The sequence below is a fragment of the Mustela nivalis genome, assembly GCF_964662115.1.
Source record: "Mustela nivalis genome assembly, chromosome: 4".
Classification (NCBI taxonomy): Eukaryota; Metazoa; Chordata; class Mammalia; order Carnivora; family Mustelidae; genus Mustela; species Mustela nivalis.
In genome coordinates, this window is record NC_139023.1 from 106,431,582 (window position 1) to 106,678,801 (window position 247,220).

The 247,220-nt window shown below is 39.8% G+C and overlaps 2 protein-coding genes and 1 pseudogene across 5 annotated transcripts; 1 reads left to right on the forward strand and 2 right to left on the reverse strand.

Annotated features, from left to right (window-relative positions):
- The first annotated feature begins 75,256 nt into the window (after positions 1–75,256).
- On the forward strand, positions 75,257–80,208 carry DDIT4L (DNA damage inducible transcript 4 like). The gene is made up of 3 exons (XM_082729076.1): positions 75,257–75,456; positions 75,764–75,904; positions 77,956–80,208. The coding sequence occupies exons 2-3, from the start codon at positions 75,814–75,816 to the stop codon at positions 78,444–78,446; spliced, it is 582 nt and encodes a 193-aa protein (XP_082585202.1). The 5' UTR covers positions 75,257–75,456; positions 75,764–75,813; the 3' UTR covers positions 78,447–80,208.
- Positions 80,209–91,482: 11,274 nt separating this feature from the next.
- On the reverse strand, positions 91,483–218,330 carry LOC309863839 (uncharacterized protein). 3 transcript variants are annotated; one of them, XM_082729078.1, is made up of 6 exons: positions 218,046–218,330; positions 203,067–203,208; positions 202,845–202,890; positions 199,133–199,219; positions 92,523–92,701; positions 91,483–91,773 (listed from the first exon to the last, which is right to left on the reverse strand). In XM_082729078.1, exons 1-5 carry the CDS (start codon positions 218,163–218,165, stop codon positions 92,557–92,559), a joined length of 540 nt encoding a protein of 179 aa, XP_082585204.1. In that variant the 5' UTR covers positions 218,166–218,330; the 3' UTR covers positions 91,483–91,773; positions 92,523–92,556. The 3 variants fall into 3 exon arrangements, with proteins under 3 accessions (XP_082585204.1, XP_082585203.1, XP_082585205.1); XM_082729077.1 differs by having other exon boundaries at positions 91,483–91,849; XM_082729079.1 differs by lacking the exons at positions 91,483–91,773; positions 92,523–92,701 and adding an exon at positions 197,326–197,899.
- On the reverse strand, positions 169,821–171,617 carry LOC309863779 (ADP/ATP translocase 2-like; annotated as a pseudogene). Its single transcript has 3 exons — positions 171,329–171,617; positions 170,796–171,115; positions 169,821–170,115 (listed from the first exon to the last, which is right to left on the reverse strand). The product of its transcript is annotated as an ADP/ATP translocase 2-like (transcript).
- Positions 218,331–247,220: the final 28,890 nt, after the last annotated feature.

Genomic DNA, 247,220 nt, shown 5'->3' on the forward strand with positions numbered 1-247,220 from the left:
TTTCAGATGAAAAAGTGAGTCAGGATTAGACATTACCTTTTCTTCTTCTCTTTCGTCTTCTTGCCTAATTGACTTCAGAGGATCAACAGATCCTACTAACATTCTCAAGCAAAATTTTGGCAAGCCAATGCTAACCAAAAGTATCACAGAACAATGTTACACTGTTCTGCACAATGGCAAACACCAGGTGGGAAAGTGAAACGTTGAAACATCTGGAAATTTCCCAGAACATCATTTTACCTGAAGAAATTCCATGAATTTTACTAGAAATCAAGTTTTTTACTTTTCACCTGGATGTGTGTTTTTTAAATAGCTGTAGGGCTAGACACAAAATCTTAGTGATCCAACAACTCCTTCTTTGGTTTAGCTTTCCCCAAAAGGAAGGCATTTTTAAAAATTATTTTTATTAATATATAATGTATTATTAGCCCCAGGGGTACAGGTCTGTGAATCATCAGGCTTACACATTTCACAGCACTCACTATCACATATACCCTCTCTAATGTCCATAATCCAGCCACCCTCTCCCCAGCAACCCTCAGTTGTTTTGTGAGATTAAGGGTCTCTTACGGTTTGTCTCCCTCCCAATCCCATCTTGTTTCATTTTTTCCTTTTCTACCCCCCAAAACTCCGCCTCTCAAATTCCTCATATCACTGAGATCATATGATTATTGTCTTTCTCTGATTGACTTATTTCACTCAGCATAATACCTTCTAATTCCATCCACGTAGCTGCAAATTTCATTTCTTTGGATGGCATATATAGATAGATAGATAGATAGATAGATAGATATCTCACATTTTCTTTACCCATTCTTTTGTTGATGAACATCTAGGTTCTTTCCATAGTTTGGCTATTGTGGACAATGTTGCTATAAACATTCAGGTGCGCGTGCCCCTTTGAATCCCTACATATGTATCTTTAGGGTAAATACCAGTAGTGTGATTGCTGGGTCATAGGGAAACTCTATTTTCAACTTTTCAAGGAACCTCCATGCTGTTTTCCAGAGTGGCTGCACCAGCTTGCATTCCCGCCAACAGTGTAGGAGGGTTCCCCTTTTTCCACATCCTCGCCAACATCTGTCATTTCCTGACATGTTAATTTTAGCCATTCTGACTGGTGTGAGGTGGTATCTCATTGTGGTTTTGATTTGTATTTCCCTGACACTGAGTATTGTTGAGCACTTTTTCATGTGTGTGTTGGCCATCTGGATAACTTCTTTGCAGAAATGTCTGTTCATTTCTTCTACCCATTTCTTGGTTGGATTACTTGTTCTTTGGGTATTGAGTTTGATAAGTTTTTTACGGATTTTGAATACTAGCCCTTTATCTGATATGTCATTTGTGAATATCTTCTCCCATCTGTCAGTTGTCTTTTAGTTTTGTTGACTGTTTCCTCTGCTGTACAAAAACTTTTGATCTTGATGAAGTCCCAATAGTTCATTTTTGCCCTTGCTTCCCTTGCCTTTGGCTATGTTTCTAGGAAGAAGTTGCGGCTGAGGTCAAAGAGGTTGCTGCTTGTGTTCTCCTCAAGGATTTTGATGGATTCCTGTCTCACATTGAGGTCTTTCATCACACTGAGGTCTTTGAGTCTTTTGTGTGTGTGTGTGTGTGGTGTAAGGAAATGGTCCAGTTTCATTCTTCTGCATATGCATTTTTAATCAAGGTCAACTGGGACCATAAGATTATAACATCGACAATCTTGATGTTTTTCCTTACAGCAGGCTGGAATGAGAATGGAGATTGAAGGATGAACATGATAAATGCCCTTTCTTGGGTCATTCTGTCTTGTATCCTTTTCCCTAAATATCTATCATTAGCAATTTTTGAGGAACACACACACACGCACACACACACACACACACACACACACACACACTTCTCAGAGATAAGTTTGAGTCAAATGTCAAATGTCAAGAATAGAACATTATCGGGATGCCTGGGTGGCTCAGTTGGTTAAGCGGCTGCCTTCGGCTCAGGTCATGATCCCAGTGTCCTGGGATCGAGTCCCACATCGGGCTCCTTGCTGTGGGGAGCCTGCTTCTCCCTCTGCCTCTGCGGCCACTCTGCCTGCCTATGCGTGCTCGCTCGCGCTCTCTCTCTGGCAAATAAATAAATAAAATATTTAAAAAAAAAGAATAGAACATTATCTTATTATATTTAGTGGCAGTGTCTGCTGTGGAATTTACCAAAGTTATCTTTTGAACTGTATGTCAGCCTCAATGGGGCAAATTTTGTTTTAGAACAAAAGCGTTTGCTATGCCTATGGTTTAATTTTATAGACAGCAGAACTTCCTCTATGATGATGAGAATCCAAACTTGAAAGCGCTCCAGGAAAGACCCCGTATCCAACTTCTGGAGTCTGAGGGGCAGAAAGAACACAGCACAGGCCTGGGACAAGCAAGTGTTGAAATTGGAGCCCTGAGTCCTAGATCAGCTGGGGACTGGAGTCAGTGTAAGTGATACAGGAAACCAGGTGCAGTCCCAGGGAAAGGGGCTGATAGAAACAAAAGGAAAGCAGATTGCTTAATTGGGGTTAGAATTGATGGCCAGGAGGGAAAATGCAGTGAGAATGAGAAACCCAGGGGAAGGCAAATGAGGCAGCTGGCTGTGAATGTAGACTAAAAAGAGTTGCAACACCACATTGCAAATGTCACAGGGGCAGCAGAAGCAGCATTCAAACCAGACACCAGAAAAGTACATTTCCAGCTGTTTCCAGACACCACCACTGATGAGAACATGCCACCAACGTCCTGCCAGCCCAGTTCCTCAATGGTTCCAAGAGCAGGCAGGGCTCTGTCTGTGGCAGCAGACCTTCAGGGCAGCTCGGCAACTCCTTATCCAAAACCTCTGGGCTAGAAGCATTTTGGAGTTCAGAATTTTCAGATGTTAAAAAACATGCAGCAACTTACACGAATTTCCCAAAACATCATCCTGAGTAAATAATGCCAATTGCAGACGATCCCGTAATGATTCCATTTATCTAGCATTGTTGAAATAATAAAATTACAGAGGACAGATTAGTGTTTACCAATGGTTAGGCAGAGGGGGAGTGCTGTGACTCTAACAGGGTAGTCCTGAAAGATACGTGGGATGCACTCTTCCACATCCAACTGTGGTGGTGGTCATGCAAACCTACATGGGACAAGATTACAAGGAACTAAATACACAGACACATAGGCAGAAAATGAGGGTATATAAAACTGGCCAAACCCAAATGAGGTCAATGACTTGTATCAATGTCAATGTCTTGGTTGTACTACTGTTCTAAGGTTTTGCCAGATGTTACCAAAGGGTGAAATTAGGTGAAAGGTATACTGCATCAATTATTTCTTACAACTGCACATGAATCTATAAGTCTCAAAATAAATTTTTTAAGGCCAGTGATTTAAAAGGCAATAAAATGCATATTTGGTGTCTTATGTGACCCTACAAGACGCATTAAACATATTAATACTTCAGCAAAGCATGAGAGTCTTCACTCCAAGTGAAATGCAGATTATAAAATAATCTTTCATCACCTCGGGTCATATTTTGTGGCGAGGTGCATTCAGAGTTAGTCAGGAATTGCTGACAAATCAGCCACTGAAAATACTTAAGTTTTTCAGAGCTTTTTGGATTGGAAACTACAAATAAAAAATGATAAATTCACATAGAGGAAGGCATGGATGGATATCACTGACTGATACGTTCAATAGCTCCTGTTTCTCTTCATTTCAAATTCTGCAGAGTAAAATGGAGGATTGCACTTTTCTAATAGAATTCTTCTGAGGGGAGGAGTCAAGATGGTGGAGAAGTAGCAGGCTGAGACTACTTCTGCTAGCCGGAGATCAGCTAGATAGCTTATCTAAAGATTGCAAACACCTGAAAATCCATCGGCAGATCGAAGAGAAGAAGAACAGCAATTCTGGAAACAGAAAAACAACCACTTTCTGAAAGGTAGGACCGGCGGAGAAGTGAATCCAAAGCAACGGGAAGATAGACCCCGGGGGGAGGGGACAGCTCCCGGCAAGCAGCGGAGCAACCGCGCACAAAATCAGGACTTTTAAAAGTAGTTCCGCTGAGGGACATCGCTCCAGAGGCTAAACCGGGGAAAAGCCCACGCGGGGTCAGCGTGGCCTCAGGTCCCGCAGGGTCACAGAAATCTCGGGGGTGTCTGAGTGTCGCAGAGCTTGCGGGTATTGGAACAGGAAAGCCGGCTACAGAGACAGAGCCGACAGTAAGCTCACAGCTCGGTGTTACCTTGAACTGGTCGCAGGCTCGGTGAGCCCGGAGCATGGCCGGAGGTCAGGCAGACGGGAGTAACTGAGCTCTGTTCTCTGGGGGCGCACTAAGGGGTGGGGCCCTGGGCTCTCGGCTCCTCCGGGCCGGAGACCAGGAGGCCACCATTTGTATTCCCTTCCTCCGGAACTCTACGGAAAGCGCTCAGGGAACAAAAGCTCCTGAAAGCAAACACGAGCGGATTACTCACCCCGGCCCCTGTTAAGGGCGGTGCAATTCCGCCTGGGGCAGACACTTGAGAATCACTACAACAGGCCCCTCCCCCAGAAGATCAACAAGAAATCCAGCCAAGACCAAGTTCACCTACCAAAGAGTGCGGTTTCAATACCAAGGAGAGCAGCAGATTCCAGAGGAGGAGAAAGCCAAGCACGGAACTCATGGCTTTTTCCCTTTGATTTTTTTTAGTCTTGCAGTTAATTTAATTTTTTTCTTTCATTTTTTGTTTTTTTTTCTCGCCTTCTGGTAAATTTTTTTTAACTTTTACCTTTTTCTTTTTTAACTTTTTTTAACTAGTTTATCCAATATATATATTTTTTCTTTTTTATATTTTTCTTATTTGCTTTCTTTTTTTTAATTATTTTCTTTTCTTTTTTCTTTTTTTTCTTTCTTAATTTTTGAACCTCTTTTTATACCCTTTCTCCCCCCTCACAATTTGGGATCTCTTCTAATTTGGTTAAAGCATATTTTCCTGGGGTTGTTGCCACACTTTTAGTATTTTACTTGCTCCTTCATATACTCTTATCTGGACAAAATGACAAGATGGGAAAATTCAACACAAAAAAAAAGAACAAGAGGCAGTACCGAAGGCTAGGGACCTAATCAATACAGACATTGGTAATATGACAGACCTAGAGTTCAGAATGACAATTCTCAAGGTTCTAGCCGGGATCGAAAAAGGCATGGAAGATATTAGAGAAACCCTCTCGAGAGATATAAAAGCCCTTTCTGGAGAAATAAAAGAACTAAAATCTAACCAAGTTGAAATTAAAAAAGCTATTAATGAGGTTCAATCAAAAATGGAGGCTCTCACTGCTAGGATAAATGAGGCAGAAGAAAGAATTAGTGATATAGAAGACCAAATGACAGAGAATAAAGAAGCTGAGCAAAAGAGGGACAAACAGCTACTGGACCACGTGGGGAGAATTAGAGAGATAAGTGACACCATAAGACGAAACAACATTAGAATACTTGGGATTCCAGAAGAAAAGAAAGAGAGAGGGGAGCAGAAAGTATACTAGAGAGAATTATTGGGGAGAATTCCGCAATATGGCAAAGGGAACGAGCATCAAAATTCAGGAGGTTGAGAGAATGCCCCTCAAAATCAATAAGAATAGGTCCACACCCCGTCACCTAATAGTAAAATTTACAAGTCTCAGTGACAAAGAGAAAATCCTGAAGCAGCCCGGGAAAAGAAGTCTGTAACATACAATGGTAAAAATATTAGATTGGCAGCTGACTTATCCACAAAGACCTGGCAGGCCAGAAAGAGCTGGCATGATATTTTCAGAACACTAAACGAGAAAAACATGCAGCCAAGAATACTATATCCAGCTAGGCTATCATTGAAAATAGAAGGAGAGATTAAAAGCTTCCAGGACTAAAAAAAAAACTGAAAGAATTTGCAAACACCAAACCAGCTCTACAGGAAATATTGAAAGGGGTCCTCTAAGCAAAGAGAGAGCCTAAAAGTGGTAGATCAGAAAGGAACAGAGACCATATACAGTAACAGTCACCTTACAGGCAATACATGGCCCTAAATTCATATCTCTCAATAGTTACCCTGAATGTAAATGGGCTAAATTCCCCTGTCAAAAGACACAGGGTATCAGAATGGATAAAAAAACAAAACACATATGTTGCCTCCAAGAAACTAATTTTAAGCCCGAAGACACCTCCAGATTTAAAGTGAGGGGGTGGAAAAGAATTTACCATGCTAATGGACATCAGAAGAAAGCAGGATTGGCAATCCTTATATCAGAACAATTAGATTTTAAGCCAAAGACTATAATAAGAGATGAGGAAGGACACTATATCATACTCAAAGGGTCTGTCCAACAAGAAGATTTAACAATTTTAAATATCTATGCCCCCAACATGGGAGCAGCCAACTATATAAACCAATTAATAACAAAATCAAAGAAACACATCAACAACAATACAATAATAGTAGAGGACTTTAACACTCCCCTCACTGAAATGGACAGATCATCCAAGCAAAAGATCAGCAAGGAAATAAAGGCCTTAAACGACACACTGGACCAGATGGACATCACAGATATATTCAGAACATTTCATCCCAAAGCAACAGAATACACATTCTTCTCTAGTGCACATGGAACATTCTCCAGAATAGATCACATCCTCGGTCCTAAATCAGGACTCAACCAGTATCAAAAGATTGGGATCATTCCCTGCATATTTTCAGACCACAATGCTCTAAAGCTAGACCTCAACCACAAAAGGAAGTTTGAAAAGAACCCAAATACATGAGGACTAAACAGCATCCTTCTAAACAATGAATGGGTCAACCGGGAAATTAAAGAAGAATTGAAAAAAATCATGGAAACAACTGACAGTGAAAATACAACGGTTCAAAATCTGTGGGACACAACAAAGGCAGTCCTGAGAGGAAAATATTTAGCGGTACAAGCCTTTCTCAAGAAACAAGAAAGGTCTCAGGTACACAACCTAACCCTACACCTAAAGGAGCTGGAGAAAGAACAAGAAAGAAACCCTAAGCCAAGCAGGAGAAGAGAAATCATAAAGATCAGAGCAGAAATCAATGAAATAGAAACCAAAAAGACAATAGAGCAAATCAACGAAACTAGGAGCTGGTTCTTTGAAAGAATTAATAAAATTAATAAACCCCTGGCCCGACTTATCAAAAAGAAAAGAGAAAGGACCCAAATAAATAAAATCATGAATGAAAGAGGAGAGATCACAACTAACACCAAAGAAATGCAAACTATTATAAGAACATACTATGAGCAACTCTACGCCAACAAATTTGACAATCTGGAAGAAATGGATGCATTCCTAGAAACATATAAACTATCACAACTGAACCAGGAAGAAGTAGAAAGCCTGAACAGACCCATAACCAGTAAGGAGATTGAAACAGTCATTAAAAATCTCCAAACAAACAAAAGCCCAGGGCCAGACGGTTTCCTGGGGGAATTCTACCAAACATTTAAAGAAGAACTAATTCCTATTCTCCTGAAACTGTTCCAAAAAATAGAAATGGAAGGACAACTTCAAAACTCATTTTATGAGGCCAGCATCACCTTGATCCCAAAACCAGGCAAGGATCCCACCAAAAAAGAGAGCTATAGACCAATATCCTTGATGAACACAGATGCGAAAATACTCAACAAAATACTAGCCAATAGGATTCAACAGTACATTAAAAGGATTATTCACCACGACCAAGTGGGATTTATTCCAGGGCTGCAAGGTTGGTTCAACATCCGCAAATCAGTCAATGTGATACGACACATCAATAAAAGAAAGAACAAGAACCATATGATACTCTCAATAGATGCTGAAAAAGCATTTGACAAAGTACAGCATCCCTTCCTGATCAAAACTCTTCAAAGTGTAGGGATAGAGGGCACATACCTCAATATCATCAAAGCCATCTATGAAAAACCCACCGCAAATATCATTCTCAAGGGAGAAAAACTGAAAGCTTTTCCGCTAAGGTCAGGAACACGGCAGGGATGTCCATTATCACCACTGCTATTCAACATAGTACTAGAGGTCCTAGCCTCAGCAATCAGACAACAAAAGGAAATTAAAGGCATCCAAATCGGCAAAGAAGAAGTCAAATTATCACTCTTCACAGATGATATGATACTATATGTGGAAAACCCAAAAGACTCCACTCCAAAACTGCTAGAACTTATACAGGAATTCAGTAAAGTGTCAGGATATAAAATCAATGCACAGAAATCAGTTGCATTTCTCTACACCAACAGCAAGACAGAAGAAAGAGAAATTAAGGAGTCAATCCCATTTACAATTGCACCCAAAACCATAAGATACCTAGGAATAAACCTAACCAAAGAGGCACAGAATCTATACTCAGAAAACTATAAAGTACTCATGAAAGAAATTGAGGAAGACACAAAGAAATGGAAAATGTTCCATGCTCCTGGATTGGAAGAATAAATATTGTGAAAATGTCTATGCTACCTAAAGCAATCTACACATTTAATGCGATTCCTATCAAAGTACCATCCATCTTTTTCAAAGAAATGGAACAAATAATTCTAAAATTTATATGGAACCAGAAAAGACCTCAAATAGCCAAAGGGATATTGAAAAAGAAAGCCAACGTTGGTGGCATCACAATTCCGGACTTCAAGCTCTATTACAAAGCTGTCATCATCAAGACAGCATGGTACTGGCACAAAAACAGACACATAGATCAATGGAACAGAATAGAGAGCCCAGAAATAGACCCTCAACTCTACAGTCAACTAATCTTCGACAAAGCAGGAAAGAATGTCCAATGGAAAAAAGACAGCCTCTTCAATAAATGGTGCTGGGAAAACTGGACAGCCACATGCAGAAAAATGAAATTGGACCATTTCCTTACACCACACACAAAAATAGACTCAAAATGGATGAAGGACCTCAATGTGCGAAAGGAATCCATCAAAATCCTTGAGGAGAACACAGGCAGCAACCTCTTCGACCTCAGCCGCAGCAACATCTTCCTAGGAACAACGCCAAAGGCAAGGGAAGCAAGGGCAAAAATGAACTATTGGGATTTCATCAAGATCAAAAGCTTTTGCACAGCAAAGGAAACAGTTAACAAAATCAAAAGACAACTGACAGAATGGGAGAAGATATTTGCAAACGACATATCAGATAAAGGACTAGTGTCCAGAATCTATAAAGAACTTAGCAAACTCAACACCCAAAGAACAAATAATCCAATCAAGAAATGGGCAGAGGACATGAACAGACATTTCTGCAAAGAAGACATCCAGATGGCCAACAGACACATGAAAAAGTGCTCCATATCACTCGGCATCAGGGAAATACAAATCAAAACGACAATAAAATATCACCTCACACCAGTCAGAATGGCTAAAATCAACAAGTCAGGAAATGACAGATGCTGGCGAGGATGCGGAGAAAGGGGAACCCTCCTACACTGTTGGTGGGAATACAAGCTGGTGCAGCCACTCTGGAAAACAGCATGGAGGTTCCTCAAAATGTTGAAAATAGAACTGCCCTATGACCCAGCAATTGCACTATTGGGTATTTACCCTAAAGGTACAAACGTAGTGATCCAAAGGGGCACATGCACCCGAATGTTTATAGCAGCAATGTCCACAATATCCAAACTATGGAAAGAACCTAGATGTCCATCAACAGATGAATGGATCAAGAAGAGGTGGTATATATACACAATGGAATACTATGCAGCCATCAAAAGAAATGAAATCTTGCCATTTGCGACAACATGGATGGAACTAGAGCGTATCATGCTTAGTGAAATAAGTCAAGCAGAGAAAGACAACTATCATATGATCTCCCTGATATGAGGAAGTGGTGATGTAACATGGGGGCTTAAGTGGGTAGGAGAAGAATAAATGAAACAAGATGGGATTGGGAGGGAGACAAACCATAAGTGACTCTTAATCTCACAAAACAAACTGAGGGTTGCTGGGGAGAGGGGGTTTGGGAGAAGGGGGTGGGATTATGGACATTGGGGAGGGTATGTGCTTTGGTGAGTGCTGTGAAGTGTGTAAACCTGGTGATTCACAGACCTGTACCCCTGGGGATAAAAATATGTGTTTATAAAAAATAAAAAATTTAAAAAAGAAATAAAAAAAGAATTCTTCCATCCGGGGGCACCTGGGTGGCTCAGTGGGTTAAAGCCTCTGCCTTCGGCTCCGGTCATGGTCTCAGGGCCGTGGGATCGAGCCCCGCATTGGGCTCTCTACTCAGTGCAGAGCCTGCTTCCCTCTCTCTCTCTGCCTGCCTCTCTGCCTACTTGTGACCTCCCTCTCTCTCTCTCTGTCAAATTAAAAAAAAAAAAGAATACTTCCATCCGGAAGGTTTGAGGAAAAGCTGTTTTTGTGCATCTTTTTGAGAAGGTAGCAGGCAATGCCCTGAATGGAATATAGTGGAGGGAGACTACGGACAGAAAGGCAAGATCAGCATGGAGCAATAGAACACTTCCTGAGTCTCTTCCAGTGTTTCTGCACAGCACTGTTTGTTTTCTGGGAATATATTTTCATGATATTAGAAATTCCTAAAATAGAGTTATCAAGATAGAATTATCAAAAATAGAATTAACCAGTTGAAGTTATCTTCCTCTTTGTATTATACACTTCTCTGTTTCTCCTCACTAGGGAGGAAAATAAAAATTTGACCCTATTTGAAATACTCAACCATAATGCAGATACATCACGGGCTTATAAACTTTCTGGATTAAATGGGGATTGACTTACAAAACTTACAGGCGATCTCGTTTCAATTAAATTAATTCACATTAATTTAATTAATTCAAATTAAACAAGATGGCGGGATCTTAATTCATTCACCCTTACCTGAGTCTTCAGGAGTTATTCTGTGCTATTCTCCACACTGCAGGCAGTTATGCTACTGAACTATAAAGGTAACTACAGCACTCTTTTTTGGTTTCCTTGGTACAAATAAAATAATATCTGAGCTCTCTTGGGTGAAGGAAGCCCTCAATGACCTGGCCACAGCTGATTGCCTTTGAGAGTCATATGTCTCTCCTTTTTGTCCACTCCAGGCTATACCTCCACCACATTTATTACATTTTGTTTTTTGGATTAAGCCATGCTTTGTTACCCTCATGTTTTTACACACCTCCCTCCTTAGAATGGAACACTCCATTCTCCCTGTTCTTTATCTGGCCAAATCTGAAAGTCTTGCAATTTTCTAGCATTGCCACTGTTTCCTGGAAGCCTCTGGGATCTCTCCTTTCCTCTACCCATACTCATCTAGATGGATAGTCCAGGTATGCTCTTTATCAAAACAGGTATCATGCTACGTTGTACTATATATATCTTAGTGGAGGAAACAAAATATTTCTACTTCCCCAGAGCCTAGCACAGTGTCCAGCAGGTAGTGCTCTACCTTCATGACTTCTAGCCTCCAAGTCAAAAAATTCAATAAGCAAACAGACAATAATTTGTGTTTGATGAATGGATGAACATATGATTGAATAAACACATTCCTAAAAACTATCAAATACAATATTAAGACCAGCAAGTTACCTAAGCTTTCTTGTAATTTCGTTTTCTCAACTATAGAGTGGAAAAAACATAGTTCTTGCTTCATTGGTAAGATTACAACTGCCAGTGCATGTAAAGCAATTGTAACTGAGTTCAATATGTAGGAAGCATTCAGCAAAGATTAAAGCTAAAAAGTACAGGTGTACATTGTGGGAAGGTTTTAACATGCTTTCTTTTATCTAAGCCACGAAGAGTGTGGAATGCTCTTAAGTGAGCACATTAAAGAAATGTTACTATTATTATAGTTAAGTTCACAAATATCAAATTCAAATTTCTTACAAATTATCAAATTTCAAACTATATTGTGTTTTTTTAAAAAGATTTGTTTATTTTAAAAAAAGAGTGCACGCATGCGTGAGTTGGGGGAGGGGCAGAAGGAAAGAATCTTCACAATCCCTGATAAGCGCAGAGCTAGACACAGGGCTCAGTTCCAAGACCCATAAAATGATGATGTGAGCTGAAACCAAGAGTTAGATGCTTAACTGATTGAACCACCCAGGGATCCCAAAACTATACTGTGCTCTAATGTTGAACATTATTTTTTCCTTATTACAAAAAACCTACAACTACATATAGTATTTATTGGCCTTTAGGTAAGCAAAATATTCAATTAAACACTGAGATTGGCTCTCTGATCATTTTACAATTGTTAATTCTTTTTAATATAACTTGTATTTGAAGAAAGTATGTGTTATTATTAATTCATTTAGACATCAGTTATTTATTCAGCCAACCACTCCATGTCAGGCAATGCATTAGACAAAGGAAAAACTGTGGAATAGTCACATTTTGTGCCTTCATGGAGTATACACAGTCTTAGAGGAATGTGGATGTGAGATCCCTTCCTGAAAGTAAAAGAAAAAGAAAAAGGTATCACATGAATTAGCATATAATAAAAGAATCTGGGAGAAACCAGAGCTGAATAACCCATGTACTACTAAGAATTACATTTAGCTTCAAATAATAGAAACCAGACTATAGTAGCTTAAACATATTGTTTTCCTTGCTTGAAGGGTAGCTCTATTAGGTTCAGCAGAGACCAGGGATCTATCTTTCTGCTCTACCTTCATGATTTCTAGCCTCCAAACCACAAAATGATACCTGAAATTCCAGCTATCACATCCTGCATCCTGCATCCCGCACTCTGTATCCTACAAGGAGGGGGAAAGTATCCAATGTGCATCCCTATCCAGTGACCAGTAAGTGGCCATTAAGAAAGAAAAAAAAAATGAATGCTGGACAAACAGCTAGCAGTCTGTACCATAGCTCAAGAATTAAGGGCCAGACTATTTACAGGTGCCCCAGAGAGTTCATGGACCTGTCAGTAAAAATTAGATGGGAGCAAAGTATATCTCTCAAAAAAAGAAAGAGAGAAAGAACGGAAGAAAGAGAAAGAGAGGGGAAAAAAGAACGAGGGAAAGAAGGAAGGATGGAGGGAGGGAGGAAGGGCGTATGGGGGAGGGGAGGAAGGACAGGAGTCAGGGGTAAGGAAAAGGAAAGAGGGGTACTAGGGTTCAGCATCTGCCTTTGGCTCCAGTATTGATCCCAGGACCCCAGCTGGGATCAACTCCTGCTTCTGGGCTCCCTGCTCAGTGGGGAACCTGCTTCTCCCTCTCCCTTTGCCACCTCCACATGCACACTCTCTCTTGAATACATAAAATCTTTTTTTAAAAAACGGTGGAAGAGAGAAAGAGAGACGGGAGTAAGGAGGGAGGTAGAAAAAAAAGGAGGAAAGTGAATGTATGTATGGCTTAAGCCATGAAAATTTGGGGGGTTTTGTGAGGAAAGAGTTTTTGATTCCTGTCCAGTGACAGAACAAAATTCTCTATTAGCCCTGTTTCTGAAATCAGCAAGTCACAATGGTGCCCAAAAGTCATGCAAGTGATGGATAAGCTTTGAGTAAGGGGAGAAAGGAAATAAGCAAGATGCTTATAAAACTGTATCAGCCCTTCGTGTATAGAGAAGGACTTGCGGGTTGCTGACTCTCTCTCCTCCCACACCCCTGGCCAGCCTGGTAATTATATAACACGTGCTCAATAAGTATGTGTTGAATGAATTAGTCACAGGGCACTTTCCCACCGAGACTGGCCATGCCCTCAGATTCCCTCTCACACATGTCTCCAGACAGCCACTACCAGTGAGATGTGGTGAGAGGGGAAACAAATCTGCCATCCTCACACAGAGTGACACTGCACTCAGCAACCCGTCTGTTCCTTGGGAGCTGCAATATTTACCCCCGTTCTTCCATATTACAGAGAAAATGCTTTTTAGGGGGGAAATGTCAACAGGGCTACGAGTAAATAAAAGAAGGGAATGTTTTCCTCTTGGCACAGAATATAAAGAGGGATGGTGGTAGTTAATGCCTCAGAACCAAGTATGGTAGGGGAAACACATTCCTCCTGTGAGAAAATCCCAAATGAAATTAAAACTTAGTGAAAACATCTGCCTTCCCCACATGTACTTTCCTCCTTGCAGAGTGTGTGTGTTGCTTGTTTTAAGAGAGATCAAGATTTCTTTACAATCAAAAAACCCCATTTGCCATTTCTTCTAGATAAATGAGTGTCTATTGAAGATGATTCTCTGGGGGGAAAAGGTCACCTAAAACATCAGAAATGATAAAAAGAACATTCATTTAATTAACATGTATTAAGTGCCTACTATATGCACAGAACTGATGCACAGTTGCTATGATAAGGAAAACTGTCATTGTTTTTGCCTAACAGGGAGCTGAGGAAGATAGCCATTAGTCAAATTACTGTATTTATGATTATCTAGTTACAGACTGAAGCAAGTCCTCTGAAGGAAAGGGACATAGTTCTCTGAGATCCTAGAATAACCTCAAAAGTAAATCTCCATTTTATTGTCATTTAAATGTATATGTGTTCCAGAGTAAGAAGGAGGGGAGGGAGTAGCAATGGGGGAGTAGCACATACAAGGGCCCTGTGGCTGGAAGCAGCATAGCAGGTCCTACAAACTTATGATCTATGTGGAAAACAAGATGGCAAGTGGTTCAAAATTAGGTTGAGAAACAAGCAGGGGTGCAGCAGGTGCTTGAGGGCCAAAATGATTATAAATTTTCATCTCAGCTGTCATCAGAACGCATTAGAGGGTCTTAGGAAGTGACATAATCATGCTTGTGCCACAGGGTACCTATAGGGCTTGGTTCTAAGAGAGCACTCCAGCATCAGTGTGTTACACTGGGGTTACTAAAAACATGATACAAATAAATGAAGCAAATGAAAGAGTGAAGAGTGTTGTCCGATGAATTACTCCAGCAACAACGGGAATGATAGGATTGATGGGGGCAAAACTGGATGCTGGAGAAACATATTTGAAAAATACATACAGAAACGCAGAGAATGGGCTGAACATAAGATGCACGTAGGGGGGCGCCTGGGTGGCTCAGTGGGTTGAGCCGCTGCCTTCGGCTCGGGTCATGATCTCAGGGTCCTGGGATCGAGTCCCGCATCGGGCTCTCTGCTCAGCAGGGAGCCTGCTTCCCTCTCTCTCTCTCTCTCTGGCTGCCTCTCTGTCTACTTGTGATTTCTCTCTGTCAAATTAATAAATAAAAAAATCTTTAAAAAAAAAAAAAAGATGCATTTAGGTAGTGAAATAGAGAGGATGGTGAAGCAAAGGATCTAGAGGGACTCCAGGATTCCGGTTTGGATAAGTGAGTAGATGGTGTTACTGTTTCCTGTGATCAGAAACACAGGAGGAAGTCCCAGTTATAAGAAGCATGTGAGTGATCCTGCCAGAATGGTTGATTTTAAAGTGTTCAAGAAACATCCAAATGTGTATATCCAGAAAGGAATTGGCATAAATCTGCACTTTAGAGGAAATTTCACAAATACATATATAGGGATTTGGGAAGGATTAATATAAATAATAGTTAAAATGGAAAACATGAGGAGATCACACAGGAAGAGTCTTCACCATGAACTACACATGAACCCTTGGCATTACCACCTACAGGAGAAGTTTGAGGTAAGGGAAGGTCAAAGAAAAATTCTATTAATATATTAGAGTATTTTCCAAAACTACCTTATTAACAGGAGCCTAAGAGGAAAGGGTAGAAAAATCCATGAGGTTTGGCCAAAGCTGTGTAAGTCAGGGGGGTGAGCACCAGAGTACAGTGGGAAGGTAGTCACAGGAAGAGTGACTACAGGCTGTTCTCCGAAGAATCTTGGCTAGAAAGAATGTCAGGAGAAAGAATGAAAGCAAGGGAATGATATAATGTCAAGAATTCAGGAGTTTGGGTGCCTGAGTGGCTCAGTGGGTTAAGCCTCTGCTTTTGGCTCAGGTCATGAGCTCAGGGTCCTGGGATCAAGCCCCACATCAGGCTTTCTGCTCAGTGGGGAGCCTGCTTCCTCCTCTCTCTCTGCCTGCCTCTCTGCCGACTTACAATCTCTCTGTTAAATAAATAAATGAAAATCTTAAAAAAAAAAAAAAAGAATGCAGGAGTTTTAGAGTGTGTGGGTGACTCATTTGGTTGAGTGTCCAACCCTTGGTTTGAGCTCAGGTCATGATCTCATGTGATGAACTCCCACTGTGATCTCAGGGTCCTGAGATCTAGTTCTGGGTCAGGCTCTGTACTCAGCAGAGAGTCTGTTTGAGAATTCTCTCCCTCTGCCCCTCCCCCCACTCATGCACACATGAGCTCTCTTTCCCTCTCTCTAAAATAAATACATAAATCTTAAAAAAAAAATGCAGGAGTCTTCACGGTAAGATATCACTTTACACCTGCTAGAATGGCTTTTAACAGAAAGATAAGAAATAACTGTTAGCAAGGATGTGGAAAAAAGAAAAACTGCACACCACTGCTAGGAATGTAAATTGGTGCAACCACTATGGAAAACAGTGTGGAAATTCGTCAAAAAGTTAAAAATAAAATTACTACATAATACAGCCATTCCACTTCTGGGTATTTATATAAAGAAAACAAGAACATTTATTTGAAAAGATATATGTTCATGTTATATTATTTACAACAGCCAACACATGGAAAGAATCTAAATGTCCATTGATGGATGAATGGGTATAAAGTAGATGTGGTACACACTTAGTCATCATTCAACCATTAAAAAAAAAAAAAAAAAAAAATCTTAAAAAAAAAAGAGAAAGAAAGAGAAGAAAAAAAGAGAAGCTATCCAAAAAATCACCAAAGTTCAAACTATGGAGTGACACTCCCGGATTTCCTGATGGTTCAAAGGTAAGCAGAGATACTATTCAGCAACTTACATTCTGAGTTTCTTGTGAAAAATTCTGAACAAAGGAAACCTAGGTGGCTTAGTGGGTTAAGCGTCTGCCTTCAACTCAGGTCATGATCCCAGGGTCCTTGGATGGAGACCCGCATCGGGCTCTCTGCTCAGCGGGGAGTCTGCTTCTCCCTCTGCTCTCACCCTGTTCTCATGTTCTCTCTCTCTGTTAAAGAAATAAATAAAATATTTTTAAAAAATAACTCTAAACAGATTGGCATCCAATAAATGTTTCTTGAATACATCAATGAACGCAGTATGGTGGCTCAGTTCTTCCACGAAATCCACTTTGTCTACTTCTTTTTATTCATGATGTAGATGGCATTTACATCCTGGCCTTCTGAGTGCACTTGTGAATTCTGCAAAATAAATTACATCTATTAGGAAAATAAGCTTAAAATAAGACATTCATTTTACCTTTCCTCCTCTCCCTCTAACATCGATGGAAACTGAAGTTTGAGTCTATCACGACATTTTATAGCTTACATTGTTTGATTACATAATTAGAGGTATTCCACACTTTCCCTGAGTTGGAAAGAAACATAATCTAAAGAGTAAGGCAATAACCTTCTTAAAAATAAATTCTAAAAACAAAATAAAACTGCAGCTAAAAAATAAAATAAGATTGCTTTTCATACATATACTTTACTTGTTGGATTTAGAAAGAATTTGACCATTACCAATTCAAGGAACTGAACTACCATACTATGTGCGGTGCAGGGTCGCATAATGTAATGATGATATAAGAGTAAAGGTTTGGGAATCAGACCATTGACCATTACTTCCAAATCTCAGCTCTACCTTTCTCTCCCGCTCTGTGACTTGACAATTGATAACTTTCTTTGCTTTGGCTTTATCATCTTTAAAATGGGAACAAAATCTTTGCCTTGGAGGATTATTTAAATATTAAATACACATAAAAGGGTTTGCATATATCAAGTTCTCATTAAATAGAAGTTATGAGGACAGGGTTCCTCTTCTCACAAAGCTCGCAATCTACTGGACAGAAAAGTGGGCAACACGCAGTCCTGAGCAACACTGCAAGTGAACGTAGCTATCCTCTGGGGGCAAACAAGATAGGATGAGTAATCCTACAGAGAACTCAAAACCAATATCAGAGAAGAGATGACATTTTACTCTTCTACTCAGGCTGTGTCCATTGTTTCTACAGAATTACTCAGACACACAATTCCACATGAGTAATGCTTATTTAATGTTCATATACTGTATTATAATAGTTACTGTTTGATTATAAACATATGATCAATTCCACCAAAATGGCTAAAAATGGGATGCCTCAGTGTCACTTAACCTCAGGGTCGGTTAAATGTCTGACTCACCATTTCAGCTCAGGTCATGACCTCAAAGTATGAGATTGAGCCTCCGTCAGGCTCCACGTTCAACGGGGAGTCTGCCTGAGATTCTCTCTCTCCCTCTGCCTCTGCCTCTGCCCCTCCCACTGCTTGTGCTCTTGCACTCTCTCTCTTTCTCTCTTTCTAAAATAAATAAATAAAATGTTTAAAATTGGCTAAAATTTCTGGTTTAAGGGTGGAAACCTGATGTGCCTTGTACATTTTCTCTTCTCTCTCATGGGTCTTCCTCCTCCTTGTCCTCTCTTTCCCTCTTCTCTCTGTCTTTCTCTCCCTTTTCTCCTTCCTACCCTTTCCCTCCTCCACAGGAAACTTAATGGCCTAGATCCTTCAACATGGGTCTAGGATTGCATTCAAGATGTTTCCCGCAAGACAGACAATGATAAAGAATTGCAGCAGACAGCTGTGGTTGCTTGTCTGGCTTCCATGTTTCTTCCTGAGAAGACAGAGGAGAGAGAATGCCAGTAAAGGGAAATATCTTCAATGGGCCAACTTTGATGAAACTCTTTTCTACCACTGAGCCAATCGCGTCTAGCTTTTCTCATCACTTGAGAGCTATTGGGTGTGCTAGGCTAAAATTACCACCCCCCCCACTAAAGATATCCATGGCTAATCCTAAAATATCTGGCAGCTGATCATATAACCTTACATAGTTTTTAGTGGGTGATGTCCATGTAGATGGGACAAAATTAGGGATTTTGAGATGGGGAGATTCTCCTGGATTATTTGGGTGGACCCTAAGTATAACTACCTGTATCTTGTAATGGGGTGGTGAAGGGAGACTCTGCACACACCAAGGAGGCAGCAGTGTGACCACAGAACAGAGATTAACAATAGAGCCGCAAGCAAAGACAGCAAGCACCAGAAGCCACCCTGAGCCTCCAAAGGGAGCACGGCCCAACTGACACCTTGCTTTCACCCTAGTGAAACTGATTTCAACTTCTAACATTCTGAGTTTTGAGAGACCAAGTGTCTGTTGGTTGAAGCCATAATCTGTGGTGATTATGGTTACAGCAGCCACAAGAAACTAACACACTGGGTTGCAAGGGACCCAGAACATGCCCAAGACATGATTTTAAATCTCCAGGCTACCACTTTTAGAAGTGGATTTAGAAGGTGTTAATAGAAAAATGGATATTAAGCAAAATATTTTTGCTTAAAAAATTGAGCAAAATTAAAAATCCTGAATCACTTTCCCTTACTCCTAACTTCTAATGTTACTATTCCTTTTCCCATTTGTAACCCCCTCTCCGTACAGCTGTATAACCCCTGTTAAGTGTGATCTGGGTTTCCCCTTGCCTACTTTGTCTTGTTGTTGTTGTTGCTTAAAGAGTTTGTTTATTTATTTATTTATTTGAGAGAGACAGAAAACAAGAGACAGAGCAAGAGTGGGGGTAGGGCAGAGGGAGAGGGAGAAGCAGGTTCCCCACTGAGCAGGGAGCCAAATGCAGGGCTCTATCCCAGGACTCTGGGATCATGACCTGAGCTGAAAGCAGACCGCTTAACCGACTGAGTCACCCAGGCACCGCTCGTCTTGCTTATTTTGGCAAGAATCTCTGAATAGAATTCTGGCTCATTGGGATGCCTGGGTGGCTCAGTCAGTTAAGCGACTGCCTTCAGCTCAGATCATGATCCTAGAGTCCCACATCGGACTCCTTGCTCAGTGGGAAGTCTGCTTCTCCCTCTGATCCTCCCCCTCTCATGCTCTCTCTCTCCCACTCTCATTCTGTGTCTCAAATAAATAAATAAAATCTTAAAGAAAAAAAAAAAAGAATCCTGGTTCTTGCACTTCCAAATTATATAAGGCCGATGGTCACTTGAAGGTTAATGTGGCATCATATTTTTCCAACCTTCCAACTTGAAGCAAAATGAATGAAGAACAGAAGTCTTTGTGCAATCTGCTAAAGCACCTGTGGTAAGTCATCCAAAATAATGAACCCAGCTATAAGAATTATGCAGGAATTCCTGTTGCTTTAAGGGCTAGGTGGGCTCAGAGTAGACACTTCATAATTTGTTGATGAACAAATGGACCACTGAGTACCTAAATTTTAACAAGTTATTTACTTCACTGAATTAAGTATTTAAAATCCAGATCACATTTTTTGTTAATTTTTTTAATTTATTTTTTATTTTCAGCATAACAGTATTCATTATTTTTGCACCACACCCAGTGCTCCATGCTCCAGATCACGTTTTTATAAAAATTTACCTCAAAAAATGTCCCCTGTAACTTCTGCAAAGGACCACTCGTGTTCTTTGACATTTAATATCAAGAATTAAAGTAGACCCTTTAGTTCTCCCTAAAATTCTAAAGGCAGATCTTAAAAGTAGAGGGGAAAAATACTTTGTGAAAGAGAAGGTGAGACTGCCCTGAAAGGTTCAAATCATCTGAGTCTATTCCTATCTCCCCTTTACCCTACCATGAATATGTACACTGTAGCCTATAGGTACCTTTTGCCTTTTAATAGTCTGAGCCTTAATGACCATGGACACAGGGGCGCCTGGGTGGCTCAGTGGGTTAATGACGATGGACACACTGAAGAAATAATCACATGGTTCTGTCTATATTCAGTTAATTGAAGGTAACTATTCTGCTGGTTTGGAATTTGCAGAACAAACAACCAGTTCTCTGATTGCACTTTTCATTAGCAGGCAATGAATCTAGGGTTGTAGAAAACATCTTGAGGCTACATCCAATGAGGGAATTACCTAAGGCAAGATGGCTATCCAGAGGTGGAAACAGGGGATAAATCAGGCTTGGGATTTGGATTTAACTTCTTAATTAATTTTTAATTGAAATGAATAATGTCATAGAGATGAGAAAAGTCCTGAAAAAAAACATTCTAAATCTTAAAATTATTTTGGAAAACAAAAGTGAAACATTACTTGAATAGGCAAGAGGAAGATTCCTTGCTTAGTAGAAAATTACTCCACATTCCTCTGTAAATCAAGATGGAAAAGCACAGTATATTGCCTTCAGCAATAAATATGGGCTAATCGCTCCTAAGGCTGTATATCCCCCAGTAAGTTCTTCTTACTGAGACCCTGTAAGGTCTTCTCAATAAATACCAATGGTCCAAAGTTAAGTTCTTTTAAACTACCATTTGTTTTTCTGAAAACAGCAAACACATTACAAAGAATCCAAAGATCAGCGGCCCAGTGCAACCTTGTCTGTAGAGGTCATTATATATATCCAGCGTCAGAATTATGAAGCTCTAGGGCCAAGATAATAGGCCTACAGTTTCTAAAAGTAATTTCTGTTGTCTCCGTGCTCCCAGCTTCTAAGAAGAAATGGTCACCTACTTCTCATCTCCCTTGCGTTATAAGTGCAAATTCTGGCCTTCCTTAAAGTGAATTTTCCAAAGCAAATAGTGGAGTGGGGAAGATGGAAAGCCAGGCGACAGACATGCTGTCCAACGGTTTCTAACACAGCAGCACTTCCGAGCAAAGAGGAAGTCTTCTGGTGTTTTCCTTCACATTCTAAAATCTGAATATCTGAGGATCATATGTGCAAATTTTGCCTTTGACTATTTTCTACCGAAGTCCCTGGTTTTTCTCCCAAGTCACAGCAGTTCTGTGTCATTCATTGAACAGAATTAATATTAACAACAACCAAAATGCCTGAAAAGGTCTTCAGTGATCATTTTAATTGGACTCCCTCCTTTTAGAGATGAATTACTAGCCTCAGGTCATATAGTGAGTTTGTTGATAGCATATTCATAACTAGAGCTGGGATACATTAAGTGATTCTGACCATCCCTCCCAAATCTTTCAAAAAGCATAATTTGTCCTTGCCAATATGCCAGAAGCACAAGGGCCACAGAGGGAATTATCACTCAGTCTCTGGATCCTTCCAGCTCAGGTCAGCTGGCAGTCCCCCTCAGTCTTTTTAACAAGGCGTTTCTCCTTCCCACATCTCCCCTGTTTCTGAAGCCACTCCCCCACCAATACCTCAACAGGGCTCTGGTTAGGAAGAGGGAGGTTTTCCAACACAGGAAACTTCCATTGTGACCTCCATCTTGTCTGGCTTTCTTTTGGCTTTTTGTTAAAATATTTGTAACTGAATATAGCCAAGTATGAAGTCATAGTTGTACCACACAGTTTCAACAAAAATATTGGGCATATTTGATACTTCCATACCAGAAAATTCAAAATACTAGGCATTGCATTCAATACTGAGCACCCTATATTTTGCAGATACTTTGCCTATAAAAGAGGAATTTTCTTCGTGTTTGTACTAAATGCCAATGAGGTCATGATATAAGTCAAAGGGGGCTCTTAGAAACCAGCGCCAACTGCATCAATAACACCATTGCTGAAGTGAGTGGAGAAATTACACAAAAACCAATAAAAAAATAATTCAGATGGACTGTTGTGTCTTTAAAGAAGAATCCCTCAGGGGAAAAATAACACACATACACTCACACAAACAACCCATGCTTAATTAAAGTTTGTTCTCTGTCAGCGTTGTGTCTAAAGTTTTCACTTTAAATGTAGCAAAATGACCCAAAATGTCTTCTCTCATTTTCATATAATTTTCTCCCAGCTATTCCGACGATAAGCAAACTGGGTCTTCAATCTGTTTACCCTCCCACAGTCTGACCAACTGAGGGCTAAAAAAACTCCACACAACATGTTTTCACCACTTCCACCCCTACCATTTTACTGCTTTGTGCAATGAACCTCCCATTGGTTCTTGTCTTGATAAGTGTCCCTCTACTTCCTACACATCAACCTTTAAAATGATTTAGTCATTCTGTTCTTTAGGCATTCTAAATTATCCACACTCTGCTCCTTCCTTCCTTTCTTTCTTTTTTTAAAATTTATTTATTTATTTTAGAGAGAAAGAGAGAGTATGGGAAGGGGAGGCACAGAAGGAGAGAGAGGATTCTCAAGCAATTTCCCAAGGGAAAAATAACACACACACACACACACACACACACACACACACACACACACGTTTGCACAACCAACCGAGTCTTAAGAGCACGGAGCCCAACATGGGGCTCCATCTCAAGACCCTGAGGACATGACCTGAGCTGAAATCAAGAGTCAGACACTCAACTGACTGAGACACTTAGGCACCCCTCATTCTGTTCATTTCTAAGTAATTCCCAAGCACATCTTTGGTGTCTCATCTCCCCTTTCCCAAACTAACAACTTAAGGAATTTCTTTTACAAAACATACACAAACAATTTTACCATATGTAATGGGCTACTCTGACTGGCCCTGGAAGGCACAGCCATGTTGGATGATCTAGAATGGAAAACCAAAATGTGAGAATTAAATAGCCTTTCTTTGGTGACTAGGGTAAAAATATCTAGTAACACTGCTTTCAGAATAATTTGAATAGCTCTAGTAACTTTTTTGTTTTAAAGATTTTATTTGTTTATTTAACCGAGAGAAAGAGATCACAAGTAGGCCGAGAGGCAGGCAGAGAGAGACAGGGAAGCAGGCTCTGCACTGAGTAGAGAGCCCAATGCAGGGCTCGATCCCAGGACCCTGAGATCATGACCTGAGCCCAAGGCAGAAGTTTAACCCACGGAGCCACCCAGGGGCCCCAGGTCTAGGAACTTTTTATCTATAAATGCTGTTATAAATTACAATATGCTTTTCATTTTAGTCAATTAAAACAACATCTATTATACAGAATTCCCCAAAACAAATATTAAAATTTTACAGAACAATGTGGTAAATAGTTACCATTTATTTAGCCCCTGCTATATACAAAAACCAAGCAATGTAAATGTCAGTTTTTTTCCCCTGACATTCATCTGGGACAAAGGTATTATTGGCCTCATTTTACAAGATTTAGGTAGATTTAGAGGTAGCCAAAAGCCTCAAATCTAGTAAATGACAGAATGAAGATGTGACTCTCATTGTCTCAGATGCTAAATCTCAGATTCTTTTAACTAAGCTCAGTACTTCCCAAAAGTGTCCTACATCTTTGAATGAAGAAGGAAGTTTTGACAGAGGAATATTAGGATATCTACCTCTTCTTTATAAACAACATGAGATCCTACCTATGTCAAAACCCTGCAAACCTAAAATCTCACACATTTTACAAATTCAAACATGATCTATCCTGTGTGTGTGATCCTGCTTTAGTAACTCAGAGATGCCTAAGATTTAGTGTAGATCTCTGCCAGATCCCAATATAAGTTGTTTCATGGCTTAAAAAAAAAAAAAAAGTCATCATACTTCAACTACAGTACAACTCTGAATGATTGATACAGATCTCAAGTCATTCAGTCTGGTGTAGGAAATCAATGTGTCTCAGATAAAGCCCAAGATGTTTCAATTCTATGAAGCCCAATTTCTTGACTATCTATAGACATCTTTGGCTAAGAAAGATGTATCAAGTCCTGGAGGGAAAAAAAAAAATTCTTGTTCTAGAAAACAAGCATTTTGGGGGATGGATGGAAGGAAAAGTCAGGCGATGAAAATGGGAACCAAACCAGTGTCATGGAGTTGACACTTTATGTATAATACTAATTTCCACGAGGTAGACTGAAGAAAGTCTTGTCTAATAGAAAAGTTTCTAGCCTAATAAACCATGAAGAAGAGCTGAATTGCTTCTCTTGGGAGCTCTATGATTTTCGTTGACTTATCTGGCCCTCTGAGGCATCAGAACACTGAATTTAAAAGACTAATTTTGTCTTGGTCTCAAGGAGATCACTATAATTACACTTTTTTTTCTCCTTGAATTCTGATTTTGCATTTAGAAACGTAAATGTGACCATGGCCCTATAATAATGTATCACCCAGAGAAAACAAAAACATGTTTACGCAGCAACTTCCTCCAGATCTTAAAAAATAAGAGGTGGTTTGATCCAAAAGGGACGTTTGAACATCTTTAGTGAGAACTGCAATTTCTCTCATGAAATTACTTACCATTTTCTTAATTGGCTGTATTTACCCTCATATGTCTAGCCCCGTGTTTGAATGGTTTCCTGTGACTCTTCAGAGGGACACTCGAGCAACAAGATCCTGTGTGTGTCACTTTATATTTGGGGAGAGAATTGTTCTTGCTCTAATTATATTGTAAAGGAGACAGCTTCATTAACCAAAGTGGCAGAAATAACAAAAGCATCTAATACTTATTCCACCTCAACATTTTACAAAACCAAATGACTCTTGCCTATTCAAAAACACCTCTCTGGTACATTTATTAAAATGAGCTTTCAACAAAACCATTGACTGAAAAGAGAAGGTAGCTTCAGCTGGGCTAAAGCCTGATTTCCTGAGCGCTGAACATCTTCATAACCTTTAGAAATTAGGAAGTATGGCAGTGTCTGCAGATTTAGGAATAGCAACAAATGACTCACGGCAATTCAGACTTATAGAGCACTTTCTGTATACTAGGCTATTGTCGGTGCTGGTGACGCAAAAATGAGCAAATAGTTTAAATCTTCGAAGAGCCCATGAGGCTCCTGGGTATGATAAGCATGGGAGTAACATTTTATTTATTTTTTTTAAAGATTTCATTTATTTATTTGACAGAGATCACAAGTAGGCAGAGAGGCAGGCAGGCAGGGGGCGCGGGGGTGGCAGGGGAAGCAGGCTCCCCACCAAGGAGAGAGCCTCATGCAGGCATCGATCCCAGGAACCTGAGATCATGACCCCAGCCAAAGGCAAAGCCCAAAACCACTGAACCACCCAGGCACCCCGGGAGTAACATTTTAAAGATAGGGCGGTAATAAATAAATAAACTAGAGATGGTAATAACTTAAAGATCATCTGACTTTAACTCCTCATTGGATTGACCAAGAAACTACAATCCAAGTTCATACCCTTCACAAAAAGGGTAAAATCCTCTGTTCATTGTAAGGCAAAGTTAAGCAAGCAGAGAAGGATCAGAGCTGGTGGCTTTCCTCTGCTAGCCTATTCCTGAGGGAGCCCCAACTAGTGCCCCCATAGGCATAAAGAAGAGGGGAGAACTAGATAACTAGCCATGAGTTTGAGTGCTAACAGCAGAATCCATTTTGAGACTTTTCTCAGCTCCATCGCTGGAAAAACTAGCTATAAGGCATGGTTTCCTTCCTTTCCTTTTTTTCTTTTCTTCCTTCCTTCCTTCTTTCTGATAGTAATAAATAGAAATCTAAATATTCATTTACTGATTTCTTTGATAGTAATATTTGCATGCATATAGTTCTAAGCACTTTGTGAATATTTTATATTTAATCCTCCCAGAAATTCTATGAATATTTTTACTTTTTTTTAAGCTCTATTGACATATAATTGACAGAAATGTAATATATTTAAAGTAGTGTATAACATGATGATCTGATATATGTGTGCATTGTAGAAGGATTCCCTCCACTGAGTTAATCACTATCTCCATCACACTGAGTTAATCACTATCTCCATCACCTCCCATATTTTTTCTCCTTCTTTTTTTTCTTTATGAGAAGACTTCGTTTCTACTCTTAGCAAATTTCAATTATCCAATACAGTTATAATCCACTGTTATCATCAAGTTATACACTACTAGATCTTCAGATATTCACTATACAACTGAAAGTTTATACCTCTTCACCAACCTCTCTCATTTTCCCCAACCACCCCAATCTCTGGCAATCACCCTTCGATTCTTTCAATAAGTTCAACTTTTTAAATTTCTTTTGCATTCCACATATAAATGATACCATGCAGTATTTGTCTTTCTCCATCTGGCATTTTTCCCTAAACATAACATCCTCCAGTTTCACCTATGTTGTTGCAAATGACAGGATTTCCTTCTTTGTTAAGGCTGAATAATACTCCTTGTATACATATCCCCCATTTTCTTCATCCATTCATCCATCAACTGACACTTAGGTTGTTTCCATAACTTGATTATTATAAACTATGTTGCAATGAACATGAAAGTATATATATCTGTCAAAATACTGATTTTATTTCTTTTGGATTCAATATCGGAAGTAAAATTGCTGGATCTTACATAGTTCTATTTTTAACTTCTTGAGGAAACTGCGTATTGTTTTCCACAATAGCGTACCAGTTTATGTTCCCATGGACAATGTACAAGGGTTCCCTCTTCTCCACATTCTCACCAACACTTGTTATGCCTTGGCTTTTTGGTAATAGACATCCTAACAGGTGTAAGATGTCATCTCATGTGGTTTTGATTTGCATTTGATGACTTATAATATTAAGCATCTTTCTATCTACCTCTTCGCTATTTGTATGTCTTCTATGGAAAAGTGTTTATAGGTACTTTGCCCATTTTTAATTGGTTTATTTGTGGAAGATTTTGCTATTGGATAGTATAAAATTTTGTATATTTTAGATATTAACCCCTTATCACATACATAGTTTGCAAATATTTTCTCCCACTCCATAGGTTGACTTTTCATATTGTTGATGTTTTCCTTTGCTGTGCAGAAGTATTTCTTTTCTTTTTTTTTTTTTTTTAAAGTGGACTCCGTGCCGAGTGTAGAATCCAAAGTGGGGAGGAACATGGACAGATCGAGCAGGGATGTAGCATTAGGGACTGGAATTTTCTTCGGCAGATGGTTCTTAATAGATGACTTCCCCATAATGATGACAGATTGCAAACAATCATGCAAGCATGCCAAAGAGATGAATGGCCCAGAAAAAAGGAAATGCATAGCCTGTGGACTATGCTTTTCCTTGGTATGTGCAAACATTACAGAATGGATCTACATAAAAACACAAACATCCCATTAAGATAATTCATCAAGCAGCTAACTTGCTGAAAATTGTTGAAAAAAATTAAAAGAAAATAGACTGATTTTTTTAATCTTTTTAATTGCTAATTTTGGTGTCATGTAAACTTAGTTTCAAAACCAATCTAATTCTTGCTGTCCCTTCTGGACATACAAAATGTATTGACTTGTCCTCCAACCACTAAGGAACCTATGCGATTGGTCATTGATGGTACACAGAGCTCTTGTCTGACTAAAGAATTGGAAGTGTAGATCCAAGCACTCTCAGTTCCCGATTCCAAATTCTGTTATGCACCTTAAATAATTCCCTAGGACCTATTGTCCCTTTATTTATAATAGGGATTTATTTAATTTTGACTTTGTATTTCTATATTATTATCTTATTATTCATACCATTGTTTTAATCTGCTTCAGATCCTTGTGGAATTATTGATGAATAAATATCTGAAGAGAGAGGCATAGAGATAGAAGTGATAAATTGGACATAGAGGGCCACAAAGAATACAGATGTTTAAATTGAACTTTCTGAGTTTCTTTGAAAACCCTGACCAAAGGAATTTAAAATTACATGATAAATATAATTTTGTTACTAATGCTCACCAACTCCCCCAAAAAGTGTGATCATCTGAAGCAGGAACACACTCACACTTTAAGGCTCTCACATAACCGATTTCTGGAGACAAAAGACAGAAAAATCATCTATGGGGACGCCTGGGTGGCTCAGTTGGTTAAGCAGCTGCCTTCGGCTCAGGTCATGATCCCAGCGTCCTGGGATCGAGTCCCACATCAGGCTCCTTGCTCCGCAGGGAGCCTGCTTCTCCCTCTCCCTCTGACTCTGCCTTCCACTCTGTCTGCCTGTGCTCGCTCTCGCTCTCTCTCTGACAAATAAATAAATAAAATCTTTAAAAAAAAAAAAAGAAATAATCATCTATGGTTTCTATACACACAATGTTAAATTAACACTCCTGATTTTAAGCACCTTCTATAAAAATATATTTAGCAAAATAAATATATACACTTTATTTTTCTTATGCTTACAGGACCCTGTCTACTATAGGCATCAAACACAAGAAAATGTATCAACACACACAAACACCTTGATAGTCAATCATACTGCAGAATGGACGCATCAACAGCTCAACATCACAGAACCTGTTCCTTACCCACTCTGAAAACATGTGTCCCAACATTGGTTGTGATTGAAACCATTTGTTCCACGATTGTGTGTCATCCAGCTCGTACCTGAGTTTATCTTACAATCTTCAAACTTGGTCTATCTAACATGTTTGGCTAAGAAAAATATCTGCTATACTTTTCCTCATGCAAGTGATAGGTATCTGCTTCTGTCATGTGCTACTTGAAGCATTGCCTCAGGAAGAAACCCCTTTCAGCTCCTCTTTTATCTAACTCATCCCGGGGATAATCCCCCAGGAAGTGCCTGGATGGCTTGATTGAGCTATGGAAAACTAAAACCCTATGCTGTGTTAACTGACCTCCAACCTTGTTATTGGAAACAAGCCTCGCCTGGCATTTGATATGCATCATGGACACCAGAAAAATAGCTCAGTGAGCAGAATTGTCTTCTGTGGCCAGTCAAGTCTCACTGGACACAACCCATTTTAGGTGTTCCTTTAACTCGTTGTCCTGAGATGTCACACCTGTCAGCCAACAAACCCATCTTTCCAAGGACTTGCCAGGTTTAGTTTTCTCCCTGTCTATAAAGGTAACATATGTTAGCAACACTCACTGACAGATTTCAGCAGTATTTTTCCCCTAGTCTTGCTGTTAGTTCAGTTGTCAAATGCAGGCTTTTCCCTTTAGTCTTCAAAGAATTCAAAACCACAATCAGAGTTAAAGGAAAATAGCAGAGGCAATGGACAGCATATCCATCAAGATTTTCCAGCAGTTGCTTGGTTGTTTACATACACTGCCTGCCCACCTGCCATCTCTCCAGCAAGTAGAATACTGAAGACTTTATAGACAGAAACACCTAGAAGGTACCAATACAGATGTAGAGGTGGCCAAATGGAAGTTAATTGTAAATTGTCTGTTTAATTGGGTTAGTAATTTCCTAGGGTTCATACACAGCCTCTTCAATGACCCCCACATTATGTCTGAGCTCTGCCCAAGAGGCCAGAAAGGTGGGGTAGTGAGCAGAGGCAGCATAAAGCTAATGACCAGAGGGAGGCAGAGATGCCCCCCAAGAGGCCTCCTTCAAATTCCTAAAAACACGTAGGAAAACACAAGCAATGGTGAAAACTGTGCTGAAGGGGAGACATTAAAGAGGAAAGTCTGAGCGGTCAGTATTTTAGAGAGAATGGAGTGAGAACAAATGGAGGCAGGGCAAAACGAGGTGATCAAGGAGTTAGAGCCAAGATTGCTGGACTTGGAGCTGAGTGTTCTTCTTATGTGGCTCCTGATGCATCTCTGAAACAGTGTCTTCAACAACGTAAGTATATACAGTGTTGGAAACATTGGCAGTCATGCAAGAGGAAAGGAGATATACTTTTCAGGACTCCAGCAGGAATATGATCTAAGAAGGGTCACTTTTATTTTACATAGAAGATTATAAGCTCCTTGCTAAAGAGGAATTTCTCTATTTATGAGAAAGCGAGGTCCTGTTTAGGGTCTGGTGAGGCCAATGTCTGTGGCGCATCCAGAGCAGTCTGGAGTTCCGTAGTCCTTGATCATCAGGTTCAGGATTTGTTTTGGGCTTCCTACTGCAGCTGCAACAATTCATACTCTTCTTGATTTTTTTAAGATTTTATTTATTCATTCGTTCGTTCATTCATTCATTTATTCATTTTTAAGATTTTTATTTATTTATTTGAGAGAGAAAGAGGGAGAGAGAGGGCACAATTGGGGGAAGGGACAGAGGGAGAAGCAGACTCCCCATTGAGCTGGGAGTCCAACACGGGGCTTGATCCCAGGACCCTGGGATCATGACCTAAGCTAAAAGCAGAGGTCCAACAAACTGAGCCACCCAGGTGCCCCTAGATTTTATTTATCTGTTTTAGAAAGAGAGAGAAAGAGAGAGAGAGAGAGAGCGCGCGCACACAAGAGAGCAAAGGGTGGGGGAGGAAGGGGGTGCGGAACAGGAGGGAGGGAGAGAGAATCTAGAGCTGACTCAGGGCTCTGCAGAAGCCAGTTGCAGGGCTCAATCCCAGGGCTTGATCCCAGAACTGTGAGATCTTGACACCAGTCAAAACCAAGAGTCCAGCACTTAACCAATTGAGCCACCCAGGCCCCCCTAATTCATACTCTTTTTTAAACACCACTAATCGTGAACATGGCCATATGATATCCCACCTTTGTTAAATCAAGAACAGAAGAAAGATTTAAAAGTTTTCTCTCCACCTCAAGAGAGTCAGAAGTGTTCACTTCATCAGTAACATCAACTCATGACCTGACATATGGCAGATTTATTCACAAAGTAAAAAATTTAGGGTTTTAAAATTTTCTTTTCATTAAAATCTAAATTTAAAAAAGATAAGGTTAATGAAAAGCTACTATTTATGTATGGTACATTTTTATGTGCTTTTAATTATCAGGTTAAACCAAGGGATGAAAATCCTAACTCACCATCATTTTAAAGAAAACCATTATTGATCCACATAGTTGGTAGAAAACTAGACATGAATTACATTATATTAGGTCCTTCGAGGAGCATAATAACTTAATGAGTCTTTGTGGGAGGCATTGCCTCATGTTCTTTGTATAGAATTTTGTACCCTTATCTACTATTAACACCTACCTGAAATAGAAAGAGTAAAGTTGATCTCTTGGTGAATGACTGTGCTCATCCAAGTTCCCTAGGATCCTGTATCTGGCAAGTCCCTGAGTCCACATGTCCTCAGCCTGTTCACGTCTGGCAGGCTAGCAGAGCATGTTTCCTTCACGCAGGGAGTGGCTGCAAACCCTCAAGGACAGCATGCCTTGCGATGTCCCTCTTACTTTTGAAACATATCCATCACTGGAGTACGAAAGGTAGCATGACTAATGGTTATTAGGAGGCTACATGGTAGGATGGAAAAAGAACCAGATTTTGAACCAGAAGGCAAGTAGTCTTATTCCAAATCTAACCCTATTAGCTAACATGACCTCAGGCACTTCTCATCAAGTCCCCTGTCCTCAGTTTCTCAATTGTAAATGTGGGGAATGATACTATAGCATGCCAGATTGTTCTTAAATAAAATAATAAGTAAAAGCACTTTGTAAACAATGAAACAGTATATACATGTAAGAGATAATGTGTAATTAGTAATCAACATTTAATATTTTGTGGTCACAGGTTATCAACTAAGTAGCTGAGTCCCATAGAATTATATGAACTTATTCTCCAAAAGAAGCCAATTTAACAAAGACCCTAGTCTCCTTTGTCAAAAGTGCCTTAGCAGAATGTTTATTCTTTCAATATGGTAGTAATTATCTTGAGACTCCAGCATACACTTGAGCCAAGTAATACCATCAAGATTTTGTATCTACATTGATTTATCCATATTCCTATGTCTCTCATGGCCGAGCCAGAAGAATGAGTAATGACAAAAATAAATGTTGCTCCCTTGACAGTTTTCTGGTTTCAGAGGCCTCTTTCAGCCACATTTGACTGTGAATCTCATAAAAAAGACCTTTACCTCGACCTTCCCTTGGAAAGTAGGTGAGGAAGGTAGATAGATAAGGCTCGCATATAATCTTACCTGAAGCTGATGTGGGAAGACTCCCAGTTAAGGAGCCAGAAAACCAAGGGTGTGTCCCAGCTGTGGGGGATTACTTGTTACACTAGCATAATACCTAACCTTTATGGAATCTGTTTCTCCATCTATTAAATGGATGAAAGACAGGATTAGAGTTCAACTGTTCTCAACATTTTGGTGGGTCGTGGGTCTCTTTAAATATTAAAAATCACAACCACTGTATGAGGAGGTATTAATATTATCTCCACCTTATTAATAGGCCCCTGAAGCTTAGACTATGTAAGTAGCACAAAATAAAATTTGCACCCAAGTTCGGGGAATTCAAGAACCACATAGATGATCTATAGAAGACTTCAGGTTAAGAGTGTCAGATTTAGAGCTCATAATCTTTCTATCTGTGCATTTCTTTTCTCAAAGTGCAAGTACATATTCTACTTGGGTCACACACAATCCCATGGCCTGGTGTGACCCATTCCCTTCTAATAATAGATGGAAAATTACCTGCCAGTAGATATGTAACATTACTACCCAGTAAGATAACAACAAACCATCATCTTTTCATGTAATGCCAATTATCTCGAAGTAATAAAAATAAATTCACTTTGTTCTGTTGATATCCAGAGAAGCTGCTGCCAGTAGGCCCTGAATTTGCCCTCAGGCCACTCTCTTCCTAAATGCAAATGAGATCAGACAGTTTTGTCGGGGACCATGGATTGTTACCATTTGAGTTCTCCCCTATAGAGAGCACAACTTTTTCAAACCCAAATCAGTATCAATCAAACATTAGGCTTGAATAAACACATTTTCAGACACCCAAACTCTCCAAAGATGTGCTCCATCAAAACAAAGAATTAAATCCAAAAGATCAAGACATAAAATCCAAGAAGCGGGCGCTGTAATGCTAGAGAAGATCTCTTTGAATAACAGCGGAGTCCCAGGACCATAGCTAAGCAGAAAGGAAGACATGGATTGAAGGTTAGTTTAGAGAACCATTGGAGGATATAGGAAGTCTTAACCAGAAACTTGAAGAAAGATGAGCCAAAGAAAAAAAGAAAGAAAGGGGTAATATATTCATAACAAAAATAAAAGTTTGCACCAAAAGTATAGTTAATATTTACAAAGACAAAATAATGAAGACCCTGTTGATGGACTTAACCATGAAGCTATTTTATAAGTTTTCAGGAAGAACAAAGGTGTCTGTGGGTGAAGAGGGTATAAGAAAGCAAAATCTTCATCGTCTACAGCCAATAGGTAACATCTAAAATATAACATGGGTTAGAGCAGTAGTGTAAATAAACAAGCTGTTAGAAATATTTAGGTAATTACCAGAATCAGTAGCTGAAACAGTTGAAAATGATTATCCCTGGGGACTGGAAAAGGAGATGATAAGAAGATAAAGTAAACCTCGTGCTATCATTTGACTTTTAAAATTGTATACAATAAATCCTTTGATAAAAATAAAAAGTTAACACGAACAAGATAATAAAAGAGACTATAAAATAGACAACAGTCCTATCTGCCCAGATCTGGAAGGATTTCTGTGCTGCCCCTGCTCCTCCCCACAGATCATTACACTGCCTAGTAAGCAATTCACACAACTTCTGAATTTATATGTTGTGAATTAAAAACAAAATGGCACCAAAATTAGGAACTCCTTACTAGAGATATGTTGAAACGGAGCATCCCCAAGGCAGTTGATTGCTAAAAGGGAATATCCAAAGTTGCTACTGCCGAATCAAGGCTTGAATACACTCTTTTCACCTTCACCAGTGTGATGGATTATTTCCACCTTAGAAAGGATAACGAAGAGCCTGACTTCCAAGTGGGTTTCTTGGTGTAAACATGGTTTTTGTCCACCCTGTCCATTTAGCAGCTAAAAAAATACTGGAATTGAGCATGTTATAAATGAAGCCAAAGTAACAGACTTATTTGAGGAGGAATCGTTTTGGTTATCTCCAACCGCAGACCCCAACCCCTGTGACAAACATCCCATTAGTTCATGGTATAAACACTGAGGAAACCAAAGAAGACAGGGCTTATGGATTACTCTCATTGTTACTACAAAAACAACTCTAAGTACAAAGCCTATAAAAATGCATGAGCTTCCAGATCAATGTTCTCTAGTCTACAAAGTGTGTTTATACACATATTTCACTGTTGAAAAAAATTTTTAAAGCGAGCCCACCACACATCTAATGCACATTTCTACTCTACCTCTGCCAATTATGCAACACAGCTACAGACAGAGATCTCATTTCTTCCAAAAGCAACCCTATTCTGTATACCCCTTAGAGTTAGTAAGATCCTTCTTTGATCTATGGCTCAGTAACTCCCACCAAAAATCCTTTTGTCTCCTTTGGAGTCATTAAGAAAAAAAAGAGAGAGAGAGAGAGAGAGAGAATCTAACCTCCCTTCCACATTATAGCCCTTAAAATATTTAATAACAGCCTCCATTCCTTCCACAACCTTCCTTTCCCTCCACTCTTCCCCAATAGGCCTCAACAGTTTTTTCAGCTTTTCTTGTACACTGTGCCCTGATTCCTTTCACTGGCCAGGGTGCTGTGAATAATAATGCCCCATGGGCCTCTGAGCAGGACTACCAAAGTCACAAAAACCAGGGTTTTCATCTTGCTTCTACCCTGTAGGTATATGACTTTGATCAAGCAGAGTCTTGGAGCTTTGGTCTCCTAATCTATAAAAAACGGTAACAACAATACTTATCTCTTAATGATACATAACATGGATCAAGACTGATCAAGGTGCCTGCACCAAAGTAGATATTAAGAAACTGTTACATTGTTGCTGGGGTAGTCCAGCACAAATCTGTGCTGCATTGTTGATTCTCTGTAATGGGATGTGCTCAATTCCTAAGATACTCTTCTGAGCCTAATCTAACCACAATCGAGCAGTATCATAATCTTGGACTCCTGGGCAGAGCCTTCATGATTGGCAGGTCTCTGTCACTTATTTACTAACCCCTCCACCTGCCAGAATATACTACTTTCTACTAAGACCATGGAGCCCCATCATCTTCTTCAAATATCCAGCTCTGACACTGAGCAAGACTACACATAAAGGAAACCCTGGAACATGCTTTTAATTCCAAAAGGTCTCTCCTGCTAGTCCCAGAGGGAAGATGACAGTCTCTCAGTCATAAAGGTAGAAGGAAAACAGAATAATAAAAACTGTCAGACTCTCCTTTCTGGTCCATTTCTAGCAATTTAGAAGGTATCAGATGCCTACACAACCCTGAGAATATGAGTTAGGATATCCAATTCGGAGCAGTTACAAATTGCACAGCAGTGCTACCCAAAACTGGACTCTACATGATTTGATGGCATATTTGGATATCAGAGGAAATCTGTTTAAGGAAGAACTCTTGCCAGTCTTTGGGAAAATAACCAATTTGAATTGGATTCTGTTTAATTTCTTCAAAAGGGTCAAAAGCCAACAACCAAATGGATAAACATGTCCATAGACTCTTTTTTTCATTCTTTGGGTATAACCTCTCAAAGAAGAGAAATTCATGAGGTATCTGAATTGATGGAATAAGAAACCACAATAAAAGATAGAAAGACTAGGAGGAGTCAAGATGGCGGAGAAGTAGCAGGCTGAGACTACTTCAGCTAGCCGGAGATCAGCTAGATAGCTTATCTAAAGATTGCAAACACCTGAAAATCCATCGGCAGATCGAAGAGAAGAAGAACAGCAATTCTGGAAACAGAAAAACAACCACTTTCTGAAAGGTAGGACCGGCGGAGAAGTGAATCCAAAGCAACGGGAAGATAGACCCCGCGGGGAGGGGCCGGCTCCCGGCAAGCAAGCGGCGGAGCAACGGCGCACAAAATCAGGACTTTTAAAAGTCTGTTCCGCTGAGGGACATCGCTCCAGAGGCTAAACCGGGGCGAAGCCCACGCAGGGTCAGCGTGGCCTCAGGTCCCACAGGGTCACAGCAGGATCGGGGGTGTCTGAGTGTCGCAGAGCTTGCGGGTATTGGAACAGGAAAGCCGGCTACAGAGACAGAGCCAACACTAAGCTCACAGCTCGGTGTTACCTTGAACTGGTCGGAGGCTCGGTGAGCTCGGAGCGCGGCTGGAGGTCAGGCAGACGGGAGTAACTGGGCGCTGTTCTCTGAGGGCGCACTGAGGAGTGGGGCCCTGGGCTCTTGGCTCCTCCGGGCTGGAGACCAGGAGGCGGCCATTAGTATTCCCTTCCTCCAGAACTCTACGGAAAGCACTCAGGGAACAAAAGCTCCTGAAAGCAAACCCGAGCAGATTACTCACCCTGGCCCATGGTAAGGGCGGTGTAATTCCACCTGGAGCAAAGACACTTGAGAATCACTACAACAGGCCCCTCCCCCAGAAGATCAACAAGAAATCAAGCCGAGGCCAAGTTCACCGACCAAGGAGTGCGGTCTCAAAACCAAGGAGAGCAGCAGAATTCCAGAGGAGGAGAAAGCCAAGCACGGAACTCATGGCTTTTTCCCGGTGATTTTTTTTAGTCTTACAGTTAATTTAATTTTTTTCTTTTTCATTTATTGTTTTTTTTTCTCGCCTTCAGGTAAAATTTTTGTTTAACTTTTACCTTTTTTTTAAGGTTTTTTAACTAGTTTATCTAATATATATATTTTTTCTTTTTTATATTTTTCTTATGTGTTTTCTTTTTTAATTATTTTCTTTTCTTCTTCTTTTTCTCTTTTCTTTTTTTTTTCTTTCTTCCTTTTTGAACCTCTTTTTATACCATTTCTCCCCCCTCACAATTTGGGATCTCCTCTAATTTGGTTAAAGCATATTTTACTGGGATTTTTGCCACCCTTTTAGTGTTTTACTTGCTCCTTCATATACTCTTATCTGGACAAAATGACAAGATGGAAAAATTCAACATGAAAAAAAGAACAAGAGGCAGTACCGAAGGCTAGGGACCTAATCAATACAGACATCGGTAATATGTCAGATCTAGAGTTCAGAATGACAATTCTCAAGGTTCTAGCCGGGCTTGAAAAAGGCATGGAAGATATTAGAGAAACCCTCTCGAGAGATATAAAAGCCCTTTCTGGAGAAATAAAAGAACTAAAATCTAACCAAGTTGAAATCAAAAAAGCTATTAATGAGGTACAATCAAAAATGGAGGCTCTCACTGCTAGGATAAATGAAGCAGAAGAAAGAATTAGTGATATAGAAGACCAAATGACAGAGAATAAAGAAGCTGAGCAAAAGAGGGACAAACAGCTACTGGACCACGTGGGGAGAATTCGAGAGATAAGTGACACCATAAGACGAAACAACATTAGAATAATTGGGATTCCAGAAGAAGAAGAAAGAGAGAGGGGAGCAGAAGGTATACTGGAGAGAATTAGTGGGGAGAATTTCCCCAATATGGCAAAGGGAACGAGCATCAAAATTCAGGAGGTTCAGAGAACGCCCCTCAAAATCAATAAGAATAGGCCCACACCCCGTCACCTAATAGTAAAATTTACAAGTCTCAGTGACAAAGAGAAAATCCTGAAAGCAGCCTGGGAAAAGAAGTCTGTAACATACAATGGTAAAAATATTAGATTGGCAGCTGACTTATCCACAGAGACCTGGCAGGCCAGAAAGAGCTGGCATGATATTTTCAGAACACTAAATGAGAAAAACATGCAGCCAAGAATACTATATCCAGCTAGGCTATCATTGAAAATAGAAGGAGAGATTAAAAGCTTCCAGGACAAACAAAAACTGAAAGAATTTGCAAACACCAAACCAGCTCTACAGGAAATCTTGAAAGGGGTCCTCTAAGCAAAGAGAGAGCCTACAAGTGGTAGATCAGAAAGGAACAGAGACCATATACAGTAACAGTCACCTTACAGGCAATACAATGGCACTAAATTCATATCTCTCAATAGTTACCCTGAATGTTAATGGGCTAAATGCTCCTGTCAAAAGACACAGGGTATCAGAATGGATAAAAAACAAAACCCATCTATATGTTGCCTCCAAGAAACTCATTTTAAGCCCGAAGACACCTCCAGATTTAAAGTGAGGGGATGGAAAAGAATTTACCATGCTAATGGACATCAGAAGAAAGCAGGAGTGGCAATCCTTATATCAGATCAATTAGATTTTAAGCCAAAGACTATAATAAGAGATGAGGAAGGACACTATATCATACTCAATGGGTCTGTCCAACAAGAAGATTTAACAATTTTAAATATCTATGCCCCCAACATGGGAGCAGCCAACTATATAAACCAATTAATAACAAAATCAAAGAAACACATCAACAATAATACAATAATAGTAGGGGACGTTAACACTCCCCTCACTGAAATGGACAGATCATCCAAGAAAAGATCAGCAAGGAAATAAAGACCTTAAACAACACACTGGACCAGATGGACATCACAGATATATTCAGAACATTTCATCCCAAAGCAACACAATACACATTCTTCTCTAGTGCACATGGAACATTCTCCAGAATAGATCATACCCTCGGTCCTAAATCAGGACTCAACCGGTATCAAAAGATTGGGATCATTCCCTGCATATTTTCAGACCACAATGCTCTAAAGCTAGACCTCAACCACAAAAGGAAGTTTGAAAAGAACCCAAATACATGGAGACTAAATAGCATCCTTCTAAAGAATGAATGGCTCTTCTGAAAATTAAAGAAGAATTGAAAAAAATCATGGAAACAAATGATAATGAAAATACAATGGTTCAATATCTGTGGGACACAACAAAGGCAGTCCTGAGAGGAAAATATTTAGCAGTACAAGCCTTTCTCAAGAAACAAGAAAGGTCTCAGGTACACAACCTAACCCTACACCTAAAGGAGCTGGAGAAAGAACAAGAAAGAAACCCTAAGCCCAGCAGGAGAAGAGAAATCATAAAGATCAGAGCAGAAATCAATGAAATAGAAACCAAAAAAACAATAGAGCAAATCAACAAAACTAGGAGCTGGTTCTTTGAAAGAATTAATAAAATTGATAAACCCCTGGCCTGACTTATCAAAAGGAAAAGAGAAAGGACCCAAATAAATAAAATCATGAATGAAAGAGGAGAGATCACAACTAATACTAAAGAAATACAAACTATTATAAGAACATACTATGAGCAACTCTACGCCAACAAATTTGACAATCTGGAAGAAATGGATGCATTCCTAGAAACATATAAACTACCACAACTGAACCAGGAAGAAATAGAAAGCCTGAACAGACCCATAATCAGTAAGGAGATTGAAACAGTCATTAAAAATCTCCAAACAAACAAAAGCCCAGGGCCAGACGGCTTCCCGGGGGAATTCTACCAAACATTTAAAGAAGAACTAATTCCTATTCTCCTGAAACTGTTCCAAAAAATAGAAATGGAAGGAAAACTTCCAAACTCATTTTATGAGGCCAGCATTACCTTGATCCCAAATCCAGACAAGGATCCCACCAAAAAAGAGAGCTATAGACCAATATCCTTGATGAACACAGATGCGAAAATACTCAACAAAATACTAGCCAATAGGATTCAACAGTACATTAAAAGGATTATTCACCACGACCAAGTGGGATTTATTCCAGGGTTGCAAGGTTGGTTCAACATCCGCAAATCAGTCAATGTGATACGACACATCAATAAAAGAAAGAACAAGAACCATATGATACTCTCAATAGATGCTGAAAAAGCATTTGACAAAGTACAGCATCCCTTCCTGATCAAAACTCTTCAAAGTGTAGGGATAGAGGGCACATACCTCAATATCATCAAAGCCATCTATGAAAAACCCACCGCAAATATCATTCTCAAGGGAGAAAAACTGAAAGCTTTTCCGCTAAGGTCAGGAACACGGCAGGGATGTCCATTATCACCACTGCTATTCAACATACTACTAGAGGTCCTAGCCTCAGCAATCAGACAACAAAAGGAAATTAAAGGCATCCAAATCGGCAAAGAAGAAGTCAAATTATCACTCTTCGCAGATGATATGATACTCTATGTGGAAAACCCAAAAGACTCCACTCCAAAACTGCTAGAACTTATACAGGAATTCAGTAAAGTGTCAGGATATAAAATCAATGCACAGAAATCAGTTGCATTTCTCTACACCAACAGCAAGACAGAAGAAAGAGAAATTAAGGAGTCAATCCCATTTACAATTGCACCCAAAACCATAAGATACCTAGGAATAAACCTAACCAAAGAGGCACAGAATCTATACTCAGAAAACTATAAAGTACTCATGAAAGAAATTGTGGAAGACACAAAGAAATGGAAAATGTTCCATGCTCCTGGATTGGAAGAATAAATATTGTGAAAATGTCTATGCTACCTAAAGCAATCTACACATTTAATGCGATTCCTATCAAAGTACCATCCATCTTTTTCAAAGAAATGGAACAAATAATTGTAAAATTTATATGGAACCAGAAAAGACCTCAAATAGCCAAAGGGATATTGAAAAAGAAAGCCAACGTTGGTGGCATCACAATTCCGGACTTCAAGCTCTATTACAAAGCTGTCATCATCAAGACAGCATGGTACTGGCACAAAAACAGACACATAGATCAATGGAACAGAATAGAGAGCCCAGAAATAGACCCTCAAATCTATGGTCAACTCATCTTCGACAAAGCAGGAAAGAATGTCCAATGGAAAAAAGACAGCCTCTTCAATAAATGGTGCTGGGAAAACTGGACAGCCACATGCAGAAAAATGAAATTGGACCATTTCCTTACACCACACACAAAAATAGACTCAAAATGGATGAAGGACCTCAATGTGCGAAAGGAATCCATCAAAATCCTTGAGGAGAACACAGGCAGCAACCTCTTCGACCTCAGCCGCAGCAACATCTTCCTAGGAACAACGCCAAAGGCAAGGGAAGCAAGGGCAAAAATGAACTATTGGGATTTCATCAAGATCAAAAGCTTTTGCACAGCAAAGGAAACAGTTAACAAAATCAAAAGACAACTGACAGAATGGGAGAAGATATTTGCAAATGACATATCAGATAAAGGACTAGTGTCCAGAATCTATAAAGCACTTAGCAAACTCAACACCCAAAGAACACGTAATCCAATCAAGAAATGGGCAGAGGACATGAAGAGACATTTTTGTAAAGAAGACATCCAGATGGCCAACAGACACATGAAAAAGTGCTCCATATCACTCGGCATCAGGGAAATACAAATCAAAACCACAATGAGATATCACCTCACACCAGTCAGAATGGCTAAAATCAACAAGTCAGGAAATGACAGATGCTGGCGAGGATGCGGAGAAAGGGGAACCCTCCTACACTGTTGGTGGGAATGCAAGCTGGTGTAGCCACTCTGGAAAACAGCATGGAGGTTCCTCAAAATGTTGATAATAGAACTGCCCTATGACCCAGCAATTGCACTACTGGGTATTTACCCTAAAGATACAAGCGTAGTGATCCAAAGGGGCACATGCACCTGAATGTTTATAGCAGCAATGTCCACAGTAGCCAAACTATGAAAAGAACCTAGATGTCCATCAACAGATGAATGGATCAAGAAGATGTGGTATATATATATACAATGGAATACTATGCAGCCATCAAAAGAAATGAAATCTTGCCATTTGCGACAACATGGATGGAACTAGAGCGTATCATGCTTAGCGAAATAAGTCAAGCAGAGAAAGACAACTATCATATGATCTCCCTGATATGAGGAAGTGGTGATGCAACATGGGGGCTTAAGTGGGTAGGAGAAGAATCAATGAAATAAGATGGGATTGGGAGGGAGACAAACCATAAGTGACTCTTAATCTCACAAAACAAACTGAGGGTTGCTGGGGGGAGGGGGTTTGGGAGAAGGGGGTGGGATTATGGACATTGGGGAGGGTATGTGCTTTGGTGAGTGCTGTGAAGTGTGTAAACCTGGTGATTCACAGACCTGTACCCCTGGGGATAAAAATATATGTTTATAAAAAATAAAAAATTAAAAAAAATATATAGCAAGACTAAAAGCATGACTGTTAGATTAGGATAAACACCAGCGTTACATCAATTATGTGAAATGAAGGCATTGGTTTTTTGTAGACTTGAGACTACTTGATTTTTTAAAATATAATCTTTTTTCATTTGTTTGTTTTGGTGGGGGGGAAATTAGAAAACACAGAGAGGCAGAAAGAATGTGAAAATCTCCCATATTGCTACCACCAGAGATTAATCACAATTTTAAAACTCTGAGTATATAAGATATTTTTTAATTTTTTTCATCAATTTCAAAAGGAGTATTGAAAAGTTGGTTTTCATAAGACTAGCTTATTTCTTTTTTTTTTTTTAACTTTTTATTTTTTATAAACATATATTTTTATCCCCAGGGGTACAGGTCTGTGAATCACCAGGTTTACACACTTCACAGCACTCACCAAAGCACATACCCTCCCCAATGTCCATAATCCCACCCCCTTCTCCCAAACCCCCTCCCCCCAGCAACCCTCAGTTTGTTTTGTGAGATTAAGAGTCACTTATGGTTTGTCTCCCTCCCAATCCCATCTTGTTTCATTGATTCTTCTCCTACCCACTTAAGCCTCCATGTTGCATCACCACTTCCTCATATCAGGGAGATCATATGATAGTTGTCTTTCTCTGCTTGACTTATTTCGCTAAGCATGATACGCTCTAGTTTATTTCTAACCATTACTGGGAAAATACTTATAAAATTATCTCTGAAATCTAGGAGCCAGAACACTAACCATGGATTCTTGTATATTTCTACTTAATTTCTCCTAATAATTGCATCATGACAATAATGATGATGAAGAAGAAGGAGGGGGTGGGATGAGGAGAGGAGGAGGAAGAGGAAGAAAAAGAGGAAGAAGAAGAAATTTTTTTTAGATCTTCTCAGACACATAATAAGCAAGCTTTGTGGAAATCAGGCAAACCATTTTAGCCTGCTCTTTGTGTTTACACAGAAGAATCATAATGTCAACCCAAGAGTAAAATTCTAATTGTTGAATAGTGAGTAGGTTCTCGAGAAAGAAAAAAGGAATGTATCCAGTGAAACTAGTTTGTTGCCAAGGAAGCTGTCTGATAAACTCAATTTTTTTACATGATAAAAGATGTACACTCAATGATATATTTAAAAAATAATGGAATGCAAGCAATGTCAAAAAAGCTAAGATTTTAGTCAAAAGAGATAAATATAATAAAAGGGACTTTTTTTTTTAAGATTTTATTTATTTATTTGAGAGAGAGACAGTGCGAGAGAGCATGAGCGAGGAGAAAGTCAGAGGGAGAAGCAGACTCCCCATGGAGCTGGGAGCCCGATGTGGGACTCAGATCCCGGGACTCCGGGATCATGACCTGAGCCGAAGGCAGTCGTCCAACCAACTGAGCCACCCAGGCGTCCCTAAAAGGGACCTTTTAAGTTAGATTTAAAGCAAGTAGAATCAGAAAGGTAAAATATCCCTGATTGCAGAAGATGGTGTTAACAGATGTCTGAAGATAGAAGTCTTTCATTTGCATTCATCTTCCCCAGGGAGACGGAGTGTGGTCTTTATATGAGAAAGCATAAATGATCATTCGCATCCTCTCCAACTCAAGCAGAAGGGATTCTAAGGATGTTCCATTTTTCAGCAGATTGCTGGCCTTCAGGGCCAATACCACCAGACGTGGGTTCTCAAATCAAAAAACTTCTTGGAAGTTTCATAACGAAGAGGCAACTTTTCACAGAATGGTGTATTTGACATCAAAGGATGGAAAACATTATATTAGTGTTAACGTGAAACAGAGCAAAGAGCAATCTTATTTAAGTTAAAAAACGAGTTTACTCGGGAACAGCAGAACGATGGCAATGTGAGCCAAGCGAGCTATGGCAGACCGTGGGCAAGTCTGAAGAAACAAAAGGAGGGGCGGCTTTCACTAGGTTTTAGGAAGACATTGGGATGGGTTGTTATGAAGAAAAGTTTAGTGGAACACATGTTTGAGGTCGTGGCAGTTTCTCACTGGCTGCCAGCAGTGGCTAGTGCTTTGTTGCTAGGGCAGGGAGGGACCTTCCTTCCTTTTCTTAATAGCAGCAGTCAAAATTCCTATGTGATCAATGTTTTCTCTTACCGAAATAATCCTTACCTTCCTTCCTTCTGCTGGTCATACAGACTGCAATGAGCGGTATGTGCATGAGAGCGCCCCCTTCAGGGCTTCCGACTCCATTTTAAATAAAGTTTTGTTTATTTTCAGATTAGAAATATAGGTATGTGTAACCCATAATATGAAAAATGTAGGCAAAGAATTGCATTGTTACCTACAACTGGAAATTTAAAAAAAAAAAACTTTAAATCAGAAGGCCAATGTTAGGGATGCCTGGTTGGCTTTAAGCATCTGCCTTTGGCTCAGGTCATGATCCCAGTACCCTGGGATCAGGTCCCCCTTCTGGCTCCTTGTTCAGCAGGGAGTCTACTTCTCCCTCTCCCTCTGCCTGCCACTCTCCCTGCTTGTGCTCTCTTTTTCTCTCTGACAAATACATAAATACAATCTTAAGAGAGAGAAAAAAAAGGAAGGCCAATGTTAAGGAGTATAACTTTCAGCATTTCAGCAGCAGTCATGTTTACTTCTCAAATATCTAAAATCATAGACTGCTCACACAAATATGATTGATTTCATTTCGGAAAGTTTGCTTTAAAGTCAGGAAATTCAGATCAGGTTCTGAGTTACATTCAGAAGGATGAACCAAACTTCTTTTTCGCTCAAAAAAAAAAAAAATTATTCTCCATATTACTCAGTGTGCTATGATTCTTAAGAATTCAATGATGAGCAAGCATTAAATTCCTGAAAGATACCAGGACAAGTGTAAAGGTCATTTAACCAACATTAAGGGGAAAAAATTTACAATGTTTTAACAGAATTAATATATTACACTCATGCATCATAAAATTGCTTTTAAATTGATTATTCCTTACTTACAATTCTCAAAGCTGTAAATGTAATGTATCCATGTTCTTTTTTCATCAATCAAATAAATAACAACCAAAAAAAAAAACTTTTTAAAGTAAGTGACTAAAAATTTAAATCTATGGTATATATATATGTCTATGTATATACACTGCTGTTTTGTTTTATTTATTTATTTATTTATTTTTAGTAGAGGATGTTGAGTCACAGGATTTTTCCCAAGAAACATGCGCTTTTTTTTTTAATTTTAGTTATTTATTTGACAGAGAGAGACAGAGAGAGACATCACAAGTAGGCATAGAGGCAGGCAGAGAGAGAGGGGGGAAGCAGGCTCCCTGCCAAGCAGAGAGCCTGATGCAGGGCTCAATCTCAGGACCCTGAGATCATGACCTGAGCTGAAGGCAGAGGTTTAACCCACTGAGCCACCCAGGCGCCCCCCAAGGAACATACTTTTGACCTGAAATGATTATCTGTCTCTAAGAATGGCCAGCTCAACCTTGGTAGTACCCCAGTGCTGTTGTTTTATGACCTGAGGGACACTCAGACCGAAATAAATTTACGGAAATAACTGTATATGGGACTTGAGACAAGGAGTGCAGGACTGTGTAATGAATGCAATATTTTAAAAATTAGTATATATTCTACTCATTTTAAGTACATTTCCTAAAGCATTTGGTTTTCTGTTGTTGGGTGGGGGACACGGTGTGGCTAGTGATTAAAAAGGCAAAGAAACAGCATAAATCCTGATGCTTAGACTAGGATAAGGCAGAAAGACCCAGCTCCTGTCTTGAGATGATTTTCTAAATAATTGAATCCTGACCTTCTTAGACAAATCAGTCACCAAGCCAAGAGTAGTCAGTCCTATTATCTTTCTAAAGTATGAAGAGAATAACCTTGTCCTCCAATAAAATAAGGCTTGCTTAGACTTGAGAGGGAAAACAAGATCGAAGGAAAGTAAAGGGAAACTATTTCCCTTTGAGACCCAGTGATGGTGGAAAGAAGAAACCGAGGGAAAAGTGAGAAAGTAATGTGACCTGATATGGGCCCTCAGATCCCTTCTGTAGGTGTGTCTCAGAGAGGAAGAATAGTGTCATATCATCAAGGGCAAACTTAGGTCAGAAACAATCTATTGTCCCCACTCCCTATTAGGAATCAGGTAAGTAAGAGATGGCTTGTTCTCAGATCTCATGGAGAAGTAACTAGTTCTGGGGTGAGGGTCTAGGGTGTGGGAATGGGAAGTGCTTCCAGCAGACTCATCACAAAGGACTCTAGAGAGAACTCTAGAACAGACCGCCAAATTCAAGGCCAAACGCCATTTCCCACCAGACCTGAGAGATCACACTACCTCTAGTAAGGGCCTAGGTGATGCTAAGCCAGCTTCATCTCCAAGGCTTCAGGAGCCCAACCCAAGTGACAGTTACACTGTCACAAACTTCAGCTGTGTATGAGAGCAGACAAGCAACATCAGTTCAACAAGGAACATCTGTTATGGAGACCCTGAATCATCTCCATCTCCACAAGACCGCATTAAGCAAGCCCTTGCCTGTGCACTTTAGGGCACAAAGCAGGGAGAGCGGGAGACTACCCAACTGAGCTGCTTAAATTACTATATCTGATTAAGCTTTAAACCACAGAGGACATTTACATTTTTACTTGCTAATTAGTAAATAGAGATTTTGGAGGAAGGCCAATTAATTATGGATACAATAAAGAAATTGCATTTTTCTTGTACCTTCTAATTGTGAGAATTACATTTGTGAATCTGCTACCCCTGGTTCTGCCCACTGCCAAAATGTTTCGGTTCAAATTCTCAGTAAGTTCTACCCCAACAATGGATCTTCCTATACCAAGATGTCGTGGCTACTTCCTAGGGACTGCTGAAAAAGAGTGAATCCATATACTACAAAAGGAACCATAGAGGGTGCCTGGGTGGCTCAGTGGGTTAAGGCCTCTGTCTTCAGCTCAGGTCATGATCCCAGGGTCCTGGGATCGAGTCCCACATCGGAGTCCCTGCTCAGCAGGGAGCTCACTTCCTCTCTCTCTGCCTACCTCTCTGCCTACTTGTGAACTCTCTCTCTCTGATAAATAAATAAATAAAAGCTTAAAAAAAAAAAAAAAAGGAACCATAGATTTCCCCTAGGTAAAATCTATATAAACATCTCCAAAGATGCAACTTTAGGCTCTCAAACTTCATTTTCCCCCTCCAAAGAAGCAGGGAAAACATTTAGTTCCAGCTCTTGGCCTTGTCTCCATTCTGGTGAAGTCTTGCTTCTTCCTTCTGTTTCTAGGTGTCTCTTCTGCATGTCTTAAGCTTGCTTGCCTCAAGTCTTAGATGTTGTTTCCTTTTGGCGGGGCCCTTTCTTACTGTCCCTGCTAACATACAGGCCACTAAGATGAATCTCAGGGACACCTGGGTATCCAGTGTGTTAAGTATCTGACTCTTGGTTTCAGTTCAAGTCATGATCTCAGGGTCATGAGATTGAGCTCCGCATTGGACTCCATGGTCGGCTTGAGATTGTCTCCCTCTGCTCCTCCCCTCTCTTGCTATAAATAAATAAATAAATAAATAAATCACATCTTTAAAGAATGTATCTTAAACAGTCACTGCACATTTTCCCTGGGATTTATGCTTATCATTACATTTTTGTCAGTAATAGTTTCTGCATTTATTATTTGTTGCATTGGATGAATTACTTGGTCTTTTAGTATTTTTCATTACTCTTCTTCTGAATATCTTAAACTTTTGTACTTACATGAGTACATTGCCTTTGGCTAGTTAAATTAGAGTTTAGAACTTTAAAAAGTTGCATTTAATGAGATCATAGGAAAATTTGGCTTGGGGACATTTCACAGTCTGATAATGAAGATTTTTATTCCTCTGTGAAATCCAGTGATAATCTCTCTCAAATGCAGTCAAATTTGCATAAAAAAATAAAAGGAACAGTGTCTTTTCCATTCTCACATAAACAAAATTTTCAAACACCAAAAATTAAATGGAGAATGGGAAAATAAATATTCCATTTCCATGAGATAGACACTGAAACCAATAAGCAATACATCAGAGAAATCAAAACTGTCTGTGTTTTCTTGTCTCGTGACCTGGATGTGGCTTCCTTTATCAAGGCCCGTATTGACAAGCTTCTGGCTGGCAGGCCCTGGATGCAAGAGAGAGCCCAGAACTTCCCACCTCCCTGCTGTTTGGGCTCCTTTGGAATCCGAGGTAGAAGGAAGAGATGCAGACTGAGGGAATGCAATTTGCTCATGTAAGAGCACGTTCCCCAAGTAACATTCATGCACTCAAAAAAAATCGATCTCCTATTTTGTGTAAGATATTGGCCTATGTACTCTAGCATTTCCACCTTCCAGGGCCTCCCAGACTAGGAGAAAAAGATAAGAGGTGCAGAAATTATCCAAGAGACCAGGAAGAAAAAATGGCTACCAAAGGCACACTCCCAACAACAATGCCAGGGAAGACCAGAGGAACAAAGAGGCTTCCAGGGAGGTGTCTGAGAAAGGGCTCACACGGAAGATGGCTTTCACGCTGAGCCTTGAAAGATGGGTGTGATTTCCCAAAGTAGATGTGAGGATGGTGGCTTTTACAGGTGGAGAGTGAAATAAAAATTAAGACTGGGAAGACACTAAATCTGTTCATGACACAGAAGTTACCAAAATATCCAAAGATAGGAGGAGAACAATGGGAAGAGCAGCAGCAGAGGGAAGGCAGAGAAAGTTCTAGAGAAGAGAAGGAAAGGTAGATTGTTGGTCTTCTCTCTCAGCCCTGCTCTGGACCCCCAAGGTGCTGTCAGGACAACAGGACCATCTTGAAGAACCACACAATTCTGGAAGATAGGTTTGTTCAACAAACAATAAAGTAGGCTGTTTAAGAACATAATCCCCTGGCCCAGGAGAAGCTGACTGTGTTAGGGTGCATTGCCTTTTGGCTGTATTAGTTTGAGTCGGTTGATTTAAGAATCTGTGCCTCATTAGAAGTAGATCTTGTAAACAAGATCAGACAAAATTTACATGAAATGTTTTATTCAGCTGAGTTTTCCCTGAGATTCAAAGGGGCTGGATTAAAAACAAAAACAATGAAAGGCTATTAACAAAGTCAAATTTTTGTAAGATCCCTGTATATTTCAGCCATGATTTTGCAGTCAGACTGTAAGCTAGGAGAAGTCATCTGCTTATAGTTCATCAAAATTATGCCATTGTCTAGAACAAAGTCATTGTGTGGCCAATTAGACTTCTAAAAGGATTATTCCAAGGAATTTGAAGAACTGCTTGTAATACCATTTAGAAATAAGTTTGTGATTAATGTGAAAGCAAAAGACAATTTTCTGGGGGAAAAAAAAAGTGGTATAGATAGTCGTTGTTTATCAAGACTGCACACAACACCACTACCCTATGTTATACCTGCGAGAAAACAACTCCCATGGAGACGATTGTTCAGCAGATACGGTCCTGCTCCAACAAGACTTAGGTATCCACAGAGAAAGTGCAGAATCAGAGACCAGCGGGGAGAAAAGAGCAGCATATTACGGCTAGACTTTGCAAATCCTCCTGATTGTCCTGTGCTACATGGCTTAGTGCAAGACTGAACCACACACTTTCTTCAGCAAATGTAGTTTAAACAGCTGTTAAGAAAGAAAAAAATTGCAAAGCCAGTACATATTAAAAGATGACCCAAATTTTCCTCTTAATGATTTAATCAGTGCTTGGCTAGAAGCAGGGGGGGGGGGAGACTTCAAGGGAAAAGATGAAGTAGAAGCTTATCATACTTCAGGAAATTGGCACTGAGAGAAAATGTTCATTTTATCTTCTATACACGTGCTTGGTCAAATGCAAAATTACTACACAGTCAATGTAAGTACAGATTAGGAAAATGAATATTTGAGGGGTGCCTGGGTGGCTCAGATGGTTAAGCATCTGCCTTCGGCTCAGGTCATGATCCCAGGGTCCTTGGATAGAGTCCAAGTCAGGCTCCCTGTTCAGGGAGCAGGGAGTCTGCTTCTCCTCTCCCTCTGCCATTCCCTCTGCTTGTTCCCACTGGCTCTATCTCTCTGTTAGATAAAGAAATAAAATCTTGGGTGCCTAAGTGGCTCAGTTGGTTAAGGGACTGCCTTCTTCGGCTCAGGTCATGATCCTGGAGTCCCGTGATCAAGTCCCACGTGGGGCTCCCATCTCCATGGGGAGTCAGCTTCATCCCTCTGAACTTCTCCTCTCTCATGCTCTCTCTCACTCTCTCAAATAAATAAATAAATTATTTTTAAAATATATTTTTTCTTAGAAAAGAAAGAAAGTGAGTATTTTTTAAATGATGCCAAACTACAGCAACAACAAAAAACTTTCCAATTCTATCTGCCTTTAGGAAAACAAACATTTTACAGGTGCTCTCATCATTAGGAACACAGACTGGCCTAACCCAGCATGGAATGACAGATCCAGAAGAGGAATAATTTTTATCTGTGACTTTAGGCAAGATAGTCCTATAGGATGCAGGGTTCTTTAATAATTCTGCTGCCAAAAAAAATCACAAATTTGGACCTGGCAGATCTGCTCTTTTTTAAAGCCAATACACACAACCAATCAAGTCAGCCACCAATTTTCGAGGTGTTTATTGAACGCTTATTACTTCCCAGATATTGTTTGGACCATGTGGAGTTTGGTGACACAAAACTGAGTTAAGACACATTCCGTCACCTCAAAACTCACCCTCCTGGAAGTAAGAGGAAGGAATAGGGGCAAGCAAACTGAAAAGCTAAAATTCATTATGGCAAGTGCAATTTTAAAAAGAAGAAGAAAAAGAATATGGGTAAGTGCTGGTAAGGCATAGATGCAGGGAAAACTAATTCTGCTTCCTTTTTTTTTTTTTTTTTATCCCTCCACCTTAAATCAAAATCTTTCAAATTCTTCTCTCATTCAACATCCCCCAAGATTGACCTAAATGTTATCCCGGATACTCTGAAGAGCATCAACCAACAGGAGAAGTCTATCTTTTCATTCAAGGAAGGAGGGTGAGAGCATCTTGCTTCTTAAACAGAAAATCAACAATATGACTTCTTGGCTATGATTATTTCAGCTTCTAATAGGGCGAGCAAGCAGGTCTCATTTTCCCCAAGTGTCTTTTCCAAGATACAGGTCTCCCAAGAGCCTTCATCTTGTCCCCCAGTAGACCATTGGCAGGTTACCTAACCTCTCTGAACTTCAGTTTCTGTCTGTAAAATGGCCACAATAATAATCCCTGCTCCCCATAGCTGCTGCCAGAATTAAATAAGGTGGCAATGCCAAAAGACCAAGTCAAGTGCCTGGAACCTTTAATAAATGCTTAATAATACTCACTCAGATGAAATAACTCAATTCCTGAAGATTGTACCTATTATAATGTCCATGACCTCCTAAAAGGCTTATTTACAGTTATAAGACAGGCAAAGTCATAGATTCCTATTCCTATTCCCCAGAAATTTCTGCCTGCTGTTAGGAAGGCTAAAGTCCTTTGTGAATTATAGTTCCCTTTGGTAAGGGACTATGACAGCCAGCAATATTCACTGATTGATTTTAAGCATATTATTTTGCTTGATATCTAGTGTTTTGAAAGCTACATTGCCAAAATTCGTTTTTAAAGCTACTGAATTTCCAGCAATCATCTTACTGCACCATAGTAAACTGGTCTTTTAAGTTAACACATAACTTCTCTTAAACAGTCATTCTAAAGCTGAACAAAGAAAAGATAGACTACAGCGGCAGCTCAGAACAGCAATGATTTTGATAAAGCATGATATCCAGGAGGAGTGGAAGGAGACGAATTTGAGGGGCATGTTTCCCAAAGAGGAGGGTTCAGTGAAGGGCAGCTTTACTGACCGCGATTTTGGTAAGAGTCAGTAAGCATGAGCACGCGAGAATGGGGGTTTAAGGCTCATGAGTCTTTCTACTGGATAAGGATGTTCAAATGAGAAACTGAAAGACAATTTAGAAAAATAATATAAAGAAAACCTAGTCCTTCCAACACAGTGCCATGGCCTTGTTGATACAAAAGCTCACATTTTGGAAGTGAGAAGAGCGTGAGAGAATCCTTTGGTTCCAGGGTCTATGGCCTGAAAACATCTGGCTCGTAACAGCTTTAAGCCATTCCTTTCCAAAAATGTGCTTGTGATCACAGAATGTACACTTAATCTACAGTTTGGGCAGCCTCCCCTCCCTACTGCCATGCTCTTACTCTTTCTAATCCTGGGAATGCTTCCTCCCATCTCCTCTTTCGGACTCTCTCATCCGTGAAGACTCACACAGATGTCATGCTCTCCCTGGAACCCCCTGGGGGCCTTTAGTTGTGACTTCTTCCTGGTCCTCTGTGTTTTCATGACATTGAGTTTCTATCCCAAATCCACCTAACTGCACACTAGGAAGAAATGTCATTTACGTCTGCCTCTTCTAGATGGGAGCTTTTCAGGTCTCCAGATTCTTCCTTCCATAGCGTTCTATGTAGTATCCTGCCCTTTAGATGCATCTGACCATCGCTCTGAAGCAGTGGTACAGTGAAGGCTGCACGGCTTCAAGTTAAACTGCACACTGTTCAGCCTCACACAACGGGAGAGACAGCGGATCCTGTGCTGGTCAGACAGGCATCTCTTTCTGGATAGCCTCCTTTGTTCACTTGCACTAACACCACAGAAGCCTTGAGAAATTATTGAACCATACCCAGCTCCTGAGCTTAAGATGACCTACTTTCAAACTTAAGACCAGTAAGCCAGTTCACAAATGGGAAGGGCAAAACTGTTCTCAGATCCTGCTCCTGGATGCAGCCTCCCTTGGAGGGATATATGCAGGGTGCCCTCGGGACTGCTGGGTTCATGCCACATTTAGAGGTTCTTTGACCAAAGGTTAGCATTTAGGAGGAAAACAGGAATACACTTGACTTGTGTCTGCTTCCTAAATATAGTATACTTACATGTACACATGTGTGCATATACATTCAAGATGTGCATTGCATAAATAGTTTATTTCAACTCATAAGATTATTACTCTTATGAGAATGCATTCTCCCTCACTCCGTAAATGTTTTAGTAACCTGTCTAATTGAACTAATGTTGTATCTTAAATTTTTTACATGGAAATACTGTTGAGAAGACCATTATTTTGTCCACCTGGCAGATTCTTCACACTTGAGTTGGGGCCGTCCATCCTAGGGACTTTGTCCTAGACTGTGATTGTGATTGAGGTGGATTGGCAAAATTGGGCAACTTTTGCATAGTGCTGCTTACTATATCTCAATTCAGCACCTCATTTCTGTGGGAATTGTAATACCCACAGTTGTTAAAAAAAAAAAAAGTATAAATGAGAAAAATATTTGAAAGTGTCTTTTTTCTAATAAGAGGAATGCATGTTACGTTTGGTTTGTTTATTGTAGTATGATGCCTTTTCCCTTACACCTACTAACTAGTCAATTAATGTACGTACTTGTTAGTTTGAGAACGTTAATTTATTTTAAGTAGTCCTAATTTTTCATAACTTCAAAGATACTTGTTTGCTGTGTCTATGTTATTTTGAATATAATTCCATTTCCTATATACAGAGAATCATGTGTATAGTCACAATGAAGAAATTGTGCACACCCAAAATAAACCACTTTAAAACTAAAAAACAAAGGAAAAAAGAATACACATGACCTTTCCCTCCCTGTTACACCTCTGCGCTTAGTGTCCCTTTGTCAGTGAGCTCTGCCTAATTCTGCACCCATCTGCTCTGCCTTCGCTGCCTTACCTTCTTTTTCTCTTTTTATTTAAAATATTAAAAATATGTTGCTGAAAATTTCCCACTGTAATTATATGTTAATAAAAATAAATGTTTTTAAAAAGCATTAAAAAAATTTCCCAGCATATTATTATATCCCTTATAGATCTATTATGTTTATTGTTTATTGTCTTTACTATCTGTTTTCCTCACTAGTAGTAAGCTAGAAGTCTTTGCTTTGTTCATTGATGTATGGATGTGTCTGAGGAGTCTACCAAATGCCTTGTATACAGTTGGCCCTCAATAAACTTGTTGAAGAAACAACTAAATTAGCGATTTAAGGAGGCTCTCTCTCTCTCTCTCTCTCTCTCTTTTTTAAAGATTTTATTTATTTATTTGAGACAGAGATACAGAGGAAGAGAGAGAGAGAGAGAGCATGAGCCAGGGCAGGAGCAGAAGGAGAGGAAGAAGCAGACTCCCCACTGAGCGGGGACCATGATGCAGGGCTCCAGCTTAGGACCCGGAGATCATGACCTGAGCCAAAGGCAGACACTTAACCATCTGAGCCACCCTGGTACCCCTAAGGAGGGCTCTATTAACAAGTATTTCTCTGCCGGTGAGTTGGGTAAGGGTCAAAAGTAGAAATGCCGAAGATACAACATAGAAAGATTAAAGAGATTTAACATGCCAAGAAAAAACTCTCTATACATATGTTTATATAGAGTCTCAGTTTGGTAAGGAATGATGGGTGGGAACCCAATGGAAAACATCAGGCTTGCCTACAACGTCTGAGGGCTGGTAGGTGCCTGACATTACCAGAAAGAAACCAGCCTACAACTGGCTGATCATGAACACCAGTGCAAAGAGGTGCACAGCATTAGTTTTCCCAGCTAGTCCTTTCTGGGTTGGCTTAGAGTGTGTTCTCAGCCACAGCCCTACTGACATAATGAGTTGGAAAAATCTCTGTCGTGGGGGCTGTCCTATACAGCATGGGATGGTTAGCAGCATTTCTGGCTTTATTCCCGAAATATCAGCACTAATCCCACATTGTGGCAACCAGCTAGGACTCCAGGAATGGCCCAATGTCACCCACTGCCAAATGAAGGTGGGCCAAAATCAGCCCCTTTTTCAACAGTGTTTTAGAACCAGTTCTGGGATGAGTCTCTTTCAGTTCTTCCCTCTCTGGACTCCCTGTCTCTTTTTTTCCTCCCTCTTTATTTCATGTCTGTTATTTGCAATCTCTCTGAGCTCCCCACAACGTCCCAGCTCCATCCTGGGGCTTCTCAAGCTCACAATGGTCACCCTTCCTGGCATTGCCTGAAAATCTGCCCGTTGCAAAAGTAAGTTTAGGTCAGTCAGATTCTTCATAGGAAAACAAGTTCATCTTGCTAATACTGATTACCTTTCACAGAGTAATTTCTGAACACTCTAAGACAAATTTTCTGTCTTTATACTTCCCAGGTGCAGGGATTAGAAAGAGAGAAGAAGAAAAAGGAACAGGGAAACTCCTTTGCTACAGAATGTCTCTTACATCCCATTTATCTCAGAAGTGGGAAAACAGGTTTCCTCAATGATAAGCACCCCAGAACTGCACAATCCTTTCAATAGTGGATTTAAATCAGACTGACTTTCCCTCTGATATTTTTGAGAAAGATACTAAAATTACCCTCAGCCATTGATAAGGAAGAAAGATGCTGTATCTTATTTGTCCTGATGTTTTTCTATTAATTCTTAAGCATCAAAATCCTTGTCAGTGTCTAGCAGAGGCAAGAAGGGGTAGGAAAAAAGGTTAAGAAATAGTGCAGCCTTCAATCTTGATTCTTGCCTAAAAGAATTAAAAATAAAAAAAAGTCTGCTTTAAATAGTTTTGCAAGTCACATTACATGACAACACAAACTAGAAAAATACACTGTGAGCCCAAGGCACCAGCACAGAATCAAAACATCCACTATAAATATCATGGTGAATCAGATTGCACTAGGGAGAAATAAACTCCCAAGAAACAAGTTTGAGATTTTCCAGGAAGCCTTAATTCTTTCAGGGCATAATAAGGATCATTTACCGTACAAACGCTCAGAAGATCTCCCAGCATTCAGCCACATGGACGCACACCCGCGGCACAATGAAACTGGGAACTCATTTTCCTGAATTCTCAGCAAGGATATAAAAAGCAGAGACAGGAGGTTGATTTAAATTGGATGCTGTTTCCCTTTTGCTTTTAAAAATCTTGTACTTTTGTTCCCCCTTACAACCAGCTCTCCATACCTCCAGACTACTTCCTTACAGATCTTTTTTGGCTTGAATATCCTCTAAGTAAAAGATAGCAGTCTCCCTCAGCCACGTCCTCTGGAAGATAAGATGAAGTTGCTGTTCATTGCAATCAGCCTTGAAAATACTTGGCTTAATCCCCACTACAACTGTGGAAAGAAGGTAGAGAAAACAGGATGGGAAAGAAAAATCAGAAGAACTTGGGCATCAGCAATTCAGGACATCCATTGGGATGCCAGTGGACAAGAGGAAGGATGCTTACTTATGGGGAAAATAAGACCAATGAACTAGACACAGTAACGTTCTTTTTAAGTAAATGAATGCATGCTACACATAAACACACTGAAAATCTTTTCCTAAAGGCAGATGAGAAGTCAAGTCAAGGAAGTTTGGAGCAAGGTAATCGGCACATTTTCTTTCAGGAAGGTGAATTTGAGTTCGATTTAAAAGGAAATGAGAGATACAGCTTAGGAGGAGGAATGGAACAGAAGGGTTTTAGAAGAATCATCTTCATAACATGACATATAAAGCCCCAGGGTTTAAAATAACATTTAAAACTATTTATCTCTATTGAAATAAAATATATCGTATCAGTTATATGAAAACTATGCTGTGACTCTCATTTTGCAAGTTAACTAATCTCTCTGACCTTATAAACTAGACACAGTAACTCTGTGTCTCTGTTTCCTGGCTCTTTAAGTAAGAGAATGAGTCTAGGTTCTATCTTCAAGTCTACTAAAATGAACAGACAAAAACAATGTAGCCTCTGGGACACTTTCCACCCTAAAGACTTACGTGGAACACATGTAAAGGCAATATTTCTTCCTTTCTTCTTTATTTTGAAACCTCTCAAACTGCTTAAATTATAGTTTCTTTAAAATGTCTTGCAGAGGGGGGTGCCTGGGTGGCTCAGTGTGTTAAGCCATTGCCTTTGGCTTGGGTCATGATCTCAGGGTCCTGGGTTCGAGTCCCACATAGGGCTCTCTGCTCAGCGGGGAGCCTGCTTCTCTCTCTCTCTCTCTCTCTCTTTCTCTCTCTCTCTGCCTGCCTCTCTGCCTACTTGTGATCTCTCTGTGTCAAATAAATAAATAAATAAATAAATAAATAAATAAATAAATAAAATCTTTAAAAAAAATGTCTTGCAGAGGGACGCCTGGGTGGCTCAGTGGGTTGAGCCTCTGCCTTCAGCTTGGGTCATGATCCCAGGGTCCTGGGATAGAGCCCCGCATCGGGCTCTCTGCTCAGCAGGGAGCTTGCCTCCCATCCCCCACCCCCACCTGCTTCTCTGCCTATTTGTGATCTCTGTCTGTCAAATAAATAAATAAAATCTTTAAAAAAAAACTCTTGAAGAAAAAAAGAAACATAAACATATTCACAAAATGAGTTCGAGGTGTTTGAGGAATAGGCAATTATTAAAAGAATGTGAAATGAACAGCTTGTGAAGGCCCTCCCTGGCCATTTTTTTGTTAAAATGTTTTAGTTCTCTACATTTTTAACTAGATGAAGACATCATATTATCCAAGAGAGATAAAAATATAGGCAATCTCATGTATTAACAAGAATTACAAATTATCTGATACGTAGTACCCACTCATTAATGCCTACAAACAAGAATACTTAGAAACTGGAAGTAAGCCAGGTAGTTGTTAAAGGGGTATTGGAAGAAAGGGGAAAGGCCTAGAGCAGGAGGCACTGCTAGGAGGGAAAAACTTGCCCCAGTGAGGAAGCCAGGGCTGTCAGGCTAAGTATCTCCAAAAGCCAAAAGATGCTACCATGCCCACAGTGGGAACCAGGAAAAGGTGCTCAGGTGGCGAAGAGAGAAAGGGTAGCAGTCCCTGAAGATAAAATTCACCTCTTTTGGTTTTACCAAGGGCTCTCCTTGTTGAGATGCAGAATATTTGTTTAAGAACATAGCCATCTGTAAAGGGACTGACTGGCCAGTTCTTTTTGTCCCTAAAAGAACAGGCACCAACCCACAGTACGAGCAAACTCTTCCGTATCTCATGGACTTGAAGGTGCACATGAGGAGGCCTGTTGTGCTATGTCAGACCAGAGCTCACCTGTTCAAAAAGGAGGCAAAGCCCGGGGCTGACCTACTTTTACCACTTCAAATTCTAGAAAAAATCTAATTATCAAATGGGTGACTTAGTCGCTGAGTCAACTAGTCCTGTTAGACTGTCAATCATTGATTTATTTTTCTTTTCACTTTTAATGTTTTTAAATGACAACTCTTGTGCATAAGAGAATGACTATGTCAGCTTAATTAGTATCAGGATGCCTTGACTTCTGGAGCAAAATGAACACCTAACACATAAAAGGAGAGACTCTTCTTTTTTTCCTTGTCTACTCCCCCACTCACTTTATAGAATTCCATAAAACACAGTTTCTCCTTTTTCCTAAATTTAAGGAGTTGACAATAAGATAGAACTGAAGGAGATTTTCCTTAAGCCTAAATCAGCAAACCAAAATTGAGAATTTGTTGCATTCTTAGTACAAAGGTCAAGTCTCCTGAGCAGGGACTCTAGCCAACACAAAGCCAATAATTCCACTTCCTTCCAGAGGGGCCTGCTGTGACAAATTTTTTTAAAGTAATCTAAAGAAGTCTTTATCCCATGAAAAATCTCCATCTGAACATGTTTACTTTTTAAAAAGTGGATATACAAAGGCTGATTCATTTTCTAAGACACATTTTATAAGCAATACATATCTCAAATGTTATTAACCAGAGAAAGTAGATTCATACAACTCTAATAATCATGCAGGTGATGGAGATCTGTAAAGTCTCTGATCCTCTGCTGCCAAAAAATAATAATAATAATAATAATTAGATTTTATATCATTCTGCTGGCTACTAGATATCCCCAGTTCTACTCATAAAATGTTGAGCTATGAGCCCAATGTTCTGAAAATATGTGAATTTAGAAATCAATTCACAATGAGATCTTCCTAATAATGAGTTGAAACTCTTCGTCTACATATCCTTTCAACGTTTCCAAAGAGGACACAACTGACCCACCATTGAAGAGACATGTGTTTGCTCTGTTTTCTATAGGAGAAAAGAGCTTGGTCATTTGAGCAACACTATTTCCAGGCTTCTTTTGGTGTAAAATGATTAGCTAGGGTTAAGAACTCCCTGTAGCAACCAGCTCATGTCTGAGTTAAATGAGGGCCTCCTAGGACCAGCACAATTCATTCAATTGATCATCCGCCTTGATATACCCAACAGTGTGATTTGCATGCACAGAACACCTCCAAACACAATGGCATGCATGATAAAAACAACTCCCCTTCCTCCCTCACTCATCAAGAAGAACCTAATGCAATAGTTATGCATTTAAAAAATTTGAATCTGAGTTAATTTATTTTTTTAAAAAATTAACACAATTCGCAAACTGCAATGACTCCTATTTTTGACAGATTATTCGTGATATATGCTTACAATAGAAAAGGACACCCCACTGTGTCTGGCAGCATACAAATTAATAATCTGTAATGAATGATTCTGACCCAAAGACAAAAATAAAAGAAATACATTTCAGAAAAGAAAACCATAGGCAATGAACACAGTTTGTCAGGAAGCTGTAAATTCATGTAAGAAAGCTTTCTCTGATTATTTTACTCTGAAGTGGAAAAAACTCTCTTCAAGCAAAACATTCTTCCACTAGTATATAGTGCTTACCATATTTATGTCATGTCACCTGAATCAGGACCATATTCTTCATTCCACCAAGTAAGATGAAAGAGCTTAAGAACTACTTGGAGGTAAGAATTTAAATTGTGAGAGAAAATGGCTAACATTTAAGTGACATTCAGTTTACTCCTTTATGGGGCTTGCAAAACCCCATCAGAATCTGATCCTTACCTCCATCCTTTCCCCTGTCATTCCCTAACAAGGCTCATTCACTCACTTCCCCCACCAATAACCTCCCCCTGTGGGCATTATACACTCTTATTCTGAACTTCCTTTCTGCCAACAGTCACACATAGAGCAACACGATTCTGATCTTGGCTCTATCACATCCTACCTGTGTCAGCTGAGCCAAGTTTCCAAACTGTCTCTATCGTGGAATCCCCATCCTTCTTCCTCAGTTGGAAACAATAACACCCAATCCATAGAGTCCTTGTATAAACCAATTAAAATTGTCCCTGTGGAATACTTAGTAAGTGCCCACTAAGTATGTTATGAATGGTCTTAATTCTGCTGCTTATAGTGCTCATTCCACTCCTCTCCCTGCTCCATGTACTTAGTTCCCACATATCTTTCAACTCTCAGCTCAAATAGAAAATCTTCCCAGCATAGCCCCACCCCTGACTAGGTTAACACTCCTCCCATGTACTAGCTTCGGCCATTAAAGGACTTAACATTACCTACTGTTATTTCTTGTTATACTGTCTGAGTCCTCCACTAAACCAGAAGCTCTACGAAGACAAATTCTACATTACACTGCTCTCCAATTTATCCCCACCCCTACCAAGTCTTGGTACATATTAGTTCCTGAAAATACATTTGTTGAAAGAAGGAAAGAACTAACGAATGGAAGTTGACTGGCCAGGAAAATCACTTCTGCTTGAATTCAGATTTTATGTTGGAACATATTTATGGATTCTTGTATAACATGTTTAAATAGCTAACCATAGGCTTCACTTCTCTTCCATTCTCTCAAATTGCTGTCACTGCTGGCAAAAAAAAAAATATTTAACTGAGAACAAGGTAAAAGATTATTTTAAATGGAAGCCACTGAAATTGTAAATGCCTCCCTGAACATTTCTCTTTCTAAGTCTCAGCAGATAAGGTAGCTTCTGTGCCTCTAAATCTGGACCACACGCTCTGGGGCTTCCTGCTCTGATCAACTTGCTATTTGCTTTAACCAAAATATATTCAGCTGGTTTTACTTAAAAAAAAAAAAAAAAGAAAGAAAGAAAGAAAAGAAAATTAGCTAATATTCAAAGTATTATAAAACATATATAACATTAAATTCTTTACTTAAATTTATTATATTTACTCTTTGAAAGCTAAGTAACTAAAATGTAATTTCCACTAAATTCTATTTTTCTCAGGCTAAAACCAAACATGAGTTCTAACAGTTCACAAAATTTTAGTTTGTCAGTTCACGTTAGAAAATACAAAAGCATTTTTATCATGATCAAGTAGATTTATGGAAATTCTAATTCCACGTTATAAATCATTATGTTGGCAATTATCTACTTCTGTTACTATATTATGTTTTTTAATACCCACTAAAATTGTGTTGTGTCTAAAGTACTTTCCTGCTCATTGTAGGAAGTTTACATGAATACAAAGCAAGCAATTATAGGTTTAATGCTTATAATTAGAATGATGAATGATGAATAAGGACATTCATTAAATCCTCAGGATTCATGTATCTATTCAGCCAATTATTTATTAAACACCTATTAGATGTCAAACACTATGCTAAGCATGGACATAATGGTAAACAGTACAGTTGTGGAATAGCCTCTTGGAACAGAATGCAAACATTAAAGGAATTTACCTCAAATAAATACATAATTATAAATTTGATAAAATCTATAAAGACAGTAAGAGTGTTAATAACAGAAGAAACCTAATTTAGATTGGGGTGTTAGGAAAGTCTCCTCCAAGAATGTGATATTTAAAATGAAATTTAAGGGGCGCCTGGGTGGCTCAGTGGGTTAAAGCCTCTGCCTTTGGCTCATGTCATGATCTCAGAGTCCTGAGATGGAGCCCTGCATCAGGTTCTCTGCTTGGCTGGGAGCCTGCTTCCTCCTCTCTCTCTGCCTGCCTCTCTGCCTACTTGTGATCTCTATCTGTCAAATGAATAAATAAAATCTTTAAAAAAATAATAAAAATTTAAAAAATTTTGACATCAATTCTACACAAACCCTTCCAGAAAATACAAAACGAGAAGCATTACATTAATCATGTAATAAGACCAAAGCTACCCTGACACCCAAACCAGACAAAGATATTACAAGAAAGAAAGAAAATGCCAGAAAGTGCCCTTCATAAAATAAAAGCAAAAGCCCTCAGCAAAATATTAGTGAATTGAATCCAAGAATATAAAAACAGTGATGCATCATAAGAAAACCTAAGGCTCCGGATGCCTGGGTGGCTCAGTCAGTTAAGTGTCTGACTCTTGATTTTGACTCATGACATGATCTCAGGGTCATGAGATCAAGCCCCTCTCTCTCTTTCCATCTGCCCCTTCCCCATACATTCTCTCTCCCTCCCTTTCTCTCTCTGTCTCTCTTGCTCTCTCAAATAAATAAATAAATAGCCAAATAAATCTTAAAAAAAAAAAAGAAAGAAAATATAAGGTTCATTCAACATTCCAAAATCATCACATCAACAGACTCAAGCAGGAAAGTGTGTAACCATCTCAAAAGATGTTGAAAAAAATATTTGACAAAATTTAACATCCATTCATAATAAAACCTTTTAGCAAACAGGCAACAGTAGGAAGTTTGCTCAGTCTGATAGAAAGCATCTTTAAAACACCTACAGTTAACCTCACAATTAATGATGAAAGATTGAATCCTTCCCCCCCACCAGTATGAATGAGGCAAGAAGGTCCTGCCTCACCTCATCCATCAGCCTCACACTTACGGATCTCATCAATGCAATAAAGGAAGAAAATCATGATAAAGACATACAGATTGGAACGAATGAAATAAAACTATCTATTAGCAGATTGTGGAGAAAATCTCCAAGAGTTTATCTAAAAATAATCAAATTAATAAGTGAGTTTAGCTACAGTAAAGGGAACAGGTGAATATATTTTTCTTTGGTAAGTTGTATTGCTACATTTCTATTTAGTATTTCTGTTCTTCTGTTATATTTCTATATGTTAGCAATGAACAATCGGAAATTGAAATTTTGAGGTAACATTAAAAGAATGAAATACTTAGCTATAAATCTAACAAAATTTATGCAGTTTCTGGATATTGGAGTCCATAAATCTGTAATGAAAGAAATCAAAGAAGACCTGAATAAAATAGAATTTATATCACTTTTATTGTTGGAAAACTCAAGAAAGTTGAGATATAAATTTCCAGTCAAATTCATTTCCAGTCAAATCTCAAGAGACATTTTCTTTCAAAATAAATAAGTAGATTCTAAAACCATATGAAAATACAAAGGAACTAGAATGCCCAAATAATTGTTTTAAGATTTTATTTATTTAAGAGAGGGCACACAGGTAGGGGGAGGGGCAGAGGAAGAAGTAGACTCCCCGCTGAGTAGGGAGCCTTCAGGCTGTTGTGAGTTGGGGCATCATCCCAGGACCCTTGGGATCATGATCCAAGACGAAGGCAGAGGCTTAACTGACTGAACCATCAAGGCACCGCTTGAAAGCCAAATAATTTCGAAAGAGAACAAATTTAGAATTAATGATTCTAAGGCTTGTGATACTGATGAGAGGATAGACATATAAATTAACACAATAAATACCAGAAATAAAGTGATGTGTGTAGGGGAAATTTATTTTTCATAAAAATGCAAAGGCATTTCAATGGAGAAAGTATGGCTTTTCAACAAATGGTACTAAAATAATTGGATATCTATACGAAAAAACGTTTCAACCCATACCTTATACCGTATATAAAAAGGAGCTCAAAATAAATCATATATGAACACAATAAACTATAAAACTCCTAGAAGAAAACATGAGAAAAAGCTTTTTGATCTTGATTAAGCAGAGATTTCTTAGATATGACACCAAAAATGTGACCTATAAACATATTGATAAATTGGACAACATCATAATTTAAAACTTCTCTTCAAAAGATTCTATTAGAAGAACAAAAACACAAACCACACACAGGGAAAAATTATTTGCAAGACACACATATGATAAATGGCTTGTATCCAGAATTTGCAAAGGACACCCAAGCCTCAAATAACCCAATAAAAATACAGAGGCAAAAGATTTCACTATACATTTCACCAAAGATGAGGTATGGTTAGTAAAGAAATTCACAGAAGGATGTTGAACATCATGGGTCACTGGGGAAATAAAAATTAAAACCACAATGAGTTATCTTTACATTCCTATTAGAAGTGCTAAATTTAAAAAAAAAAAAAAAGGTGAAGAAGAATGATAGTATCAAGTTCTGGCAAGGACATGGCATGTCTGAAACACTCATACACTGCTGGTGGGAATGCAAAATGAAACTGTTTTAGGTGGGGAACATTTTGGCAGTGTCCTACAAAATTAAGCATACACTTACCATGGGATTCACCAAGCCTACCGCTAGGTGTTTATCTAAGAAAAATGATAATGTATGTTCATGGACAAACCTGTGAGCAAAGATACATACTGGGTTGATTAATCATCATTAAAAACTGGAAACAACCCAAATGCCCTTCAACTAGTAAATGAATAAACTAACTTTGGTACATCTGTATAGTGGAGTAGTACTCAGAAATAAAAAGGAAAAAACTACTGACGCCCACAACAACTCGGATGGATCTCAAGTGCATTTTGCTCAATAAAAGAAGCGAGACTCAAAGGTCTATATAGTGTGATCCCGTTTGTCTAACACTCTGGAAGAGATTATTGATTGCCAAGAGCTGCCGCTGAGGCAAGAGGTTGATTGCGATACACACAAGGTTGTATTTTGTGGTGATGGAACTGTTGTACACATTGAGCGTGGCATTGGTACTTGCATGACTGTAGGGACCATTCAAAATTCATAGGCCTCCATGCCAAAAAAAGAGGAAGATTAATACATTTAGAACATACCTCCATAAACTGACCCCCCAGAATTGGTGGTTCCTACTTACTGAGTACACTTTCAAGAACTTTCAAATCCTCATACGTATAGAAAAGAGCTACTATTTTTTCTTTTGAAAGATGAAGTGAGAAAGTTTAAGAGTGGTGTTGTCCTGTATTTCTTAAGGTGAGTCATACCGCAAGCCACATAGAACATTAAGCTTTCTAGTAGCTTCTTCATAAAAAGAAGCAGGTGAAATTAATTTTACTAATATATTTTATTTAACCCAATATATCAAAATCCTACCATTCCAACATGTAACTAACACAATAATCATTAATGAGATTTTTATGTTCTTTATATTCTGTTAAATCTTTGAAATCTGCGGTGTATTTTATATGATCTCACTTTGGACTAGTCACACTTTAACACTTGTCACAAGTCGTAGTGGCTACGGAATTGGACAGAGCGGACCAAGAACATTCCCCAGACTGCACTGGAGTCCATGCTCTCACCTGTACTCAGCAGAGACATCCACAAACATTTGATGTACTGCCTTGAATTTAATTCTAGATTCTGCTGTGAGCTGTAACAAAGGCACGGTTTGCAATGAAAAGAGAGAAATGTCATTTAACTATTTGAACATCAAAATCAAGTTACAGGCATCCTGTAAGTTTTTTATTGAAGGATATTGTTTTCTGCTCTAATGGATATTTTCTCCTTAACAGAAATCAAAGGGCTTTTGGCTTCAATAAATACAGCAATGACCCCCACATAACAGAAAAATACCTGATTGACAATATAATACAAGTAGTGAAATATATATATATGTGTGTGTATATATATGTGTGTGTGTGTGTGTGTGTGTGTGTGTGTGTGTGTATATATATATATATATATATATATATATATATTCTAGTTGCCTGAGATGGCCGATCAGTAAAATCATATGGTCATTGCAGGTATGTGCAGGTATGGCCCCACTGCTTTCTCTCAAAAGTCAGGAATCAGGAAGTATATAAATAGCTCCAGTTTTTCCTGAGAATTATTAATACTTCCAATTTGTAGTTTCTCTTTTTTTAAAATTAGGATAATAATATCATTCCTACCTAGAATAAGAGAAATTACTACTCCTTAACAATGAGTTTCTAGGGGCGCTTGGGTGGCTCAGTGGGTTAAGCCTCTGCCTTTGGCTCAGGTCACGATCCCAGGGTCCTGGGATCAAGCCACGCATTGGGCTCTCTGCTCAGCAGGGAGCCTGCTTCCCCCACTCTCTCTGCCTGCTTGTGATCTCTGTCTGTCAAATAAATAAATAAAATCTTTAAAAAAAAAAACAGTGAGTTTCTAGAGCATGTTAAAACAATAAAAAAAGGTATTATATATGCTTAAAATATGTCTGAAATAAATGAAGACTCGTTTGAGAGACTATGAGGAAGCAGGAATTCTTATGCTCTCCTGGTGGGTGCCCAAAACTGGACAACTGCTATACGGATAATTTATCAAGATGTTTCAAACTATATTTTGCCCATTAATCCTTTTCTTCACAAGTTCCTCCCCCTGAGTATTTATCTTATAGGTATACTTGCCCAAACCTTAAGTGACTTATGAATAAGATTATTCATTACAGCACTGCATGTAATTGCAAAAATCTGTAAATAATCAAAATGTCCCTCTGTGAGGTACTGGTTAAACAAAAGCAGAACATTGCATAGCTGCAAACAGAGAGAGAGAAATGTAGTCATATGGAAAAATCTCAAGCTATGTTGTCAGTGCAAAAAGGCAACATACAGAACCTAAGTATGATATTTCCCTTTCGGGTAAAAAAGAGTGAAAATGAAAATATATGTTAGTACGTGCTTTTACTCTCGTGAGGAAATTCTAGAAGAATACATAAAAACTAACAAGTGTGGCTACTTTCTTTGAGTAGGGGGCAAAGAATGACATGACTGGGAGTCCGTAGGAATTTAACTTTTTACTTTGTAATTTTTCAATCGGCTATTTGCAAATTCAAAGTCAATTCTGTTTTATTCTTTATCACTTTGTTTCAAGTTTTCTAGACCTTGTTCAGCAACACTTCCCTGGACTACTTATTTATTTATTTATTTATTTATTTATTTATTTATTTATTTATTTTAGAAGGAATAGGAGCAGAGGGACAGGGAGAGAGAGAATCACAAATGGGCTCCACACCTGGTGCAGAGCTGGACATGGGGTTCAACTTCACCACTCTGAGATCATCTCCTGAGCCAAAATCAAGAGTTGGATGCCACCAGGCACCCTTCCCCCAGACTACTTTAGAGTAAGACAAATATTTAAGGTCATTCTTCTAAAACTAATTTTTGTAGTTAAATTTGTGGGATTCTACCTACATTATTGCCTAAAAGGTTTGTAGCTTTATGATGTCAATCTATAAACAGCTCCCTGATATAGAAAATACAAAAATATTCTTGATCTATGGAGCTTTCATAGTAACTGTTTAAAAACAGAACACATTAAAAATACTTTTTAAGAAGAACTTTATATAGAGATTTCTTGGTAGGCAGCAATATTTCAATAACGGTTAAGCTAAAAAAAAAAATGCACTAGATGGGGAACTCTTACGTTACACATAAATGCTAAAAGTAGGGCTTCCAAGAAAGCTGCTTCAAGATACGTACACTGAACAAAAAAAAAAAAAAAAAAATGTATATTTTAGAATTAAAACTATGGCTGTGCTGGTAGATAGATATAAATAAGATCAATCTTAGTTCACATGGTAATTACACAATATAAATACTACTGCTTTGCTATTTGCTAGCATAATATCTGGTATTTCTCCTTTATTCAACCAAGGAAGAAGTTAAGTTGAATGCCCGTCCTTCTCACCCCCCTTACCATCCTCATCCTCCTACTCCATAGACCCAATGCTCATGTTGAGGATTTGAATCCAATGCAATGGTGAGACTTCGGGCATGGGCGTGGCGGGGAGATGAGACAGACACCCTCTAGTCATTCATGTCCCACAGGTTAAAACCAAGATGGCCATCACTGGTGCCCTTAGCATAACATCAGATCTGGTTGTTTCCTGCTATTTTATGTGATCCTCGGGGCACAGCAGGAATTGTTCTCAACTATGGGAACCCTGTCCACTTCCTCTCTTTCTACCTCCTAGACACACTAAGCAGGGCTTAGGCTCCACTGCTCTTAAATCTATAGACAACTCCTGTCCAAAGAGTTCAATCTAGCATAAAAACTCAGGGCACTCTTCTTTTTTTTTTTTTTTTTTTTTTTTTTTTAAGATTTTATCTATTTATTTGATAGAGAGAATGAGAGGGGAGAGGTCAGAGGGAGAAGCAGACTCCCCACTGAACAGGGAGCCCAATATGGGACTCAATCATGGGACTCCAGGATCATGTCCTGAGCCGAAGGCAGTTGCTTAACCAACTGAGCCACCTGGGCACCCCATAGCTAGTACACTCTTGACTGTTTATCATGAGCAAAAGAAAACCCCCTATCATCCTGAAAAACCCAACATGGAACTTGATGAATTATTATAATATGCATTAGAATTTGCATTCACATGAGCAAATTACAAACTATGTGTTTTGGGAATAGCCACTTCGGACTTAGCTCTTAACATGTAAGACTCTTGTTGCCAGAAACTTAACATACACTGTTCCACTGAGCCTTCCATAGTCTGGATGAGAAAGCTGAAATTCAAAGGATTTAATTTAATTGCTCCATGCCTACTTGTATCCAAGTAGGAAGCCTCATATGTATTGAGTTAGAGCCTAAGGTCAGATCACGAAGGTGGGCTGTTCTGCTGTACACACAGAAGTGAGTATTTCTTTTTGTATTTAGCATATGGACATCAAAACCTACTGCAAAAAGAGTTATGTATTGCTATACACTAATCTGTTAAGTACCATTCATTGTTCAGCTTACATATCATGCATCAATAATATCACACAGCTGAATGCACTTCAATGTGCTTACAGCTACACTGACATCTCCCAAAAGGCTGTTTCAGCAATATATGATTTACCTCTACCATAACCTACACACCACCCATAAAAATAGTTCTCAATTACCCGCACCATATTTGAGAACACCAAGGCAATGTTTTAAAGTATATTTTATGTTATAATAGTGGAAGAGACGAATACTTGCATAACTGTATTTACCCTCTCCAGTAAATTTGGAAGTAATCAGATCTATATCTTTCTGTATTACACCCATCCTTCCAAATTTGTTGTCTGCAAACACAACTTTCCGCAGAGTGATTATTTTAAATACACTTAACAAAGTAAGCCCATTCCATATGTTACATAATTGGCTTCCACTTCGACTAGGTTGAAACAATTTACAGTTTGACAGTGTCTCAAGTTTATTAAACAGGATTTTATTTTTATACAATACAGTCTACTCGGATAATCAGACTGTTTTCATGTAGCTGGGCATGATTTTATGAGCTGGGCCCAAGGGTTGAAAGCCACACAGTACTGACTAGATTCATTCGGGCCACGATGTCTGACCAGAGCTATGGAGAATCAGCAAACACTTATCTGGCTGGGAATCCACCTTTTGGTCAAGGTCATGCTTTGCATATAGTAGGAACTCAATAATTTTTTTTTTTATTAATTGGCCTAGATTCAGTTTTACAAATGCTGAGATGGTCTCACTGGTTTTTACTCTTTAATCTGTGTTTCTCAAATTTTAACTGCATACAAGATGAATCACCTAGGGATCTTTTCAAAAAGCTGATTCTGTGTCAGCTGGGTTCAGAACTGATGTTCTGGATTTCTTACAAGCTCCTGGAAGGTGTGTGTGCTACAAGTCCAGGAAACATACCGAGTAGAAAGGCCATAAACCTTCCTTCAAAGTATGGTAGTGCTTATACTATTAGCTGCCATCGCTCCCTATAGTACCCTAACTTATCACGCAAATTGTAACTTCATATTTATTTGTCTGCATTCCTTTCTAAACTACAGTCTCCCAGGAGACAAGGACCTACTGTATTCCCAGTGCCTAACAGACAGCTAATACTCAACTAAAACTTACTGTCGATTGACCAACAGATGAATACGTTAAAATTTTATACATACCCTCGAACACATGGAACACTTCCCTTAGCTACCTTTTCATAAAAATGTTACCAAGGCATTGGGGATTTGTCAAAGTCAGAGCAAAATTCATAATCATAATCAGAACTGTTATTCTCTGGGTGTCTTGCACATTAACTATTTTAATCCCCACAACAGTCCCGCATGTGGAACAGTTATTACAATTCACATTTTTAAAGGTAGAAATGGAGACACAGAAATGTTAAGTACCTTATCAGAGTTTATACAGCTAATTAATGTCATTGCTAGGATATGAAGCTAGGCAGTTAGGCCCCACAGTCCATCCACCTAACCACTAAAACATGAAGATTTAAAAAAAACAAAACAAAACAAAACAAAAAACACAATCTCTCTTTGACCTCGTCAAGCTTTTTAACATTAATGTTCTTTACAGAATGGGGGCCAGACCCATTCCTAAGACAAGCAGATTTTTCTATCTGGTCTACATGTGGGCATTCTTGGATTTAATTATTTTCTTGTGCAACCCCACAGGGTTATGTCACAAAGCAATGTGGAACTTTTCCAGGACACCAATGTGAATGACAAAAATCGTGCAAAGCTTGTCCATCAGAATAAGACACGTGGCTAGTACAGGGAGGGAGACCAATGAAAGACCACCATCTACCTGAACACATAGCTATATTTTCCTCGTCTTATCTGTACGCATACAAGAATTCCAAAGAATGATATACCCGCAGTGGTATTCCCCAACTTGGAACTTGCAAAGGTTTTAAGGTGTATCCCTAGAAAAGTGTCAAGGACCTCTCCATGCTCATAGCTGACACTCTCTTATGCGGGCTCCTGAATTATAAATCTTTGTATAATAGAGGAAATCAGAAACGGTGTCACATTTAAACATATCAGCTTTATTGATTTCAAGGGAGATAATACATAACATTGTTTATGAAAAAAAAATCATACAACTATTTTAAGAGATAAGTCACTATGGTAACCATTTCTCTGCTTGAATTTAAAGAGGCAATGCCTTCTGCTACTGGAAGTTTCAGCTTTTAGCTGCAGATATTATGTACTATTTTCTACTTTTTTTTTTTTTTTTAGTCTTATATCAAATAAGTCTTCCTGTTACCTTACTTAATGGAAAATCTTGTTATTCTATAAACTAACTCATTGCATATTTCATCATTAAATGGAAATTATTGGTTGGAGCACCCTCAAAGACAAAAGCAATGATGACATATCTCATCCAGAGTGTTCATGGGGGTCAGACATGTCTTGAAATGTTTGAGTGCTTCTTTAGACAATGATTTCAGATATCTGTGATTTTTTTTAACAGAAAACCATTTCCTAGATTAATATAGGAATGTTAATACATATAATTCTGTATTTTGCACCAAGACAACTTTGTACCCACATTACTTTCTTATTTATCATTGAGAGTCTCCTTCCTGCACTCCCATTACGTTACGCATGTCCTATCGTAGAAAAAAAGTCATCTTTCCCAATCAGTGGCAAATATTTCCCATACTTCCTGCAAACAGGAAAGATGATAAATTTTGTTCTGTTTTAACAATCCTTCCCCAATCCCACTTAGCCCCATTAGCGCTTGCTGCAATAAACAGAGAACCACAATCTCAGAATAATAATTGCAGTAATAACAGCTCTCACTCATTAAGCACTAGCTCTGTACAAGACCCTGTTCCAAAAGTGCATATAAGTACTATATTTACAAATTTGGCATAACCAAGGAAAGCCAGAGATAATGTGCATTTATTTTAAAGATTTTATTTATTTATTCAAGAGAGAAAGAGAATGCGAGTTACCAGGAATTGGGGGAGGGGGGAGCAAAGGGGGTGGGAAAGAGAATCTGAATCAGACTCTACGCTCAGCTCACCACAGAGCCCGATTCCATGACCCCAAGATTAGGACCTGAGCCAAAATCAAGAACCAGATACTTAACTGACTGAGCCACCCAGATGCCCCAATAGTGTGCATTGAAAGATCCTGGATTTCTTTATAAAAAAGAAATAATATTTAGCATTGATTATAAGGTTTCTCTTTTCATCTCATGACAACCACATGAGCTTGCTAAGGGCATTCCATGTCCTGTGAATCCTCCCTGAACCCCTTGTACAGATTAAGAAACCCAGTCATTTTTCATGTCATAATAGAAACCCATGTCATAATTCATGAAATGAAATTAGCAGTGCACTGGATATAACCATATTTAATAAGACCTCAAGAACCATGTCTTGTACTGGATAAAGAGAGAAAATTGGCCAATAAAACATAAAATAAATATTCAAAACTCCAAGTCATGAAGGCACAAAACACCATTATCTCCCAGAATATTATATTAAAGCATCATATTTGTTTTTCATTTTTTGAAATATCCCTGGTGTTCTGAATTTATGCTTTATGTAAGCAATGATATTATGAATACTATATTTAGACAGGAGGGAGGCATGGAACTTACATATTTGTATATACATCAGATGAACATACGGTTGTCACGTGTTACCACTATTTTTCTTTTTTAGGTGGACGAGTAAATCATAGTAACAAAAAAAAATCATGCTTATATCAAAGACCTTACTTATGACTTTGGTAGTTTGCTATATTACACTGGTTTATGAAAGACTGATATACCCCTGTGAACCTTCCATGATATTTAACTATATCCAGAGCATGTAAAAATTAATGGACTAATGGTAAGCAGGACTCAGAATCCAGGCCTCCTCTTTGTTCCCTGCGCGATGTGCCTCAACCACGAAATGTTCATGGCTGGCTGTGGCTATGGTCCCTGACTATCTCCTGTTGTAATGTACATCAGCCTTTCTCCTAAACTGGCCAAGTGTAGGCATGTTCTAGGGCGGTCGTCTCTTGACAAGACTACAATGGCACTTGATTTTTTTTAAATCAGCTCTACGATTTATTTTTAAAAATTGGGTCCCGCAGAGATGAAAACTGGTGATAGAATGGATTTTTTACCCCTTAAAAAGGAGATGAGAAAGACAATCTCCACTAATTATCCCAAGTATGTGTTTCACATCATCATTCCTTATGCCCTGTAATTCCCCAAAGCTAGGCCATTCAGCCAAAGAGAATATTATTCAGTCTTTCATACATAGGTAAATTATTTTCTGCAGTAAAATCCCAAAGGGCTTTGCAAAATTTCAGTTAGTCGGGTGAGCGAAGAGTAACTGCTACGTTCTAGAAAGCCCAATAATCTTCCTGGCCCTTTGGGAGTACTTAGTTTACACATTTTGCCTAAGTACCTGAGGGAAATGAAATGGGTAATTTCTTTATTTCACTGGTGTAGGTTCAGAGCACTCATTATATTAATCCTAATAACTCTCCTTGGAGGCAGGTAGGTGGCCACTTCATTAATAGTGCCACCCAGATAAGGAAAGGACTCTTGATGGCTTGCCCTTCCCCTCCTCGCCCTCCCCCCAAGACAGCTATGCAGCTGCCCTGGGAGAGGGAAACAGGGGCCCATCTATTGGTCCGGAGCATACTAGCCACTGAAACTGCTTTTTAATCAGCTTAAATGGGCTTGTTTATTTCCCACTTTTCTGTTATTGAAATAGAAGTGGAAATCTGCTTTCAAACCAGCCTATCAACATCTCCCTCCTTGGCTGGCCTGACCTTCAGGCAGTGCAGCTGCCTGAGTCGAGTTAAAAATGGACTGTCAGGCTGGCTTTAATTTCTGCTGCCCTGCCTCCCAGGGTCCTCCCACTGATCTGTTTATCACACCCTCCTTACCCCTTCTGTTGTTGTTTTTCTTACTATGAGTGTTTAGCCTGGACTGCTGAAACTGTTTTTCAAGGCCTTAACCTACAGATCCTTGTACATATAATCCAAAAAAGACCAGGAGCCAACATGAGATCCTTCTACTTGTACACAGTCTTCCCCTCCAGATATCGCCTCCCTTTCCCTCCTGACCCACCACCTTCTTCGGGAGTGACCACTCTGAGGAGACCATCTCCTATTGCACATCAAAGCAGGAGAAGGGGGGGGGGGGCGTAGTAACTTCGGAAGAAAACCTAGTATTTGGCCTCCCGCTTATGGGTTGTGCAAGCATGTTGCGTCTGTGCACGGTCCGCCCGTACGTGCGCTCAGGTTCAGAACTGCCCATCAAGTCTCACAGGGAATATTCCCGGCAGTTTCTGAAACTCCTCTGTATCTTCACCGCCCCTTCAAGACTGCTCAGGAGCACAGGACTGGCCAGAAAGGTCTGCCTCTTGGTATGACAACTGCTCCAGGCCATCAGGAGATCAGCCGAAAGAAGCAGCTAAGGTCCCACTAATGGTTTTGCTTAGTTTTTGGCAAACTCCCCTTCATTCAAGCTCCCTGCGCTCTGGAGCCAGGTCTAATTGGAAGAGTACCAGGTTCACCCTTCTAGCGGAGAAAACGCATTAGTCATAGATGAAACCACCTTCGGGTGCCAGGAGAGGAGTGGAAGATGAAGACCCTTCCTAAAATGCTGGAAAGACTCCAATGCGGAAAAGAGCTAAATCTGATCGCGGGCAGGAAGGAAAGATGTAGAAACCCACAGAGTGGAGTTGACTTGTTTAGAGGCCAGAACTAAATGCATAAATGATGTTCATTGAACATCGAAACAGATATTAACAAAGTTTCAGTACGACACAGGGAAGCCTCGGGTCAGGGTACTAGACAAAGGACGGAAAGCTCTCGCTGCCCGGCACAGAATCTTAACAAGAGCACCGGCGTGAGAGTGAGCGCGCGCTGGGGGTGGGGTCGCGCTGAAGAATCCAAGTCAGAAGTGGAAGCAAGTGGTCAGTTTTCAGCGGGTCGTACACCCGGAATCGCAGCCTCGGTGACCTGCGGCCCACCCAGGAAACAGCAGGTGTCTACCCTGCCGCAAGCTTATCCTCAGTTCCCAGCGGCTCCCCTTGGGCCGCTGCAAGTGTCTGGGTTGAAATGCAACCCGACCCTGGGAAGGGCGGGGCGCAGGGCTGAGGAGGGGTGGTGCAGGTGGGCGGGCCGCTGCAGGGTGAGGAGGCTGGGCCTATAAAGCCCTCCCGGCCCCAGGGGCGATGCTGCTTAGTGGAGCGGGTGCTGCGTAGGCTGGGGGTCGACCAGTGCTTGTGTCTGCAGGTCCTTGAGCCTTCGAGGGGGGAGGTTATTAAGAGTCCGTGCCTCGTTTACCCCGCCTCTTTGCCCGCGAGCGCCGGGTCCCAGCGAATTCACGGCAGGTGAGCGAGGCAGCGGCCTCTGGGGACGGAGTTGGGGGGCGGAGGGCTTTGCTGCTCCCCGCCCAGCGGTGCGTTCCGCGGGGCACGTCGGCTCTGAGTTTCGCTAACTTTGACTTAGTTTTAGGTCGTGACTGTAGCTGGCGTCTCTGCTCGCGGGGCTTTGGAAACTTGAGTTGCGGAGGCCGGTACCTCCCCTTTGGAAATTGACTTCCTCCGCTAGTGCGCTCCTGGGACGCTGGGCGTTTTAGAAGCCTCTGCACGTCTTGCCTGCTTTTGCAAATCCGTCCTTCTTCCTTTCTTTTTCCAGCGCCCCGGAAAGGCCGTTCCGCTCCCGCGAGGGAAACAGAGCCGTTGACCATGGTTGCAACTGGCAGTTTGAGCAGTAAGAACCCGGCCTGCATTTCGGAGTTGCTGGACCATGGCTTCCACCGGGAGAGCCTGCTAAATGGTGAGCGTCTCAGCTGCCCACCTCTCTCTCCTCCAAAGGTCGCGGCCCCTGGATAGATGAGATGGGAGAGCGGGCGATGTCGCCCCCTTCCTCGATATAGGGTGTGCCGCAAAATCCCTCTGAAAAGACTTCTTTCCAAACGTTCTAGCATCTTCTGTTCATGGTAGTGAGAAACAAAAGCAAAAAACAAAACAAACAAAAACCGAAGACTGCACGGTTTAGTTTTCGGCTAAGAGGGTAGTTTGGGGGTTAAAAGTTAGATAGGTTCCTTAAGGGGTTGTGAAGTTACGGTGAATTCGAAGTGTATAATTTTGAATTTTAACAACGTATTCTCCTTATAACCACTGCCACTGCTCTCTACCCCCAAATTCCCATGCGCCCATTTGCCATCAATTTTCCACTCTCCCTCTCCCCTGTCCCCAGGGAAACACTGATCTGCTTTTTGTCACCATAAATTAGTTTTGCCTCCACAGTTTCATACGAAGAGAATCATGTAATACGTGCTCTTTTGCATCTGATTTCTTTCTGCCTGCTTCATAATTCTGAGGTCCTTTAAAGTGGTTGCCTCCACCAGTGTGTGTTCCTTTTTATTGCTGAATAGTATTCTATTTGTGGATATACCCAGTATTCTGTTTTTAATGCAGGAAGGAAATTTTTAAACAACAGTGGTGCTCTGATTTGCAATTTTAAACAGCAGTTTCTAGGCTAGCACACTGCTCTGCCACTAAGGAGCCGTGCGGCATCCGCAAATTGCCTAATTTCTTTAGGCCTTCCTCCCTTAGAAGGTCAAGTGCTTGATGATCTAATTTTATAGGCCAAAGCTCTAAAATGTTCTGTCTTCAGTATAGGTAAAATACGGAGCCTTCTCACTTGGAGTACATTTGTTTCATTGAGCTGTAAAAACGAAAACAAAAACAATGACCTAACTGAATAGGTGATGTGGGGAGAGGGAGACAGTAGCCAATGAAGGTGAAGTATGCTTAGGGAGGGGTTGCCCAGTTGACTGCGTGTGTGGTGTGTGGTATGGCATCCTGCCAAGAGGTAGGATTAATTTGGAAGGTAGGTGACCAAATGCAGAGCTATCTCTTTTCCTTTGAGCGAATCTAATTTTATTCTCCTAGGACAGTTTTGTTTTGCTTGGGAAGGAAAACTACCCAGCCAGTTATAAATATCCTGGTGGACCTCAAAGGTCTTCCCTTTGAGCAATTTTTAATGAAAGAGATTGAAGCTAAAATTGGGATCCGTAGACCATTTCCATAAAGACTTTTAAAGAAAGACACAGATTCGATATTTAATATAGCTCATCAAGTTCATTTTAAGTTCATTAGTAAGGAGCAGTAGCAAAAATCCTGCATTTTACAATTACAAACACATGTAATTCTTAGAAACGAACAGTCCCTTCATCAAAAAATAAAAATAAAAATTATGACCATTTTTATTCCCCAAGTGAAGCCTGTTCTCTGTGAAACAAAATTAGAAAACTCTCAGAGCAAGTAAGGGAGCAGGAAAGAAAAGACAGTCACTGGTGTTCTAGGAAAACCATATATAGATTTTTTTTTTAAGATTTTTTTTTTTTTTTTTTGACAGAGAGAGATCACAAGTAGGCAGAGAGGCAGACAGAGAGAGAGGGAGGAAGCAGGCCCCCTACTGAGCAGAGAGCCCGATGCGGGACTCGATCTCAGGACCCTGAGATCATGACCTGAGCCAAAGGCAGCGGCTTAACCCACTGAGCCACCCAGGTGCCCCATATATAGATTTTTGATCCAGTCTATAAGACACATGTACATTTAAAGGAAAAGGGTCCAACCTATTTATCAAAACTTGCATAGATGCATTTCAATCTCGGAGAGGTTCAGTGACTTGCCCTGTTACCCAGCTAGGCAGCCCCAAAGTGAAGTCTGCTGACTCCCCTACAAATATGAGCAACAGGCATATTGTTCATATGACATGGTAGATCGAAGTAGCCCGCGTTGCTGTCTTGGTGTGCTTTACCTGCTCTGGGATTTCTTTCTTTCTTCCCTTCCTTCATCTTGAACTTCTGCTTCCTGCAGATTTTGACTACTGGGATTACGTTGTTCCAGAACCGAACCTCAATGAGGTGATGTTTGAGGAGACAACTTGCCAGAGTTTGGCGAAAATGCTGGAGAACTGTCTGTCCAAATCAAAGCAGACCAAACTCGGTTGTTCTAAAGTTCTCGTCCCGGAGAAACTGACCCAGAGGATTGCTCAGGATGTCCTGCGGCTGTCCTCCACGGAGCCATGCGGCCTGCGAGGTTGCGTCATGCACGTGAACTTGGAAATCGAAAACGTATGTAAAAAGCTGGATAAGATTGTGTGTGATTCGAGCGTGGTGCCCACGTTTGAGCTGACCCTTGTGTTTAAGCAGGAGAACGGCTCGTGGACTAGCTTCAGGGACTTTTTCTTCAGCCGAGGTCGCTTCTCCTCTGGCCTCAAGCGAACTCTGATCCTGAGCTCAGGATTCCGACTCGTGAAGAAAAAGCTTTACTCCTTGATTGGAACCACAGTCATTGAAGAGTGCTGAAGAGCAGAGATTTCAAAGGTCCTTTTTATGATTGGGTCCTTAACACTACGCAGTGCTCCAAGAGAGTCATTTTAGTCACCCTGCCTGCTCTCTACGAGAAACCCCAAACTGAGTCATCTCCCTTACAGGCTTCATATTTACGGCAACCCAACTAAAAGGCTGAGTTCATGGTTTTTGAGAAAGGACCAGAGAACGTGTGCATTTTTTTGCTGATATCACATGTTTTTACAAAATGGCATGGAATAAAAGAAGCAGTCCACTTTAGTTTTATATTTGACCTTGCTTTTTCCAGGTAGTCTTGCTAAATAGACGATAAACCAAATGTGCGTAATTCAATTTTCATATGGCTTTTTTTTTCTGTAGGTTTTAAGCATAATCCTTTCAATCACAGAGACCTCATGATGCTTAGTCTGTCAAAACTTCCAGAAGCCCACACCGCTTTCCTGCCCCTACTCAAATACAAAGGGTTCCTAGACTGGAGGTTAGAACTTTGTGGGTGAATGTAATTAAAACTTCACCCCATGCAAGAGTGATATATAAGAAATGCCGGAGCAAGAACAGAACTACTTCTGTGTTTCTTTGCATTTTCTCTATGCTTCTGTTTTAGAGGTGGCAAAAGGCTGGATTGTCATCCATGTAACCACAGTATTGTTTAAAATAACTGTATGGTACATTACAAGCTCCCTATTTCCAGTTCTCAAATACTCCATGTTATCTTTAAGCTAGAGAAGTGGAAAGGGTTGAACAGATTTTTTTTGCATACAGTTAATCACTCTTCCTTCCCCTGAGGGCATGGTGACTGTGTCTGGGGCTGGGAAGTGAGTTCTCAGATCCACTTCCTTTCTCATTCATTTGATAATCTAGCTGCTTTTCATTATCACAGATGCTTACCTTCAGAGGAAGCATCTCACCAGTTCAGTGTTACCTGGCTCTGATCTCTCCTGGGAACTGAGGGGTTTCTCCTTAACCTGAATCTTCAAAGGAGATCATAGGTACGTGTTACCATTTTCTTGATCAACATGGGCCTATTTATAAAGTCTTCTCCGGCTAAGGATAGCTGGTGTACAGTACAGACCAGGGAATGAAAATCATGGCCTAGATAACCAGTTTTCTTCAGCCTTGGAGGCATGTCCCTTGGGAACAAGAAAGGCCTGATTTTTTTTTTCTTGTTCCTCCTGGGTAGGTCCTTAGCCATTCTTGTTTTATGTTATTGAGAGAACGTAGCCTCCAGACTGCAGTATTCAATACAGCAAGGCCCTCATATTTTTGCTGTAAATCACAGAGAAGGAGCTTGGTCAGGTCTCCTGCCCAAATTATTAGTACCATTTTAGGTGCCTGAAGCCAGGGTTATAAAGGGACAAATGTCTTCATCCTGGTGTTGCTCAAAAGCGGGTGTGATCCTGTTACGGATCCTATATATGACCTACAATTTCAGAACTCAAATCAAGCAGTCTAAGCAATCTAACTCTTCACCTGTTTGAAAAGATAAGGTAAGGCAGATTCTTACAGGACTGGGCCTGGAGCAGGGGACCTCATTTGCATGTCTGTTACTGTTTCAGGCTTAAAAGTCACGGCGATTCTGTGGGCCTGGCTTCTCTGGCTTGGATGTAGAACCATTGTCCTTCCACTAACAGTCGTCATTGACTCTTGTCTTTTGTGCTCACAAAATACTGATGGCTTATGGAGATTCTTAAATTAATATTCCTGTTAAAGGAAATTAAAGTTTGTCTATTTTTGACAATAAAGCATCATATATTTTTAATTTTGTTGTCTTCTTTGTCTTGAATGAGTTTATGAAATAATCACCTGAAAATGTATCTGACAATATTTAAGAGAAGATGACAAAACAATTACCCCTTTTTGACAGGGCTCTTTTTACCCTTACTTATAATATTCCTATTGTATTTATCACATGTGCATATGTATCAATAGTGATTTGCCTCATAATTTTTCGATTACAATAATACTTTTTTTAGAAAAACATTAGTAATTTGAGTTCCTTTGGCAACCACCTTTTCGCAAACCAAACATGATTGTGTAAACTTTTTCTGTAGTTTTTTGAATGACCAAATGCAGACATATCAGACTGTAAAATCAGTGTACATTTTTATTTTCCTTAGTTTATTCCACTTGAACAACATGTCTTTCTAATTCCACTCTTATTCATCAAGTTGAATTTTTAATCTTTTTCACCCATCTTTTCTGTCTCCTTATGGTCATTAGCTCAGATCTCTCACACTGCTGAGCCCACCTTTAATAAGACTTACTGAGTATTGGGCCCTGTTCTGGCTGCTTTACATAAATGATCTCCTTTACTTCTCCCAGAGCCCTATAAAATAAGACCACTGTCCTCTTCATTTTATAGGTAACTGACCAGACACAGGTTTAGTAACTTGCCCAAAGTCACCAGGTTATGCTGGATAGCCAGAGAACTCTGTAAAACCAAGTCAACTCCAGAGACTTAGCTCACCATGCCCACACTAAGTGCCCAAGACAGGACAGAGACCTTATCCACATCACCGAAAGACTAGAAAAAGGATGTCAGACACCTCTGTCTCTCAATTCAAAGAAAGAATTACGAATGTTTCTTTTCAGGTAGCAAACATGAGGAAGCTACTGTTAATATTCACCATTCACTGGAGCAGAACTATGCTTCGAACAAAAAACCATCCAAATGTTTGAAATACATGCCTTTCAGTCTTGGCACCTGCATGCCTATCTTGTACAATTGGCCTAGCTGCTTTCTCACGTACCTTCACAAAAAGATATAATCTTGGGGCACCCGGGTGGCTCAGACAGTTAAGTGTCTGCCTTTGGATCAGGTCATGATCCCAGAGTCCTGGGATTGAGCCCCACATCGGGCTCCCAGCTCAGCTGAGAGCCTGCTTCTCCCTCTCCCTCTGCCTGCCACTGTGCCTACCTGTGCCCTCTATCTCTCTGTCAAATTAATAAGTAAAACCATTAAAAAAGAAAAAAAAAGATATAATCTGTCCCCTATCTCCTCCAGCAGAGAATAATAAACCCTTAGCTAGAGAGTTGTGGCCACCTAAAAGAATGGGATGTTTTATTTTCCTCCTATAAACAAAAAAAAATAGTATGACAGTAACGGATTCAGTCTCCCGAATCTATTTCACCAATAATAATCTAGATCCTCATGGAGTCAGCTTCAAGTCGCACTGCTGACAGTTTCCCATTTGCATAGCAGAAGAACGTGCAAGCATAAAAAACTTAGGTCTATGACACTTAGTTCCCAATGACCCATGTTAGTTTAAACAAGTGATGATAATAACAGAAGTCCAAGGCAGGTGGATGGCAGGATGAGAAGGGAAAGGTACATGGGGGTGCACGGAGAGGAGCATCACGCAGATATTCAGAACCCCAGACTCTTCACTAGATTCCGCCATTGATTATAGACTCACACGACTCCATTGGATACCCCTGCATCTACCACAGGCAAGGGAAGAGAGAAACTGGAAAGGATTTCATGGGAAATTCAGGGGCCCCGTGTGGAAGTGTTCTACATGATTTCTGCCCACATCCCCTGTAGAACTTAAGTCACCTGGCCCCATCAGTTCCAGAAGGGGCCGGGGAATGTGGTGGGATGGAGCCAGAAGGAAGTGGGCTTCAGGAGCTGGTTCTGTCACAGAGAGCAAAATAAGTTAGTCTGTGAACCAACGGAGAGCCCAGACCCAGCCCTAGCCCTATAAGGAAAGTTGATTTACAGCAGAATTGGCACTTCAGATCAACCGGTAAATGATGGTGTTTTTAAATAATTGGCTATAATAAGCATTTGTCTGCATGAAAAAAATGGAACTGGGTCCCTACACATCAAGCATAAAAATCCATTCCAGAATGATTAAAAAACTCAATGTGAAAGGGAAGCTTTCAGAAGACAATGTAATTGTCACAATTTTTGTGTAGGGAAAGATTTCTTAAATAAGAAGCAAAGAAATCATTGAAACTCCTGTTTCTCACGTAACACTATAAAGAGGATGAAAACACAAGTCACGAACTTGGGAGAAAGTAGCTTCTCTACATATAACTGAGAAAGAGGAACGAGAATATATTAAGAATCCTTTCCAAGCAATTAGAATAGCACAAACAACCCAAAAGAAAAAATATGGGCAAAATCTTGAACACACTACAGAAAAAGAAGCCCATATGGCTGATAAGCATATGAAAAGATGCTCAGTGTAACCAGTAATAAGGGCAATGCAAATTAAAAGCACAAGACACCAATGTGTAGACACCCATTGTAGTTTAAAAAAAAAAAAAGATGGAAAAAGTATAAAATCTGAAAATTCCAAACATTGGAGAAGATATGGAAAAAAAAAAACACTTACTTCGACATGCCAGTTGATATGTGTGTCCCTGCACCCTGCACTCCGGCATTAGTTGGTGGAGTTAAAGTTTAACAGATTTTATGAGTCATCAATTCCATTTTTAGTTATCAAACCTAGACCAGTGTTCTTCAAACTTTTTTGCTAGTTGTGCTTCTTTAAAATTTTTATAAAAATACGTCTCTGCTATATTGTTAAATTGCCGTCCCAAAGTTTCATCCTCAGTCTAAAAAGTTGCAAATGATGTACCTTCCAATCTGTAGTAAATACCAATCTTTTTTAAATAGAATGATCGCATCACCCTGTTAAATGATTCCAGTGGGATATAAACACAGAGTGATTTATTTTTATTTTTATTTTTTTAAGATTTTATTTATTGATTGACAGAGAGACAGTGAGAAAAGGAGCACAGGCAGGGAGAGCAGGAGAAGGAGAAGCAGGCTTCTCAAAGAGCAGGAGCTTGATGCGGGGCGTAATCTCAGGACCCCGGGATCATGACCTAAGCAGAAGGCAGACTTTAATGACGGAGCCACCCAGGCGCCCCAGCAGAGTGATTTAAACCAGCAACATTTATTTAGAAAACACAAAAATAAGATCTTCAACAGGATACAGTTCTTCAGTGTTACTTTTTCTTTTTTTCTGTGCCTTCTTAAAGTCTACTTTTTAAACTGAATCTTATCTTCACATATTTTAAGCTTGAATGTCTTTTATTTATATTTCTTTTCTACAATAAAACCAAGATTATAAATTAAAATTATATTTATAAAAATTTCCAGCAATCCTAAGACTTTAAATGTTAATGTTGTGGTTGAGTTAATTTTACAAATAATAATCATACACAATTACCAAAACAACATTAAATATGTTTTTGAATTTTGTAAATACTATTAAATTCAAAAATACTATCTCTTAGTGAGATGAGTCTTTTAAATTAGAGAATTAATTTATGAATCAGTGCTGGTTTTTGCTGGAACTAGAGGATTTAGTATCATTTCCTATGTTTTGCTTCTACAAATGTAAGTTCAGAGAAAACATTTCTATCAATAAGTAGATGGGGATTAAGGAGATTTGGTTACTACAATATGAAATTGTAATCAATCTTTGAGCTACTTTCAAGATATATGCCAAAATCACATAAATATTAATCACCAAATATTATTTTCATTGATCAATATGCAATAATTCAATCTGGCTTTCTTTCGATGTTGTTGAAATCAAAGGATTAAAAACCACACCTCATTTGCAAAACGACTTGTTATAACCTGGATGTATTAGTTTGCTTAGGCTGCCAAAACAAAAAACCACAGATGGGGTGGCTTAAGGAGAAATGAGCTTCTTTGTTGTCCTGGAAGGTAGAAGCATGAGTTCAAGGTGCTGGCGGGATCAGGGTGTTTCTTCTGGAAGCATTGTCCTTTGCCTGGGCATGGCTGTCCTCTTTCTGTCTTCACATTCTCTCCCCTCTGTACTGTTTGTGACCAAATCTCTTCTTACAAGGACGTGGATTAGGGATCAACTTAAGGACCTCATTGAACCGAATCATCTTTTTAAAGACCCTGCCTTCAGATACAATAACATGCTGAGGTACTGGGGGGTTAAGATTTCAACATATGAATATCAGGGGTACACAATTCAGCTCATAAAACCAGACCTTCAAATAGTTTCCTTTCCCCATATTATCCTACAGCAATATTTCAAACTGTCCTTTTGTTTGGTACCTCGCAAGCTAGGTTTTTAGATGCCAAAATATATAGCCTTGTGGTAAAAGAGGCCTGTCTTTTGTGAAAGGGGGGGAAGAGGGTCATTACACAGGAAGCAAACAATCAAGACTTACAGCTCAGGTAGCTTCTCAGGGAGATCAGATTTTAGGGAAGGGTGTTTATAGAGGCAAAGGGCTTGGAAATCGGTTCCCTTAAAATTATGCCTGCCTCACAGCCCCCAGAGGACATGAATATACATTTGTATATTCTTGCACTACTTTCCCAATTTTAAGACTACTGCCTTGGACTCTCACACCTGCGTGCCAGAAGACTGACAATTCAGCATGATAGTGTTCGAAGAGCAGTGTGGAAACAACACAAGTGTGTGCAAATGTACTGAAGTGTGATACGTGAGTTGTGGTATAGTCAGGAATGGAATGCTAAACAATGAAAATGAGTGGAATTTAAATCTGCAATGATCTGTATGAAACTTTAAGACATAATACTGAATATAAAAGAAATCACGAAAGAATAAATGGTGGAGCAAGGGGGTGGAGTGGGGGTGGGGCCCTAGGTGGCTCAGTGAGTTGTGCATCTGACTCTTGATTTCAGCTCAGTTAATGATCTTAGAGTCCTGAGATCAAGCCCCACATGAGGCTCTGTGCTCAGCAGGGAGGTACCTGGGATTCTGTCTCTCTTTTACCCTCTACTTCTCTCCCCACCCCCAACTCTCTATGTCAAATAAATCTTTAAAAATAAATAAATAAATGGGCTATTTTTCTGTTTAGGTAATGACCAAAAACATAAAAAACTAAAATGTTTAGAGATACCAATATAAGTGGTTTATCTATTTTTTAAAAATCCATGGGGACCCCTGGGTTACTCAGTTGGTTAGGCATCTGACTCCTGGTTTTTGGCTCAGGTCATGATCTCAGGGTGTTGAGATCAAGCCCCAGGTCAGGCTCCACACTCAGTGAGGTGTCTCCTTGAGTTTCTCTCTCCATCTTCCTCTGACCCTCTCCACCACAAATAAACAAATAAATTAAAAAAAAAAATCCAAGGAATTATAAGCATAGATTTTTAAGATAGTGGAGGCTATCTGAACAGATAGGAAAGTATGTGGGTGGTAGCCATGAGTATATTGTTGAATCTTCACTCCTTATGCTTCACATGCATTTTATAAACCTCTTTTTGTACCTATTTAATAGTTAATAAAATATTTAAAAATTATAAAAGGCTATGAGCAATTTAAAAAACTAAATGATGTTCAAACTATAACTCTACTTAAGAATTTTGTGTACTTACAAGTATATATTCCCTATAGTGGCTCTAAGAAAGAAGATCTGATCATTTATTTGGGTCACTAATTTTTCCTAGTATAAATATTTTGAACAAATGTTGACAATAATTATAGCCAGCTTTCAGTTATTCTCACCATGGAAGGAAGCCACAGAATAAGTAATGAGAAATAACATAAAATGCAAAAATCATTACCATTTGGCCATGGGGTACATATTATTACTCTTAGGACACAGAAGACAATATAAAATGATTTTTATTGCCTGAGCACACAACATATGAGGAATTTTGACAGAGCATGCCAAAAAGTGCAGACTATTTGAAAGATACTGCCTAGGAACTTGACCATCTGGATAACTAAGGTTTGGTCTTGTTTTCAGAACTGCTAATTAGGTCAGGTTATTTACATAAATATGTTAGTTAATAAAAACTAAAACTTCTTTAATCTACTCAGAACACGCTGAGGAAAATGCAAAAGCAAAAATATCAGATCACAAATCAATATCAAATCATAGTTCAAGTGTGACTTAGCTGGGAAAGATGAGGGTAATAAATGTGCTTCAAGGGAAAACTCCAGTCTAAAGCCTTTTGGAGCGAGTATAAAAGAGCTTTTTTGCAGTGTCCTATCAGCAACAGCATAAAGATATTGAGTCAATTATTACTGTGTTTCAGAGAATTCTCCGGGTAGCTACCACACAAATCAACTAGAACTTGCTATAATAGGCACTGTGGAGTATTCGGGTAGTCTTAGCAGCAGCACGAATGACTTGTGACCAGAAGGGAAGTGAGTCTGATGTCAAGGATTCTAGATAGCCTCAGATTTCTCCTCCTTGAGAGGTGACATGTTCGCCTGCCACAGTTTTGTGGATACATGTATAAGAGTCAAGCTTCCCGGGTCAGAGACAAAGGACTGTAAAACATGAGTAAAGCACCATGAGCATCAGCGTGCCTACATCAGTCCCCTCATCCCCATGTCCCACAGGAGCAATGGCGTTGGTGTTGAGCCCAGATGGATATCTAAAAGAGAGGAACTCTGAACTGAGGGAACCCCAGCCTGTTATAAGGGGCACACTAGCCCTTTGCTCCAGCGGGAGACACTACTTATCTTCCACTGTTCACCCTATGAACGTATTTGAAAAGATACTCCAGCGGCACCTGGGTGGCTCCATCAGTTAAGCATCTGCCTTTAGCTCAGGTCACGATCCTAGGGTCTTGGGGTCCAGTCCCAAGTAAGGCTTCTTGCTCAGTGGGCAGTCTACTTCTCCCTCTGCCTCTGCCTCTCCCCTCAGTCTTGCTCACTTGCTCTCTCTCAAGCTTGCTCTTTTCCTCAAATAAATAAATGAAATCTTTGGGGAAAAGGAAGGAAGGAGAGAGGGAGAAAGAAAGAAGGGAAGGAAGGAAGGAAGAAAGAAAGGAAGGAAGGAAGGAAAACAAAGAAAGAAAGAGAGGGAGGGAGGAAGGAAGAAAGTATAATCCCAAACTGCCTCACTTGCAAGACACACAGAAACATGACCACCCACAGAGGACTGTTTCCCAAAAGCCAGTATGGAGACCAGGGCCTGCCATTGGTTGTTACCAAGGAAGCACAATGAACAAATGACTTTTCTTTCTTTTCTTTTTTTTTAAGATTTTATTTATTTATTTGACAGAGATCACAAGTAGGCAGAGAGAGAGGAGGAAGCAGGCTCCCTGCTGAGCAGAGAGCCGGATGTGGGGCTCGATCCTAGGACCCTGGGATCATGACCTGAGCCGAAGGCAGAGGCTTTAACCCACTGAACCACCTAGGCACCCCACAAATGACTTTCCTATCCTGAGTAATACATGTGTACCCAACAACTTAGTCTCAAAATATTAAGTACACTGTTAAGAGCAAATTCATAAAATTAGAGAGTAAATTGAATATTAGCCTAGTCAATGTTATTAATACATTTCTCTCAATAATTGAGAGATCAATTTACGAGGGAATTAGAGAAGTGCAAGATGTGATGACAACAATGTGTTATGTTTAGTAACCATGGCTAGAACTATAAACCTCCGCTTAGTAAATACACATCGCTTCTGTGTATACAGGGAACAATCCCCAACATTTACCACATTTTATATAACACAAAGCAAACCTTAAATTAACACAGACTGTTCTTTAAAATAAATAACTACAAAACTGCCATAAGTTTGGGAATTTAAACACAATACACACACTTCTACATAATTCATAGGTGAAATTATTAGAAAAGCCTTTAAGTTTAATGATAATGATAATGAAACTTGAAAACTTGAAAGTCAATCAGTTAAATCTCCATGATATTAGAAGAGGAAATTTTGAAATCCCAAAAATTAGAATGAGGGAAATGATATAGAAACAGCAATTAAAGAATTAAAAAACACAAAAAAATAGGATCACAAAATAAATACCAAAACCCAATTTTTCAGGAAAGACTACTAATAATATTGACAAACTGAGGAAAATGAATAAGGGAAAAATAGAAAGTACCCAATAGAAAGCAGTCGTAGGCATGAAAATAAGAATACAAATACAGATGTAATAGGTAATACAAGAAAAATTGAGGTATATAGTTTAACCTAACTAAATGGCAATCTTGTTTTGACTAAAAAAAGGAGGAACAATAATTAATACAGTATAATATATACTGTTTGCGGATCCACACATATGTAGTAACAGGATAAAACATACATGTAAAAAATACAAACAATTCCATGTAATGCTTAACCCCTAGAGAGCATGGAATGAGATCTGAGGACAGTGCACAAGAGCATCTCTAATGAATTACTGATCAAAGACTAAAGATAGGGGCACCCAGGTGGCTTAGTGGGCTAAGCGTCTGCCTTCTGCTCTCGTTATGATCTTGGGATCCTGGAATCGAGTCCTCTTCAGCGGGAATTCTGCTTCTCTCTCTTCCTCTCCTACTCCCCCCACCTGTTCATGCTCTCTCTCAAATAAATAAAGTTTTGTTTTGTTTTTTTTTAAGGTAAAATAAGTTTACAAACTGTTAAAATCCAGTACACCAATGATTATGTTCTAATGTGCTCTTTTTTTCTGTGTGCTTGAATATTTTATATATTTTTAAAAGGATTGATACTCAGTGAGAGGATTTATTCAAGAGAGGGAGAGGGTTGCACATTAGAAAGAATATGGCAATGGAAAAAATTTGAAATCATTGTGTGCGACTTGAAGGCAGAGACTTAGATTTTTGTCTTTGTCATTATTCAGTAACTACACATTAGAATAATAAGAGGTCAACATGGTCTAGAATGTGAGGTCTTCGGAAAACAACACTTGAGAAAAGCAGTTTCTACGTAGTTGAGTTAGTCCATGTTTGTAACTGTTGAGGTGCTATTACAATACAGATTTGGGGAAAATCAATTGGACAATGTTGTATATGATGGTTAAGGAGTGAGTCATAGACAGGAGGCAAGAGGTCAGTAAAGAACAAATTGAAGTAGCCTAAGTGGGAAGGGAGAACAGTCAAAACCAGAGAAAAAACCATTTATATTAATATAATAATAATGATGACAATAATTAGTTCAAGAACCATTACAAGGACAAATGAACGGGTGTTGGTGGCTGGGTACCAGGAAGAGAGAAAGGAGGACATCAGTGAACTTCTGGTGTTCAGGTGTTTAGTGTAGAAGGTAATATACATTACCTTCTTACCATACATTAACGAGAGAACTGACTGAAGCTTCTATAAAATGAGATTACCACAGATCTTATATTTGGCACCATTTCTGTTTTAACAACTGCCTTAGGTGGAATTCCCTGAAATAGACTCCGAGGTGGAGATGTGCCAGCAGGAAGTTAATGCTTCTCCATCAACGCCCCTGGAAGAGAGAAGGAAGTAGAACAGAGAAAGGAGGCCTCCCCTGGTCCCTCAGGAAACTCGAAGTTCCAATGCCCTTCAGAATTGTTCTCGCTCTGAAGTAACAGGATTTGACCTTTATCCCCTCCCCTCCTGACCAGGCCTTAAAAAAACGGGACCGGAAGCCTAGGACTCCAGGGGAGGGAGGAGTGGGGGAAGGCTGGGGTTGGGGCGGTGGTGACTTTGGACAAGACAGCACTGTTCAGCTGAAGGCAGTTATTGAAGTGCTGACTCAGCTCTGAGCAGTCAACAGCCAACATTTCCAGCCTCGGTGATGAAGAGGGTCACAGCATGCACCCCAGTCCTTTGCATGTGCCACTCAGGTCCCCTCGTGCCCTATAATAAATTCCAGGTCCAGCTCTTGCAGGATTCTGTTTGATCTCTTTCCTGGGGAAACTGACAGAGGACAATGAGTGGGACAAATTGCAACCCTGCTAATGCAAGTGGTCTAAAAGCCACAAATGAGCATCATCCCTTCCTTAATGACAGTTCCAGATTCGCTGATTTCTCTACCATCCCCTGAGTCAGGGAACTTGCGAGCAGAGTGACCCAGACCTCACTGCCGAGAGGTCTAAGTCCCGGTCACCGTGGCCTCAGGCCACATGTGCTGCCCTTGTCCGCGTATTCTTGGCTGTCCCCACTGTAGTGGTTCCTACTTACCAAAAGCACTAATACGTTGTGCAGATTACCAAATATGTCCACTGGAATTACACGTCTAGGGACGGAGGAAGTAATTTCTAGGAGGTTGTAACGATGTTTAGGTGCTAGATCAGCTGTGTCAACTCGGACCTCACACGGGACACATCTTGAAATCCCATATTGCTCCTTTTCTGACATACAGCTGTCCAAATAAATCCAAATAAACAGGTCACTTTGGGGAAGAATTGGGTGTCCTTATTGTATGTGCTTGTCAGGGAATTGCTGGGGTTTCAATTCAAGGAGTTTCAACTTCTTCTTCAGGAGATGGGGGTGAGGTAGGAAATTGGCTTGGTTCTGAAAACTGAGTGGAGGACTGTGACTTTTTATTGGGGAACTGCTCCAGTGGGGCATGGCTTGGGGTGAGGGCAATGCCTACAGAAGAAATCAACCAATAGCTGTCAACCCCAGCATGTGGGGAATGAGCACCCTGGACTCAGAATGTGCTCCCAGGTATTATATCCTTTTTTTTTTTTTTTTAAACATTTTATTTATTTGAAAGGGAGGGGGAGAAAGAGACTGTGTGCACAAGAACAGGGGGATGGAGAAGCAGACTCCCCGCTGACGAGGGAAGCCAATGCAGGGACTCGATCCCAGGACCCCGGGATCATGATCTGAGCCAAAGGCAGATGCCTGACCGACAGAGCCACCCAGTCACCCCTGGCATCCTTTTAATAACCAGTTCTTTTAAGATGAGTGTGGAAAGACCGAACTGAGAAATATGTTTTGTTGAAAAGGAGAAAAATCTAAGAATGTTTGAAATTCTAAATAATCAGAGTTCTTGTGGGTCATAACTCTGCCTCAGTCTCAAAGGATAAACTTACAATATAGTGTTCTCAGGCTTGTGTGGAATAATTCTGATACACCAAACACAAATCTAACTAATATATTGTGTACCTATAATTAAACAAAGGAAGTGTTACAAGTGAAAACAGTTTTTTCTAGGGTCTCATGTATTTGTTGTAGGTGGAGAGAATAGCTGGAAAATCCTGACCCGACTCATTGAAAATGGCATAAGAATAACTCCCCGCAGGGCAGGATCAGCTCTGTAAACTTTTGTGGGTCCTAGACTGCTTCCCTTATGATCCCAGGTATGATGAAAAACAACCAGGTCATGAGAAAACTGTTTTGTTTTGTTTTTTAATCCATTCTCCAAATGTGAAAGGGCTCAACTGAAGAAAAGGTCCAAAATAACGTATTATTGTGTATAGCACCATAACAGATGGTCTCTTACAGTTCCCGTGAGGGCAAAGAATACTTTACTGCTTAAGTTACAGAAATACTGGTGCATGCTTTGAGAGCCCAAGTTCAAGGCCACTCTTGGTTCAAAGCCCTGAAAGGTGTTGCTTTAGTTCTTCACGACAATCAGCTCAAATTTCTGTGCATTCCAATCCTTCCATCCATCAACATTTGAATCCTTGGAGAGAGTAGACTGTTGTCAATTCAAAACAACTATTTCTCATGGCTCACAGACTGGTATATGCTGTGTTTCCCTTTAAGAAGCAAGAAAGTCACAATAAATCTGGGGAAATGTTGATATAAACTAGGGATTTCCAGCCTCAGAGGTGGAACTAGAAGAGCCGCGAACAAGGTTGTTTTGGAAGGAAAGTATTTCTGGAATTCAAGGACTGCCATTATGAGTTGGTTTATCTTTATTACTCTGAGTTTACTGAGCATTACAACAAATTACATAGTTTATAATAAATCTTTTATGACAGCCTTACAATGTGTCTTTTCTATACTTTAGCTCAGGCAGGAAAAATAAACAAAATAAATTCCCTCTTTTAAAAATTCAGGACTAGACCAAGCAGACAAACAAAAAGTGCTTAAAACAAGCAAACAGAAATGACCTCTAAACACAAGGTGTCTTTCTATTTAAAACTTTCTATTTAAAACTTCTTTAACTTTGACAAGCACCTTTCCCCCAACACCTTTGTTTATCTCACCCATCACTGGAACCCCATCTTCACAAGATTTGCACTTAGTATTTATAAAGCAGCTTAAAAATTCAATTATCCTATCTGTATCATTTAAAGAGAAAGATTTTATTACATCATAGTTGATAATTACTATATTATACAATAAAGATATGAGCAGGTCCTTTATATAGGCTGCTTAGGTTCATCATTGGTGTGACGAGATGAAATGAAGTCTGGGAAGACTTACCTTAAAAGAACTACTGCAGGGGTGCTTGGGTAGCTCAGTCGGTTAAGCATCTGCATTCAGTTCTGGTCATGATCTCAGGGTCCAGGGATTGAGCCTGCATTCGCTCCCTGCTCAGCGGGGAGCCTGCATTTCTCTCTCCTCCCTGCTTGTGCTGTCTTTCACCATCTCTGTCTCTCTTTCTGTCAAATAAATAAATTAAATCTTTAAAAAAAAAAAAGAAAAAAGAAAAACCTACTGCCAATAAAACAGACTGCCTGGAGAACCCTACAGACTTAGATGGATTTATATCATAAAGGTGGTAGAATTATAGTTAATTATTTTTAACAGAGGGCCTTCAATTAAGGGCAATACCATGTTAATGTGGGGAAAAAACAACAACACACAAAACACTCTGACTATTGCTGGCCACAGAACAAGCAGTCTCCTTACCTTGTATAAGGTAAGAGTCATCGAGGTCACATGTTAACAGATTGCCAGAGCCATGCCCTGGAGATTTGTGATCAGATCTGAGCAGGTTCTGAAATCTGTGTTTAACAAGTCTCTCTGGGATTTGATGTGACTGGGCAAGCAAGGGCATTTCCCGTGCTTCTACTGGAGCCCAATGTAGCATTTTTAAGAAACCTCCTTTCCTGCTGAACTGTACTCCAAAAATAACAGAGTTCACAGGGAAAAAAGTAGGATTAGAGAAGGGCATACAAATCCTCTGTAATGTAACCACAATGCTAACAAAAACATTAACAATTCTAATTAAGCAAATAAATAAAAAGCTACACGAGTCAAAACACACACACACACACTACAGTAAATACAGGATTCTACCGTTAAAAAAAGTGAAAGCTAGCTTAAAGTGTGAGGGAACAGTAGACTGTCCAATCACGGAGATGAGGACCAAATCCATAAAATGATGTCAGAGAACCAAGTCATACACACTTCGAAGACAGGGTATGTGGCTAGGATGATGCCGGAGGAAGCCCAGGAGGAGAATGATTGCACCCCATGCCCAGCACTGCATTCTGTGGTGTGCTGCCTCTCACCATGGTCCTGTCCTCTGTGCTCAATTTTTGTTATTTGTTGAACACTGTGGTGACACTGTTCATGACTGGACTACATTCTACATCATACTGACCTCTTTCCCCAATTTAGCAATGGCTTTGAGATACTGTGTCTTCTGGAAACACGTTTTAGAAGTAAAGGACTTAGATGGGGTATGCTCATGGTTGCAGGAATGCAAGTTAAATTAGTCTTTCAGAGGGCATGTTTAAATAAGGATAAAGAGACTTGAAATAGTCATATTTTCTAATTCAGTGACACCCCCAAGACTGCTGCTGGCACCACTGCCACTGTCCACAAGGGGAACTAGCTGCCTCCCTTCTCAGCACATAAATTTTGCATAGCCCGTCTTCTTCAGCGTGCCATCCTTCTATTCAAGGTCTAAGAGAGCCCATGCGCTAGCAAAGGAGGCTGGGAAATCAGATATAGCCCATATCTTTCAGCTTCTATGGTGTATGTGTGTAGCGGGGAGTCCCTCAACATAAGGAGGGGATTCACATGCTGAAAGGAAAAAGAAATGCTGTATCCTTTAAAGATACCAATTCTATAGAAGTAAAATTTGGAATTTTATCAGGTAACTTGTTAATTAAATATGATATGCTCATATACTCATAAGATGGGATTCATATACCATCATTTAAAATCTGTTTTTCAGGGGCACCTGGGTGGCATAGTCAGTTAAAGTGACTGACTCTTGGTTTTGGCTCAGGTCTGTTCCCAGGGTCCTGAGATGGAGCCCTGTCAGGCTGTGTGCTCGGCCCTGGAGTCCACTTGAGTTTCTCTCCCTCTCGCTCTGCCTCTTTTCCCTCCCTGCTTATGCATGCTCACTCACTCTCTCTATAATAAATAAATCTTTAAAATAAAATCTTTCATAGCCAATTTAACAACTTGGGAAATTCTGTATTTCCCCTTATTTTATCTTTATTTACTTTACAATTAATAAAGAAAAAAGACTAGAAGAGTACAAACCAAAGTATTACTCTGATTTATGCAATTATAGGTCATTTTTATTTTCTTTTTTATACTTTTCCAGGTTTTCCAAATATTCCAATAAGTGGGTTTTTTTTTAAGTCAAGTTCATGTGAACCCCCTAGATTGTATTACACAACTAAAAATAAAATGTACTTAGATAAATATAAGCATAACCATTCAGAATTTCTTTATAAAATGGTAGTTACAAAATGTACAATAAAATTATGTTTCTTTCATTGCATATGTACTGTAAGTGATCATTCCGATTAATCATTCCTAACAAACTCATGTCTCATCAATTGTTCTCATGGGTTAGGACATGTTTCAAGCCCAGTTCTTTAAGCGTGGAGTTGCCAGCTATCAAAGATCACAAGTGTTTTCATCTTTTCCTGGGCAACCACCTGAGGCTTAGGGTAAAAGCTGAGCTGACATTTTAAAGGTCTGATTAGGAGTTACTCAGTTATTACTGCCTAATAAAAATTATTGCAATAGGAAGTATCTTTGAAGGCTTCTGTGTTAGACACTGTACTAGATAATTTTATATGTGTTACTTCTTAATCCTTTTAATCCAATCCAAATATAATTTCTCCATTTTGCTAAGAGGTACACCTTGAAGAGATATCTCACTTGTTCAAAGTCTCATAGCCATTAAGTGGTAGAAGCCAAACGCAAACCTGTCAGTTTGGGGTTCAAGGCTCCAAGCCAACATGAGCCATTAAACACTCAAGTCAAGTTAGATTAAACACTCAAGTCAAGTTAGATTAAGGTTCAAACACAGAGGGGACCAAGTTCTGCGGTCAGGGTCTCCAGTGACGGTGGAGCCTCAAGTTCAATATTGGTTGAAGACAGGAGGCATCAAAGCAGGTTAGCATCAGCAACAAGACCTCCATGGCAATGCATGGACACATGGGCATGTTCACCGCTGTCTGTGGGCTGGTGGAGAGGTGGGGTGAAGCCCCGGGGAAGTCAGGCTGGCTGAGGGCCAGACACATGGCAGTGAGTAGATCACAGTCTCTACCAAAGTTGGTATTTTTCACCACCCCCATTCCAGTCTGTGAGAGAATTTAAGTCGATATTGAAGATCCAGGGACCTGGGATGAACTATAGGAAAGAAGATGTACACATCCTGTTACAAAACAAGGCGGTGCGAATCCATGCTTTATCACCAATTAACTGTGTGGTCTTGGCTAAGTTTCTTGTGCTTAGTTTCCTTGTCACTAAAATGCAAGACTGCACTTCATAGAATTATTATGAGGATTTAACAACTTAATGTATAGGGAGAGCCATACACAGCACAAACTTAGTAATCTTTATTACTTGTTTTTCAGCATGTCCTTGCAACCTAATGGACACCAGCCACACACACAGAGGGAATTAGTGAGAAAGGATATAGTCTAAAGCTCATGAAGTCACCAAGGGGCTAAATTCCCTCCAAGTTCCCTCAATACCAGGTGCGAACACAACAGACTATTTTAGGATCCCACTCACCAAATATCCTGCCAGCCATGCTCTCATGGGTTCAAGGACTTGGCAGGAAGGAGCCCACAGGTGGCAGACCTTTAGAACTTTGTGCTGAGTAGACCAGAGATTGACAGTCTCCAAGCAATAGACCAGTGTCTTGACTTTGATTTAAGGCAATATTCTAGAATGCATTATCAAAGTAACTGTTACCATTTGGATGGGGAAGAAGTGAGCACTAATACTGAGCTGACATTCATTACTATTCATTCATAACAGACTAATAATGTATTTCTTTGACTGGCTCTTCAGTCCCTAAGTTTAAGAAGGGAAATAGGATAAATAACTTCAAATATTTGAAACACTGGTGTGGGAGGGTGTAAAAATTACATTTGTCCAACACGACCTTAAGATCCAAGATATCAAAGCTACTAAAAAACAGATCTCATTTCAAACATAACAAAAAACTTTCTAATGGTGTGAGCCAGAAGGGGCAGACTGCCTACCAGTGGGTCAGATTCAGTTCTTGTGCAATCTTTTGTTTGGGTCACAAATAGGCATAGCATGTGCTGCTGCGTATGTCCGCTGTACTTGCACAATTGGTGCAGCTATGCAAAGTGACCCAGAAACTTTCACATGAAAATCCAGATTCCTGTCTTTTTGGGAGAAGTCCCACGATATGCAGCAAGGACAGCATTCCCGTAGAGGAGCAGCATACCGTCCCTGAATGGACTGCTCTCCCCATACGTGGGTGTGTGTTAGAGCAGACACCCATCCCCACATGATGCGTGCCTAGTTTATATCGCCCACCTGGAAGGCATTTGAGTTATGATCCCAAACGATCTTAATAAATGCAGAGAGAGGTCCTTTTCAGTCACTATGATTCTCTGATTCTTTAATTTCCTGAGTCTAAACATCATTCAACAATCTCCATGGTTTGTTGCCATTAGCAATTTATGAAGTTACCAGGCCCTGTGTGTCCCTCTCAGGAAGCATCTAACACCATTCTTTGGTTTAAGCATATGTCTTACTCTTAACACTTTGGCCAGCAGCTGCAAGGCTGCTCCTCCTCAAATTTCAAAGCAACTTTAAGAATAAGGACAGGAAATTCAAGTACTTCAACAGTACCTCTGGATGCTCTCCTGTGACTGATAAATGGTGTGCTAAAGAGCGAATTGCTACGACTTGTCTATTTTTACAAGACTTGTGCCACATTACTTCAATACATGCTCTGAGAAGACATACTGAATGTTCTGATGTTTAACTACATCAAGACTTTTTCCTTGGACTTCGCAGATTTCATCGGTTTGTTTTCTTGAGAAAATAAAAATCGTGAGAAGCATAGAGTTTAATTAACATGTTAAGGCAAGTCATGTTATTATCATAAATGAGAAAAAAAAAAAAAACAGAAATCACGGTAGCACTGTTCAAATAAAATGGTGGCTGAAAAATAATCATGATAACCAAACCAGAAAACCGAATACCTAGGTAGTGTTTCTGCATGTTAGGTAAAGAAAATAAAGCTGTTTTTGCAAAAGCTAAAACTGTTGGCTACCATTTGAATGCAGGAACATGTAGGAGGTTATGTTTCTAAATATAATGTAAATTAATCCTCTTGGTCATTAGGTATCATGCAGTCTTACTGTCCTCAAAAGTCAGAAACAAGAACGTCCTCAGGGAAGTTCCCAGGAGAAATGTTAGTTAGCCTTGGTAAATGTGTCTGCTAAATATTATTAAGTAAAATACTCATTTCTGAGAAAGTGAGAAAATATATAATAAAATATGTCTTGATAGAATGCAAGCTACCTAATCTTTTAAAAAGTGAAAAAACTTCTAAAATGTTTCCTTGCTTAAAAATGTCCAGAAGCGCCAAACACCAAAGGTGACCTATGTTGTTTCTATTATTTAAAAAAATAAACTTTAATTCTACTGAAAATTTTTAGAAAAACAGATATATTTGGGGAGACTTGTAGGATTTCTGAAATTAAAAAAAAAAAAAAGAAATACTTAAAGACCTCTATCTGCTCCTGAAATATTTCCAGTTCCATTTTCCTTTACTTTTCAAATGTTTTATTTATTTATTTGACAGAGAGAGTGCGAGCACACAAACAGGGGGAGCGGAAGGGAGAGGGAGAAACAGGCTCTCTGCAGAGCAGGGAACATGATGCGGGGCTCGATCCCAGGGTCCTGGGATCATCACCTGAGCAAAAGGCAGACATTTAACCAACTGAGCCACCCAGGTGCTCCTCCAGCTCCATTTAAAATGAATAAATCCTGCAAGAATATTTGGCTCAAATATCTTTGTTTCAAAAGCATAACTGACATGGTCAGTCCTCTGCAGGTTTAAGTTATTTTAAGTAAAATCAAGCAGACTTAAAAATGACCATAACCTGGACCCTTGTGGCCACCTTTTCTCTCTAGATGTGTGCGAGGTCTACGGGCTCAGAAAGTACGAACACCTGTCTGGTGTCAGGGAACCTGGAGAGCAAAAGGTAGAGTCCTGCATAGAGACGATTGAGTTAATATTTACCAGGACAAAAATGTGTGAAACTTTGTAGGCAGAAATGACCACGTATGGAGAATTATGGTGAGGAACATTGGGTATTTGGAAAAAATCAATTTCTTGCGCCCAGAATTTAGGTTATAGTGGAATAATATAGTGCTGGGAATAGCCTATCTTTGAAATCGTTTGGGTCTCAATTCGAATTCTGATTCAGGTATTCATAAAATCTTCTTTTAGATTAAAAAAAAATCCTCATGCCAGGAGATCTAGTGTGACAACAATCTGCATGAAAAAATACTTGTTAATCAGGTCCGTTCTGGGCTCTGCATTCTGAGGGAAACATTAGCAAGCCATAGAGATCAATTAAGAGAAACGTTGTTTAATTTGAAGGAAGGGCTGTCTCTGAATATTTGAAGGATTTTCATATAAGAAGTAAGAACAATTATGTGATCATTCTGAGAATGGTAGATTTTGTGAAAGGGCATCTCCTTCAGACCAATAGAATACCTTGTAGCCCTGGGGAACTGCCTTAGAACATTTCACAAACTCAGGAAACAAACAGGGTTGCTGGAGCAGAGGGGGATATGAGGCATGGGGAGGCTGAGCGATGGACATTGGGGACGGTATGTGCTGTGGTGAGTGCTGTGAGTTGTGTAAGACTGACAATTCACAGACCTCTTCCCCTTAAACAAGTAATACATTTTATGTTAATTTAAGAAGAAGAAGAAAAAAAAGAATGTTTCAGGAAGATAGGAGCCCTTTCTCTCCAACAAGACAGGCTGGGGGCCCACAGCAGAGAGGCTGTGGATGGGATTCTTGCAGTGGGTGCCAGACTCCCTTGGGTTTATCAGATCCTCTCAAACTCTAAGATTCAATCGTTCTATCATTTCAAATGTTGGCTTGCAAAAGTCAAGGCAGTTCTCATTGTTCTGATTCTGGTTGCTCTTATATTCACAACAGTTTTGAAATCTGTTTCGTTATTCTTGCCCTCACCCTTTTCATTGCGTTAAATTTCCTCTTAGGTCTCCTTTTCCCCTCGTCACCCTGTCAAATCTATTGCCCTGGTACCCACAGTGATAAAGAGCAATTCTCCCTTAACAGCCTAACACTGCACCAGAAACAGGTGTTTCTGCCACTACCAACACTTGAAAAACGGGAAGAAGAAAGAACAAGATTCACTATACAGAAGAAAACGGATTTGGAAAAGTAATGACCTCCTGTTTATGACTTCAAGTTAAAAGAGATGAAATTACAATTTCTTAGAATTATAAAGATAAAAATAGTGTGATAGAAATACATAGCGCAAGCCAGGTGCATTAGAGAGCAAGCGCTGGTTGGAGGCTCTGCCATTCGCTGCCCACTTCCATCAGCAAGGTCTTTCAGGGCAGAAATTGCTGTCTCCATTCAAATACAGGAACGGAGGTTTAACACAGTTAAACCATTTACTAGTGGTCAAAGAGCCAAGAGAACTGGCTTAGAACTTGTGCTCTGATTCTAAAACCTGTGCTTTTTAGGTTCCACAAACTCTCTCTTAACCCCTCAGCAGAAGCAAAATGGCATTTAGAACAGAAGCCGTGTTTTAAAAATATTTAAGGAAATGATAGGTGGCTCCTTCCTGTGCTGTTTCTCTCTTTTGCTCTGGCCAGTGGCGCCAGGGAGGGACCGAGCAAGTGTCACAGTCTTCCTACTGCCAGGAAACTCCGTAGCCACAGATGAGATCAGAAGTGGCATGATAAATTGTCCAAGAAAGCCCATTTGGGTCCAGCCCCAAAGGCCAAGCCTTTTCGAAGGAACTTCCCATACAAAGGAAATCATGCTGGAAAAAGTAAGGGTTGAAGCCAAACAGCCAAATTCTGCTATAGGAAATATGTCGGGGTCCAGCTGATCAAGAATGGCAAAACAATAAGAAAAATTGAAAAATCACAGCATTCATATCCGACGATGGTTGTTTGAATTTTATCAAAGACAATAATGAGGTTCTGGCCCTTGGATTTGGTCACAAAGGTCATGCTGTCAGTGACCTTCCTGGAGTTCATGTTAAGGTTGTCAAAATAGCCAGTGTCTCTCTTTTGGCCTTATACGAAGGCAAGAAGGAAGGACCAAAAGCATAAGTTTGGATGGTGAACACATGACAAAAATAAATTTTCACATGCCAGGAAAATCGGAAATCAAAAATAAAATCAAACATCTAAGGAAATAACAGTGAGCTGGACATTAAGGTTTGGGAACAAACAGTTTTCAGAGTAAGAGATAAAACATCTCAGGAGTGGGGAGATGTTGCAAGATCGGTGCAAAAACAGCCTGAAGGAAGCAAATGATATCTCTCCTCGACGTCACCAAATCCCAGAACAAGTCCCTTCCCTACAACTGAAATTAGCTAGTGAGAGAATTTCAACTACTAATACAGAATTTGTTTTTAAAGCTGTTTAGTGCTTCTTGAATTTCAGTACAGTGAATCTATGAGTCTTTTTCCAAAGAAGTATCTAGACATCATACACCATCACTTGGCACAGCGTTAGCATACTAAAAGTAAAAGTAACGTGTGAGACAAGACTGACTGACTGAACAAATTCATGAATGAATGAAGGAAATTACACAAAACCAAATCATGAGAAAAGTCACCAGAAAAGCACATATAACAAAAGATCTCCCTGCACAGAACACTCCATGTTTCAATGACCTCAATCACATTTGCCAATTTATAGGATTTCCTGGTTGATAATAATTACTTCATTTCATGGAACATTTCCTCTGTGCCAGGTGCAGGGCTAAGTGTTGGATGGATCTTCTTAGTGATTGCCCATGAAAACCCTTTGAGACAGTAGAGCACAGAGATTGAGAGCACAGACTGAAGCCAGACCAGGTGGACCTCGCTCTATATTTACTGAGCATGTCCGCTTGATCAAGATACTTAATCTCTCTGTGCTCAGTTTTCTAATCTGTAAAATGGGATAAAAGTAGTTCCTATTTTAGGGGATACGGAATTTTTAGATCAGTGCCTGGCATAGAGTATGTCCAAGTGTGTTAGCCATTATCATTCAGATCTCGAGTCACACTGCGCCCAGAGTCTAACTCCACCTTCACCGCTAACTAACTATATATGACCGGGCACAAGTAATTTAATCTCTGAGAGACCCAGTTTTGTCATCTGCAAACAAATATTGTAACAATATGTCCTGAGCTTATTCACAGATTACACAAATTAATGTGTCTGTGCTTAGAAGAGTGTCTGGCATACGAAAACACTTAATAAATGTTGACTGTTACAGTCTCCATTTTATAGATCAGAAAACTGAAGTTCTCATGTGCCCTTTGAGTGTGGTCTAGGGCTCAACTCCAGACAGACTGACTCCCGCAGCCTAGTTCTTTTAAGGTGGTCTCAAAGCAAATGTTGAAATTTTAAAGAAATTCTACCTGGCAATATTTTAAATCATATCCTAATTATTTTGGGAGAAATCTGTATGGGTTGGATTGCCAGTAGTCCTTTTACTAATAATCATTTAAAATGGAGATATTTAAATCTCGAGACAACATCAGAAAATGTTCGGGAATACCAGTTTTATAGTAGTAACTCTTGGCACAACTGCTCTCAGAGAATCTCAGTCTCACTCTTTGTGTCTAAATTCCAGCTGCTTCCAATCTCTTTAATCATCTGATTTCTGATATTCTTCTCTCTTGCCCTGAAAGACCACAAGCTCACCCACTGCCAAATAGGTTCAGGGGGGAAAGTATGGGTTTTGTAGTTAAACAAACATTGGCAAATTAACCTAACGGTGGACATTATTTTGTAAATATTAAAACAACGTTCTTAATTTCCCCTTGAAGTCCTTTCACCTTTTTTTCAGCAATTTGAGCCCTGAGTTATTGCTGTAGGGAGAGGAAATAGCCTCAAAGACACCATTTACCAGCGCCAAATCTCAGAGCTACTTTCTTGACCTCTTAAAGGGAGAGAGTGGGCTTGAAAGGCAGACTGTCAGGAGAAAGAGAGAAGGCTAAATCACAAAACACCACTTTAAGAATATGGAGAGTCAGGGCTGGTATCCCTGAAGACAAAACTCAGGGTATGAGATAAAGAAGGTTGGAAATCCAGTAGATGAGACACGTGGGTCCTGCTCTCCTGAAGCAAAGCTCTGGACAGGAGAAGCATATTTGATTTCGGAGAATGCCTGAATCATGAAGACTTCATCTTTCTTTGCATGAAGGAAGGAGTGGTAGTAAAAGTAAGAGTTGTGGCACAGTGAGATTAGGCAGTAGAAGGTTCTCAGTTGAGTGGTCCTAAAATGGATATTCCCACCTGACCCCAAAGTGGTGCACAAATTCAGCTCCTTTGGGACCCTAAGGAATCAGGGTGGTGATGGCAGTGCTCAGGGACTGAATGGATGTCACCGATAGCCAATAACCAAAAAGCTACTTAGCTACTTAGCCCTCACCCTGATTTGTAGAGTAGACAACAACCTCAGCCCTCTAAGGATTACAGGGAAGAAAAGCCATAGGTAAATAAGAAGTGTTTCCACGGGGACTGGAAGACAGTCCACAGCCTTGAAAATAAATCTTTGAGGCTATCTCCTTCCCTTCACCACAGCATACCCCTCTCCAATCCCCCCAGACACCATGTGGGAGAAAAGCAGGTTGAAAAGAAGGAAGCCAAAATACCAAAATTTAGACAAAACAAACAAACAAACAAACAAACAAAACCAGGTTGTCTAAAGACTTAAATATATTGGATTAAACGGAAATTATTGGATTAGAATAAATTGTCCTATTTTCCTACTCAGCATACATTAGGTACTTACAAAAAAGATTATATAAGAGAGAACATAAACTGCATTTTCTTTTGACATCTATGTATACAGTACACGTACATTTATGATCTCCTCACACTAATAGATTTTTTTTAAGCAGCCAATTTTTTACAGAAATTTTGTTAGCACAAAAGTCAACCATACAGAAAAGAGTTAATTTATACATAATCTAATATGCTGAATGCTGAGAACACTGAGACTCAGAAGGAATAATAATATATATTAAATGTTAACCACGTGCCATTCCTGAACTAAGCACCGGATGTGTATTATCTTAATTAAACCTCAGGTAGTAGGTACTAATATTAGTCCTTCTTTATAGATGAAGAAATCAAGGCCTTTGAGGTTAAATAATTTGGCCAAAGTCATTAGATAACAAGATTCATTTGAACTTGAGGCTCCTTGGCTCCAGGGCTCTTAAAACTACACAATCCTTAGACTCCAAGAGCAGAGCATCTGCCCGGTAAGTTGGTGTTAGTGCTGCGATATGGAAGAGCTCTAAGAATAGCCTTATACATGTGAAAGGAATTCACAGAGGTGCTTGTAGGTGGAAAATAAAAATAAAACAGAAGGTAGGAGTGATGTGTAATAATTATCTCAGATTCATTCCAAGAGATACAGTTTAGCAAGAATAGACAGTCTCTTTAAAAATAAAAATAAAAATATGGGCTCCTGAGTGGCTCAGTGGGTTAAAGTCTCTGCCTTCAGCTCAGGTCATAATCCCAGGGTTCTGGCATCAAGCCCTACATTGGGCTCTCTGCTCAGCAGGGAGTCTGTTTCCTCCTCTCTCTCTCTCTCTCTCTCTCTGCCTGCCTCTCTGCCTACTTGTGATCTCTATCTGTCAAATAAATAAATAAAATCTTTTAAAAAATAAATAAAAAATTTAAAAAATAAAAATAAAAACATGGGGGGGAGCTTTTATCAAACTGAAGGTAGTTCACTGTGGGTAATTTCTTTAAAATAAACTTTTTTCCACAAATGAGAGGCAAGAAAAAAAGGGGGGTGGGTAGGAGGGAGAGAGAAGGGAAGAAAAGGAGGAAAGAGGGGAGGGAGGGAGGGAGAGAGGAAAGAGAACTTTGCGTAGCAAGGATTCTAAATTCTATGTAACATTTTTCCTTACTTTTCAGCAGCAGTTACTTTGTAGCCATTGGCCATAGTTTCAGAATTGATTTGATACCAGGATTCCTCTACCGGAAACTCAAAGTAAATATTCACTTAAACAGATGAAATTACTCTATGGAACATACACATAAATAGATTTTAAATTAATTATAAAAAACGTTTTAATAGAAGTGTATGAATATATATTTATCACTTCTAAATTTTCTATTTCTCATTTCCATGTAACTTTATAAGAGTAAACATTTAAAAATATGTGTTGAATGAGTAACTACTGCAAGGTTTGAATTCTGTTTTTCATCCTCATAGTCTAAGATAAATTGGAGAACTGTATGCTTTTGACTTCTGGAATTTCTTTTTGTACAGTGGAAAACACATTGTTGTTTCTTTTAGATTAAAACTTGTAACCTATAAAACAATTAAAATTTCATGCTCAGTATTTTTTCTCTTAGTCTGCTTCTATAGAATATCAAAAATGTAGACCAAAAAAAAAGGCAAGTTGAGAATCTAGATCAGTGATTCCAGAAGTGTGGTACACAGACCTCTGGGGACCCCTGAGTCACTTTCAGAAAGGCCATGAAGTCAGAACCATTTTCATACCAATGCTATTCATATTAGTGATGTTCCCACAGTATTGGCATTTGCAACTGATAGTACAAAGTAATAGAGGGAGAAACAGTGCTTAAGCTCAACTCAAGGCAATGGTGCCCAACATACACAAAGCATATGTGCAATAAAAATACTACCAATGAGAAACACTAATTCAAAAACATCCAGGCACCCTTACATTCACTACAGCATTATTTACAACAGGGAAGATATAGAAGCAACCCAAGCATCCATCAATAGATGAATGAATAAAAATATTATGTGTGTATCTACAATGGAATATAAGTTGGCCATAAAAGAGTGAGATGTTGCCATTTACAACATGGATGGACCTAGAGGTAAAATGGTAAGTGAAATAAGTTAGAGAAAGACAAATATCATATATTTTCACTCATATATGCACTCAAATCAAAACAAAACAAACAAAAAGCACAATCAGACTAACAAATACATAGAACACACTGATGGTTGCTAGAGGAAACGGGGTTGGGAGCATGGGCAAAAAGCCTGAAGGAGAGATGGGTATATAAGCCTCCAGTTAGGGAATGAGTAAGTCCAAAGAATAAAAGTCACAGCACAGGGCATACAGTCAATGAAACTGTGATAGCATTGTAGGGTGACAGGTGGTAGCTACACTTGCGGTGAGCATAGCCTAAGGTACAGAGAAATTGAATCACTATGCTGTGGGCCTGAAACTAATGTAACTGTATGTCAACTATACTTCAAAAGACAAAATAAAGTAATACTAATGATGAATATCTGAATAGCTGTTTCATTTAATGATGTCTTTCAAAAACAATAGAACTGTTAATTTTATTAAAAGTTAAGTCTTAAGTACACATATTTTTAATTGTCTGTGTGAAAAAAATGGGACATAAACATATACCACTTCTTTATTATTTAAAGGTTTTTTTAAATTTATTAAGATACAATTGACATATAACATACTACTTTCAGGTGTACAACATACTGATTCAACATTTATATAAATAGCGAGATGATCGCAATAAGTCTTAACATCCTTTACTACATATGGCAACAATTTTTTTCTTTGTGATGAGAACTCTTAAGGTCTCTGCTTTTAGTGTAGAACAGTGTTGGTCTTGAGGAACACTCACACATCCAGGTTGTGATCCAAACCAGCTGCTCTTTTCACAGAACATCATTTTGCCTGAAAGTTCCCAGAGAGTTCTTATTTTCTTATTACGGTTACTCAGGTTGGGTATCTGACAGATATTTTCTCAATAATGAATAATGGAAGCCTGTTGCTTTAAGAAAAACAACAGATACTATCTGTTGCCAGTGACTGAATTTGAGCTTTCAACAAAAATTAGCAATTTGAACACCTCATACCCAACATTGAGGTTGACAACTTTGTAATACAGAACGGTTTTTCTGACAGGATCTGTGGTGATATAAATGAATGTGATTTCATCATATTATATAATAAAATGTGTAACATTTGGAAAATATGCATAACTCAGTGAACCAATATTTTCCAAATAACTAGCACATGATGTTATAAAACCAAGCATCGTTAAAACATTACAAGATAGACAAAAAGATTCGAATGTAACAGGTGCGTTGACACGGCTTCTGAGTCCACATTGGAACTAACCTTTGAAAAACTAACACTTGTCTAGTGTAGGGGTAATATCAAAAAAGATTACTCATAATGACCTTTTTAGGGCTACTAACATACCCTTTTCAAACTATATATCTGTATGTACTTCAACCAAAATAACATATTGCAACAGATTGAATTCAGAAGCAGATATGAAAATTCATCTGTCTTGTACCAAGCACAAAAATTTCAAAAATGTGAAATGAAAAAATGTGAAACAATGTCATTCTCTTTTTTTATTAAAGATTTTATTTATTTATTTATTTGAGAGAGAGAGACAATGAGAGAGAGAGAGAGAGCATGAGAGGAGAGAGGTCAGCAGGAGAAGCAGACTCCCTGCTGAGCAGGGAGCCTGACGTGGGCCTCGATCCCAGGACTCCAGAATCATGACCTGAAGGCAGTTGCCTACCTAACCAACTGAGCCACCCAGGTGCCCAAAACAATGTCATTCTTATCATTTATTTTAGAAAAGCTTAATATTTGCACAGAAATGTTATTTACAGGACATGTATTTGGTTAATTATTCTAGAATTTTAAATGAATTGATATTTTTCTAGTTTCTCAGTTTTTATTTCTAAGGTGATATTGATAAATATAAACCCGATAAGCGAAAACTCTTTAAGAAGTCTCAATAATATTTATTTTTTAATTAATATATAATGTATTATTTGTTTCAGGGGTACAGGTCTGTGATTCATCAGTCTTACACAATTCACAGGGCTCACCATAGCATATACCCTCCCCAATGTCCACCACCCAGCCACCCCATCCCTTCCACTGCCCTCCCCTCCCGCAATCCTCAATTTATTTCCTGAGATTAAGAGTCTATTAGGGTTTGTCTCCCTTTCTGGTTTCATCATGTTTCATTTTTTTCCTCCCTTCCCCTATGATCCTCTGTCTTGTTTTTCAAATTCCTCATATAAGTGAAATCGTATGATAATTGTCTTTCTCTGATTGACTTATTTTGCTTAGCATAATACCCTCTAGTTCCATCCACATCATTGCAAATCCAAGATTTCATTTTTGATGACTGCATAATATTCCATTGTATATACATACACGCCACATCTTCTTTATCCATTCATCTGTTGATGGACATCTAGGCTCTTTCCATAGTTTGATTATTGTGGACATTGCTGTTATAAACATTGGGATGCATGTGCCCCTTCAGATCACTACATTTGTTTCTTTGGGGTAAATAACCCATAGTGCAATTGCTGGGTCATAGAGTAGCTCTATTTTCAACTTTTTTAGGAACCTCCATACTGTTTTTGGAAAGCCTCAATAATATTTAAAAATGTAAAGTAGGCCTGAGACCAAAAAGTTTGAAATTATGACCTAGATTAGTATTACATATTCAGATATTCAAATACGACAAGATGAAATATTCACTCCTGATACATCAAGGGGCCACACCTTGAAATCTGAACTTCCATTTACCATTTTGACAGCATGCCTCTCCTGCCAAGCCATTTTCAGTCCTAAAGGCAGAGTTAGAACCATTAGGACTAAAAAGATCCTTCAAAACACAAATGTCAACTCAACATTCTCTACCAGGAAAATTCGAATTGGAAATAAATTTGGGGATGTAGAATGAAGACGAAGAGGAAAGAATTCAAAGCCACAAACCAAAATAGCTGTCTCTCAAATTACTTGCTTCATATAAATTTTCCTTAAAATTGTTTATGGATACAAATAAAATTTAATAATCTTGTAATCAAATACACTGGGGGTTTCACCCACGTTTGAAAACAGAAGGAGGCAAATAGTGCCTCCCCTCCACAGCCAGTCCCTTGGTCTCTGAAGACACAGGCTGCCCAAAGTTGGTTGATCCCATGGGACTCAGCAAATCCCCACGGTTCACTCCCATTCAGAGGACAGACATTTGCGTTGCAGAGCTAATGAATGCTACACAGCAAGCAGAGCTCCAGAATTAAGCCAGTAATGATTCAAGGATGTTTTCTGGCTTTCTTTCAAAACAGACAACTTGAAAAACCAGCTTTCACTGTGGGACAGAATTCTGAAGCAATCGTTGAGACTTTTGCTGTGATACATAAACTTTCCTCTCTTAGGTAAATAGAAGTACATACCAAAGGTGTGATTTCAAGACAATCGAGACCAAAATAATCCATATTGACCTGAAATAGTCTCAGATAATTAATTGAAACAGTAGGGAATTGATCTGAGGGTTTGCTCGTTTGGGAACGAGGACTAGAAAATAACTTGAAAGTGGCTTAATTCTCAAAGTTTCTTTCTGCATTCTGAAAGAGTAAGATGCTGTTATTTGTACCCAGACCATCAACGAAAATGAAATTACCTAAAGTTTTTTTATATTTTTGGAGGTGACGTTGAAAAAAAAAATCGAGGGAGAGATGAGAAGAAACGGCAAAATTTCCTCTGGACTGGCATGAGAAGCAGCAAATTACTTTTTTGCTCTATTATACGTCCTTATGGCCCTATATCGTACATGAAATACATGTTTCCTCTCCCTTTCCCTTATATTGGGTTACATAACTATCCAACTGAACTTTATAATGGATGGGTGTGTAGGGCTATCTCAAACAGCAGAACTGTTCAGTCTTGTGGCCCAGTTCGGTTATCAAGGGAGTTCTAAGCTCCAAACCAATGGCAGCATTTCATCTATTATTAAAGAGCATTTTTCTAAAAACAGATTCAATAGTTAGAAACTTTATGACCAGAAGTTAAAATCAAATAAGGAACAATTCTATATCATCGGGGGAAGGTATATAATCGAATACTAACTTAATTTGTGTTTAAGACATACCTACTGGTTAGGAAGACCACTCAAAAATGTATAAAAAAAATAAGTAAGAATAAGTAAGGATAGAAAAATGGACTTCCAATTGATCCAAATATTTCATATTTTTGTATATGGTTTTAAAATTATGCTGAGAAAAAAATATAAAGGAATTATTATATACAAAAATTAAACTTTTTATATTAGAATGGAGAACACTCATAGTTTTTCATTTTTTCTCTGTTTTCCACATTTTTGTCATTGTGTTGCTACTATTTTCAAATTTGAAAGAAGTAAACACAGAGACACCTGGGAGGCTCAGTCCGTTAAGCCTCTGCCTCTTGATTTCAGCTCAGGTCATGATCTCAGGGTGGCGAGATCGAGCCCTGCATCTGGCTCTGTGCTGGGCATGGAGCCTGTTTAGGAGTCTCTCTCTCTCCCTCTCCCTCTGCCCTCCCTCAATCCCACTCGCTCTCTCCCTCTCTAAAATAAAGATAAAGATAAAGGAAGTAAACACAGTAAGTCTGAAGGCATGCTCTGGAAAAAGAGTGATTGAGACTGAGATAGCACTGACTTACATCCGGGCCAAGGAAGAAGGGAAAAAGAGAGAGGAGAGCACACTAGCTGGTGGTGGAGGTGACCGCCCCTCTGGGGGTGAGCTCCCGGTCACCCCCAGAGTGACAATGACCATTGAAAGTGACAATGACCACTGCAAGTGACAATGACCACTTACTCCTCCATCCTTGAAGCTCCTCTAGTGTTCTCCGGGTGGCTTATTCCTGACTCATTCTCTCCAAGGGCACAAGGAATGTTTGGATAAGAAAGGGGACAGAGGCTGGGGCTGACTCCTACCTGCATCTACCACCGCAACCACCACCCAAAGAGCATCTCCCTTTCACCTGGTTAGAGCCCATTAAGTGAAACTTTTGTGACCCACAATTACATCAGCCAACAATTTCGATGGCAGTATGGCAGCAAAAGTTGAAAAGGTTAAAAATGCAAATACCTACATGGATCAATGTCTTGAGGCAAAGGGCAATCACCACCCAGAAGGGAAATAAATGGATACAAGAAGGGAAAGGTAGAGCTCGGAAAGACACACTTTTCATCTAAAGTTGGTCCTGTCCACTCTCCTGCATAGGGTGTTTGAAAAGGATAAATGGCCGTCACATGCAGGCGTGTTTTGACTAACCCTGTTCTGCTCTCCGGTCCCAGTTCCAGCCTAACTCGTGTGCACGTAAAGGTTTGAACACATCCAGAAACGTCAAGAGAACAGAGCAGACTCATCACAGCGCGAGTTGGTTGAAACACATGGGGACATGTGGGAAATAGCCTAACCTAAAGGAAGAGTCACTCAGGAACACAACCTGATGCAGTCTGAACTCCATCGTCTCAGAAGGAAAGGGGATTATTAGCAGCAGCAGATGAGATTGAGGTCTAAGACCTACAGTTGATGCTGAAGGAATCCATCAAACCTCCAACATCACTGTAGGGCCTTTGGCCTGGGAGCAAGAGAGAAGGCTGTCCCCACTTCAACAGCCTGTCCTGTGTGGTCTACTTGGACAAGAGCAGAGGCATCCACCATTTACCATTACTCCCCACGTGCCAGTGATGAATGCGGAAGAACAGCTCCAGCCCAGCCCGGCCAAGACGTATGTGAACAGACCATGGCAGCAGCAGCCGTGGGGAGGGAATTCCCCTTGCCTCACTGAAGCCCAGAACCTAGAGGAGATTGCCATGAGATTCGACACTGTTAAAAATCGGCAGGATGTTGGAGCTGCGGAATACCTTCAGTTTGGTTGTGTTGTCACTCTGGGCATCAGTGAGACATGGCATGGTTAGAAGTGTATAAAAGCCCTTTTTCTCTACTACCCATCACGCTACATTACTCACCCACACACCCACCCCCACACACACACACACATACACACAAGCATGCACACACATAATTCATTCTTTCCACAATTTTTAGAATGCCTACTTACAAGGTCTATTCAGTAGTGATGAAGACAGATGTGACTCCTAACCACATATCATTTAGTAGCCACATAACCCCCTCATCTTGCTGGCTGACCACCACTGATTGGTCCAAGAGTGGGACATGCCATCTCTCGCTGAGCCAACCAGAGTATTAGTACCCCACAGCCACAGCGGATCAGCCCAGGGGAGAGCACCTGACCCACAATGAGCCCACAAGTTCCTTGTCTGAAAATTCTAGCCCTGAGAGAGTTGACCCTCTCTCTGGGGAGCCTGGATTATGAAATGCAAGGATTAGATACTACTAGTATGTGGTTTGGAGAAGAGGAAGCTGGTCTGAAGATGAGAATAAAATAGAGGCAAAGAGGTGAGATGAGAAAGAAAGGCTCCTGATAAGGCGGGATTAGTCTGATTCCTCATGCCCTTGCGAGGGCTGCAATCCCCTCGTTGGCTTCCATCAGCCAGTCTGGGTAAAATTTCATCAGCTAGTCTGGGCTTCTGTCACTTGCGACCAAAAGGGTCCCAACATATTAACTCACACACACTGTAAGTGTACTGCAGCCATTGAAAAGGGCTCTCATAAGACTTGCTGAGAATTGAGGTTCTCAGCAATAGGCCCCTTAAAAAGTTAAGAGTTGAAGAAAAAGAGCCGACTGGGAGCTAAAAGGGGTTTATCAGGTAACTTAGAAAAAACACACCTTGGATGTTTCCAGAAACACTGGGATGAGGGAAGATTCCACAAAGACTAGAGCTAGTGAAACAATTTGTTATTGTTAACAATGTTCAGTGTTTACATCCTGACTCATATAGCCGAAAGAATCAGAGGCTACAAGAGTAGAAAACATAGCAACATTGCTCTACACAAGTTCTAAAATAGCTATTTGCACAGGCAAATTTTTTTTATAGAGAGTCTTTAGTCACCAAAGATTTATTCAGAAAATACCATATTTATCTCACCAAAATTTTGAGTCAACTAGATACAACTTCATCCTCTCTCTTCCTGACCCTCTAAAGGACATCTGTCGTCAATTCCATTCTCTTGACAATTTCACTTCGAACTCAGTGTCACAGTTTGATGAAGGCTGGTGGCTCGCAGCTCTTGGAAATGGTCACAACCTGTAACTACAATGGTGTCTGTATCAGAGAGTCAAAGGTTTGCTCTCTCCTTCTGCAGTTTAATGTTTCCCATCTGTTATACGTCTAAACCAGATCCAGCTGCTTTTCTTGATCCTGTCATGTTTATTTAGAACCTGTTTTACCAGAATCATTTCAACACAATAAAGACACCAGATTTGCCTTCTATGGGCTTTTCAGAGAAGGCAACACATAATACAGGAGAAATACAAGAGAGAAAGAGGAAGGCTGCCAGGCTTACAAAGCAATACGAGTCAGGTATCTGACTGTATATATGATGTTTTCTTGGCAGTAGGAAGGTACAAAAAATTATTTTATTATTTTTAACTTAAACTCCCACCTTCCTTCTTCCTAGGACAGTTCTATTCAATTAAAAGTAACTTTTATTTTTGTGTGAAGGCCAATGTTTGCAATTAAGTAGCACAGTATGGACCTCATCAGATAATAAGAAGTAGACGCATGTTGCCTGTGGGTAAAGCATACTCATTCATACACACACACATACACATCTTTTCCTTGCACAGAGACACACACACTAGTACAAGCTTGCTGTGCACAGACAGTTTGCTGCTGTCTTACATACTGGCTTCCGTTTAACCCTCTCGTTCAACCAAAAAGGTGTTATTCATAATTTGAGATTCGAGTTTAGCAGTCTCTTGACTTCTGGTCAGAAATGAAACTGTGGAAACAGGAATGAAGTTGAAAGAAATGATGTTATACACTTATTTTCTTTGTTGGAAGCAAAAAAATGAACACTTTTATGACCAAACGGAATTTAGGTTCTACTGGGCAGAGTGCAATTTCAATACCTTGTCCATCCTGACAGAAATGCATCTGTTTGGAAAGTGATTAAAATCCCCCAAAGCCCAAGGGCCTCTGAGGCATAAACACAGCTTGGGGCTGCAGAGTTCTTGGCTCTGGGACTCAGCCAAACCTTCCAGAGTGCTGGCAGAAGCCCCACTCAGTATCTCCCTCCAGACCAAAGGGAGAAGTAGTAAACAAACCCATCAATCACCAGCAACTGGGAAGTGCTGAGAACCATAAGTTTTAGCCACCAATATAGAAAGAAACTGATAAATTGCCATCCATCACCGATCCTGCTAAGCATACATGGAGGTTCTCATTTGCTCTAAGTATGGACTACAGGATACTCAGCAGAAAGAAGACAAAAGCATGAGTCTACCTAGGAAACGATGTCTAGCGAGATTCATTTTGTTTTTTCATACAACTTAGGGTACTTGCTTTTATTGTGATACTTAAAATTCTTAATAAACTTTGCAAGATATTTACGATTCTAAGGAGATATAATTAATATTCTGTCACCTCAGATACAAGGGTCAATTCTTTATTCATTAATTTATTCATTCTTTTTTAACACATTTATCAAACAACTACTAGATTTTTGGCACCATGTGTATTGCAAGGAAACATGAGTGAGATAAAAGATTAGAACATAATAGACAAAGTCTCTTCTTTAAAAAAAAAATCGATTTATTGATTGATTTTAGAGAGAGAAAGAGAGAACCTGTGTTGAAGGGGGCAGAGTGAGAGGGAGAAAGAGAATCTTAAGCAGATTCCCACTTAGCAAAGAGTCTGTCACAGGGCTCCATCTCACAACCCTGGGATGATAATCTGAATTGAAATCAAGAGTTGGACACTCAACCAACTGAGCCACTCAGGTGTCCGCAAAGTTCTTTCAAAAGTTTGTCATCCAAGTGCAAGGACAGGAGATCTTTCTATTTCAAAATTTTAAGGGGCACCTGGGTAGCTCAGTCGTTTAAGTATCTGCCTTCAGCTCAGGTAATGATGCCAGCATCTTGGGATTGAGTCCCACATCAGGTTCCCTGGTTGGCAGAGAGTCTGCTTCTATCTCTTCCTCTCCCTGTTGTTCTACCTGCATGTTCTCGCTCTCTGTTAAATAAATAAATACATCTTTAAAAAAAATTTTTTTTAAATAAAAATTTTAAAATAGTGTAAAATAATATGTAGAATTGAATTTAAAAAGTTAAAAGAGTTTACAAAAATGAGGAACTAATGGTTATTCATTTTATAGTAATACTTGTGATATTTTTTCCCTTATCTAAAGGAAACCCAATAAGGTTTTAAGAGAAGCTGTTTAGTAATGTTTTTCTAAGTTAACTTCTGATGGGTACGGAGTAGAAATGAGTTCAAGAGTATATTCCCTGACTTTCTTAACACACAGAAGTTACTCAGTAAATAATAAAAGAATGAAAATGAAAATTTAGGAAATGCTCAAAAAAGTTCACAAATTGACAAAGAAGAGAATGTATTTCTCAAAGCAGGACCAGGAAATTATCCCCAGGTCTTTAATTTAACTTCAGGTTTTTATTTCTTGTGTTTTTATCAGCCTCACAATACAGAGAATTACTAATCAATCAGCAAGTTCTCTAAAATATGAAAGTTCAAGAAAATTGAATTGATTGTGTGAATCGCAGTGAAGCAAGCTTCAAGGTCTAATGGACAAGTATACATGACCTTTCTTGCTCAATCAATACTACCTATAACTATATCTTAGAATCCACTCTCATTATTGGGTCTGATAGTCAAACTTAGACCTCTACATATTGGTGTACTACCTTTGAATTTTCTCAAGGTAAAAAGTTTATAATAAAATTTAAATGGGACAAAAATCCCCAGTTGGCCTCTCCCAATTTTTATTTCTTTTACTACTTTATTAACCTGACCAGGGAATACTGGCTACCTAGTTGCTTTTGTCAAAAAGGATATTAAGCTGAATGACATACTTGTCTAGAAAAGTGAGGAATTAGTTTTACATTATCAGCAACTTGTTCAGAGTTGGTGACAGGAGAAAATATTCTGTGATTTTTTGCACCGTGAGGCAGAGTTTTAGAAGATCATCATATTGGACATATCACTGATAGAGTATAGAGTATAAACACACTAGTCTTTTTATTGTTCACAGCTGCCTGACCTTTCCCCTTCAGCCATGAGTGTGGATGGGCCTTGGACAGCAATATTAAGGATTAAAATGAGGGAGAAATGACAGCCTTGTTCCCAGGTTAGAATAGCTGTTGTGAAAACTGTGTTAAGAGAGAAGTTTAACCTAATGTGATTTCTGGTGAATGGGTAAATCTCCCTCAGATTTCTTTCATGGACTCTTGGGCAATACCAGGGTCTATTCATAAATGAGCCTGGTGAAAAACATGCCACTCACAACAATACTTTGGGGCTTTCATATACTCATCGACTAACAACTTGACATTAGGCCCCATTTCTTCCTATCCCGGCTCCTTATACAAATGATATTCAAACCCAACAAAAGCAAATGAGGAGGGCCCACGGGTTCCAGTCTTTCCCCTCATTATCCAGCTAGCAGTGCCCCAGGAGAAGGCTCTTATTCAAGGGGTTAACTTCAAGAAACCTACCTGATCCAGAGAATCCCAACTGCTGATGTTTCTATGTGCTAAAGCCACTGCTTCCAGGGAACAATTCAATCTGGATTTGACAAATTACAATGAAATGGGAGCTATCATTATGAAAAACGTTAATAAACAAAAAGAGATATACAAGGATGTAGTCTCATGTAAACAAAAGAACATGACAACAATATTAATACCAAATACGCTAGAATCTAAGACCAGAACATTAATTAAAACAAGAAATATTTTTAAATTATAAAACTGAGCGCCTGGGTGGCTCAGTGGGTTAAAGCCCCTGCCTTCAGCTCAGGTCATGATCCCAGGGTCCTGGGATGGAGTGCTGCATCAGGTTCTCTGCTCAGCGGGGATCCTGCTTCCTCTTCTCTCTCTGCCTGCCTCTCTGCCTACTTGTGATCTCTGTCTGTCAAATAAATAAATAAAAATCTTTCCAAAAAAACTATAAAACTTAACAGTGCACAAAAAGGATACAACAGTGTTGATACATCAAATATCAAAAATAACTCAAGTATATAGTCATTCAACAAATATATATTAAGCACCTGCAGTCTGCTAAGTGTTGTTCACTAGAAGTATATTAGTGAATAGGTTGATTCTCACATGATAGACACTTTTCTCACTCATAGAACCTACATTGTAGCATGAAGGATAATAGTCAATAAATAAAGAAGTATAAAGGCGCCTGGGTGGCTCAGTGGGTTAAGCCGCTGCCTTCGGCTCAGGTCATGATCTCAGGGTCCTGGGATCGAGTCCCACATCGGGCTCTCTGCTCAGCAGGGGGCCTGCTTCCCTTCCTCCCTCTCTGTGATCTCTTCCCTTCCTCTCTCCTACTGTGATCTCTCTCTGTCAAATAAATAAATAAAATCTTTAAAAAATAAAAATAAATAAAAAAAAGAAGTATATAATATAAGAAAGCAGTATAAGACACTGAAGGAAGATACTGAAGACTAATTAGGATCTGATTTTCAAAGAGGGTCTCTCTTAAAATGTGCTATTTGAGCAAAGATCTTAATGCAGCTAGAAAGCAATCTGGAGCTCTGAAGTCAACCCATCCAAGGAGACATGAGGGACAAACATGCAGACCCTGAGGTAGGAACAAGTTCGACGTGTTCAAAGACTTGCTTGCTAAGCAAGTTGGTGTGGCTGGAGCTGATGGAGCCAGGCCACCTGGGAGATGGAGTCAGAGGGTAGTTGGGGCCAGATCAAGTAGAACTTGTGAGCCATTGTAGGGAATTTTTATTTTATTAAGAGAATTGGGAATCATTGAAAGATTGTAAATTTTGTTTTGAACAAGATTACTCGTAGGACTCTTAGGACTCTTAGGACTGCTGACCTAAGAACTGACTGAAAGGGGATACAAAGAAAGCCAGGAGGAGGGCTGCGGAGGCTTAGAACACCCGAAGAGAGTTGATGGAAGCTTGGATGAGGGTGATAGCAGTGCAGGTGCTGAGAAATGACAGAATCTGAGCTATATTGTAAAGCTGGTATATGGATGTGGGTGTGAGGAAAATGGTGGAACCAAAGATAACTCCTAGATCTGAGGCATAGATAATTCAGTGAATCATGGTGTCATTGAGAACTGAAAGACTAAGAAAAATCAAGAGTTCTGTTCAAAATACCCATTAGACATCTAGGAGGTGATACCAAGTAGCAAGTTGGGTCTACCAGCCTAGAGCCCAAAGGGGAAGCCAACACTGAAGGAATTCCTAATTTAGGAATTGTCAACATATAAAGCATTAAAACGCCTTGGTTGAGAAAATTAAGAAAAATCTTGTATATGGAGAAGAGAACTAGGTTGTCGTCCCAAGCCCTGGGGGACCTTCCAGCATTTAGAGATAAGAAAGAGGAGAGGAGCTATGAAGGAGACTAAATAGATGTAGGCAGAGAGGTAAAGGGGACACCAGGACAGGGATGTGTCCCAGAAACTAAAGGATGTAGTTCAAGGAAGAAGCAATTGACTGTATGAAAATGCTGGTAAGTAATTGAAGATGAGGACTAAGAACTAATGCCCGGATTTGGCAGCATGGAGGTCATTCATAATTTTGGAAAGATAGCTTTGGTGTGCTGGAAGGACAAAGTCTGAGTGGAGTGGGTTCAAGAGAGAACATAGGTGAGAATGGAACACAATGAGTTTTTCAAGAAAATAGAAGTGGTGCAATATATGGGGGGAGAGTGTGAGACCTGAGAAAGGTTTGTTTGTAATGGGCCTTTTACACTATGTTCTATACCAATGGGAACAATCCCTTAGATCATCAGAGAAGGAAAGATTAGTGAAACAGAATGGAAGGAAAGAGAAAGAACACTTAGCAAAACAGACAAATCCATGAGTAGAGAAGGCGTCAGAAGACTGAATACAAAAGGGACAAGTCGGTCCTGGGAGGCCACAGAGACCCATCATGGCAAGAGAGGGGAGGGAAGAATCTAGGGAGGCAGATGTGTGTGAGGGGCTAAGCCTGGTGGTGAGAACTGGGACTTGTCTTGTGGGGGCTTCCGTTTTCTCATTGAAATAGAAGTGATGTTATTAGCTGAGAGTGAGGAGGTGAGAAGAGAGATTAAGTTTCTATAAAGATGGAACTGCAAAGGGAAACTGCAAAACGGTTTCCTAAATGAGTGGGGGGTGTAGTAGAAGTAACCGATAGTGTCCCTTTTGCAGTCTTAAATGAAAGTGAAAGCAGCCAAGCTGATGTGTAACTTTGCCCAGGACCATCTCAGTGTTCTCTCTTGAGCAGGGAGTACATAGAGAATCACATGTAACCAGAGTTGGAGTTTTAAAGCAGCACGGAATGGAGGGAAAACAGAAGAAGGGAACTGAGAGTTTACACAAAGGAGTGATTACAGTCATGGACCATGGAGCTTAGACTGATGTAGGAAAAAGCAAATATGAGGGAATGACGCACGATGGAAGCAGTGGGATCCACGGATCGGATGTGGCAGATGAAGAAATGTTACCATGGAAAATGAGCTGGATAGTTAGGAAAAGATGGTGGACAGAATGTCAAATGCTTGAAGTTAAACCCATTCTTATTATTGGTAATGGAAAGTTTTTAAATTATTGTTAATAATAAGATCTAGATGTGGGAGTAAGTGGCTGAGGAAAGGTAGAAGAAAAATAAGTAATAATAAGAGAAAAGGGTTTTGAGCAGTTCATCCATGTAAATGCTGAAATCATCAAAAGAAAGGACAAGAGTAGTGCTGAATAATGTTGTAATCTTTAAAGAATGAAAAGGAATGAACAGAATATTGGTAAGTAATTTTGATCATAGCAGTCATGATCACAGTGAAGGATTTTAATATGTTTCAGAACTTGGTAAATCAAGCACAGAAAACATTCCCAAGGCTCTCAAGAAATGTAATTCACAATGAATAAACCTACTTTAATAGAAATACCTAGAACTAGGTACCACGTTAGCCAAGAATACACGTTGTTCTCTTGTATTTATTAAATTTTTATAACTGAACTATGTATTTCACCACAAAGAAATCTTCCAAAAAATTCCGATGAGTGAAAGGACAAAAAAATTAAAACTATAATGCTTTTATAGAGATGTAAGAAAATTATTAAAAAGGTAAGGAAATTTGTCAGAATTTTCATAGTAGGAATGAAAACAGATGCTTCATCTTCAAAGATGATGTCATTTACTTAATTTGTTCCCTGCTCTTTTCCACTAAAAAGCTGAACTTTTTAGAGTCCCTAAGTAGTATACTATATTTAACAACTTGTAATAGAAATTATTTTAAACTGAGTTGGTCATCGATATTGTTCCTACATAACCTCAAACACCCGGATATTTTATTGCTCAGAATCGTCATTTCCCTTGCTGCCCTGCCAACCTTGTGGAATAAATACAGCCACTTCCCTGCTCGTGCCAGAATTGTAAGACTCAGTGAGATACCGCTTCAAGAGTTCTTTAAATGCTTTAGACAAAAGAAGCTGTAGAAATGTAAAGACAGAATATTATTGCTATCCACCTACTCCAAATAAATAACTGTAATTCACGTAAGTAAATAACTGCAGCCCAAGTAAAGTACTATTCAAGTCCTACCAATATGTGGTACTCTGCAACAGCAGTAGAGAAAGACAACAGACGCTCATCCCTCAGACCAATTACTAATCCTTCAAAGATATAAACAAAAAGGGCCCCAAATAGTTAGAATATCTCTTTACCAGCTCCTAGGTTTACTGTCTTGACAACATATGGATATTGTGAGTATGATGATAAGGACAAATAAGTTTGACATTCCAAAGTGTGTTGGGGGCACCACAGTTTTCCCAAGACCACTAGACCATGTCCTCCAAAAGGTAGGATGAGGAGACTGTAAGTAGAGAAGAGTCCCAGGAGCTCAGCAGCTCACAGCTTACAACAAGCGCCTACTGACTTCTGTTACTTGAAGGCTGACTCAGCGGGGCCCAGCTGGGCTCGGCAGGCCTCACATGTCCTCTCACTCTCCAATGCAGACACCACTCTCTGACACCATTTCTCATGGTGGATGGCAGGAGGAAGTCAGCCCAGGATGAAGCATCCCCTTGCATTTAAGCTTCTACTAGATGAGACAACAGTTTCATCCACTCCCATCTCGTTGGCCAGGGCGTGTGACAGAGAGCAAACAACCGAGAATAATCCCACCTGTCACAATGCTATGTCTCAATGAAATCTCCCATCCCCTCCCCACGTGATTGTTCACACTGTGGGAGCTAAAGCTAGGGATTACGCTTCCCCAGAGCTTCCTCTTGTGGAATTCTGTGCAGCTGTTTTCAAGCCTTTGTGAGTGCTTTGCTCCTACTGTGGGCAACCCAGTTTTCTTCCTCCAAATAGCCTTTTTTTGTGTTTTTTTATTTGCTTATTTATTTATTTATTTATTTATTATTTGCGAGAGAGTGGGAGGGAGAGAGAGAGAAAATCTGAAGAAGACTGGTGAGCACAGGGCCCAGTGCAGGGCTCGATCCCACAGCCTGAGATCATATAACCTGAGCTGAAGCCAAGAGTCGGGCATTCAACCGACTGAGCCATCCAGCCGCCCCTCCAAATACCCTTCTTACTGGCCTTCTTTGGGATGCGAGGGAAGCTTGTGTTATTCAGATTCAGATGGGTTACAGTGACAACCTAGATCTCCTCTGATTGGTACACAAATTCAAGAGTCTCAAGACCCAGTGAGAGACTATTTTCAATCCCCTATAATCTAATCCATTTCACTTTTTTAAAATCCTACATGCAAATGAGAAACATAGATTTTTATTCATTTTCATTTCCTCTTCAAACTACATGATATTCAAGATGGAGTAATGAACCCTCACATAACAAGCACTCACGTATACAGGGTACGCCCTTAACACAAAACTGTCTCCAAGACCATTTCTTTAAGAATTGATTTTTCTCTCATCAAATTTTTTAAATAAGTATTTAATGCTAGATTAATAAATAATTAATAATTAATAAGTATTGTATGCTAGATGCTAAGCATTTTACACACGTAATTTATTTCCTCTTTGTACTGATGCTGTAAGGTAAACGCCATCATCACCGTCCCTGGCTGACAGGTGAGGTCACTGAGGAGCAGAAGGGAAACAACCTGTCAAAGGTAACACACCAGGGTAGCGGCTGAGTTGAGATTCAAATCTAGGCAATCTGGCTCCAGAGTTCATGCTCTTACCCATTATGTATGCTGCCTTGTCCCCTTCACACAGGATTTTCTCTATTCCAGAAGACTCCATCTTGAATTTCTCCAAACAAAGGAGAAATTTATAGTGCCCGTTGACTGCTCTGTTCTGAACTTTCAACGCTTGCATTTTCTCAAAGCCTCCACATTAGAAGAATATATACAAACACAATGGAGTTTATATTTAGTCTACACTTCAGAATTAGCCATGTTGAGACCCAAAGGTATTAAGAGGGACTTGCCAACTTACATACCTAGCAGGATGCAGCTGGGATTTCATGAAGACATGAATCTGTATCAGCCCATGTATTACTTGCCCAGTTCCCCATGGATCATTGGCAGTGAATGCCCTTGCTGATGTCAGCTTTCCTCTGAACCAACAGTTCCTTCTTAATAACTGGTCATTTCTATTTTACAACCGAGCATTTGCTAAACTTTTCCCTTTTTCTTTTTCAATATGCCACACAAAGCTGGATATGTTTTAAAATAAAAAATATACTGTGCTGGGGCACCTGGGTGGCTCAGCTGGTTAGGCATTTGACCCTTGGATTCAGCTCAGGTTCTGATCAAATGGCTCTGGGGATACAGTCTCGCATTAGGCTCCCTGCTCAGGGAAGTCTGTTTGTATATTCTCTCCCTCTGCCCCTTCCCCCTCTCACCCACTATTTCTCTCTTTAAATATATATATATATATATATATATAGAGAGAGAGAGAGAGAGAGCGAGAGAGCACACTATTTTTAAGGATAACAATCTTAAACAAATAAAATTCACATTTTCAATACCCTGTTAAAGATTATAGGTTCAAATTTCTTCTTCAAATCTTGCAATCAGATGTAAAATAGTGAAAGTTTCATCAAAGAAGGTGGATAATTTCATGGGAGAGGAAGTTAACAAGCAGTATAATTTGCAGGGGAGATGGGCCTCAGAGGGAGAAGAAAAAGAGGATAAGCAAAAGTATAGCTGAATAAGCTCTAGACTATGGAATTCATCGCTGTGTAATCAAGAACTGGCTCCCAGTGAATATGGTTAGTAGCCTTCTTGGCACATGAGATGGTTTGGTGATATTGCTAAGAGTATATGTAGATCCTCTCTTCAGAGTTAGCCAGCTTTGATGCAAATCATATTCTTTGATCAATTACTAGTCAAGATTGCTGTTTCTTAAAAGAGACCATTATCATGCCTATAGGCAAAGCAAGTTCACAATCCTATTTTGGAAATAAACTCTGCATGAAAAGATATATATATACAGATATAGGTATCTGTGTGTGTGTGTATATATATATATATGCATATATATATATAGTGCTATTTTTAAGGATAAAAATACAGTATGTATAAAAATACAGTGTGTGTGTGTGTGTGTGTGTGTATGTGTGTGTGCTCTGTGTGAAATAGTTGGCACCTTCCAAAGTGAATATCTAAATAATCACTTTCTACATAAATCACTCAAGTTATGTTTGCAAGTTAACATATATGGGTAAAGTGTGTAGGACAGGAAAAGTTATTTTTCTGTATTGTTAAAATAATTATATGTTAGCTAGATAATGGCCTAGCTCTTTATCATAAATATTATTTTCTAAAAATATTGAATAAGACCTAATCTTGTTTATAAGGCTTACAAATTTCAAATACACTTTGGAAATTCAAAGATAATGTCTCCTGAATCATACTTGTAATAATCAATTATGACTACCATCTATTGAGTATTTATAACATGCAAATCCAATGGTTAAATCCTTTACTCATAACAACACTAAAAGATAGGTACTGTTATCTCCATTTTGCATGAAAAAATGAGGTCCACAATGGTTGAGTGTAGCCCAAAGTCACAGATAGTGGGTTTGCCTAGATTTAGACACAGGTATATGTCGCTGCAAAATCCATGTGATTATTCAGTATACTACAGAGGTTCTGTGTCCCAGAATAGAAGCTATAGAAAGAGAAATGAAATCTCTGTTTCATTGTCTTTTGCAATAAAAATATAAACACGCTTCTGTTAAGTATACCAGTAGAGTTTTGTCTTCATAAACACTAATACAGCTCCTCCTCAGAACAAATGGGATTTAGAGGGGAACATGAAGAAGACAGGTTAGATGTGTTTGGTCTGCTGCCTTTGCCTAAAACATTCATGAAGATAGAAGAAAGAGACAGTAAGTGACAATAGTAAAAGAAAAAAAATGACATAACAAAATTTCCAAGCAATATCCCCTAAATGCATCGGAAATGGGGATAGACTGAAAAGCAAATATATTAGACTGTACCATAACCATATGACCCAGAATCAAAAGATATTCACTAAAAATAAAAAATAAAGTCTCTGACTCATTTCCCCTTTGCACACCTAACCCCAGAATGTAGAGGTTGGGCTCTAGAAAAACAAGCAAGTGATCATTTTCAGAAGTAACCAGAGTTCTGTCCTCCTTATATATCTCCTTTTATACCTATCTCTATTGGCTCTTTTCTTATTTTATTTTTCCATTCTATTAATAGGAAGTAGAGAGGAGTATTAAGATAGTATCCAAGGACATTTTGTGTTGGGGGAAGGGTTGGGAGGGAGAACACAAAAATAAAACAGACACAGGAGAGCCGAGAGTGTTGAGTAGGGTGGGCTCCTTTGCAAGCGTTGGAGGTATGCTTGAGTTAGAAGCTTGTCAGCTGCTTCCCCAGCCCAAGGATCACTACAGCACCAGCGCTGTCAGATGTGATGAATGCAGTAGGCGTTACAAACAGAATAAAAGGAAAATGCTACATCCTGACTTTCAGGTTTATATTTGAAAGAAGAAAGTTTTCTGAGCCCCAGTGAACAACAAAGAGGACTAAGGAAACTGAACTTTGTTGAAAAATGTCATGCTGGATAACTCTTCCCAAGTCAGTGAGTCCAGGAAATAAACAGTGGAACCTACTAAAACGTAAGAGACAGAAAACAATTTGGCAGAGAGGGACAGAATTCCCTAAAGACTAGGGGAGGTCACGGCTCTGAAAATTCTTTTCTTCAAAATTATACAAGAATTTTTCAAGACTCAGTGTGCTCACAGAGATCTCAGAACGCCTATAAAATAGGAGCAGGCATCTCCACAAACCTAACAGCTGAAATAAAGGCAGAGATACAGAGGAGATTGGCTGAAATAAGAAAAGAATCACAAGACCAAAATGAAAGTCTGCTTTCATTAGTCATAAGCAGAATATACACTACAGAGAATTTTTAAAAATTATGTGGAATAACTACTGTGAAAACCCATGTTGAACATAATACAGAGATAAAACAAGAAAAATAAATATATATATATGGAAGTGTATCCACTCTAAGATTTAAAGGTGTCTGTGAAGTAAAAGTAATAATACTCTGAATGAAAGAAACTTAAATGAGGTTCCTGAAAATAGAACTACTAAAGACATTATCTAAAATCATGCAGAAATGAAAAAAAATAGAACTCTTATACAACTTGAATTTATCATGTTCTAAATTTGATTACTGTTTATGTGTGAAAAGTAATGGAAAGACATTTTTGGCTGTATCCTTTCTGTTAACAGACCCCCACTCAAACATGCTTCTATAAATAGGGAGAGTCCATGAAAAGACACTTAAGTAGCAGACAGAACAAGCCAAGTGGGGGCCATGGAAACATCTGAGCCTCGGGAGTAACCCTAACCTCAGGGCAGCCAGAACTCTCCACACTCTTCTCTCAGTCTCTTAGTACCTCAGGCTCCATTTTTCTCACAGGGTGCAGGATCACTTTCTTCATGTGGTAGACAAGTTGGCTGCCAACAGTCATGAGAAAACATTGAACACAGGGCCAAGATCAAAAGCCATGGGGCTGGACACGCTTTGAAAGAGGTGCCCAACCTGAGACCAATTACTGTCATCAGAAAGGCAGACCCCAAGAGCTCACGGTATCAGGCTGTAAAGGCAAACCCTGAAGAGGAGGAATTATAATCCCACAAAAGATGGTGAAAGACATCCAGGAAGGAGGAAGGCACTCAGACCAAATAATGGTTATTCTCTCAAGAATTGAATGTCCTGCTACCGGCTTCTAACAACGATCCTAGATGTGAAAGGCCAACACAAATCAGAATTAGAGAAACCCAGATAGAACTCAGGGAGGGAAGCTGAAAAGAAAAGAAAAATTATTTCAGAAATAAAGACTAAATAAGGAGGATTACAAAAATGAATGGACACAGTAATGAAGGATATTCAAAGTAATAGAAAGCGAGAGTAGAAAAATTTTTAAATCAAAAGATGTGAAGGGGAAAAAGGATATAAAAGAAAGTGACACATACTGAAGAAAGACAAAAAAAATTGCATATGCATAATAAAAATCCCTAAAAAGCAAATAAAACCCAAAACAACAATAACAACAACAACAAAAGATAGAGACACAAAACAAATACAAAAAGCTAATTCAAGAATAGTTCCTAGCGATAAAATAAATAACATTTTAAACTACATTTTCAGAATATATACCATGTACCTAAGAATGTCAACACTTGATCATGTTTTGGGATGGGATTCACATTTAAATCGATAGACTTAATAAAGTAGATTGTTCTTAGTGTGGCGGGTCTCGGTCTCATCCAATCAGATAAGGCTTGATTAGAACAAAAGGCAGAACCTAGCCCCCAGTAAGAGTCTCCTGCCTGCTGGCCTCTGAACTGAGGACCTTAGCTCTCCCTGTCTCTTCAGTAGCCTGCAGCCTTCAGACTCAAACTGGGATAACAGCTCTGTGGATTTTGAATTTGCCAGCTCCCATAATCACTTAAGCTACTTCCTTTAAATAGATAGATGGTGGATACCAGACAGAGAAATTGATCCTATTGGTTCTGTTCTCTGGAGAACCCTAACTAATGCACAGGAACTTGAACAAACCAGCTCTTAAGAAAGTTTAAAGGGACCTTTTTCAAGTTAATACTATTTTTCATCCACACCAGAGAAAACGCTGGTCTTCCTTTTAATGTTAACTTATTCAAAAGCCCTTTGGAAATAATATAATAAGTGTAAAAAGAAGACACTGAATTAAAATCTATTTTTATTCTAAGTGATTTGGAACTCATTAACATAACACACAGAAGAGCGTGTATTTTCAGTTGGAAATTCTCCAAGTATCACCTTTACCAAGAGTGATTCACTACTTTGGTGAAGTTGATAATGATGATGATGGTGGTAAAGATTCTGATGATGGTGTGAGTGGTTCAAGATTTAAGTCTCCATGATATTTCTTTTTTTTTTTTTTAAGATTTTATTTATTTATTTGAAAGAGACCACAAGTAGGTAGAGAGGCAGGCAGAGAGAAGGGGGGAGGCGGGCTCCCTGCTGAGCAAAAAGCCTGATGCGGGGCTCCACCCCAGAACCCTGAGATCCTGACCTGAGCTGAAGGCAGAGGCTTTAACTCACTGAGCCACTCAGGCGCCCCTCCATGAAATTTCTTATTGAGACATTTCTTTTATTGACTGAAAAAATGCTGATAAGCTAAAGAATGAGCTGAGCCAACCAACCCATGTAACAATGACCCCATTATTAGTTTTATATCAGGTGTTCTTGCATGGAAAATTACTTCTATAAAATGTTGGTCAGTTAATTTAACTTGAAGTCTCACTAAAATGTGAGGATTAGTTAGGAGATTTAGCTTGATAAATTTGTGTGAATGGCTGGGCATTTTTTATTGTGATTATTTTCATATTTCATGGCAACATTCCCAACCCTATGTGTTTATCAGTGTGGAAATACAATTTGGCACTGAAAAGAAGAAACAGCAACTGTGTGAAGATCTGTGGCTGTGGTTTTTTGTCTTGTGGACAGCCTTTAATAGGAATCATGAGGGCGTCCAAATAAAATCTGCATAATTAACTTTTGCTTTGTTTTTAAAGAGAAAATTGCAGCAAATGAATGAACATCTTGCTAAGTATCTCAGTCATGTTCACAATATTCACAGAAGCTAAATGAGATTCTAACCCTGAATGTAGGGATAGTGGCCAACGTCATTATATCTATAGTTAACACCAATTATCCTTTCCTACCTTAACAAGAAAGGATAAGCATTACAGTGATCATTTGTTAAAAGTTGAATTCAGTCATCAAACTTTTACTTAACAAAAACCAGAAAGAAATTTTTACAAGCTTTAAAAATGTAATACCGTTTATGTGGATAACCTCTGAATAAGTTTTGAGGAAAAAAAAAATCTAGAAAAAAAACGTATCATTCCTATTCTATCGGCTTGTTTTCATTTCTCCCCAGTAGGTTTGTTTACTACTAGAAATGTTATTTCTTTATCCCACCTCAAATAATGTGGACTTCCTTATCAAAATATGAGAATTGCATCACTGAGATAAATTATCTTCATCTTCTTCCACTTTTCAAGATTGATCTTAGCACAAAGTCACTGGTTCAATTTCACTTTAAAACTGAGAACTTAAAGCAAATGATATTTATCTAGGAGAGGTGCCAAGCAGGAAGGAGTAAAGAAAGCTTTTTTTGAGTCCTGTGCTCGTTCAGGAAAAACATCACTTGATGTTATCTGAGACAGAATATTTTAGGTTGTATCGAAATGTCCACAGACTCTGCTGAAGAATGGAGTAGTCCTCAGTCAGTTGGCTATTTTGCTTGCATAACGCCAAGCAATTGCTTTTAGTTTGTTTGTTTATTATTTACTTATTTATTTTTACTCAAAGTTGAATCCATAGCTAGGATTCAAACTCTTCTGGGCTCATTGGAAAGACTGGGGCATGAGGAAAACAGCCAGAAATCTATTTTGACATGGGACTAAGGCTCTTCTGCAAAGGAGCAGACTCACCTTAAAAGTACAGTGTCAGTCAGCTTGACCCAATGACAAAGCCTCAGTGACGATGGAAGACATGAAAACTTGAGTGTGTCTGGAGTATGCCACTTAGCATATAAGATCAAAAAGAAAGGGATTTTATCCCTTATAGTGTTTTCAGTACCTGAAACAATGCCTACCACAACAGTAAATGCTCAATAAATATAAATATTGAATGAATGAATGAGTGAATGAATGAATGAACTAGTCCTCGGGCCAATTCTTCATAGAATTGTATTTGAATCAAGGTGTTTCAATTATGGGAATCTGTAAATGGAGAAACAGACAAGGGAAAATTGTGAGCAGAAAGAACTCTTATTTCTGTTTCTATGTTTTGTCCCAATCATTGCGAAAAAAGGCAGAAGTACAATCTGCCCTTCTGCAGGAAATCCTGTGGTCATTTCCCAGAGATCCTCCTTCAGGATAGGAGTTACTGACTCCCCCAACTGCTAGGAGTATTTGTGGATGACTCAGAGATGAATCCCTCCTTGGCAGTTGCCCTCGGTCAAAGGGACCTGCTTTCCCAAGGTTATGCTCCCTGCTGGGGTAGCCCACACCCAGTAAAGGAGTCAAGAGGAGGGTACACAGCCTGGTCCCTTGCCTCAACACAGGTCATTTCTGAATGGCCATCCTAGGTTCCAAGATCCCCACAGGATTGGCTGAGGCCTCCGTGACAACTGGATTGCTGTTCAATTTCTGCCGCTGCTCAGTTCTGCTTCGCTTACTCCATTGCAAGTGTTGCTGCTGAGGACAACCCTCCGTTAACCCTCACAAGAAGATCTCCATACCAGAGTCTGCCGGCAGGGCACCCAACTGAGACACCCTCAATAGGGAAAAAAATAAGGAGGTAGAAGCATTGATCCCTCTTTACTTCCAGAACCACGTCATGCTTTAGCCAATAGAGTAGAGTTATTGCAAATGGTGACTCTGATGCTGATCCGGTGACCATTTCTTACTTACATCAACCTGAAGGGGAACTTCAGGGAGATGCCGTAAGAAACAGTGTTTGTCATGATTCATTCAAAATTCCCCCCCAAAATCCAAAATAGAATGTCTTCTAATTATAAAATGAACGCTTGTTCACTTTAGAAAATTTACACAATAAAGAAAAATAGAAACAAGATTGTAAAATTCACTTGCAATTCTGCCACCAAGATAGAATTGTAATTAAACTAGTAAACAAACTTTCAGATATTTCTCTGCATATACACAGACTCATCACACACATACATACTCATCTTTTCACAAACAAACAAAATTCTACTTCTCAGACTGTCATTGCCTGTTTTTTACCCATTTAACCATATAAAAATACATCATTTTTACTGACTGCTTAATATTCCATTATAAGAACTAAATAGATTTAATCCAACCCTCTATTGATACATTTAGGTCTCCCTAATTTTTCAGTATTCAGAATTATGCAAAAATAAATATCTGATTCTCACTGATCAGATTAAATCCTTTGGATTATTTACTGGAAGAAAAATGACTTCCAAAAGAATGTACATTCTTTGAAATTTTGCTGCCTAATTATCTATGAAAATAGACTGATAATCTATGAAAATGACTCTTTCCACCCACACCTTTTCATTCTTTTACTTCTTTTCTAATTTCATATGTAAAATGCAACCTCATTAGCATTTCAATTGACATTTCTATTAAGTACCAAGACATGCTTATCACATGAGCAATTGCCACAATTGTAAGAAATAAGACATTCTCTTGACAGCAAAAATCAAGATTCAAAAAGATGAGATCATGCTGGAAAAATAGGCTGAACAAATAAGTGAATTTTAATAGGGGTCAGAATAAGTTTTCAAGATAATACTTTTCAAATAACCATGGGAAGAACAAGATAGAGGAACGTTTTTGTTGGTGATGGTGGTGGTGGTGGTGGTGGTATTGTTAACAAAGTCAGCACAGAAAAGGTCTAGGTATTTTATGGAGTGAAAGTTCCAACTGAGCCACGGTGAGATGTAGCTACCAGAAACCTCAAGGGAAACTTAGTTTTCGGAGTCCAGGGCAAAGATGCTCCCTCAGTATACTGAAAGGACTACCCTAGATCTGAAGTATCTTGTTCAGTCCAACATTTCAAAAGCCCATTAACAAACTCTAACACTTCCAGAAACCAGGAGAATAAAGTGTCCATAAAACAGAGCATATAAGGAATAGTTGAAGGGATCAGTAATACTTAACCAAATAAATAAAACTTGAGACAGTTTGGAACATAAGGATGGACTGGAGAGCACAGGGACGTAACTCAGTTATCTTTAAATGTTCGAAGGACTGTCATTCGGAATGGAAAGAACCTAGATGTCCATCAAGAGATGAATGGATCAAGAAGATGTGGTATATATACACAATGGAATACTATGCAGCCATCAAAAGAAATGAAATCTTGCCATTTGCGACAACATGGATGGAACTAGAGCGTATCATGCTTAGCGAAATAAGTCAAGCGGAGAAAGACAACTATCATATGATCTCCCTGATATGAGGAAGTGGTGATGCAACATGGGGGCTTAAGTGGGTACGAGAAGAATAAATGAAAGAAGATGGGATTGGGAGGGAGACAAACCATAAGTGACTCTTAATCTCACAAAACAAACTGAGGGTTGCTGGGGGGAAGGGGTTTGGGAGAAGGGGGTGGTATTATGGACATTGGGGAGAGTATGTGTTTTGGTGAGTGCTGTGAAGTGTGTAAACCTGGTGATTCACAGACCTGTACCCCTGGGGATAAAAATATATGTTTGTAAAAGATAAAAAATTATATTAAAATCTAATAAAAAAAAAAAAAAAAGATACGTTCTTTGTCTTCCCACAGAGCACAACTAGAAGCCGTGCATAGAGTTACACATAGGCAGATTTCATTTCCACATCGAGTAAGAAATGTCTAATGACTGGAGCTGCTCCAATGTGGAATAAAATTAACAGGTCAGTTTTCTTTCCATTAAAGCATCACTGAGCCCTCTTTCTGTGCATGTTCATTCTAAGCCCTCCTCCTTCTCAGCACTGCACCCGACCCTCTCATATGGAGGGGACATGAAGTCCCGGAAAAGCAGAGTGGGCTCCTTTCTTTGTATCCTCTGCCCCTGGCACTTTTCCTAGAGCTAGCCATTTCGTTCAGGCTTGGGGAAGTGCAATCCAATGTCCGTTTGGTACTCTGCCTTCCTACTTTCCAAAAAAAAATCTTGTTTGAATTACAGACTATTTCCCACATTAAGCTAATGTCAAACCACCTAAACCAAAACGTTTAGAAAACACAGGGAAAAAATGGAAATAATTTTGTATGGTTCTACTTTATTGTCTTTTCCAAAACCAAACCTTTTATGAAATTTGCACTAATCAGACATACCTGATTTCTCCCCAACACACTAAGCAAAGCCATTCTCTGCAACTTAGGCTTACATTCACATTTCTCCCAGGAACCTGCTTTCTATCCCCAGGCTAGTTGTCATGCATTGAGATGTAGATTCTAACAATTTTCTTTTTTTTTTTTTTCTTTTTAAAAAGATTTATTTATTTGTTTGTTTGTTTGTTTTTATTAACATATAATGTATTATTTGCCCTAGGGGTACAGGTCTGGGAATCGTCAGGCTTACACACTTCACAGCACTCACCATAGCACATAACCTCCCCCAATGTCCATAACCCAACCACCCTCTCCCTCCCTCCTCCCCCTGGCAACCCTCAGTTTGTTTTGTGAGATTAAGAGCCTCTTATAGTTTGTCTCCCTCCTGATCCCATCTTGTTTCATTTTTTCCTTCCCTACCCCCCAAAGCCCCCACTTTGCCTCTCAGCTTCCTCATATCAGGGAGATCATATGATAATTGTCTTTCTCTGATTGCCTTATTTCAATCAGCATAATACCCTCTAGTTCCATCCACATCATTGCAAATGGCAAGATTTCATTTCTTTTTAATGGCTGCATAGTATTCCATTGCGTATATATACCACATTTTCTTTATCTATTCACCTGTTGATGGATATCTAGGTTCTTTCCATAGTTCGGCTATTGTGGACATTGCTGCTATAAACATTCAGATGCACGTGCCCCTTCAGATCACTACATTTGTATCTTTAGGGTAAGCACTCAGTAGTGCAGTTGGTGGATCATAGGGTAGCTCTATTTTCAACTTTTATTTAAGATTTTCTTCATTTATTTGACAGAGATAACCAGTAGGCAGAGAGGCAGGCGGGGAGGGGGGGAGCAGGAAGCAGGCTTCCTGCTGAACAGAGAGTCCAATGCAGAGCTAGATCCCAGAACCCTGAGATCATGACAGGAGCTAAAGGCAAAGGCTTAACACACTGAGCCACCCAGATGCCCCTATTTTCAACTTTTTGAAAAAAACTCCATGCTGTTTTCCAGAGTGGTTTGACCAGCTTGCATTCCCACCAATAGTGTAGGAGGGTTCCCCTTTCTCCGCATCCTTGCCAGCATCTGTTGTTTCCTGACTTGTTAATTTTAGCCATTCTGACTGGTGTGAGGTGGTATCTCATTGTGGTTTTGATTTGTATTTCCCTGATGCCGAGTGATGTGGAGTACTTTTTCAGGTGTGTGTTGGCCATCTGGATGTTTTCTTTGCTGAAGTGTCTGTTCTTGTCCTCTGTTCATTTCTTCATTGGATTATTTGTTCCTTGGATGTTGAGTTTGATAAGTTCTTTATAGATTTTGCATATTAGCCCTTTATCTGATATGTCGTTTGCAAATATCTTCTCCTATTCTGTCAGTTGTCTTTTGGTTTTGTTGACTGTTTCCTTTTGAAACTTTTGATCTTGAAGTCCCAATAGTTCATTTTGCCCTTGCTTCCCTTGCCTTGGGCAATATTTCTAGAAGGAAGTTGCTGCAGCTGAGGTCAAAGAGGTTGCTGCCTGTGTTCTCCTCAAGGGTTTTGATGGATTCCTGTCTCACATTGAGGCCTTTCATCCATTTTGAGTCTATTTTTGTGTGTGGTGTAAGGGAATGGTCCAGCTTCATCCTTCTACATGTGGCTGTCCATTGGAAGAACAAATATTGTGAAAATGTCTATGCTACCTAAAGCAATCTACATGTTTAATGCAATCCCTATCAAAAATACCATTAATTTTTTTTCAAAGAAATGGAACAAATAGTCCTAAAATTTATATGGAACTGAAAAGACCTTGAATGGCCAGAGGAATGTTGAAAAAGAAAGCTAAAGTTGGTAGCATCACAATTCCAGACTTCAAGCTCCATTACAAAGCTGTCATCATCAAGACAGTATTGTACTGGCACAAAAAACAGATTCTAACACTTTTTGCTATGTAAGGAAGAGAAGTATCTTGGTTGGTCCTAAGGATTGTTGTTCCTTCTAAAGTACATAGAAAGCCAATCATGTTTGCTGGGCAAAATTCTATCTTAGAAAGATCGGACATTGAGTGAAAGAAAATGACAAAAATCTTCATCACTGGGTCTCTATAGGGTGCCTGGGTGGCTCAGTCAGTTAAGCGTCTGCCTTCAGCTCAGGTCACAACCTTGGAGTCCCAGAATCGAGTCCCACATTGGGCTCCCTGCTCAGTGGGGAGCCTGCTTCTCCCTCTGCCCCTCCCCTCTCTCTTAATCTCTCTCTCTCTCTCAAATAAATAAATAAAATCTTGGGGGCAAAAGATGTTATAAATAAAACTTTCTACCATTTTTGAGAAACTACCAAGTAGTTTCTCAAAAACAACCTCCAAAATAACTCAGGAGTCTTCAAAGAGTGTTGTGGGTCCTCCACACACAAATCAGGGCTCCTTAGTTCCTTCAGAGCCTCAGCCCACACCTGTCAAGGCCAAGCCAGCAGATGCCATGGACAGGTGCACGGAGAGGGTGCGCTGGGGCAAGTGAATTAGAGCACCGTCCTGCCATCCGTTTGCTCCACATAAGGAGCCAAATCAGCAAATGTGTTTAGTTGTGTATACATACGGAAGTACAGAGTACAAGAGATTCCCATGTGAAGTGAAATCTACAGAATAATTCAGAACCTCCCTCGTTATATCCAAATGAAGAAATATAAAGGAGGAAAAAGACACAAACAGAGAGAAGGGCAGCCTGAATTTACAAACGGGTGAGATTCCAAAATTCTTTCAGAAATCAGAACATTTAGCCATGAAAACCACCTTACCTAATACTCATCAATTTCTAGGCAAATCCACAGAAGGATTTTTCACCCCATTTGCACCTGGATGTGGTACTAGTATATCAGAAAACTGAAAATAGAAGCTACACGTTTTAAACAACATATGCCAGTGAACACCTCATTTAACCTTTACAACAGCACTATGAGGTAGGCACCTTTTGTCAGCATCATCTCATCTTGCACAGGTGGGAAACTGAAGCTCAAGCTCCTGATGTTGGCTGAAGGTCTGAAGACAGACTTCTGACTGCGGACAGACCACATGTGAGCCACAATACAGGACTACCTTCAGCCAACACACTAGGGACCTCCAAGCGGTCCAGAGTTCCAGCTGGAGGTTCCAAGAACCTACCACCTCTGCAGCCCGAAAGCAGAATATCGGTTCCCCCGTACCCAGCTAGCTCCCTCCTGAGCCATGACAAGGGCATTCCCTCATCCTGAGCCAAGGAATCATGAGGAAACGGCTAATAGATTGCGTGGAGGGTCAGAGGGGAAAGTACAAAGAGTAGAGAAGTCATCCTGGGCTGCTGGGAGGGACTCCACAGAGGAAGAGGCTTTTAAGAAATTGGGTGTTACAGCAGCTAAGGAGACATCCCGGTGTGGTGCTGCCAATTTGAATAGATTTTTGTTCAGATAAACTTTTGAATGTTTAATATGCCTCACTTTCTCTTTTAATACCTGGTTCCATTAAACATGGGCATGAAAACTTGGAGAAATTAATGTTTTTGAGTCTCACTTTTTTCCTCCATAAAGAGGAGCTATTGTGCCTCACTTGCAATGTCGTCATGATAATTACATCACCGAACGTGTGTAGTATCTGTTCATTTAACAGGAGTTTCGTACACCCAATGCCTAGGGTCATAGGGGCCACTCAGCAGATGTTTGTCGAATACCCGAGTGCATAAGAACCATCCATATTCAAGCATTGAGGATTATTGTTCAGAAAACATATCCTTTGTTTTGGAAAATACAGATCTTGATCTGAGGGAAAAAAATATTTTTTTTTAAAGCAGCACATTGTTTCAACTGAATTTGGAAAAAAAGAGACATCTCAACCTTTTGTTGTCTATAAATTCCTATCCATGTTTTATTCAGGCAGTGTGTCTGTACGAAGGCTATCCCTGTGGTAAAGCATTAACAAATTAAGCCAAATGTCATTAAGTTTGTCTCATTCCTCATTCATGTGGAACTTCAGTAGATCACATAAACAGGCACGCTAATTCTCTCTGCTCTATATTTTTTCGTTTTTCAATTGCTCTCTACTTTGCCCTGCTTATTTAATTAAGGATTGGCTACCTACCAGGCTTCTACAGAGTCTTTTTTTGCTGTTTTCTGGAGCTTAAGGAGGGAGGGGTCTCACTTGGATCAGGCAGACGCCTCTGACTTTGCTCATTCATATTCATGAACCCCCTAGTTGTGTTTTCTCTGTGTGAATTGCTCTTTAGCAGATCATTCTCTCTCTGGAACCCTTTGCCTCCACACAAAGCTTCTTCTACAACCAACAGAAACATTAGCAGCAGGTGAAATTTCCATTACTGGGGGTTAGACAGGAATGCTAATTGGTTTCAAATATTAACCATTATTTCCTCTAAACTTTTCCTCTAAGTATTTCACCTGGAGCTGTTTGGACTCAGTAATTTCCTAAAGACCTGAATGCCCCCATCTGCACAGGAGCCTTACAGCAAGAACTGAAGAAAAGACAACTGTGACATTTTTATAAGCATAAACATTACCTCCAGATTAGGGGGTCGATGCCAGCATGCCTGGAACAAGGACTTCCCCGCCCCCCACTCTTAATGTTCCTAATTCATCCTGCGCTTGTAATTTATGTTTTCTAAGCCTTTCGCAGTACTTTGCAAGAAGCTGATTAGAATAATGGGCTTTTAGACTAGATCTTGGAAATCCTATTCTTGTCTAAACTCCCTCCATTTAGACATAAAACACACACAGATGCAAGAAGGAGATTCAGGGAATACACATCTAGCTATAGTGACAGAGTTGGAACCTAGCATCCGAGTCCTCCAACTCCATCCTGGCTACAGCAGGGAGGAGAATCTTGGTGAAGTCTGAGGAGAACCCAACAGATAGCACTCAGTAGGCTCCGAAGCCCCTGACTTACAAGTTTCTTTCTGAAACTACCGCAGTGGTATTAGGACACCTCGGTCCAGCACCCTCCCTCCTTGTTTAGTGGATTTAAACTGCAAATTCAAGTCTGATTCCAGAGTCCTCCATCTTTCCATAATGACAAGAGCTTCCCGGATGACTGTAAGGACAGAGAGTTCTTGAATAGTTCTGTTGGGATTCGGACTCTGCTCAGGTGGTTATTATCCTGGAGGAGTGGGGAATGTGTTATTTTAACACAGCTCTGTGTGATGGCTTGGAAACCACTGGCCTCAGTTCCCTCCTCTATAAAATGGGACAATAATAAGGCTACTGCCACCTGGTGGATGTATGTGGAACTGCAGGTAAGTAGAGTAGAATTCTTACCTTAAGAGTTCAGTTGTAGCGAGCATTCAGTACAAGTTAGCTTTTATTCTTCGATAGGTAAAGAAGTTCTGACATTTCAATTTCTTTGTATAATTGCCCTTCTGATATTGCTGTGTTCTTATGGCTTAATATTCCAGGTACCATTTCCACTAGCCATAAACTCAGATAGAAAAATGTAACTCTTTTAAATCGACCTTCAATTTAAATTTTTCTATAAACGTACCTATTTCCATCTCAACCCTTAATGTTCCCCTGGTGGTGGCAGAAAACTTAATTCATTCACTTCTGGGTAAAACCCTGACAAATCCATTGATGTATTACTCAAATCAGAATGTTGGCAACTCTTAGTCCTTCTGAGTTTTCTTACTCTTTCTTTTCCTCTCTGTGGTCTCAGCCCTTGATCCCTAAAAAGTCTTTTCACTCAAAATGATTGTCTCTGCCACGCATTTGTAAAGATCTATTTGAGAAGCTCAAATACTCAGGCTTGAATGCTTTTCCTCCTTTAGATTTCTGAGGCTGAAAACCCTATTGTATGGACAGGAACCTGTAGGTTTCTGAGCAGGCTCCCCCGCTGCCAGAGTAGAGGCAGGAGAACATCAAGACCTGAGCAAGAATAGCATCTCATTGACTATGTCCAAACATTATCCCACTGTGCAAGAACAGAAACCTATTCAAAGTAAGTAAAAAAGAGGTGGGGGGAAGGAGGCTTGGTTTTGGAATATACAGGGATTTCATGAATTTCAAGATCAAGAAGCAAAAAATTCTGGACTACTAGGGGCACCTGGGTGACTCAGTAGGTGAAGTGTCTGCATTCGTTTCAAGATGTGATCTCAGGGTCCTGGGATCAAGCCCCGCATGGGGCTGTTTGCTCAGTGGAGAGCCTGCTTCTCCCTCTCCCTCTTCCTGCCACTCCCCCTGCTTGTGTGCTCTCTCACTCTCTCTCTCTTTCTCCCTCTGTTAAATAAATAAATAAATAAAATCTTAAAAGAAAAAAGAAAAGAAATCTGGACCTCTTGAAAAATGAACATGAAAAGGCAAGCTCTCCCTCCCTTGCTCCACCCAGGACTTGAGGTTTCTCCCTTCTGCTTCTTCCTAGGTGTCAGCTTACAGGCCTCCCTTTCTTGACCAGCTTTCTTTGTTTATCTTGCACAGGGCCTCAAAACAACCATCCTCGCTGCAGCTCTATAAAAGGACTTCCCAGCTTGAACCTTACAACTGATTGCAAGTGTCACCGAGGTTCTTAGTACAAGTCTCCCCGGACAGTCTGACTGCTTGGGCTTATCTGGTACAGCCAGACCTCCCAGGTTGCAGACAGGTTTGTGGCTCAATGGCCTTTGGCCCAGTTATCCATTCCAGTCCAATAGACTGTTGTTCTAGCAGGTACTCTGAAACACACCTCTAATACTGTCTGACTACGGAAGACAAGGTATTAGAGATATCATGTGCGGAAAGCAAAAATGAGAGGGAGCCGTCTTGTGCTCTCATGCAAGACCCTGGAGGAAAGGACCGTTGACTACCCCAGCAGCAGTTCCTAACGCTTCCCTGGGGCCTGGATGGCAGTCTGGAACAATCTATCTGCATTATTTCTAATTGCCAGTGTTTTCTACTTTGGAATATCTGCTAAGAGGAGGATACTATGATTATCCAAATGTTTACCCTTTTATTATAGATCTCTTCTTAGAGATTAGAAATGAGAATTTTAAGTTATTTTTCTTTTGAGTAATACTTTTTTGTACGAAGGTATGACTGGGTGAGCTGGAAGAACAGTGAAACCTGTAACGGGTATGATCTGTCACTGAAGGATCAGGAGGAGACATCAAAAGGGGCTAGGGGATGGAAATAATAAGATAAAACAAAACAAGATAATATAAAATAAATTTTTAAAGGTGGGGGGTGCTGGAGAGGGGCCAAGAGGCTGCAGGCTACTGTAAAATTTTATTTCATATTTTTTCCTCTCTTCCCCTATGGTCCTCTGCCTTGTTTCTCAAATTCCACATCTCATATGGATTATTAATAAAGAGATCATATGATAATTGACTTTCTCTGACTGACTTATTTTGCTTAGCATAATACCCTCTAGTTCCATCCATGTCATTGCAAATGGCAAGATCACAGACCCGTACCCCTGAAACAAATAATACATTATGTTAATAAAATTTTAAAAAAGAAAAAATTTATTTCGTATTCACTCAGCCAGAGAGAAAGGACTCTCAAAAGCTTTCCATGGTCATATTTTGGACCTTTGGAAAAGTATATTTGACAGAAGTTTCTGTTATTCAGTAAGTAAATTGAATTCGAATTTTTGTGACTTCTTACTGGACAGCATTTGTGATAAAATCCTTTCTGCTAGTCTAAACATGAAATGGAAGGCATTTGTACTTAATGAAGAACATGCCAAAAATTTCTCTACGAATTCAACCTATAGCAAACAAAATAGCAATCAGAAGGATTTAGGGAAGGCAGAAGAGAGACACGATGGAAATAATTTCTATTGAATCTTACCTTTATGCTTTTCTTAAGTTAACTGAATTAACAGAGTAAACCACAAGAGGCAAATGCATTAAATCTCAAGACAAGATTCATAAAATGATGAGTAAGCATTTTCTTATATGGGGGGGCTCCTAAGAATCTTCCAGGGGGAGCTACACTTTGCACCTCAGGGGCCAATTGTATCAGGAGAGAAGGGGGAAGGAAGAAGCAGTGGGAACAGGCAGGCATTGGCTACAGTCAAGCTCATTCTCATAAGTTCATTAAAGTTAGTTCCTAGTTGCGTGATTTCTTGACTAGTAATTGAAATACCTAAGAGAAATTGCCAAAATCAGAAAAGAAATTTAGCAGGCATGGAAAGACCCATGGAAAACTCAGAAACAAATCCTGCCTTGAAAAGAGAAGAAAGGCATGCTTGCCAAGATCTGACGCTAAAGTTGCTCAAGTTTATGTTTTGGGCAAGATAGCTGTTTGAATATACTTCTGATGCTTTAGAAACCAGTTTTTTCCTTGTTCATCTCTGCATTTTCCATCTATAAAAGTAATTATAGAAATATATTTGCAAGACAGCCACCGGCTTCCATCTTAGGTAATCCCTCCCTGTCTGTTACACACACTCACACTCTGCAAGCTTTCAAACCTGGCGAGGACTCTTTTCTCTGTAGAAAGTGTACTACAACACAAGCATTCACCATTTGGAGTTGGACTGATGGCTCAGGTGAGCAGAGCGATAGGGCAAAATAACAGACCTGATCTTGTGATACAAAATACGTTGACTTAGGGCTTGTACCATCTGGAACACGTAAGACCTAAGTGAGGATTTGAGCTTGTGGAGTCCTTGTAGGAACGCTAAATCTTTAATATGTGTGCCTGTGCTTGTGTGGAAGAAATATTTATTTAAAAGTATCCTTTTCCCCCAAAAGAAAGCCCTCCATAACTGGCAGAAAAAATTAAGAGTGAAAAATATCTATATTACATGTAGCCAAGCCGTGGGAAACAGGGGTCTGGATGGGTCATGTGATTCTTTTGCTACAGGGTGACTTATGGAAGGTCATCTACTTGGTAAATAAAGGAAGGGTTTGGTTTTGTTTTGCTTTGCTTTCCTTTGTTTTGTTTTATTAATGGGAATGTTTTCAGTAGTTATCAGTTGCCAACACCATTAGGCCTTTCTTAGCTTAAAAGGGAAATTCAACTAAAAGTTAGTCTTTCTTCCTGAATAGGAGAAACACATCAAACACCCAGGACTCAATGAGGACAGAAGACTGATATCCGAGGAAATAGTGACACTGGCCATGAGTAGTATGGAGGAAATCTTTAAAAACTAATGATTCCCGAAAGGAAATCCCAGCACTCAGGTTGAAGACAAGCAGAGTTTCCAGGTTTCAGAAGACCCATGTCAGACTGTGGTGTAGGTAAGTGATTGTCAAAGTGTGGTCCCTGAACCGGAAGCATTAGCATCACATGGAAACTCGTTACAAGTACAAATGCCCCAGGACCCACCCTGACCTACTGACCCAGAAACCATGAGGGAAGGACCCAGAAAGCTTTTTTAACACACCCAGATAGTTCTGATGCATGCTAATGTTCGGAACACCAAATTCTCTGTGTGTCTTACCCACTTTCAAGTGGATGTTTGTTAGGATGTTTGGGGCCAATTTAAATGACCTAAAACAGTTACGTTGAAGTTCAAATCTGCCTGTTTGGAAAGAAAAACTTTTCTTTGTTTTTTAAGTAGGCTCCATACACAGCATGGAGCCCAGAATGAGGCTTGAACTCACGACCCTGAGATCAAGACCTGAGCTGAGATCTAGAGTCAGACACTCAATGGACTCTGAGCCACTCAGGTGCCCCAGAAAGAATTTTTGTGTTATATTCGTCAAACAAATTTTTAAAACCCTTAAACTTCAAAATGAAAAATAATATCTTAGATGTAAAAAAAAAAGTATTATAAAATTATAGACATGTAATTGCTTGTATTGTATATGTAACCATTAGGCTTTGTTCACTTGCATATGTAACTAGTGGGCTAAGCAAGTACAACTCCAAAGGGTAAAAACTCCAGGTTTACTCATTATCACAAATGGTCCCTGCAAAATCCCTCACCTTTTTCCTTGTCCCCAGATAAAAGCCTGCATGGGTCATGTCATTTTCCCGTGGCTTCTAGACATAATAGCATTTGAGTCGAAAGTAGCATTCTAATCTGTCCCCTTTAGCTTCGGCCTACTTCAGGAGCAGCCTGCAGTCTGGAAAGGAGTGGGGGTTGGCCAGGACTTCTCTGTTTCCATGATGCTAGAGCTTCAAGTTCCAGTTCTCTCATCACAGCTCTTAACTTCTTCACCCCTATGCAATCTTTATCCCAGTAGCCCCACCCTATCGGAGCAGGCAAGATGGTGAGGGAAAATAGAAACAGAAGACTTGCTTGAATAGTCCTACTCTGACCTAACCCTGGTGCTTTCTGGTCCTAGTCAATCAGGCTGAATTCCATGTAACTACACAACTTCCTCCTGGGTGATAAACTCTCCAGCTGTCCTTTTCCAGTCCTCCACTCTCCACTTCCTGCCTGGTCTGCTTTGGCCTTCTTGGTCCCACAGACCCTCCTCTAGGAAAGTGTCCATCACATAGCTCCCACCCAGGGGCCTTCTGTGGCATCTGCTCTGCTAAAAGGAGCCCGCACATCCTCACCAAGTCACTTAGTGCTCGCTGCTATCCCCTGTCCTCCCCTTGCCATTGTGAGCTCTTCAACTATAGCCTCTGCCTTTGGTTCTTGGAGCAAGTCAACCACCAGTCTCTTGTGTACCACCAGGAGACACACAGCAAGCCAGGATTCTGTCCCCTCAAAGTCCTTCTCACTAGACTTGAGGTCATAAGGACGCACTCCTTCCATCCACATCCCTGAAAGAAGGGGACAGAAAATGTCCTCCAACAACTTTCTACAAAGATCCTTTCTCACTCCCTTTCTGCATTTTCCAACTCTTACATCTTTTAGGATGCAACTGGGCTAAGAGTATAGAACCCAGTTTTTCCACTTTCTTTGAAAATTCTTCATGCATAATTTTACTTTTATGCATACATTCTGCATGCATGCTGATATAACATTGTATTAGTTTCCAATGTGCAATGTAATGAATTGATATATATTGACTGCTACATATGTTCGTATAAACTGGGAAAGGATCATCAGAGCAAATCCAGTTAATATCCATCACCATACATGGTTACAATGTTTTTCTCTCATGCTGAAAATTGTTGAGATTCACTCTTCTAGCTTTTACAACTATGCAATATTGTATTATCAACTATAGTCACCGTGCTATATACTATATCCCCATGACTTATATATTTTAAAATTGCAAATTTGTGTTTGTTGGCCTCCTTCAACCCATTCTGCTCACCCCTATTCTCTGCCTCAGGCAACCACCCATCTATTCTCTATATACATGAGCTCAGGGTTTTTAGGGTTTTGTTTTTGTTTTGCTTTCTTTTCTTTTATTCCACATATAAGTGAGCTCATATGCTATTCATCTTTTTCTATATAACTTATTTCACTTATCATAATGCTCCCAAGTTCCATTCATGTTGTTGCAAAGGGCAAGATTGTATTCTTTTTTATGGCTGAATAATATTCTACTGTGTGTATGTGTACCACATTTTCTTTATCCGTTCATTCATTGATGAACATTTAGGTTGTTTTCATGTCTTGACTATCATAAATAATGTGATAATGAGCATAGGGGAGCATATATAAATTCAAAGTTGTGGCATTTTTCCTTTGGACAAATACCCAGAAATAGAGTTGCTGGGTCATAATATTATATATAGATATATAGATATATAGATATATAGATATATAGATATATAGATATAGATATATTTGTGTGTGTACACACCCATATATATACACACACATATATATATAAATATTCTCTTTTTAATTTTTTGAGGAATCTCCATACTTTTTTTCATAGTGGCTGCACCAGTTTATATTCTCACTATAGTGCATAAGGGTTCTCTTTCCTCCACATCCTCACCAACTCTTGTTATTTCTTGTCTTTGAGAATAACACTTCTAACAAGTGTGAGGTGATATCTCTCTGTGGTTTTGATTTGCATTTCCCTGATGATTCATGAATTTTTTAAAACATTTCACTTGGAGTGCCTGAGTGGCTCTGTGGGTTAAGCCTCTGTCTTCCACTCATTCATGATCTCAAGGTCCTGAGATGGAGCCCCACGTTGGGTTCTCTGCTGAGCAAGGAGCCTGCTTCCTCCTCTCTCTCTGCCTGCCTCTCTGCCTACTCTTAATGTCAAATAAATAAATAAATAAATAATTTTACTTATTTGTTAGAGAAAGAGAGCATGAGTGTGGGGAGGGGCAGAAGGAGAAGGAGAAGCAGACTCCCCACTGATCAGGGGACCCCCCTCATTTGGGGCTCAATTCCAGGACCCCAGGATAATGACCTGAGCCAAAGGCAGACGCTTAACCAACTGAGCCACTCAGGTGCCCCGATGAATGAATTTTTTATTTTTCTTTGGATAGAATGGTTTGGAACCTCCCAGACCAGTGTATGCCCTTCATTCATTTTGTAAACTCAGGAAGAACATTAACTTCCTGAGATCCATTTGTAAAAAGGCGAAAATAATATCTACACAAGATCAAAATATTAAAAAAAAAAGAACAGATTGTTAAGGAATGAAGTATAAAATTAGTTCATATCCCTCATATACGTAAGAAAAGGTGAATCCATAAGCATAAGTAAAAAGGCAGCAACACTAAATCCAGACATCTCGGTGAGTAGTTTTTTGGCACATATATAATGTGAGATGTTTTCTAGACAAATTATTGCTGTTTAGAGGAAAGCTAAAGGTAAAGTTGGAACAAATAAAGTAGCTCTGTGTCAGATTAACTTGATACACAAAGGCTTAGGGATGTGTGACTTATCAAACCCTTAAACAAAGTGAACTTTGAAACAACACTCAAATCACATTTCATATGCCAAGTTCAGACTTGCACATCAGCCAAGGACAGTTTCAAGCTTTCACTCAGAAAAGCTGCCTGATTCTAGTGGTTCCATTCTGCAGTGCCATATTTTTGTATGTGCAACAATCTTATTCAGGCCAATATTTCCATATTTTTCACATGTTTCACTCAAGATTCTATATAAATTAGTAGAAAAAAATATATTTGACAAAATATGTTTATTGGTTTGTTTTTTTGTTTTTGTTTTTTGTTTGTTTGTTTTTTACAAAAACTCATTCAGACTTGCTTAGAAAATGGTACAAAATGATATTTGCACCATTTCCAAGGGTACACATATCCCACAGCACCCAAGATCAGAAAGTTAGCTCTGGTCTCAGTGAGGACTGAAACCAAGGAACTTGTCAAGACCTCATTCATCTATCCATTCATTCATTCACTGAACACTGTGACAAGCACTGAGAAATTGCAGCGAGCAAGTCAGACAAGGTCCCTGTCCTCATGAAGCTTTTGTTCTACTGAGTAAGCAAATAATGTGAAGAACAAAAATTTAAGTTGTTGTGATTCAGGATATGAAAGAAATACAGAGTGAGGAGATAAAAAGTAATGGGAATGACCTTGCAGCATGAATGATCAGAGAAGTCATTTCTGAGTGGAAGAGATTAGAGCTGAGTTGGGAAGGATGGGAAGAGAGTGAGTGAGACTGTGCAAAGTGACTGGGAAAAGGATATTCCAGTAGAAAGAATGAAAATGCAAATGACTGGAAGAAGGTGTGAGCTTGGCTTGTTCCAAGCACAGAAAGACCAGAGGGTAAGGGGAAGGTGTGAGACAAGGGTAGGGTTAGGTCGGCAAGACCCATGTCTTGGAGGGATGTATGAACCAGAGTGAGAATTGTGGGTTTTGGTATAGCGCAGTGGGAAGCCACAGAGATGTTTTAAGTAGGAGAGTGGCACGGCTTTTCAACAGATAAAGATAACTTTTGCTGTAGTGTGGGAATGTACTTTAGCAGAACATGGGTGGAGGTAGAGCAGCCAATGAAGAGGCTTTAGTAACAGTCTAGTGAGAGATGATGGTAGCAGGTCAGTGGGGATTGCAAAAAGTGATCAATTTGTGCTAAAAAGAAAAAAAATTGGAGGAAAAATCAATAGGACTTGGCACTGGATTGAATAGAAGTGGTTAGGGGAAAAGGGAGACTTGAGGACAACTCCAAGGTTTGGGCTGAGCCAGCTGTGTGATGAGTCATGACTGATGTCATTTTGTGCAAAAGGAGGGAGGGGGAGGGGCAGCTGGGAGGCAGAAGAACTAAGAGCACCAATGTGGGTCAATGACAACCAGGTGAACATACAGGTAAGAAGTCTGGGTAATGGGAGAGGACCAGTCTGGAAAAAAATTTGGGAATCTTTAGAATACAGATGCTGGTTTTTTTTTTTTTTTTTTTTTTTTTTTTTTAATGGATAAGATCACCCAGAGGAAGGATTTAGGGAAGAAAGAAAAGATGTCTCAGAGGTGAGCGCTGAGGAAGTCCAGTATCCGTCAGAGAGAGGGGATGAGGTCAGCAAAGAAGAATGAAAAGAGAGTAGTCAACGAGCCAGGAGGAAAGTTGGCAGTGGGTTTGGTAGCAGAGACAACTGTGAAAGGTTAAGGGAGAGGAGGATGGAGATGTTGTCTTGGCTATAGTTAAATGAAGGTCATCGCAATCTTCCCCTAAGCGTTTTTTCTCTCTCTCTCCCTCCCCACGGTCTCCATTTCTAATTTGTGTGTGTGTGTCTGCTTAATTCTTATAAACACTTCGTGTTTGCTATGTGATCTGACATTATTTTAAGCGTTCCTGTGTGTCATAAACTCATTCAGTCCTCAAGATAGCCCTACAAGGTGGTTTTGTTTTACAGATGAGAACATGAGCCTTAGAAATGTTTAACAACTCACGCGAGCTCACTCAGCCAACTGGTGACCAGGCCGGGATTAGGAACCCAGGAAACCTATCCCAGAGCCTGTGTTCTAACCACTATACTACAAAGCCACTGAGACTGATCCTTTCGATTGTCCTGATGAGACTTCATCAGAAAAGAAAAGACTTACCCAAGCCCCAGTTCAGAAGAAAAGATTTCATGCAGAGTGGAATCTTGGAGCAAAGAAGCAAGAACAATCATGCCTCCTAGAATCAAGAACTGGGAAACCAAAAGGAATAAAGGTAAATGTTGGCTTCTGGGGACCACTGCTGATCTCCCCATATTCTTGCTTCAAGTTCTTCTCCCAGCAGTCAGGTTTTGCATGCACAGTTTACACGTGGCTCTGGGGACCATGTCATGCTCAGATTTACATGCTATGCTGAACGCCACCTTCCTTCTACTCACTCAGGTTCTCAAGATGAAGAGTCAATTGGCCAGCTCATCTCCCTGAGCCAAGACACAGCTGTAGTAGGCCAGCCTATGCAGAGATGTTTCTGGGGCAAAATGCCTATTCCTCCTCCAATTAGACTTGACCTTTGGGACAGTGTCATACATCATGAAACATGGCTATAACACAGAGATTATATTTGCCCACGGGTAAATTTGCCCAGAAGACTGTTCAAGAAAACAAGTGCTCTGAATAATATATAGTACTTCAATTAATTAATTTTTATTTCTTTGATAGTTATGGTGCATGATTATACAAATTTGATTAACTTTTTTGATTGACTTTTTTTCCATTGGTCTTTTTTTCTCACTAATTTTGATCAAGAAGTATCTGCTTAGATATAGGATTCCCCTTGTAACTGAAATATGTTGATTGCTATCTACTGTGGACAATTTCGTCATCTCCAAAACCTCTAAATAGTAGCCTCAAAACAAGAGTGTGGCAGACACAAGGGCTCCCTGAAGCCCTGGGTTTTGTTCCTTTAATGGAAAAGCACTTTGAAGTGAATCAAAATGTGATTTGTCCGTGGAAGAATGATACAACCCCTAAACTGAAAAGATATGAAAAACCAAGGCTTGCAACTGACTTCTTTACTTGCAAAATCTGTGTTTTGTTTTCACTTTAGGGCAAGAAGCTAATGGGGAGACTTCGTCAGGTCCTAATGCACTACTGTAGTCACCTCCCGCTTCCGGACATGGGGGACAGCATCTCCCACCAGCAAACGATGCCAGTGCTCCTGGGAGTCAGTCAGTTGGTCCAGATATGGTCTTGGTGCAGAGCTTTCTCTACTGGACCACAGCAAGTCATTCCAGGCTGCGTCTCACCTCCTGTCTTCCTCTGGACCCTTTTGCACGTCAAACCCCTCCTGATGCCATTTCTAGAAACTGCCTATTTAATGGGTAGAGCAAAGTTCAATTGTCTATGCAGCTTGCCTGATTAAACACATAATGAAAATAATCCTAGTACTAAAGGACCTGCATGGCACTTTCCCAAGCCGTTGAGGGTATTACTCTCAGCAGTTACAGTGGACGCCATTTTGTTCAGCAGTTGCTCTTTGCCAGACCTTATGTTAAATGGGTTATACAAATAATTTCACTGGAGGATTTGATATCTACGATGAGCTTTGGGACGTGTGAATGAATATTATCATCACATCTATTTAATGTGGAAATTCAGGTTCACAGAGATTTTGTAAATTGTCCAAAGTCAGAGAACTAGATTAAAATGAATTATAACTAGAACCTATCTCTTTTAATCGCTTGCTATCTATGCATGCATTTAAAACTTCATTTATGACACTAACTGAGCTTGTTCAATGCTCTAAATACTAGGTGCCAAGGATACAGAGATGAACACCTTCGAGCTGGTTTGGTTTAGGAGCTATAGCCTGGTTCATTCATTTTCTTAAGAAATACTTAATGAATACTTAATAAATATCAGGCTCCCTAGAAACAGGGGTGGATAAGAGTCTTTCCCTGCAGAAAACCACGTAAAGAGGTTCTTAAATCTTACCGTGCTTAAAAATATCTACAGAGTGGTTTAAAGTGCAGATTACTGGGTGCAACCCCCAAAGCCAAGAAAGCACATTTCTTTCTTTCACCAGGTGATTTCTCTACAGGTTCTTTGCAGACCACACCACAAGAAGCCGGGTTCTGGTAGGTGAGACAAAGGGATAGGCAATCTGCATAAAGCAAAAGATTCCTCAAACGGAGGAAGTACCAGAGTGTGGGGTGCAAGGCTCCTGGCCCAGCTTGGAGAAGGTAAGATGAACTGAAGGCTGAGAATAAATGAGAACAGCCCATTTCCCAGGGTTAGAGTGGGATGGTGCTGCAGCTAAAACCCGGGCTGTGGAGTCAAGCTCTCCTCTCATGTAAAGGCAGAAAGAGTGTCTGAATGGTTGTCCACAGCCTAATTATGTTACACATACAAGAAATGAATTTCTCTAATTTGTAGCTATCAAATATTTGGGGTCTTTGAGTTACAGCTATTGGCCTACCTTAACTAACACCTGCGTAGATATGACCATAGGCTAAATGTAGACTATCGTGGAGTGAATGTTTGTGTCCCACCCTGCCCCCAAGAATTCGTGTGCTGAAATCTTTTTTTTTTTTAAGATTTTACTTATTTATTTGACAGGCAGAGATTACATACAAGTAGGCAGAGAGGCAGGCTGAGAGAGAGGAGGAAGCTGGCTCCCTGCTGAGCAGAGAGCCCGATGTGGGGCTCAATCCCAGGACCCTGCGATCATGACCTGAGCCGAAGGCAGAAGCTTTAACCCATTAAGCCACCCAGGCACCCCCTGTGCTGAAGTCTTAATTCCCAAGGTGATGGTACCAGAAGGTGAGACCTTTGGGAGATGATCAGGTTATGAGTATTTATGAGATTAGAGTCCTTATAAGAAGAGACACGAGAGCTTGTTCCCTCTCTCCGTTCTCCACTATGTGGGGATTCAATGAGAAGATGGCCATCTGCACACCAGGAAGGGACCCTCACCAGACAGTGATCTTTTGGCACCTTGGTCTGGGACTAGGATGCCTCTGGAACTGTAAGAAATAAAATTTTGTTCTCTAAGGTACCCAGCCTATGGTAATTTGTTATAGCAGCCTGAACAGACTAAGACATAAACTAAATGGGTTTTGGTTGTTTTTTTGTTTTGTTTTGGTTGGGTTTTTTTTGTTTTTTGTTTTGTTTTGTTCTGTTTTGTTTTGTAGTCTGTTTTGTTCACAGCCATAATTCCATTCCCCTGAAATAGTTTCTGGTAAGCAGTAGGCATTCAATAAATATTCGTTGAATATATATACATGACTTTTTGAGAATGGCTAACCTGGGGATTAGGGTGGGAGATGATTTTACAAACCAGCATATAATAATTTTATTATAAAAAATTTTTAAAGAACAGATTAAAGATGGTAGGCATATACCCCAGTTCTTAAGGAATAACATCACAGAAAGCAATGGCTCTGTTTTGAGAGCCTTCACTGGCTGGATGATTGGACTGACCTTCTCAGCAGCCTTGGGCAGTGGAGGAAACACTATAATGACGATCACTTTTTGTGAAATTCCATCTAGGTGGCATATCTGGCAGAAGTGCCTGTCACTTCAGCTCTGCCTGGTGCAGACAGATTGGAGATAATCCCTTCCAATGACAGTTTCAGGTGCCTATTATGTGAAGCTTAGCAACAAAGGAAAGGTCGCCAAAACAACTGGCATTTTGTTTGTTCATATTTCTATGATCACATCTACTGGGATGAAAAATCCAGTATGGTTTTCTGTATGGTGCCAGGTATCCTATTGGATTTGTGTATTTTCTGGACTGATAAATATTTTGGCAATGCATAGACACAAATGATAATAAATGTTTGCTCCAAGAAACTGAGAAGTTGGGTTTATTTTCACACCTTTTGCATTTAAATACGTGCTAGAAGATGAACCAGAAGATACATTTCTGCCACTTAACAAACTTTATGACCTTAGGAAAGGTGTTGTCTAAAATCCCTGCTTAGCCTGAAGGAAAGTCTTAAATCCTAGCTTAGTCCTCTTTACGACTGTAAGGCTGTTGTGACAGTGGCTAAGTAACAAGAAAAGTCTTTGAAACATTAAAAAAAGCTATAAAATATATTACCAAGAACTTTCAGCTTGATTAAAAATGAAAAACAACATGTGTTACTCTTTTTGTGTTATAATAATAATATCCTAACCTAGATGATAAGCTCTACAAAGAAGAAGGTCAGTACTTCCCTGGCTTGCCATTGGCATTCCCAAACCCAAGCAGTGTCTGGCATATACCGGTTAGATCAGTCATGGGTCAACAAGAAAAGCAGAACCACAAGAGTGATATAAAATAAAGGAACTCATTGTCTTCATCTGATGTGGAGCCTGAAGCTGTGATTGGTAAGCTAGAATGGTAGCTAAAAAAAACATCTAGATGTAAAAGAAGGGAAAACCTAATAAACCACAGGCCACATCTGTCTCTCACCATCTCCAGTCTCAATGACACAGGTGACCCACAGAAGCTAATGCCATTGACCAAATGCTGCCCATACCCAGGGAATAGAGAAGCTCAAGCCAACAGGCCAGCAAGAGCTTGGAGAATCTATAGGCCCAGGTGCTGCCCACCTGGCCACCAAAGTCAGGCAGCAGGTTGGTGACAATGTTCATGGTCTGCTGCCATGACTGCCACCCTACCCCCAAATTTCAGAACCTCAAACAATGGCTGTATTTCTTTCCTGTCTTCCAAATGTCATGCAAATCTCTTCTGTGGACGACTCTAAGACAGAAACATACATGGAAGAGAATTCCGGAAAGCACAGATCTAGTTTTAGTGATGCTGACATGGTACAAAACTACCACATAGGCACTTAGAAAGTTCTGCTTAAATATATGAATATATCTATTTTTTTAAAAAGATTTATTTATTCATTTGAGAAAGAGAGAGAGCAGGAGGGGCAGAGGGAGAGAGAGAGAATCTCAAGCAGACTCCATGCTGAGTGTGGAGCCAAATGCAGGGCTTGATCTCACAACCCTGAGATCATGACCTGAGCCAAAATCCAGGGCAGAATATTTGACCAATGGGCCATCCAGGCGTCCCTATATGAGTATATTTCAACATACAAACATAGACATCTTAAAGTAGAAAATAAATATATACGAGATAATCCTATGGATATTTGGAGTAGAAGTTTGACACTACATTACAGTTGTTACCAACCCTAGAGGGTCTTCACCTGAGACTTGTTTCTTCTTGTTCTGCCTTGTTGGCATCTTCTGGACTGGAGAGAAGAGCCACTGAAGAGGAACTCTTGTGTGCAGCAGCTGGCAGAGGTGGTCAGATGAAAGAATGGAGACATTGGAAGATTTGGTAAGTTTCAAAATATTCTAACACTTGAAGCATAAAGAACCCATGGAGTCATGTTTCCACTGACCATTTCAGCAGGAAGTCAGGAGATATAGACCTACATGTAAAGACTCTGGTATACTACCATGTCTCAAGCCTTACAGTCTCCCTCATGCTATTCTTTCCTTTTTTTTTTTTTTTTTTTTTTCTTATTTTTCTGCAGTGATTAGCAGTCAATTCCTCAAAATGAAAAACAACTCAGTTGGCTTTATTTGCGGTACAAGAAGAAAAAAAGTTGGGAGCGATGGATGAACCAGTTAATCAACCTTTCATTCAATCCAATACTTCTTATTATTCCCTATCATCCCATCTTTATTTTTAGATTTACACACAATTTTGGGAAATCACCACTGAGCAGGGAGCATGATGCAGAGCTCGATCCCAGGACCCTGGGATCATGACCTGAGCCAAAGGCAGATACTTAATAACTAAGCCACCCAGGTGCCCTGATTTTAGGAAATATCTTATTCCTTTATGGCTTGCCATGACTTTTTATTCCATGATGTATACTCAATCCAGAAATGCAGTTAGTAGGAAATATAAAATAAAAATACATCCTTAGCCCATCAAAGCAAGGCACTATTATTAAGTCAAATTCTGTTCTTACTCTAAATGTTGACATTTTGACCACAATGAATCGATTTTCATTTAAAAAATACCTTGCTTTTAACTTACTGTGTATATGAAAATGGTATCAGACTGAAAGCTAAGTATCCAATATATTACACAAATATTATCCAGCCCCCACTGTGTGTGCACAGCATGTGCTAGATGTCATCATGTTATTTCACCCTCATCATGGCCCTATGAGGTAGCTACTTTTATTTCCATTTTTTAGATGAGAAAGCCTGATAAACTGCCAATGATTTGCCCAAGAATACATAATTTAGCAAGTAGGCAAGTCATGATTTATACCTATCTCTGTCTGATCCTAAAACACGTATTTCTTCCACGAAAACACATATAAAAATATATATATATTTTTATATATATATATGTATACATAAACCTTATATATGTATAAATAAACCTTCATTGGTGAAAAACTTTTATATATTTTATATATGTATACATATATGTATACATATATATATGTATATATGTATAAATAAACATATATATGTATAAATAAACCTTATATATGTATAAATAAACCTTCATTGGTGAAAAGCTATTTCTCTAATGTCTTCAGAGAAAATAGACTTCTCTCCCTGTGTGTGTGAGCTGCTTGTGGAAAAAGATGAAAGAAAGACACCAAGGAGCCTTCGGAAGACCTGGTGTAAATCTGTAAAAATGACATTTTCCTCCTTTGTAATCTCCATTTTGTGTCTGCAGCATGACAGCCTGGGCAACGGGGCTTTGACATTATTCCGCGTTTCACTTTGTCCCTGACAGCAACCAGGCTTGCAGTAATCCCTTGGAAACACGCAGCCCGCGGAGTCTAACTCACCAGCTAAACTGTTCCCAGGAGGAGCCCAGGCCCCACCCTCCCGGGGCTCTCCAGATGCTCTTTACCTTCCTCCACGCAGCCTTCTACTCTCTAGCTTCTCCACAGCTTCAGAAGTGTTACAAGGCTTATCTTAAACAAAAACAAATTACTAAGAAAGAAGGCATTTGATTTTGAAATCCTATTTAGAAATCGGAATTGCACTTTTTGATGGCAAGCCGGTCTTCATCGTGAGCCGAATGCTGTATAATATTCAGGGAAGCCGTATGCCTGGGAATGAGGAATCAGCAGGTGTTCCTAAGAAATAGTGAGCTGCTGCTCAGGAAGACAGTTCTCACAGCCCAAGGAGTCGGCGAGTAAAAGAGTTCACCTTGTCACGCTGCGGCCCGCAGCAGCATAAGCTGTCCCCGGCTTGTAAACGGGTTGGACTCCGACAAACCAAGTCAGACTCTGATGGATTTTCCATTAAAAACCGTTATCAGGGTTGGTCTTTGACTGAAACCAGGCCACAGACTTGATCTGAAGTCTACCGTAGCTAAGAACATTCAACAGTTTCTTTAACAAAAGTCGTTCAGGGGACACCTGGATGGCTCAGTCCGTTAAGCAGCTGCCTTCGGCCCAGGCCACGATCCTGGGGTCCTGGGATAGAGTCCCGCATCAGGCTCCCTGCTCACCCTCTCCCTCTGCCTCTCTTCCCACTGGTGTTCTTGCTCACTCTGCTCTCTCTCAGATAGAGAAATAAATAAATAAATAATCTTTAAAAAGAAAAAAAAAAGTTGTTCAGAGTTTCAGCCAAGACTCAAAACCGTATCTCCATCTCACGGCCACAGCCCGGGCAGGACCAGCCGCCCTCCAATGTGCTCTCACCACCCAGCAAAACTGAGGCAGGGATCCCTGCATTAAAACACCAGAGGGCTCAGAGATGAAGAACTCTCAAGGGCTGGGTAAGAAAACTGGGCTAACGTGTCCACAAAGCAACAGAATGGAAGACGAGGCAAGACAGAGGGTGAGGGTCTTACTCTACACCTGCAGGGGCCAGGTCCCTTCTCTCCTGGTTTCTGATGTAACCAGCTTTAGGATAGCAGCAAAGAAACAGTGGGGTGAGACAGGAGTAACCACAAGGCAAAGTTCGGGGGCCCAGGGAGCACGAAGGCAGCCATCTTTCATGTCAGCGTCCAGAAAGGGTCACCTCAGGTGTTTATTAAGAATGCACCAGCAGGTCCAATTCATCAGCTCCGGAGACAAGCAGCCCAGGTGGTTTTGAAGCAGCCCACGCTCTGAAACACAGCTATTCTAAAAGTAGAAAAGGAAAGAAAGAAACCAGCCTTTACAAAATGCCTGCCTCCAGGATTTTGAAAAAACACAACATGAGAGACGTAAAAAAAGAAAGAAAGAAAGAAAGAAAGAAAGAAAGAAAGAAAGAAAACAAAAATGATAGCTTTACTTGTGTCTCCTACTTCCTCTTCAAGACGGGTTCAGTGAGGAAGACTTTTTTCTTATCCAGATGGGGAGGGGGGTTGATTTTTCTCAATCCCAGATAGTTTCCCCACCATACTGCGGCCAACTGGTGAACCCCAGTGCGGGGTTACCCTGTTCCTCAAACTCTAACGTGTCTGCAGGTCACCTGGAGACCCTGTAGAAATGCAGATGATTCCACGGACCTGGGGAGGGGGTGCTGAGATCTACCATTTCGAATATGCTCCCAAGGAGCTGGTGTTCCTCCCAGTGCCACACTTTGGGCCACAGGGAGTCAGAGGACATGAAGGAGGATCAGAAATGTGCTCTGTGGATTCGTATGAGCATGAGATGGCTTTGGGCCTTTTCTGGGCCTCATAGATTTTTTAAGCAATCCATCTTGGGGGTACTCTCATGGTTGTTCAGGAGATGTGTATCACTGGGGTTCTCTGACTTCAGTTACTCTGACCCAGCTTACACATCTGTCTTCTGACTGTCATCTGCTTTTCCTTCACCAACCCTGGGAATCTCAGATATACTTCTGTCTTCTTGCCACTAGGGTCCGTTTTGGCCTTTGGGATGCCTCCACTGGCCAAGACTAAAAGCTGTGTTTGTGTGTATGTGTGTGTGTGTGTCTGTCTTTCTGTGTGACTGTTTGCCTGTCACACTCTTGCTCCCAGCCTCAGCTCTTCTCTCAGGATCTACGATCCATGGGAAGAAAACCTTTGCAGAACCTGTGCGTTGAAAACCTTGGGAGTGCAGGCTATGTCCCAAAGCAATAGAAACTCCTGTCATTGTGTCACCAAAGCAGTTAGTCAGCTCATCTCTCATCCTCTAGGTCTGCCTGGTGAGAGACAGACATTGGCCAACTGAACTCCCAGCTGCAGGGGTCACACACTGAGCTTTCTGCACCTTCCACCTCAAGTCTCTCTCTGGTCTTGAAATTGAGGAGCTATTATTAATCCCAACACCCAGGTGTCCCTTTAGGAGGGTCACAAACAGAGCCCAGAAACGTTGCTTTCTCCAAAGATATCTGCCTCACTCAGTCATTATGTTATTTGGTAACATAAATGATAATACTATATATTTGTTAAAAGCAAGAGGATAATCAATGCAGCGTTAAAGATAGTGATTATCTCTGAAGGGTCACAGATTGAGCTCCCGTGGTTTTGCAAGTGTTCTAGTTCTCACAAGGCAGGTTCATATTATCATGCAAAATGCTGCTTTGGCATATTGATTGTTTTGAAAAGACACTTGCAAAATAGCAGAGGTAAAAAGGTCATTCTGACTTTCCTTCTTCTTCCTGAAGCTGGGAGATGAAATGCCCATGTGAAATGCGCCCTCAATAAGCCAAGAGCAAAGAAACATTCTTATCACCAGGAACAATGAGTAGAAGCCAAGAGAACTTGCTCCAAACCAACTAGAGTAACTCTGACCTTCCTTTAATGTCCTCATAAATCTCAGTTAATTTTCCACAGTTGTCACTCTCTGTTCAACCTAGTAGGTAAGTCCATAGGTCACTTCTTCGGAGCTTCGCTTTCCTGGGTCTCCATGTACGTGTGAAATGTTATTAAATAAAATGTGTATGCTTCTCTCCTGTTAACCTATGTCATTCCCAACCAGAAACCCTAAGAGTGGAGAGGAGAAGTTTTATTTCCCATACACACTGTGACTTGTATTTCTTTTTATCTGTGAATTATCACACGATAAAAAGGAATTTTAAATATGTAAGTTATTAATTGCTATATAACAAATGGAACACCTACAGCTTAAACAATAATTTATTCTTGCTCCCAATTTTATGAGCTCATGAGAGAGTTCCTCTGTTCCATGTGGTGGAGGCCGGAGTCACTCATGAATCTACACTTAGTGGGGGTGCGGGTGCGGGGGCTGGGATGGATGGTCCAAGAAGGCCTCACTCTTCGATCTAGGCTTGTGGAAGCAGTGCTGGCCGGGGTGGTTTGCCTTTCTTTCACAGGCTTTCTCTTTCTATATGGTTTTGGATCATCAATGGCCTTCTCCCATCGCCTTATTCTAAAGCAGGAGAGCCCAGAGTCCCTTACAACATGGCAGCCGGGTTCCAAAATAGCAAAGGCAAAAGATGCCCGGCTGTGAAGGGCTCGCAGAGTATCACTTCTGCCATTAAGCCCATTAGGGGAAGCCTGCCACCTAGCCAGTCAAATTCAGGGGAAGGGAATTGGAATCCACCTCCTAAAGGAAAGAGTAACATATGCCTACGTAAAGGGAAGGATGTGTTGTCTGCTCTCTTTGAAGAGTATCAACTACATGAAGCTGTGGAATATTTTTCCCATAAAAGAAAGGACTGTGGTCTGGGTTATAAAAACCCATCTACTGTGGCACCTGGGTGGCTCAGTCAGTCAGTATCATGACCCAGAATCCTGGGATCAAGTCCCGCAACAGTCTCTCCACACAGTGGGGAGACTGCTTCTCCCTCTGCCCCTCCCCCTTGCTCATGTTCTCTCTCTCTCTCTCTCTCTCTCTCTCTGTCTGTCACTCTCTCTCCACACAGTGGAGAGACTGCTTCTCCCTCTGCCCCTCCCCCTTGCTCATGTTCTCTCTCTCTCTCTCTCTCTCTCTGTCTGTCACTCTCTCTCTCTCAAAATAAAATCTTTTTTAATAAAAAGTGATTATAGACTTGACTCTGAACTTAAGAGAATTTGACTAGGGGTGCCTGGGTAGTACAGTCAGTGAAGTGTCCTACTCTTGGTTTCAGCCCAGGTAGGATCCCAGGGTCATGAGATCGAGCCCCACACTGGACTCCACGTTCAGCATGGAGTCTGCCTAAGATTCTTTCTCCCTCTCCCTCTGACCCTCCCACCCCCAAAATAAATAAATAAATAAATCTTTTTTAGAAAAGAGAATTTGACTAATTCCACCTGTTCAAACTGTCATCACTCATACATAAATCTCTAAGGTAAACGCTTTCCCATGTCAACATCAACAAAGGAAGATTACCTGGAAAATGAAAGAAAGGGTCTTTATTCAGTGAGAAAGGAGCATGCATAAGACCAGGTTGTGGAGACATCAAATTATGGGTATATAGCAACCTAAACACCCTCCAAACCTAAATTTTGAAAGGAGGAACGCCTGACTTCAAAACTATTTGCAAAAAGGAAAATCAAACAATAGTTACTTCTAACTGATGTCAGCTTAGGCAGTGAGTAAAAATTCGTCATTCATTTGCCCCAAATGAGCTTCTTCATTTCTTTTCCCTGTCTCTGTCAACAGAATCACTTTTCCTCCATTAGTGAAGATCAAACTCTCTAAATGTGGTGTTAGCTTTTCCTTTGTTCCTCCGATCAGTTCATCCTTCAATGTACTGCTTACATGCACCCTACTCTTCAGCTACACCCAGATTTTTATAGCATTAAAACAAATGGACTACCATTTTCTTCCATCTCTCATTTCATGCCCACTCTCAACTCAGTACACTTGAACAATGTCATTCTGAAAATGCTTCTTCATCTGTCCATGCTCCCATTCGAAAATTTTTTTGACTCTTCCCTCTCTTTGCTACCCCTGATTGGCCTGGGAAGATGGTTCTGTGCTCAGGGCTCCAGAGCAGAGAGGGGACCTCTTGCAACAGAATCCTGGCTCCTGAGAGTTCTTCAGAAAGAGAGAGAGAGAGAATGAGTTTCTCCATTTAGGTGTCATATAATAACTTACTCTCTATGGAAATGTTATACAAGCAACTGTTTATTCTCTTATTCCTAGGCTTACCTCATGCCAAGGAAGGGTGTGGGCTAAAAAGAAGGCTCAAGATCCAAAACAGCATAGCAATTTTTCTGACAGGCCCGAAAAACAAGTAAGATATATTCTGGTAGATTTCGCTAACCACCCCAAGTGTCTAAAACAGGAAAGAAAACAAAACAGAACAAAAAAAGGAGAGACTGTGGGTATGTGTTGTTCATTCATGTTTTGTGGGTTGTCTTACTGTTTGTTTTGTTGGCTATTTTTATTAATAATAAGCAAAACAGAAAAACAGAGTGAGTCACAAATAGAGGATGTGTATTTGGGTCTCTGGCTAAGGATCTAGAGATGACAAAGAAAGTAAGGACCAAAGATAGGTGGCTGTCTTGAGCTCACTCCCTGACTCACACGAGGGCATCGACTGTATGTGCATCTCCCGCACTTCCGCCAGGGGGCGTGTGGCCTGTACAAGCAGGTCAGGTAGGTGGGATTATCCTCACAAGCAGCCAGGGGTGGAAGAGGTGGAAAGAACACCGGCTTTGGGACCAGACACAGTGCTAGGTTTGACTCTTGGTTCCAACACCTCCTAGCCATATGAGCTTCAGTCTCCTATTCTGTGAAAAGGAAAAAATAAAACCTCTCTTAAGATACGATGTAGGTGAAAAGACTGGTTCACAGTAGACTTTGAATCAACTGTAGCTATTATTTTTGTTAATACTGGGCCAAGGTCACCACTGTTGAACACATGACCATGTATCCCAGAGACAGCAGCACAGTGACACAGACTTGTGCCACCAAATCCTCCCTACAGCTCAAGGAACCGTCAGAACTCACTAGCTGTGGGATGGTAGGCAGAAATATTCCACCTGTCTGGCTGTGTTCCTCCTACACATGGGGATTGTGCCATCGGACTCCTAAGAATTCAGAGAAATTGTTATTTTACAGTTTGGGTCAGGTTACTTCCTTCCATATGGTAAGCGCTCAATAAATGGAAAATGCTGTTATTACTATTCTCTTTTTACAAGTCCAAAAGTGAGGAGAAAAGATTGACATTGTTATTTTCAAGGTGCTGAATTTCCAAGCATCTTACTTCCCAAATGGTATCACCTCTTACCACCACCTATGAGCACAGATGAATTTAGACCCTGCCTTTGAATTATCTTTTCAGATCTTTTTTTTTTTTTTTCCTTTCTCTGCTTTGTTTTCCTTGCAAAGGAGGCATTAATGTTTTTACAAAGAGTCCTACTGGATTATCTATTTTACAGGCGCAAGTGAGAGCTAATTGTGAAGACTTTTGATCAGGATATCACACACAAGATAAGCTCAAATAAGGTTCCTCATTACCATCTTCTCCTAAGATGACCATGGTTAAGTTTCCAATCATGTGACTAAAAATAACCTAGTACATATTTTGGTCATTAGCCCCTTTTTCTCTAGTGTAGCTCCCTCAAATTCCAGGAGATGTAGACTTTTTAAGATGCCTCTTCTAAAAGACTTCAGAGTCATTTCACCTTCAGGACCACTGGGATCTCCATAGGATCAAGCCAGATCATGTAGCAGAAATAGTTCTTGGAGATGAGGCACATTTCCTGTAAATATGTAATTACTGGGTGACTGATAAGGAATACTTATCTCTGTCCACACCACGGGAGGAAAATGAGAACAAGAAATGATGGTGGCTAAAGTGTTTAGGTTTGGTTTCTCATTTTAAGCTTTCATTTGGAGGGCAGATTAAATTAAGGCCACACAAATGTGACTTCAGCTGAGGCTAGTGAGGAGGCACACTGCAGGCCCATCAACCTTTTGAAAAAATATCACTGAACTATGGGTCAACACTGAAGGAGACCCACCTCTGCATCAGGCCTTATAACAGAGTTGATTAAAATGGACCCTTGTATTTTTTTCCCCTGGTGCTGAACTTCTAGAGTAGTGACTGGTGCTTTTCTCCACTCTTAAGCCTCGTACATTCTTCTTGGTCAAGCTCCCCTTCTCTTGGTTCTCTGTGGTAGAGAATCACGAGTTTCTGTTTTGCAGCAATTCATCAGATAACTATTCTCTTCCCTGGGTTGACTTCCCTGGGTTGACAGCCAATCTAGGCCAAGATAACCCATTTTTCCTAAAATAGTCCTTTTTTTTTTTTTTTTTTTTGTAAACTCTAGGCTCAGTGTGGGCCTTGAACTCACAACCCCTGGATCCACAGTCCCATTCTCTAGAACGAGTCAGCCAGGCACCCCAGTAGTTCAATTTTCTTATCCTAAATGAAGGACCTATGATCCTTGCCTGAACCTCTAGCAGACACAAGGCCTGGTGAATAAATGTGCTTCGTATGCATTTGGTTGATTACATGTAGACTTCTCATTTTATGATTTGCAGAAGAACTGCTTCACCTTTGTAGAAACAGATTGGGGGACATACTTGAAATACACTCCTTTGAAAGAGCCCTCAGGGTCAGACCACAAGGCTGAGCTCTGTAGGCCCAAGAGAAGAGTGCCCCTGGGTATCCAGCCTGACAACGGGGAGGGAGGGTGGGCTCCCAGAGGCGGCTCCTTAGCAGGCTAGCAGCAGGCACATTGCTTCATCTCCCTGAATGCCTCCTTCCTAATCCGCACATTAGGAACAATAACCCCCAAGGGGCCTGGGTGGCCTAAGCATCTGCCTTAGGCTCAGGTCAGGATCCCAGGATCCTGGCATCAGCCCCGCACCAGGCACCCTGCTCAGAGGGAAGCTTGCTTCTCCTTCTCCCATTCCCCCTACTTGTGTTCCCTCTCTCCCTGTGTCTTTATCAAATAATAAGTAAAAACTAAAAAAAAAAAAAAAGGTACATACAATAACCCCCACCTCGTGAGCTTCCTTTGAGATTAAGTAATATCCTGAAGGTAAAAAGCATGGTCCCTCCGCCGTATAATAAATGCTCACTTCTTTTTTTCTTCTCCCCTAGCAAAAATTTAACTTCGCCATGAGGCTCACCCAAAAATGAAAAGGTCTCCCAAAGTTGCTGGCTACTTCAAGGATTATAGATTTTCTTAGTTGACTACTAGAGAAGCATCGGGTACATTCCAAACTCCAAAGGAAATTAGATGCTGTTCCCCTGCCACCCACTCGCCCCACCAGGGCCCCCAAGCACATTAAAATCACATTAGGGCGATGATTTAAGCTGAAAATTGGGCTTGCAGAGAAAGCACCAGGCCCCGCTGTTCCGAGGCTTAGCTCTACCTATAGGCACTGTCGCAGCACCGCTCGGGCTCGCTGACGTCACAGCTTCCCGAGGCTTCTGTTCCCCCTCCCCCTCCCCCGCAGGCAGCCGCGGGAAGGAACGCTAGGGGCGGGGAGCGGGGCGCCCCTGGAGCATTGGAAAAGCCCGCTGGGGCCCCCCAGTGGTCATCGGGCGTCATAGTTTTCTCCGGGAAGAGTCCACCAAGACAAAAAGAGCTCTGGGCCTCAGAGCAAATACCTGGGGTCCAATTCTGTTTCTTCCCCAGTAACCAGGGTTTTTTCTCAGAAGTTAGTGGGATAAGAAAGCAAGCACTTAAAAACCGAAACAAGCCTCAGGTTTAGTTTAGACAGTGGAGTCCTATGTGACATGGACATCAAAAAGAAGACTTCTGGTTGGGAGCGAGATCTGAAACGTGCCTCGCAATCCTCAACAAGAAAGTAGTAGGCAGAGCAAGCAGATTAAGGACCGGAGAAAGGACTATAGCATCCTCGTTGAGCCCTGCTTTTCAGGAGGAGAGCCATCACCGGGACTGCAAGCAGGGGCCCTCTCCTTAGATCCATGCCCGCAGACACAGAAGAAGGGAGAGAACACGAAGTCAAGGGTGTCCTGCTTGTAAACAGACTTCTACAGCTCCTATATTCCTGCTTCCTGGGTCTTTATCCCTCTAACCCTGGTGAAAATAAACAATAAAGTTGCATAAGACTAAGAATAAATAATAAAAGGGTTCAGCCTCCGTGCCAGGGGTGTCTGGAGAACAGAGATGGACCCAACAGGAATTTATTTACACAAAGTACCAAGACACACCCGGGTAGGAACTTTTCCTTTGAAGGAAAGACTGGGGGATACAAGTTCGTTTGAAGGAGGGCTGGTGGGGGTGATTTGGAACACAGTATAGTTTTTGTCACTCAGATTAATCTCCTGCTCAGCCCTCCAAGCCTTCCCTTGCTCTTTGCAATGATGAGCCCAAGGCTCACGCCTCCTTCACCAGTTCCAAGATATCAAGTCCCCAGGCATGGCATCTTCTCCGAGAAGAAGCGCTGTTTCAGTAGTGCCCAGAGACAGCATCCGGGGCTTAGCCATGAAGGACCCCATCTTCAGAAAGTTGTCACCTTAGTGTCTCTGGCTATCCCTGCTGACTGCCCTTCCCTAGTGGCCACTAGAGGTAGAGCTATCCCTTTAGGGCATCAGAGGTGATGGGAAGCATGAGCCCAGACATGGGCAGAAGAGGAAATGGCAGTCAACATAGGGAGCTAAAGAACCATTTACTTTGTTCATTTGTTCCTTCAAGCATGCTTGCTGTGGCAAATGGAATGGTGGCTTCCCAAAACAGATGTCCATATTCTACCCCCCTCAACCTGGGGACATGACCTTACTTGAAAAAAGGACTTTTCCATTGTAATGAAGTTAAGGAACTTGACATGAGACCATCCTGGATTATCTAGGAGGACCCTAAATCCAGTGACAAATGTCCACAGAGGAAAGATGTCCACAGTAAAAAAAAAAAAAAAAAAAAAAACAAAGACTCTCCTGGACCTTTTCTTACAAGGAGGAAAGAGATAACCAAACTGGTGAACAAACAAACAAGAAGCTGCCTGAGAATGAAAAGTCCCACAAATAAATACTTTAAATCTGGGGATTGGGTAAAGAGTGATTGAGGAATGCTACCCCAGACACGGTAATCCCGAAAGGCCTCTTCTAGAAGGTAACATTTTAGCCAATACCATTCAGAAATGCTCAGAAAAAAATTGGGAGGAATGGAAGCAGAGCTAGGGTTTTTCCAAAGACAGTCAAAATAGAGCCAGAAAAAAGAAAAAAAAAAAATTGGTAACTATTACCGTGCTCCCTTTAAGAGCCCCCAGATGGTTTTTTAAACTGTGTTCCTTGGAGCCCTAAGGTGTCCTGCTCCAGCCCCTCTGAGAGCCACAACTGGGGGGAGACCTGGAGGGGATTCAGACCAGCCTCTGTATCCTCGATGTCTCTGCCAATCAGAAAAGCAGCAGGCCCTCCAACTTTATGTACATACAGCTTCCAAGTAAGCTTTTCCTGAAGAAAGTATTCCTCGGCTTAGAGAAAATGTGAAAACCACTGCCTCGGGTTGGCACAGCCTAAGAAACATGAAATTATGCTATGTAGTATGTGTTTTATCCAGGGCTCTCTGCCATTCCAAGTACAGCTAATAGTTCACCAGGATCTGCATAGACTGAGGGAAGGGCATGGAACTTTCCTCTTTCCTCCTGGGTCCTGTCTTCTCTTTGATTGACATCCACTCCTCCAGAATCTCTGCTTTCTCCTCAGGAGAGGAGGCTTCGCTTAACTAAAACATACTTTACTTAACTAAAGGGCCTCCTTGGATTATGTGGGATATTTTTTAACCTCATGATATGATAGTTCGGTTTTCACATTTTGCCTAAATATTTTCTCAGGATCCCACCTGCAGGGAAAGCTTCACAGCAGGGCTAAATGAAGCCAAGGACCAAACAGAACTTGAGGGTGGCAGCAGTCTCCTCCCCTCTGTAGGCATACACAAAGAACTAAGCCCCAGTAGGGTAAGCTAAAGTCGAAAAAGTCTATGGATTTGACCAGGCCAATTCCAAACTTCTCAGACCCCAGGTTTACCTATTAGAATTAGTTCCTCTGTGAATCACAGAAAAACACTGTGTTTCAGTGGCTTAAACAAGAGAGGACAGTTTTATTTCTCTCTGCAAGTGTAGGTGGTCAGGTCAAGTCCAGTGTGACTCTTGACACTGTGAGGGACTTGGGTCCCTTCCTTCTTGTTGCTCTGCCACCCAGGGGACTTCTATCCCAAGGTTACTTCATGTTTCAAAATGACTGCCCTCTCCAAACTTTTACCAACAGGAAGGACAGGCACAAGTTGGGAAAGGACATGTCTTTCCATTTTAAAGACACTTCCTGGAAGTTGCCATCAGTATATCTGCTTAAATTTCACTGGACAAAAGTTAGCCGCAAAAGAGTTGAGAAATGTAGTCTTTTGTTCCAAGTAGTCATGGGCAAGCCTAAAAGTAGGGTTTTATTACTGCCTTCTACCTATCTGTGTAGTGCCCCCCTTGCTCTGTGCTCAGTGCTTACTCCCACACCCTGAACTCTGTTGTACCGTCCCGCTCCCAGAGCCTCCCAACAGAAAGTCTTTGCATGTGCTCTTCTTCTCTGGGTCACTGTCCTCAGCCCCACAGTCCACCCTCCATATCTAATTAATTCCTGTTTATCCTCCAGAACTCAGTCAACACTCCCTATCCCAAACAGGGTCAAAGGTACCACTACCTGATCTCGGTAGAGCATATGTTTCTCATCTGTAGCATTTACCACACTTACATTCTGACATTTCCTTGTGTGGTTATTTGATTCCTGATTATCTCCTCCTTTAAACAGTAAGCCAGCTGGTCTGTGGTTCCCAGCTGTGTCCCTAGTATCCCCTGTACTTCTTGCTTAGTATCTGTATTTACAGGATGCCCAATAAATATAAGTTATACTATTTAAATTCTGTGCTTCATAAACATAGTACAAATTTCCCTGAAAAAATCTATTTATGATAAATACAACATATATGACTCACTATAAACTTCTCTTTCCATTTCATCTGCCAAATAATAAAATATAATTTTTTTCCTTCTACATAATGTGGAAAGTGTGAAGGTTTTTTTGGCGGGGAGCAGTTCTTGTATTGATGAAGTTAGGGATGGAAGAGTAGGAAAAGAGGGTTTGTTTTCTTTCTGTTTTTAGGTTTTCCCAATAGCTCTAGAATCTGGGTATTTTTTCTTCCCAAATTTATGTGTAGCTATACTTACATTTTTGTATCGATCTATCCTAGAATATATTTCTTAAATACACTCTAACCAGAGTAGCAGCCTTGCTTTAATGTTTGAGCCAATCTGACTAATTTTAGTAATGTAGACAACAGTTTCGGTCCTATAACTCAAGCAGTCCCCTATCAGCAGCTTTATTGGAAAATACCCTGATGTGTAATTCACCAGCACTCCCTGTTTTGGAGAGGTGATGGAACTGGAGCTTGTTCAGGGGATCAGAATTATACAACTCCCCAACACTAATCTTTCACTGGAGCTGAATCACATCTTCTGTATCCTCTTTGTGTAGAAACAGCCATGAATAATAAAATAACTATGGGAGAGAGAAAAAAGAATCAAGAGCCAACTACAGGGGCACCTGGGTGGCTCAGTGGGTTAAAGCCTCTGCCTTCGGCTCAGGTCATGATCCCAGGATCCTGGGATTGAGCCCCGCATCGGGCTCTCTGCTCAGCAGGGAGCCCGCTTCCTCCTCTCTCTCTCTGCCTGCCTCTCTGCCTACTTGTGATCTGCCTGTCAAATAAATAAATAAAATCTTTAAAAAAAAAAAAAAAAAGAGCCAACTACACCTACAGTGTTTTCCAACTGTGGCCTTCTGCATGATTCTATTGTTATATTACTTTGAATCATACGTTGTTCTTTTTTTTTATTACTTATTTTTTTTTTTTATTTTTGAGAGAGTATGTGAGCATGAGAGAAAGTAGGGTGGGCAGGGTGAAGGGGCAGAGGGAAAGAGAATCTTAAGCAGGCTCCATAACCAGCATGGAGCCTGATATGGGGCTTTATCTCAAGACCCTGAGATCATGACCTGAGCCAAAATCAAGAGTCCATCATTTAACCGACTGAGCCACCCAGGCGCCCTGAATCACACGTTGTTCTTAACAATGATAAAATGATAATAGCAGCTAATATTTATTAAGGACTTACTGCATGCCAAGTAGAGCCACTAGCATAAAGCATTAGAGAACAGTTGGTTAATCTAATATTATAAAACCAAATACCCTAGAGCACCTTATATTTGAAATTCATTGTGTCTGGCAGTACACGTACATATAAATAGTACACAAAACCCCCTACCTACCCCCGTGAATTGGTTGACACAACTCCTAAGACTCTAGCTTGACCCCTTTTCCTTCTGCATCCAAATCCTGGATATGTTTCCATGGATATTCTTGTTTCTCACTTAGGTTTCAAAGTCATAAAGAGTTTAATTACATTCACACAGAAGCCAAGTAATAAAGTTGAGACCTAAAGAAATGACCAAGGCAGACATTTTTATACTTTTTAGACAAGGAAACATAAATCTCTGAGAAACTGACAGAACAAAGAAAATTCGTGTTTGAGAGCTTTAATGAGCTTCAATGAGTAAGGGGTTCCAAACAGAATCTGGGCAGGAAGCTGGAGTAGCAAATTAGTAAAAGTAACAGGATTTGTTCAGATAGGCTTCTTTAGCCCTGAATTCTCTCTCTCTGACTAAATGGATGTCCCTCCACCTCGCAGGGCAGGGAGGGGATGTTTTCCGTGGGAGATTTATTTCCTGATTTCCGGAGACAAAACCAGGAGTCGTCCAAGCGTTCTTGCATTGGCTGTTTCTTAAGTAAGAATTCAAAATAATTAATTAATTCAAAATTAATTCAAAATAATTCAAAATAATTTTTAAAAATTAATTCAAAATAGTAACTATGCCAAAGTGGCACCTTTGGGGACTGCCCTCCCTGTGCCCCCACACTACCTCTTTAGGCTCTTAGAGATCTATTTCTTTGGTGTGTTTCCCCTACCAAAGGTAGTTTAGGTAAGACTAATACATGGATAAACAACCCACAGCCTGCGGGTTTCTGCAGCCCACCTGGTTTGGTGACACTGTCCCTAATGTAACTTCAGGAGCCACACATATATTATATGTTAACATATTTATATAATATAAGGATACTAATATCGACAAATGATATCCCCACCCATATATACAGATTTATAAAATCTCCGTGTTTTTCCTTGCTTTCAGGCCTCGATGCATTCTGTTGCCTCTGTCTGAAACCCACCACCTCCTTCTCCTGGCAAATTCTGAATCATCCACCAAATCTCAACTTTCACGTCTTTCTAATTCCAAACATCCAATGGATGCTCTTATTGTGCAGCATTCATCATGCTATTAACACACAGGAGCTATGTGTCTTTATTGCTCAATGGACTATACGCTTCAAAACAGTGAGGATCATGTCTTCCCTTTGCTTATTTCATTTCTTGCATAAAATGCAGGTAAAATCAATATCTGTTGAAGATGTATGTAAACATACTATTTGTCACAGCTCTGGTAGTGACCAAGGACATATGTCTCCAACACTGCTTCATGGCCCGCTGTAAGTTGCCCAGTTCTTGAACATAAACTGCACCAAACTCTTTCGCTTTCATTGCAAAAGCAATAGCTATTCAATCACGTGAATATCTGCAGACCCATCCAACTACCTCCATCCCAAAATAAATGAACACTTCAGGATTTCTTGCCATCAAACGTATCTCCAGGAAGTCTCCAGTTAGAAAGACTGATAAAATTATGGGAGACTATATAATGTGAGAACTTATCTGAATATTTGCATACTCTGACGATATTTTTTAAATGCCCAACACTTGCAATGGTTCCCTAATATTTGTAGAATAAAAATCCTTGTATCTGAGGCAGGCATTTAAAAAGACCACAGCTTTGCTCCTTCCTACCTTCCCAGAGCTTTCTTCCCATCTCATCATGCAGTCTATATTCTAGGCAAATGGATTTGTTTTTCTCCATATAAGCCCAAGATGTACAATGTTTTCCATTATAATAGTAATAACAGACCCTCAGAGAGACTCTGAGGTGCCAGGCCCTCCTTTAGGTGCTTTGCATATGTTAACTTACTTAATCCTTACAACAACACTATTTCCTAGGTATTATTATGATCTTCATTTAAAGATGAAGAGATTGGGGCACATTGCTTAAGGTCAGATCTTTAGTACACAGCAAAGCCTGGATATGAGGTGACTAACTCGGTGTCTCTCGCCATCCAACAGGCTAGCCCAGGCTTGTTCACAGACAGTGGCAAATGTCCATGAGCAAGTGATGGCACAGAAGGTCTTACTGAGACTTAGGCTCAGAACGGACCCAGTATAGGGGCACATGGATGGCTTAGTGGGTTAAGCCTCTGCCTTTGGCTCAAGTCATAATCTCAGAGTCCTGGGATGAAGCCTCGCATTGGGCTTTCTGCTCAGAGTCCTGGGATTGAGCCCCACATCAGGCTCCCTGCTAAGCAGGGAGCCTGCTTCCCACTCTCTCTCTCTGCCTGTTTCTCTGCCTACTTGTGATCTCTCTGTCATATAAATAAGTAAAATCTTTAAAAAAAAAAAAAAAAGAAGAAGAAGAAGAAGAACTGATCCAGTATCATACCCACTGCATCCTGTTAGGCAAAGCAAGCCATAATGTCAGCTCATATTCCGAGGGAGGAGAAATATTCTATTAACTGAAAGGAGAACAGCAAAGTCGCATGTGGAGACAGGGAAGGAAATAATGGCAATCAATTTGCAAGTACTCAACCACACATGGCCAGAGCTAGCTGCCAAGAAGGGTGAGAGAGTCTTCAAATGGCAGCCATAAGCTCAGGAGCAGGAAGAACAGATTCAGTGGGAACAAATTAGCAAGCAGTCTGTAAAGTTTGGGGGGGGGGGGGTTGAGATGTTTTAAATTCCTTCAAATTTATTTATCAGAAGTGACTGAAATAAAAAATATAATTGAGTCCCATCACCATGGAAATGATTTTAGAAGAAAGCTGGTCAGATGACTATTACTGCTTCCCATTTTCAACCAATAACAGTTGTCACTGATAAACAGCCAACAGTCTATCAAGAATGCTCAAGAAAGGGGCACCTGGGTGGTTCAGTGGGTTAAGCCTCTGCCTTCAGCTCAGGTCATGGTCTTGGGGTCTTGGGATCGAGCCCCACAATGGGCTCTCTGCTCAGCCAGGGAAACTGCTTCCTCCTCTCTCTCTCTGTCTCTCTCTGCTTGCCTCTCTGCCTACTTATGGTCTCTTTCTGTTAAATAAATAAATAAAATCTTTGGGGGGGAGGGGAGAATGCTCCAGAGAGAGGCACCTGGGTGGCTCAGTCAATTAAGCGTCTGACCCATGATTTCAGCTCAGGTCATGATCTCAGGGTTGTGAGATTGAGCGCCAAGCTGGGCTCCCTGTTCAATGCGGAGTCTGCTTAAAATTCTTTCTCTCCCTCCGTTCCTCCCCCAACTTGCATGCATGCTCTCTCTCTCTATCAAATAAGTAAATAAATCTTAAAAAAAAAAAAAAGAATGCTCAAGATATAATATATGATACCACAGGTCTATTCATAAGGGGAGAATCTAGGCAATAAGTTATGTGAACTTCTTGATTTCATCCTACAAAACAAGTGCAAAACCACCACCCATGCCTCTGAGAACATTGGACCATGCACCCTTGAAAAAAGCTTTGGTTCCTCTTCATCATGAGCAACCTTCCTCCAGCAGTCAAGCGTGCGTTATGTCAGTTCCTTTGCACCCTGACTGCACCATCACCCGGTAACCAACAGTGTCCAATGGCCAGGAAGTCAGCCCAGCAACTGCTGTGATGGATTACACAATCAACCAGCTGAGAACGATGTGAGTATTCTTGGGATCAGAAGCATTCCCTCTGAACCGTCCTACATTGTTGGTGGGAATGCAAGCTGGTGCAACCACTCTGGAAAATAGCATGGAGGTTTCTCAAAATGTTGAAAATAGAACTACCCTATGACCCAGCAATTACACTACTGGTTATTTACCCTAAAGATACAAGCGTAGTGATCCAAAGGGGCACGTGCACCCGAATGTTTATAGCAGCAATGTCTACAATAGCCAAACTATGGAAAGAACCTAGATGTCCATCAACAGATGAATGAATAAAGAAGAGGTGGTATATATACACAATGGAATACTATGCAGCCATCAAAAGAAATGAAATCTTGCCATTTGTGACAATGTGGATGGAACTAGAGGGGATCATGCTTAGCGAAATAAGTCAAGCAGAGAAAGACAACTATCATATGATCTCCCTGATATGAGGAAGTGTTGATGCAACATGGGGGGTTAAGGGGATAGGAGAAGAATAAATGAAACAAGATGGGATTGGGAGGGAGAAAAACCATAAGTGACTCAATCTCACAAAACAAACTGAGGGTTGCTGGGGGGAGGGGTGTTGGGAGAACAGGGGTGGGGTTATGGACATAGGGGAGGGTATGTGCTATGGTGAGTGCTGTGAAGTGTGTAGACCTGGCGATTCACAGACCTGTACCCCTAAGGATAAAAATATATTATATGTTAATTTAAAAAAAAAGAAGCATTCCCTTTGCTGTGTCATAGATACAGGAGTAGGCAGCTCTGTAGATAAGACTACCCTGCACAGACACGTTAAAACCTTGGTACAGACCCTTCATCTCATCAGGCTTATAGATCTTAACCAGGCAGTCACTGAGGCCTCTGAATTCCCTTTTAGCTCCAGCTTTGCTAGCATCAGCTTCTAGACAGGTACAGGCAAAATCAGGAGGATACACAAAACCCAAGGATGTGGTCCCCACGGCACCACCTGAAGCCAGATTCCCTGTAAAGTAGTGCAAAAACTGGGTTCTCTTGTCCATACCACCCAGGAGAATCTTCTTGTATTTATCTTGTATCTTTTTTTTAAAGATTTTGTTTATTTATTTGGCAGAGAGAGATGCAGTGAGAGAGGGAACACAAGCAGTGGGAGTAGGTGAGGGAAAGCAGGCTTCCCGCCAAGCAGGGAGCCCGTTGCGGGGCTCGATCCCAGGACCTTGGGATCATGACCTGAGCCAAAGGCAGACACTTAATGACTGAGCCACCCAGGCATCCCTATATTTATCTTTGAAGCCAAAGTTGAGAACCTAGGTGGGAAAGCATCTGATGCCATTGGCTAGGTTACGATGCCGGAAGGACAGGACTCCCTCCTTCCTGAGGATGGGAAGCATGAAGTCTATACATCCCTTGTATTTTTTATCAGCAGTGACTTGCTTGCTGGCATTCTGCACCTGCAGCAGCATCTTGACCCACTGGATGGGTACAACCACAGTCTTGGAGATACCCATGGCCTCTCCTCCCACCAGCAAGTCCTTGGCAAGGGAACAAAGTGGCATCTGTCATGTTGAAAAGAGAGAGAAGACAGGCAACTGTGGAGCAGTCTATAAAGATTTCAATTACCCCCTAAATTTAATCAGAATCACTACAGAATATTTTTGGAGAACTTCACAAATTGATCCTAAAATCTATGCAGGAAAGCAAATGACTTTTCTCAATAAGGAAAGCCAAGACAATGCTGAAGGAGAGTGAGATGGGGACACTTGTCCTTGCAGACATTAATACCAAAGGAGCAGACTGGAGACCAGAAACAAACTCGTGCAAACATGAAAGCTCAGATATAAAGGAGCATATATTACATATCTGTGGAAAACTAAAGACTTTGTGGAAAACAAAACATGAAAAACTTTAGAAAGCGATACCAAATACCTTTACAACATGGGAGAAAAGAAGGATCTCTTAGGCAAGACTCAAAATCACCAAAGCAGGAGGACAGGAAAGCCACATTTTACCATAATAAAACATGAACCTTCTGTTCATCAGGAGACACTATAAGGAGCATATGACAAGACAAGCCAGTGAGGAAATGGAACAGGGTTCGGTTAATAAAGAAATAGAATAGCACAGCAAGCTAGAAATGATTTAAACTAGTCACAAGCTACAAACTGAGAGATAATATTTGCAATATAAGCAATCAGTAAAAGACTGTTATCTAGAATTTATGAAGAAGTCTTCTAAGGGGGGTGGAGGACAAAAGACAGACCAGTCATTTTAGAAAAGGGGAAATGCTATGGCAATGAATAAATAAATAAATATAAATAAATGTAGGGGCACGCAGGTGACTCAACTGTTAGCTATCTGCCTTCTGTTCAGAGCATGATCCTGGGATCCTGGGATCCTGGGATTTAGTCCCACATTGGGCTCCTTGCTCACTGGAGAGCCTGCTTCTTTCTCCCTCTCCCTCTGCTGTGACCCCTGCTTGTGCTCTCGCTCTATCACTCTCTTTCTGTCAAATTAATTAATTAATTAATTAAAATAAGAAGATGTAAAAGATGTCCAATTTCCTGTATAACTAAGACAGAAGAAATTGAAATCAAAATCAGATGGCATGTTGCACCTCTCTGCTTTTGCAAATTTTAAAGTATCCGATAATGTTAAATGTCTTTATAATGAAGATATTTAGCAACAGAAATACTCATGCATTGCCAGTGGGAGCAGAATCCTTATGGAAAACGGTTTGACAATACATAATAAAATTGCACGCAATCAGACAACAAAAAGAAATTAAAGGCATCCAAATCAACAAAGAAGAAGTCAAACTATCACTCTTTGCAGATGATATGATTCTTTATGTGGAAAACCCAAAAGACTCCATTTCAAATCCTAGAACTTGTACAGTAATTCAATAAAGTGTCAGGTTATAAAATCAATGCACAGAAATCAGTTGCATTTCTATATACCAACAACAAGACAGAAGAAAGAGAAATTAAGAAGTCAATCCCATTTACAATTGTGCCCCAAACCATAAGATACCTAAGAATAAACCTAACCAAAGAGGCAAAGAATCTGTACTCAGAAAACTATTAAGTACTCATGAAAGAAATTGAGGAAGACACAAAGAAATGGAAACATGTTCCATGCTTATGGGTTGGAAGAACAAATAATATGAAAATACCTATGCTACCTAAAGCAATCTACAAATTTAATGCAATCCCTATCAAAATCCCATCAATTTTTTCAAAGAAATGGAACAAACAATTCTAAAATTTATATGGAATCAGAAAAGACCTCGAATAGCAAGAGGAATGTTGAAAAAGAAAGCCAAAGTTGGTAGCATCACAATTCCAGACTTCAAACTCTATTACAAAGCTGTCATCATCAAGACAGTATGGTACTGGCACAAAAACAGACACATAGATCAATGGAACAGAATCCAAAGCCCAGAAATAGACCCTCAACTCCATGGTCAACTCATCTTCAACAAAACAGGAAAGAATGTCCAATGGAAAAAAGACAATCTCTTCAACAAATGGTATTGGGAAAATTGGACAGCCACATGCAGAATGAAACTGGCCATTTCCTTACACCACACGAAAATAGACTCAAAATGGATGAAGGACCTCAATGTGAAACAGGAATCCATCAAAATCCTTGAAGAGACCACAGGCAGCAACATCTTCGACCTCAGCTGCAGCAACTTTTTCCTAGAAACATCGCCAAAGGCAAGGGAAGCAAAGGCAAAAATGAACTATTGGACTTCATCAAGATCAAAAGCTTTTGCACAGCAAAGGAAACAGTTATTAAAACCAAAATACAACTGATAGAATGGGAGAAGATATTTGCAAATGACATATCAGATAAAGGGCTAGTATCCAAAATCTGTAAAGAACTTATCAAACTCAACATCCAAGGAACAAATAATCCAATCAAGAAATGGGCAGAGGACATGAACAGACATTTCTGCAAAGAAGACATCCAGAAGGCCAACAGACACATGAAAAAGTGCTCCATATCACTCGGCATCAGGGAAATACAAATCAAAACCACAATGAGATACCATCTCACACCGGTTAGAATGGCTAAAATTAACAAGTCAGGAAATGACAGATGCTGGCAAGGATGCGGAGAAAGGGGAACCCTCCTACACTGTTGGTGGGAATGCAAGCTGGTGCAACCACTCTGGAAAACAGCATGGAGCTTCTTCAAAAAGTTGAAAATAGAGCTACCCTATTACCAGCAATCGCACTACTGGATATCTATCCTAAAGATACAAATGTAGTGATTCAAAGGGGCACGTGCACCCAAATGTTTATAGCAGCAATGTCCACAATTGCCAGACTATGGAAAGAACCTAGATGAATGGATAAAGAAGATGTGGTGTGTGTGTGTGTGTGTGTGTGTGCGCACACACACACAATGGAATACTGTGCAGCCATCAAAAGAAATGAAATATTGCCATTTGCAATGATGTGGATGGAACTAGAGGGTATTATGCTAAACGAAATAAGTCAATCAGAGAAAGACAATTATCATATGATCTCCCTGATATGAGGAAGTTGAGAGGCAAAGTGGGGTGTTCGGGGGGTAGGAAAGGAATAAATGAAACAAGATGGGATCAGGAGGGAGACAAACCATAATAGACTCTTAATCTCACAAAACAAACTGAGCATTGCCGGGGGGAGGAGGGCGGGGAGAGGGTAGTGGGGTTATGGACATTGGGGAAGGTATGTGTGGTGAGTGCTGTGAAGTGTGTAAACCTGGCAATTCACAGACCTGTACCCCTGGGGCTAATAATACATCATATGTTAATAAAAAAGTTAAAAATTATTTTAAAAATTGCACACAACATATTCTATACCCCACAATTTCTCTGCTGGGTATATGTACTAGAAAAACTTTTACACATATAAGGAGATACATATAATATTCATGGAAACTTTGTTTACAAAAGCAAATCTGAAAAAAAAAACCACCAAATATCTAATTATACTGAAATGAATAAATAATCTACATCTTCACACTTTGGAATTCTGTATATAGTAGTTACAAGTGAATGGATCAGCAGGATGGAATTTCAAAAACCGAGGTTAACAACACCAACAAAACGATAAAAGTAAGTCATAGAAAAAAATAAGTTGCATGATTCCTATTATAATAAAGTGCAGCCAAGAGCGCCTGGGTGGCTCAGTCAGTTGAATGTCTGCCTTCAGTTCAAGTCATGATCCCAGGGTCCTGGGATCCAGCCCTGCATCAAACTCCCTGCTCGGTGGGAAGTCTGCTTCTCCCTCTCCCCTAATCCTGCTCACTGTCTCTCCCTCTCTCTCTCTCTCTCTCTCTCTTTGGAAATAAATAAATAAATAAATAAATCTTTAAGGTCCAGCCAAAATTCAACAGTACATTGTTTTAGGATTGTTTTAGGATTCACTCATAGACAGCAGTGCTGGTGTACTCTATGGCCATCTTGGCTAAGCTAGGAACTACAAATCCCAGAGTTTTCTGCAGGGTTTGAGGTTAAATGGACCAAAATAGGAACTTAAACAAGATACTTGGAGGCAGAAGTGAAGTAGCACCCCGTTTTCTTGCAGGGTACATGCACTCAATTGGGCTGATGGACAGACACTGAGGGTCTGGATTCCTGCTTCCTCTCCACGACTGCCATCCCTTCTGTCCACTGTGGGGCACTTTGACTGACCACAGGCAGCTGTCAGTGGACTCACGGGCCCCCATGGAGAGGCAGTCACTTTGACTATCTCCTGCAGCTGCCTCTTTGCAGCCCTGCTCAGTTGATTGGATTCTGAGCTTCTCCTGGAGACCCCTGGCCGGGCCATCCACACAGTGCTTCAGGAGGCTGGCTAGTGGCTTTTCCTCCATTTCTCTCACAGCCCCTTCCAGATCTTCAGGGAAAAGTAGAAGATGTTGTTTCTATAAAACACCCCTCAGCTTGCAACACTATAAAGATGAGCAAGAGAATATCTTGCACAATATTCCTCCAGTGGGGAAAAGGAAGGACAGCATGAAGGAGAAGCACAGGGGACTTCGGAGGCACTAGAATGTTCTTTTTCTTAAGTTGGGTGGATACAAAGTATCCATTTTATTAATAGCATTTAATTTGTACAAAATGTGATAGATGTTGCAATTCAAAGTTAAAAATGAAAATGAAAGTGGGTAGGAGAATAGGTGAAATGAGTAAAAGAGATTAAGAGCACACTCACCACAATGAGCACTGAGCAATGTATAGAATTGTTGAATCATTGTGTCACGCACCTGAAGCTAATATAATGTTGTACGTTAATTATACTTTGATTTTAAAAAGTTCCTTTTAAAAATTTAAAAATAAAAGCATATAACAAGTGATTTCAAAGCAGAGAATCCAAATCCTTAGGGAAAATTAATATGAAGTTCAATGTGAGGGAGAAAAAGAATCTCATTGGTCAAAGAGAAGAGGAGGGCTAGCTCCCTGGGACTTGTCCCCTGTGCAGAGAGAGGGCAAAACTGTCAGATAGAGAATGGAACCCCTGATGGTGAGATGGTGGACTGCTCACTTCCCAGAACAGGGAGGGAGGCAAGGGACAATCATCTCAAGATAGCCAGGGGAATGGCGGGGACTCTCCCCAGTAGACAGGCAGGCACTAAAAATCAGATCCTAGCTAAAATCAAGGTACATTGATTTTAGCTAAGATGGAAGGCATTGTCAGGCAAAGGACTGTGTCCCAGGTGGATGGCCAGAGCCGGAAGCAGTGTTTTCAACTGCAGTGTCATGTCAGAGAGAAACTGAAAGACACGGCACACAGTGGGACTTTTCCAAATGGCCCCGTAGTGGAGATTCGGACAGGTGGAGTGCAAGTGCACCTCAGGTAAGGACAAATGGGAGGCCATGATGATCATAACGCCAGCAGCCACCATTTTCAGAATGCTTACTTATCTCCCTGGCATCTAAACCTTCGCCTCGTCTCTTTTCTAACTAAACTCACTTCTCTGACCATCTCATTCAGTCTCATGACTTTCAATACCAGTGACAGGCTATTGATTTCCATCTCAGCTTAGACCTTTCTCCTAAACTCCAAAGTTCTCCCCAATATCTATCTCACTGTGGGTGGTTTAATTGACATCTCAAAGGCAACTGTCCAAAACTGAGGCCCTGACCTTACCCACATCAACCACCCCCCTCCATCGACCTACCTTCTCCCCACACCTGCTCCTCCCTCCATTATTCCCATCTCAGTAAGTGAAGCTTACATCCTGACTGTTGCTTAGGCAAAGAACACAGCATCTTTCTTGACACATCTCTCATGCTATATGCGATCCTTTGGCAAATTCTGTTACTCTAGCTACATTGGTCTCCTTACTTTTTCATTAACCCAGCAGATCTCCTGCCTCAGGGTCTTTGCATAGGTTGTTCCTTCAGCCTGGTACACTTGGTCTTGAGAAAACTGCCTGGCTGGTTTCTCTGCCTCATTCAGTCTTTACTCAAATATCTTCTTACTGAGGCCTCCTTAAATGCCCTAATTAAAATCACAAACCAACCCCCCAACACCTTCCCTTCTTTCGTGCTTTATTTTTCTTTTTATCATTTATCATTATTTAATGAAATATAGATATATCCTTATTTAACTTGTTTTCTGCTATTACGGAGACTCATAATAGGACTTAAGGCCCAAGAAGGTAAAGATTTATGTCCGCTTCATTCACCACTGTAGTCCCAGAAGTAAAGCAGCACCTGGCGGCGCATAAGAGGCTCTCAATGAAATGAACAAATAAGTAAAGACTTTGAATCTGTAAGGCCCTCTAAGTACTCCGCATGGATTACCAAACGATACTCTCACAATTTCCATTAATCATTCTCATTTTACAGATAAGAAAACTGGGGTTTTAGAGAGTTCATTGGACTTGCCCAGGGTCACACGGTGCTGAGTGGCAAAGCTGGGAAATAAATCCCAGCAGCTTGATTCCTGATCCTTCACACGTAAGCACAGTACTACCCTTTCCCAGACCTGTGGGAAGAGAAGGTTCAAAGTCAGGTGCCAAAGACCTGACATAAAGTTAGAAATCAGGAGCAGAATGATAAACAAAAGACAGATCCAGATCCTTAGAATCAGATGCCACAGGGTGATGAGGGTGAGTCTGGCCTAAGAGAGGTCATAATGGAACTGTGACCAGGGACAGACACACTCAGGTGGCCCCGGCTCATCCTCAGAAGCTTAAGGAAATGTATTCTTTGGATGCATCAGGAAAATTCAAGGTCTGGATAAAAAAAAATTCCAGGTCTTGGACTCTAAGGAAATGATTTTGAAGGAGGCACACACACTGGGCATCAGATACTCACTCACTGGTTCATTCCACAAACCCACCAATTCCCAGCTGCCTTACCTTGGAGAAGAACATCACCGCTCTAAGATCTATGGTTTCTAACTGGTCAAATAAGATGCTAATGGTCTCTGCTCATGAGATTGTTTAAAGCCTGAGATAATGCATAGAAGGTGTTTAGAATAACCCGTGGCATGTAAATGAAAACTTCAATGTGTACTAGCCATTATCACTGTGATTTCTCAGAATTATCATCCCCTATTGGGCAAGATTCCAGGTCTTTATGGTCTTGGGTAGACAGCATGAACAAAACTTGCTCTCATAGAATGTGCTTGCTATCAGCCTCCTGGTTATAGAGGCCAAATCAACCTCCTGAGAAAGAACCCCTGGGACAGCAGATGCCCTTTGCCCCCTTCAGCCTGCATACACCCCACTTCTACGCGGAGAAGTAGAACCCGATGTCACAAGCCAGAAGAACAAGAGCACATTCTGTCGTGGGCACATTGCCTGATCCTACCTATGCCTGTCATCTCACCAATAAGGGCTCTGGGACTTAGAAATCTGGAAGATCAGAAGAGGGGAGAGTCAAGAAAGGAAATCCAAACCCAGATTCCAAAAAAAAGTATCTGTGAGTATTTCAAATAGAAACAAACAACCCCAGAGCATCTGCCTTCAAGACTACAATAAATTGTTAATGGCCTAAGCATCCACTGAAAATCCAGATTAGGAGGGAGGGATGGAGGAAAGATATCTGAAGGAAGGCTCTTTGGAAATATTGTATGGAAGCTCACTCAGAATTAAAATTCCTTGAGAAGTATATGCTACTGATGGAGCATCTTAAGATAGCAAAATACTACCAAATACGTACATCCAAGTATATCTACGTTCATTGAGAACTGATAAAATCCGAAAACATATTCTGTGATAAGGATAGAAAATAAGGTTTTGCAAATGGATTTTTAAGCTAGAAAATGAAATGGCCACAGGATGGCAGTAAAAGGTAAGTGATAAGGCTAAGCCACGTATTTTATTAACCCTTAAAAGTGTTCTAAGATACACAAGCACTTCAAGTGCCTGAATATAACCTGTATAACATTCTTGAATTAGATATATAGAAGCAAACAAAAAGTCTCAAATACCAGAACTCTTGGACTGTGATTCGTTTCAAGTAAAAGGGTGCCCAATTTCAGTTATGACATATTTAAGATTCTGTGCCTCCCATACATCTACCTTCAAGTTAGAACCAGTATTATTACAAGTAAATTATAGAGCAACCAAGTTTTTAAAAGGAATTCAAAAGCACAAGGCAAGCTTTCCACTGGGTTTCCCTTGAGCTCTCAACTCTTGTTGCTCTTCCTCTGCCTTCATCCCATTTCTAATCAAAATGATTATCTAAATCCCCTTTGGCCGTTAAGGGACACTGTCTTTGGCTCAAAATTATCTCCACGCCACCTGGGTGACTCAGTTGGTAAATCCATGGACTCTCAACCTCAGTTGAGATCATGATCTCAGGGTCCTGAGATTGAAACAGCCCCCATCCCTTAGCGTTCTCCCCTGGGCCCTGAGCCTGTTTAAGATTCTTTACCTTTGTCTCGCCCACCCCACCACCACCACTGACCCCGGCCAATGCTCACATAGGCTCTAGGGAAGGAAAATAGCTATCTATCTATCTCTATATAAATATAAATGTAAATGCAAATATATATATGTGTGTGTGTGTGTATCCTCATGCCAAAGAGACACATTGTGGGGTAGTATATTCTGTTGCCCCTCGTGGGCAGAGAATCAAAGATGTGCCTGGAAAAGTAGCAGGGAGCCTGTCATTTTGATGGCATTACGAAGTCACTACTAAAAGTTTTAAAACAGGAGTAACGCAATCAGATTGCACTCAGAAAAGACTAGCTACCGTGTGTGATTAATTGTTCACTCTGCCTCCAAACTTACCACTTCTTGGTTAAAAACTTCAAGTGTCTTCCAACAGCCCTTAGAATGAAAAACCAAATGTTCACTTTAGTATTATTATTATTATTTTTTTAATGTTCAATTAGTCAGCAAATGTTCACTTTTTTTACAGGGCCCTTACAGATCTGAGCTTGAAAGCTGACCTACCTAATTCACCTGACCCCCAAATTCTAGTCTTTTCTTTTTTTCCTGGGCACCACTCAGCAACTCCCAGTGTTGGGGTGTTCTTGCCCCGCAGCCCCTCCACTGGCCCTCCGCTTGGTGAATTCCTCCTCAATCTTCTTGAAGCTTTTGAACAGCTTCTTTAAGCTTTTCTCTGCACCCGCAGACTTTCCCTTGCCCTGTCATGAGATCCCAGAAGCCCCATCACACTCAGCATTTGAATGATGACTCATTTAACGAATCTGTCCCCACTAGGGTGTCACCTGGGCAGGGGCAGAAACTGAGGGTCTCGTCGTAGGGTCTAACAAGTGAGCCACCAATGGCTGAACAGAATAGACAGACTCAATGAGTGGGGAAAAGCAAATGTCTGAAAACAGGCCTCCTCGAAGCAGGAATCCACTTAAAAACTATTCTAACAGTGGAGATGAGATGACAGGGATAGAGACGGAGAGGACGGGGGGGGGGGGGCAGCTGCAAGAGCTATTGGGATTATGATCCAAAGGACGCTAATTATATTTTATATGCTCTGCTAATTGCACTTTACCTAGCAGCTAGGTGCCTTCTCTGCCCAGGTTTCTTCTCACAGACCAGACCTACCATGAAATTCCATTTAGCTAATGCAGTGGGAGAATCGTGACCCTAAAGGATTTATGAAGCTTGAGCTACTCAAAAGACTGATATATCTCCTTTATCCTTCCGGTAAGCATCATCCCTCCCCGCCCCCCCCCCCCCAGGCAAGGCATAAGAGAAATCACATGTTAACTCCCCTACTTCAGAAAATAATAGCAGTTGAGACTTTGGATGAGGCCTGGGTGCCTTTTAACTTGAGAGAATATTTCCTTTCTCAGTACCTCCCTTGAAATGTAATGTCTGCCTTTGAGAGGTTTCCATGGGTTTAAACTAATTGGTCCATAATTGGAGAGCTCAGCATATCAGCAGCTCACAAGACTCAAATATCAAAAGATCCATCCCTGAGGAGTCCCCGTCTGTCCTTCAGCATAAACAATGCCGAAAATCTAGTCTTTACCTGTGAATCTGGGAAAGAGATTGAGAAAATCTTATTTATAATCCCCAGATGGGCATTGCTTCCAAATTTTCCAGCCTCCTCAAATGACTCTATGTGTTTTTCTGAACACAATCTCCACAATTCCCTCTCCACTCCCTCAAACTTATAAACTTTTTCCTCTATTTCTGCTCTTTACCATGTGTGCTTTGCTTCTCCTACTAAGAAATTTTCGCCTTCCCTTTCCACCTCACAGGTCCTGATGAAGATCCCTCGCACGGCTGAGGAGTTTGTCTGCTCCACGAAAACATTCAGCTCGGGTGTTAGGTAGGCGTTAATTCCAAACATGGTCTCCTCTCCCTGCCTTGGTGCTCTTTCCCAATTATCTGCTCAGAAGTAGACCCTCCACCAGAGTACGGGAGAGGGTAGGCAGCAGGAGCAAATAGTTTTCCTTTATGGGAGTGGACAGGAGAAAGTCTGGGCATACTCAGATGTGAACCATATTGTTCATAAAACCAAGTATAGATGCCTTATATCACAAAGCCAAGTCAAACTACAAATTCTACTTTAAACACTAAAAAGCAATGTATTCAAATTTACCACATTAATTTAATATAAAAATTAAAATTGTTTTCCTGAGTCTAAGTGCCACGTCACACCTCTTAGCACACAATGTCTTTGATTTTTCATGTCTTTGATATATATAAATGTCTTTGATATATATAAAATTCTGTGCTAGGTGATGATGACTCAAATTTTGTCACCACTACTCTCTATTCAAACTACTTCTTCTGCAAAATAATTATTTCTTCAGCACACAAATGATACTACTTGTTCTTCACTTGACAAGAATGCTTCATTTATATATTAAGTCTACTTCTGTCAACTCTCAGCTTATGATGATTAAAGTGGTACTATTGGAGGCCTAGATAATTATGAACACAAATTATGAAGCAAAAAAATTGAGAGGTAGCCCTTAGTTAGAAGGTGATTCAGGGGATCCCAAGTTTGCAAATACTAATTTTTAGCTTAGCATCAAAACGAAAACATAATTATTTTTCCATTTCTTATAGATTCTTAAGATTCCTCAGAGGTCTTGAGACCCCCACTGGAGAAGCACAGGTCCAAGTATTGCTTGGTGACTACTGGCCCCAATATTCATATAACCCCTCTCTTTCAGTCTTCCCCATAGGGAAAGTAACCAGCTCTTATCCAGTTGTGATATCTAGTTTTAGGAAGAAATGTTCCCCCAAAGTTCTAAAATTTCAGATGGTCTCTTCCTCCTGTCTCTGAACACAGAAACATCTATTGAACATAACAATTGGCAATTCATCATTGAAAATTTTTCTATGTATTGTACTATCTGCTGTTATTATTGAATGAGTTGATGCCTGGCCTCTACTAGATTTGATCTTCACTGCCACCCCCAAAGAACAGTAACCAGAATCTTGTTTTATTTTATGTATTACTTTGAGAGAGAGAGAGAGAGAGAGTGTGTGTGTGTGTGTGTGTGTGTGTGTGTGTGTAGGGAGGGGCAGAAGGAGAGGGAGAGAGAGAATCTCAAGCAGACTCCTCGCTAAGCATGGAGGCTAAAACAGGGCTCGACCCCGTGACCCTAAGATCATGACCTAAGCCAGAATCAAGAGTTGGATGCTTAACCTTCTGAGCCATCCAGGAACCTCCAGAATCTTGTTTTAAAATTTACTTGGATCCTCACACTACTTAGAGACATAATATCCATGCTGACTGGTAAGAACGTTATCATTTTCAAGCTCTTTTCAAGGTACCCACCCAGTCCTCCTCAGGTCTTCATGTGATATTGCTCTATAACTCCTCACAACTCTGCCAATAATCATGAGTCATTTACAGTGTGTCAGTTTGAATCTTCTGAGAAGCAGATGCCAAAACAAGATGAGAGGTGCAAGAGATTTATTGGAGGAAGGGCCTGCAGGAAACCAAACCAGAGAAGGCAGGGAGAGCCTTCAGTCCGGGCTAGAGGTCTGCCAGCTGTGAAAGCAAGAGAACAAGGGACCAGGGGATGGGGCAGGAAGAGCCTCAGAAGGAAACACAGCTCTTAGCAGGTCTCAGCCAGCCAGTGGGGTGTACCCACACCAAATGTGAGTGGGCTGTGGTGTCTGCACTGTGACTGGTAATCGGCTGGGAGCAGCTGAGGGAAGTGTGGCCTCACATCCTGGCAGGGGTGCCTCCTCTAGACAGTGAGGTTTGGGAATAGATCATTCAGCTTTTTCTCACACCACCTGAATTAAGAGAATAAATTCCATGTCTCAACTGTTTTGCTGCCTTGTTCAGGTCCAACTATAATGTGTTCCCCACTGAGGTAACTTTCAACAGCTTGAGAAAACTCAAGGCTCAGTTCAAGTCAGCCACAGGTAAAAGTGGGATGTCTCTGGCACATTCATTTATATTGTGATAAATAGGTAGTCAGGCTACAATATAAATAGTAAGCATTTTTTAGTAAGTGTGTGAGAAAAAAACATTAAAAATGCACATTTTTATGTTCTTATAGGTATCTTAACCATGAAAGCAAACCTAAGCGGATGCTTTATCATCAGCCTTCGAATTGTCACAATTACTGAAGCTAACTCTGTCTGTGGTTTGTTTCAGTTTTTTACCTACAGGAGCCAAGGGGATAAGTAAATGAGCAAGGAAGACCAAAAGAAGTGTTACTGAGTACACGTGGGAGGGATGGGAATTGTGACAACTTCAAGAGAACTCTGTCCACTTAAATAGGACAGCAGCTGGGTAGCTTCTGCCTTTGTGAGAATTTAGTTTTGCCATATCCCATATTGTTTAAAGGTAATGGAGTAATGTAGGTTTTTTATGATTAAATATTGGTTGAAGGAATATACAAAGCACTCTTCGGTCCAAAAAGGGCTGCCAACAGGTTTTCTTTGACTTACCACTAAATTTTTCCCTTTCCCTTGCTGTGATACCTTTCCCAAAGATATTTATATTACAATGGCTTGGAAACCTTTAGAGGGAAAAACTCTGGAAATAAGATTTTCAGACTAAAGAAAAGGGAAGATATTGGACACCGAACCTTCTCCATGGCCCCCCAAATCTCAAATGTATACTGTGCGCCATTTCAACTCTGTCTGAGACTCATCCTGGTTAGAAAACACTTCGATTTTCTACAAGAATCAAATCCATCTTCCACAATAGTTTTATTTTGTAACACATATGAAAACACACAGTTGTGATTTTGGTAAGCACTCCAGTTTTATTTAAGAAGTAAAGCCTTTGGCTTGGAGGATATTTTCCCCAGTTGGTGTATTATAAGAATGACAAGCCTCCAAGGTTGGCCCTAGATCTCACATTTGACTGGTCATGGACTGTCTGGGCTGTCAGTCACCACCCCTAATTTAAAAGGTACTGGTATAAAGGAAAAAGTAATTATCTTCAGGGGCCCGATTCTATTGCTTAACTGCTTGAATGGCTCCCCAAAACTCTGCTGGGAACCACAGGCACAGAAGTGCTAGAGCATCTCATCTTTTATGTTGAAAAGTTAATATAGGGCATCTTATCACCATGGTTACAGAGTTCCGAGGGTAGCCTTGGTCCCATACTAACCAAAAAGATCAGTTAAGTAACCAACAGGGAATCCGCACTGCAGCTGCCCCTGACATGCTGATAACAGTAGAGGAGCTCACAGCAACCTGAGGCATCCCGGAACGGACATGTGCCTTCCAGTAACAGGTTTACACAAGGAAAATCATCTCTTGTGTTTTCCAAAAGGTCTAATAGAGATATCAATGTGGATTTATGTGTACTTTAGCAACTACTTGGAAGACACAAGTATTCATTATAAATAGGTATAGAAGGACAGTTTGCTTTAACACTCATTACATGAATTTAAGATCAACAAAATTAAATTGAATCTGAGAGAAGCAAAATGTATGGTCTTCTTTACAAATATAAATGTAGACACATGGGTCTATTTGGCCAGTTTGTATTGGGTATCTTCTGCGTGGTGGACCTTGCATTGGATGGGGTGGGTCGCACAGACCCCACTGCAAATAGCTCATAAGCTAATCAGAGATCTGTAAAGGGAAAAATTACTAGCCTATGTAAATGTTATCTGCACATTGTCAGGGGACCCAAAAGGCAAGAAGAATTGTTTGGGGAAGTGCAGGGAGGCTTTCAAGTGGAAAGGGCATTTGGGCAGGTTCTAGATGGATGAGCAGGCGGAAGAGAGAGCCCGTGCCAAGGCTCAGCTGTGAAAGGGCGCCACCTTCAGGCAGTGACGGTAAGAACCCCATTGCAGCTGGAACTTCCCGCCCTTGGCTTTGGCAGAAGTTGAGACCAGCAGGCTATTGGAAGCTAGACTAGGCAAAACCTTTCATACTTGATTTAATACTGTAGGCCACAGGGAGACAGTTGGACTTTAGTCAGAAAGCAAAACGATCATATTTGATCTCAAAAGTCTCCATATGGAAAAGACTAGAATAGTTAGAAACCGGTAAGAACTATAAAATGAGCATACTGCATTGATGTGGTAGGCCCGCCTTTTTGCTGTTCAAAGGACTCTTCTTTTATTAAATATATATTCATAAGAAAAATTTCTGATACCATACAGATCAACTTTATAGTAGACTATATCCATATCTCCAAGGATTTTGTGCATAGAAAAACCATCTCGGGGCGCCTGAGTGGCTGAGTGGGTTAAGCCTCTGTCTTCAGCTCAGGTCATGATCTCAGGGTCCTGGGGTGGGCCCCACATCGGGCTCTCTGCTCGGCGGGGAGCCTCGGCGGGGAGCCTGCCTCCCTCTCTGTCTCTCTGCCTACTTGTGATCTCTCTCTGTCAAATAAATAAATAAAATCTTTGGGGGGAAAAAAGCATCTCATGCGATAATTTTGTATCGTGTCTAATAAGAGAATGGGCTTAATAAGTCACTTTTCCCTAACTCACACACTCAAAGATTTATTTGGCTTTCATGCATTTTGCATTTCAGAACCTTGCATAGAGCCCAGAGAGGTTGGGAATTATTTTAAAGACTTCCAAAAGGAAAAAAAATGTATATACACACTATACACACACACACACACACACACACACACACACATATATATATCTCCACGGCACAACACTCCTTTGGAAATAAATTAATGTTGGTATCCGTATCATATTCTTAGGAAAAGAAATGCAAAAAAAGAAAAGTTATTCTACAGAATAAAAAAGGGGGATTTTTTTTTTTGAAAAAAGAAAAACAACGAAAGGGACTCAAGGGAAGTTTGAAACTGTATTGTACCTCATTCCCTGGGTAACAGGAATTATTTACTTTCCTCCCCCACCACCCCTGACAAGTCATGAATTCTAGACACGAAACCTAGACAATATTTAATCAGAGCTACATTCACCACTAATCATCAATAGATACAGCCCCAGTATCTTGCATCAAGCATGGGAGCCTGAGGCAAAAAGAATCCTCAAGAGTTACAGAACTAGTACTTCACTGACAGCCCAGTAATAATTTCCTGCTGGTTCCATGAAAGCAGGTTGTTGAATTTAATTTGTGCAAAAAGACACAATTATGATCATATCTCCAGGAAATGTGCTAATCATCCACATACATTACCTATTGTAGCAATACGACACCTTGTTTTTCCCATTTTATGGATGAGAGAATAGCCTGAGAGAAACTGCTGTTCCTAAAGTCACACAGCTGGCAAGTGGCCCAAATCAGATTGGACCCACGACTTCTTGATTCTAAAGCTTGTGTTCTCGTTCAAGGAAAGCTACCAATATGAGGGGGAATGTCAAGTGCCAGCTGAGTGAGATGAGCAGTGAATTCCATAGTTTTTTGTTTTGTATTTAAAGATTTTATTTGTTTATTTGACAAACAGATCACAGGTAGGCAGAGAGAGAGGAAGGGAAGCAGGCTCCCTGCTGAGCAGAGACACACACACACCCCCTCCCGCCGAGGCAGAGCTCGATCCCAGGAACCTGGGATCACGACCTGAGCCGAAGGCAGAGGCTTTAACCCACTGAGCCACCCAGGCGCCCTAGAATTCCATAGTTTTTAGAGGACAAAGCCCCCTTGTCTGGGCTGACGGGTCAAGGAAGTGTTCCTGGTGAGGGTGGCACTTGACCTGAGTCCTATGTGCTGGACAAGTCAAAAGGTGAGGAACGCCCATTCCAGTTTGAATTAAAGAGCAATCATGAAGAGATATAAACTTATAAATGACATATAATGTAAGTTTCTATATAATTATCCACTCAATAAACATACTATGCATTCATTATGTGTAAGATACTATACTAGAGATTGGGCCATAAACAAGATTGCATGAGGGCAACACCATTTCTTTAACAATTGTAAGCATTCCCGCTTTACAAGCTTACTAGCTGAACCAATAGAACTATAGTGAGTTGTAGAGAAATAAAAATAAGACAAGGCTGTCAATGTAACTTGGAGTGAAAGTTGTGGGCTAATAAACTTGTCATTGTGATGGCTACTTTTATGTCACACCTCAATGTAAAATGATTTTGAAGTGGCTTATGAAGATACCATGGCAAATAGAATGAAACGTAAATATCTAAGGAAATTGGAATGAAGAAAAAAATATATGAAAAATAAGAGGAAGCGGAGTAAGGTCAGTCAAAAAGTCAAATACCTGCTAGAAAGGGCTATAAATTTGGTTTTATATTTCCTCTACTTCTAAATCCCCCTCCTGAAAGGATCAGTTGTGATTCTATAAGACAAAACAAACTATTCAATTAAAAACCAAAATTAAACTTCTGATAGTACAAAGAGGAATAGCTAACATTTATTGGTTATCGTTTGCAACTGTAATTTTGGGCATTCACCATCGTGCAGTAGGTGCTACTGTAGTCTCCCTTTTACAGAGAAGAAACTGTGCCTGGAAAAAGTTGGGTAGATTTCCCAAAAGCACGTGACTGGTAGCTGGTAGTCTCCAATCAAACAAACCCTTTACTTCGCTCAAACCCAGGAATTCAGCCGCTAGGTTATATCTGAAATAAACTTTCCCTGCAAGTCACCAACAAGAGACCAAGCAATGAAGAGCAGCACATCTCATTTCAATAAGCGTGTAAACCACCTGGGAGTCTTAAAATACAGATTCTGATTCCATAGATCTGGGGTGTCTATTGAGATTCTGTGTTTCTGACCAGCTCCCAAGAGATACTCAAGTTGCTGGCCCAGTCCACACTGTGATTCACTCACAAAGCTGTAGTGAACTCTCTTTGTAGTTTCTAGGGGTTCTATCTTACAGCATCCCTCAAAGGAAGTGGATGGCCTAAAACCAAAGTATTTCAATAACAGCACCTCCCCTTTTCTTTTTTAAGAGAGGGAGGCGGGTGGGGGCATATGGGGGAGTGGGGGAGGTGGGGAATGAGGGGAGGGGCAGAGGGAGAAGGAGAGAGAGACCCTGAAGCCGACTGCCTGCTGAGCTTAGAGCCCAGTGCCTGGCACAGCTGGATCTCATGACCCTGAAATCATGACCTGAGCTGACCTCAAGAGTCAGACTGAGCAACTCAGGTGCCCCCCTCTTTTTAAAAGCAAAATTATACAAGGAATGTAGCACTGGAATGGTTTGGCTTAACCAAGGAATGTAGGGAAAAAATGGGTATTCTATTAATAATATACCTTATGTTCACACTCGTCTGTATTTAATTGCAACAAAATTGTAACAAATCCCTTCAACTCGAGACAGGTACTGATGATGATCTCAAGGAGGTGGGTGTTAGGTGCTAATTACACACATGGCTCTGATTTACTTTGAAAAAGTAAAAAAGGCAGAGCAGAGGGAGATTCATAAGGGAAGGGAAGTGGCCTCAGATTTTCAAGGGAAATGGTCTCACATCTTCAAAATCTGTTTAGAAAACAGATTTTTCTAAAATAACTGCCACATGGCAGCATCTAACATGAAGAACTTCTCTTTTCAATTAACAAAGGGAAGGAGCCTCTAAGATGACCGCCTCAGAGCCCATGGTTTTATAACAAAATTGCGTATGTTCAATCACTGTTTTGTTTTCAAGTTCAAACCTGTTGCCAAGGAAACATCAATATCTAAGCACATTCAAGGTAAATCTTTCTTCTTCATGTTTTTGAAGAGAATCAGTTGGCAAGGTAGCAACGAGTTGCAGAGTTTCATTAATCCAGAGCTTAGTTGGATTTAATCCCAATCACCATGTCCTTGATAAAGCCCCTGGAACTTCTTACGCCTCAGTTTCTTTACCCACAAAGTGATTACGATTATGCTGTTGTACTCTCTCACAATTTACTTCTGGGCATGGTCTCTTTGTCTGATGGACACTTTGCCATCTCACTATGCATGACCAAGGATCTACGAAGTCTTCTCTGTATTTACACTGTGAAGGAAAGAGACTAAGAACTCCATTTTCTCCTTCAGTAATGCATAGCCAATATTCAACTTGCCAAAAGGAAATAAAGCAATGTGAGGGCAGAATGAAATTTTACATGCAACACCCAGTGCTCATCACAACTACTGTCCTCCTTAATGCCCATCGCCCATTTAGCCCATCCCCCCCTTGTGCAACCCTCCGTTTATTCTCTGAACTCAAGAGTCTGTTCTATGGTTTGCCTCTCCCCCAGCCGTGTTCATCTGTTATGTAGAATAAAATTTTTAAAAATCCCATCGGTACAACTATGACATAGTTTAGGTTTCTCAGTTTCGTGGTACTTCAGAACTCAGAGCCAAGGAAACCCACAAACTGTGGTGCGTTTAACAAAGTCCTTCTGGCTCGTTGGCTACTGGGTAGAAATGATCACAAATGGGTGGATTCAGTAGCATGCCCCAGAAGTTTATAAAATTTGAAGATTCCTTATAGAAAAAAAAAGTGCAAACTTATGAATCCAAAAATGACTACAAGCGTATAAGGAACTAAGAAAAGAAATCACAACAAATAACAAATTAAAGACTGACAGACACTGTTAACATCAAGAAAAAAATATAATTTTATTAACTTCCTGACATACTTCCATTGGTCTTTTATACTGTTCTTTGAATTTCATGCCCTTTGAGCCACTTTTTGTACGATAATTCTTTTGTAATTTCCGTAGAAAGAATAGACTTCAATATTTCTGTAAGCAGGTTTGTTCAAAATTTACCGGTGGCGTAGAAAACGTTCTTTCAGCTTCACAAATCTTACTGCTAACTTCGTATACATTTGTATGATTGTGGTCAATATCAGGAAGGCTTTTGTCAAGTTTCTTTAACATGTGAATTCTAGGGTTAAGGAGAATTTTCTACCAGTTGCATCTAGATTAGTACATATCAAATCATTTCCTCCACTGCCTCCGACAGGCTCCTGATCTCGAGTACCATACACACATTCAGCCCCTTGACCACACCTCTGGCTTTGCACCTAAGCAAATCACAATGGAAGCTGGAGTTTTTCGGGAAGCTTTTTTTTTTTTTTTTTTTTTTGACAGACAGAGATCACAAGTAAACAGAGAGGTGGGCAGAGAGAGAGGAGGAAGCAGGCTCCCTGCTGAGCAGAGAGCTCAATGCGAGGCTCCATCCCAGGACACTGAGATCATGACCTGAGCCCAAGGCAGAGGCTCCAACCCACTGAGCCACCTAGGCGCCCCTCTGGAAGCTATTCTAACACCAAGACAGCTAGCAGTAACTCAACTACATGTAGAAGTGTGAGTCAAATAGATCCCAGAAGCCCAAACTAAACACATTCCCAGACTCAACTTTCCCACAATCGAAGCCCAGAAATGCTTATGTCTCCCCAGTGCCAGTTGATGGAAGCGCAAATGTGATAGAAAGCAAGTCAAAATGAAAGGAGTAAGTGATCCTTGCCAACCGCGGTTAAAATATCTTATTTTGACTACATTTGTGACTGAATATCTTATTTTGACTCCCTGCTAGGGGGCCCTGAAGCTTAAACACAATTTCCTTCATTATCAGTCCTCTTTGGACAGAAAATGGCTCATCTCTCATTTTCACATGCCAGACAACTTTAATGTGCTCACCTTCAATGTGATCACTTCAGGCAAAGGACTGTGCTGTGTGCTGTTTTAATCATGAGCTTGTGTCATCCTCACAACAACACTGGGGGGGGGGTGGGTAGTGGTTATTGCACAGCTGAGGGAATGCAGGCTCTGAAAGGTTATGCCGTTTGTTCAAGATTGCAAAATGAGTGCCATCATTTCCGAAATGGGCACACATCCAAGTATGCTCTCCTGCTTTCTTGAAAGAAGAGAATGAGCTTTAGGTAGAAGAACAAGAGAAGGATTTACTATGCTTTCTTTATCAAAAACACATGAAAATGGATAGATATCAAAGTCTCACTAAGAATTGAAAGTGCTGCAGCTCCTGGGTGGCTCAGTAGGTTAAGCCTCTGCTTTCAGCTCAGGTCATGATCCAGGGGTCCTGGGATCAAGCCCTGCATTGGACTCTGCTCAGCGGGGAGGCTGCTTCCCTCCCTTCTGCCTGCCTCTCTGCCTACTTGTGATCTCTATCAAGTAAATAAATAAAATCTTAAAAAAAAAAAAAAAGAATTGAAAGTGCTACATCAATACCTTCTATTATTAAGTTGGACCCTAAGCCAAGAGTCCAGAAAGTTCTTTCAGATATTGGCACTGCCTTAGGGTAACTTGGGTAAGCCAACAGTTCAACTCGGTTTTTGTGATACGCCAAATAACACTGTCCAATAAAATTTAAAATACAGCATTTTCACTTTTGAATCAAGAGTCAATGAACCTTACTAAATAACATATATATGGACTGATTTGATATTTCTTACCAGAGCAGTATGTATAGATTGTACCCAACAAGAGTCTGCTTAATAAGGCACAATTATAATAAAGTTATTCTGCTTAAACTACCAGTTATAATTCTCTTTGCTTTCTTAACAAAGCTTATATCCATTATCCCAGGAAATCCTATGGTGACAACTTATCACCAAAACCCTACCTCTGTGAAGACCACTGAAAGCCACCTACTCACTACTTAGTTTTGCACTGTTAGTCTATCCCAAATCCCTCTGAGAAGGTGGCATGCAATACATACCACATTTAAGAACCCCCTTCACACTTTCAAACAGATGTGATCCCCATTATTACTCATCAGAGAAATGCAAATTGAAGCTACAGTAAGATAAATAAGTAAGATAACTCTCTGCAATGACCAGAAGAGCTTATATTTAGAGACATTTGCCAACCTATCCAAATGTTGGCAAAGATATAGAGAAATTGGAACTCTCAAAAAATTGGTGGTGGGAATGTAAAATGGCAAAACCACTTTGCAAAAATATTTGGCAGAACAAACTAAAGCTAAACCTATGTGTACCCTCTAACCCAGCAGTTCCATTCTGGGGTACATATCTGAAAGCAATGAGTGTATATATCTATCGAAAGACATTTACAAAAATGCTCATAGGCATTCTCTTAATAATTGCCAGAAACTGGAAACAACTTAAATGCCTATAAGAAGTAGAAAGCTTATATTGTGGTAGAATCATACACTGGAATATTGGGCAGGAAAGAGAATGAACTAACTTCAACTGCAGGCAACAAAGATAACTCTTAAAACAAGCATGAGTGCATGAATAGAGATAGAACAGACTACATAGTATAATTTTTATAACCAAATTTACACACAAATGTGACAACATTCAAAAGCAGGAAAAACTAATCCAAAGTGATAGATAACAGGACAGTGGCTATTTAGAGGAACTAAGAAGGAATACTGGATATCAAAATACTCTGAGTGTTGCCTATGCAGATGATACATGTGCAAAATTCATTGAGTTGTAGGCCGAAGGTCTGTGTACCATAGGGGCACCTGGGTGGCTCAGATGGTTAAGCATCTGTCTTCGGCTCAGGTCATGATCTCCAGGTCCTGGGATGGAGCTCACGTCCAACCCCACGTGGGGGCCGGGGGTGGGGTGGTGTCGTGACTCTGTGGGGGGTGTGCTTCTCCTTTCCCCCTGTTCACACTCGTGCTCTCTCTCTCTCTCTCTCTCTCTCTCTCTCTATATATATATATATATATATATATCCCTGTCTCAAATGAATAAATAAAATATTTTTTTAAAAATCTCTGTACCAGGGGTGCCTGGGTGGCTCTTGGGTTAAGCCTCTGCCTTTGGCTCAGGTCATGATCCCAGGGTGCTAGGATCGAGTCCTGCATCGTGCTCTCTGCTTGGCAGGGAGCCTGCTTCCTCCTCTCTCTCTCTCTCCCTCTCCTCCTACTTGTGATCTCTCTCTGTCAAATAAATAAATAAAATCTTTAAAAAAAAAATCTCTGTACCATTAATCTATACTTGAATGTAAAATATTTTTTTTTATATATTGACATCAAGGCAGACTTGCCTTGCAAAGGAAAAAGATCAAGGTATCAAAGAGTTCAACAGGAAAGTGGAGGAATATAGAAGAGCGCAGAGCCTCAATCAGTGTTGTTTACAAGGAGCAAAGGGGAAGGACGGAGGGCAGCAAAATCTGGGTTCTCTCAAAGCCAACAAATATTTACAAATTTGTCTTCTCTGTCTCTCTCTCCCCCACCTCCCTTCAATTTCTTTCTTATTTCTTGCTTTTCCCCATCAAATCTTTCCCCAAGTACAGAAAGGAAAGAGAGAAGAGCTTTGGAGTCAGGAGGTCTGATCTTTCACACTCTGGTTTTGCATGAAGGATTTGGCTTCTGCAGGTTCAGTGGATTGGCAGGTCATGCTCTAGTTAACACTCAAGTAGTAAAAAAGTTGAAATTGAAGGGGTTTTATAGTGAGTCCTTACCGCGCCTTTCTAATTGCAGTCATACTTTTTAAATAACTTGAATTATTCTACCACTTTATTTCAGCAGCGAAGAGCTGTCAGAATACATATTAAACCAAAAAATACCTAAAACCAATGCTGGTTGGAGATATTTGTAGATGTTAACTAAAGGAATTTTTTTTTAAATAAAGACATTGAACACCCTGTAGTGAATATTTCTATGGTAGCTTCAAAATGGTGGGCTTTTTTTGTCACTATAAACAAGACTTTGAAATACTACTTTAAAATGCAATACAGCGGGGCGCCTGGGTGGCTCAGTTGTTAACCATCTGCCTCTGGCTCCTGTCATGATCCCAGGGTCCTGGGGTCAAGCCCTCCATCAGGCTCCCTATTCAACGGGAAGCCTGCTTCTCCCTCTCCCACTACCCCTGCTTGCGTTCCCTCTCTCACTGTGTCTTTCTCTGTCAGACAGATCAATAAAATCTTAAAAAAAAAAAAAAATGCAGTAACGTGGTATCATTGTGAAAGTTAAAAAAAAAAGTGCATATTTACATGGTGATTGAAATGATTGCCCTAGTATTATGCAAATGGATATTCATGGTTCAGGATAAAATTTCCCCAGCTTTATCTCAAGCAGTGCAGATTGTGTCCTCTGGGAAAATGTAAGAAAACTGAGAAGTGGTTCTGGGGAGGCCAAAAATACTTAACAATGGTTCAAGTGAAGAATTTAGTGTATGGATTTTGGATTTTCTATATTGAAAGGGCTTTAATTGCTTCGTGAACTACGAAAGAGGAAGTAAAAAACAGCCTTGGACCATTTCATCTACATCCTTCTGAGTTTGAGCAAGTTTGGACAAAAAGTGTTAATAAAACCACCGCCCCCTCCCCCCATGCTTCAGAGTCTAAATACAACGTGAAGACAGAGTTTGGGACAAAGAAGAAAATAGCTTTACTGCTTTGCTTGGCAAAGGAGGTTATGGCAGGTTATGGCCTTCAAAAACTTCAGGCCCTCCCATAGGAAGAGGCTGGGGGAGGGGAGAATTATAAGGAATCCTATCTAGCCCGTTTTGACAGAATTGTGTAAGTGCTACCAGCCCTTCATCTTGTGGACAGGGGTCCCGAAACAAAAGGCTAAGAAAAGAGGAGGGGAGGGTTGGGAAATTGGGAAAGAGAGGAAAGAGATTACTTTAAAATAGAGCTTCATGGGGTGCCTGGGTGGCTCAGTGGGTTAAAGCCTCTGCCTTCAGCTCAGGTCATGATCCCCGGGTTCTGGGATGGAGCCCCGCACCGGGCTCTCTGCTCAACAGGGACCCTGCTTCCTCCTCTCTCTCTGCCTGCTTCTCTGCCTACTTGTGATCTCTGTCTGTCAAATAAATAAAATCTTAAAAATAAATAAATAAATAAATAAATAATAAAATAGAGTTTCACCAAAGCATTAGTGCAGCCATTTTGATTTTTGTTCAGCTTTATGGATTTAAGCGGCTTTCAAAGAAGATTGACCAAGATTCAGTCATCTTGAATGTGTCTATAGCATAAACTTGATACTCAAACTTAAAAGTGAAACAAGTATTTTAAACATACAGCTTAATCATTTTATTGAATTCTCGTTTAACACTTCTGTCATTCTCACATGTTTCTGAATTTATATTCCCAGGAGAGAACTGTGCTATAATCTAAATGCAATAAATAAATGTAACTATATTTAAGGTTAAAATGCCACTTTAGAAGTTTAGGAATATGTAATTCATGTAAAGGAAAGAGAGAGAGAGAAAGAGGGAAAGGGGGGGGAGGAGGGAGAGAGAGGGAGAGAGGAAGGAAGGAAGGAAGGAAAAGAGGAAGAAGGGAGAAAGAAAAGAAAAGAAAAAGAAAAAATACCTTTAGAAAATGTGGCTGCATTATTGGCTAAGGTAAGTTCTCACTATGTACTATAAACCAAGTAGCTACTCTTGGGGAATCTTTGTAATTGTTAGGAAAGAGATTTGGGAGAGTAATGTTAATAGAACTAGTTAAGAATTTCAAAATCCTGGGGCGCCTGGGTGGCTCAGTGGGTTGGAGCCTCTGCCTTCAGCTCGGGTCACGATCTCAGGGTCCTGGGATCAAGCCCCACATCAGGCTCTCTGCGCAGCATGGAGCCTGCTTCCTCTTCTCTCTCTGCCTGCCTCTCTGCCTACTTGTGATCTCTGTCTGTCAAATAAATAAAATCTTAAAAAAAATTTTCAAAATCCTATCCTAGCATTCACTCTATGACTCTGCACATATTACTCGCCCTCTACACCTTTATTCCCACACCTGTAAAATGGGAATGATAATGATGTAGGAAAGATATTAGGGTTCAAAGTCAATGGCCACAAAAGAATTCTTGAGATGTCTTTGGTGCAAAAAGGTGATTTTATTAAAGCACAGGGAAAGGACTCATGGGCAGAAAGAGCTACACTGGGGTCATGAGAAGTGGCCCCTTTTGTACTTTCCAGTCAGGAGGGGGTTAGTGATAGCAGAAGTTTCTAAGGAATTTTGGAAGCAAGGCTTCCAGGAACTTGAGGGGGCTACATATTGTTGGGAAAGGGTCATTTGTTATTGTCTAATAATACCTGAACCATAAGACCCTTCAGCTATATATCGGTGGGTCACATACTTGGGGGATGAGACGTGCCAACACGTATCTTGTGGAATAGAGATAAAGGGAGTTTCCTAAGGAATTTTTATATGTTAAGGTGCCTGGAGGTTGGGCTAAGGTTAGCTTTTGCCGTTAGCAAAGTCTTAACATTGAGGCAGTTGAGTCTCACCCGGAATGTCACTCTGCCTGTTTCAAGAACTTGTCAATGGGCTGTAGATAGTAAGGAAATTAAAATTTTTTTCTGCCTTTGTTTCCCACATCAATAATACCACCCACCTCATAAGGCTTTAGTGAATGCTAAAATACTTAAAAGCAGTTAGGACAAAACCTTACAACATGGTGGGTGCTCAGTAAATGTGAGCTCTTATACTTTATCCTTTTTATCTTTTGTTGGCAATATTCACAGCCTTTTTATTTTTTCGTTATACAGGACATTTTATACAAAGTAATACAAAACTAATATAATAAGATACCATAGAAACCTAATAGAGCAGATCATTGAAATGTAGAGACATGAAAACAGGTTTATTTTAAGCAGAACACCACATGCCATAGATCAGCCTAATGACGAGTTTAGCTCCTTCAGTGATCTGTGGGTGCCAACAAACACATCTAAGAAGCCAAAGCTCTGGTGACAGGTTTCTTCCTTTTTTCCCTCCTACCATTTCATAGAATGCTCGCTGACTTGAAACTAAGCTGAGGTGAGCGGTAATGAAATCCAAATAAAATACTCCTCCATCCGCAAGAGGTCAAACTTGAATCCCAGGAAAGCACAAGCAACACCATGCTTAAAGGATTTCGAACAGCAAGTTGGTGATGCAGCAGCATATAAAAGTATAACTAAAAACCACTTCCACTGAAAGTTCCAGTAAACTTTGGAAGGCCACAGGGAGTGAGGGAGAGGGAAGCGTCCCCATCCAGGAAGAGCACAGAGCACACATATTAGGGTTTGTAAAAAACCCTCATTCTTTGACGAGTTGGCGAGAGCTTGCTTCCAGTCCAAATAACATTCTCCAGAAGTTCCTGGGCTTCTTGGACCCCCTGTCTTGCAGCAACTTTAAGGAGTATCTCTACATCCCTAGAAGAGGCAGTTGTTTAGTCATATGGAGAGAAGAGTAAACCAAAACCACCTGTGCATCCAAAGTTTAGGCTAAGGGCCACATTAACACCTGTTTGGATTCATTCTAAGGTATTGAGGCAAACACGTGCCATTTCATCGGGATTTCCTCGTAAGTGTCTTCATAATAAAACCAAAGCCACCCGAAGAAATAGTCCTAAAGTGTCAGAGTCTGGCTGGATCTTTTTCCCTATTTAGAAGAGTTTTTCTAGCCAAGACTCTTAGGTAATGTCTGAGACCCCCTTCTTGCAAGCAAATTCCATATTTTTGTTTGGAAGTGGTAATTAGAGAGGGGCCCCGTTCAACATGCCTGTCCATCAGTTGTAAAACTACCAACTGTCAGTAATAAGGGAACATACTGACTACACCATTTTGACTTGGCTGCCTCAAAGAGATCATTTCAAAATTTCATTACCAAGTAATGCATGCAACCAATATCCCTGAGTGGTATTTCAATTCCCAAGACTCACTCTATCCATCAGTGCCTCACTGAGACTCCCTCTTTCTGAACCTTGTCTACCCATCAGTCTGAGGTAGATTAAGGGATGGGGCTTGAAAGAAGGGGTTGTACACATTACTTGGTAATGGAATATATGTCAGTTACATTACTGGAAAAAAAAAACACAAGCTGAAAGTTTAATGGTTTATTTTGGGGACTCTATCAAAATGTCTCTGCCTCAAAATAGCTGTATAAAAAATGTCACAGATTATGAACTATTCAAAAACATTAAGAACTTCTCCAGAGAAAATAGCTGTACTTCTCTTGATGACTATAAGTAACCAGAAGAGAATTAGTGCAATAGACACAAAAAGAATTTGTGCCCAAAGAGAACTATTCACTTATATTTTTTATGCTTCATTCTGTTTATACGAAAAAGTCATAAGGCCATAAAGATGATACATACAGGGTACAGGAGACTGTAAGGACCATGAAATAACTGGGTCTTCCATCTCGGGCTAATGGAATGCCTTAAGAATATCATCAGTGGAATCTATGCACATGTATGAATCTTGGATTCCCTTACTTTGTGACTTTTATCATAACTCATAACAATGTAAGTACCTAAAAAGGTGAGAGTAGGAAGTGAACTATATATAAGACACTTTTGTCTGTCAAATGCAGGTAATACATGGGGGCAGGTTTAGAGAGAATGACATCCCAGCTCAAAGGGGAAAGACAGCTAATTTCATTACCCTACTTCCATGGACCCAGTCATGTTTTTCAGTTTTCCTACTGCCAGGTTAAAGGAAGCATGGGGATGGTCCTGCTTGGAGGCTTGTCTAAAAAAGAAAGGGAAAAAAAAGGGACAGGTTATATGGGCCAGAAGGGTGGTGGGGAGTGAGTATGCAATAAAAAACAAGGAAACAGTCCCTCGAAAAAGCATCTCCTCAGTAAAACAAGGGCATTGTCAATACAAATATGTAACCATTACTGGGAACCATATTATCATAGATCTAGACAAATGTTAATAAGTCTCTTTCGTTAAAAAATATCTCTCATTTGAAACAGGTGCAATACTTTTTTTAAAAAAACTAGTGTAAGAATATTTAAGTCACTTATTTGCTCTAAACCCATTCAACAACTTTTCCAAATACCAAAATAATTATACTCTTCCCTCCAAAATACACAGGAAGTCAAAAATATAGGAAAGAACCATCTGGGAATGTTAGGAATTTAGTAAAATGTAAGCTGATCCTTAAGTCCTATTTCCAACTGCTGTAATATAAATGTAATATGCCAGTACTTTCCAATAGAACCTTCTCCAAAGATAGAAATATTCTGTCCAATACACTAGCTGCTAGCTATCTGTGGCTATTCAGTTCTTGAAATGTACATAGTGCAACTGAAGAGGTAAATATTTGTTTGTTTGTTTGTTTGTTTGTTTGTTTATGGGAGGAGGTGCAGAGGAAGAGGGAGAGAGAGAGTCTTAAGTGGGCTCCATGCCCAACAGAGAGCCCAATGCAGGGCTTGATCTCACACCTCTGAGATCATGACCTAAACCAGAATCAAGAGTCTGACACTTGATTGACTGAGCTACATAAGCACCCTAATAACTGATTTTTTAATTTTAATTCATTTAAATTTAAATGGCCATGTGTGGCTAATGGTCATCATACTGGGAAGTATGAATTATATAATCATTACCTTCTTTGCAGTTTTTTTAAGTTAATTATGATTAGGCGGAAAAAGTTGTCAGAAATACAGGGAAGTGTACAAAAGTTTGCTATTTTTAATGCATGAATATTTTGAAAAATTAGTAATAAAATAATATCCAAAGGAAAAATGGGCAGACAATGTAAACAGGCAATTTGTAGGAAAAGAAATTAAAATTACAGCAGATGTTTTTAAAAAAAAGTTCAACTTCACATTTGATAAAAATAGAAAATTTTAAATGAGATATCTTATTTTGTTATTCAAGTTGGCAAAGATTAACAAGTGATTAAAAATAATATTGATAAATCTATGAGCATACACTAGAGTGGACTTAGACAACCTTTCAGAATAGTTTTGCATGGAGCCTGGGGGGCTCATTCAGTTAAGCATCTGCCTTTTGGCTCAGGTCATGATTCTGGAGTCCCAGAAGTAAGCCCTGCTTAGGGATCCCTGCTCAGGGGGAGCCTGCTTCTTTCCTACTCATGTTCACTTGCTCTCTATTGCTTGCTCACTCTCTCTTTCAAATAAATAAATTAAATATTTTTTTAAAAAGAATAGTTTTGCAATATGTACCAAAAAGCTTTAGAAATTATCCTTGTCTGACCTAATAATTCTATTTTTGGTGATTTTGGGGGGGGGTGGGTAATGAAATTAGAGGTTCAAAAAGATATATATGAAAGAAAGGCTCTTTCCAAAAGCAATTTGTGATAGTAAGGAACTAGGAAAAAGGACTAAACATAAAATAGGGAAATCTTCAAGTAAATTAAGGAATATCATTCATATATCAGTTGAAAAAAGTGTAGAAGAATACGGATCAAAACATTTACAGTAGTCTTTACTGTGAAATAGGACATAGGTGAGTTTTGTGTTTTTTTCAGTCTTTTTCTTGTTAGACATAAATTATTTCACAAGTCCTAAACTATAAATTATATTTTACAGAGCAAGAGGAAATCTAATTTTTGTAATGCTTTCCCACCCCATTCGTGACAAGGGAAGCCATCACTGAAAGATGGAAAGGTTTTTCAAATTGGCTTTTAATTGTAGGGTCCCATGAAAGAAAAAACCTGGACTCCCAAATACTCTTCAGGCTAAGTTTAATGCACATACTAGTCACCCAAAACCTTGTTGAAATGAAGTTTCTGCTCTAGTAGGGTTGGGTTAGGGTCTCAGATGTTGCATTTATAACAAGTAGTCAGTCACCAACCACATTTAGCTCCTCTAAGAGAGCCACGTCATTCCCTTCCTGATTCTCAAAGTTCGTTCCTCTGTTGGCAGATGAAATGTATCAGAATATCCATTTTAAACTTTGTTTTGAAATGGGTTTCTTAAATGGCTTCCTCTGCTGGTTTGTGTTTACTCTAACCACTGTAAACTTCTACAGCGGTCGTTTGACCTGGCTACACATTTACAGTCACTCAGGGAAATTTTTCTGCTCACTGAAGTCAATCTGGAGCCAAGCATCAACATGTTTCAGGACTCACCAGGGGACTCTGATATGTCACCAAGTTTGTCAACAACTACTGTAGAGAGAAGAAAGGCAACATCTGAGAAGAATGAGCCCATCAATTCATGGGTAATAGCAAAGCCATGAATGAGTTCACTTCTCTCTCAGATAATCGAACATTTCTCAGGATCATAAAAGGCTGTACATCAGCATCTTCTGATAGTAATATAATGTGACCCATGCATAATTTTGAATTTCCTCGTAGCCACATTAAAGGTTTTAAAAGAAATACATAAAATTAATTTAAATAATATATTTTATTTAACTCTGTCACATTATCATTCAACATATAATCAATATAAAGAATTATTAATGATAAAACTTATATTCCTTTCTTCAAATTAAATCTTGGAAATCCAGTGTGTATTTTCCATCTCTGTTCAGGCTAACCACATTTCACATGCTTTTTGTGGCTAGAGGACGCCATATTGGACATTACATCTCAAAGAGTACTATAACAAATTTCCACTTTAAAATAAATTGAGACTGCGTGAACTCAAGGCCAGTTCTCTGTATTAAGTGACTCTGGCTTTGCCCCTAAGTTGTCCTTATTTTCTATCACAGTGTCCATATAAAATGGAATTTCTAACACCTCAGAGCCTATTTATTTCCATTTCTTAACCTCTAGATTGTACAGTGAAGGGTTCCAGTGTTTGTTTCCAAAGTCATTCTTATTTTCTCAACTGAGCATATAATATGGGTTGTTTTTCTGTGAGGACTTATCAAGCCAGTACTACACACTCAGAATTGAGAAAGCTGTGAAAAATTTAGAACACTGAATACAAACCAGTTGAATAAAATTGAAGCCAAAAAATGGGCTGAACAATAAGTAATATGCACTTCTACTTTGAAATTTCAAATTAATGTGTCTCATGGTTAAGAGTTCAAGATTTTAATAAGCAAGGTAATGCTAACACAGAGCAGTATTAATAAAACTACTGATGTGCTGACACTTGACCTAGAATGTTACACATACTCTGATTTAGCTCTTTTAAAGCTAATCTATTCTTTGCTTGTGTGGTGTAGACTGCTTTTCAGTGCATCAGCCACATCCCCTCCACCACTACTCCTGCCTCTCCACAGGTGAAAAAAGTAGAGAAGATACCAAGACTTTAATATTAAGGGAGTTAATATCTCTATCTTATTTTCATCCTAGGAAAAAAGCACCAAAATCCTAAGATTTTATATTTCAGCACTTCCTGAAATAATTCTGCAGTTCTGCTTTTGGTAGCTAGTATCTTTCTTACCTAAACCAATGCATTGCCATCTCTTCATCCTTCACCACACCAGCTCCTGGGTAAAACAAAAAGATATCATAGAAAAAAGAGGACTCTTTCAACTGCTTGACGTTAAAACAGTCTATAATCCTACAGATACAGAAATCCAACCAGCAAGTTTCACCCTGCACCGCACCCCCTACACCCTGCCACTCCCCGGTAAAATACACACCAGAAAAACAAAGAAGTTACCTTTCAGGTATCTCTGTCCAACAATAAGCTGGGCACTGGGATACCCAAAGCGAGCATAAAGATGTGCCACGTGGAAATGGAAGCTCTGGGAATACAGCCAGATGTACAACAGAAAGATCACGGTTCCCATTGTGACCAGGATCTACAAAAAGAAAAGGAAAGAAGAGTGTGAGGATCTACATCAGATACGGTTCAGATGTGTAAGTAATGAGTCTATCTTGACAAAGGCATGTCAAGATGAGACGCATACGATTTAAAGATGAGGTGTTTCCTTAATAGGTCTCTGTTGGGAAAAATCATTTACTATCACTAGTGTTTTAACTTATTTGTAGTCACTCTGTTAGCCACTTTTCTTGGGTGATGCAAGACAACTAGATTGGGTAGTTAACTAGGATTGAATGCTGACCAGTATGATCTTGGCAGTTTATAGAAGGGGGTAAAATGGAGGTGGAAGAAAAAGAAAAAGAAAATGAATTAATGTGTTTGTTCTTTGGGCAGAAACATGATGGGGGGCTAAGATGAAGAGGGAGGTGTTGCCATGCCCTACCACGGTCTGGAGAAGGCACAGCCCTGGTTTATCTGTCTGATACTGCCAGCTGCTTCTACGGAAACCGAAGACCTTCAGACCACACTTCCAGCTTCCTCCCTAAAATGATGCGGGTGAGTCAGTGGCATTCAGAAGACAAAGGAAGATGAGAATTCACAGTTTATTAGGGCTGCCATTAATAAAGTATGAGAGACTGGGTGGATTATACAATAGAAATTTATTTCATCACAATCTGGAGCGAGATGTTCCAGATCAAGGTGTCAGCAGGGTTGGTTTCTATAGATGACTGTCTTTTTCCTGTATCTTCACATCATCTTCCCTCTGTACAGCTCTGTGTTCAAATTTCCTACTCTTATAAGGACATTAGTCATATTGGATTAGGGCCCATACTGATGACCTTATTTTAACTAAATTACCTCTGTAAAGAACCTGTATCAAGTATGGTCACATTCTGAGGTACTGGGGGTTAGGACTTTAACACATGAGTTTGGAGTGAGGGGGGACAAAATTCAGCTTATACCAGTAGTCTAACACAACAGTATGAGGATACTTCCTAAAAGAACCAGTGGAATGGAGAAACTTTAACATCATCCTTCTCTGGCTTGAACATGCCACTCACTTCTCTTCAAGAAGTCCTCCTAAGTGAGGTTCTTTCCCATCATGAAAAAGCTGGTACCTCAGCAATGGATTGATGCCCAAAACAAGTCTATATTGTCCAATAACCAACCCAGCACGACCATTACTATTTACAGAGCCATAGCAAACACTCTCTCAGATGTCAATTCATGCAGATGTCAGGGACTGACAGGAAACTGGGGAAGCCTTGACGTGCAGCAAGACCACCAACTGTTCCACAAGAAGTTTAGGGCCCCAGATCCATCCCCTGGTTATACTCAGCTGGCTTCTAAGGAGGAGCTTGAACTCTGAAAGTCAAAATGCAGTGGGACTGACCTTTTCCCTTTTGGATGCGATTCTACTTCAGGGAGAAGATAAAAATGCAGCTTCTAACCTAAAAACCCAATTCTGAATTGCTGGTATAAAAGGTAAAAGTCTATTACTGATTTCTATACCAAGAACTGAACTTGAAAATAGACTATTTTAACTCAAGTGTATTAGCCAAATAAGTCAATCAGGAATTGAAAACATGAAGAGTGACAGAGGGGGTTTGCAGAATTTAATTCGGAATTATTATAAGTACAAAACAAAGATCATTAAATATTTTTAACGGTCATATTGAAGATATAAGACAGAAGAAAATGATAACCTTATCATAATTCAGTATGGACAAAATAATAAGTTATAACTATTTATATTTATATTATAAATATATATATATATATTGTTTATGTTATATATTACTCTAAATAATTTCAATAATATAATTTCAAATTTGATGACATCTCTCCTCCCTCATTAGGGAACTATTGGTTATTCACAACAATGACTGGCAAAGTCTATGTGTCAATCCGTGTGTGTGTGCATGTGATTGTACTAGTGTTCTTTGTTGTCAGAGGTGTATTTTGTTTGTCTTTTTTGGTGTATGTTGGGGTAAGTATTTTATTTTAATTTTTTAATCCTCTCTTATCAGGACATCCAAAGTCATCTGTATTGATTTTGCTTCATGAGCAGGTGGTCTTTTACATATTTCTGTATGCTACAAGGTTTCACAGCAGATGAATGTCTGTTTTGAAACTTTTCAAATCCTTTTTGAAATTAGTTTATTTATTCAGTATTTGTTTGGAATGTGCCTGATATTGTTCTGATCATTGTGGATAAAATAGTTAACAAAACAGGCAAAATTCACTGCCTTGTTGTAGCTTATATTATAATTGGAGTAGAAAAATGAAGGAACAGACAATAATTAAAACAAATAAGTAAAACATATGACATATTGAATGGTAATAAATGTCATAAAGAAAGGAAGGAGAATAGAGAATAATGTGAGGTAAGGTTTACAATTTTTTTTAAAAGATTTATTTATTTATTTGACAGACAGAGGTCACAAGTAGGCAGAGAGGCAGGCAGAGAGAGAGGAGGAAGCAGGTTCCCTGCTGAGCAGAGAGCCCAATGCGAGGTTCGATCCCAGGACCCTGGGATCGTGACCTGAGCTGAAGGCAGAGGCTTTAACCCACTGAGCCACCCAGGTGCCCCAAGGTTTACAATTTTTAAAAGGATGGAGCCAACTGACTGGTTCAGTCAGTAGAGCATCCAACTCTAGATCTGAGTCATGAGTTCAAGCCCCACGTTGGGGCTTGAATTTAATTTTAATTAAATTTAAAAATTTTAAATTTGATTTTAAAAATTAAACTAAATTTAAAAAATAAAAATAAATAAAAAGATGGATGGATGCAAAGGATGGGCAAAGAAAGGTAGAGAAGAGTTTATCTCAAAGAGACTTGTGGTTGTAGTTTTATCTAACGGAATAAAATCCAATGAGTTTTACAGGAATTCAAGAAAGACTTGAGAGAATTACATCAGCAAAACACTTGCAGCTTTAATCTAAAAAGACAGATCATATGAAATGAAAAGAGGTCATTAGTGGACCCCCAAATTTCTACTTGCAGAAAGCAGGCTAAGAAAAGTACTCACCTCCAAACACGTGCTACATTTTATGAAGAAAGGAAGGATAAACCAGAGAATGGAACCAACAGTTCAGAGGTTGGAACTAAAAATTGGAACAGAGATTGGAACTAAAGGTTGGAACAGAGGTTGGAACTAAAAGCCCTGGAGAATTATTCCCAGAACTTGAGACCCAAGGAACTTCCAGTCTTTGCCTGGCTGAACTTCAATATTGCTATGAATTGAGAACTCCTCTGTGACTCCCACTTTAACCCTATTTGAACTAACTTGTCTATGACAGTTTTTCTATGCCTGTCTCACCATTGTGTGGTGAATGCATGGAGTCAGATAACTTGTCTCTAGTCTCACAGCTCACAGATGGAAATGATATTCAAAGGGTTGTACTTAAGGAAAAGTGCATGGAGAGCCTCATTCACCTCTGGACCTGATTTAGATGTTGAGATTCTAAAGGTTGAGGTGATGCTATAGTTGGATGAGAATTTGGGGGACCTTGGGAGGTGGTGAGTATATTTGGCACATAGGAAGGAGGCGAATCATTGGAGCTGGTGGGCAGAATGTGGTAGACAGCCTCTAAATTGACTCCCAATGTTGACTGCCTACTGGTATTTACACCTTTTATAAGTCCCTCTCCTTGAGTGTACGCTGAATCTAATGACTCAGTTCTAGCCAATAGACTACAAGAGTGATAGGATAGCTAATGATGTCCCATCATTAGCTATGTCACTTGTAGGGCCCAGTACAAAATGAACCTGTAGAGCCCCTGGTTCAAGAATTACCAGGAATATTAAGAAACTAGAGCATTAAGCCAACTGTGGGCTTTTTAAAGCACAGGGCTCTATGCAAATGTATACATCACACAACCACAAAGATAACCCCAGATGTCACCTCTCTGATTAGATTATAAAAGACTGTGACACATGTCCTTTCCTCTCTCTCTCTTTCTCTCCCAGGACCTCCAAAATGTGACCCCGTTTCTTATTTGGAAATAGGGTCTTTGCAGATACAATGAACTAAGATGACATTATACTGGGTTAAGGTAGGCCCTAAATCTAATGACTGGTGTCCTTACAACAAGGCCATGTGAACACTCAGAGACATATAAGGAAGAATACCACGTGGAAATATGGATTATATGGAATATATGGAATACCACATGAAGAATACCACCATGGAGACAGAGATTGGAGTGATGTCCCTGCAAACAAAGGAACCTCAAGAATGACCAGAGCCACCAGAAGCAAGGAGAGGGGTATGGAACAGATTCTCCCTCAGAGCTTCCAGAAAGAACCAAACCTGCCAACTACTTGATTTTGGACTTTTAGCCTCCTAAACTATGAGAGAATAAATTTCTGCTGTTTTTGCCCCCTGCCTCCAAGTTTGTGGTACTTTATTATGGTAGCCCTAGGAAACAAGTATACCCTTCAAAGCAAAGGCTAGACAGGATTACTGTCTATTTTAGAGATCTGAATTCCCAAATGTCAGGGTTCCTGTTTTGTACTTTAACCCACTGCATGGCCAGCTATCACTGGGCATCCCCCCCGTGAGACTCGGAGCTCAGAGAACTGGCACAAATGCTGATGCTCTAGCCACTGTTATTGCTGTAGTAAACTGTCCTTTGTCTCTGACTCATAGTCTCACATCTCCTGCCAGTGTGAAACCCTCTCACATGATACATCAGCTCCATGTATGCAGTCTCAGACCCTTCACTGTTCTTGACTAGCCTGACAGAACTTGCTGATGAATTGGATATGAAGAGTAAGATAAAGAGAAGAATCAAAGATAACCCCAAGGCTCTTGACCCAGCAGTAGGGGGAATAGTAGCTCTATTTCCTGAGACGGGGCAGACTGTGGCAGAAAAAGTTATTTCATGTTTTGCATTCTGTGCCTTGATTACACCCTGAACTTACTGAAAATTCCATATAGTTAAATCAGCATCAGCAATTCACTTAAATGTTCTAACACTTGGCTGACTTTTTTCTATTTTTGTTTTCCAAACATGATGAGACATGCTTGTTAAATTTCAAAAGCAATATATGTACATCATAGCTGTTAATATCTATATCACAGCTATTATCGCCATTTAAAAAGACAATGAGGTTTGTTTATAACTGCTGGCTCATAAGGATCACTATTTCCTTTTTCTGAGCATTTACAACACATGTTTTTTACCGCTCTTTGTGATTCTTGGATCGTGAAATATCATGATCAAGGGGCACCTGGGTGGCTCAGGAGGGTAAGCAGCTGGCTCTTGATTTCAGTTCAGGTCATGGTTTCAGGGCCCTGAGATGGAGCCCCTGGGCAGGCTTTGCACTCAGTGGTAAGTCTGTTTGAGCGTTCTCTCCCTCTCCCTCTGCTCCCTCTCCGTTTGTGTGTGCACTCTCTCTCTCACTCTCTGAAATAAATAAATCTTAAAAAAAGAAAGAAAGAAAGAAAGAAATATCATGAACAATGAAGCAAAAATTCACGGCACCTTGGTGGCTCAGTGGGTTAAGTGTCCCACTCTTGATTTTGGCTCAGGTCATGCATGATCTCAGGGTCTTGAGATCAAGCACCTTGTCAGCTCCACATTCAGTGGAGAGTCTACTTGAGATTCCCTCTCTCTCCCTCTGCCCCTATCTCCCTAAAATAAATAAATCTAATAAATAAATAAATAAATAAATCTTAAAAAAAAAAAAAGGAAAGAAATTCCCTGAAAGTTGCTGTGGGCAGGTGGCTTTGGCTTCCTTACCTTTGGCAGTAGTGCTTATTGCCAATGAGTTGTGCTAATTTGAGATCCAGTAAAGATGGATCATACAGTTTCGAAAGTTGGTAAGATCTCTGTGAATTATCAGACTGGTGTGGTAAAGAGTTGGCATGCAGAGGAGGCAGGCTACTGAGTGGTTGGAAAAATTATTGCAATGAGAAAACAAGTTAACTGTTAAGCATACAAGGAAATGTATTGAAGATGAGAAAAACCAATTTTCTTACTATCTGAGAAAGAACTGACAGCACATAAAAAATCTGCAAGGAAGAACTTCCTTACCACACTAATCTTGCTCAGACCTAGATTCAATAACATCTCCACAATGGGAAGGAGTGGGAGGGCAGAGAAAAAAAGATGGAAAAAGATGGGAAAGGAAGGAAAGATGAAAAGTCAAGGAAAGATCCCAACAGGATATTTATATATTATATTTATTTATATTTATATAAATATTTATATATTTTATATATAGTTATATGTAATATATATTTATACATAATTAAAATTTATATATATTTATATTCTCAAATATATGCACACACACAAATATATATCAGCCAGAGCCTGATGATGCTCTGGCTACTGTATATAGTTAGGTAGGTATACAGATAGATGACTGTTCCATGGTGTCTGTTCATGACTTGCACACAGCAACTGAGCTTCAGTTGGTGTAAGTCAGGTTAAGTATATTTATGGACAAAATATTAGCTTAACTAAAAGAATTGTCATAAAGTGGATATGATCTGAAAAAAATTCCTATAGGGGCGCCTGGGTGGCTCAGTGGGTTAAAGCCTCAGCCTTCATCTCAGGTCATGAGCCCAGGGTCCTGGGATCAAGCCCCGCATCAGGCTCTCTGCTCGGCAGGGAGCCTGCTTCCTCCTCTCTCTCTCTGCCTGCCGCTCTGCCTATTTGTGATCTCTCTCTGTCAAATAAATTTAAAAAAAAATTCCTATAAAGAAACCATGGAGTGAAGTGGATACTAATGTTATAAGGCTTAATGATCAAGGAATTTCATGGGTGTCTGATTTGTAGGACTCCAATCACTGGAATCAGAGTACTGGGTTTGGAAGTGCTTAGGAGGAAGGGTGTAGGGGTTTATGACTTCTGTTTGGGCCATATTTGGCTCAGAGAAATGCTATAAAGCAGACTGTTGGATATGGGTGATGGGGAATTCACAGACAGATGTCTAGACTAAACATTTGAGCCACCTGAATAAAGGTAGTCATTTCCACTACATACACTTAACAACATTTTAATTTTACATATCAAAATTTCAGGTTTTGAAAGCTTCTCATCTCTTGTGATCTTTCTCCATTGTCAATAAATAGAATTCTATATATATTCTAATGTTTTTAAAGTAATACTTTTTAAAGTAAGGACAATCTGGGATCCAATCTGGGATCTTAGAAGACGAGTTCACAGTGTTTCTTTTTTTTCACGAGTAAATATAACAACAACTTTTTATATGGGTTGCTTAAAAGGGCCACTTGAAATCAGCTGTTTCATTTCTTAAAGCAAGCAATTTTCAAACCTACGAAAAAGAAATTAGATCACCCACGCATCCACCAGCCATATTTGGTTGGTTTATATTTTGCCATATTTGCCCCAGGTATTTTTAAAGAAATACAACATTGTAGAAATAATAACACAGCCACTCTCAGCTCTTGCCTGCTCTCTTCCCAGAGGTAACCACCAAGCCTGCATGAAGGGTGTAACATTCTAATGAATGTTTTTCAGTGAGGATGGGCTTCAGTTGGCTATATGAACAGGGGTAAAACTTAAAAATAGATGCTAAGGAGAGAAAAGAGAAGTCTCAAGCTATTTCAGTATTTCATATTTGAGTGAAGATAACATTTAACTTCAATAGCTTCGCTAAGGCTAAAACATCAAATTGCTTTTCTCTTGGTTGGAATTTTCTCCACCAGCATGGTGTTTCTACCAATAGTGATCAGAAGCCAGAGATCATCTTACAATTGCAGTTCTTTTGGTAGAAAGCTTTTAAAACACAAAATTCATTAAGGGGAAACTAGTTCTAAATGGATCTTTATGTCATGACATGACTGGAATCAATATTTCAGTCCCTGACTAGGAGCAATTCTGTATGTTTGAGGACATAATTTGTGCTAAACTCTGCGGTCACAAAGATAAACGTACGACCTGAAACTTGCTCTCAAGCATTTTCAAGTTGCAGAGCAGAGATATAAGCAAATTGCAAAACAGCATGATAAGCACCTTAATATAAAGATGCAAAATGTATAAAGTTCCAAGGCGAGAGGATGGTATCTCATTCTGCCCTATTGGATTTCTTCCAAAAGTTCTGCCACTGATGTGACCAAAGTTTTTTGGCCTAGAGAATAGTTAACATGGTTCGACTTGTCCAAAATTAAATTCCCTACCCTCTCCCTCACAAGTAACCCATTCCTCACTTCCCCTATCTAGTCCCTCCTCATCAGACTCCTGACGTCTCTTGTGCCGTCACCTCTCCTGTCCCTGCTGTCACAGACCTATCTTGGCCACCACCATCTCACCCAGAATTATTCAGTAGTCTTCACCTCGTCAGGCTTGAGCCCCCCAATCCATCTGTAGATTAACCACCTTTTTTTTTTCTTCCAAATCCATGTACCCACCCTATCACAGGAGGAAAGCGGCCACATCCAGCTGTGAAATAATTTCCTACATCTCTCTCTTTTGAAGACAGCTTTGCCCTATTGATGGGCAACACTCACCTTCCTATTGTGAAGAGCATTTTTCCATTATGTGTCCATAATCATGTTAATTTCAATATATGAATGCTGTTCACACAGCAGTTAAAGAAAACACACCCACTCTTACAAGCTCCACAGAGGAAACGATGTTTTGTGTATGTTCCTTTATCATTGTGTTATGTTTGATGTATGTTCCTTGCCTGACGGTCTCATACACTGTGGCTCATTAAATATTTGAATGAATGAGTCTGAATGGAGTACAACCTGAATTTAATTTACAGGATTTAAGGGTTCTCTTTCTTCGTTCTTAGCTACAATTCTTAAGAAGAACCAGTTTAGGGGTGCCTGGGTGGCTCAGTCATTTGAGTGTCTGCCTTTGGTTCAGGTCATGACCCCGGGGTCCTGGGATCAAGTTCTGCATTGGGCTCCCTGCTCAGAAGGGTATCTGCCTTCTCCTTTCCCTCTGCCTCTCCCCTCTGCTTGTGCTTGCTCTCTCAAATAATTAAATAAAATCTTTAAAGAAGAAGAAGAAGCTGTTTAGGTCCTTTATGTATTTACTGAGGCTCCTAGCAGTGCCTGTCAACCATGCGTGCACCCCTGTGATAGAAAATACTGGTCCTGGTTAACACGAAGGCTCAGGGAGGGAAGGTGCAGGGCAAAAGCTTGAGAGAACATACCAGGAATGTTGTAAACTACGGTTAGCTAAGAGACAGCTACAATCATTAGTTACAGGAACGTTAATTCTTGAATGCCCCTCGAATCATAGTTATATGGACAGAAGGCTAAAAAATTTAAGTCCAAACTTGAATGAGAACTGACTTTTCTTCTCTTATTATATATTAAAAAGTAAATTCCAATAACTATAGTATTTTTTTTTTAAACCAGGTCAGGAGTGAAAAAGGACATGTCTGTATTCTGTTTGTTGGGTATTTTGTGGTCAAGAGAGATGCTACTGATATTTGGGGCCAATTTAATCTTAGGGACAAGGTAGAGATTTCACACAAGGAATTGAGTTTGTTTTTCTTTCTTTCCCTTAGGAGCTGAAATCATTTCCCTATTCTAAACTTCATGAATGCCTTTCTAGATTACTTAATAGGCATTTAGCCAAGCAGCCTCATGGAAATTTTCCTGTGAGATAATTTCATATTTGAATTTTAAAAGCATAATCCCATATCAACTGCTTATTCAGTCACTGGTCTTCCATGATCTGGTTAACAATTAGTTCTTAGGAAGCAGTTAGTTTCCTACAAAACTTTGGCTCTTCATGATTGTCAGGCTGTTGTTAAATATGGTGTAATAAATAAATGTTTATGTGTGCTCTCTCCTAAAACCTCACTAAATTGGCAGGAAACCAATGAGAGAGAGGGAGAATGGGCACAAGAAAACAAAAAGATAAAAGAGAATTAAAGCATCTTCCCAGGAAATCTGACTTCCAAATAATAAGAAGTCCATGAAGAAATCAGAGAACATGAAAGAGAGAAAATTATCAAAAAAATGATTTAAGAAAATCTCCCAAAACTGAAAAAACAGTTTTCAGACTAAAAGGTCACACCACGATGAAAGAAGATGTCCGGAACAATGTGGGATGTTTGGGGGGGAATCACATAAACACATATCACTAAGAAACTTCAGAACATTGGCTATAGAAAATAAGACTCTAAAAGCTTCCAGTGGAGTGGGGGGGGGGGGGTGAAAAAAGAGGGAAAAATAAGTCACATACCAAGAAGCATGAATCAGAATATACCAGGTATCTGAGTATCAAATCTATATTAATATCTGGACCATAGTAGAACAATCTTCAAATTTGGAGAATAAAGTATTTCAATCTACAATTCTACACCTAGTTTAACTATAAAATAATTATGATGATAGACTTGGAACATTTTCCTATTCAGATATGCAGAGGTCTCCAAGTTGAAGTGCTCTAGCAGAATAGGGGGGTAACCCAAGAAGGGAGTCTCAGGATCAAAGATGAGGAATCTAGTACAAGAGGAAGGCAATGGGAATTTCCAGGATGATATGATGGGAAATCCCAGGAAGGCAGCTAGGAAGCAGGTGGAGAGGACAAAGAGCCCAGACTGGAGCAGCAGAGTGGAACGTATGTCTTCAAGAAAATGAGGAAACTGAGAGATTACCCAAAGTGCTAGGAAATATGAAGAGGAAGTTAATGCTTTCTGTAGCAACATGGGATAATTAGATATGGATACATGAACTAAACAAAAAAAAAAAAAAGGAATTATAACTATCTAGAAAACAAAGTTTCAGAAGAAAGTATTATAGGGGCACCTGGGTGGCTTAGTTGGGTAAGCATCTGCCTTCAGCTCAGTTCATGATCCCAGAGTCAAGCTCCCTGCTCAGCCATGAGTCTGTTTCTCCCTCTTCCTCTGCCCCTCTGCCTGCTTGTGCATGCTCTCTCTGTCTCTCTCTCTCTCAAATAAATAAATAAAAATCTTAAAAAGAAAGAAAGAAAGAAAGAAAGAAAGAAAGAAAGAAAGAAAGAAAGAAAAAAAGAAAGAAAGTAAAAGAAAGAAAGAAAGAAAGAAATTATAATCGTGATACTGATGTGGTTCAAAACAGAATACCCCAAAATACAGCACCTTGACGTATTGCATATTTTAAGCTGAGTTTGCGAAAACAGCAGGAACAGGAAGATTTCTCGACCTTCCTCTGCCCTCTTTTCTGAAGCAGATCATAAGACCCTCATTTCAGAAACGCCCTCACTATACCTACCTCCTTATCTCTGAGACCCAGAAGCCAAATGAAGAGGTCTGGCTGAGTTTTTCCCAGGTTGCTAAACTTAGTTCATACCTGTTTCTCCATGACGTTTCACTCTTCCCCAAACCCCACACAGAAACTCTCAGATTGAATAATGTCTTCAAAAGGTCTTCATTTCCTTATGAAGACTCATGTGTCGTGTAAAACTTTATTAGGTACATTTGTACCCTTTTCTCCTGTCTTCATTAACTTATTTTTTATTAAAAATTTTATTTATCTATTTGAGAGAGAGAGAGAGAGCTAGCGCATGCCTGCAAGCATTGACGGGAGAAGGAGAGGGAAGAGGGAGAGAATATCCCAAGCCAATTTGGGGTTTGACCCACCACACAGGACTTGATCTCACAACCCTGAGACCATGACCTGAGCTGAAAACCAGTAGTCAAACAATCAATTAACTGAGCCACTGAGACACCTCTGTTCATTAGTTTAATTTTTCAGACAGAATCAAGGACTATAGGAGGGCCAAGGAAAACTTTTTCCACCCCTACGTTAGACTACTGTTTAAATAGTCACAATAATGAAAAACGAATAGTGATTTAGGCAAAAACGGAACTGTAGCTATACTAGAAAGAGGAGAGGATAACTATGTTTGAGGCGCGGGAGAGCAGGGGCTAGAAATAGGGAAATGATCATTAGTCCATAAATTGACCAAAATAGCATTACATGATACATGTACTAAACGAAAAATGCTATTTAGCACTTTTAGCATTAAATAGCATTTAAATGCTATTTAGAAATGTGACAGTGAACACCGGGAGAAATGTCTAAAAGTTTAAAGTGGTTTTCTCTGAGGAGGAATAATTAGGAGAAGGGAGGGGGGAAAGAGAATCATTTTTTAAATTAAACGTCTTATGAAATACTGGACTTTTGTTTAAGATTTTATTTACTTATTTGAGAGAGAGAGACAGAAATAGCAAGAAAGAGCAGGAGCTGGGAGGAGGGGCAGAAGCAGGGAGTCAGATGTGAGGCTGGATCCCAGCACGCCGGGATCATGACCTTAGCAGAAGACAGACGCTTAACCAATTGAGCCATACAGGCACCCCGAAATACCAGACTTTTTAAACTATGTCTGTATACAGCTTTGAAAATTAAAATTTAGTTTAGAAAGGAGAAAAAATTATGATGGTTTTATCATCAGACATGCAAAGGTAATTTATAAGTAATGACAAATGGCATCTTTTAAGTGGGTGAGCTGAGAAGAAAAATATTGAACAGGCATAGACCCTTGTGAATTTCTCCTGAGGGCATAGCAATTCATAGCTAGCCATACTATTCGAGTGCTTCTGGAGATGTGGCATTCCCCTCTTGAACCCCATCACTGGAAAACTCTTTGGCCAAAGCTCAACAGCGCTGCTAGCTGCAGAGGGTGCACATCTGGGGGTGCTTTGTGGACCCATTTAGGTGTGAACAGGGAATAAAAATAGTGATTTCATTATTCCTTGTCACAATGGCTCCAATTTAATCTCACATTTATAGCACTGAGAATGAACACAGCACCAGCATTTAGTTAACTCTACTATAAATGCGAAAACAAAAGAAAATTTGGGCATTCTAAGAGCCAAAGTGGGTATTTTGGGTATTCTGATAAGGTCTTTCTGCTGTACCAACCTGGTAAGTCTTAAATGGTTGCCGATTATAAATATTTTGGAGACACTATTGATTTTAAAGGGCTTAGAACCCAAAAGATCTATTGCTGAATCATTAATAATTGGCATTTTATGCAGACAAAATAGCCCTATAAATTTATCAGCACTTGGCCCAAGAGGGAGATGTGCAGATTCTCCCTGTCTTTTTTCAATCAGTGTATTTTCATGTAGCTCATGATAATTCATCCGAAGTAGATGGGAAACCTTGGATATAACAACAGAAAAACAAAGAGCAACATGTTTCCTTTCATAGCCCAAGACCACCCATATCATTCAACCTATATAAGTCCATCCCATTCATTTTACGCTTTCATTTGAATGAATGAAACAGGGCCCATTAAGGGAGCTGGCTATTTATCTTATTGCTGGAGGAAAGATCTCGCTCCTAAAGCAGGATCAGGACAATTCCTGGTATATCTAGCGAATTCTCAGTTATTGGGACTGAGAAATGGTAGTTGTTTTCAGGTGAGAGTCAAAGACTAGAGCTCCATTTAGTTGTTTTAAGTTAATGGTAACTGAACATCTCAGGTTTCAACTAAGAGACAGAAAAGAGAGTTTAAAAATCTTCCACAGATACTTGTGATCTCTCTGTCTCTCTGTCAGATGAATAAATAAAATCTTTAAAAAAAAAAAATCTTCCACAGTACATCTCTGGAACAATGTACAAGGTACTGTCGATAGCGGTTGCCTCCAAGGAGCAGGACTGGTGGAGGGAGGTTAGGGGGGAGCTAGTGATAGGAAATGAGAGGGCTTTCTCCTTATACAAAATTATTGAATTCTGTACCATATACACACAATACCATTTTTAAAAACCTAATTTTTAAAACGATAGATGTGAGGCTGTGTCTATAGTCTTGTGATCTTCATACGATTTCTGTCCTTAAGGCATCAGTGTTGCTGGTTAGCACAGCAGTTACAATACTGTTCAAGAATATTCTGTAAAACTGAGCTCTGCGTTAGTATACCCCATAGCTTTTTTTCTTAGGAGTACATCATGACTCCTTCCTAACTTCCTTTGGTCTTTGGTCTCTGGGGTGTGTGTGTGTGTGTGTGTGTGTGTGTGTTTATAGCTGGGAGCTGAATTGTTATGCTCCCTAAAAGTGATCCTAGCTTCCTGTCTTTGGGGGCTGTCAGGTGTGCAATGGCTATTACCCATCAACTGAGAGAAAAGAAATGCAGAGAGATGGAGTGGTCTATTAAAATGCAGCTGGAAGGAGTAATATAAATCAAAACTGGCATCCTTAAAGCGCCTAAGGTTGTATTTCTGGCTGCAATAGATGTCTAAAAGAAGAATTAATTTATAGTTTTACGTCTGCTGATTTGCCATTCGCCTTTCCACCACCTCTGCCACGCGCATCAGTTTTACTTACCTATATCTGAATAATCCACTCTCTAAAAACTTAGGGGAAGAGCATGTTAAAATGTGAGTGAGCTGAAAATACTGATAGCAAACCAATCTGGTAGCAGATTGTTATTCTTCTCATATGGAATTATTACTTTTTTAAAAGCCCTAAATTTTTAGCGCTAAGCTCATTTTCAAAGGATAGAAACCTTAACTGAAATTGATAGAAGTCCTCCAATTTTCCAGCTAAGTTTGTATAAATTAAGATGTGTTTATATAATTGCTAGCAGCTGGCTAAAAAAGAAAAAGGAAAAAACGTAAAGCTAGCTCTCTGGTGTCAAACAATTATTCTTGCTAAATTTTCACAAGTTTTTTCTTTCTTTTACTAATTGTTGCTTTTTAAATAGATTCTGAGGAAGCCCAGATTTAGGTGTCCATGTAGATTTTGAGAATTTTTTGAATAAATCTACCTTCAATGTATTTTCCAAGAAAACTGAAATAGTTCATCTATAAACTCTGAACTCTGGAGCATTGTGGGCAAATGCAGCGTGGTTCCTATTTTATATAACTATGACTGACGGGCAATTAATCACATGACGTCCTCCTTCCCAGTTCCGTCTTGTGCCCTGGAATTGAGCACCTACCTCCCACTTACTCCGTGAACGCGGAGCCTGCTTGTACTTCCAGAGCAGGTCTGCTCCCAAGCCATACTGGTCGCTCGCCTGGGATCTTCTTTTCCGCCTCTGAGGCATCAAGGGCTTCATCTTTTTCTTCTCAAGCTGGCTTCTCTGTCCTGCCTGTGCTCACCGGAAGGGTTGAGGACTTCATTTATTGTGTTTGGCCTGGTGCAGACTCCCCAGGGGTCCTTTATTCTTCCCTTCTCTCAACTTCTATCCCCTTTTATCCCTGCTCCAGGCCCGGACCCACTGGGTAGCTGCTTTTCCTTTTCTGATTTATGCCTGAGGTAGAGCAGCTGTCTTTTAAAGATAAGAACCAGAGAACAGAGATATCAAACGGACATGAAGAATAACATAGGGAAAGACAAAAAGCCCTTTCCCTAAAAATAGCTTTGTTATTAGCCCTTTTTATGCTGAACATCCAGATTTATTTCCCCTGTCCCTCTGTTTGCACAGACCAAGCCAGTCAAACTACCTGACATGAAGAAAAACAAAGCGGTACAGAGGAAATCCTTGACTTCATGCTATTTTTACCAAAGTAATACAGTATAAAGATGGCAAATTTGAATCTTTTTTTATTTTTCGTAACTGTCAAAATTAGAGTATAATAAAAAAAGAAGTTCTGGGTTGCCTGGGTGGCTCAGTGGGTTAAAGCCTCTGCCTTCTGCTCAGGTCCCTCTCTCTGCAGAGAGCCTGCTTCCTCCTCTCTCTCTGCCTGCCTCTCTGCCTACTTGTGACTTCTGTCTGTCAAATAAATAAAATAAATCTTTAAAAAAAAAAAAAGAAAAGAGAAAAAAAGAAGTTCTTTTTTGGACAAAACGAAAGTATATGACAAAAATTTGAGTCAGAAATAAATAAACTATAGCCAAGAATACTATATCCAGCTAGGCTATCATTGAAAATAGAAGGAGAGATTAAAAGCTTCCAGGAGAAATAAATAAACTATGAAAACAAAGGAAAATGAGAAGAAAAGTAAAATAAGCTAGAAATCAAGCTAGAAGCCAATGAAATACAAAGACTATATTGATCAAGTCAATTCATACATCAGGACCCACAAAATGGAGGCCACTCCAGTGGATTGGCCCACATCACAAATCTAAACCTAAGTCAGCCTGCACTCAGGGAAAACACCTCACTGTCAGGGAAACCTAGCATACACCAATCACAGTCCACCACTTAACTTTAGCTAGCTTATTTGCTTATTTTACCCTAGAAAACAGGACCTGTTACTCTTACAAGGAAATCCCAACCTCCTAGCCAATCACACCCTGTTTCTGCCTGGCTGGCCCCCCTTTTTTTAAAGAAAGCGCATGCTCATGAAGGGGGGCAGGGTGGGAAGGGCCAAGGAAGAGAGAGAATCCCAAACAGGCACTATGTTCAGCATGAAGCCCAGTTTAGGGCTGGATCTCAGCAGCCAGAGATTATAACTTGAGCTGCAGTCAAGGGTCGAACACATGACTGACTGAGCCAGTCAGGCACCTCTCTGCCTTGCAACTTGTAATACTCTGTAAAACTGGCTCTTCCCCCATATCCCTCCGGAACATGCTCCTCCCCTTGAGAGGAACTGTATTCCCCAAGTCCATGGTGGATAAAAGGGCATCAAACTCATTACTAAAGTGTTTTCGTTTTGCCATTTGACAATACAGATTTTCCTCAACTTATCATGGGGCTATGTCCAATAAACGCATTGTGAATTGATAATATCATAAGTCAAAAGTGCATTTATGTTTTTAATTTCTTTTAATTTTTTTTATTTTTTTATAAACATATAATGTATTATTAGCCCCAGGGGTACAGGTCTGGGAAAGTGGATTTAATACATCTAACCTATGGAACATCCTAGCTTAACCTAACCTACCTAGAACATGCCCAGAACAATTCTACCAGCTAACAGTGGGACAAAATCATCCAACACAAAGCAGGTTTCGTAATAAAGTGTTAATTAGCTTACATAATTTATTTAATACTGTACTGAAAGTGAGAAAGAGAATGGTCATATGGATTCAATAACATTTTAAGTGTATCAGCTGTTTACCCTCATGATCATGTAGCAGCCACCCCAAAACAGGCAAGGGTAGAAGAGATAGCCTCTGGGGTGAGGATGGTCCCAATAGGCTTCATTTCCCTGGATATTCTTCAAGGATAAAGTCACATCACAAATGAACATGCAGCAAGAAGTGGCTTCACTCCTCTATCTGTAGGACGTAAATTATACTATAATAAAGAGAAAGGTCGGCGCATACTCTGCTTTCCTTGCAGAGAGCCAGGGTTAAGACACTGCCTGCCTACCATTCCCTGATCTAAGACCTTGTCATCCGGTGTATGATCAGTAAGCCAACGATGTTGGCCTTCACCTGTGAGCCGCTTAAAGACGCAGAATCTCAGGTCTCACCACGGACCTACTGAATCAGAATTGCATGATAACCAGATTCCCAAGACACTCATTTGCACATAGATATTTGAGAACTACAGATCTGTGGTGAGTTACCTAATCTATACATGTCCCAAATTCTTCATTGACCAAATGGGCATGCTAGCACTTACTCTTAACATTGTGAGAAACGAGGAATACATGTAGAGAGATACCGAATGTCTAGTAACCGTTCAGGGTTCTGAAATTGAATTCTATGCTCTAGTGCGCAAACAATTAAATGTAACTAAAGCTGGCTTTTCATTCTAAATGCTAACTGACTTTTATGACCATTTCTCCAAATGAAATAGTCATTTAAAAATGAGTGGTTTCAAAAGGGCCATCCATGTTAATTGCCTAGCTAAGCAAGTCACTTTATTTTTCTGGAAATCAGTTACCTTATCTGAGTATAAAAGACATTAGTTCAGCTAAGGTCCTTTCTAATCCTATATTTTCATGTTAAGGAATTTGCTCTGAAGACTAATGGCCTTATCAGTGATTAATTTGGCGTGCTACAAATTAGACATAATGTTAGTATAATCCTCAGTCTTTCTAACTTATGAGGATTTAAACTTTGACAGGAGAGAAAAGAATAAAAAAAGCTAACCAGAGTAAGAGGCAAGCCTGAAGAAGGAACTGAAAGGAATCTTGTGGATGCCTGATTTCTCTCTTTCTTTCTTACTTTCTTTCTTTTTTTTTTTTTTTTAAGATTTTTATTTATTTATTTGTCAGAGAGAGAGAGAGAGCGTGCACCAGCAGGCAGAGTGGCAGGCAGAGGCAGAGAGAAAAGCAGGCTCCCCACCGAGCAAGGAGCCCAAATGGGTAACTGGATCCCAGTACCCTAGGATCATGACCTGAGCCGAAGGCATCGGCTTAACCCACTGAGCCACTCCGGCGTCCCTTTTCTTTTTCTAAAAACTTTATTTATTGACAGAGAGAGCCAGAGAGCACAAGCGGGAATAGCAGACAGAGGGGGAGCAGCAGCCTCCCCATCCAGCAGGGAGTCCAGGCACTGACTCAGGGTCTCCATCCCAGGACCCTGGGATCAGGGCCAGAGCGGAAGGCAGATGCTTAACCAACTGAGCTACCCAGGTGCTCCTCTCATTTCTTTTCTACAAATATGCAATCTCTAGGGCTTCATACAATTAAATATATCAAGCCAGATATTCTTAAAATCACAGGACAAAAAAATAATGTAAGCCTCTTATTCAAAAATACTACTTCTTAGGACACCATCTCTCAAGATTCAGACTCAGGAAGTTGAAAGGATGAAACTCTAGAATTTGTATTTATGGCAAACACCCCAAGAAATTATGATGTGGGCAGACCACAGTCTGAGAATGCTTTGGCTAGGTGATTTTTCTTATGGCCAAACATAGTTCTATTATTACATATTAGATCACCTAATATCAAAATATTTTTTTATTCACAAATACAAGCACTCCATCCTGTTGTACATAAATAAAACCACTGTCATTTGGGATATGAGTTTCAACTGTGATATAAGCTCTATGTTAGGCATGATAAGCAGCAGTTAAGCTAACAATTTAATGCCTGTTTCTCTCTTATGCTGTTAGTGGGGAGGAAAGTGACTCAGTATACGCTCAGCCATCTGCCTGTGCCTGGCCTCGCAAATCAGAATCCTCCATTCCCTCTTGTCACTTTGATTGGCTCAGGAATTTTAAGTGACGCAAGCCCAGCCAATGGGAGCCGGCTCCAGACCTTCGGCTGAAACTTTTGTGGAAAAAGGGACTTTTTGAAGTTCCTAAACCTCCCCACTAAACAAGAGCTAGAGTCCTGTTTACCATCACCAAACAAAGTCTGGCTGAAAACGATGCCAATGGAAACACACACACACACACTCCAAGATTTTAAAGGAGAAAGATCATGACATTGTCTACTGCCTGAATCAATTACACGTAGACTTCCCAGCTCAAGAGCTTCCCTTTCACTCTCTCCTACCTAGGCAATTATCATGCACTTGGAGATTTCCAAAAAATGTTGACTCATTTGTTTACTAATGAAATAAAAATCCTTAGTCACAGTTGACAAGAAAAAGAGGTTGTTCAAATTCATCATTGCAATGTTTGGCAATCCATTTAAAAATATGCAACACATACAAGTACATGACTTTCAAAAAATTTAATCAGCAGAGCAACCAAAAACATCTGTATAGCTACCAGACATGAAAATTAAGCACTATCCATAAATTATCATTTTTCTTTGTGTAATTTGCCAAACAATTCCCTTACGTGTAACCAAAAACCATTCAGCTTGAAAGATGAGTCACATCCTGATTGTCTGGTTCTTGCTTAAAATCTCAGTACTCTGTTTTCTTGCCTTTTTATTTTTTTTCTTTTTAGATCTGGAAACCATCTCTTACCCTCAGCTCCTGCCTCTGTAAGAATCAATGAGAATAAGGGATTCACTAAATTGGTAGATTCGAATTTTCCTCGTGTTCAGACAGATTTTTTAAAGATGAAAAGGATGGCCTCAAGTGGACAATCTTTATTCTTTTAATATGCTGCCATCATGTGGCTGCTTTGCTCATTCACATTCAAAAGTTTCAAGGATTACAAGGTTTATAGCCTCACTCAACAATGTTTGAAAAGGAGGAAGCCCCAAGAAATTGAAAGTGAATAGAATGCATGCTGACTGCAAGCTTCCCGCAGAGTATGGTCGGAAATATGTATGATTTGCCAAAGTTGGGAAATTTGCCAAAATGTAATTTGTCAAAATGCAAGACGGAATGTGTAGGAACCTAAACAGGCTCAAACTAAGTGCAAAGGAGACTCAGAAGGGAGAGTCAACTGTCTTAGACTCAAGCCTATATTTTACATCTAAAGGCTATAATTTTAATAAGGCTATCCAATAAAAGTTGGCAGCATTTGGTTATGCTATTAATTCTTTGTAACATCTCGTCAGTCATTTCCATTTTAATTCTAAGGTGCTTGAGACCAATAGAGTATTTGCCATATGTTTCTGTAACCTAAAAGCAAAGTGAGGCTCTTTGTTCATAGTTTGTTATAAAAGTACTTTAGAGTTTTAAGGCTTTATATAGTTTACACTACTGTTTTTGAGTCCTGTGAGGTAGATAAGAAAGATGGATTAGAGAAGATACATCACAATTTTCTGACTCTAGCACACTTTCCTTTACTATATTCTCTTTTATATATAGGTGCTCAAAAAATGTGGTTTCAATTGGTTGGAAAAATCCATGTGAAAACTCATGAGTTCTGAGATTTCTTTCTTTTTTTTTTTTCACGATTTTATGTATTTATTTGAGAGAGAGCAGGCACAAACAAGGAGAGTGGCAAGCAGAGGGAGAAGCAGGCTCCCCATGGAGCAAGGAGCCCATGGGACTCAATCCCAGGATGCTGGGATCATGACCTGATCTGAAGGTAGATGCTTAACGGACTGAGCCACCAAGGCATCCCAGGTTCTGAGATTTCTTGTATGATTTTCTGTAATCAAAGAAAACGTCAGTGAAATCAATAGGACTAAGTTCTGTTGCAATATTAATTGTCAAATTGCTTCCAAAATAAATTTAACACCTTTGAACTAGAGAAGAGAAAAAAGTTTAGCACTTCAGAATTAAAGTTGTGCTTTTTGATATTTAATATTTTTTTAGAGTAAGTGCTACACCCAATGTGAAGCTTGAGCAAACAATCCCAAAATCAAGAGTCGTATGCTGTATTGACTGAGCCAGCTGGGAAACCCCCAAGTTGTGCTTTTTCAAATTGAAAAAGAAAAAGGCTTTTAGGGCTGTGTATAGGACATATAGATACTAAATTCTCCTTATATTTAATTGCCTAGATCATGTCTGCAACTTATTATTTTAAAATATTGTAAACAGAGATTGTGCACTGAAAGGTCTTCTGGAGTCTCTCCAGATTTCGAAATGCCGTTATCTCAGACTCCTGACCCTCAGCACTACTTCCCCCCCAAATTAGAAGGCATACAGTTACTAGAGTCTTTTACAGTCTCTTATCCTCCTCTTTCAAACATAAATTTTATTAAGATTACCTTAATAAAAGGTAAATCTTGATTACATCCCCCTTGAAATTCATATGTTGAAGTCCTAATCTGCAGTACCTCAGAACATGACCTTATTTGGAAGTAGAGGTAAGTAAGTTAAAATGAGATCATTTGGATGGGCCCTCATCCAACACGACCCGTAGTCTTATAAAAATGATAAATTTGGACACAGAGATATGTATAGAGGGAAGACAATGTGTAAACACATGGAAAAGACTGCCATCACAACTCAAGGAGGGAATCCTGAAACAGACCCTTCCCTCGCTGACCTTGGAAGGAACCAATCTATTGGGCCCGTGATCCTGGATGTAGAGTCTCCCGAACTGTGGAACATTATATTTCTGTTGTTTAAGCCATCCAGTCTGTGGTACTTTGTTACACAATAATACAATTGGCCTGGGGAAAAGGGATTAAATAATTTTTTTAAGGCTATGTATATCTTTGTGGCTAGTCCTAAATTAACTTGTAATTCTAGAAAATACAAGAACAATAAGCTGTTGTTTTTATCCAGAACATGTTAGTGTGAACTCATTTTCCAGAAGAAGTAAGCAGATGGAAAGAGAGCCTATAAATTAAAAATCAGAATAAAGCATTAAAAACTGGTAATTCCAAGCATACATTTTGGCTTTGTTAGCTGTTTCTTCAACTGCGTTCTCCTATTTCCCATGCCAGACAAACTCTGATCAGGGCAGGCTCTGTGAAGGGAGGACCAATTATTGTTCTCCTTGACCCACAACATTTTAGGGCAAGAGAAGACATAGACAATCTTGATTTTCAAGTGGCAGTCTTTTAAGGATAACTGCCTAGACAGGAAGAAGATCAGTTGAGAACTGCTGATGACAATTGTCAATCTTTTGGGACATAGAATCTAAACAGCCTTCCAATGATGGAAACTCCCCATCTTATGAGGTAGAGCTGGCTCCCACTGTTGAAGATGGAAATGGCTGAGATTGCTTTCCAGAGCATTCCTGTAGTGGAACATGAACACTTCATCCAGGCCCAATATAGCCTCGACAAACTACAGCAAGTGTGATGGGTCCAAAGAATCAGGGATTGCTCTGAATCCATGGGGGAGAAGCCAATGGCAGCCACGTCCAGTTTCTAGGGTAGCAGAAGCAGCGTGCCCAAGAACTCTGATGGACTAATGACTCTGCAACACCACTCAACCCACTAGTCACAGATGACCTGTCTGGTTACTTGCCTGCTTTCAGCTACCCCATATGTTCTTAAAGCATCCATAGTTTCTGTTGCTTCCAACTAAGAAGACAGAAAGAATATAAAAGGCTTAAAAACATGTGCATTTTTCATTTATCTTTTAGCAAATATGGAATTCTCTATTTTTTGTTTTTGCACAATAGGGAAAGGAATCACAAAACTTTACGCACTAAATAGAAATACTAGGGGCGCCTGGGTGGCTCAGTGGGTTAAAGCCTCTGCCTTCGGCTCAGGTCGTGATCCCAGGGTCCTGGGATCGAGCCCCACATCAGGCTCTCTGCTCTGCAGGGAGCCTGCTTCCTCCTCTCTCTCTGCCTACCTGTGATCTCTGTCTGTCAAATAAATAAATAAAATCTTTAAATAGAAATACTAAATGTATATTTAAGTCTTTATGAATAGTTGAGGGAGAAGATACAAAGGTAAATAGGAAAGGGAAGATAGAGAATGAAATGCTAAAGGAAACATGACCCTTCAGGGTCACTTGGCTGGCTTGGTCAGAGGAGCAGGGGACTCTTGACTTCAGGGTCATGAGTTTGAGCCTGACAATGGCTGTGGAGATAACTTAAATAAATGAATAAACTTTAATAAAAGGAAAGAATTCCTCTGAATTTTTCTTTTTAATTATTGTAAGATTTAAAACCTTCTGTCCTGATTTTTTATCATTAACTGGCCCTAATTTTACATAACTTTAAACCCTGTGTCAAACTTATCTTTAAGATACCTAAATAGAAGCATTATCAAATGATATTAGCAGATAGCTAACAAAAATGGAAAGACAAATAGCCCTTAAACCTATGAAAAGATGCTCATCCTAACTCACAATAAAAGAATGCAATTTAAAACAATGAGATACTGCCTTTCGTCTGTCAATTTGGAAAACCCAAGAAGTTTGATCATACACTGTTGAGAACAGGCCCTTTCATATTGCTTGTGGGAATATAAGTTGGGACAAGCACTTTTTTGGAGGGAAATTCAGAAGTATCCATCAAGATCACACATACATCTGCCTTTGAACCCAATAATTCCATCTCTAGGAATTGTCCCTACAGGTGGGTACAGACATCAACAAAACCACAAAAGTAAAGGGATATTAACTGCAACTGCAATAGAGAACTAACTTAGGTCGATTCTGATACATACAAACAACGGAATACTCCAAAGCTGTTAAAATCAACTGGGAAGCTCTCCAAATGCTACCATGGCAATCAGAGCCAAACTTATCGTCAAGTGGGAAGAAACGCGGTATTATGTTAACCCTAGATTTCACCACTGGACAGGAGGATTTGACAAAGCAGACATGGACTTGTCCAAACTAGAAGAACAAAGACAAAGAAGGTTTCTGCCTACCCAGGGGAGAGAAAAGAGAGGGATACGGGTTAGAGAGGGGAGAAAGGGTCTTGAATCCACAAACCACGGTTACATGCCTGCAATAGTCCAGACTGTCTTCAGGACTTTGGGAAAAATTCTTCCAGTCACACCAAGCAAAGCAAGGCTGAAGAGGACTGCACAAGAGACAGCCAAGTGGTACCCTGCATGCCAGTCCAGAGGCATGCTGAAGCTGGCATTTCAAGCCGAAAGGAACCTTAGATACAGAATCCACCCATCTCCTCTCTAATTGTTACAGGTAAAGAAACTGAAGCCTAAGAAAGATGGGACCCGCCAAAAGTCCCACAATCTGAATGTAGCAGAATTAGAATAATAATCAGTGTCTCCTAACTCCAAGTCCAATGTGTGTTTTGCATCTACACACTCATTGCCCTCCCCGCCAATAAATGATCTTTTTGAATAGTGATTTCTTCCATTTTCAGGATGAGAAAGATACAGTTCAGAAGAGTATTTTCTCCTTGTTCTGGCAATTGTGTAGTCAAGTCTGCTAGAATTTTTGGTCTTCAGTTTGGGACAGCTTGTTAGGCTGATCTCCAGTTCTACACTCTAAAGATGAGTAAAGTGAGCCCTCATTGGGTTAATGCTGTGTTCTGGTCAAAGCTGGTTTTTGAGTGCAAGATAAGAAAACCCATTCATCAAATTAGTTCAAGTACAAGCAGAGCCAATCCTGTGGTTATAGGAACCCTGTTCTTGGATTTTACATAGTCCAAGGACAGGAAAGAAGTTAGGGTGGGTTTTAAATGAAAGTTTAAAAACAAAAATGTTTTCTATATTCTTTCATTTTCACATCTGACAGGACAAAATTTACAGAAATAGACTCAATTCTACAGCTAGAATTTTTCCTTTTTTTTCCTTTTTTTTTTTTTTTTTTTTTTGGAAAGAGCACACACAAGCAGGGAGAGACACAGAGGGAAAGGTTAAGAATCATTTTTTTTAAGCTTTTACTTATCTAGGGTAGCCTGGGTGGCTCAGTCACTTAACCATCTGCCATTGGCTCAGGTCATGATCCCAGGGCCCTGGGATTGAGCCCCACATTGGGCTCCCTGCTCAGTGGGGAGCCTGCTCTCCCTCTGCTTTTATTCTCTCTCTCTCTCTCTCTCTCTCAAATTAATAAGTAAAATCTTTTAAAAATTTAAAAAATAACATTTTACTTATCTATTTATTTGAGAGAGAGACAGCAAGGGGAGGGGCAGAGAAGGAGGGAGAGGGAGAGAAAGAGAATCCCAAGCGGACTCCAGGCTAAGCGCTGGGCTCTATCTCACCACCCTGAGATCATAACCTGAGCTAAACACTGAGAGTCAGTCGCTTAACCAACAGAGCCACACATGCGAACCCAGCTGAATTTTTAAAAACCACTACAGGAAAATAGAATGGTACTCACTAGCACCTATTATAAAAACAAACCAAAACTGAGTCAAGACTTTAGCTAAAACTTTAATAGGAATTTAGGACATATTCCTGGAAGTACAGGGCCTAAAATAGGAAAAGGCTTTTTTTTTTTTTTTTTTTTTATTCATACAGTATCTGGACTATTGTGCTCTATTCTAGGCACCATAAGAGAAACAAAAGAACAAAAAATACCCAATAAGCCATAGTCAGACTGGTAAAATTTCTGAAAACCTAGCCTAGAGGAATGACCACAGCAAAAGGAATTGGCTCCTCTCTTTAAATATTTGAGGAGCATTACCTGAATATAATGGAATTAAAACTTTAAAAAATAAAAATGAATACTGCTTGCTTTGGCAGCACATATACTAGAAATGATACAGAGAAGTTTAGCATGGCCCTTGCACAAGGATGACAGGCAAAAAAGAAAAATGAATAAATGGGTTATCACTATATTATACACCTGAAACAAATATAACAATGTAGGTTAACTAACCTGGAATTACAATTAAAATTAAAAATAAATACAAATAAACAAATGTTTGAAGAGCATTAGTTTGGGATAGTCTGTGTGGATGCGGGGAACTAGGGTAGGTTAGTGGGAGTTGTAGAAATGGAATGGTCTGTGGTGGTGGCATTTGGTAAGACAGAAGGGGCAGTGAAAGCAAGCTGAGATGGGTAGTTCTATGCTTGGTTGTGTCTTTTCAACACATGGCCCAATTCAGGAAAAAAAAAATTGTAGAACGTGTTTTTTTCTTCAATTCTGAGTAGCTTTCTTGAATTCCATTGGAGAAAATGTTCCACAACTTAAGTTACATTCTTTAACAAACAGCAGAATGTGGGGACATTTGGGGACTTCTTTGTAGCTATTAAAATATTAATATATGGATATGTTTGCAAATAACAACTTTTTAAACTCCTTATATTGGTATAGTGCTTGAGTTCACAAAAAACGCTTCCACATTAACCCTCTCCTTTCATTTTTGAAACTCCTCTACAAAATAAGTATTATTATCCCCAGGAAACAAGTGCAGAAAGGCAAAACAACTTGTCAAAGATCCTGGCAAATGAGGGTAATACTCAAGCAATACTTAGTTTTTCCATTCAGTGCAAACTGTAATGATCAAGATGGTTACCCTAAAGACTTTTTTTTTTAAATCATTGCTTAGTATAAAACTGAAAAAGAACCAACTACTCCATTTCAAGCTAGATGTGTCTGTCTTTTCATTCCCCAGAGAATTTTCAAATGAGAGAAGATATATTGAAATAAATGAAACATATTTTATACAAATAAAAAGGAAGGCTCTGCTTTTAAAAAGTGTATACTCACTTAACACGTTAAACAAAATTCTACAGTATTGTGATTCTTTTCAGTATTTTATGAGAAAATATTTCCTGTATATTTTACCTTTAGTCCCCAAATACATTAATATTGGCACTATGTGTTTGGGCTGCTGGATAACAATGTTATTACCAAGTGTTGATTAGTTTTTTATTAACCTGGGTTCTAAGAATACGGGACCTACACATCCAAAAATTAAAGAGGCATAACGATGGGCTCTAAGAACACTAGGGTGTACCTGGCACCTAGCACAATGCCTAGCAAGTATTAGTCACTTGATTAATATTCATTTAGTAAAAGGGCTCTTTCTAAGAAAAAAATCAAACTTGCAAGGTTCTATACACCAATATTCATAGCAGCATTATTCAAAACAGCCAAAAGGTAGAAATGTCCATCAACAGATGAATGGATAAACAAAATGGAATATATATATAACGAAATATTATTCAACTGTAAAAATGAATGGAATTCTGACACATATTTTAACATGTACGAAACTTGAAGACATTATGCTAAGTGAAATAAGCCAAACACCAAAGGACAAGTATTATATGATTCTACTCATATGAGAGGGGCACCTGGATAGCTCAGTGGTTAAGCGGCTCTCTTGGACTCAGGTCATGATCCCAGGGTCCTGGGATCAAGCCCTACATTGGGCTCCCTGCTTAGTAAGAAACCTGCTTCTCCCTCTCCCACTCCCCCTGTTTATTTCCTCTCTCTCTCTCTCTCTCTCTCTCTCTGTGTGTGTGTGTCTCTCTCTGTCAAATAAATAAATAAAATCTTTTTAAAAAGAGAGAGAAAGTAGAATAGTGGTTGGGAGGAACTAATGCAGGAAGGAATGGAGAGTTGTTATTGTTTGACAAGTACAAGCCTTCAGTTTGGGAAGATGAGGAAAGTTCCAGAGATGGATGGCAGTGATGATTGCACACCAGTGTGAATATATTTACTGCTACTCGACTGTACACTAAAAAGTGGCTAAAATAGTAAGTTTTACATAATATGTACTCTATCACAATTTTTTTAAAAATCAATTATTTATTTTAGTATTACCTAATTAGAAGTCATACTACAACTCTATGCTGACATCACTGAGATTTACCATAGACTTAGACTTCTAAATAATATTTTCTTTAAAAAACATCATTTGGACTTGGATTCCCAGTAAGAAACTCAGAAGTCATTACTATGTCCTAACAACAGGTACAAAGCTGCACAAACTGAAAAAATCAACAATTCTTCTTAGCTCTGTTAAAAAACAAATGAGATCACAGGGCAAACCTCTGTCCTCATAACCAGAGAGACAGACAGACAAACATAGAGAATCACAACTTACCAGAGCAGAAGGTTTTGTGGAAGCCAGTGCTAGGGTAGGAAAACCTGAACTGTAATTGACTAATTGCTGGAGGCTCAGTGTGGACAATTCTGAGAGCTAAAATCTCCAGGGGGACCCAGTCATCAGAACCTCCCCACCCATACACTTTTGTAAGATTTCCCTCCAGGAACTTGATCTGGTTCTCACAGTGACTATTAGAGAAAAATCCCCTAGAGTTTCTGTTAGGAGGAGGAAGAGGAGGAAAGAAACAATTTTGAAATGCAGCAGAGCACTTTGCTTTTCTTAACATAATCTGCCTTCAGGAGAAACTATTTAACCAGACCCTTACGTGTCAGGATTTTATCAGAGTTTAACTGAACTGAGGGAAAGGAAGTACCCAACTCCAGCCCACTCTGTTCATCCTGTCCAACCTAAAAAGGGAGGGAAAAAAAATCTGAAAATCCCTTGTAAAGTTCACAGTACAAACCCAGGCTCACCAAAAAGACTAAGACCAAATCATAGGACAACAGAGCACTTCCCTTATCCTAAGACCTTGCTTCCGTATTATTAAAGGCCTATTTATGGCATTTCCTTTTACCCAATGCATTATGTTCAGTGATGAAGAAAAAGTTGTAAGGCATACTAACTGGCAAAAACACAGTTTGAAGAGACAGAGCAAACATCAGAACCAGACAAAGATATGGCAAAGACATTGGAATTATCAGACAGGGAGTTAAAAACTACTAAGATTGATATGCTAAGGATGCTAATGAATAGCGTGGACAGCATGCAAAAACAGATGGACAATATAAGCAAATAAAGGAGAATTCAAAGAACTAAAAAGAAATGCTAGAAAGCAAAAACACAAACAGAAATGAAGAATGTTTCAAATAGGCTTATTAGTAGACTGGACAAGGCTGAAAAAATATCGGAGCTTGTAGATATCTCAATAGAAAACATCAGAACTGATGGGGCGCCCAGCTGGCACAGTCAGTTAAGTGTCTGACTCTTGCTCAAGTCTGATTTTAGCGTCGTGAGATTAAGCCCTGTATTGAACTCCACCCCGTGTGGAGTCTGCTTGGGTTTCTTTCTCCCTCCCACTCTTCCTCTCCCCTCTGTGCTCTCTCACTCTCTTTCACTGAAATAAATAAATATGTCTTTAAAAAAAAAAGGAAGAGGGTGCCTGGGTGGCTCAGTGGGTTAAGCCGCTGCCTTCGGCTCAGGTCATGATCTCAGAGTCCTGGGATCGAGTCCCGCATCGGGCTCTCTGCTCAGCGGAGAGCCTGCTTCCCTTTCTCTCTCTCTGCCTGCCTCTCCATCTACTTGTGATTTCTCTCTGTCAAATAAATAAATAAAATCTTTAAAAAAAAAAAAAAGGAAGAAAGAAAACTCCAAAATTGAAAAGCAAAAAGAAAGAAGACTAGAAAATAAAAGTACAGAATATCCAAGAACTATGAAATAACTATAAAATGTGTAACATATTTGTAATAGGAATACCAGAAGGAGGAGAAAAAGAGAAAGGAACAGAAGAAATGTTTGAAACAGCAAGGACTGAGAATTTTCCTAAATTAATGTCGTATACCAAACCACAGGTCCAGGAATCTCAGAGAACACCAAACAGAATAAATGTCCCTCCAAAAATGGCGTTTAGGCACATCGTCTTCAAACTACAGAAAATGAAAGAGAGAAAATTCTAAAAGAAGTTAGAAAAAATAAAAACCACTTACTTATAGAAGAGCAAAGATAAGAATTATATTTGGCTTCTCCTCAGAAGCCAGGTAAACAAGAAGAGGGTGGAATGAACTATTTGAAGTACAGAGGAAAAAAAAATTCTACCAAATTAAAATTCTGTACCCTGCAAAATTATTTTTCAAAGTGAAGGACAAATAAAGACTTCTGCAGACAAATAAGTAAATAAATAAATAAATAAAAATTGAGGGAACTTGTTGCCAATAAACCTGCTTTGTAAGAAATGTTAAAAGAAATTGTTTAGAGGGGCACCTGGGTGGCTCAGTGGGTTAAGTGTCTGCCTTCGGCTCAGGTCATGATCCCAGGCTCCTGGGATCCAGTCCCACATTGGGCTTCCTGCTCAGCGGGAGCATGCTTCTTCCTCTGCCTCTGCCTGACACTCTCCCTCCCTGTGCTCTCTCTCTCTGTGTCAAATAAATAGGTAAAGTCTTAAAAAAAAATTATTCAGGGAAAAAGAAAATGATACAAGTCAGAAACTCTTACCCACAGGGGCGCCTGGGTGGCTCAGTGGGTTAAGCCGCTGTCTCCGGCTCAGGTCATGATCTCAGGGTCCTGGGATCGAGTCCCGCATCGGGTTCTCTGCTCAACAGGGAGCCTGTTTCCTCCTCTCTCTCTCTCTGCCTGCCTCTCTGCCTACTTGTGATCTCTCTCTGTCAAATAAATAAATAAAATCTTTAAAAAAAAAAAAAAAAAAAAAAAAAAAAGAAACTCTTACCCACAGTAAGAAAAGAAGAACATCAGAAAAGGAACAGAAGACAGAAGAAAAACCTTTATTCTTCCTATTCTTACGTGACCTAACAGATAACAGTTTGTTCAAAATAATAACAACAATATATTTAATTATGTAGATGTGTGTGTGTGTGTGTGTGTGTGTTGTCTGACCTAACAGATAACAGTTTGTTCAAAATAATAACAACAATATATTTAATTATGTAGATGTGTGTGTGTGTGTGTGTGTATAAGTGATATGAATGACAGCAATGATACAAGAGATGGGAGGGAGGAATTAGGATTATTTTCTATTTTAAGCAGAATAGTGTTATTCAAAAGTGAACTTGGATTAGTTGTAAATGTAAGCTGCAAACTTGAGGTTCGTTAACCAAAGTTCTAAGGAGTTTAGAAAAGAAGTACAACCTCTATGCTAAGAAAGGAGAGAAAATGGGATCATTTCAAATACTCAATTTAAACTACAAAAGACAGAAAAAGTAGACATTTTAGACACAACACCAAAGACCTCCTATTAAAGAAAGAATTGATAAGATAGACTTCACTAAAATTAACTTTTTCTGCTTTGTGAAAGAAACTGTCAAGAGAATGAAAAGACAAGCCACAGACTGGGAGAAATAATTTGCAAAAGACATATTTGATAAAGGCCTATTATCCAAAATATACAAAGAACACGTAAAACTCAACAATAAGAAAACAAACAGCCAAGCAAACATCTTAACAAAAAAAACAAGGCAAACATCTTAACAGACAACTCACCAAATAAGATATACAGATACAAATAAGCATAAGAAAAGATGTTCCATATCTTATGTCATCAGGGAAATATAAATTAAAACAATGAGGGACACCCAGCTGGCTCAGTACATAGAGCTTGCATCTTGATCTCAGGGTTGATCTCATCAGTTCGGGCCCCACATTGAGGGTAGTGTTTCCTTAAATAAATAAATAAATAAATAAATAAATAAATAGTATTAAAACAAACAATGAGATACCATTACACATGTGTTAAAATGTCCAGAAATCTAGAACCCTGACAAATATCTAAATGCTGACAAGGATATGGAGAAACAGGAACTTTCATTCATCTCGGGTAGGAATGTAAAATAGAACAGCCATTCTGGAAGACAGTTCTCATTTTCTTACAAAACTAAACAGAGTCACCACGCGATTCAGCAGTTGCACTTCTTGGTATTTACCCAAAGGTTGGAACCTTATATCCATGCAAAAATCTGCACACAGAGGTTCATAGCAGCTTTATTAATAATTGCCCAAACTTGGAAGCAACTAAGATGTCCTTCAGTAGGTAAATGGATAAATAAACTCTGATATAGCCAGGTAAGAGTATATTATTCAGGACTACAAAGAAATGAGCTATCAGGCCACGGAAAGACATGGAGGAAACTCAGAGGTATGTTACGCAGTGAAAGAAGCCAATTGAAAAGCCTTCATGCCATATGAGTAGAAGAGAGATAGGGGTGAAAAGGTGGTGCACAGAAGTTTAGAGCAGTGAAACTCCTTTGTAAGATACTACATTTGTGGATACACCACACATGTGTCCACACCCATAATGCACAATATCAAGAATGAACTCTAATGTAAATTATGATCTTGGGGTGATAATGATGTGTCAATGTAGGTTCATCTGCCGTAACAAATGTGACCTTACGGCGAGAATGTTGCTAATGGGGGAAGCTGTGCATATGTGTGGCCAGAGGGGTATACGGGAAATCTCTGCGCTCGCCTCTCAATTTCTCTGTGACCCTAGAATTCCCTAAAAAAATTAAGTCTACTTAAAAAAATACACTGAATTTGAAATAACTTATTACTAAGATAAGAAATAGAAAGGTCTGGTTAGCAAGCATGAAGGAAAGGAGTATCTTTTTCCATAACCAAAATCAAATTCTCTATAAGAATAAATGCTTAATTCATTTAACATCTTTATAATTATGAGGGGTTTTATATATATATATATATGTATATATATATACACACACACACACATACACATACAGATACACACATACATACATACATTTACATATATATATTTGTTTTGTTTTTAAAGGTTTTATTTATTTATTTTTGAGATAAGGAGGGAGATTGAGAGAATGAGTGGGAGAAGGGGCAGAGCAAGCTGCTGATTCCACGCTGAGCAGGGAGCCCGATGGGGGACTCGATCATGATCTGAGCCAGAGGCAGATGCCTAACTGAGCCACCCAAGTGCCCATATTTTAGTATATATTTATAGATGAGAAAGTAAAAGTTATTTATCAGAATTTATGAAGAGATTTGGACATAGACTTTGACAAATTGTTATTTAGTAACATTTGAAGAATTCTATCTAAGAATGGGCTATATTTGGTTCATAGGAAATAATCTGTCCTTTTGACTCTTCTGAAGAGGAGAGAAGAGCTATTTAGAAAGGCAGGACCAATTTCCAGGGTTAGCTTTGACAAACAATAAGGTAACACTGTACTTAATAACAATGTGGATGGTAGAAGTATGGGGCATTGTTCATAGCCTTAAACAGATTGGAGTAGTTAGGAAATTATGACCAGCAGAGGAAAATTACATAGACCGGTGTAGAGACCAGTGCTTCCCAGTTGGTGCCACTGAAAGGCATGCACAGGTGCTCCCCACACAATACAGTGCTTTGTTAACAATCACAGACGGCTCCTCTTAACATTCACTTTCACTGCAAATGACATGTGCATTTTCTACAGACTCTGCCAGCCAGCCATCTATGCTCCACCCATGACTCTGTGGCTGGCTTTGCAGTAACAATGGACAAACACTAAGCTGTTGCCAAGATCCTTAGCTTTCTTTGTCCAGAAGGTATCTTTGATGTGTCCCTCCCAGCCTAAGCTTCCTGCTAAGGATTATCTTTTGCTACCTACCTTTCCCCTATTACCTTAGCCACCTGTTGTCATTGTATCTCAAAGTGTGTCTGTAATATTCTTTGGCTTTGGTGCTCTACCATTGCTATAACACTAAAATATGTTTATTGCTTTCATATTATAATAGAGTTTCTAAATTGGGCTTTACTGATTTAACAGTAAAATATGCACTCAGCATACTATTGTAATTTTGATTTCCTTAAAACTTACTGTAAATAATAAATAATTTCAGGGGGGAAAGAGAGCTGTTCCCATCATGTGAGATCCAGCTTCTTCAATGGGTAAGTGAAATTTTCTAGAGACCAAGGATTGGCAAACATTTTCTATAAAGAATCAGATAGTACCCTTTAGTACTAGCTAAATAGTAAATAGCTAGTATAGATAGAAAGTAAATATTTAAGGCTTTATGTGCCATATGGTCTTTGTTATAACTACTCAGTTCTGCCTTTGTAACCTGTCATAGGCTGAATTCCAAAAAAGCTTCATTTACAAAAACAGATTGTGGGCCATAATTTCCCAACCCTACTAGTAGACAATGAGAACTAATAGCAACTGGAGAACAAAACCCACATATGTAGACCAGACATGGAAGGATAGACAATACAGAAAGTGTATTCCAGGCAGGAGAAACTGAACATGGGGCAAGACACAGGCATAGAACTGACCATTAGGAGAACTCCCAAACAGGTGGACACAGAGGAAGAATTCTTTTAGACCTAGGGACAGTGAAGTTGAAGGCTGATTCCATGAATGTTAGTAAGTCATGGTGAACAGAATATCAATGGCCCTGAATGTCTATTTGAAGAATATGGGTATTATAGGTTGTTAAATTCTCACTTGTGTCTTTATTTCATCTTTAGCATTAGCCTCACTTGTGTCTTTATTTCATCTTGAGCATTAGCAGAGGCTATGGCATTGGTTTGAAATGTCTCACTGGACAACCTTTAAATCATATCCAAAATCTCAAGAATTTCAAGGCTTTGGAGACAGGAAGTAGACACAAGTAGAAGCATGGGATCATGAAAGTACAGCTGCTTTCACATGCATTCTCATTTGATGTGTACAGCCCTCTGTAAGAATTAACTGTATAAGGGAAACCTGGGTGGCTCAGTTGTTAAGGGTCTGCCTTTGGCTCGGTCATGATCCCAGGGTCCTGGGATCAAGCCTGGTGTCAGGCTCCCTGCTCAGGGGGAAGCCTGCTTCTCCTTCTCCCACTTCCCCTGTTTGTGTTCCCTCTCTTGCTGTGTCTGTCTCTGTCAAATAAGTAAATTTTTTAAAAAAATTAACTGTATAAAGTCATGCATCAGTGCCCTTTATAAACTGTCAAACATAATAAGAAAGATATTTAGTTGCATAGTATTAAACCCACCTTATTAAATAAGGGAAGGCTGTGTTGTAAGTCCACTTTACATACCTGGAAACTGAGACTCAGAGAGATTGCATTGTCCAAGGTCACAAGATCAGTGCAGAGCCAGGACCAGCAGGACTGCGTAGCACTAAAGCTGGAGGGTGTTTACATGAATGTGATCAGTTAAGAGGCAAGTCCAGAGTGAGGTTCCAAAATAACTAGCCATGTGATCTTTGAAAAATAAGTCACTTATCCTTCTGAGTAGTACTCTTCATTTACAAGTCGCAGTTGGTAGTAATGATATGATACTACCTCATAGTAGCTGGTAAAGTAAATTAAGATAATGTATGTGTCTTAGCTCTTCTGGGCTCATTTCCTTTCTCCTCTCTTCTTAAGCTTTTCAACTTACTTGTACCTTGATAATAGGAGCAGGAATGTGGTCAGTGACTTTCTAGTGCTATCTTTTAGAATCTCCTGGTGTAGTTTTTCTTTTTCAATTTCCACTTGTACCTAAATCAACTTTGATATTCTTCAATTCAACATTCCAAGTGAGGAAATACTATTGGTCTAAGTCAGGGAGAAATATGGCCAAAGACCTCAAAGCTGTGACCTTGAGCAACCAGAATGAGGAAATTAATTCTAAGAAAACAAGGGGGAGGGGCACCTGGATGAAGTATCAGGTTGGGAGTTAGACTTGGTTTTCACTTAGGTGGTGATTTCCGGGGTGGTGAGATGGAGCCCTGGGTGGGGCTGCACACTCAGTGTGGAGACTGCTAGGGGCTTTCTCTCCCTCTCCCACTGCCCCTCCCCCCTCTCTAAAATAAATTAATTAAGTAAAAAGAAAAATAATAAAGAAAACAAGGGGGAAATTGTGGTCAGATGGACAGGTTTTCCTTGCTTTCTGAAAGTAGAGCATTCTTATGAAAGCTTTCATAGGCCAAAATGGTGTAAAATGAAAAAGCAATTACCATCAATTTATATAGAAATTGTTTTTAGTGTTCCCAGACCCCAAAAATGACCTCTTTTATGCTTTCCTAATACCTTAAGACACATCTTACCAACAGATGTACAAGATAAATTGAGATAAAGCACAGATGCACATAGACACATCTCAAAGTTGGGGTGGCTTGCTGCTGAGATGCTGGCTGTACTTCCCAGAGAAGGAGCTTGGCCAGACCCCTCTCACTGCTCAGGGGGCTCACTCTCACCCCTCTATAATGGCTGCAAGACACACGGAATGCTGTTTTCATGTCTTGCCTTTTTTCTTAAAGGAGAAAATCCTTGGGGTGCCTGGGTGGCTCAGTCAGTTAAGCACCTGCCTTAAGCTCAGGCCCTGATCTCAGGGTCCCGGGATCAAGTCCCGCATGGGGCTCTCTATTCAGCAGGGAGTCTGCTTCTTCCTCTCCTTCTGTGTTCATGCACTCTATCTCTCTTTTTCTCTCAAATAAATAAGTAAAATCTTTTAAAAAGAGAGAGAGAAAAAAATACTCTTCAAATTGTCTGTTGGCTAGTGAAAACAGGGACAAATGTAGGTCTTGTGTCAAAAGCAAAGGGAGGTAAAGCAGACTTTGAAAAAGCGGGGATGCCTGTACTTATAGTGGGAGCACTATACAAATGAAATATTTTGTTATTGGTCTGATTAATCATCTAAGGTGTCTTCTAATAGTCCACACATTGAGAAAAATAAGCTGTAGTGGGAAATTACCTTCTGGGAAACTCCAAGATTTCTAATGTAAATCTCAAATGATAAGTTAGTTACTTATGGACGTCGTACTCCATTATTCAAATTTTCTACGGGTTGAGAGAAAACCACACCTTATTCTTAGACTTGTGTGGGTGTCTAGTGAATGAATATTTTATTTCTAATCAGTCACTCTTGCTCAATTGGGCAATTCCCAACACAAAATACTTTTTTCTTTACTTTATTCTTTAATGCGTTACATGAACTTGAAGTTCTTTTTAGGAGATAAAAACACCTTAATCTGCCTTAAGATATAGAATGTTAGATTTGACCGTCTTTGAGTAAATTTAGACCAACTCCCTTATGTCATAGATGAGGAACCAGAAGGTCCTGCGATGGACAGTGACTACCCCAAAGTCTAACATCTGGCTGGAGGAAATGACAGCGTAGGACCTTGAGTTTGAATTGGTTCTGATACAAACAGTAGACTCTACTTTTCAATAATAAATGAATTGGAGTTTTTCCACGTGTAAATTTTCCAGATAACTAAAATTTAAGCACTAAATAATTGTCAGCCATTTTTTGAAGTGTCCTAACGTGTCCTACTTTCGAATGTCCTAATGGACTTTTCTGCCTTTAAAAACAAAATAAATGGACCTTCCTTTTGCCTCTTATAGATGACTCTTTCAGCTTTATTAACAATAATTGCTGTTATTATGTAAGGAAATCCTACGAGACTGTTGAAGTACAAACAGATTGATCAATAGTGATTCTCTATGTCTTAGTAGAAACTCCATAAATATTTATTAGTGGATTGCTTCTACACTGTTGTTTCATACTCTTTGCTTGCTAGTAAACATGACCTTTCAGTGATTCAGCTTTACCTTATCCTCCCTCACACCCTGATTTCATTAGACGTGTACTCTAAGACTTCAGAAATCACCAACTTAATTTTACAGGAAAACGATAGTCCTCTGGCCTTAGGGCAACTTCAATCCTCCTTTTTAGAGCAGAGGATGGGAGTTTATAGCAACTATTTTCCTCAGGGACTTAAAAACCAAAGTTGAAGTCTGGTTCAAATTGAAGGCTAATTCCAGATTGGCGTGTGCTATGTTTTCAGCGTTTGTGCCCCTCCCAACCACATATATTGAAATCCTAACCCCTAAGATAAATGCTATTAGAAAGTGGAGACTTTGGGAAATGATTAGGTCATGAAGGCAGGGCCCTGGTGAGTGGGATCAGTGTCCTTATAAAAGAGGCTCCAGAGAGATCCTTCATTCCTTTCTACCCTGTGAGGAGAACACAGTGAGAAATTGCAGTCCCTGGCCCTCTAGAGGGCCTCCTGGCCCTGACCATGCGGGTACCCTGACCTCAGACTTCCAGCCCCCAGAACAGGGAGAAATAAATGTTTGTTTTTTTATGAACTACCTAGTCTAGTATTTCACTGTAGTAAATGAACTAAGAGAGCAGTATGTACATATATTATTTTTCCTTTATGAAACAATGATTACTCAAATTTCTCTTCTCCATCCTCTTCTCTTCACTTGCTCGTTCCCTTCTACCCCCCTTTCTAAACAACCTGTTCTTTCTACCCTGTTCTTTCTGAACAACACAGTCTTAAAGACATTGGGTGAACAGATCGAGGCAAAAATACACACAAACGGGCTGAATTGGATGAGGTGTCAGAGCACATGAGGAATGAGAAGAGCATCCACACCGGGAAGGAGATTGTCCAGTTCATGGTGTCAGAGGGTGAGAAGAATGAGGAGGGCCCCCATTCAGCAAATAGGGCCTAGAGGGAGATGTTAGCTCCCAAGTGGAGTAAGGAAGGCCTCCATACAGGGATAGGACCCTGCTATGGGGACTTGGAGCCCAAAAGAGTGAACATGACATGCTTGAGTGAGAGCAACATGGCATCTGGTGTCAGATCCAAGCTGGATAAGGAGGGCTTTCAAATGGGCTGGGATGGAGGGAAGATATTAGAGCCTAAGCAGGGTAAGGAAAGTGTTATACAAGGGACATGTGTGCGGTGAAGTATCAGAGCTTGAGCAGAGTGAGAAGGATATCAACCTGGGGAGGCAGCCCATGCAGAGAATCCATCCATGGGAACATCTTGAAATGGGGACTCAAAGATGGAGTAGATTAAGGGAGTCCACATGGGAGAAAGTTCAGCGAGATATGTCAAGCAGAACAAATAGGTCATCATGCAAGGAAACACCGAATGCAGGGTGTTAGAGCCCAAGCCTGGATTCGGGGGAGATCACGTATGCAAGCAGGATGACCTGGAATGCTACATATGAACCTGAGTGAAGAAAGTGCATATGCAGCAGCCCAGTGCAGGGAATCAAAGCCTAAGCGCTCAGGCGGGATAGGGAAGCTTCCATATTGGAGACGGGCTGCAGCGGGTTGGATCAAATAAACACGGAAAGGGAGAAAACTGTTAACTCATTGCATCTACCCTGTGTATAATGTGTCTTTCAAGTAACATCTTCATTCATTAAGGCTTGTAAACTTATGTGTAGAAGCATATGGGAATAAACATATGCTTAACTCATTGAAAAAAAGAAAGGAGAAAACTAGAATGAATTCTGTGTTGTTTGATTGGAATCAAAGGTATTGATTAAACTCATCATTTTCAATACTTACAGATGGATGTGGAAATTAGTACAGTTGTAAATGTTATGTGTGTGTGCACATGTGTATGTTTATATAATATATACAATATATTCCTCACCCCTTACCACTAATAAGGTCTTGGAACAGTAACACCCCATCATCATCTGTGTCCCCAGGGGCATTGGGCCCCATATTAAACACGTAGATCATGGCTTGTACATTAGTTTCCACTGAAAGGAACAAAGGATCCTTGAAGAAATGACTAATTTCAGGGAAATACAAAGCACAAGATGACCATAGGTTCCAGTTATGGAACGAGTAAGTCATGGGAAGAAAGTGCACAGCATAAGGAATATAGTCAGTAATAATGTAACAGCATTGTATGGTGACAGATGGTAGATAACACTTGTGGTGAGCACAGTATAGCATAGAGAAGTTTAATCACTAGCGTGTACCCCTGAAACTAATGCAGCATTGTATGTTAACTATACTCAAACTAAAAATTTTTTTAAAAATGAGGCAGGGTAGCTTGTGCTCCAAAACAAGAGAATGTTCCAGAATGATAGGGACATGTCAAACACACACCAGTATCAGCTTGAAAGGGCTCCTAGAAGCCAAATCTGGGACCATAAAGAATGGCAGTAAATAATGGTAGTAAAAATTTTAATGCATTGATTAAATAGGAAACCATGGATTCAATCAATGATTAGTTAGATAGATAAAAGAGAGAGGCAGACAAATAAATGAATAAGTAGAAGGTTAAATGAGAAATAGGACAAGAAACCATTTCTGAAGTACCTCTCCACAAAACACATATTAATTACAAAAAGAAAAGGAATAACTTCACGGAGGAGAAACCTGGCAGATTATACCTTAAGTTATTCAAGTTAACAGCATCAATAATGGGACAAATTAAAATCATGAGTCACTAGATAGAATGCAATGAGAAGAAAAGAGAATTATTTCTATGATATTCTTACCAGAGATGCAAAATATGAATGCACTCATGAGGAAAGATCAGACAAATTCAAACTGAGAAGCATTTTACAAAATAAGGGATCTATAATATTAAAAACTGTCAGGGTCATGAAATTTCAAAAAAAGGTTGATGGCTTATTCCAGATCCAGGATGAAAAAGATAAGGCAACTCAGTGCAATCCGTTATTCTGAACTGGATCCTTTTTACAATGAAGGACATAATAGGGGCAAATGGAAAAGCTTGCATGGGGTCTATGTACTTGATGTGGATTTCTTGGCAGTAATGTAAGAATGGTGATTCCTTGATTGTGATGGTTATATTGTGCTTATGCAGGAAAATGTCCTTGTTCATGAAGAACATGCCCCAGAGTATTTGGAGGTAATGTGTATCAGGTCAGGTACTTACTGTCCAGTGGTTTAGGGAAAAAAAGAATTCTTTGTATTGTACTTTTAACTTTTCTGTAAGTTTAAGATTATATTTTTTAAACATGTGTGTGTGTGAGTGTGTATTTTAATACCTCTTTAAGGACCTAAATGTCATGTTCTCAGTGAGGCCTTCCATGACAATTTTTTTTAAAACTGCAACCTCCAACCAACACAACTTATTCCCCTATTCCGATTTTTCTTCACTCTACATATTCTTTGAACATTGATATAATTTATTCATTTGTTCTCCATCTGCGTCCCCACCCCTGTTCCATCCTATTACTAGAATGTGGGTTCCCTGAAGGGAGGATTCTGTTTTTGTTCACAGTTGCAAGCCTGTGTCTAGAACAGTGACTGTTATGTTGGGTACTCAATAAATATTCATTGAGTTTCTGAATATAGTGTTGTTCAGAGACAGGTTGTACTTTTACTGTATACATTGATGGTTCTTTGGTCATCAAAACCCCCAAAAGCATTTTCTTCCATTTTGTTTAGTTCTAACTATGTTAAATAAGGTAAGGGGTTAAGGATCCTTAGAACTCAATTAACTCCCTCATCCCAACTTCTAACTTAAAAAGAAACTCCAAAGGTAAACATGAATAACATATCAATAAAGCAACAAAATGGATCCCACAAGAGTGTAACAAAATATCTCACATATTAACTTGTGGTTCACTTAAAATCATCCATATCTTGCACATGAATGGATAAAAACATAAAGAAAATGTGGTATGACATACAATAGAATATTACAAAAGTAACTTTAAATAAGAAGGTAAACCTACCATTTGCAACAACAGGAACGAACCTGGAGATCATTATGGTAAGTGAAACAAACCAGTCACAGGACAAATACTGCACAATTCTTCTTACATGCAGTATTCCTCAAATACTGCACAATTCCTCTATGTCTAAAATAGTCAAGCTCATGGAAGCAGAAGAGCAGGGATGGTCAGGGAAAGAAGGCAGGAGAAAATGAAGAATTATTCATCAATATGTATAAAGTTTCAGATAAGCAGGATGAGTTAAGATCTAGAGATCTGATATACAACATTGTGCTTATTGTATTGGACTCTCAAAATCGGTTAAAAACGTAGACCTTATGGGGGCGCCTGGGTGGCTCAGTGGGTTAAGCCTCTACCTTCGGCTCGGGTCATGATCCCAGGGGCCTGGGATCGAGTCCCGCATGGGGCTCTCTGCTCAGCAGGGAGCCTGCTTCTCCTCATCTCTCTCTCTGTCTGTCTCTCTGCCTATTTGTGATCTCTCTCTCTGTCAAATAAATAAATAAAATCTTTAAAAAAAAAAAATGTAGACCTTATGTGGAGTTCTTACCACAACAAAATAAAACTTAAAAGTTAAAAAAATACATCTTGCTTATATTCAGATTTTGCCACATAGTTGTCCACATATATTAATTCCTGGATATTAATGATTTCTTAATATCCCACAGACCACTCTTCATTAAATCAATATTTTGCCTAATATTTATGAATTTCACTTGTATTGAAAATAGCTATTGAATGTATTATTGAGTCATAGAAATTTGGCATCATTATACATATTTAAGCTTATTTTGAGTAAAGTTGTTCCAAAAAATGTCACTTAATTACAAATTAACATCAATAATTTATGGCAACTTAAAAGCTATTGGTGAATAGATATGTATTTTTAATTCACTGTCTCAAATATTTGTGACATTTTGAAACATCTCCATTTCTCCCCTCTCATATAACTTAAACTAAAGTTTTGACTTTGTTTCTTGTGCCCTAGAAATATACTTCTTTGTTCAGAAATAGGGCTACTTATAGACAGCATCGCATAAATACAAAGCAATTTTGAAATCAGGCCAGTGCAATAATAGTATCTTAAATAACAAAATATTGTTTCCTGGGAATGCTTAGTGTCCACTCCTTTTGCTTTTGTGTATGTGTCCCAATTGTGGTTCCAGAAATACTCATAAACTAGCATGATAATCACAATTGCACATCGTAGCTGAGGAACTATTTTCAACATTATGTAATTCATATTATAATTGAATATGTCATTCTAAATATAGAATCAGTCAAGTATGCTAGCAGTTCTTCATGTCACTATACAGATTTAGATATTGTTTTAAGAGACAGTATAAATTGCAATATAGGTGATAGCAATGAAATCTTTAATATTTTATAAAATCTTACAGGGAAACAATAATTAACCACTTGTGAACCTATTATAATGCTTGAAGATGACATCTAAAATTCACAACTCATTACCAAATCTAAGTATTGCTTTAAGAATTGGATTAAAAATTGGTGTGCCTGGGTGGCTCAGTGGGTTAAGCCTCTGCCTTCAGCTTAGGTCATGATCTCAGGGTCCTGGGATCAAGACCCTCATTGGGCTCTCCGCACAGTGGGGAGCCTGCTTCCTCCTCTCTGTCTGCCTGCCTCTCTGCCTACTTGTGATCTCTCCCTCTCTGTCGAATAAATAAATAAAATCTTTTTTAAAAATTGTATTAAAAATCCAGATGCTTTTGCCTCAGCTGAGTGAAGCTTTGCTCAGTTAAAATTAATCCTAAAAAGTATTGAAACGTTTTAATGAATCAAAAAATGTCTGCTTTAGCAGAATGTCAACACCTAGTAAATGAGAATCTTTATCATAACCTAGTGGTTTATCTAAAATGAAAGTGAGAAAAAAATAATTCTTACAGAATAAATATATAATGATTTATTAATTCCACTTATCCTTACTTCATACTATCCAAACATCCCTGGGCCATCAACAGAAGGTCAGACATGACAACCATAATTTAAAACAGTCATTCTTTACATTTTCTAACTTGGAGTTACATAAAAATAACATAACTCTTCACATTTAAAATTTTTTGCTACTATAAATATAATTTTGTCATGTATGCAGATAAAACATTTTATTTAACAACGCTAGCTTAATTTTTAACATGTAAATATTCAGGAAGATAGTATATGGATCTCCACAAATGCTAAGATTGTGTAGTAAAAAGCCATTATATAAATGAATCAAGAAACAGTGTATTTGTTGGAGCTTTATTATAATCTGATATTATTATAATCCGATAAATATAGGTACTAACAGAATTATTAAATATATCATGTCAGACCTTTATTATGAGTTTAAAAGATTTTAATAAAATTATGAGAAAATAGATTTATTATATCAGCACTACTCAATTAAAATCTTAGAAATGCAGGTTTAATAATTAGAGGTTTATATAGACAATGCTTCATTCCATTAAATAAATAAATTGGTGATAACTATGACACCTTTGATCCTAAGGCAGGTGTTTTAAGACTCCTCTGTTCCTGAAGTATAGCAACATTCCTAAGTGTGAATCACTACTTAGGTAGTAAAAACATATATGAGACAGACTTTATTCAAAAATCTCTTTCTTCCCAGAATATCTCTTTCATATCAAGCAAATTTTCCATGGCTTCCTTGTAATGTACATATTCTCTATTTTGAAGACTTCCCTTTTAGGTGAACTCTAACTTCTCATAAAAGAAGCAGGTTTGATCCCCAGTATACAGAAGCTCACCAGCAGGAGTGTTTCTGCTGAAGATGAGTGCGGAGGGGGAGAATGGAAACAGAGAAGCTGGAGGGTATGCTTAGGC

Bases quoted from the DNA above. Each gene is read 5' to 3' on its own strand.
- DDIT4L (XM_082729076.1), top strand. From the start codon at position 75,814: ATGGTTGCAACTGGCAGTTTGAGCAGTAAGAACCCGGCCTGCATTTCG. The intron at 75,905-77,955 runs GTGAGCGTCTCA...TGCTTCCTGCAG, and splicing joins CCGGGAGAGCCTGCTAAATG to ATTTTGACTACTGGGATTAC.
- LOC309863839 (XM_082729078.1), bottom strand. From the start codon at position 218,165: ATGAAGCCCTTGATGCCTCAGAGGCGGAAAAGAAGATCCCAGGCGAGC. The intron at 203,209-218,045 runs GTAGGTGCTCAA...TTCTTTTTGTAG, and splicing joins GTTCACGGAGTAAGTGGGAG to ATCCTGGTCACAATGGGAAC. The intron at 202,891-203,066 runs GTAACTTCTTTG...TGTTTTACCCAG, and splicing joins TGGACAGAGATACCTGAAAG to GAGCTGGTGTGGTGAAGGAT.